Source organism: Xenopus tropicalis, chromosome 1 (genome assembly GCF_000004195.4).
Source record: "Xenopus tropicalis strain Nigerian chromosome 1, UCB_Xtro_10.0, whole genome shotgun sequence".
NCBI classification, from domain to species: domain Eukaryota; kingdom Metazoa; phylum Chordata; class Amphibia; order Anura; family Pipidae; genus Xenopus; species Xenopus tropicalis.
In genome coordinates this window covers 136,601,235-136,889,592 of record NC_030677.2, presented here as the reverse complement: position 1 = coordinate 136,889,592, position 288,358 = coordinate 136,601,235, and the positions used below count along the sequence as shown (strand labels likewise).

The window sequence follows — 288,358 nt, the reverse complement described above, 5'->3', positions numbered from 1 at the left end:
TTTCTTTAGCATCTATTTTATAAAATACAGAGCCTGCTCTTCTCTTTACGCAAATAAACAATTGACTTAATTGCACCAGAATATTAGTCTAATTAAAAACAGTATAAGGCCACACCAGGGGCTTTCACGCAGGGCTGGTCCCTCTCTTTGTAGTGAGAGGATTATCAGAAATGTGGTGTAAATTAAGATGAAAAGTAATGGCGCCAGGAATTCTTTAGAAGTTATATGTATTTATGCAGCAATTGAAGAATAACATCTCACTATACTGTTTGAGTATTACAGTGGTGACAGTGAATGTAACAATATAAGCAATCAGGCAAAATTATATAACAACAGAAAACAATGCAATATAACTTTTAACAAAGAATATGAGCAAAGCTCTATGGTCTCAGCCAGCCAGATCTGCTAACAGACACTGCCTGTAGAACCATGCACCATGAGCAGCATCTATATAAGAACTTCCTTTATTTTTCAAAAATATGGGAAGTACCCAGGTAAGGACCTATTTTTTTTTTTTTTTTAGTAAGTTTGGGTAGTGGTGAAAGGGGGTAACAGAGTTGCTAGAGACTGTAAAAAAAGGTTATATAGCTAACTTTTTATATGGAATCAAAATGCCTAGAGAATAATTAACTATGTAGAAGGCAGTTAACATAATTATGTCATTCAAAGGAAACAAACAGGATTTTATAAAGTTTTGACATTGTACAAGGGATAAAAAGCCGGACAATTCCCACCAATTGTAACCTTCTGCCATGGAGATAGCAAGCTATAAATTAGTTTCTTCTACAGTTACCTGTGTTTTCAACTTATAAATTGACCTCATATCTTAATATGAGATACAAATAGTTTGGCTACACTATAGAATTACTTAGGGCTCTGACACATGGGGAGATTAGTCACCCACAACAAATCTCCCTTGTCACGGGTGACTAATCTCCCCGAACTACCATCCCACCGGCGAAAATGTAAGTCGCCGGTGGGATGGCACACGCTGCGCAAACGATTGCGAGGCAGCTTCAGCGATTTGCCAAAATCACCTGCGCAGCGTGTGCCATCCCACCGGCGACTTACATTTTCGACGGTGGGATGGTAGTTCGGGGAGATTAGTCGCCCGTGACAAGGGAGATTTGTTGTGGGTGACTAATCTCCCCATGTGCCAGAGCCCTACATGGCATAGCAAGTTCCCACAATCTATCATATTGCATTTCCCTGAATTTATTTTTTTTACTCACCCAGGTACAGAGTTTGCTGCTGAGATAATCTACCAGACAGTTCATATTTTACTGGTATGAGTGTGTTTAGGTAGATCATTAAAGTTCATCTTGGCCCAGCTAAACATCTCTTATGTCATTATTTGCAGAACTTATGCTATTGTTTGAGAGATGTTTTCCTTCTGGAAAACACAGAAGGCCCAGTTCGTCACATGCTGATAACATTATTCACTTTTAGCTTATATCTGAATGGCTCATTATTTAGTTCTGAATCTTATTTGTATGAGCAGTGTGGAATTAGATGTACTGTAATTACTCCAACTATCTTTGTTTACATCCTTGCTAGTATAATCTACTGGAGGATTTTTGAATCCCATATATGAAGTTAATTAGGTTGGAGAGGTTTGATATGAGTTAACCATTTACTTATTAAGTACGGGCACATCTTGACATTTAAGTTGGTTTCTTCTAAGAACAATATATTGATAAATTGATAGATCCTCTTGTACCCTTGACAGTTACTGACATCAACATAATCTTATGAGAAGCAATCGATATGATTTATTAGCCATCCATCCAAGTGAAAATTTAGCATCACTGACTGCACCTGAAGAAGCAGAATTAGAGCAGAGTGGACTTCCACCAACATGTTACTGAGATACAAAAATCAGCATGCCTTTTTATCTTATAGTTATTTTAAGTTCTAAGTCTTTATAAAGTCTTTGCATGTAAAATCACCAGGTTTTGGCTGTACATTTCTCTGTTATCTCTATTATGGGAGGTGAGACATTCTGAAGAACAATAAGAAAGGATGTCTATGAAGATTTTCATTCATCCAGGTCATGGTATATCTTGTATAAATAAATTTAAAGCAACTGGACTTGTTTGGTAATCATTGAAGACGTTTCACTACTCATCCGAGCAGCTTCTTCAGTTCAACTGACTGGTATGGGAAGTCCTCAGCATATATACTCTTCCACTAATCCAATCACAATGGCACTATGTAACTCTTCAGAAAGGTGACATCTGAAACTCACAGAGGTGTGAATGCTGTGGAGTTACTTTGAAAGGATTACCAAAGTATCATGCAACTCTTCAAACAGGTGTTACTTGTTAGAGTTGCATGAATGGATGTGTGAAGAGTTCTGAAACTGCCGGGGTACAGATGTTAGAACAGCATTGTATGTAGCAGACAGATGGTGTCGAAGTCCCCCACCTCTGTTAAGGGATGGTTTCTCCACTTTGACATGAATGGCCTCTTCATGTCAAAGTGGCCTTCTTTGTCCAAAATTTGGACGTTGCTGTTTTCAAAGGAGTGTCCCTTGTCTTTTAGGTGTAGAAATACAGCAGAGTTCTGGCCTGTAGTGTTCGGCCTTCTATGCTGAGCCATTCACTTGGAGAGCAGTTGCTTTGTCTCACCAATGTAAAGGCCTGGGCACTCCTCGCTACACTGGACTGCGTATACAACATTGCTTTGTTTTTCCTTTGGTGTTGGATCCTTTGGGTGTATAAGTTTTTGTCTCAGTGTGTTGCTAGGTTTGAAAAACACAGGGATGTGGTGTTTGTTGAAAATTCTCCTGAGTTTCTCCGACACTCCTGCTACATATGGGATGACTATATTGCGCCTTCTCTCTGCCTCAGGACGGTTATTCCTTTTGGTGTTCCTGTTGGGCTTAGTTGCTCTTGTTTTGACAAAGGCCCAGTCTGGGTAGCCACAAGCTTTCAGTGCTCCTCTGAGATGTTTACATTCCTTGTCCTTGGACTCTGTATCAGTTGTCACACTTTCCGTCCTGTGGTGTAGAGTTCTAATGACACCCAGTTTGTGTTCCAGCGGATAGTGGGAATCGAACATCAGATATTGATCCGTGTGAGTGGGTTTCCTGTATCCTTCTGTTTTCAAGATACCCCCCTTGAAATAAGGATCTAATAGTGTAGTAGCATTAAAAAATTAATTATAACTTTGCACAATTCAAACTTACAATTCTCAAAGCATTTTGGCTTTTTAGACTTCTCCAGCATTTCTCACCTAGATTACATAAGACTTTTTGGTTGCCCTGGGCAACATCACAGTAATGCTTCACTCCACTTTTTACACAGCAGGATAAATATACCCCTTAGGATCAGTTTAAGAAAACATCATCTTCATTCTACTGTAGGTCTTGCCATATTGTTTCTTGGAATTTACACTAGGATTTGCACTATTACATGCATGCATCTTTATATACAGAATAAAAGAACAACCCTTTGGCATTACATTTAGAATGAATGATGGCCAGAAGAACAGCAGAACATACACTGTGCTATGGAAATTGAACAAAATTTCCCCACTATTAAAAATGATAAGGGGGATTAAAGGGCATCGGAAAAACATGTTTTTTTTCCAACGCAGTTCTATTATGTAGTGCTGGCTCTTTTTAAAAGCTCAGAATCAGACACAATGCACTGAGATGGCACCTACACACCAATATTACAATTAAAAAAATACATTTGTTGGTTCAAGAATAACATTTTAAATGGAAGAGTAAATTATTTGCAATGTAAACAGTGTACTTTAGAAATAAAAAGGTTTTTTTTACTTTAAATGCAGCATTCCTATACTTACTACAGCAAAATTGAGACTGTGTGGGAAGATGAGTCTATCGCATTTGCAACCAAAGCATAAAAAAAAAAAAAACTAACTAAGCCTACATGCAAATCAGAAACAAGTTGTGGCTAACATTTTATGAGTTGGGAGAACATAATTTCTGGTTCACAGTATTAAAATGTTCTTAGCATGTGATTGTTTTTCTTCTAGAGTAGTGCACTTTATGGCACCACCTGCTGTGTAAATCTTGGACCACCACCATGTTCAAGGTGGCTGTAGCTTCAGGGTTCCGCAGCATCAATAGGCATTTGCACATCAGAAGAGGCAGGGCGAAGGTAATGGCGCTCAGCACAACTATGCAAATGTGTACCTTTAATGAATGGCATCAACATCTGCATCCATTTTAGAGGAACACATTTGCACTTGTAGTTGTAAATTACACTTCATATCACTTCCTTAGTCTTATTGCACAAAAGTATAAAAACTTTTAACTTCAGTAAAAGTTGTAGAGATTAAGATAGAACTGAGAAAAGGGATAATTTATGACTTGTTATTTGCTGACCTTTATATGGCAGAGCAGATTAATATAGGTGTTCAGTCAACAAACAATTATTGTAAATGTTTTTTTTCACAAATAGTGTTTGTTTTTTTATGTCTCTTAAAGGTGCAATTTAGCATTGGTAAAACAGAAGTGATTTTTGTATGTATGTATAACTTTATTTATAAAGAGCAACAAGGATACACAACACTGTACAATCTTACAATATGTACAATTACACACAGGGAGGACAAGTGTCATAATAAATACAATAAATAAGTATAAATGCACAGAGATTAAGTGCCATGTGGTATGAGACACAGTAGGAAGGAGGTCCCTGTCCTGTAGAGCTTACAATCTAAGCACATATTACATCTGTTACATCTGCATGCAGTGGTTTATACATAGCAATACATACAGTATTTTTTCATCGTGTCCACCCTCATTGTTAAAACACATATTAACAGCACAAAATAAAACCTAGGATAAATGTTTTTTGTTTTTTTTACAATGTAGGATTAGGAAATAATCTCAAGTCATGTAGTCTTTATGAAACCATAGGTAAAGAGTAGACATAGTACTCTAAGGTTAGTCTGTCAATTATATAAGCTTCTGTATTTATTTTTTATTAACATTTTACATGGGACCATGGAAAAATGTGTGATACCTTAAAAAAATAACAATTGTTTAAAAACAATCCTTTATTTAACCATTTCATAGCCTCATCAATAGAAGGAAATACATTAAATAATTTAAAATACATATGAATGAGCTCTGTTCATTCAACCACTAACACCTTTAAGTAGATAAAATATATCTAATATCTAATATCTAATATCTAAGTGATATGCAAGATCTGTAATTAGGCAGCCACATTGAGTAGTGTTATAAACTCCTTATATTATCATAGGCAGTAAGAGATATTTATCATAAGTGACATCATATTGATATTATTCAGCCTGCATCAATAAAAAAAAGGGTAAATCAGAGTAGATATCCTCCAATATCAACCCGAGTGTCTGGACACCTTTATTGCATATAAAAATCTACAGACCATTTGCCCACACCCAACTGTGTACTGACTTAATTAAAGCCAATAATACTCAGCTACTCTTGGCAGCTCAATACAATCAAAGTTTGCCACTTCAGATTGTATTTATAAGTGGATCACAAGCAAAGTATAGTTTGTCAGCAGCATTTTAGAAAGACTCAACTCACCAGGAAACATATTTTTTATGGTTTTACCAATTATATTTAGCTTTAAAACCTGTCATATCTTCCCATAATGTGGGAATTTTAATTGCATTAAAACTTTACATGTGGCCTTCCATGCTTTCTCTCTATTACGGTCTTTGGCATCTTCAAATCTTTTTGTAAGAACCAAATAAATTTGTCAGTGCTGTATAAATACAGTACAGGTATAGGACCCATTATCCAGAATGCTCGGGACCAAGGGTATTCCGGATAAGGGGTCTTTCCATAATTTGGATCTCCACACCTTAAGTCTACTAAAAAATTAATAAAACATTAATTAAACCGAATAGGATTGTTTTGCATCCAATAAGGATTATTTATATCTTAGTTGGGATCAATTACAAGGTTCTGTTTTATTTCTACATAAAAAAAGGAAATCCATTTTAAAATTCTGAATTATTTGCTTATAATGGAGTCTATGGGAGATGGGCTTTCCGTAATTCGGAGCTTTCTGGATAACGGGTTTCCGGATAAGGGGTCCGATACCTGTATTTTCAAGGTGATTTGGTAAGTTAAGAATTTTTTTTACAAGGCCACTGGCATTAAAATGAACATAAAAAGTTGATAAGAAGGGACAAACGCACCTACTCAAAAGCATAAAAATTGCAAATCTTTTTTAGTTAGGTTTAGTTAGGTTTTAGTTGTGATATTTTAGTCTGTAAATATCACAACTTTCTGAAATATATGGAACCAATAAATGATGTTCATGTCACTTATAATAAACACCCAACAATATCAAATACATATAAATTTCCTTACACAGACAACTATTAAAAACCCTAAATTTGACTTGTCAAACCAAAAGTGAAAAATTATCCTTGAAACATAATGTATGCCCATGGTCCCCACAAAGCTACACAAATGAAGTCTAACATTTCATTATTTTTTTTAAAAAAAGCTTCCTACTATTGTTTAAATGGCTAGCATACTGCATTAGCACTCCTTGGATTCCATGTCACCAGCATTTAATCTATTTTGTAAGTAGTTTTATTACCAGGCAATGGTAGGATAAGTGTTAAAGATCAATAGTAGAGGTCAGTTATAGCAATAAATCTTGCAGAGGGTTTGGCTGGAAGCCTAGTGAACCAGCCATGATCTAGCATTAGTAGGAGTAGCAGGGAAATGTACAGTACCTGCCATAAGATTTATGTAAGGTTAGTCATGAATCTATACAGTGTAAATGGCAAAATAGACAAGTCAATAAACAATGCATATGGATTATAACGAAAAATACTGTATGAAATAAGCATTGACAAAAACAAAATGGAAAGAAAAGAAAACTTCAAATGCAGTTTTCATCAACAATGCAATCTGTCACAGCAAAGCAAATGAAACATGCTGATGTGTATTTAAGAGATTAAAGTTCTGATAATGTTGATTGAACACAGAATTTAATTTAGAGAAACTTCATTAGTCGTTCTGATTTTAACAGATATCTATGGGAGGACTGTTTGTTGTCTTCTTTTAATAACAATAAGCAGATTTCTCCAAATGAACGAATCTTTTGTGAACAGCTGCCCGCAATGCAAATGGTGAAGTATCTTGTAATTTGTGCACCATAAATTGAAATTGATTTTAGGATTTCCGCTTTCACGCAGCCTTACCTTTTCCAGCTTATTGAGAGTAATTGCTATTTCAGATCACAGACCCTGATAACATGTTTATGTCTCAAGACTACAAGTTCATTTCTTCACTTCTTAAGCTGTTAAGCCTAGCTGAGACATTTCAAATGTAGGTGGTTTAACAGAGAATACATTTTCTATATTTTTTTGTTGTAACCAACAAGTGCTAAAGATCTGCATAGTCACTTTACTCATATTTATATATACTTGCTTTCTAATAAGTTAAAGGTATAAACTGTTTTATTTAGAGTTGCATTGCTGAAACAATGTGTCTTACTGTTTAAACATGACATTCCATGTTTCTCTTTATTGGCATCTACTTTTCCCCATGTTTAGTGGTTTTCTTGCTTTCTTGCTGTCTCTTTCTTACACCTTAAAACAGTCTTCCCTTTTCCTCCTATTCAAAAAACAGTGTTCCTAGGCCTAACTTACCCTATTTCTTTACAACATTAGGGCACTCTTCAATTTGTAAACAAACTTGTGAATAGATTATTTTATTCTTAATGACAAATCAACCAAAATTGGCTAAACATGTCCTTAAACCTGTCCTAAAAAAATACATATTTTAAAATACATTGGGCCTGATTCACTAAAGTGCGATAAAAATTATCGCACGCTTTTTTGCATTAAATAAGTTGCGATAATTAGCGCGCGATTCACCAGATTATTATCGCGTGCAATAAGTCGCCATTTTCGCATGCGGTATTTTTTGCGCTAGTTTTAGCGCATGTGTTAATTTCCGCTCTGAAAAGAATACGATCGCATGATTCACTATAACTTTGGCGCGCTAAATATCGCATTTGGCTATGCGAAAATTAACTCCTACTACAGGCAGGCAAAAAATTATAGAAAAGTACAGTAAATGAGTTTTTGGCAATAAAATATGGACTTACAGTGTTATTTATTCAAGTATGTGTCTTTTTACTCAATTTTACTAAAGTCTTGGCATGTATGGAATTTCGCTACTAATATACAGTACTATAGCGGTGAATATGTTGTCGCCAAAATATACAGTACTATAGCGGTGAATATTTTGTCGCGATAATATACTGTACTGTAGCGGTGAATACATTACTATGTATATTTTGGCGATTTTTTTTGTCGCGATTTTGTAATCTCGCGACTTGCGGACATTTTGTGGCGATTTTGTAATCTCGTCACATGTGCGACTTGGGGCCATTTTGTGTCATTGAGCCTGCAGCCACCAAACTGAGAGGACATGCCTGGGGTTTCTGATCTGCTACCAGGGGAGAGGCGCTTCATTATCAGCGTGCTCCTGCGTTCAGGATATGATGACCCGCCGCTGGGGGACTTAGGGGTCCACGAGAGGAAGAGGGCAATCCTGGGCGAGCTAAGAGAGGGTTTGCTCGCCGGGTTTGCCCTTGATGTGGACCCCCGCCAGCTCCAGCTTCTGTGGTCTGACCTGAAGCGCAGGAGTCCAGAACTGGTTGCTGAAATTGCAGAAGGTAATTATTGTACTTTATTATGCTGTTACAATATACGTTCAGTAAAAGATTTAGCAAGTAATTTGAACTAAAGGTACAAATGTAAGAAATGTCAGGGATGATGAAAGTAACATAGTAACATAGTAAGTTGGGTTGAAAAAAGACATACGTCCATCACGTTCAACCATAATGCCAGTGAGGAACTGAAACGTTGGTCACAATAAACCTCTGAATATTATTTCACATCTTTGTGACTCCTTGTGAAAATCCTGTGTGTGCCATCACCCCATGCCTGTCTAGATTTTGTTTTGCCACAGGCACCCAGGTATTATTGTTCCTTATGGTGTGCAGCTTCCCAGCACTTCCTATTGTATATATATATATATATAACACGAAACGAAGCCGCGCTCTCAGGTCTTATGAAAAAATAAAGATTCTTTATTGTAGTGGTGGACTGACGTTTCGGCTGAACACCTCAGCCGAAGAGAAAGGCTGAGGTGTTCAGCCGAAACGTCAGTCCACCACTACAATAAAGAATCTTTATTTTTTCATAAGACCTGAGAGCGCGGCTTCGTTTCGTGTTATTTGATTGTCTGCATTTGGATGCTGCACCCAGGCAAATTCCTACACTATAAACGTGAGTGCCAGTGACTTCCACTTTTGTTTATATATATATATATATATATATATATATATACATACACACACACACATCTATTTTCAAATACATATGCATAAATAAGTTTAAAGCAGGGGGGAAGCAGCAGGGAGCGGCCCATAGTATGAGTCATTTGGGGAAGGGCCACGAATGTTTTAGGGGGCCCTGGCTAACAATGTCTGTGTGTCCTTTGTATTGATGTGAGGGTTCACAGGGGGAGGGGCCATTGGGGGCGTGGGAGGCCCAAAAAATGTTGTTGTGAGGGGCCCCGTTATTTATGATGGTGTATGAATGTATATATATATATATATATATATATAGAAGTGAAGAGGGGTGACGGCACTCACAGGAAATTTCAAGCTTGGAGACATCAGATGAGGTGTAAGAATTGAGGTTTTTATTTAGTCCGACGTTTCAGTTCCTCTTGGAACTTTCATCAGGGACAATGAATATATTATATTACACTATAATATTATATTATTACAATATAATATATTACACAAAATAACATCTTGCAATACTATTTCACAGAACTTCAGCTGGCGCCTCCTCCCCAGGCCCAACCCCAGGCCCTCCAGGCTCATGTGGCTCACCGGCCCCCGAGGCCAGAGGCCCGACCTCCGGCCCCAGAGGCCAGACAACTGGCCTCAGAGGCCCAAGGAGCTGACCAGGCCCCAGGACCAAGCAAGGCCCCAGGACCCAGCAAGGCCCCTGAGGCCCCAGGACTGAGCCAGGCCCCCAAGTCCCCAGAGGCTGAGGAGGCAGAGGAGGCCCCCGAGGCCCCGGACACCCCCCCCATTACTCCTCCCCCAGTTTGACCCCAGTTTCCCCGGCCCTTGGGTTCCCCCCCCAGCCCCCCGGATGCCAGCCACCAGGTTCTCCTGCCGACGAAGGCTCAGCACATCGGTCCATGCAGGAGGACCTGGACAATATGAAGGCCGAGCTGGCCCAGCTCTGGGGGGAAGTTGCCCAACTCAGGAGGGACATGGAGGAGCTCAAGGGCAGCAAGCCCTAAGTTTTTTCCCCCCCCTTTTTTTATAATAAAATTTTATACTTTTCTACTTTTGAACTGAGTAATGTCTCATTATTTATCCTTCTTTGATAAACTTTTATACAGCAACTCTCTAGCACTCCCAGGCCAAATTGTCGCCAGTTTTATGCTTCCGATTGTCGCGTGCGTAATGTCGCGACAATTAACGCATGCAATAAATAGCGTGCATGCGGAAAATACCGTGCACGCTATTTATCGCGACGAAAATATGTAGTAGGCTTATAGTGAATCATGCGAAAAGTTGCGAAAATTAAGACGCAATAAAACTATTACCGCACGCTATAAATAGCGCACGTTTTATCGCACTTTAGTGAATCGGGCCCATTGTATTAGACTATAATATGGTTACTTGTTTGTTTATAAGTTACAGATTTCTTTTATACATTGTTTGGATTGATATTGTTTCTCACAGCTTCAAGCTCAAGTTCCGTGTGTTCTTGGTGTAGATTTATGAAAATGTGCATTTAGAGCTTAATATTAGATTTTTAGAAGCAAATTTATCAGTGGGTGAAAGTTAGAATTTACCATTTGATAAATACACTTTTAAAAATCCCATAGGAATGAATTAGAACATGGGTGAGTTTTTAGGTATTAAGCTCTAAACGCACATTTTCATAAATCTGCCCCTTGGAGTTACAGGTGCTAAACTGGACAGGGGTTCTTGCAGAGCTTGGTATATTTGATGAAGAAGCTTGTTTTTGACGTGTGTAACAAAAAAACATGTTAAATATATTTTTTAAGAGAAAAACAAATCCTAATAAGGAAAGTTCAATAACACGGGAGAAAAGGAATAAAGGTAAGTAGACAGAGAAATTGATAGAATAAGAGTGTGTGACAAAGAAAAGTACATAAATGAAAACACTGCAATAGTCAGATGCCTGGAAATAGAAAAGTGCTGTAAATATTTCCCTATTTCCTGATTCTTTAGATTCCATTCATAAAACACCTTCTATTCTTTTTGTCTTGAATAGTTTTGTATTAAATTTGTGTTTGTTTATTGTCTGTTATTGCTTTCACTCTGACCTTATTGTTGAGGTCTGCAGGAACCTTCTTTCCCCCTAATTTCAGTGCTTTTAAACTAGTTAAGCTTAGATCCTGCATTTTACAAAGAGATGCATCTAGCAGTGTCCTCCTTTAGCTGTCAAGAGTCATATCAGCTATTTATGAATTGATAATGGTTTTATTAGTGTTTTAGAGTCAGGCCAAATCGGTGATACAGGTAATGCAAGATATAGTACAGAATTTAGCTGAATTAGTACCTAACTGACTCCCAGAACTTAATAAGAACAGCTTTTTGTCCACATATTATGTCATGTTATTGACTGTGCTCAAATGTGAATTGAAATAGAATTCAGATGCGTTTGGTACATGGTTGAATTTTTATAAAGTATATAGTATTTGTTCAATTCCAAAAAATGTTTTATTTTGTTCTAGCCTAACCTGGCTTATTAAAAGCTTTAAAGGAGAAGTAAAAGTTAGAACCATGTAAGGTTTATCAGAAAGGTCCATGTAAACACACCTAATTACCCTCACAGTCCTGCTGTTCTGAGTCCTCTGTGAAAAGAAACACAGCATTCAATTGCTTCTGTTGTTCACACATGGGTTTTGGTATCATATTTCCTCTCAGCTAAATCTCCATACCCTGCACAGCTTACTCCTCTTGCTTTTCCCCCCTCCCTACTGCCTTCCCTGCTGAGAGGTAAAAGCCAGCCAGAGACAAAAAGGGGGCAAGTGAAGTGATGTCAAACCAAGCTAACATGGCAGCTGCTATCTTAGACCGAGAGAGCTTCTAGGGATGTTTACTCAGGTATGGTAAAGCATTCTACAGAATAAATATAGAGTTCTAGCTTGCACTATTGTGATGAATTATTATTATATTAGGAATAAACTGTATCATTAGCTTTCTTTCTCCTTTAAAAAAAGCCTCTATATGTTTCCTTCAGGTTTTCTCAAACAGGATATTTTCATCTACAGGTGCATGAGCATCAATGTTTTGTCCAACACAGGACCTATATGCATAATTCAAAGTTGTGAATTCTAATTGCCATTTTTTTTGGTCAAAACCAAGGGGCAGATTTTTGTGATTTTAGAGTTTTTGAAACCACAACTAAACTCATTTCCACAAAAAACACTAGTCTAGTCATTTATTAAAAGATCCAAATGAAAAAAAAATGCAGAAAAAACTTAAAAACCACAATTTTTTTGTATTGTCGCACAAATGCAAGTCTCCCCCCCCCCAGAAAACTTCTAAAACCATAAAGTAAAGAAAGCTCTTCCAGTTGTAAAAAGGACACCTGCCATTGACTTCTACATGATCTTGTCAGCTTTTGGATGGTGTATTTTTGTCTTTTGGATTTTTCACAGTTTTGTTGAATAGTAAAGGGTGAAAAAAAAAAATCATATTTTTGCGCTAAAAAAGAATCATGAAAAAAATAGAAAGTTAGTAAATGCCCCCCTTTAGTGTTGTTTAGTTTCATTTATAAAATAATATGCTTTAAAAAATAGTTCTTTTTAACACAATTAAAGGCTATAGCTATTCACTGCATAGTGAATAGCTATAGCCTTTTTTCCTGAATGTATCAAACTGAAGTTTTACTAAAATTGCGTATGACCTATCACACTCCTTTAACATTTGATTTACTATTATTATACTCTTGTGTAAGATTGCTGAAGATTATGCACAGATGGGAAATTAAGTGGCTGAGAATAGGTTTACCGATAATGCAATGTAACAGGCAATTAGTGGTTACTAATTGCCAAACTTCAATCTGAGAAATAAAAAAAAAAACAAGCTGGAAACAACTGTCCACTATGTGCAGCAAGCAAGGCTAGAAAATCATTACATGAGAGACAGCAACATAGAGAAACAAAGCATTTAGCTCAAAATTTGCAACGTGGCACATGTTTTTACTCTATAGTAAACAGAGTTCCTATGCAATATGTTGGCCTATAGAAGCTTCATCTGTATATAAGTGTTGTACATTCTGGTAAATATAAAACACATATTGAAGTTAATGGGTGGTAATTGCAGTGTTTGGATAAGGTTCAATAAGGGTAAGTAGTTTTAGCTGTAGTATTAGTGCCTGGCCACTAGGGAGGGAGAAGGGAAATGCCTAGAAGTTCTAGAAGGGTGTTACTAGAAGGTATAAAAAGGAGAGGAGGATAGGGTGTGGTTGTCCATGGCCAGTGGGAAACATCTGCAGCAGCAAGATGGGGGCCTGAGGACACCGGAGACTGAAGGAACCACAAGCAAGAAGAAAGACACCAGGTGTGAGTATTGAAGGGAAGCTAGAATTAGAGCTCATCCTAGGGGATGTGAGGCAGGCAAGACAGTTGGTATGGACAGCACGTGCCCCACCAAGGAGATAGAAGAGGTTAGCTTACCCCACAAGTTAAAGTGTTTAGTTTGGGTATAGTGAGGACCCTGGTTGCTTCAAGCTGATGCTCAATAGGTTGTTTGAAGGGACCCAAGAGCACCTGCACTCCTTGTGTTTCTTAATGTGGGTGATAAAGAGTATTACTGCCTACATATTTACCTTAGTTAAATTTTTTTAATGTCTGTCATCATTTTTTAGTCCAGTCCAGTCTAGGTAAATATGTTTTGCAGCTAAGTGGTAGCTGATCATGTAATGTATCTTGAGGGACAATGCCACATATTCTAATAGACAGTCTACTTGTCTGCATCTAGAATAATTTTGAGCTTCACTTTTTCTCATAAAACAATTACCAAATCATGAGGCAGCACAAGGTGCACATTACTTCTTCATTTTTCTTTTTCTGCCATAAACATACTGCCCACTACCCACTTGATTATGTTTGGTCTAAATAAGCCAATATAATGAGCTCCATGCTTGGTGTTAGCTCTATTGTACATGCCCAGCTAGATATCTCTGCCCCTGACAGTCCCGAAAATTGCTGTAAATCTATCCGATAACCTATAACCTACCCCCTGGTGAAGCTGATTCACGTGGAGATAGATTCTTCCTTGTCTAATATATGTGAAAGATTCTTTTGAGCTAGCAAACACCAACAAGTAAATCTTTTTAATATTTTATTGCAGAAAGATTCTAAAATAAATGAAAACATATCAAAATATTTGAAAAATATGCTGAATAAGTTTTCAGTCTTATTTAACATAAAGACCACTTATTTGTTCCTGGGCAGTTTCCTAGGTGCTGGTCTAAAACATGACAGTACTAGTCAGACCAGTCCTTCACTGGCACTTATCAGTGTACATCTCAGTGTACATCTAGTTTAAGTCTAAAGGTGGCCATACACGAGCAGAATCGCTCGCTTGGCGATGTCGCCAAGCGAGCGGATCTTCCCCCGATATCGCCCACCCGTAGGTAAAAAAAATAATAATCCGATCGTTTGGCCCTGGGGCCAAACGATCGGATTATGTGGGCGGCAATGGGGCAGTCGGATCGGGGACCGCATCAACGAGCCGATGCGGTCCCCGATCCGACCAGATTTTCTAACCTGGCCGATCGAGATCTGGCCAATTTCAGGCCAGATATCGGTCGGCCAGGCCGCTCTGCTCTCCCCATACACGGGCCGATTAGCTGCCGAATCGGTCCAAGGGACCGATATCGGCAGCTATAGTCGGCCCGTGTATGGCCACCTTAAGGATTGAGAGTTGGTTATTAGGTTGTTGCTTTAACTAAAAGACATAGAAGTGAATATAAAAACAGAAAAAAATACCCACAATGCTAAAATGTACATCTTTTCTTTGCGCAAACTTAATATACCTTTTGTAAACCTGGAAACTATTAAGCAACCTCATTTGCCAGTTGATAAAGAATTGTGATTTTTCTTGTGTGCTGTGTATGTAATAAAGCTTCTTACTTAAAAAGTCCAAATTTTTAAGCAAAATGAGTATGCCACCTTGAAGCAGGCCTTAAAGGAACAGTAACATCAAAAAATTAAAGTGTTTTAAAGTAATTAAAATATAATGTGCTGTTGCTCTGCAAAAAATTGGTGTTTTTGCTACAGAAAAGCTACTATATAATAAGCTGCTGTGTAGCCACGGGGGCAGCCATTCAAGCTGGAAAAAAGGAGAAAAGGCACAGGTTACATAGCAGATAACTAGTAGATAAGCCCCATATAATGGGGGTCCTTTGTTTTATTAGAAATGTAGTATCTAAGAAGTGGATATACTTTCACAAACTGGGGTTTTTAGTTACAAGGTTATGATCATACAATTGGCAAGCCACCATAGCTTATCAAGGTAAACCTTAAATGGTGTTTTATAAAGGCATAAAATCACGATTAAAGAGAAAGGCATAGGGGTGCTGCAACCACAAGAAAATTTGTCCCTAGTTTCTGCAAAATAACTTTGCTAAAGTACAAAAATATGATAATAAGGTTAATATACATCTTTTTTCAACATTAGTTAAGTAAATAGGCCTACTGCTAAACTTACACTTTTTAATTAGGAATTATGTGTGGTCATTGTCCTTGCACTAGACAATGCAAAATCTGAACATAAAGTCACATTCTGTTCCTTTTATTATCCCTTTTATTGTATAACTATGAGTAATTAAAGAATCAGAGAAAAATGGAAAATGATGTTACTGGGCAATAGAGGCTACCCAGAATGATAAGTTAAGCTAATACCCATCTGCAAATTGCCCTTTCCCAAATCAATAAGTCAAAAAGGAACTTATTTTATAAAATAATCACTGTTGGTAGATTTACCAGATTATAATTTATGTATGTATGTATGTATGTATGTATATATGTGTGTATGATTTTTAGTTAATTTACTGCATATGGGGAGGACATAGATTCTTTATGGAACTAGAGTTGCTACCTGGAAAAAATACATGCCTTCCACTCGCTATGTTCCGTAATAAACATTGGCACAATGTATTAGTTTTTCCGCCTGGATTGGTAACTCACTAGCCATCTCCAAATGGAATATGGCAGCAAACCTGCTGGAGAATTATATTATCTTTCAGTTCCCAATATCTTTCCCCTTATAAATTATTCCCTTGATCTATCTGTGTAGAAATAAATACATACCCTTTTCCAGGTTTTTCTTTGTATGTGACATCACAACAAGACTCAGCTGTTGACTGTGGAATTTTATATCTGTGGATTACATTGAAAGAAGGATTAGGGTTTGACAGAATGTAAAGTGTTTTGGCACCATGCACAGTATTAGTACTGGACTGTCAGAATTTTCAAATGCCACTCGAGTGATCCTTTTGTGGGCAGATGGTATTAATTAGTAGGATATGAGTGCAAAAAAACTGCAGTATTAAAGTGTAACTTATAAGAATTGTAGGCAAATATAAAATCATTCATAGAGCAAAGCTCACAAATAGCCGAAGAATATTACATTCTTATTAGGAAAGTTTTGTAACAGTTGGCAAGTCATAAATCTTTAATATTAGTATAACAAATATATTGTAATAGCACCAATAGTTAATACATTTGGGGCAGATTTATTACAATTCATACTGAAGTACTTCCAGCAGTTTGATTTTTTCACAGTTGCTAACCCTTTCCTGACAGTCAGGTAAATATTTTAAAGAACTGGCACATTACTTAGTGCTTTTTAAGGTTTATTGAATGTTGTATTGACAGAATGTATCTTAGTGCTCTGAGCAGTCAAATTAAAATCTTTCATCTAGGGTGTTATTGGGAGTTTAGTGAACTATAAACCCCTACTGATTCTTTAACACCATAGCCTTTTGTGGGGGACTTACTGAATCTTTAAAAATAATTTTCATTTCTATAAATGGTTAGTAATGTGAAAAGTCGATAGTGAATTTGAAGCAGTGATTGTAATGGTGTTGTAACATTTAGTCAGACCTGCTTATCTTATAGCATAGTTTTATTAGTTCTTTTTTTGATATATCAGCCCTCAATGGGAGCCAGCACTGTAATTTAAGAACCCCTAATTACCCCTAACCCCCCTAATTACACAAGATAAAAGTTTATCAAGATATAATAAAACCTGTAATCACTTGTATGCCTTGCATAATTCTGAACAGGTCTGTTTGTGGATCAGAACTAGCAATTCATAAAATGGAAAGATTAAAATTATTAAATTATATATTAATAAATCCAAAATTAAAAACTAACAATAAATCCAAATCCCTTGAATTTGTAATTTGTGTGTAAATTTTGTGTAATTTTAAACAAAGTAAAAAAAAAAATTTGAAAACACAAGTTAACTAAATAGTAACAATTTGTCACAGGACAGCTTCCAATAACAAGGGTTCAATTGCCAAAGTTTTACATTTTAATTTTTTAAATATCAAAAATTCATGTTTTTTTTTTAACCATGAGTTAAATTCATGATTTGTAATGCAAAAAACCTAAAATCCTATCTGGTACCAGGAAACCAAGTTAATGATTATTCCCTTACAGTTATGACTTGTTGCGATGACTTGCATTGATGTACAAGCTATTACTTGATCAAATCATAATCCATCCCCCTAACCCCCCTCTTCTTTACTGTACCCCTTCCTATTTATATGAAAATCAAAATAAAGAATTCAAAAACAAAAAAAAAATCATCAAATCATCAGAAAAAAAATACAAATGATGATGAACGACCCCTATAGTGATAGATTTCCTATTGCTCAAGCCTCTCTGGGCTCAAGCAATCAGTTAAAAAGAAAGAAGAAAAAGTTATAGAAAAAGAATAACTCGTGTTTAATAAAGTTACATAAGGGAGATCAGTCACAGACAGTTACCACAAAAAAAAATTCCTTTACATTTTTATCTAACTACAGCACTGATATGGTCATATAGTGAGAAAATAGTGAGAAGATCCATGTAAAATTCTTTATTACATTGATAGATTTAATTGTACATTCGGGCGAATATTGTGCAAAGTGATACACCTTTTTTCCCACTGTAGTGACTCGTATCCTTCTGCAGCATTTTTAAGGAACAGTTATGGGATCTTTTATTCAGAAACCAATTATCCAGAAAGTTCTGAATGACAGGAAGGCTAATTCCTACAGACTTCATTTTTAACAAATAATTTAAATCAGGTCTGGAACTAGGGGTAGGCAGAAGAGGCAGAAGGGTGGAGGGGCGAGGTGACCGACCAGGTTGCCTAGGGTGCCCAGTCGGCTTGACCGCCCCTGAATCAAATTTTTAAAAACTATTTTTATTTTCTCTTTAAGAATAAAATAGTGCCTTGTACTTGATGGTAACTAAGCTACGTGAATCCATATTGGTGGCAAAACAATCCTATTGGGTTTATTTAATGTTTAAAGAATTTTTTGTAGAACTGAGGCCAGAAAACCCCCCATTTTAAGAATTCTAAATAATACATAATATACCTCTTGTTTCATCTGTATTTTTGTAATTTTACCCTATACCTATTAACTCAAATAAGGTAAAATTCATATATGTTAAACCTGGAAATAAGCTCTAACAGTCTTGCAAAAAAAATTAAAAAAGCCTGAAAGAAAATGGAGAACATTTGCACATGGAAGAAATTTGCTTGTCTTTGTTGCGTCGTTGTTAATATGCCGATAATGTCTTCTCAGTACTGCATGCCTTGATTCATATGGCCTGCAGTGTACATTCTGCCAAACAGAACACTATACCTTAGAATTCAATGCAGTCTTCCTTTGTGTATTCCTTTATCATTTTTGGTTTTTTTTATAGACATTTTTGTTTTACAAACCATATGAATATACTGAGTAATCAAACTATTATTTTGAGAAACATTGGAACTCATTAGTGACTACTAATTTTATATTTTGTAGTAGGGATACTGCATTCCAAACATTTACTGAATGTTGGATTTTACACTATACAGACCCACACAGTTTTGTGTTAATAACAAACTCTTAATCTAAATAGTATTTTTAAGAATGTTGGAAAAAATGTAAATGGTTTCACATAGTAATCCACAGCTTTTAAATACTAGGTGGAATGTGAATTGTGATATTCCTACAATTTCTGTCAGGCAACAGTATGCATCTGTGAAATGGTTTCTTTTCTTTAGTTTAAAGAAAAAAATACCATGTGGCACTTTCTCTAATCTATTGATCATTCATTTTTTTTTCTTGCAATGTTTCTATGTGACTGAATCCCCTAATGGTTACAGGTCTATGTCTCTATCTTCTGGGTCAGAGAATGTACAATGTTTTCTGGTTGCTTGGATGTGTGTAATTGCTTTCTTTGTAAGAAGGAATGGAGGCTTGAGATTTAAATGGAATCACACACTGCATCTGCTGTTTATATGGATGGAGGACGTTATGTGTAGAGATACTCTGTGATCATTTACTTTTTCTGTTTTAAATTGGCATTTAATTAATTGATCAATGGAAAAAAGTAAAAAAATAAATCCAAAAACTGTTGTTCTACAATATGGTTACATACTGGCACATAAAATTCATAATAAGTGAAGTTTTTGTAATGAGAGATGGTGAGGAACTTGGATCAGGTTGTACTTCACCCAGAATGGCAAAACACTGTTGGTGGTAAATTTCAGAGCCACATTTCTATTTTTTAAACTAGAAATTCATATCTTTTCCATAATGGACACAGGCTAATGCAGTGGCACCAGATGCTTTAGTAGCTTCATTTCAACAATACCGTAATAAATGCTTTGATCTCACAAATGCTATATTCACTGTAAATGAATAAAAAAATGAAAAATATAGCACCTAAAGCAATATGGAAATTTTGGAAAAACTGTTGAATGTACAAGCTTTTAGTAATATCCATAGTAGATGAGGTGGAAAAAAAAAGACATGTCCATCATGTTCAACCTTTTTATCTAAATAAAAAGCATAACTGTTAGTTGATCTAAATGAAGGTGAACATAGCCCATCTGTAGCCCCCTCAGGTTGGAGGGGAGGGATTTCTTTCGGACGGCAAGAGTGAAAATCGCACCAATCCCTGAATCATCATTATTAAGAATAAATGTGGGTAGCTTTGTATTTTCTCATTTTCTAAAAGGCATCCATCTCTCCACTGAGTGTATCTGCCACTACTGCTTAGGGAACAAAATGTCATATATTTACAGCTCACTGTAAAATCCTTTTTTTGTATCTCAGGGCACTGCCACAGGCTGAGAATCTGCTCCTACATCTTACTGATATGTCCACACCATATGAGTCACAAGGCACAAGGAGTGAATTTTAGAGATGGAGTCCACTCCATGCCACACACATAGGCCAACACAAAAGCTCCAGGAGCAGGCACATCAGTAAGCTCTTTAACGTTTAGGGGTGGAGTCTTCTCCTGCAGATAAAAAAAAAACCTGTGTGGCAGTGCTCTTAAGCTGAAAGCTTTCTTATAACCATATCCACATAACTCAGGCCTTCCATACATTTTTTACAGCTTGGTCGTTCACTGGACTTGGGACTATCCCTTTTAACCTCTGGAAAACAAAACTGCCCTGCATATTCTAGATGGGTCCTTAGTAAAAAGTGCAGCTTAGAGGCTCATTGCACTGTTCTTCATGACACAAACAATAGATAGTGTTTTAATTTTAGCAGATATAATAAATAGATAATTTCCCCATTTAAACCACCTGACAGTCCGGTATATATAATGCTGCAAATGCTACTTTAGCTTCACTGTGTGAAATCTCCTCCATAGAAGATTACATTCTTTTGAATAAATGTAATAAAAGGTGCAATATTTACTACCGGTCTAATCACTTATAACAACCAATCAGCAGGAAGCAGCTAAGGGCAATGACAGTTGGGACACAGGTAACATACTTTTCTATAACTTTTCTTAATATTATTGTTTAAATTCATAGCGCTTGTTTATGCAAACAGAAAATGCATGTTTTGGCTTCTTGATGATACAATGGCTAATAAAAAAGCAAAATTCAGCTAGTTTTTAATGAAAACGAAAACCAGTCAGTCAGCAAGTTATCTGACAGCAGCCTATGACATGTGCCATGAATTAGTGGAAAAGATATGGGGAGCTACTGAGGATACATTATAAGGGCTGTGTGGCATTATGTTGGTACAGAATCTCAAAATATAAGGTGTAGGGTTACTAGTCTGTTTGTGAGTTTTAGTTCCCTTTTAGTGTTTTGATTTGATTCTACATACTTGTTCTTGTTTCACTGTTCTTGACTTTTTGGTCCCTAAGCCCCTGCTCCAGCCTTGCTTCTGATTTGTACCTGCATACCTTCCTGTCTGGTGGTCCAAATATGGTGATTCAAATTACAGAAAGATCCCTTATCTGGAAAACCCCACGTCCCAAGCATTCTAGATAATAGATCCTATACCTGTATTACTAGCACACTGTTGACGAAAAGGGCTTGTTGCCCCTTTGAATTTGGAAGTTAGGTTCAGGTTCTTTTTCATCTTCCATCTAAAATTGTAGAATTAACTTGTTTAAAATATGTTGAACTGTACAACTACGCTCACATATATCAGTCGGCATATTGGATTTATATATTCATTTATATAACATTATAATGCAGAATTCTTTTAACGCACAGACTAGAAGTCCACATTGCAGTAGAAAACAAATATAGCTATCAAACATATCAACATACTGGATTTATGATACCTAAGTATTTGTATTTCTTTTATTTTCCTTCAATTCTTTTATTATGAAAATTTCACTATTTCCCCATTGTTCTTTTGAATCAGGCTACAGACAAATAGGCAATGATTCCAAATACTTTTTCTCCACATGATTTCACACTTTCTGACTTGCAAAGCACACTTTGTTTAAGTAGCTAGAAATGACAAAATTCATTATCCAAACAATTTAAATGAAAATATAGCTTTCTTATTTGGGGTCAATATCAAATAACGGTAATAGTTTAAATTTAATGTTTTAACTTGACTAGATGGGACGCTGATACATTTCCCTAGATTGGAAGAATAAAGCTAAGTTCCTTTGGAGTATTGTACTGTGAATCAAGTAACTTGGTTAAACAAATAAGATGTTATAAACAGCACCGATGAGAAAATAGTGGCCAAAATGGCATATTTGAGAATTTGCATTGAAATAGGTATGTTTATATTTGCATTCAGTTTTCACAAGTATTTTGTGCAGTGTAATGTAGTCTACTGAAATATGCTGTAGAAACGGTACAAATAATTGTATTTAGAGCTTACTGGTAGTGGGTATCAGTAATGTTCTTTTATTGAAGTTTAAAAGATAGCACAAGTGAAGGTATCAGTTACACGTTTCCATTATGAGAGAGATTTATGTTAAAGAAAGATTTGCTTTGCAAAAATGTGTGTTTTACTGAGAAACTACTGTCACCAGTTTCAATTCTGAACCAGGGTCTTTCTGAAGGTAAACTGCTGCAATGGAGCAATATTAACACTTAATAATATGAGTAGTGATGAGCGAATCTGTCCCGTTTTTTGCGAAATGCGTTGAAGTCAATTTTTTTTCTGTGTGACAATTTTTACTTTTGCATGACAATTTTTTCTTTCATGTGCAACTTTTTTCTCACTCCAAATACATTAAAGTCAATGGGCATTTTTCTCTAAAATTTTTTTGTCGATGTGAATTTTTGCTGCAGTTTCATGAAAAGATACATAAATGTCGGAATGCAGAATTTTGACCATAACTCTTTGAAATCTTTTTAACTCTTTTAAATCATTACTATACATACTATGTACTATGTACTACTATGTACTTTTGTAGTTATATTTCTATATATAAATGATTAAAAATATTTATGCAGTGCAAGTTATAAACAATAACACTTTCTCACACAAAATGTATCCACAGGCCTCTGGCATATATTCAAGCACACATGCATTTAGACCACACTAAATCATCAAGAGAGGATTCCTATCAATTGTATCATTTTGTTACTTAACCTGTGGGTACATGTGGAAGAGATGACTGATGTTTGAAGCCCTTTAGTGCCTGCAAGTCAAATATTTATTGCTTAAGAAAACATGTTTGGGAAAGATACATATATAAGCCTCTGGGGCCATACAGTTCAATTCGTGTCTTAAATATATTTCATATTATCTGTCCCTCTGGCATACATTTAATAGATGTTACTGTATGACTTGTGTATAACATGTGTCTGATGTTGTTTCAGAGTCCAATACTGCCTTCATCTGTGATTTATGGAGAGCAATGTGAACTCTAAAAGTCCCGTCCATCTTGCCCAAAGAATCAGTTCCTCATTCAGTAATTCCAGTTATGTCACATCTAAGATATCTAATCATTATTTCTTCTGTATGTGAGTGTATAATAGTATTGTCCAACATCAAATGTTTGCAGGTCCTACAATAGTTTTTTGCATGTTATATTTAGTTTGTAAATAGCAGGCTTCAAAGGTTTTTAAAAGTTAATAAGGGCCATTTACGACAGCAACCACAGTTTAGTTCATACAAAAATGGAGAGTTGTGCTTCCTTGCATTTCTACATAGTTGTGCTTCTCACTGGTGGGCCTTTCTGCGTCCTGTTCCAAATTGTGCTGAAGTGCATCTATTGATGCATGGAAACCCTGGAGCTATAAACACTACAAAGGGCATAGAAACTTCCACCTAAGAATAATACAGTTATTTTGTTGCAGAGCACTAGAAATGACACAGTTCTGAAAATTTTCGGGGGGGTTTATTACACAGGCCCAATGGTGCCTGTTTAGACTCTTCAGCAGCAATCATCAAATCATTAACGCCTCCCACGCACTGCCAAATAAGCTGGAATTATGAGTAAAATAATGCCTCATGGGTTAACTCCTGTCCAAAATTACACCTTCTACATTGAACTTGCATAAGTAAATGACGCTTATTGGCAGAATCAAGTTTGTGAAAAAAAAAAAAAACTAAGACAAAAATTGTGTACTTTTTCTACTAGAATGTTAAAATAACTACGACAAAAATCGTGTGACTTTTCTACTAGAATGTTAGCGTCTTTAAGAAAAAATGTAACAGAATATTTCTGCGTGTTTTGTCTCAGAAAAATTTGCACGCTGTTGAACATCAAATTGTTCCATTCATTTTCAATGAGGCTAAAAACCTCAAAAGTTGTAATAAAATGGTAAATAAAGTTGTTTTTTGTATTTTTTCTTTAATAAGGATTGACTATTCGTGGTTCTTAAGAATATTCTTGAGCATATTAATGTTCACTTTTTTTTTACTGCGTTTTTCCTTCCTTGTGAAAAGTCGAATATTGCTAAATTAGTCCTTTAGAGTGAAAGTTAATTCTCACAATTTGATAAATATGCTTCTAAAAATCTCATAGGAATGAATAGAACATGGGTGCGTTTTTATGTGGTGAACTCTAATCTCACATTTTCATACATTTTCCCCATAATCTCTTCTTGGGCAGCCTTTTCCTGTCTAAAGTTGGGGTCACCTTGTGGAGAGTCATAATGCCCAACTATCAGTATGCATGGGCTTCTGTGAAAGCAGACCACTGTGTCACAGATTGCAGTTAGTTTGAAATAACAGAAAATCTGGTTGGGTTAATGGCCCATCTAGCAGTACTGGACGACACAACTTACCATATTATAATTCTGTTTATGGTTGTTTTTATTGTTCTATCTGTATTGTGCATGTTTACTTCCTGAACTGAAATCCTTCAAAATTAGCACTGTGCAGATGCTTAATGCAAATGTATATCAAAATACAGAGACAAAAGTCCAGTACAATGAAATATCTGCACATTTCAGCACTCTCAAATATAAAAGTGATGAAGCCTGCATTTGTTTACAGAAGCATTTCAACTGTTTGTTCACCTGAAGGCAATCAATCTATCATTTATGCTAAAATAACATTAGGTAAAGTAAGGAGCATATGTTGCATGCCACTTTTAATATTTTACTTTCTTCTGCTGTTTGTCTATTTCAGGCAATGTACTGTTTCCAGAAATGTGCAGTCTCTGGGGGATGGTTCTCGGGTAAATTGTTTTGTCCCCTTGAAACTTGATCAAACAATACAGCTGTTCTGGTAAGAAGGGATTATTCCATCAGACTGGTCCAGTATCATATCAATTAATAGCCACCTTGGAACGGTTCACTAAGCCAAATAACACACAAAATAATAGGAAGTGATGACTTTTTTCAGATTGCTTCAGTGGTAGAGCAGGTTCTCTACTGGTTACCAGTTATTACTATAAAAGCAGTCAAATGCATATAGCTGGATTAGCTATACTGTAGTGCCGGCACTCACTTCTCCACAAGTGATGTTATCATCTTTGAAGAATTACCTGTGTTTGATTTTTATCAAGACATTTTCTGTAATAAAGCTGGCCTCATCCTAATGTGAGATTAAACTGGTGTAATATAAAATATTAGGGTGCATTCACTTAACCTGATGTAGTGAGCAAAGCGCACTTTTGGATGCAATTACCATATATTTTTCCCACAATGCAGACATTAAATCAGACACAACTGCGCATGTGCTTTGCTGTAAATTGGGTATGTAAGCTTCTGGTAAATTAGCCCTTCTGTTTACCACAAACTACACCTTATTTCACCCGGGATGAGACTAATTCTGTCAGGCGTGAACCCTCTCTTGATATGGAGGCCAGGTAGTTATGTGTTGTATCTCTCAAGAAATGGGCTCCAGTGGTTCTTAACGTTGAACAATGAACGGTTTATTGACACAGCCACTTAGGAGTAATTACAGCACAGTGTAGGTAGTAGCATCTCACAGATTAGGCAGTACTCATGACAAATTGTCACAATGACTCTCTCCCCGCAGGGCACAATGGGTTAACCCCAGCTTTCAGGTTGTAGGCTTCCAGTGGAATCTGGGTGATCACCTATCTAACCCTAGGTCTGTACACTGGTAACCCTACTCTGGGCAGTTTTATACCCAGGATAATAATCCCTCTACAATTCCTTGTTGGAGCCAGGAGCAGCTCACTAGCTAGCCCTGCCTGTCTATCACACCTAGTGTGACCTATTACAGGAGCTGCCTATTCTGTCTGGGCCTACCTATTCCCAGATTCCATAATATCTCTCCACCTGCTTGTTCAGGCAGAGAGCTTCACAAAATGGCCTCTCCCCCCATGGCTGCTCAGTATTTTATATTACACCACAGTGCCACCTAACAGCCAAACTGTGGAACTGCAAAAGGTCATGTTATGACTCAGGAAAGGGGACTTAATTCCCATTACATTAAGGACCCTTTATAGCTGTCCAAATAACTAGGGTACTACAGAGTTAGAAAAGGCATAATTTACCAGTTCCCTACAGATGCATATTTTCACAGTCTGACTGGTGTCAATTCTGATATTCTTTCATGTAAGTTCCAGTGTTCAGCTTGTGAATGATATCTGCACCCAAAGTCTTCAAGCACAAGTGTACTGTGTCTATTTACACAGGGCGCTGAGCAAACCCTGGAGCTACCACCTGATTGGAAGGCAATGGTAGCTCCAGGGTTTTCACAGTTCTGTGCATTAATAGATGCACCATGGCTCAATTTGGAATGAAAGGCAGGAAGAACTGATTGCTGCTGAGCATGACTATATGGAAGTGCACAGAGCACATTTCAAAGCAAGTACCCTTAATTAAATTGGTTTAGCTGTAATTCACTGCAGGGAAAATTATAAATTGGCCACTGCATCTGTGGATGTATATGAGTCCTATTGTCATATAGTAAATTGATAGTTACTGCCTTTTGTTACACAACACAGTGTTATGAACTTACCCTGAAGTATATAGTTGCCTAAAGGCCTGACCCCTGCTCTTTCTGGCACATACTCCCTTGATGTGCAGACTATTTTCGTCTTGGTTTTGTATACCGCTTTCTTTGAGATGACACCTTTAGGTTTTGTATGCACTAAGAATATGTGTTTGTTGGTTTTCACATTGAAATAAATTGCTTGTTACACACCCATTATGTGAAATACAAGAGGGTCCCTAAGTTTGTTAGAAAACATGGGGACATCCGGGCACTCTGAAGAATTCTGCAAGGGTCACAAAATTAAAGTAAAAATATATTTTATTGTATATTTTAATAAAAATACATTAAAAAGTTCAGCATCTCTGATTGCCCCCTGTGTTTCGTGCCTCACAGGGCACTTAGTCATGGGCCTATGGCCCAAAATTTTAGAACATTAGAATGTTTATTTATTTACAAAATTTAATCTATAATACTTGATAGAATAAAGCCCTGAGAAAAACCTTGAATGCATCAAACTTGTATCCTACTCATTTTTAATGGGTCTACAAACTCTCAAAAAGATTTTAAAAATTCGGTAAAAAAAAAAAACATCCCTTACAGTTTGCCTTGGACAACTCCTATTGACTACATGAACTCACCAGTTTTTAAAAGTTTTACATGAGTTTTTCACATTTTTTGCATTTAATAAGTATCAAATGTTCAAGTTTTGGAAGCTGTAATTCAATTTTATGAGCTTTAGCACAAAACAAATTGAATTGTTCTCTGATTAAATAAAAATGCAGATAAGACTGAAGCAAATGTTTGTGTATAGAAAGAAGTAATGAGGCTGTGCTGCTTTTTGATCTAAACAACTTTGACTTTAGAAGTTCTAAATATTAATAAAACAACAAATACCAATATAAACATTCAGAAGATTGTCACATTTGCTTTCTTTGATTACAGTTTGTACGTATTTGTAAAGCCTAAGCAAAACTTCTACCGAAACACATCACATGAGTTAGACTTGCAAGAAGCTGATAATGAATATAGGGTAACCCTTTCTTGGTACACTCACTTATTTTGGGCTGTATATATGCTTAAAACAGGAAATTGGTCCTCCTTTGCAGATAAAAGGTACTGGGATTTTAGCACGGTGCCTCTACCTAGTGGACACTGAGGAGCACACCTCAAGGGGATTTCCACTAGGAAATAATCACACACAGTTTGCAGCAAATACAATATCCCTTTATAAACTACTGGGCCTGCCCCTGATTTTTGGCTCCAAACCTAGGCACATTTTTCTCTCCCAACAATGCACTGGGGCATCCAGCCAATCGGATTTCTCCCCAGTTTGTAGCTGGGCGGGATGATGTCACAGACTGAGAAACAGGGGAAAGATCTGTATTCAGGCTGAAGTCAGGCTGCCAGTTGGTACTTAGTGTTGATCAGGAACTTAATGCTGTTTTAAATACTTTTTCTTACTAGATGTATGTAAATGATTTCAAAAACATTAAAGTAAAGGTATAAATCTATGAATATATAACTCATTCAAAGGGATACTTTTATCACACAATGTGCCTGTCTTATGGTCATACTTAATGATTGTTGTAAGGGAAATGTTACCTCATAATTATTTTTACTATTTTTATTAGTTATTACATATTAGACTCCAGTAATCTAAAACAATTAGAAATTGGTCTTTATACTGTATACTTCTATTGCTTTGTATTTGTTACAAAAAGTTAGACACTTCCCCTATTTGTAATAAATGGCAAAAGTTTGCCCAGGTACTATTAATGTGTAACTAATACTGCAATACTGTTACTTATGCATTGTACATATTGACACTGTGAAACCAAAACAATAAACGCCTGAAGTTAGAAAAAAAAAAAAAAGTTTGCCCAGGCGCAGCAACCCTTAGCAACCAATAAGATGTTTGCTTTTTAATGCTACCTGTTTATTGGTTGCTGTGGGGAAACTGTATGACAGCAAACACAGTAGGGTGTCATTAAAAAGGCCGTAATTGGCTATTTTTTGTACTTTGCACACTGCGAGTGGCATTTGATGAGCTCCTTTTCGGAGCACAAAGATCTGTGGCATGGTCCTTGAATGTATGTATGTATATGTATGTATAACGTTATTTATAAAGCGCCACAAGGGTACGCAGCGCTGTAGAGTCTTACAGAATACAAAATTACACACAGGGAGGACAATAAATACAATAAATACATATATGTATATATATATATATAAGTGCCATGTGGTATGAGACACAGTAGGAAGGAGGTCCCTGCCCCGTAGAGCTTACAATCTGAGTCAAGTAATGCATGCATTAGTCAGTGCTCATACCAAGTGTAACAGGTGGGTGGAGGCGCATAGGCATGCCCCCCTTAACTTAAATTAAATGAACTTAAATTATGTTTTTATCCCCTGAGTCAATGCCCTTTTTTATACAAGGCTGCACTTTATTTGCTTTAGTAGCCACCGAATGACATTGCCTGTTATTAGACAACTTGTTATCTACAAAACCCCCCAGATCCTTCTCAGTTAAGGATACCCCCAATACACTACCATTTTATATTACTTCTACCAAAGTGCATAACCAACATAGAACCTCATTTTCCATTCTGCTGCCCAGTTTTCCAATTTTGTCAAATTACTTTGCAAAGTGGCAGCATCCTGCTGTGAGCAGTAAAGGGTGTGCTCTAGCATTTGCTTTAACATTTGTACTCCTAGATTACGTAACTGAGTCCTAGGGGCACATTTACTAATCCACGAACGTCCGAAAAGCGTCCGAATGCGTTTTTTCTGTAATGATCGGTACTTTGCGACTTTTTCGCAAATTGACGCAACTTTTTCGAGCTCTCAATACGAAAGTTGCGACAATTCGCGAAAGTCGTAATGGCAATGAAAAAGTCGCGACAATTCTCCAAAGGCATAATGGCAATGAAAAAGTCGCGACAATTCTCCAAAGGCATAATGGCAATGAAAAAGTCGCGACAATTCACGAAATTTGTTATGGCTATGAAAAAGTCGCGACAATTCGCGCAAGTCGTACCGGTTACAAAAAAGTTGCGACAATTTACGGGAAAGTCGTAACGGCGACGAAAAAATCGCAAAAAATACGAAAAAGTCGCAAAATGTTCGTTTTCCAATCCGAATTTTTCTCATTCGGATTCGTGGATTAGTAAATCAGCCCCCTAGTGTCTTTTATCACATAGCCCTATTTGGTTTCTGCAGAGCTGACATTTAATTCCACCATAGCCTAATATACAGTATTATGCATGAAATCACATGAATACAAAATCAATCCAGGGATTTCCAAGTCAGTTAACAGACACTATAAATCTGACCTTTATTACTCTTTCAGCAGTCCCATAGTAATAGGGAACCAGTGCAGTAAGTGTTTGGAATAGTTTGGTGTAGTTTTGAGATAATACTGAGATAATCGAAGGCCACATTTTTCTTTGACAGTTCCAGTTTAAAATCTTGTAAAGTGCACATGCAAGGAGGTTACAAAGGAGTACAGATGAGTAAAGGAGGGTTTTACAGTTTCCAAATATTTTGCCAATGTGGAGCAAAACCTGAGGGAGAGGATAATGGATGGTTGAGACAGATGCAGTTATCAGCAACATTTACACATAAAACTGTAAATTTAGTGATAAAGGTGCTTTATTCTAATAGCTTTATTCTAATACAATTGCATTAGATGGACAAAAAGAGTGGGTGGATAACAAACATAGTTGTGTATGTTAATTTCTAAGACATTTTGATTCCAGTCCTTTTTAAACAGTATCAAAAGAAATGTATATTCACATGAGAATGGGCAACATTTTCCATATTAAAGCTCTTTCAGATATATAGCATAACAGAATACAATACAGATGTTAAATGAATAGATGCTCATAGGGACTGCAAGATTTTAGCTATTTGTCTGCATTTTCTTGTTATAATGCAACATCTTGGGAGAAAGAAAACACTGTCAGATTACAAATAGCAATACAGTTTCTCTGATGGCTCTTTTAAGACATCTGAGATTCATATCTGTAGTTTGAAAGAAATAGCAATTGCAATACCCAGATTCTTTCTTCATACTGACAACAGAAAATTGACTATAATGGAATCCACACAAATAACAAAATACAATGTTTTGTGACATCATGAAAAATGTAAATAAGGCAGGCTTTCTTTTAACATAAATCTAGCTAGATAAGTCAGCTAGAAAGATCTCATTGCAAAATATTAATCACTGCAGGATAGAATTGTCAAAATCCAACTTTTCTTCTTGGACTGTAAAACAGAACATAAATTGTATCGTACTCAACTTTAAATATGACAAAATATCAATTTTGTATGAAGTTATATTTGGCACACACTTTTCAAGCCTTAAACTGCCCAAAGTAGCTGCCACTTTACAGAAAAACACAGGTTATTTTTTCTAAACTGACATCTCTGTAATAACATGGCTTTAACTAATATGGCTTTAACTTTAAGTAGAGATATTTTTTAACCACATGATGGAATCTTGGCTATAGTGAATAACTGATCTATAACAAATAAAAATACACAGAAGTATAATCTGCCAATGATTAGCACCAAAATCCGTGCTAAAAGTCATAATGGCCTTTCATTTAAGGACTTATTTATTGTCAGTCAAACTGGGGATTCCATAAGATTTCCCAGCAGTTTAGTCTATCAAACTTTCCTAAATGTCACAAAGGTATTTTAGACATTATTCTAGATAAAATAGCTGTAGATTACAGTCATGAGATCCTTTATCCAAAAAGCTCAGAATTACGGGAAGGCCATTTCCAATACAGTCCATTTTAAGTAATAATAAAGTAATATTTCCCTTTTAAAAAGGTGAAAATACATACAATATCTATACAATATGTAAACAAGCATGGAGTCACTGTACTGTAATGAAATCATTAATAAATGTCAATTACATTTTCTTTAGCCCATGCCTTAAAACGAATTTCCACTCAAATGATACTTGGACTCATGGACAAGACTGACAAGCAGTACTAGTGTGCATATTGACACAATCTGTTTTTAGTGAACAGATGTATTTTTCAGTCAAGTTTCATGTTTAAATTACATTCCATTTCTATAATTATATCTTATAGGATAATTTAAATCTCACTTTCATCTTCCCATATTTCCACAAAACACCATATGCCAATTTGTTTTGCAATTGCTGGACCTTATTATCTTATTTACATGATGTTTTAAGAAATGTTCAGTGCTGAAAGGAAAACTGAAGCACTGACACATTGGGGCTGATTTACTTACCCACGAACGGGTCGAATGGAGTCCGATTGCGTTTTTTTCGTAATGATCGGTATTTTGCGATTTTTTCGTATGTTTTGCGATTTTTTCGGATTCTTTACGAATTTTTCGTTACCAATACGATTTTTGCGTAAAAACGCGAGTTTTCGTATCCATTACGAAAGTTGCGTAAAAAGTTGCGCATTTTTCGTAGCGTTAAAACTTACGCGAAAAGTTGCGCATTTTTCGTAGCGTTAAGTTTTAACGCTACGAAAAATGCGCAACTTTTCGCGTAAGTTTTAACGCTACGAAAAATGCGCAACTTTTTACTCAACTTTCGTAATGGATACGAAAAACTCGCGTTTTTACGCAAAAATCGTATTGGTAACGAAAAATTCGTAAAGAATCCGAAAAAATCGCAAAACATACGAAAAAGTCGCAAAATGTTCGTTTTCAAGTCGGAACTTTTCCAATTCGGGTCGGATTCGTGGGTTAGTAAATCAGCCCCATTGTGTTGAATTAACATAGCTATTTGATTTGGCTTTGATAAATGTGTTAATAAATAGTGAAAATATGATCTGAACTTACAACTGTAGAACCTTTGGAAGGAAGAGGATCGTTAGGTGAAGAAGAAATGCAAGTTTTACAACACACTTAGGGGCTGATTTACTAAGACACGAATTCGAATCCGAATTGGAAAAATTCCGTTTGGAAAACGAACATTTTGCGACTTTTTCGTATTTTTTGCGATTTTTTCGGCGCCTTTACGACTTTTCGGAAATTGTCGCGACTTTTTCGTAACCAATACGATTTTCGCGAAAAAACGCGAGTTTTTCGTAGCCATTACGATTCTCTCGTATCTTGTCGCGACTTTTTCGTATTGAGCGCTCGTAAGCGGCGGGCGAAACTTTCAGACTTAGCATGATTTTGGAAGCCTCCCATAGGACTCAATGGCACCCTGCAGCTCCAACCTGGCTCAAGAAAAGTCACCATACTGAAGCTTGAATGAATCCGAACGCTACGAAAAAATCGCCAGATTTTGCGCAACATTCGGAATGGCAACGAAAAAGTCACGATAATTTTCCGAAAAATCGCCAAATACCGATCATTACGAAAAAAACGCAATCGGACCCGTTCGTGAGTAAGTAAATGGGCCCCTTAGCAATGTTTAACATTAAAAATCTTGTTCTTAGTAGGGCTTTTCAGTTCCCTTTGGCCTTTCTGGCCCTAACTGTAATGCTTTTCCTATTTGTTTAGTTGAATTCCATGTCCTACCCTCAGAAGCCATATTCTGATTTCTTGCACTGATGAGATCTAAAGATCAAAACAAGCTGTCTGCAAACAAACCTCTTAAGCTGACTATTTTCCTGTGTGGTCCCTTTAGACCCCTGTACAATGCTATTGGGGAAACCATTCCCAAAAATGCGCAACAGCGGTCAAGCTCTAATTAACCAAGTACTTAAAGCTATACAGATGGCTATTGCAGCTAAATTCAAAACATCTGCTGCACCCACTATGACTGAAAAAATAACCCAGGTAAATTCCAATAGGAAATTTTAATATGGGATAGCCACTCTCCACAACAACATTCCCCAATATCTTAAAGTTTGGGATCTCTGGGAAATGCAGAACTTGGCCACCTAAGTCTATATTGGGGACACCCACCTATTGCCTTTGGTCGCAATCCATTATCTATATTGCTACTCTTGTTAAACCTTTGCTTTTGATAATTTACAACTTACCTATGTGCCTTATGACCTAGCGTCCACCACTCACTTTGAAAGTTATTGCTATAGTATTCCTTTTTCATGTTATACTATTGTTTTTTTTTATATAATCTACATATATGAAAAATAAAATATAAAACAAATAAAAAAAAAACTGTCTGCAAGTTTGCAAGTTGTATTTATGGCTTTGAACTATTAGGCTATATCTGTACTATGAAACCACTGGTTTTGAATGTATTGTTGGGCACAGTGATATAAAGCAATGAACTGTATATCTCTACCAACAATTTCCTGAGTGTCTCATTTTTGACTGTACGTGTGTAGCATGGGATATGTGATTACTTTCTGTTTTAAGAAGGCTAAGGTTGTAAAAGTACATATAAAGGGAAAAGCTCAGTTACAGTAACATGAAATAACATAATACAGGGTGGGCCATTTATATGGATACACCCTAATAAAATGGGAATGGTTGGTGATATTAACTTCCTGTTTGTGGCACATTAGTATATGTGAGGGGGGAAAATTTTCAAGATGGGTGGTGACCATGGTGGCCATTTTGAAGTCGGCCATTTTGGATCCAACTTTTGTTTTTTCAATAGGAAGAGGGTCATGTGACACATCAAACTTATTGGGAATTTCACAAGAAAAACAACGGTGTGCTTGTTTTTAACACAACTTTATTCTTTCATGAGTTATTTACAAGTTTCTGACCACTTATAAAATGTGTTCAATGTGCTGCCCATTGTGTTGGATTGTCAATGCAACCCTCTTCTCCCACTCTTCACACACTGCAGCAAGTAGCAACATAGCAACACCACAGAGAAATGCTAGCACAGGCTTCCAGTATCCGTAGTTTCAGGTGCTGCACATCTTGTATCTTCACAGCATAGACAATTGCCTTCAGATGACCCCAAAGATAAAAGTCTAAGGGGGTCAGATCGGGAGACCTTGGGGGCCATTCAACTGGCCCACGACGACCAATCCACTTTCCAGGAAACTGTTCATCTAGGAATGCTCAGACCTGACACCCGTAATGTGGTGGTGCACCACCTTCCTGGAAAAACTCAGGGAACGTGCCAGCTTCAGTGCATAAAGAGGGAAACACATCATCATGTAGCAATTTCGCATATCCAGTGGCCTTGAGGTTTCCATTGATGAAGAATGGCCCCACTATCTTTGTACCCCATATACCACACCATACCATCAATTTTTTTCTTCCAACAGTCTTGGAGGGATCTATCCAATGTGGTTTAGTGTCAGACCAATAGCAGTGGTTTTGTTTGTTAACTTCACCCTTCATCTTTGAGGTCATCTGAAGGCAATTGTCTATGCTGTGAAGATACAAGATGCGCAGCACCTGAAACTACGGATACTGGAAGCCTGTGCTAGCATTTCTCCTGCGGTGTTGCTATCAGTGTGTGAAGAGTGGGAGAAGAGGGTTGCATTGACAATCCAACACAATGGGCAGCACATTGAACACATTTTATAAGTGGTCAGAAACTTGTAAATAACTCATGAAAGAATAAAGTTACGTTAAAAACAAGCACACCATTGTTTTTCTTGTGAAATTCTCAATAAGTTTGATGTGTCACATGACCCTCTTCCTATTGAAAAAACAAAAGTTGGATCCAAAATGGCCGACTTCAAAATGGCCACCATGGTCACCACCCATCTTGAAAAGTTTCCCCCCTCACATATACTAATGTGCCACAAACAGGAAGTTAATATCACCAAACATTCCCATTTTATTAAGGTGTATCCATATAAATGGCCCACCCTGTATATTGTACCTTTTCTATGTAGCTGTTCTGCATTAAATCAGCGATTCTGTGTTTTTGACAACTGCACATTTGTAACTGTACTTTTTTTGCCAATTAAAGATATCTTAAATGTAGTTACATTTAAAGGGACAGTAACACAAAAAAATGAAAGTGTATAAAAGTAATTACTATATAATGTACTGCTGCCCTGTACTGGTACAACTGGTGTGTTTTCCTTAGAAAGACTACTATAGTTTATATAAATAAAGCTTCTGTGTAGCCACGGGGGCAGCCATTTACAGGAGAAAAGGCACAGGTTACTTAACAGATAACAGATAAAACCCCATTATATTCTACAAAGCTTATCTGTTATCTGCTATGTGCCTGTGCCTTTTCTCCTTTTTCCCAGCTTCAGTGGCTACCCCCGTGTTGACATAGCAGCTCATTTATATAAACTATAGTAGCGTTTCTGTTGCAAACTTACCAGTTTTACCAGCGCATGGCAACTGTACATTATATTTTAATTACTTTAAAACACTTGCATTTTTTGGTGTTACTGTTCCTTTAAGATATCTTTAATTGGCAAGTTTGATTACTTCCTACACTTACAGAAAGGAATCGTATTTTAACTCATTCATATATTGCCAATCCTTTATTAAATAAAATGTGCATAACAAAATGTAAAAAAAAGATAAGAAAAGAATATTTTTTTACTAATCAAAGCAATGGGTTGATTTTTAAATGTTTTCTCACATTTTTACATGCAGAAGGACTGAACAAATTAAATAACAATTCCATAGCATCTGTTAAATATAGTCAAATTCCAAGATTGCAGATTGCAAAACAAGTAAAAAAAAAAATCATATTAGCATTCATTAAATGGAAATGCTAAGAAAAAACTTCAAATTTATGTTATGCCAATGACAGTATAAAGTGGACATGTCAAACTAAGAAATAATGCCACATTCTTTTGTATTCTAATGTGCAAGTCAGGCAAAATAAACTTTACCCAGTACCCCCCCCCCCCCAGTACCACTCTGAATGGCAGTGATATGGCTAGATGGGTAATCGCCAAAGCAAACCCTAAAAGGGCAGTGAAAGGGAGGCTCAATAGAGAACCCCCAAAATGTGGATGAGTGTGTTATATTGTGAAGTAAATAAAACTCTGCAGATGACTCTATGGTGATATAACACAATGTGTGTATGTTGAAAAGAGTCAGTCATTGTTGTGCATTGTGTGACTGGTGCTGACCAGAGGTGGGACTTAAGCCAGGAGCCATAACCTGGTGGAACTTCGTGCTCCAGTACTGTGTGTGTAATCCCAATATAAAAAACCCTTGTATGACCTGTCCATAAGGGAACTCTTAACTCCTTCACGGAATTTGTATGTGTTCAGGATTAGTCTGCGGTTTCTGTTTATCAGGCGAATGAGTAGGCCAGAGTTTGGAGGACCAGGTCCTCTGAAGGGAATCTCCTTTGTGTGTGGTGTATGACTGCATTTTCTATCCATGAGTCTGCCTAAACTCACAGATATAAAATAACCATTTGAAATTGACATCTGTGACCTTAACAGAACTTCATTGCACAGTTTAGAACTCCCACACTGATTGTCCTGTCCTAAGTAAAAACACCTGCCCCACACTGTGCCCTTCTCACCTATAAAGGATTTTAAGTGTTCCCTCTGTCTGTGTCTTTCACACACACTTTTATGTGGCAGTTTTGTATCTACTAAATATATGTGACTACTGTCTAATATACAAAATGTTCCATTTGTTTTAACCGTTCAAACCGTCACCAGCAAAGCTAGAAGAATTGTGTAGTCAAAACTCCTTAAATTCCTCAGGTCTTAAAAAAAAATATCATTAGACATGGGTGAGATGGGGTAAAAAAAAGCTGCCTTTTCCTGGCCAGAAAGTGGCAGTATTGATTCTCGAGACCTTGATAGTTTAATGAAACAGATTAAAGATAAGTGTAAAGGAAAAGATCTTGACTTGCATGTTGTATATTATAATATTTGGCAAAATGATGCCAATTGTAAAGTGATTACTTTACCTCTTGCTTATACTCATAGTTTATCCCTACTATCTCCTGCTTTAAGAAAGCTATATTCTGTCCTTAATATGGATGCTCAAGGGCAATTAAATCAGGCCCTGAGCACCCCAGTGCAAGACCAACGAGAGTTTCCTGGTTAAAAAGCCCCAGAACTTAGGAACACTTATAAAATGATAAAAATGCGATAAAACCACAAAAATTGTGCAAATCAGTGAAACAACAAAATAAGTCACACAACAGTGTAATTAGTGGTCAGAATATCTGATCCAATAGTCATGCTGTCAAAATATACAGTTTTTAGGGAAAAGAAACTAAAAACAAAGTGGTTAAAAAAAAAAAAGTGTTTGTGTATACATGTGTGTACATGTGTAAAAGTTGTGTGACAGTGTGTGTGTATATTAGTGTATATAAGTGTGTATGAGTGCGCAAAATGAAAAAAACAAAAAAAAATAAAAACTGCTAAATTGTGTGCTGTAAGTGTGTGTAAATGTATGTAAGTGTGTATAAATGTATGTAAGTGCAAAAAAAAACATCCTATCTGTCCTGAAGATCACTGCTCAGTCCTCCATCTGCAGTCCTGGGAGCAGGAAGTCACTGGGCCGGCGCTGGGGGGGAAGCAGGAACAAGCAACAGATGCGATGCGATCACGTCTGCTGCTTGTAGGTCGGTCCTGCGACCGGCATGACAGCCCCCCTGGCTCGTTGCCAGGGGGGCAGTCATCACTAAAACTCTCTGCAGCGGCGTATCCTATACGTCGTTGGCAGTAAAACGGTTAATGTCAGGGTCCACAAACTTTGCACAGTTTGTCACTGGGTGACTACATTTCAAGTTCAGGAAAGTGGGCAAGGCCAACAACAGCCAATCAGATTTGCAGAGCTAGTCACTAGGTAACTGCGGTCCAGAGTTAGAAAAAGTGGGTGGAGCCACCAACAGCCAATCAGAGTTTAACTATTGATATTCAATGAGGAAATCTAACCTGCTGCCATTTTCAAAGTATTAACACCTGGGTCACTAGGGGACTGCATTTTTAGGTTTTAAAATGTGGGTGGAGCCACCAACAGCCAATCAGACTTTAAAATGCTGCCTTTCTCACAATATTTATGTCAGAGTTCCCAAACTTTGCACAGTCAGTCACTGGCTGACCACATATTCAGCGTTAGAAAAAAGTGGGTGGAGCCACCAACAGCCAATCCATTTCCACCCATTAAATTTCATTGGTTTATATTTAAACTGATGCCATTATTTAAGTATTAATTCCATGGTAGTTAAACTTTCCAAAGTTAGTCACTGGGTATTTGTGTTTTAAAGTTAGAAAAAGTGGGTGGAGCCACAAACAGCCAATCACATTTCACCTATTTACGTTCAATGGTGAAGTGTAAAATGTTGTCAGTCCCACAATTTTTTGGTCATTGAGGGACTGCAGTTCAAAAATAGTTGGGCCACTAACAGCCAATCAGATTTCATCCATTGAATTTTATTGGTTTAAATTTAAAATGCTGTCATTCTCACACTATTTATGCCAGGGTGCCCACTGTTTGTCACTGGGTGACTTCGACTCAAGGTTAGAAAAAGTGGGCACCCCCACCAAACACAATTTGCCTACTGATTGTTATTGGTTTAAATTTAAACTACTGCCGTTCCTTAACTATAAATCCATGGGTTCCTAAACTTTGCAGAGTCTCTGGGTAACTGCAGTTCCAGGTTAGAAAAAGTAGGAGGAGCCACCGACCGCCAATCAGATGTCACTTGTTGGGGAAATTTAAATTGCTGCCCTTCAGACACTATTAAAACCAGGGTCCCCAAACTTTGCACAGTGGATTTTACTATATGACTGTTGCCCAAGGTTAGAAAAAGTGGGCAGAGCCAACAACAGATCAGGTTTCATTAAGTGACTTTACGTTTTTCAAACCAACATGTTTGAAGTTTGTTCTCAAACTTCCCTTTTTAGTTGCCTCTATAATTCAACCTGACAAGATGCATGAGTAAGAAAAGTGGAAAAGCTAGTATAAAGGTATTGGGGCACGACTTAAGACCCTACTGTTGCTGCCCCAATCTTGATAAAGCTAGTCACCATTGTCAGAATGCCCTTACTCTAACATCTAACTCTGAGTTGTGTTTTGTCACTATACCACACCTTATTTTAATATACTTTTTTTGTCTCTGGGGGTTTCCAATCCATATCATAATGTAAGCAGTTTTCACAGCTTAAGGATGAGGTATAAAGGGACACATAAAATCCCCCAGTGTCCCCAACACAAGGCAGGTGAGGTAGTAGATAAAAGTATACAAATATACTATATATGTAAACTAAAAAATCTAAGTCTAATATGCCATCTTATAAAATCACAAGGGCCTGACATGATAGTGCTGACTAGTTAAGCATCGGTCGCACGAAACATCGTCAGATGTGCCACACACCATTCAGGGCTGAATCGGCAGGTAAGGAGGTAGAAACAATAGAATTTCTACCTCCTTCTGCCGATTCAGCGCTGAAGGGAGATTTTGGTCAGGCGCCTTCTATGGCGCCCGATCAAAATTTTCAAACTGGTCCGATTGGCGAGTCGGCCGATATCAGCAGCTGCGATATCGGTCGACTCGCCGACATACCATACACACACCGAATATCGTACGAAACGAGGTTTCGTACGATATTATCGGTGCGTATATGGCCACCTTTAGACTTTCAGAGTCTCACTTGAAGCTATTTGTGACACATTTCAGTTGCTGTTCTGTGTTGCTAAAAGCTTCCACAAGACACTGTATTTAATTAATAAATAAAGCATTTGTTATGCTGAAAACCTTGTCTTAGGGTCTTGTTCTATAATAAGGTTCTGGTAAATTAAAATTATGATCAAGAATCAAAGTAGGACAGATTTGCTCATCACTAGCTATAACAGTAGCTTTCCTGTAACTGACTAACCCTTTCTCATGATGTCCCTGTTCTACTACTTGATGATTTAATATAGTTTTAGATATAAAGATAGAAAAAGCTGCATTACATATCCCTGTAACCCTTTCTTGGCACACTCACTTATTTTCGGTTGTATTACTTGCTTAGTGCAGGAGATTTAGGTTACCTAATGCAGATAAAAGGTACTGGGAACAGGGATTTTAGCACGGTGCCTCTACCTAGTGGACACTGAGGAGCACACCTCAAGGGAATTTCCACTAGGAAATAATCACACAGTTTGCAGCACATATCAACTTTATATAACTGGATGTAAATAAAATAGCATTAACATGCAAACAGTAATAACCCTGGTTTGGAAACCTGTGGGGTTTTACCCACTACTGGCTCAGTCTCTCTGGAGGAAATACCCTTTCCCAGTTCAGTCCTGGCAAAGTCCCTTCCCCAGAGCTCTTTTGGTTTCCCCAGGTAGCACTACCTTTCCCAAAGTACCTCTCCCTTTGGAACAGGCAGTTGCTCCCACGTAGCAGGAACACGAGAAATACCTGTCCTCACACAGGGGACACACACAGGAGACTTTCAATACCTTTCTTTAGATGGAACACTCACTTTGGGATCCGCAGGGTTAAGGCATCTGACCGCAGATGAGTGGCAGATCTCTGTTTAAAGCTGGCACAGTCTTTACACAGTCTACAGTTTACTCTCTGTCTCAACTCTGGCAAAACAACAGGGGCTCCCTTTATAAGCTGCTGTGCCTGCCCCTGATTTTTGGCTCCAAACCTAGGCACGCCTTTTCCCAGAAGTGCACTGGGACATCCGACCAATCAGATTCCTCCCCAGTCTGTAGCTGGGTGGGATGATGTCACAGACTGAGAAACAGGGGAAAGAGTTCTCTGATCCCCTACATCCCTATGGATGTAGGGAACAAAAAGTAAATAGTTGAAAATGAATAAAATACAGAAGTAAGAAATGATTAATACCATTAGAACTCAGGATGCTATAAAACCGGGCAGAGAGGAGAAAAACAAAATAGGGAAAGAAGAACTTGACAGCATTAAAAATGGAAACTGGTAGAAAAGGGAAGACAAACTAAAATTGGAAAAAGGAAGAGCAAATTGGCTAGGAGAACAAAAGAAACAAATGTGAAATGATGTACAGTACTGTTATTCCTATTATTTTGTGAACTAAATAACTAATCTCCAGTGTAATACAAATCTGCAGTTTCAAATATGACGTTCATAATGACAACTATCACTTCTCTGTAAATTCGTCCCACTTATGTAGACTTGTAGAAAGTTTCCTAGCTGGGCTACTTTAAAGGTTGATTACTCAATGCAATGAAAAGTGGATGGCAAGATTACTTTTCTTTTCCAGCCTAAAAAACTACTATTATGCACAGACGAGAAAGAACCCTGGGGAAAGGCTGATTGCAAAATCAAATTCAGTCTACACTGCACAATGCAGTGCTTTTTTCTTGCTTCATGTTTCAGAAACCCCTTGTTAATTGATCATCAAGGACAGTTCTTTAAAAAGCGATATTTTAAGAGAAATTCTAAGTGGTCTACGCTAATATTACAAAACAGCAATGGAAAGAAATCTTGATTACATGTATTATGTTGTTTCTTACAATGCATAACAAGTCCCATTTTTCTTACTCACTAGATGATCTTCATGTCATCTATAAACGATAGATAGGTATACTGTTTATATGTCTTGTTGCCCCTATTAATCACAATGACATGAAACTTTTTTACAATAGATAACTACTTTATGTTATATTGTGAAACACTCAGGTTTTTAAAATAAGCAAAAAAGTATATTAGGAAACAATGAATAATGAAAGGTAGCTTGTGATTGGGATTATGCAGCAAATTTTGCCATTTCTGCTTGTTATTAACTAGACTAATTTCCCTTTCTGCTGTGAAACAGCAAATGCTTTAAACGTAGTAATTTTGTTTAAATGCAGTTATGATATTAATTAACTTTTTTAAATAAAAATAATTAAAGATATAAGTAGAAAATATTCTACAAACTAATATGTCTGAATTGATAAAGATACTGTGGAAAAAGAATTCCTGAATGAGAATTTACACACAAGAAGCAGCAATAGATATGAACTTTTTGTATTACATTTGCCTTGGCAAGTATGATGTACAGCATACTTTTAGAAATAATGGCTGTCACAACAGTCATGTGCCCTATGTAGCTATATATATATATATATATATATAAATATATTGTGACATGCTGACTGCCTGTACACATAATTTATAACTTTTGGGGAATTAGCAATGGTAGGCAGGCATACAGAGGATCTGGGGCATAAGAGACAGGGACACAACTTCTTCAGGCAAAACACAGGTTTATTTAGGGCCAATTCTTCCCAGCATCAACATAAGACAGTTCATAAACAGTTCAGGGTTATGATTTGTCCCTTCTTCAGGGCTCTCACCTTCCAGGGTAACTTCCACACTCTCGTACCTTTATGGGGTTTCTCACCATCCCCAGTGACTTTCACAAATCCACGGCGACTGACACTTGTGAACATTCAGGCTTCACCTAAAGCTTCGCTGACTCTTATCGGCTCTCATACACCTGGTCACGACTCCCTCTGCTCCTTCGCAGTGGCAGGAGGCACCCCCAGCTCCTCTGGGAGTTCCTGACACAGGCAGCCTTCCTGCCCTATGCCCCGCTCTGAGAGTGACCAGTCAAGAATCAACCTCCAACTCAACCCTCTTTACTGTGTGATCCCTCAGCACACCTGCAGACTAATCAGGCAGCTCCCTACAGCTGGTCAAATGAAAACATTAACCGGAGTTCGGAATGGAGGGTCTTTCCTGCTCTCCCTCCATTCACTCCAGGGACCTATTATTTGGCTTTTCCTAGGCCAGTAACTTAAACCCAGCATTACCTGCTGCAAAACTAGGCAGTGTACCTGGTGATACTTTTATCCCACTTTTAACACTGGTGGAAAATACACCAAACAATGATCTTTTCCATTGCATCTCCCACAATATATAATACATAAGCAATTTCCATTTTTTTGAATTGTGGTCTCACTAAGGCATAGACCTTTGCATACACTTCCAGACTCTCAAACAGAAGCACAGACAGTTCAGTTAGTATAACTGGCCCTTGTCCAGTTTATTTCAGGCTTCTTCAAAGATAAAAAACAAAATGCGGGAAATAAAATCCTAAGCCTGTCCAGTTTGGACTAATACACTGGTAGCTTCCCTATTTATTATGGGTGAGGCCCTGTTGCTTAAACCCCTACAAAATAAACCCACAAAACTTTTCTACTCACAAGTCTGCATAATTTAGTCTCTCAGGTTTTGCAGTTCCTTCTTTCTTGCAAAGGCCCATCTTAGGCCACTTGGCTTTCTCTCAGGTTCCTTGGCTTCTTCTTAGGTTCCATAGAAATAAGTTATTCGGCACACCATAATTCCATAGGGTGCATTCAGTTCCTCAGCTGCTTCCAAGCCAATTCCATAGACCTCCATATAACACACCAGTATACCAGCAAATGTCTTTAACACATTTATTTCAGAAAGATATGGGAACACCCCGAAAACTTGTGCCACATCTTTTTGCAATAAATGTGTTAAAGGCATTTGCTGGTAAACTGGTGTGCTTCTTTCTTATATGGAGGTCTTCTTCTTAGGTTCCCATACACAGGGACTAGTCAGTCCTGTGGCATGGAAACATTTCACCCATTTTCTATTCATTCCTATAGGATAGTGTATTTATAAATGGGTGAAATTATTCCAGTTCATATTTATTTTTCTGTGGTCAGCTCTAATCTTACATTTTGATAAATCTGCCCCTAGGTGTGCATTTGTATAATTTCAGTAAAACATTATATTTTTATTTGAAAACACCTGTAGTTTAATTTTGCAGGGCTTTTGGGGCCAGTTAATGAATATATATATATTATCAAAGGCTCCATTGAATAAAATAGACCAGATGCGGCTTTGTTTAGATAAAGGATAGCAAGCACAATGCAATAAACAAATAGGATTTTAAAGAAAACATTTATACATGTACAGTGGGTACTGTAGTAATTGGCAAAGAAGTCACATTTTCCACATTGCATTGTTTAAAGCCACTAACTCAGCACATTAATCCTTGCATACAAGAACAGTTTTACATCTTTTGTAACAACCAAACAATATACGTTTTATATTCAAACCACTAATGTATAGTATGAAGTATTGCTAGCGCTTTATTCTTGGCAGAATGTATGTTTTAGGTTACCAAGGGAAAAATTAAGAGAATAGTTTAGAGTTTGGGAATGTGGTAGAATTAATATATTTTTGCCAGTACTATGAGCACAAGTATGCTGTTGAATTCAATTTTCTGTACAGAGAATTCACATTTAATATGGTTATAGTTTTACTTTCACATTCATGCCCTCCTTTGCAAAATAAGGGGAAAGGAAATGTATATCTTTCTCCCATAGGTGCAACTCCCACAATGGAGCACAAAAACCTCTACCCTGCTTGTGTTTGTCAGTGCTGCATGCAGGAAGGGCAGAAAATAGACAAAAACATGGGCTTCCAAGGCACACCCCAAATGTGCACACCATTCAAACTAGGAGTTTTGATCTGGCAAACTGTTTTTGAAACAAGGTTTCATAAGCAATGTTTATTCTTGTTAACCTTCTTGACTCCACTGAACCCTTGAAGACATTACTTGCCAGATTCAGTAATATGAAATGTGATAAACAGAAAGCACACCATAAAATAAAAATTTCCCAAGCTACATCATAACAATTAACTGTGGCATAGCAAGAAAACAATGTAAACCATTCCAAAACCCCAATGCACTGCAGAACAACGCAATTTCACTTCCAACAACTCACTAAACATCCCCCTTACATGGAGATGCACAACCCCTAGTAACCTACACCAGACTGTACAGCACCATTTCACAGGCTAACCTGAAATCTTATAGATCCCTTGCCCACTAGAGCACAATCTGTGGCATAATGCAAAAAAAAGCTGGAGCTCATAATTACACTAATAATAGTGTCACTAAAGGTGGCCACGCACATGGCGATTTTCGATGGTCGCATGAAAGATCGTTCAATCCGCCACTAATGTTCAGGGCTGAAACGGCAGACAAAGAGGTAGAACAATAGGATTTCTACCTCCTTCTGCCGATTCAGCCCTGAAGGCAGGTTTTGCTCGGGTGTCTTCTATGGCGCCCGATCAAAATCTTTTAACCCGCCGATCGGTGAGTCGATCGATATCAGCAGCCTCCTGCCATATTGGTCGACTCGCCAACTTGCCATACACGCACCGAATATCGTACGAAACCTCGTATTATCGGTGCGTGCATGGCCAGCTTTACACATTCACTCAAACTCTGGGCAAACTTCATACCAAGTCTCCCCAAACCTAGAATAAGACAACTAGATGCCAAGTATGCATTTTTGTGCCAATATATCTGCTTCATTTGCTGTCCCTGTCATGCAGTTGTAGGTGGAAATGGGAAAAGAATAAAAGCATGTGATATATTCCCTTAAGCAAAAGATTCTTCAAACTTCAGTCAAATGAGCAGCTGATTCTCCTTTTACAGGACCTTAAATTTTATCTGCAAACACAAGTCAGGTATCAATATAATCTGTCTGTGATCCAGCACCTATGTTTAAACTTTAAGTCATGGCATCTATAACAGTGACAGAAGTGTGATTTAGTAGTCACTGGCCATAGTCACATTTTAGTGGAAATTGGAAAATTCTCCCTGAGAAACCAAGTCATGCTGTAATATCTTACAGTCACTTAATGAAGCCGCATAGATGGTCTCACTGCTTCAGACAAACGATTCAATCTTGGAATGATAAAAGCAATTTCCATTTAGTGATGAAACCTTCTTTATATGCTTTGTGAATTCTGACCTGTGAAGTACATTTATGGATCCTACTGTTTTTAGATTTCTTTGATTTTCTTGTCCCTCACTTGTTATGCTTCTAGAAAACATGCTAGCTGTGCATCTGGCATCTTACATTTAACCTATCCCACTGACAGGGATTTGTTAACTTTTTAATTTTCACAAAGCTGTTTCTATTTCTGTGCCGCGGGACAGAAATGGAACAACTAGTGATATGAGACTAAGGTGGTAAAACTTATAAAAAGGGTAACATTCACTATAGTTCTAGTAATGTTTACCAATTAATGAGCATACAAATAAATTGGTTTTCTGTTTGAAAGCAATAATCTGACCAGTTGACAGGTAGCATTTACTGATCATCTGTTTAAAAGCAAATATGTCATTGGTTGCTATGGGTTATTACACTTGGGCAAACATTGTACCTTTCATAACATATGGGGGATTTACAAATGCTTTCATATTTCCATTTCCATGCTGCGTACTGAGTGGTTGCCAATTCGCTCACATCACGTCTCTGAACTGAATGAAGGCAAGGTTCTGTGTGGTATAAAAGTATATTTGGAGTCATTCAGTTGTGTACTGTTTAAACTTGTTTATGCTCTGTAATTACATATATTTGTAGTGATAAGCAACATTTTTCGCCAGGCATGAATTTGCATTAAAATAGTCGAACAGTAGCCACGTTTCGTGAATTTTTCAGTTTCACATTTTTTTCGGCAAAGCAAAGCGGGACAGATTCGCTCATCACTATATATTTATGAATTATACAAAATGCAATTTCTTATTGGATAAACATATTGGGGGCTCATTTACATTTCTGAGGGGTGCAAGCACTTGGAAATGCTGCTTCTTATGCCACATTGAGCAGACCCCAGTGTGAGAAGGGTACAGGCCAACCTTATCCTTAACGCCTGCCATAGGCAGTACACGCTTCTCCCCTCCCTCCTCTCATGAATACAGCACTGGCTTATGCAGTCGGTAGAATATTATTTAGGACACCGCAGATTTCTGTGCTTCTAAATGAAATGCAGAGGCTTGCAGCCTACTCTGTATCCTTTATAACCACATTATTCTCATTAGTTAATGAATCCACACACTCAACCCACATCTTTTTACTAATAATACACTTTAGAAGTTTTTTGGGGTTAGTCAATCAGCAACAAGATTTCAACAGTTGGAAAACCAAAGCAAAGCATCTGATTGGCTGCTATGAGCAACATCACCGGTAATATTTCACTCCACTTGTTACACATCATGATATATATGCCCCTAAGTCTCTGCCACAATGCAGCATTCTCCGGTGAAGGATGCCATTCTTCGAGAACCCTGAAGAGAAATTCGGCTCTGGTCCTCCCCCTTAGATTCTGCAATTCAGATTCCAAGAGAAAACCCCACCTGCATCTCTCACAAGTGCATGGAACTGCTGCTACACATTAATATACACATTAAGTGACACCAGCAAATCTGTTAGAAGTCATCCTTACATTGGGTATTTACTGCAGTCTCACAAGTGCAATTCTTTGTTTAACTACCTTTTAAACACCTTTCGGTTGCTAACACCAGCTAAACCTTTCAACCACATGCAACACTCACTTAGCAGCTCAGCTGCTCTATTGATTTCTTTACATGACCATAATATTTTATTGTAATTTTACCCCCAAGCAATGATACAGAGAATAATTTGCTCAATGCATAAGAAAAGTTGGACAGAATATTATAGTATTATCATACAGAACAGTATTAGGGTAAAACATGTTGTAGATGAGTAATCTATATATATAAATATAACATTACAGATCTTGAGACTCAGTAGCATTAAACTGTGTTTTGCTTACCGGCATTGTACTCAGACTTACAGATGTAACCTACAAGCAGGTCTGGAATTGTTACTCTGGTGCCCTAAGACAGCAGCCCAGCACTGAAAATAAATGCAGATTCAGCTGGGTGGCATGCAACCTTCTAAACTTGTACCACCCAGAAGATACAAATATTACTTTTGCATTAAGTTTTAGCTAGAAATGGCACTATGTAACTTTCATTTATGCACCGCTAATAAGCCAGTATTGAATATTATTCTTTAACACCTTTGTTTTAAGCCCCTTTAAGAGGTAGTAGGAAATTTTGGTCTGGTTAATATTAGCTCTTGAAAATAAGTAATTTTTTAAGCATGTGTCCCTTTACCTTCAGTGTAATTTGTTGCATTATTACTGTTATAATTTTCATTTTATGACTAAATGATGTATTATAATACTATAATAAAAATCTCCTTTTTTAGTGGGATAGACATTTCACCTCAGCACAAATGCAATATCTCTCTTGCACATTTATAATCCTGCAAATTAACTATTGGATACATAGGACAAAACATTAAAATGAATAAATGATGGTTGTAAAAATTGTCAATATTAATAAATGAGTCCAGACTTTAGTGTAAATATGGAAACATCTTCACCAGTGTTTAAAATGACTCTAAAACTCAAGCAGCACCCTTTAGAATACTTTTATTTTCTGTGTCTGTATAGCATACAACTTTAAAATGAATAACTGATTCTTTAATACATGTGTGGAATCTATTATCTAGAATACTTGGGACCTGTCCGGGTTAAGTCTGTAATTTGGATCTCCATAACCTGGAGCCTGCTATAAAAAAAAAAATGTACCTTACATAGTTAAGATGGGTTGCTAAAAGAGCAAAGTCCTTCAAATTCAACCCCTCCAAATGAACCCCAGTGCACATATATACACAAATGCTAATACCAACCTAGATATTATGCTTGTTCAAGAACTCATCCAAGCCCCTCTTAAAGGCATTAACAGAATCTCCCATCACAACATCACTAGGAAGGGCATTCCCCAACCTCACTGCCCTCACTGTGAAAAAACCACCTACATGCTGCAAATTAAAGTTGAGGGGTGACCTCTGGTGTGTTAATATCCTGCTGAAGGACTGGTGCCCAAAATTGCACTGCAAACTCAAAGTGAGGCTTTGAGTTTGAGAGTTAGAGAGACCTCTAAAGAGGCAAAATTATATTTTCATCCCTTGAGTTAATGCAAGACAGAACTTTATTTGCTGTAGTAGCCACTGAATGACACTGCCTGGAATTAAACCATTTTTAGTGTAGAATTTTCTCTGCACAGTGGCAGCATCCTGCATGAAACTAGTTTTGCACAATTTAGTATCATCAGCAAAAATAAAAACAGTACTGTCTATGCCCACCTCCAGGTCATTAATAAACAAGTTAAAAAGCAAAGATCAAGGTCTGACCCCTTCGGTACTCCACTAACAACACTGGTCCAATAATGAAACATGAATGTATTCAAGTACCCTATCCCTTATTATCCCTTCCAAAAGCTACCACTGATGTCAGACTAACAGGCTTTCAGGCCCAGAACGGAATTCCTTTTTGATTAGTGGCACCACATTAGCAATTCACTGGTCTCTTGGCACCATGCCAGAGCTCAGGGAATCCTAAAAAAATTAAGCCAAGAGGTTTGACAATTGTAGAGCTACTGTAAGCTTGTTTAGTGCCCATCCAACCATAGACCTTTGTTTACCTTTACATGTTCAAGTCTCTCTTAAATTTCCTCCTAAGTCACCCATGCATCAGTATTTATATTACTTGAATTAGGTCAGTGGAAAAGGATGCCCTCATTAGTTGGTCCCTCAGCTAACTTAAATGCCTTAAAAGCATGTTTTACCAAAGCATAAAAGTTTTGCTTTGCAATGTTTTTCCTTGCTTACAAGGGGAATATACTGATGTATATTTATTAAGCCACATTTTAAAAACATTCCATTCTCCTTTTGTGTTTAACCATGTGAAAAGCCAATAGGATTGTTTTGGCTTCAATGTGGATTGATGCAGTTTAGTTACCATAAAGTACAATGTACTGTTTTATTATTATTATAGAGAAAAAGGAAATAATTTAAAAAAATCACAACTAGGCTGTATGTGAGCTGGACTTTCTGTAAATTGGAGCTTTCTGGATGATATGGAGGGTTTCTGGATAAGGGATCCCATACCTGTAAACTTCATCTTTTCTTATGCAATTTTCAAGCTAGTCATTGTCATACTTAATGGTGTTTTATTTACACTGTTCGCATATGGATGGCCTATTCAGCAACATTACCGGTAGAGTAACAAGGAGGAAGATTTTGTAGATATGTGGTAAGTTAGATATCCCTCTAAGTGTGTGCATTTGTGTGGTTCTGAAATAGTGCCCATGGCAATTTACAAAGGAAACACTTGGTAGGTTTGCCACCTGTCTGTTTTCGGAAGGGCTGTTCGGATTCCAAATTGGAAAATTTGGATAGGACCGTGAAGTGAATAATGCTGAGATCAGCCAATCGCTTACCGCAGTGTCATAGAACTGCCATCTGATATCACTGACCCACCCATGAAATGCATCCTCCGAATGCTTGATCAGGTCAACTGATTAATATCTATGTGTGCATATCTGTCCAATAATTTATATAGCTACCTTCATATAATTACTGTATGTAGAATTCCAGCTTCAGCTTCAGTAGCAATTTGCTTTTGCTTGGAGTTACATATTTTTTTCCGCTAAATAAAAGGTGTTGTTGTAATTCAGCCTCTTCTTGTTTCCATGGCATACACAGTGACACGTTTTGATCACTTTTCTAATGATAAAATAGTGTTAAGTTCAAGTTAGGTTAGGTTTGTATTAATAACATCTTTTATCTGCCTGTAGAAAACATATAATTTAAGCACTTGTTTTACTGTACTGTAATGGTCTGAAAAAAAATCTTGAGTTAACACTTTTGAACTAAACGGTAATTTTCCATTATTATTTCTTGTAAGAAATTCATTCTGGCCACTTCTTTCTCTATTTTATAAATCCATTTAAAAAGAGGTTTGCTTACAATCTGTCAAAATAATGCTTGTCCCTTGTTTGTAGAAATGGTAATGAAATATGGATTTAAAAAGTGAATGCAAAGTTAGCCTGCTCCTGACAACCTGTACTCCTGTTTTCTTTTTTCCTAAACACTTTGTGGTATAAAATAAACTTTCATGCTAAAAAGGTTATTCTGGGTTAAAAAACAAACAAACAATGAAAGAAAAATGAATAAAAACAGAAATCAAGAAGAAAGGGTTGCAAAGGAAAGAGGTAAAGTGTAAATTACATTCAGCTCAGTGTAGCAGATCAATACAGTAAGTAGAGAAGGAAATATGATATTACATTACAGAGTTTGAGAGTCTATACACTGCAGGCAGAAATAGGTTGCTGCTGGATAAAACAGAATGTGGTGAATACAGATGTACAGGCATCTACTGTGATTGTCTGCTCATAAAACAGAACTATCATAGAGATTGTGATATAGTGGCAAATCTACTTTGTTTTTTTACTGGGCTAAATCCAGACATTTCCAAATATAGCGTGGAATGTTGCTTTTGGTCAATAATTTGCAGCGTGTAGGGACTGAGGCTTTTTTATTATTAGTTTATCGATTTAGGAGCAAATCCTATAATCACCAGAGAGGTAAAGGTTGTTAAGAGAAAATAACAGAAGACTATTATTTTAGCAAATCTGCACTGATTTTGTAGTGTAGAAAAGAAAAACATGTTTGACATTTCAGGGAATATTTATAATGGCTGTGTCGAAAGCAAGAAAGCATTAAAATATCCTTTACCACATTTTACACCAATGTTTACTGTGTGCAAACTGCACAGTTATTAAAGAGTTACTGACACCAGAATGTACATTTTTTTACATCTATCATAACATTGTATTTGCATGCTATTTATGATGTTGCCATAAAAATATTTGCCTGATGCTTTAACATTACCTATCTGATTCCCCATGCTCCTATATGAGGGGGCTGCCATATTTGTGCAGCAGGAGCCCGTTAGCATTAGAAGCTGTAACTGACAGGTTGAGACGGGACAGTCAGGTTGGCAACACAGGTTTAGGAACGTCAAGCAACAATTACTTACAAAACCAGCCCTATCGGCGAAAAATGATCAACATGACCTATAGGTAACTTTTAATGCACATTCATATTTTGAAGAATAGTTTTTTAGTGTCAGTATCACTTTAAGCAATGCAGCAACAGTGAAGCTATAAAAAAAAGCAAGGCAAGTTTAGTGAACTTGCCATAGTTACAAATTTTGCAGCTAGTCTTAATTTTTTTTTTATTATTTTTGTTTTTTGAATTATTTAGCTTTTTGTTCAGCATCTCCCCAGTCTGAGATTTCAGCAGCTGTCTGGTTGCAAGGGTCCAAATTACCCTAGTGACAGGGCAGTGGAAACTGAAATATGAATAGGGGAGGTCTGAACAGAAAGATAAGTAATATAAAGTAACAATAACAAAATTGTAGCCTCAAAAAGCATTAGTCAGTGACCCCAATTTAAAAAGTGGGAAAGAGTCATAGGATGAAGGCAAACATTTCAAAAACTAAAAAAAAATAAAAATGAAGACCAAAAGTGACTAAGAATAGGCCATTCTATAACATACTAAAAGTTAACTTAAAAATGATCAACTCCATTAAAGACCCTATGTCATTCCCCCTCAGAGCCAAATTGAAATAGTTTGGAAGATGTGTTTCTTTTCCATAGTTTATTGGCACCAACCACTAAGATTGCCAACACAAGGAACACCATGTTGTTAGGGTTCTGATGAATATTAAATAAAGTATTTTCTTCCACAGATTAAAAAAACAGAGTATCTTTCTTTAACAGTCCCCTAAAGTGACAGTGGCACACTTCTATAAGAACACTTTATGAGATGCAAAATCCAAACTGAAATAAAAGCACAGATGTTTATGTATTTTAGTAGATTTTTAAGGAGAAAATAAGAGTTAGAATGAACAAATTTATGTTACTGGTTAAAAAAAAAAAGTTTTAGAACGAAAAATCACACAGGAATGCTATTCCATCACTTTAATTAATAGGCTGTTACAAGTTTAATATTGTGTGCTATCATATATGTGCAGTGGGAACAATAAGAAACAGGACCTAAAAAACTGAATATGCAACTGTTTATTGGCAATTGTACTTGCTGTGCTATAGTATGGTTAGAAATGATTTAAAAATAACTTCAAATTCAGAAAACACAATATTTTGGGAGAGAATTATATTAAAGGAGACATATCCTATAAAAATTATGAATGTACCAGGGAATTATACTCCTCTAGATATAGAAGGATTGTGCTTAAAAAAGTTGTGTTTCTGACTGATTTATTGAGAAATTCCACAAAAACCCCACTAGCCCCGCCCATCTGTTCCACTTCCTGCTGGCTGAATTCTCTGGATGAGCTGGGGAGCCGGTGGCCCTCCGTACCCTGCACTGTGGGATAGGAACCAATCAGCAGCTAGGCTGACCTGATAAGGAACTGAAGCCTCTCTGTGCTTGAGTGCAGGGCTGTGATTGGCTCTCCCCCTCCTACTGTGCTTCTGGCAGGGACCGTTAGGACACGCCCACTCTTCATTTCAAACTCGGACAGAGAAGTGAGAGGATCTATAGGGAGCTCCAATAAAGGGGCCATTGTTACAGAGGATTAATGTTTAGCCCAAAGGGAAACCAGCACCGTATATTATTCATAATTGCCTACAAAATTACCTTTTTTTCCCATTTATCCAATATGTCTCCTTTAAACATATATAGTAGTTATTCATGTGATTTTGGAGTAGCAATTTGTTACATTTATGAAATCTTTTATGAGGCTATTTTATATTATTGCTTTAAGTATAACTGATGTAGCCATCCAGACGAAACAGACTGAATGCCATATGTTTTCAAAACAGTTCATCTTCATCTTGTATTTGGCATTAAACTCTTTATAGAGTAATCTATGGTTGAACTGTATTTACTAACCCATAGTAACCATTAACATGCTTTCTTTTAAACAGGTGACCACTGTATGCTATCTAATACCATCTGATTAACTGTCATGGGTTAATACACACACTTTACCTGGTTACAGGTAAAAGAAATCAACCCAGCACCAATAGCTGCATATGTACGATTCTTCTTGGTGGGTGAGTGGAGAGTGTTCTTGCAATGATCTTGGGCAGATTTACAAACTATAGCACACTGCTTTCTTTTTATAGATCACTAGTTTGCAAACTTTTACATTACTGCTGGCTGAAACAGTTATAGTTAAAGCCTCCCTGCAGTTTTGAGTTTAAAATAGGTTGACCCAATCATCGTTTTATTGCCATCACTTTTTAAAACAATTTCTTCAGAGTGGAAGTAATGTCCATACCTCTCTGTACCATATTTAAAGGAATATGTTGATAATGTTACTGAACAATAATAAGTTTATGGACACGTTTGACACACTAAGCAGTGGCTAAAAAAGGCATGGAGGCTGGATATACAAGTAACACCTGGAGCTGGAACTTCACTGCTACCCCCCTCAATTTCAGAGCATGAATAAACCACCTATAGTCAATCCTCAAGACTATTACCAAGGCTCAGTGGAGATACTATACTAGAAGATGTCAATAGAGCCCTCACAACTGGGTTAACTTGGAAGGGTTGAACTTGATGGTCTTTTCTCAACCCTATGCTGCTGTAATCCTAGAGATGCTTAACTACATGATCAAGAAGAAAAACAATACATACCCCCACCCATTGAAAAGCTAAGATCAAGGCAACTCAGATAGAAGTCATTTAGTTGGTGGAACTAAAGGAAGGTGCAGAGATTAAGGATTAGATTCTGGTACCTCAAAAAAACAAAAGCCTGTCTCAATCCAAAGCTCTAAACACTGATAAATTGATTTGAGTCCCCCCATTTTCTCTTCTTCTGTTTTTTCCAGTTATTTGCAAAGTTTACCTTAAAAAAAAGAAAATATATCATCTTTATATTTGTGCCTGATGAAGAAATGTAGCCAATAGTGTTATGTGACCACTTAACACTCCAGATTAAGAGAGAAAATAGTTTTCTCTATTTGGAGAAAACAGGCAAAATGAAACAAAAATCTTAGCCTACTTTTTGTCCTTTGCTTCACTTTTGGTAGGGTTTTTTTTGGCTTGGGCAGATTTGTGTTTCCCTTTAAAAGTGGTAGCATTAAAGCAGATGTTCACATTCAACTGAAAATTTAATGTATGAAGAATTCCTAGAATTCTATCATTATATTGTTGTTCTTGTGTTTTCACCCCATAAAATATGAATTATGCAAGATTTTTTTGTCTTCCTTCTGTCAGCATATTACAGACCAACATCCTCTGGGAATAGTAGAATAAAGTTTCTTTCAAGTCACTTTTCTATAATGTTCATTTTTATATTTTGGTTTTTGACTGTGGACAGAATCATTTTTAAAATAAAGCCACACAAACTTTTGTTTCGCTCTTACAGAGTTCATTAGAAAAGCGACAACTTATATACTGTCTGAGCCATTATCAAAGAATTTCATTTTTCTGTAAATATTATTTTTTAGTGTTTAGAAAAATGTAATGTAATCATCCCAAACAATAGACAGAAATTGAAAAAAGGGAGGTATGGGACCCATTATCCAGAATGCTCGGGACCTGCGCTTTTCCAGATAAGGGGTCTTTCTGTAATTCGGATCTCCTATCTTAAGTCTGCTAAAACAATTATTTAAACTGTAATTAAACCCAATAGGCTTGTTTTGGCTCCAATAAGGATTAATTATATCTTAGTTGGGAATCAAGTACAAGGTACTGTTTTATTATTACAGAGAAAAAAGAAATCATTTTTAAAACCTGTTATTATTTGCTTATAATGGGGTCTATGGGAGATGGCCTTTCCATAATTCTGAACTTTATGGATAATGGGTTTCCGGATAAGGGGTCTGATACCTGAACTAAATAACCATTATATTTTTTATACTGTTGAAATTGTAAATAGAACATCAGAAAATGGGCTTTTTTTATTATTAACTTAAATTAAACTCCCATGATTGTTTCCCTTTGACTTGCATTGCAGCTGCTAAAAGTATCCTGATAAATGATCAGATTTCTTGCTTTAGTGAGAAAAATGTCATTTATGAAATTATTTTTCTAAAAGCTTGTCATACATGGAAAGACCTGTTAGGTGAGGTCATAAAGCAAGCTAATCTTCGCACACTTGTGCCTCCCATGTGGAATGTCAAATCAATGAAATGGCTGACATATGACAATCTTTGACATTGGCCTCTATCCATGGCCCAATGCAGAGTGCAAAAAGTTGTACTGTTTGTAGTACTACCTGCACCTGTCTGGATAATGAAGGGGGTGACATATGGGAGAGACATAGGTTCCCCTAGGGCACCCCTACATTAAAATATTAAGGGCGTAAAAACATTCACAACTGCACATTTCATAACATGAAAAGCAGCGATCACTGACAACCCAGGCACATTTTATACAGTGAGAGATACACAGGCATTGTATTAAATGAGAGACAATTGCTATTAAATGAATTAGTAGTTACATTTATAATGGCCCCCAAAAAGACAGGGTAAATACAAAACACATACAGTAGCAGAATAAATTAAGTGCTAATTTCACATACAATACCCTCTCACACCAGTTTCATGTACAAGACCCTATGCACATACATGGTTGCTATAATACGATATAGGTATTTTTCCCCAACATGGATGTACACATATATTCCTCTTACCTTTTTTATTGTCTTTTGACCTCACTCCCTCTAGTTCCCTTTGCTTATAAGCCTCTTCTATTTAAAATTCTGTTATTCTTCCATTTATGTTACTCTCTACTCTCTCCTCATTCTTATCTTTCTTTCATATATTTTTCTTTCCTTTTTTTCCATCCCAGGCCCACCTATGTCTGTAAGCTGATTGGTACAATTTACAATCTGTAAACAGATTTGTGCTCTGATTGGAGAAACTTCAAGTAGAACACAGCACAATTAGAGTGCACAATTAGAGTGCAGCTGATTTCTACAGTGTCAGAGTTTGCAGACACAACAGGTGTTTTCCCACCTGTGTTTAACTGGCAACATTCAATAAGGGAGACTATTTTTCTCTTTTCTTTGAGGTGTCAGGCAGGTTTGGGGAGGCTTAGCCTTAATAAAAAGTCACACATGCTTATTGGAGACAATCCTATTGGGTTTAAATAACTTTTAAATGTTTTTTTACTTAAGACATGGAGATCCAAATTATAGAAAGACCCCTTATCTGGAAAACCCCAGGTCCCAAGCATTCTGGATACCAGGTCCTTTATATGTAAATAGATTGAATAATATTACATTTTTTAATATATACCATATTCAGGGAGATCATTTGGGACAGTAATGCATAATATTAAACCCCATGCAGAAATTAATACATAGCTTGATAATGACACAATTCTAGTTTTTTTTTTGTTTACACAGCTTAATCAATAGACTTGCATGTTTCAGACCTCTTTCATATTTAAGACATAGTAATACTACTATGCTATAAAGCCAAGAATAAAGAATGCATTAAAGTCATCACTTACACCATAAAAAAGAGCTCTATGTCAATAGGAAATCCATAATGGCTTACAACAACTTGTTGTGTTGACATTTGCAGCTTACCTGCACTAGATATTAATAATAATACATGTTCTAAAGCCCTTTATGAAAATATATATCAAAAGTATTTTTAACCTATAACCCATGGAAAACCACACAGAAAGCAATTCAATTGGTTAAAGAGAATAAAAAGCAGTGTCGTTGAGCATAAGGGGGTGCATCATTCAGATGTTATTGCACTTGAGACTTTTTGTATTTCGTAATCCCACCTCTACCGTTTCAGGCTGGATAATCTTTTTTCATACAGGAAGCAATAGAATGCTTTGTATTGTGGATAAAATATCTTTGAAACAATTCCATTCTTTTAACTTATCTTCTAGAAATGACAGACATCTTAGTCTTGTCGCCCTGAAAAACCCAACAATTATCTTTTTTATACAAATCCGTATAAATCATGAAAGGTCATATTTCATTCCAAAACCAGTATGTGGTTTATATTGTTATAAGTTACATAAGTCTTTTTACTTTCTTCATTTTTCATAGTGCACCAGTTAAAAAAAAAAAAGTAAGAAAAAAAAGTGATAGAAAAATGGTGATTCACTGAGCGAATGTATTCAAAAACAAAACATTCCATAAAGCATTTTGTGTAACAAAGCATAACAAGTGTTCCAAATAGGCACAATTACATTAAGCATTTTTTTTGCTGCAAATAGTCTGTTCATCATCAGTGATGACACTGAAGAATGCTCAAAACAGAGCTTTCTGAACTGAAGCAAATTTAAATAGTTAAACAAAAAACTGGTATCTTTTTGCCATCAACATAGCTTTGCTTTGTTAAGTAACATCAGTCAAAGGGAACTGTCTCCTAATTGCAAAGGGAAAATAAGGCAACACTGATGAATTGTTTATTTGAACACTATACTGTAGGGAGTAGTACTGCTGCTTTTAGAGCATTTGCAGTGCAAGTATGGAATCTATTATCTGGAATGATTGGGACCTAGGGGTTTGCAGATATGGGGTCCTTCCACCTTACAAGTGTGTTATGCTTTCTTTGAAGATGTTATACTGTCATTGCCTAATTTGCTCCAATATCTGCCTGTATATTTTTACCTAGAATAAGTGTCCTGGTAGCTGCATTACTCAAACCCCTGAGCTGTGAGCTCTTCTGTACTCTGCCAGAAAGTAGAAAGCATGCTGTTTTATATGCATTTAAATACAAAGTACTATGACTTTTCACTGCTACACGCTTGTTTTCTTCAGAGGCTTGAGTATAGCTATAGAGATACACAGATAAGCTGCTGTATGGCCATAGAGGTAGCCATTACAAGATGAAATAGGGCAATGAGTCACTTGTGTAAATAGCAAATTATGTAGAATACAGTGGTTATGGTATTTAACCAGTTGGATAAACAGGGATCAAATGCCATTTATGGATCATTACTCTATAGTTCTTGAAAGGAGTTTAGAAGTCTCCTTGTGTACTGACATGCTATAAATATAAAAAAGTTTAAAGGCACCATCTTCTGTCTTTTTTCTGATCCTCTTCTGAACATTTATGAACACTGGGTAACTTCGGTTGCCATGGGTTACTGCCCAAATCAGATATTTGTTTTTTTATTGTTCTGCCTGCAGCTGGCTGAAAAAAAGCTAGTCACTGCTTAGTTTTATGAGTTATAGATAAGGGTGCCACCTTTCATGCTGAAGCTTACTGGCCAACGTTAGAAGGAGGCGGACGATAACGTTGCAGGGCAATGACATCAGAAAGGTGGGAAGGCTGCTTGAGGGCAGGTTTGGGCCCAGGTGAAGAGATGCCTGCCATGAAGAGTAGAGCAAATAGCTGAAAAGTGATTGCTGCTGCAGAAAATGTTGAGAAAACGAAGGGGGGGGGGGGTGTAATTACAATTCATTATACCAGTCCTGGCTCTAAGTGGTGGTTTACTGGCTAGGCTGGTGAATTACTGGCCAGGTGGAAACCCTAGTTACTGCCTAGGTGCAAGTTTGCCTATTAGTCTGTTTACCTTATTTATCGGTTACTTCCTAAAATCATGAGGCTATACTTTTCGCACAGCTTTGACAATCAGGCAGCTTTTTGCTTAAATGCAAAATTCCTCAGTTTAGTAACATAACCCTCCCACAATAGAAAATGAAAAATGTACAGATTAGCTTAAAGTCCAAAGTTATCAAATGCTGGGCTGCAGCTATTTTAACCCACTTTGCAAAAGGCCTATGCCATAAATGTACCACTTTAAATGTGGTGGTTTGCAATAATGGCAAAGTATATACAGGAGTGAGCCCATGAATTCATTCAGTTAATAATCACATACTGTACATGCAACCAAGATCATCAGCTCAATTAATTTACCAACATGTCAGCAGAAATCTCTGCAATTCTGAATGAACTAAAAAAAAAATCATGTTTAGCCCAAAACTAACAGTCTGATGTAATTTTATAACTGTAGTGTAGAGTAAAGAGTAGAGTAAATACATTGCTTTAGCAAGTTCTGCAAAATGTCTAATGTCTAAAATTTTAAAACATTTAAAGGAAAATCTGAAATGGCTGAGACATAAAAAAAAACAAAAACAAAAAAAACATAAAAAGCATTGCTATTCAAACGACAGTCCCATAAAGAATTTCCAGACACGATTAATTCATCATGTTATTATTGCCCAATTATAACTGGCGTCCCTTTCATGTACACAAGAAGTATAAAAGGCAGTTACTCTTTAAGAAGAGCGAGCAATTTACATAACTTTTAAACACTACTTTTCTCCAACTTTGCCTCTTTTCAAATGTAAGTATCAAGATTATTAGGATATTGTTGAGTTTTTCATGCAATTTCTTGATTAGGTAGCTTTTTCAAGTGCTTTATGCCTCTCTAGTGCAATTTAAAATACGCCTGTTAATAACCCACTGATGCTACTGTTTTTTTTTTATGAATATTTTTCTGTCTATTTTATGCACTACATCTTTTACATATCACTTGCTCCACCTAGTGGTCATTCATTAGCAAGTTTAGCAATCTACCCTGTCAGGAGCCAGAAAACATAAATTACTTTCCTGCTGGCTTTTATATTTTTCAAACACCTATCTGTAAGGGTGTAGGAGAGTGATTACCCTTCAGAGAAGGCTAAAATGTACTGCTTTTAAACCTATATTATATACTGTATGCCTACACATCTGTTAGATGTAAAAAGATTCATTCTGCTTCAGTAAAAAGGTAAGATAAGGTATATATATATATATATACAAACTGGGGAGCACACCATAAGAGTTCAGCGATACTGGGTGCCAGAGTTAAGGGTAAATAAATAAAAATAAAGGATGCCGGCACTCACAGGGTTTCATCAATTGGGTCAAAAAAAGAAAAAACAAACATAAATAGATGCAAGTGGTGAGATTTATTAGTCCTAAGTTTCAGTTCCCTACTGGAACCGTCTTCAGGGAAGCAAGAAAGCGTAAATAGCAGTGTTTAAAAGCGTACTTTGGCGCCAAAAACCATGTTGCTAGGTAACTGCATATAAACAGAACCCGTGTATAACCTTAAAGGAAAACGAAAGGCAAAATCACTTGGGGTGCCAAAATGTTAGGCACCCCCAAGTGACTTTAAACGCTTACCTCGTACCCCGGGCTGGTGCCCCTGTTAGGAGAAAACAGCACCAGCCCAGGGCACCTGGAGCGGATCGCTTCCTTCTTCCGTTGCTGAAATGCCAGCGGTGGGCGCATGCGCAGTAGAGTGAAAAGCCGACTTTAATGTTTAAGTTCGGCTTTTCACTCTACTGCGCATGCGCGCGCAGCGAATCAGGAAGAAGGAAGCGCCGGCAGCTACCCCGGACTGGTGCTGTTCCCTCCTCACAGGGGCACCAGCCCGGGGTAAAAGGTAGGTGGTCAAAGTCACTTGGGGGTGCCTAACATTTTGGCACCCCCAAGTGACTTTGACTTTCTTTTTCCTTTAAGGAGAAGGTAAGAAAGTAAAATAAAGTAAAACATGTGTACCAAGCTTATGTGTGGTGTCGTCATGGGGCCTGACGTTATTGCTTCCAGTGTGTAGTGTTTCTTTTTAAATGTCTTAATATGATACAGGCTCAAAATGCTTACTACATCAAATGTCTTCTGACTAGCTTTTTATAATTAGTAATACACTGCCTTATATAGCATTAACGGCCCATGAGCCCTTCACACACTAATAATTAACAGTGCTTGCATCATTTGTGTGAAGCAAACAGCACATCTGCTGATAAAGGAGCAGATGTTGAAAAGGTGCATTGGATGCAAAACTGCAACTCATGCAGTAAGCAAAAAGATTTCAACTTTCCAGCATTAGCACATGGTAAGGCTACTTGTTCCACAAAAAGCTGATATATATAAATACAGAGGCCCAAACAACCTACACCAGCCTAATAAATAGTGAGTCTGTGGCATTTTAAAGCAGCCCCTCTGGCATTTGCCAGAACCCACAGATTGCCAATCTGGGTCTGGGTGCAGTTTTGATTTTGAGATGTACTGTATGTGCTCCAAGTGTGATGCTGCATGTACTTGTGCTGTAGTGTTAACCATAGCACCACTGCCTATTAGCTCTTCAAACATTAGGCTGTATAGATGAATGTCTCACCTGTCCAGGCTAAAACATTGAAAGATAAGCATTTAGTGGTCTGCCCCTTTGCCCACATATCCCCCTTGGAAAGGCTTCCAGATAGTATATTTTCTTTACCACTGAAGCTTGCCAGCGGCAAGAACAGCTTTCTGATCGATGGCGTGTTTTGCCATGTATGCATGGCACATATTAAAAAGCCAACCAGAAATGTAGAATTTATGGTACCAGCACTATGGTCTTAATGTGGGTATTATAGATTCTGTTTGATGTCACTTGAAGGGGTAAGCACCTATTCACTAATGTGAACAGGCCCAAAATATGCAGGTCTGTTCCTCTCAATCTATTATCTGCATGGTCATTCTTCACTAGGAACTACTTTTAACTTAATAGAACTTAGTAGTCCCCAAAGGTTAAAAAGGCCAAACAAAAATGGTGTAAAAAGCTGTGTAAAATAAATGGAGAAGTTCCCTGTCCGAACGCCAGATTTTACATCATTATTTAACGTAAGTTCCGGCGGAAAGAAAAACGCATACACTGATTTTTACAGGGCAAAGCCTGGCATTGTGAATTTTGCCGCTGTTTTTTACACAACATAATAAATCCGCCCCTAACTGTCTTTAGCCACTTAGATGTTCCAAACCCCCCATACAGTTGATATCTTGTATAGATTCTATTGCTCTTTCTAGATCAGAGTCATTGGAAAAGACAAAGCTTTCAAAGTCATTATTAAAACACGTGTTACCTTAATTATTTATTATAGTGTATCTTTTTTATGCTTCTTGTTTATACTGAACAAAACAAAGGACTAGGGAGATCATTTCTTCTGATAAACATCTCAAAATTGCTTTCAAATCTCTAATTAACTAAAAGATGTAACTGTGAGACATAAGTCAATAACATGCTTTGTTGTTAATATCGATAACATATTTAGAAAGAATAACTGTCATCAATGTCATTTCAAACTAATCTAACGCTATCTGTATTATTTAGAATTGATTTTTTTTCTCCAACTTCCTTTATGGCATCTGGTCATAACAAAAGGCAATTTTGGAAAATCGCCTGCGCAGCGTGTGCCATCTCACCGGCGACTTTTTCGCCGGTGGGATGTTAGTTCGGGGAGATTAGTCGCCCGTGACAAGGGAGATTTGTCGCGGGCGACTTATCTCCCCGTGTGCCAGAGCCCTAAGTGCATTTAGGTATAATGTGCTGTAACTATGTACCTGTTTTGCTTCTAAAACAGTGCTACAGATTATTAAAATAAGCTGTGGTGTAGTAATAAAGGCAATATAGGGTCAGCCACTGAAGTGTCTCTCTCTCTGCAAACTCTGGTCACCTAAAAACTGAATTTTCTAACCTGGCCGATCGAGATCTGGCCAATTTCAGGGCAGATATCGGTCGGCCAGGCCCCTCGTTTCTGCCCCTACATGGGCAGATAAGCGCAGCTACAATCTGCCCGTGTATGGGGACCTTTACACAGGCAGCTGATTTGGCCCAGACAGACCAATTAGGCAGCTTACCTTCATGCATATGGGGCAAGTATGATTGTCCCCCAAATTTGCTACCTCACATATTCAACTCTGGGGGAGGTAGTTTTACATAGGTAAGCCAGGTGTCCCAGATTGTCCAATATAACCCACTAATTTTGTGTAGGATATGTGTAATTTCTTCCATTTTTCTTGTATCTTCTAGCAGATGGATCCATTCATTGTATGATGGGTGGGATGTTGACTTCCAGTTACGGGGAATCAACGTTTTCACAGCATGGAGTAAATGTAAAGTGAGTGTGTTTCTTCGATTGTAATCTGGGTCCGCACCCGGACTGCTGTCGTAGATTTATGTATTGTGTTGAAAATCCTTTCTACATTTAATTCTTTTTCCCATTCTATCTGAAATGGCTGTTTGTAGATAATTATATTTTTGAGAAGCAGTTTATATATTGTTGAGATTGGTTTACCTATTGGGTCTAAATGATCTAGAAGGCTTTCCCAAGTTGTTAGTGGTCTGTTCCAACCTACTTCCTTTTTTGTTAAAATATAGTAATGGATTTGGTGGTAGTTCCATATGTCCCAGGGGGATTGCCCCACTGTATCTGTATATCTGCTAAGTATTACCTTATTGTTTTTAATAAAATCTTTTATTTTGGTGGGTGAGCCATCTTTTGTTAGCCATCTTTTAAAAGTACCTGTATCCATATTAGGGGTGAAAGAGGGGTTATACATCAGTGGTTGTAATTCATATGGGGGTGTGATTAGCTTCATCATATTTTTAAACCACCACCTAAAGGTTGATCCTGATAGAGGGTGTTCTTTCATTGCTTTGGTTATTAGGGTTAAGTCTGACCATAAATAATTTGAGAGGGGTGCTTCAGAATTTTTTTGCTCCAAATCAACCCATGTTTTCTTGAGTTGGATAGCTGCATAGTAGAGTTGGGTATCTGGGAGAGTGAGGCCTCCTCTCTCTTTGGGAGGATTAGTTGTTTGTACTGAAGTCTTGAGGGTTTACTTGCCCATACAAACCTTGTAATTATCGATTTCAAGATTTTAAAATAGGCCTTGAGTATTGAAATTGGAAGGGTTTGTAAAAAGTACAAGATATTTGGCATTGTGAACATATTTATCGCTTGGATTCTACCCATCCATGAAAGATTTAATCTATGCCAGGATTCATTCGTTTTTACTATCAAGTAAAGAGTCAAGTAGCTGGGGGTAGTTATATCGATATAATTTTGTCAATTCTGTCGGTATCTGCACACCTAGATATGTGGTGGTTTCTTTAGCCCATCTAAAAGGGAGACTTTTCTCTAATGATTTCTTTGTGTTACAATGGACATTTATGTTTAGGATTTCTGATTTGGTGACGTTTACTTTGAAGTTAGAAAAAGACCCAAATGCTAATCAATTGCAATAGATTGGGCAACAAGATAGTTGGTTTTGGTATAAACATTAACAAATCATCTGTGAATGCCACAATTTTGCATTCTTTGCCATTGGCTATAATGCCTGAGATGTTGGGGTTATACCGTATTTGAGATAGTAAGGTTTTAATAACCAGTATGAATAGTAAAGGGGAGAGGGGGCACCCTTGTCTTGCCATTGAAAATCTGCACTGGTGGGGAGGGTATTCCATTAACCTTTACCCTTGCATATGGTTCATGATACAGTATCCTGTTTATTGTTTTTTCTCCTAGCCCATAACCTAATAGCGTCATCTTGAGGAATGTCCATGAGACCCTATAAGATGCTTTTTCAGCATCTGTGGCAAGTATTAGATCAGGGATTCGTTTGGTTTTTGTGTGATGTATCAGTGATAATACTTTATATATGTTGTCTTTCCCTTCCCTCTTAGGAACAAAGCTAGCTTGGTCAGGATGGACTTGCAATGGACTAGTATTGCTTTAATCTGTTTGCAATGATTTTTATGTTGATGTTAATCAAGGAAATCTATCTATAACTAGAGCGTAATTGTGGGTCTTTGGCCTTGTTTTGGGAGAATTGTAATGTGTGCTTTTTAAGCTATATTGTGAAAATGATTCTGTATAATTGAAATAGCTGCTTAGTAAGGGGCATAATTCTTTCTTAAAAGATTTATAGCCGTCTCGGCCAGTGCTTTTCCCTACTGGGAGGGAGTCTATTTCTTGACTCGTGAAGGGCTGCCATTTAGGCATTCTTACCATAATTAATGTAACTTTTTGGGGGTGGGTTCTTAAGAAACAAACAAACAAAACAACATTGTATTACATGATGGATGTTTCAATGGGTCACTGACTAGTTACTACCTTTTTTTAAAGGGGACCTGTCACCCTAAGAAATAATTACAAATTGTTTTCTATTGTGTTTGTCAAGCAAAATAAACTTCAGTTACACTATATAAGTTATTCTAAACTTATGTCCTTCAGCCTTGGAATTCACAATTGCAGAAAACAGGCAGGCTCCATTTTGTGGATACTGTTATTAAGGCAAGCTGTGTATCCTGCTAAAATCTTGTTTCTGTGCCAGTATGGGGGGACCAGATACCCATATCCATGCACTGGTTACACAATTAGATGTTGGGTTCCTATTATACCCCAAACTCCCTTCACTACTGCTTCAAGATGGAAAAGGCCATATTATTATATCAAGATAAATGTAACGTGCATCAGACTAGATAGATCAGGGTCTGGTCCCTCCTCTCCTTCATAAGAGTCATTAGCTTCAGATTTGATTGAATTCAATATACTTTTAGACCTGCTACACTACTTTTTCACGATTTGAGTTTTTTTGTGCTTAAAAAAAAAAAAACTTGAACTCAAATTATATTTAAAAAACTTTAATATCTGGTATTTATTAAGTGCAAAAAACCTGAAAACTTAAATGTAAAAATTCGCCATCTAGCGAGTTTATATAGACATCAATGGAAGCTGCCCTCTGCAAAGTCAAGCCATAAGTTCCGAATTGTGGAAAGGCCATCTTGCATAGACTCCATTATAAGCAAATAATTCTAACTTTTAAAAATTATTCCCTTTTTCGTTGTACAAATAAAACAGTAGCTTGTACTTGATCCCAACTAAGGTATAATTAACCTTTATTGGAGACAAAACAATCCTGTTGGGTTTATTCAACATTTAAATGATCTTTAGCAGACTTAAGTTATGGAGTTCAAATTATGGAAAGATCCCTTAACTGGAAAACCCCAGATCCCGAGCATTCTGGATAACAGGTCCCATACCTGTATTTAAGTTTTTTATTCAAACGAGTTTTACTTATAAGTAAATAAGCGAGCATTTGATATGCAAGTTTATTCGATTTAGAAAAACAAACTCAAATTCACAAACTTGAAAACTGATAAATAAGAGTTTGCGTGTTGGTCAACATTGCTGTCTGTGTTTTGGTGTTGCCATGGTTAAAGTAACCTGTCAGCGTCATTTTACTTATTTTGGGTAGGTTACGAATATCAGAGCAGTTAACTGAACAATGTCATTTATTTTGCTGTCCAAAATGTATTAGATATTTTCCTGTTACCAATATTCCTTACTTGCATGCGAGGAAATATATGGTGTATATTTTCAATCTGTCCTTTTACTTATCCTTTATTACTTGTTTTTATTCCCTGGCTTTATTTAAATCTAATAAATGTTTTATTTTATTAATCATATATGAAAGGATAATTACAGATAACTTTATTATCTGCCCTTTTTTGGTTCTGAATAAGAACATCCTTTTACAAGTACCGTTATATGTCAAATACAATATATTAATGTCATGATATTAGTTGCCTGAGCACTTAAATTTTAAATCTTAAAATGATTTAATGCTTAACTGAAGCATACCATGCTGATTAAAGGAGGACACCTAGTCAAAGCAGAACTGCAACAACCCTGGACAATACATTGACAGTAATAAGCATAAATTCAAGCCCTGCAAATGAACCCAATATCAGGAAAGGAAATCATCCAAGCCACCATCTATAATACCCTCTAATGTAAATATGACCCCTCGCAAGCACCTTGCTGCTGCCCTTATAGGTTGGTTCACCCTGAAGTGCATCAAGGCTGGGGGACCCTTTATCGGGTCAGCATTGCCCCTTACACTCACTCACATGCCAGTTCCTATAGCTATTGACACCAATGCGTCCTTTATAATTTATCACATTATAAAGGACGCATTGGTGTCAACAGCTATAGGGCAGCAGCAAGGTGACATCCTCATGTGCTATATGCGCACAGTACATGGCGGGGAAGGCTCAATTGACCGTTCCGGTATTGCCCCACCACTTGGACCTACGCGTCCACTCATCGTTGCCTAGCAACAGCAGGATAGAAGCGCTACCTATAGACACGGGCCGTGGGGTGCCTCTATAAGTGAAGCGAATATGCCTATCATGACGGGAATGGCCAACAAGGTGTAGCTCGCAGCCACTTCTACTTTATCGATGTGCTTCCATTTGGAGTTCTGGATACTGGTATGCCACACTGCCTAAAGATACTGGAAACCAATCCTAGTTTAAAATCCAATTGTGATGCACAACTTCCCATAGAACCAAGTTGTCCTATTTCCAGTACATACACATTTCAGCCAACAGCAACCATGAAAAAATACCTACAGCTTTACCTACAGTTTGGTTTCAGTGTAGCCATCTAAGCCAGGCATTGTCATTCCATAGTTTTTAAAAGAACCAGGAACATTTAAAAAGTCACAGTACTTCTTCCTCCTATGAAAAGGTGTCATGAGACTTTGTGTGGACAACCACAACTTTCACCCAGTACTGTAGCAAGTATTGTGTACAAAGGTACATGGAGGATGTATGTATTTAGGGTAATTAGATTAAACTAAACACTCAAGTGAGCATGACTGGGTAGAGGTCTACACCTCTTACTAAAAAGCATTAGCAGTGATGACAGGGCTGTACTCTGCCTAAGGGCAGTGGCTGTCAAAAAAAAAAACAAAAAACAAAACAAAAAACCATGTGTCATTAGCCTTAGGGAAAAGAAAGCTGAAATTAAGATTTTGGATTAGCAGATATCAAAAAGGTCTTGTTTTAAGACCTACTTGCTTTCATAATAAAAACAAACAATGTATTTTTAATTAGGAAAAGCACATTACGTTGTAAACAGGGTTTCTTTATGTTAATCAAAATATAAATACTTTATTTTACATATATAAAATGTGTAAATTAAAGAAAATGCATTCTTATACACTGAAATATTCAACACAGCACTCATGTAAACATATTAAAATACACAGTATTGGAATTAAAGCACAAAACTAAATACCAGGGAGGGAAAAGTCACCCCGATATTAATTTTTTGCATAACCAGAAAATCTACATTTCAGATTCACCTGCTACACCCATTCTGGTAAAGAGGGACAATGGAGTAATATTTAGAAAATCCATATTAGGAAAGATATGTTTCAAGAGAGAATTCATCACCAACTGAAACAATATTAGCCTTTGTTTCCCTAATACTGATGTGAACATTTGTACAGAAAAACATTTCTGAATCTCAAGAGTGGTAAATTTCAGTGAAATGGATGAATTCATAGTATCTTGTGCCAATTTATGAGAAACATTGACAAATCAGAAGACATTTTGTAAATATCCAGATAAATAATTACAGTAATGTATAAAATCATTACTGAAATGTGTGTGTTTCTGTCAGGCAGGTACAATATTTGTTGAGCAACATCTTGATTACAAGAGGTAATCACAAGTTTACATCTTTACAAAATTTAAGCAAGTGACCTCAAAAATCATATTTTTTTTGCTGTATGACAGAAACACAGGCCCCCTATAAAGTCCTATACTTTTATAGAGAACTTTATTACAAACACAAATATACAAACATGAAAATATACATTTGAATACACAAGAGTTTTTGCCTCCCTTATGATATGGCACATTGCTAAATTAGCGAGTTCCTAAAGCACAGAAATCAAGACCCCTTTGGTGTGCATGTAAAATGACTCTGCCAGTAGCAAACATTTAACAAAGACACAAAAGTAAAGAATCCTACTGTTTAAGAACGTTTACAAAGATGAAGACAATTTGACATACTATCGGACTATCCCCTGTAGCATTTCCTAGAGCTGCCAGATCATAACTTCTTGCCTGAACCCAGCTGTTCAAATAATAGAGAAACCAGGAGTTGTACTATGAGGGGACCTAGAGAACCAATGCCAAGAACCAGTAGATTTAATTACACAGAACTCTTAGGTATGTTGCAAAAACCTCCTTAGCTAGAAGACATCTGGTATTTGCACCGGTATTTAAAAATGTCCCTTCAAGTTGAAAAATACAAATGCCAAACGCTGCAGCAATTGTTTAGAACAATACAGGTCTTATTATACCAATATTTTTGGATATAGCACTCTTTTGGCAGTTTAAATTTGCTATATGTATTCCCAAAGTCTTATTCAAGCAAACTCATTTTTGTATGATGTTTCTACTAGTGAAAAAAGCCATACAAATGGATTTAGTGTTCCTTAGGAAGCAGGAAGCCTGGACTGTTGCCCTGGGAAATAAGCAGATAGTATCGGCGAACTTCCAGATTTTGGTAATGCTGGTCTCACTGGAACTAAAAGAAACAAAAATAAATTTACTAATACAAAATGAGTTTTGAAAAAGATGGGCTTTGTTATATATAGATTATAATTTATTTCACAGAGCAGAAAAGTATATATTTCTGTTAAACTCATGAGCAGGCAAAGTAAATTGGATACTGTAATTAATGATACAATCACAACATATTAAAAAGAATCACAAGATATATATGGTTAGCATTAGCAGAAGACAACCTTGTGATGTTAAAGAACACAAGTGAAAAGTATGACAGTAGCAATCTATATCAAAGGCATATCTCTCTATTGTTACATAAAATGTATCATTGCCATATAGTATTCTGCTGATAATGCTAATTTCATAACTGGTTCCTTAGGGGTTTACATGGACAGGTTATTTGTTGGAACAACACAGTCTGTTACAAATCTATCCTCTGGCCAAAACTTTGTTTGCAAATCCTCTTGTGAATAGCCCATCTTTGAAGTATCAGCAGGATCCCTTTGCCAGCAGAGCACATTCACAGAAGCAGACTTTATCAGCTATGCACATTAATTACCTTTAACCTGTCTGCAAAACTATATGTACTCACAGTCTCCTGCTGCACCCTAAAAATGACCAGACATGACTTTATGGTGACCAAAGCTCAGACTGACAGGCAAAATGTAAATGCAGCAGTGCTATTTGTACTATATTTAAATAAATAATGGATACTAATTATCTTTTGAGTTCAACGACCTTGGTTCAATGCAGGGTTATTTTCTGTAAGTAATGCAGAGTGATTCTTCTTTTATACATATACAGATCTTTTTTAGAAGAATGAATACCATCTCCCTTTATAGATAGCACCCACAATATATATGTTTATTATTCAACACACATCCTTGTGTCTTAAATTCTTAACAGATCTCATTTTCTTCCATTACTCTTTCCAGAAGGCTGGCATTATTTTCTCACTGAATATTAGAGTTATTCGTAAGATTAATATCAGTGTACCATGCACAACATGCAATCCTTGTAGGAAAAAGTGATATTGTATATTTTTGGAATAAAGGTCCAGTATTTCGTGCACCACTTATTCGCCTGCATTACAAATAAAAATATAGTATAAAATGTATACCTGTGCCAACACTGCTTCCATTTTTTTGCCCTTTAACAGGAACACTACCATTCTTCTTTAGGTATTTCATGTCCAGCCCAACTGGATCACTAGAAAATATAAAACGATCCTAGGTTAAACTATTTTGTATTTACCTTAAATATTGTTTGTGTCGAAAGAGAATACATTGTTAACATTAGGCTTCCAGAAAATCAGAATAGTTAATATAGCTGGTTACAGAACCAAATACTGCCAGTTGTGTCTGTATATTTATTTTGGTTATAATTTATTTTAGCAATGATAAATAGATACCTATGATAATGATGAAGTAGCATTTAACGCCAGGTACACTTGCCAAAATTTACCCAGACTGCTCTCCAGATTGTTTGTACAACTAAAGGTTGTCTAGATCACCTAATTTAAGCATGCCCTTCTGCCAGAAAAAAATTCAAAATTAAAAATACAAACAATATTGTCTAACATAATCTCTCCCACCTACTCCTATCTAAACCCACTTCTAAAATACACAATTCAACTAAAAAAAAAAATAGTTGTCGATATTACAACAAATCCACCCAACTGTAGTTCATACTTTTTGACTAATTAGTTTGTTTATTTTTTTCTTTTTCATTTTTTTAAGAAAGTTTATAATGCAAGCAGAAAAAAAATATTTTTAATTGTGGACGAACTACTGCAACAATAAAATAAGTTTTTCACTGTTCTAGCAAGTCCTACCACACACTTACATGATCAGTATAACAACATACAGAAAAAGGCAGAATGAGCCTTTCCTGTATGGTCTAATCTATGATAGTTACTAATGGAGGTACATGCCACCTTCCCCTCTATTTGTAACACAGATGAGTCAGAATGCCTATATTTCCCTTTTACAAAGCTTGTTTGTTGTTTCTTTTTCTAAGTTATAAAAATAAATAAAAGAGGATTTATAAAGCATTTAAATAACAGTGGGAGTTTAAAATGATTTAATCTGAGGTTATATACATGCATTCAGCAGTGAGTATCTAAATGCTGCCTGACTTCTGTCCTCAGACAAATAAATCTTCTAGGGGCACATAGGACTTGACAGCAAAAAGGGACTTTAGCCAACTCGTTGATTGCCATCTGGGAACAAAACAGCTTTCAAGCTTTAGCGGAGGCAATTACAAACTTTTATTTGGAAACTATTTATGGTAGTTTTTATTTTTTGGATACTTTTTGCGTCTGCATCAAGTTGATCCTGAGCTCAACCAAAATGTGAGTGCTATAACAAGCACTAAAATGTGTGTTAGCAGCACAGAAAAAAATCATGCTCAGTCCATGCCATATACTATATGCAGAATAAGTCCAGGCATGTCAGTTGACGAATAGGTACAATTACATACATGCATACGTATATAAAATATATGGATAAAGGATCCAGACACCTGTCTGTCCAACAACTCCTTCTGAAATCAATGTATTAATGTGAAAATGGTCCTCCCTTTGCTGCTACTCTTCTATGAAGGATTTCTACTAGATGTCAGAACACTGTTGGTGCAATTTCCTTCTATTCAGTCACAACAGCATTAGTGAAGTTAAACAGTGATGCTGGTTTCACTTTTCAGTAAGCCAGTTCTGTAAGGACCCCCCCTTTGCTCATGGTGCCATTCACTTGGTAAAACAGGAAAGGCCCTCCCCAAACAGTTACCACAAATAAGGAAGCATGGAATAATCAACAATGTCCTTGCACACTGCAGAGTTAATGGTTTTCATTGCCTTTAAGTATTTAGAAAACCATTCTTGTTAAGATTTGGCTAATAGTTTTTTTGTAGTTCCAGAGACAGTTTGGAACTTGGCAAACAACTAGATGTGACATCTGTTAAGCAGCAATCACTTTACTTACAGTCAACTGGACCAGTTGTAGCAGAGCAGAAATTTGACAATCTGAATTGTCTGAAAGGCGATATCCTACAAAAATGTTGAGCTGAAAGTCACATAGCGCTTCAATACAACCCAATCTACCGCCAATGTTTGCTGCTAGAGATTATATGGTTCTGTCCACAATTATACACTTGTTTCAGCAATCGGCATAGCCAATCCGACTAATTAGGTGTCTGGACAGTTTTTGGCAATGTAGTGCACTTGCTTATAGATAAGCAAAAGGAAAGTAGTGACATACCATGAGGTAGAAGGTAAAATAGGTGTTGATGTGGAAGGAACAGGTCTTGGTTCCACTGCAGGTGAACTTTGGTTGAAGCGAACCTGCAAAAAGGAAGACATTTGAGAGGAAATATATAATATATAAAATGAGGAATAACTGCCTGATCAGAAGACAATGCATGCATTTAGTACATACACACTAAGACAACACAATTACATGCACACCTTTAAACTGCAGTGTGTTTACAAAGTAAATAAACATTTGATATCAACTTTTCTGCCTTTAGATACACGAAGAACAGAGTTGATGTGGCTAAAGTAATTAGTGCAGCTAGATTTCTGAACGTGCAACCAAATTCCTACACCCCTATGTAATAACAGGTCCTCGGTTTGCCCAGGCACAGTAGCAACCAATAAGATGTTTCCTTTTTAATAGCTGATAAATACTGTAACTGCTACCTGCTGATTGGTTGCTATGGGTAAGGAGGCCAGTAGCAAACATTATGCCTTTATTACATAATCCCCCAAGAGTCTTAACAATAAACAAGCATGTTGTTGCAATCAAATACAATAATTATGTTTACAAATAAGAAGCAGCTTTGCATAGTGGTATGAAAAAAAGGCAACATATAACATTTATTGATGTTTTAGTTAAATCATTTCCATACTATACCCTGCCTAATTCTTCCCATCTCATACTTTTTGCTCAAAAGGATAATTGTGCTCACCCAAAACCCACTATTTTCATTAACATCAATAAAAGTTATAATTAACCTTAGTGTGTCCCCATCAAAAGTGTGATCTATGCCTGCCTAAAAAGAAAGTAATGAAAATGCAAAATTAGTTTGCCTGAAAGGCTGCATGGGGATTGAGCCTTGAACCAAGAGAGACTGGAGATGGTGCACTCATTCCAGGAGTAAAGTTCTTTGAATAGATGTTAGAAACTAATGCTGGGCCTATAGGCTGAGCTATTGTAGAAGCCATATAGGGGTTATTTCCAACTGAAAATGGAGGCTGGAAAAAAAGGAACAAAAATATTCTATTGAAAAATGTATTTCTTTAATGCAATGGTAATCACATGGGAGATTATTCCTTGATTACATGCCTTCAAATAGCCTTTTGCATTAATACCTTACATTGAAATTTAACTATTAAACATAAAAATTGACATAGCTGTCCTTTAACCCACCTGACAGCAATCCAAATGTCACAACACTTTTAGGAATAGTTCTTAAATTTAAAGCATCAAGACAAGTCACAAACTGCAGCCTTTTAGTTCAATTATAAATAGGATCAACCAGAGTTTTTCAACCTGTTCTATTAATATCTAAACGAGTCCCGCAAAATTAAAAATTAGTTGTTTTTTTTTAAACCATAGCCAGGCTAAAGAACGCTATAGAATAAGCAAAACACATTTCTGTTAAGCAGTTGACTTGCACAACATGTTAGTGTTTTAACAGACACATGAGAAAATTCATAATAATTTAGTAGGGCACTGAGCATGTTAATGGCAGCAGGGGAATAAACATTCAGATTGCTAATGATAACAAACCTCTGTGCATTTTCCATCAGAGGTAGTGTGCAGCAGATGGTGTACAAGCAAGTCAAGAGCCACTAACACTCTATTCTTCCCACATGCCTTCCCAATGCATTTTCTGCAGGTTATGGATAAGCCTTTCCTGGCCTTTTTTTTTCTCTGAGAACCTGAGGGATACATTTCCAGCTTAACAACACCTGTCTATATAATCTTGAGATTTTTTTTTTCCACAGTGAATATTATTATCGGATTTAGTTTATCACCATCTGTTGCACACTTCGAAAGTTCAACAAAATATGCCTAACACACATTCGGGAATAATTTTAAAGTATTCTATTAAAAAAATAAATAAATAAATAAAAACACATTTAAGTCTCAACTGTTAGGGTTAATTACCTTGTCTAGCAAGACATTTAACTTACCAAACAAAATAATTCTCTTTTATATCTACCTACATTAACCTCTTTGATCAGTTTAAGATGGGTAAACCAAGAGCAGATATTGTAGGACAATTTTTTTTACAAAACGGTAACTTGCAGATTTGTCCACTTGCCAAATCACATGTTCTGTAGGGTCTTGAAGGACCAAATGAGGGTTTTCTACTGGTCAGTTTCGTTACCCACTGGGTAAAGGCAGCAAAAGTCACAAGTGTTCTGCCAGGTCACCAAACAATTTGACAGTCACTTGATTTGGGTGGAGGTTATGGGCCAAATTGGGCTGATCCAATTTCCAATCTATTGGGCCAATGAATGGCCTGGGCAGCATCTCTACCTCTTTTAAAAACTTTTGTCTTACTTATCTTTTCTCTTTTTCAATCTCATTTTACAGGATGCTTACTTCTGATAAAACAGTTTGCATGTTAAGGTTAATGGCATATGAGGCGTTTTTGACATAATGTCTTTGTAACTTTTGTCAAAGAAAAAAAAAGTCACAGGTTTTGCACGGCTTTTGGCATAAAAAAGTCAATTCATCAAAATGCATGCGATTGTGTAGCAATTAACTTATACGTAACTTGTGAGTGAATGTCATCCTTTCAAAGGTAATTCTTAGTTTTGTTGGTTCAGATGAAACATGGATGACACAGCAGCTATTTATATTCTGATCCTCTGTTCTACAATTGACAGGCCTAAAGTTGATTAGCTGCCGCAGTCTCAACATTTGTCTTATTCTGTTCCACCAGTCTGAGGTGATTCAGCTTCTCCGTACCATTTTAGAAATGGCTAAAGAGGAATGGCCATTAATGGGGAAAAATAATTGCATGCTTAAGGGGGACACATCCTTTGATTTTCACTTAGACTAATATGATAATACATTTTTAAAATTTGAAGGTAGTACAGTTTTAGTCTCTGCTGCCAGTCTGATTAAGCTGTGTCAGTCTTTCTGCTCGCATCAGTTAAGGTGGCCATACATGTAGCACTAAAGATCGTACCAACCCTCCACTGACGTTCAAGGGCTGAATCGTCAGATATGGAGGTAGAAGCAATAGAAAATTTACCTCCACCTGTCAGCCCTAAACGTAGATTCAAAATCTTTTAACCTGGCCCATTGACGAGACGACCGATATCAGCAGCCTTTTGTGATATCAGTCGCCTCTTCGAGCCACCATACCAAATATCGTACAAAACAAGGTTTAATACAATCATATTGGTGCATGCGTGGCCGGCTTTAGAGAAGCTAAAGCTTTTTCTGAGTCCCATTATCAGTTGTTAGATCTTTCCCATCACTTTTATTTGCACACCTTCATCTTGGCCCACCAGCTGCAAAACAACATCTATCAGATTAAGCCACAATTTAACAACCTAAGGTTGAAGGGAGTTGCCACCCCACTGTATACAAGACCTATTGCTTTAATGGAAACTGTTATGCACAGTAGAAGATGTGCAAATAAAAGGGCTAAGGAGAACATCTAACAGCTAATTTTGGGTGCACAACCCCACTATCCACAGTTTTATAAAGATGGAAACAGACAGGGCTGGGTCTTAAGGTGTTACTGCAGAGTTCTGTTTGTCACTCACATTTATGACCATTTCCTATTGGAGAACAGCCATTGAGCAGAAAGGATTTTTCTGTAGCTCTGATGACATTTTTAAGAGGTAAAATACAATTTAAAATATTTTCTTTCGCACTATTTATTTAAAAGAAGGAGCAAATAATACTAGATGAGGCTGACACTACGTCTACTTTAATATTTCTTTTCTTTTAAAAAAAAAAAAAAGGTTTCTTAATATGCTTTAGTCTAAAAATGTTCCTACTGCAAAAAACTTAGGCAGTTAGAGCAGGTGACTTGTAGCATAATTAAATAATTGCATCTTGGAAAAACATTAAGATAAGGAACTCAAATGTAATCCACTACAGCTTGCTGAAATTTTCAGAATAGTGACAACAGATGAACCTTTAGGGATATAATAATGTCATTTTGTAGTGACAACAGATGAACCTTTAGGGATATAATAATGTCATTTTGTGTGGGAATTTTAGCTACCAACCCTGAGGAGCTAAGGTAGCCATGAAAGGGTGAGGAATACTCTCTGTAATCTGTGATTTTCCAAGGGATTGTAGAGTGCATTCAATGAAATGGAATGGCGGCAACAAAATGCCTCATATGCCATTACCCTAATTCACTCTCTCAGGATTACCACTGATATACCCCATGGAAAGCATGCATCTGTTTATCTTTTTCAGCAAATTCAACCTCCACTGGCAAGTGATAGCAACTATAGCAGAAACTCAGGAGTATTTCACTTACATTTTTGCCAACTTATTTTTCACTGTCCTTTATCTAAACCAGATTAGGCAATGCCGATTTTCACATTTACTTGTGCCTTTTCTATACAGGGCATTATTCGTTCAAAAACAATCACAGTCAATGGTTTAGATAATTAATGCAAAAAGTACATTTAATTCAATGATGAAAAGCAAAGCTGACACAAGACAGTAGAGTAGTATGATATGGCATTCTGACAAAAAGCTTAGTAAATTAATCAGTTATTTGAGCATGCAAAAAATGCAAGAAATGAAAAGAAAAAAAAATAGAAAACATCTTACCTGGGTTGTCTGCATGACTCCTGCATTTGAAGCTATGCCAACAGCCTTAAGTGAACCAGGCATTTCATGCAGTCCATGTGTCCCTTGCAAAGCTGCAATTTTGTTTTCATTTAACTGCTTATTAAGCCAAGCAATAACTAAAAGAAAAATATAGGTGGAATAAACACATTAGAACAATTGTGTTGAACTGATCACTGGAAATCAGATTTCATTTTCATGCAATCCTAAAAAAAATGCATAGCATTCATCTATAGTAATTTCAAGTTCCTAATTTCAAGACCACTGAATATTTTTGTTACAAGAGGTACAGATATGAAACGGTCACAACACAATTATTTATCATATGTAATGGTATAACAACAACCATGTTGATTTCAGTATTAAATAGAATTATCCGTATTAACAACATTTTACCACCTTCCACTTCTTAGTGCGTTACTAATAACTATACTAAAGCACAATATATTTGAATGCTCTTTTTTATAATAAATATGGAAGAGAAAATATGTTTAGCTGATGTCTAGTACATATCACTCACTGTCCCTTGAAATCTTTGCCAACAAATTCAAAAAAAATTCCAATGAATGCTAATAACAGTGGTATTTTCATCACTATTGGCTTCTACTAATTCTTTATAGTCATTACAATGATTACTACCCTGCACAGTAAGTAAAATGAATGGAATTTGCTTTCTTTATCTTACATAGTATAGCCGGTTCTGTGAGGTATGCTGGCCTAAGTTTGGGATGCTCCTTCTATACAGGTTAGACTACGGTTTATATTACTAGTCCTGTCTATATCGCTCTTTTTTTTGCTCTATCCAAAAAGGCAGAGCTCTGTCCATTCATTGGCTGATGTAATATAGCCTGTGTGTGACCTTTGTTTGTTTGCGTTCATAATGAATCATATGATCCCAGGGTGTGACCCTGTACTTTCTATTTATCCAATGGCACATACTACTAGAAAAGCATTTTTATGAAAATGTTTTATTTAGATAAAGCATTTTACAAAAGGGGTGGTTTATACAATATATTTTTTAGAGAGTCCTGCAATGTTTAGGGGTATAAATTCCCTTTAATTAACCCTCAAACTGCCAGACCAGCAGCCTGGAGAGGCTGATGCTCTGCAGTTGGTCCATTAGGAAATGTATATAGTAAAGCTATGCAGTAAGAGATGCTGGCAACAGAAATGAAACCATTTTTACATCTATAATAACATTGTCTTTGCATGGGCTTTATAATTTTGCCATAAAAGTATTTGCCGATGCTTTTCCATTCCTTATCTGATCCTCCATGTTCTTTTATGAGGGGGCTGCCATATTTGTGCAGCAGTAGGCTGTTAGCATTAGAAGCTATAACTGACAAGATGAGAAGGGACAGTCAGGTTGGCAAAACAGTCAGGTTTAGGAACTTCAAGCAACAATTACATACAAAACCAGCCCTAACAGTGAAAAAATATCAACATGACCTATAGGTAACTTTTTGGGCTCTGGTACACGGGGAGATTAGTCGCCCGCGGCAAAACTCCCTGCTCGCGGGCGACTAATCTCCCCGAGTTGCCTTCCCCCTGCCATCCCCCCGGCGAACATGTAAGTCGCCGGCGGGATGGCAGACGCGGCGGGGCGATTTCGGGAAATCGCCGAAAAAGCCTCGCGAGTCTTTTTTCGGCGATTTGCGCGAAATCGCGCCGCCGCGAGTTTTGCCGCGGGCGACTAATCTCCCCGTGTGCCAGAGCCCTTTATGTAGATTCATAATTTAAAAAGTTGTTTTTTCGTGTCATTATCACTTTATAAGCATTTTGTATGAGGTGGCAAACCTGTGTTTCTTAGTTGTATAGGGAAGAAAGTTATTATTACCACAGTAAAATACAATTAAAATGTTTCAGAGAAGGCCCACGATAAAAACTATGCTAGACAACATAGGCAATATTATTTCAAGACCGATTAGGCAGCTCAGTGTATTGTAAATACCATGAAAAAATGTCAATGACAGTTTGCAAAAATGTAGTTCTGTTTGCAAGCTAGACAAGCAACTCAGAGGCAGAGAGGTTTTTTCCATTTTAAAGGAAATCAAGTTGTTTTATCAAACATTAAAGCAATATTTTTATATTTGCCTTTAGTATTTTAAAAGGATTTAATTTTTATAAACTCTAAATACAAAACACATAAAATTCAAAAATTCAGTACTGCACTCTACAAAACCAAGTCCACATGGCGGTGAGGTTAATGCACCAAGAAATATCCATTTAACTCTTGCCTCATTAAACAGTAAATAATGCTGTAACAAATAGTTTTGCAACACTTACCATTCTCATTAGTCTTCAACAGTTGTTTGCTTTCTTCCAATTTCTCAGTAGTACTATCCAGCTGCTCTTTCAATTTCAACATCTGAGAAATGAATGTTAGTGAAACCATGTATGAAACAATAAAACATTAGGAAAAAGTTTGCAGTCGTTCATAACAATATGAGAAGGGGATTATTATCACTTTACTAAAGGTCTACACAAACCTTTAAAAATATATGAATAAGTAATTATTTTTTTATTCATATATGACATTACATCTAATAATAAACCATAGCAACCTAGAATTTAGATTATAAAGCTGGTCAAGCATAGGCCACTAAAAGCTGCCGACTTGGCTAATCTAGACTTTCCAGTACAGTCTATTAAGGTGATATTTAAAATTATAAAGTCCAGAGTTTCACAAATGTTTGCCTTGCCTCTGTAGATGCATCAAAACAATGAGTAGGAAGGGAGCTGATATTTTAGACAAAAGCTCCCTTAAATATTCCTGGAACCCCTGCATGGCAGGGCAGAGTGAGTAAGAGTTAGAACCTGTACAGAGATACATTAGAACACTTTGAAAAGAGTTGAATATAGTTGTGGCCTGTGTAAGAACAGTAGCAGCACAGATTTTCCACACTTTGCATTTTTGCATTAACATGTCAGTTTTATGCTACACTAATATTGCCAGTAAAACTGGCACCTCTAATTCTAGCCAAAAGAGACAGTATACAATAAGAGAAAGTAACTGGTAGTTTGGAAGCTTGCATTAAAAGGGAAGTGTACAATGTGTTATTACCTCTTCTTCCTTCATCTTTAAAGTATGCTTTATGTTAGTTAGCTCCAGTTTTTCCTTCTGCAATGTTTGTTCTTTTTCTCCCAAAAGTTTTTCCTGCTGCATTGTCACTGCGTTTTTAAGTTTGATCTTTTCCATCAACTTCTTCATGTCTGTCTGTAGCTTTTTGATAATCTCATTAGCCTATAAGAGTACCAAACTGTATTACAATACTATTACAGATAAAAGCAAGAAGACAAATTAACATAACATTTCCATACTTTTATTAGTTCTTCAGAGAGAGATTTCACAGTTGTTTCCAGCTTTCCGGTTTGCACCTGTTTTTGGTCTAGAGAATCTTCAAGTTTTTTCTACCAAATTAAACAAATAAAAAAAAAGAGCATTATGCAAGGTGTACAACAGCATACAGTAATACATGCCTAAACAACTTGTCTCAAAATACTATGTATCTGTCAGTCTCAAAAGATCTCATACAGGTGGCACCGAGGCTGTGAGACAATGTAATTAATGTCAGTTTCCAAATCTCAGCCAGGAATGAGCAGACCAACACAGAATACAATTAAATAAAATCCAAGGGGAAAAAAAACCCAAACACAAATGTTTTTAAGTTATTTCTTTCAAAACCCATTACAGGTTATGAATACTTCAGTCTTTTTAGCTGAACCTAAATAAGACCAGCCCTCATAAATTAAATTATGAGCACTTAAGTGATTTGAATCTGGTCAAAATGCACAAAACACTTTAGAACAAACCTTATGTTCCTGAGCACTTTCACAGGCATCAACACTTCGAATTATTACTTGCTCCTTGTCTTTTACTTCCTGTTCTAGAACAGCTGTCCTTGTTTTTAACTGGTTTATAAGCTTCTCCTTCTCATGACATTCGGAATCCAGAGTTGCATTTTCTCTTCGAAGTGAAGTCACCTCTTGCTTTGTTCTGTGGTATTCCTACAAAATACAGTCATTTTAGTTTAGTTATTTATACATTTTCTTTTCCCCTAAAAATGACTAGTACCGTATATACTCGAGTATAAGCCGAGTTTTTCAGCACCAAAAATGTGCTGAAAAAGTCTCCCTCGGCTTATACTCGGGTATATACGGTAATTGTTTTGCAGGCTGTAATTGATCTGGGCGCCTTGATTTCTGATAGAATATTGGAGGTTGCCGTTCATTCATTGAATTTGTGCGGTGATCGCTCGCAACCCCAGCCCCCACCCCCCGTGGACATACCTTTCGTGCGGTGATCGCACCCAACCTACCCCACCCCACCCCGTGGGCGTACCTTGCAAGCGGTGCTCGTTTGCACCGCCCCCCCTGGGAACATACCTTTGGGAGGTGCGCGCGTATGTAAGAGCGCACGTCGCCGAGGAACACGCGTGCGGGAACGCACATTATTACTTACGCACAGGTAAGATGAAAGACAATACCGAGGGTGTGGCTAGTTGTTGGAATGCTGGAATACTTGCAGTACCTTAGATGGGCATAACATTGGCTACAGGCACCAACTGTTCAACTAACTACACCGCATTATCCCCTGGATTATCTATTATCGGCTATATTGTATTGCTTCTGTTTCTGATTATCACACTCAGCCAGAGATGTGCCTGATGTTATTATTTGTATAGAGCAGACACATGGCTTTGCACTTATCAACAGTGATTTCTTATGTGGACAGTTGCTGTAAGTATGACCAATAATATGCAGGTTTCCTGGCACTGTCTAGGAATTGGCTTCTATACCTCACAATCATTTTTTGTTTTGGTATGTTTACCCTAAAGTGCAGTAACTTCAGTTTATGAGTCCCTCTGGCCCTGGCATCCATCTTATAATGTGTTTACCTTTTCTCCCTTTCTTATCCCCACTTTGTAAAAAGAAACTTGCTAAATTATTAGGTGTCACCAGCAGGATACGTAATTCATCCTAATTGTATTAACTGGTGAAAAAAATACTTATTGTTCCTGTTCTAACGGCAGAGCACATCAGATTAATTTCTTTCCTCAATAAATATCCCTACATGAAGAGAACTTAGTCATACTGTGCAATGATATATCCAGCAATTATACAGAAACACCTTTACATGTCCATTACAGATAGGCCCCTGTAAACCTGCACAAACTGTAAGTCTACCCTGATGCACTCTCACAAATAGAAGTTATTAGACAGTATAGACAGTTAAAAAAAAAAACTTAGCAGTAGCTGCTGCATTTCCTGGGCTTATACTCGAGTCAATAAATTTTTCCAGTTTTCTTAGGTAAAATTAGGTACCTCGGCTTATATTCGGATCGGCTAATACTCGAGTATATACGGTACATTATCAGAATATATATATTTCAAAATGCACAAGCATTACATATGCAGCAAAAGACTTTCAGATTACAGACTATTTTAACTTGTAATATAGTACATTTTTATCATAATGTAAACAAAGTACAAAACTTTGAAACGTTTAGGTGGTGCATTAAAGCGGATTTAAATAGACTGTAAGTAAACAGTGCCTACTGTGGAGGGAGGATTATTATAGAACAAATATACAATACATGTATATTTCTTGTTCTTGGCGTTATTTATCTTGCGACGACATATTTTCAAGCAATATATTACGCAGCGCACAACATATTACGCAGCACGTTGCTTGAAAATATGTCGTCGCAAGAGAAATAACGCCAAGAACATCGCTTCTTAATTATGACAAGTGTCCTTTTAGTGAATCCAGCGAAAAATAAGAAGTGATAAGATTTTTAACGCATGCTATAAATAGCACTCCTTATTTCGGACTTTAGTGAATCGGGCCCATAATGTTATATGGAGCTACTGGTAGTGATGAGCGAAACGTGTGCACCACTTTTTTTTCAATGTGAAAAATTTTTGGAAGTTTGTGAGACAATTGCACTGCAAATCCATGCCTGGTAAAACAATTTGCTCATCGCTAGCTACTGGTCATGTTGTGGGCCATATATATCTCAAATGGACACACCTGTCCAGCAGGACAGTCCTGTTCTACATGATATCGCTAGTACAGTGAAAAATACTGTACTGACATCACAGTTTGATAATTGGTACTTTGATAAAGTTGGAATTACACATCAAGGAGCAACCATAACCTCAGTTCTACAATTTCAGGGTTAAGTCTCACCCAGCTGACCTTCATTCACTGGGCGCCACAATTCGATAGTTGTACATGATTGCTATATATTCACATGAACGCTATATACTCTCTCTATACTCGCTTAAAAAAGAAAAAACAAAAATATAGGAATTCAAAGAACATAACTCTAAAATACTGCATACCTCTTCCATTCCACTAAGTTTGCCTTTAAGTTCCCTTATGCATGATTCAGACTTATATTTCCTTTCTGTTAGGTCTTTGTTGACGGCTTCAAGCTCAGATACCCGTGATTCTAAATGCTGTATAGTTCTACTGCTTGTTGTCTCCAGTTCCTTCTTTTGTTGCTCATATTGAAGCTGATACTGGCTTTGCACCTAACAGAGAAGAGATCTGATTAACACTTTGTATACCATCATAATCACCATTGAACTTTGCTCAGATGTAGGATTTCTTTAAAGATTCAATAAGCAAATCCAGGGAATTGCCCCAGTTATAAAGAGTGTTCAGCTTGGCTGATCACGACCCGTGATGTCACACAAAGACCCTCTTTTTTCATCAGGAAGCCCTGGCTCCTCCTAATAGGATCTTTAAACAGGAGCCCTGTGACAAGCGTGCAGTAAAAAAGTGGCTTTTTAGGTAAAAGGAAGACTGAGCAACTAATTATACAACTATATATATATACATATATATATACATATATATATATATATATATTGAAATACATACCACTTTTTCTTTCAGCCAGTTAATTAGGGATATTAGCATAATTATTGATTTACATAAAAGATACAGCACACACAGCAGCATTAGTTATAGATAAATAATAACACATTCTGTTTGCAGTGATTTTTATCCAGGAAAGAACAATAAATTCAAATAAAGTATTTCAATAAGACAACCCCAAAGAGAAAGGTTATATAGAGTGAATTCATTTAATCTCACCTGCAAAGCTTTCTCTCTTTCTGCACTAATTTCCTGGGTATGCTTGCTGGTTAATAAGGAAGTTTGGGATGCCCACTCATTTCGCAATTTGTCTAACTCCTTACATTTATCAGCCAAAGCCTGCAAAGAAACAAGAAAAGTCCGTTCAAATATCACTAGACATGATAAAAGCCAACATATGCACAGCACAGGTGGTCTACTGTAATTCAGGAGCGGAACAAGGGTAGGCAGCAGAGGCACCTGCCTAGGGCGCAACGGTGGGTGCCAGGTAGGTACCTCTTCTTTTACCTCTAATTCTGGACCCCGTTCCCCCACTGCAGCATCCACGGCAACCCCACCACCCTGTGTGCGCGCATTATGCGCTCCCTTGCACATGTTCACACACGGGGGTGGTGGGGGCTGGCCAAGCCGACCAGGTTGCCTAGGGCGCCCACGCGGCTTGGCCCGGCCCTGCTGCAATTGCTAACAAAAGTCAGTATCTGTCTTTGATTCTTCCTGGTCGACTGATCCTTACTACAAGTGACATTGAAAAAGTATTGCAGCATTCATCTCTCCTGCATATATGCTAACATTTCCATATAAAAAATGCATTCTGCGGATGTATGTAAAAATATATTTGAAATATAGTGATCTCCTATAAACTTCCTGTGCTATAAAGAGAAAATGTAATGCAATTTGTCTGGCTGAAAGGGTTACAGGCTTGAAACATTGTTAATGTGCACAGACATTCTGGTATTTGAAATGTAACATGGGCATGGTAGTAAGAAATAGTGGAATGGATGTAATCAGTATAAATAGATAATTGCATACATGGAATTAAGCATGCTGTGAATCAGAAATGTATTTTTTTTTAGTTGTAATATTAGTGTGTAGGCAGCCATCTCAGTGCATTGTGCCTGAGTCTGAGCTTTAAGAAAGAGCCAGCGCTACACATTAGAACTGCTCTCAGGTAAACTATTATTTTCCTACTCCCATGTAACTGGAGGACTCGCAAGCCGGACTTGGATTTCTTACTATTGAGTGCTATTCTGATATCTACTGGGAGCTGCTATCTTGCTCCCTTCCCATTGTTCTGCTAATCGGCTGCTGGGAGGGGGGTGATATCACTCCAACTTGCAGCTCAGCACTAAAGTGTGACTGAAATTTTTTGCTCCTATAAAGATTACATGTAATATTTTATTATTAAAAAAAAAGGAAAATTTTTTTAAAAATGTGATTTATTAGATTAACATGGAGTCTACGTAAGATGGCCTTCCAGTAGTTTGGAAATTTCTGCATAATGTGTTTCCGGATAACAAATTCCGCACAAATAATGTGTTTCAAACATTTTTGCAATTTCTCGAATTTTTCGCCAAAGCGAAATGAGACAGATTATATAAAAAGTCAGGACTGCCTGAAAAACATTTTACCTGCTGCGTTACTCCAAGTCTTTTTGAAAGTTCCTCTTCTGATTTTTGGAGTTTTTCTTTTAATGTACAATTTTCCAGCTTTAAAATATAAAAAAAAAAAAAATAATGTTACAAATATATTGAATTGAAATGTCAAAAAAAGGATATGCACACAATGTGTGTGCATTCCAAAATATTTTTATTTATTTAAGTAAGCTCTTTTAATAAACAAGTTCAGAACGGTTCATTTGCAACATAATAAAATGATATTTGTTAAAATATTAAGCATGATATAGTGGAGACAATTCGATCAGGATCTATACAGCATAATTTATTTTTTAACAGAGTCAAATTGAAACCAATAAGAACCTGTACTGCTGGTCATGGCATTTGCTATATGTATTACTCACAGGAAACCCCATCTAAGCTACCATTTTCCCTTTACAGTTCAATAGCAGTACCAATGTCCAATAAACATTTGCCTATTGATAGAAAATATAAATCTAATTTCCAGAATACATTTATTAAATAATCCTTTTTTTGAAAATCTCTTTTTGCAGTTCTGATTTGCCTTGCATTCTCCTTCACAGGTCTGTTAACTGGCTGGATTATGTTACATTGTTTTAAAATCAGTCCAATATTACTTTTAATAGCGAATTAACTAATAGAAACTACTGGGCAAACCTACATTTTACTATTTAGGGTAGTGGCACACATGGGGAGATTTGTTGCCTGTGGTTAAATATCGGCTACTGCAGTCAACAAATCTCCCTAAAAAGGTTTCCCCATAGGCAATAAAAGTGAATAGCCAGTGGGAAAGCACACACATTTCATTTTCTAAAGTTGCTCGAAGTTTTCTGCACAGTAGCAGAGATTTAAGTGCTGCTCGCCCAACTGAATCCTTGCCCCCAGAGGCATATTGCATGAAGGGAGAAAGGATTTGGACATTTATTTCCCTAGCTGGTACAAATCGCCTCAGCATGGATAATAAGGCAAATTTTTTTTTATCAAGTCCTTGCCATTTTTCACATAGCTTTGAAAAAGTGTCCCATACTAAATGTTTGGGACTTACCAGACATCTTCCTTGACAGGGCTGGCCAAACAATTACACTTATTAATTAATGTAGCATGGGCATTTGTTCAAGTAAATGAAAAGTTAACTTTTCTATAAATTTTAGTCAGATTTGCTGGGCTCCAAATAAATGTGCAGTTCCATTAGTATTAATATTTGATTAGGTGTACCAAAAACAGAAAAGATGACCTAAAAAGAGGGGAAGTTCAGTTTATTTGCAAATATGTTTGTCAGTTTATGGGTAACTTGGACACAGATCAAAATAGTCTAGGATTAATATTTATAAGGTGAATAATGCACACCCTTTTTGAAAAGAGGATATTATAAGTCACAAAGAAGCTCCATGAGCATATAAAGGTGCAAGACATTAGGTTGAGTGCTTTTATGTTATGAAACTCAAAGATTGAAGTTTTCAGTCAGGATTAAAATTTTATTAGCAGCCAATACTTAAAAAGGTGGTTTCAGCATCAGAAAAGCAAGAACAAACAAATTAATATTCCTTATGATGGGTTGAATGATTTTGTAGCAAAAGAGTAATTTATAGTATCCCCACAAGGCAGGCAGAATTGCAGTTTTTATATTGTAATTAAGTAAAATATAAAATAATATTTAATAAGATGGTTCTTACTAAGTACAGAGTTTAGTTGTTTTTAATTATTATTATTATTTATTTATTTATTTTTTTTATTACATTCTACAAGGTTTAGAAAAAACACCTTCTTATGATCACTTATTTCTTTGATACGATCTGGCTTTTTTCCCCATTGTTCTCAACTGCATTATTGACCCAAAAGGCAGCATTAACCTTAGGTCAAAGACATTTTACAAATGATTCACTTCATTTACAGACACAATTTCTTCTTCAATGTGCACTTTACATAAATTATTTTTCAAGGTGTTGTCCAAAGCAGCTGCTTTTATGGCAGTCATTCATATGTTGCTAGCTACAATTCATCAAAAGGAAGGAAATTATGTTTGTATTTCAGCTTCCCACTTATTTTGGCTATTATATGCTCAAGGTGGAAAGGCAACTAGTGCATGTATAAAAACAATCATTTTGCTTCCAGTGATGATATTTCTGGTTTTATACACAAAAAAATGTCAATGACATAAACTTATTTAAATGTTTGCTTAGATAAAGTTTTTCCCAGCATTCTAATGAAGCAAATCTTCTGATATACCGAGTGTTCTGCAACAATAACATTTAACAAATATAACTGTTATTACTACTCCCTTGTAAACACAGATTTAGTTTTTCTAACAAAGACTTACATAATGGGGCAAAAAAGTTCTGTGAACCTAAAACTGACTAACACTGACCTTTAAATTTTTAATGCAAGTGGCAAGATATTTTTTCACATCACTGTCACTTCCTGCCAGAAGTTTTAAAGAAAGGTGAATGAGATGCTTAAATGGATTTGTTTCAATTATATTTAGGCTTGCAGGCATACAGTCCAGAGCATTTGAAGACGTTACTAGCTGAAGTAAAAACCTGCAAAGAAAATATAAAAAATGATAATTGGCCAGATGTAGAGCACAAAGTTATTTGATCTAAATGCATGCAGATTTACTCTAAACCCCTTAGGATTGCCTTCGTGGAAAAGGCAAGTTCTAGTGCTTTGTAAATACAGCTTAAATGTCCAAAGTCAAGAGATCATTTCTGAATATTCCTACTAATAATCATGTATAACCTTATATTAGGCAACACTGATTGCATATTCACTGTTAAAAATAATGTATGGGGAAATCTATAAAAGAGTTATTTGTTTTATCACTGATAAGCGATAAACTTATAAACTGCCAGTGTAATTTCTTGCTTCAGCCCAACATCACATACGGTAGTGAGAGGGCTTGATCTAGGCAAAATCCAATGTATCAGCAAGCCTTAAACAAGTTCATTTAATTAATGAATGTAATCATAATATCCAAAGCAACTCACTGTAAATAAATGTTAAATCAAAACAATCAAATCTGAAATAGTAGGTGTGTATTCATACAATGCAGACATTTTTGCCTATTTTAAATGACAGGATTATCATAGAAAGAAAATAAGAACAGAGGGGAATAATTTGCATTGCCATTTTTTTTAAATGGAAATGTAATATGGCCTTCATCTTATGAAAATGAGGAATTTTATAAATATAATCATTTAAAAATTCTGTTCTATTTCTAAACAATCAAGGTTTGCTTCAGTAACCCACTATCAGCAATCTGTTTTTCTTCATAGAAATTAGAGCTTAATAAGACTGTTAAGTCAAAAACATTGGTGTGCGTGCTTCCTTTGCTTAGACAAACTATTAATGTCATCTTTTAAAATAACAAACTAATACAAAGCTGCACGTAGACAGAAAGCACATCATTTTTATGTTCCTGATAAAAAGGTTCTTCATTTCCATTAGATGAACTAATATTAAATTTTACTATTATACACAAATGTAATATTATAAACAAAGAGCCTAGTTTGTCTCCTGCTTGACTTGAAAGGAATGCTGCTTAAACCAAACTTCAATTGATATTTGATTGACAGGGTAGGAAGAGGTTTCCAAGCGAACAACAGAAAATGATAAAACAAAACAAAAAATACACTATACAATACATTGGCTTTAAAGTAGGTAAATGCACAGGTATATTACATTAAAAGAACAAGCTGTTTATTGGCAGCAGTACCTTGGCACTGGCTTATCTTGCTCCAAGATACATTGCTCTAAGAGGTCAATGAATCTCTGTGGAAATGCAGAAAACTCCACCAGCAACCCTTGCTGATTCTTTAAACTAAAAGTCCAACAAGAAACAAATTATCAATGCAAAGAAATTATAAGAGCAGTCAAACATAAAACAGATTTATAGAACACCAGTAAAACTAGTTATGAAAAGGAGAATATACATAACACATTGGTGCAAAATTAGAACAGGTATAGGATCTATTATCTGGAATTCTAGGAACCCTTGTAGTTTTTCAGTTAAGGGTTCTTTCTGTAACATAGATCACTACACCTTAAGTCTGCTTAAAATAATTTAAACATTAACATTAAACATTATTTATCAGTTTTTGAGTTTGTGAATTCAAGTTTTTTTTTCAAAATCAAATAAACTTGCATATCAAATGCTAACTTATTTATTAATAAGGAAAACTCGTTTGAATAAAAAAAACAACTCTTTTTCGAGTTTACAAAAACTTGAATTTGAAAATATGGCTTTACTTTACCTAGGGCAACTCCCATTGACTTTTATAGAAACTTGCAAGCTTTTTGATGGCACAGTTTTTTTTATTTGAGTTTTCAGGTTTTTTTGGACTTAATAAATATCAGATATTCGATTTTTTGAACCATAATTCAAATTCGGGTTATTTTAGCGCAAAAACCCCCCCTCAAATTGTAAAAAAACAAATTCAGCGTTGATAAATCCCCCCTTGAATAAACCCAATAGGATTGTTTTGCCACCAGTATGTATTTATGCAGCCTAGTTAGGATCACTTAAGTTTTTTAAAATTAGAATCAATTGCTTTAAATGGACTATGGGAGATGGCCTTCTCGTAATTCAGAGCTTTATAGAGGATTGTGTCCGGACAAGGAATCCCATGCATGTAGTTAAAAAATTTTGTTCTACAATTTAACTAGAATTATGTTTCAAGGAATCATTACAATGACCTTGTGTTTTAATTAGCCTTGGTGACTGGTTAAAGCTTGCAGAAGACAGATTTATATCCTTTATTTCAATTTACCAACAGTTTGCAATCTGACCAACATTTAAGCAACAACAATTAAGCAACTAGGGGAATGAAGTGGATTCTGTGACACAGCAAATTTCTGTGCAGACAGCAATCAACTAATAAAAAAGTGTGACAAATTATTGTTAATTGTTAATGTTAAAAAATAAACGGTTAAAATAAATGAGATTGTGCCACCTCTAGCAAATCACAGGTATTACATTTTATTTTGGGGTTTCTACATGCCACATACTGTTATAATATTCATACTAGTAGACAAACTGTTTAGAAGAGCCCTGGAAATCATTTGTTTTATCAATATACTTAAGGTCATGGGGCAAAGAGTAGAATTTTTAGCAGATTATCAGAAATTTTATGATAAATGCTTAGTTTAGCAAACCTTAGCAGTTTAAAGTAAAAAATACAGTATCCCGTTTTTCCTAGGTAAACATTGGCCCCAAAGTTACCCTAATATAAAGAAGCACAAACTCTTGGTAGGCAGTTTGCAAGTGTGTTTAAGGACTAATCAGCTAGCAATAAAAGAGAAAAAATTTAGCCACAGAATTTCTTGGCTAAAGTACAAAGTAACATTTATTTAAAAAAAATGCAGCAGGGGAGTATTAGGCCATAAATCACATGCTTCATTAACAGATCACAATAAAGCAAGTGGCCAGGGAGGTGTCAACCTATTAAAAAATATGAGCATAATAAACAATTAACCACCATATGGATTTACCTTTAAATTGTAAGGTGGTTTAAAATATTTATTTAATATTTTTTTTTTTATAGAAAACAATTGCTAGTAAATAAGGCATCAATTCCTTTTTTTTTTTTGTAGTGTATAGTAACACAATACAGTTTTCCTTATATGATCGCAAATACATTTCAAGATGCAAAGCCTGAACAGTAAGAGGATGCATTACTGCGTGTATTAAAACAGTTTCTGGTATCTCAGTAGCATGACAATTCTATGCATTTATTAAGAAGAAATTACCTTTGAAAGTCTTCTTCCCCTAGTGTAAGATTATATAAAAAAAATGGATCTGTATCATCAGAAAGTCGAACAATTAACTCCTATAAAAATAAAAAGAGAACATTTTAATTAAGAAATATCTATTTTTGTTTCCTTTCTTACACTTAGTAGGGCAAAAAGTGAGAATTAAAGTTATAATTTCTTCCAACTTCCTGGTTTTTACAAGCTAGTTAAAATAAAGTCCATGGTGTAGCCATAACCCCCCCCCCCCATCTTTCTCACTAAACTTGTAACTTGTTTAAAAAAAAGATTAAAATACTTAGTACATTAGTTACATTTTCTGTGGGGGGGTGGTAGTCCATAGGGCAAAAAGGTAACATGAGTAGGCACTATTTTATGTTTTGTGACCCTAACTTTGTCTACACAACTGCTAGAAAGCAGTCATTTTCACCACTGTGAAAAAAATCACAGGAGCTAAAGCAGGTTACGAATAGAATAAGAACGAGACTATGAAAGTGGAAAAGTGGAATGTAGAAAAAAAAATAAGAAAAGTGAAAGATGGACACTATTAAAATATAAAAGCATGTTATTGCAGAGTATTATTGACCTCTCTGGTTAATATATATATAAATAATACTACACTGTAGGAAGAATGGCAAATCCAGTTTGCAAGTGCAGCTTTAAATGGTATTGACAAAAGGGTGCGCCCTTTTCAAAAAAGATTTATGTGCCACTTGTGCCTCTTGGTTTCTCTGTTGAACGCATTATTTCTTTAAAGCATAATGAGTTTATCTTCTGTTCAATCGTAGAAGCTTCAGGTCTCACCGCTGACACAGACCCTGCTTGAGCATGCGCAGTTGGGGCAATCAGGAAATCAGCTTCAACTGCACATGCTCAAGCAGGGTCTCGTTCAGCAGCGAGACCTGAAGCTTCTACGATTGAACAGAAGATGCCGCCCAGGCACGCAACTGCCCTGATCTGCATTTTTAGGTTGGGGTTTGCAATAGGGGCAGTTTTTTTAAGTTAAAGAGTATGAGATAAGGGACAGGTGAGGGGGGGGGGGTCGTGGCAGGCAAGTTAAGGTTAAGGGGGCTTTTATAGCTGGAGGGGGTGTAGTTCTCCTTTAAGTAAAACTTGGTATTGGGGCTCATCAACATTGGGTAAATTTGCCTGTGGGCAGAAGCCCATACCAACCAATTAGTTCTTGCCTTTTTTTTTTTTAGCTGCAGCAACAAACAATTGGATTGCCATGGGTTACTGCCCATGGGTACATTTGACCAGTGTTGATAAATGACCCATGTTGTGTCTTCCACTATAAAAAAAACTATGAAGCCTGTGTTTGCCTGCTACAAGTAAGTCAAAAGAAAGGTCACATTACACGTATCAGATACAACTGCTAAATCAGTTATTGAGTAAATATCTGCAACAGCTATTATCTAAACAGTATATTTTCATGGTACAGTGTTTTGGCATTAAAGCATTTGTACGCCATTTAACAAGATTCAGTTTTTCCTGCATAATTTAATAAAATCTGTTACTAGGTACTATTATATGATTCACTAATGTATATAGTGGTCCATTGCATACAATTGTAGTGACCCTTTTTTGCTTGCCTTTGGATCTCACCCATTTTTACTAGCATTCCACCTATATATCAACAAGGCAAATTAAGATAGTTTCCTGGTGATAGTTTAAAAAGGAAGACGACCACAAGGAATCTTGGGTGGAAAGGTTTGTTGATCAAAAATGACTGCTCTTTTAAATGAGAATAAAAAAAAAAAGTTACCTTGAATTCACCAACGCTTATTTTTTTTTTTTTGTAAAGGTGTATGTAACACCATACTTGCTTAGACAAACAGACCACGTACACAGCCTAGCTGCCATTATGTAATTTACACTCACAAACAAGCAACATAAATCAAAAGTCGTCTAAAACAGCAAAGCAAATTTAAGCTTTCAGTTAAGACATTCAATTAGCCTTTGTTATGGTAAAATAACTAATGAAGCACTAAAAATTCTATATGACTTAAAAACACAACATTTTTGTATTTTGAAATTTTTTAGCGCAACATTGCTGTATTGCTTATTGCTGTATCATTCTATTATCGGAAAAAAACTTTAAAAGAGGGTGCAATACAAAGAAATTGTTTGGCAATTATTTCAACTAAGTTACTATTCCCAAAAACTTCATAGATGATAGAGAAAAGATTACCTTTTTATGAACTGGATTTGATGAAGAACGTGATTCCACTGTTAGTCTTACATTAGCACGTCTGAAAAACAGAAAAATAACAGTTTAACTTATTATTGTTCTGACTTAAAGCCGATTAAGTATATGCCTACTGTAAACCCTTTTTGGCTGTAATACAGACATGTCCAGCTAGTGATACGGTAGAACATGGGGTACATTGGACTTTCAAAAGATGGACCTTTGCTATGTGGAAGACTATGTATATGAAGGGTGTTGTTGGACTACACATCCCTCTGCCAGATGTCATAATGATGTAAAAGAAGGATGTCAGTTTTTTTGCAGCAAAGTCAAACAGAACTGGTTTATTGTCCAAGGCAGGGTTATTATGCAGGGTTATGCAATGCTCACAATACCGAGGTAAAACAAATTAAATGGCAGGTTAAATGCAGAGCAAGCAATGCACAGATGCACCACTGTAGAGTGGCCGATAAGCTGACTAGCTTGCATTCCTGCACTTACTAGATCCTCATTCATGAGGTCCCTGCCCCCGACCTCTCCAAAAGTAATGGTCCCTCTGGGGTAAGATGGCTTTAACTGGGGCCTTGTTGATCCCAGGCTCAGTGGAACATCCACCTGGTTCAACAGATGCAGGCCAAAAAGGAAGATCCACCCCCTGCTAAACACTATATTACAGTGTTCAGGAAATGGTCATAAGGCACAAAAGCTAATTATACAGAACATGCTAACAGCAAAATAGATACGTGGGCAGCTGCCCAGCAGTGAAATAAGGAAGTGTAGGGTTAAAAGCCATAGGGATTGTTAACCCTATAAGTCCCATACTACATCATATGCTAAAGTTCACCAATGTCTCTTCTTAGCTCAAAACGACACTCACAGCACTGAGCCCAAATTTAAATAACAAAACCCTGCACACTAAGTCCCCAATGGGAATGAAGCAGCAGATGGGCTGTGCCGGATCTTTGTGGTCATCCCACAAATGTGGTCCTGTGTTTAGCAACTACATTTTAAACAAGTTGATATACTTATGAATAAGTTAAAGAATTATAATGCCAATCAGTATGCACTGAAGAGCAAACAATTCAATTAAAAACAAAAATAATTTCTAAAATCAAGTCAACCTCGGTAGGACTTCCTTTCGCTTATTTTTTGTTACATTTTCCCCCCATTTTATTCTCTTCTACTTTTCAATTCGCATGTTTTACTGCTCCTCGTTTATCTTTTCATGTTTTTCTTTTTTCCCTCGCTGTTGCCTGCTTATTGTGTTCGTTTCAAGCAAAGTACCACTATGTAGTGAACAATAGAAATGTACCTATAGCCAACATGCAGAAAAAAATCCTATACAAGCGATTTATGAATTTTGGTGTCCTTCTCTGTACAACAATAGGTGACCTTTAATAAAATCTGCCCAAAAATTATTTCTAAGAATACCTTCCCCAAAATGTTCTCTATTTAGCCTGGCTTATGCCTCACAGTGCTTCCCTTACTGGTAGATTGCTGGAAACCATAGGGAGGATTCCTAAACTCAGTCTTTCCCAGCCCTTACTGTTCTTGGGTTTGAGTTTCCTTCAAGCTCTTTGATTCTAACTAATATAATGACATTCTGTTTTCATGATATGCCTGGGAGGAGCTGGATTATGAATCGGTGTTCGGTGTTACTATATTATATATATATATATATATATTTATATATGAGTTTTTAAGACTTAGCAAGTAAGAAAGCTACCGTCACAAAAAAAAGCTTCTACTAAGCTTCAGCTGATTTTTTTTTTTTTTTAAAACATACTGCAGACACAAGACACACCATTTAGATGCAAAATAAGGATTGCAACAGTGAAAAAAAACAGTGGAGATTGGTTTGCCAAGTTAATAGAAATACATATCACAATGAAAAATTGAGAGCCCACAGTTAACAATTACAAAAGCAAAGAACTGCTATAACAAGCTAAGCTTGTCACTCTAATATTCTTTACCGTTAAGTAAGGCACCTTGCTGATGCATCATTTATTAAAATCACCTAACTTCTGCAAATCCCTCATAAAAAGATACAGTACAAAGTGACTTCTAACATTCGATAAATCATTTCTCACCAAAATCTTAAAAATGTATAGCCTCTCTTCTAAAAGTACTTGTGTGCACGCATGACTTGATCAGACCAGCAACCCACCTATTCAGTTCATTACCCCTCATGTCAGACATTGACCTTGCAAGCTAGACCCACATTCTACTGTATCAAAGTGTTTTCCTTTTGATGATGAAACCACAAAGTACCAGGTTTCTCACATCTCAGTTATTTCCATAATTGTCAAACAACCTCTCACATCTATGATTCTGTTTGAAAGGAGATCAAATGTTTTGAACAACTTGACCCATAGTTCCCCAATTGTCCTCCTTCAAATTCAGATTTCTTTGTTGCATTGAATAAAATTGCAATACTAGCTTTGTATTCTGCAGTCACGTGCCATAAAACACAGTACAACAATTTTTCCCAGACTTATTATTTTCATAATGCATGATCTATTTTATTTGTTCTTTTGCTGGTGGCCATTTTGTAGCGCATCAATTGTTTCTGATACTTCCTATATAATGAAATGTTCTTGCAGTCTTTTTAGGGGAATCACTGAAAAGCCTCCTTTTGAATTATGGTAAAGATGGTAATCCTGCTAACCATTACAACAAGGATTATTAAATGATGCAAAATGTTTGGCAACTGAACAGGCTGAAAAAGATCAGGGATATTTACAATATACTTGGCTAAACGCACAACACAGAAACTTTGCTTTTAACTACAAAATTCCAATATGAATAGCACTACCAAAGTATAAGGCATAAAAACTCAAAACTGTATATGTACATACAAATGTACTAGGCTGATTTTTCAGCTACTGCAAGAACAATTCACTGCCTGTTTATTATTAGCGTTAAAAGCCCCTAACAATATTTTAACCCCAGAATATGTTTTCCATTGCTAGGTGCACACATATAAACCCATTCTGATGTTCACATTTTATTTATTTTGTCAAAGCCATTTGTTTCCCTACTTTACACATCATTTATACCTAACTTTTACTACTTAAACAGTAGTCCCCAAAATCAATGGGAGACCTGAGCTTGTTTCCCTGCAACTAGATGCACCCAGGTTCAGCACAGCCTACGGCCTGGTGGTTGGGGCCCCCTGACTTAAAACTTGTCACATTTCAAGTAGATTATAAACCTGTTGGAGATCTACGGAGAAATGTAATAAAAATTGTTAAAGGAGAAGGAAAGATAAAAACTAAGTAAGCTTTATCAGAAAGGTCTATGTCTATGTCCCTCAAGAATGCTAAGAACTCACCCCCCCTTCCCTTAGGAATGTGGATCTGAGCCCGAAAGCTTCCTCAGTCTTACTAACTAAGCATGTACACTGGCCTTGGTCTCGGTGCAGGAGCGAGGCATTATGGGAACTCTCTTCACAGAGCTCAGCATTTTTTTTCCTAGAAGGCTTCTGATCATCTGAACAGGAAAATATGGGGAGACTTAAAAGCACTATTGAGAGAACTGAAGGTATTCCTGCAGCTTGAGATTAACTCTTTATTAGCCTTTCCTTCTCCTTTAAGTGTACGCATGGTATAGTAACTCAATAAGCAACAAATCTAACTATAGAGGAAGCAAGTCACAAGACGGGTTTGGACCACAGGGTCCAATTCCTCTATTGTTGCAAAAAAATCCCCCTCCCCAGCCACTCTCCTAACTGCGGGCAGAAAGCGGGGGATGCTATGGACTCGGGTGGAAGGATAAGGGACAAGAGTCTCTCTGTACCGGATTGTTCTGTGGTGAGGGCCCGTCACAGACTAGCCTCTGCATTTATTGGTCATCTCATTGTTCATTAGATGTTATGAGTTACTAGATGTGATGAAAACTTGGCAATTTCAATTACATTAACACTCTAGTTTGGTGTGCCATCCAGCAACTAACTAATCAAAAAATGTCATAAATAAATTGCTTGGTATTGTAATCACACTGCAAATATATAAACAATGTATAGCAAATATATCACTTAATACACTTCATTTAAATTAGTGTCTTAAAAAGCAAAGTAAATGTAAGATTTCTTTATTTTGATCTACCATTTTCCATCAATAGGTCACAAGTTATTAAAATTCCACTCACTATCTTGTGTAAGATCAATAATTCTGTCTTTTCCTGGAGGTTTGTCCCTTTGGAGACTTTGCTGATTATGTTATTTCCATTTGTTCCCTGGTGTTTTTATACTGTAGTTAGTGCACTATTGGGAACTTAGTGTACTAAGAATTATATCTACAATCTAGCACTAACCTTTTTTGTTAGCTGTACATTATATAAAAAAAATATGAAAATTCTTATAATATACACACGACTGAAGTATATGCTTTTAGAAGAATATTTGTTACTAGCAACCAGGAAGACAATATTTATGAATATATTGATAAGGATAAATATACAATTCAACATCAAAATGGACTAATCAAAACATGTATTAAAAACATAATGTACAAGAAACATGGCTTCAAACATGAGACCATGGGCAAATTTATATTTAATATATACAAATAATGTCTACATTTAAGCAACTACCCCAGATCGTGAAGTCAGAAAGATAAGCAGTGCTTCCCACTAACATAAGTGCGACTCTGCAGGGGCAATTTTTACATTGAGCTTTAGCACAGGGCTTTCAGGCATAATAAAGATTTCAGGGCTAGGTGACTCATGGGACTTCAAATAATGTTAGCAGAAATAATTTATGGGAGGTACCATGTGTTTTGATCACAGTCCAGGTAATAACAGAATATTCTTATTTTTAAAAATCCCTGTTCTAAAAAAGTTACACACAGCCATTACATCAGAGTTTACATATAACAACATCTTAAAAGCATACACACTAGACATCAATAAACATAAAATGATTTTCTAGACCAGAAATTTAGGTATACAAATGACTGCTATAATAGCACTATATAGCATACTTTGCAACAGTTTTTGATTTGTATGTATAAAAATCATGGCAAAATGCATATTAACCCAAAAATTGGTTAGTGCTCAAAGTGCAAAGTCTAAATATTGTATTATTTACCATTTAATCTTCCAAAAGGGATTATGCATGTTGTCAACAAGTCATACAGTTAATACAACAATATGACATTATATGGGATTTGCTCCCAAGTGATTTCACTTTGTGCATACATTTAAAAAAATAATAGCATTCAGCCTAGTGGTGTATGAGGATGATCTGCCATTATGTATAATTGCCCCTGTAAAAGATACTTATATACTACAAACACAAACAGATTAATGTGACAAATTATTGAATATTTTGCATACAGACCAGCAAAACTCTAATTACTAAGAGCGAAACTTATCTTAAAAAGTGTTTTGCAATGGTAAAGAGTTGACTTCAAACATGCAGAATATTGTTTCACTGTTTGCTTTTAAGTTCCCCTTTATACACCCTTGACAAAAAGCCTCTACACAAGAATACTGTATTCTGTAATGGTTTCTTTGCCATGATAAGATATCAATAGCATATTAACCACAATAACTACTAGTAATCCTATTAAGAACTCAACAACCATTAGTATTGTAAACAATGGATTATAGGATGCCTTCAGGTTTTTTGTCACCTAAAAATGCACCGGTGACAACAATTGGCCCCTTTGCTTGTAAACAATGGAAATTGCATGAGAAGAAAAATATGCACAAAGGTGTTTGAATTGTCCCAGATTTCAAAGGAACACAATGAAAGGCAGTAAGGGTGAATTTGGCATTCTGAAAAATGCATCAGAAATGTCCATTGGATAACCCTGGGCCATAGACCTTGTGACTGTAGCTATAATCTCAGCCATAAAGAAGGATTCTTACTATTCATTTACACCACCCTACAGAGTAACCATGATTAGAACTTGGTTTTCTATATAAGGAGTTTTTCCATATCGCGACGCACCATTCCATAAACCTCCTAAAATATCTTGAGATAAACTACCCTATAGGATTGTTTAGACAACAGCATGTATTTATGCTAGCTTTAAAAAGGCAAGTCATGAAAGGCAAGTCTCAATGAACACTTTTAGGGTGAAGACGCACAAAGCTACTAAGTAGCAACTTCTTGTCACAGCTACTAAACACCAGAAAACACCCTGCCACAGACAATACTGAGAACTGCCTCTGCTAAAACACAAGTAGAGACAATTATCAGTAATTCAACAGCAATATCTATTTCTGTAGCCATGACAAGTAGCTACTACTTGTAGCTCCATGTGTCATCACACTTAAGTCTATACTGGTACACTTTCACTCACCAGCCTTAGGCCTAAGGCACACAGAAACAGCAGCAAACACCCCTCTCTGTTCTGTCTTTCACCACACTTAGGGTGAAGACACACAGAGCTACTTCATAGCAGCTACTTGTCACGGCTACTAAATGTGTCAGAAAATACCTTGACATAGACACGACAATACTAAGAAATGCCTCTGCTAAAAACACAGACAGTTATCAGTAAATGATCGGCATTGTCTATTTTAGTAGCCATGACAAGTAGCTGCTACTTGTAGCTCAGTGTGTCTTCACCCTTAAGGGCTCTGGCACAGGGGGAAATTAGTCGCCCGCGACACGGGAGATTTGTATGCAAAATATTCAATAATTTGTCACATTAATCTCTTTGTAGGCCTCATAAGTATCTTTTACAGGGGCAATTATACATAATGGCAGATCATCCTCATACACCACTAGGCTGAATGCTATTATTTTTTTAAATGTATGCACAAAGTGAAATCACTCCCCGAAATGCCATCCCACCGGCGAGAATGTTAATCGCCGGTGGGATGGCATATGGAAGTTGCCTTGAGAGGAAACTTCCGCGATTTCGGAGGGAAAAGGAAAGGAAGGGAGAATACCTTTTTAAAGATGGCTGCCTGTTCAAGAAAACAGATAAAAAATGTGAAGTGAGTGTGACTGAGTAAATATTTGATTAGGTGAGCCAAAAGTGTGGTGTTTTTACTAAACAATAGGAGGACTATTGTCCTCCTTTAAAAAGCACTATGCTTTTTAAATTTTGACTTGCATTCTCCTTTAAACATACACAGATTTGTGATAAGTGGACCACAACCAATCAGGTCTGGCTGTCACCAAAATGTCAGACAGAGTACTTTCTATTATGTAGCTGCATATCAAGAGATGACAGGTGGAGATGAATATCCCACCCCCCAGTGTACAGAGGGCCTTAGATTACATATAGCAATACATTCTGTTGCTGCAAAATCAGCACCAGCTTGTGGTTTTTCAGCCCACTGGCATCAGGAAGAAGCTTTTTGTATCATCAATGCAGTGTGGGTCATGGAAGTAGAGTCCATACATCATAACTGACCTGTTTCAGCCCTGCCTTCTTTCTGCTAGAGAATAGACAAATGTATTTATGTTTCCACAGTAATTCATACATTCTTATTTTACAACTGCCTTCTCAATTTCTTTGCTGGAAACATGGGGGCAAGACAAGGTTTGTTCACAGGACAGGGAGTTGAATGGTTTTTAAAAATGGTGTTTAGAAATCTTCTTACTAGGGAAATGTGTGGTGTCAGCATGCAGGCAATTAATATTAACAATTTTAAAGCTATCCTTTGGAGTCCTTGGACTACTGTAGTAAAAGTAGTCAAAACATTGTGTGAAAGATGAACTTTAAGTACAAGTTAAGCTGGCTATACATGGGCTGATAAAAGCTACAGACTGGGCCCCTCCTGGCTAAGTTGGCAGCTTATTTACCTGCTTTAGCAGGGCCTGCCTGACCAATATCAAACCAAAAAATAGAAAATCAGGCAAAAACCTATAAGACAGGTTTGAAAATCCTTTCAGACGAGGCCCACATTGGCACATTGCCATGGTCCTACTCGGACAGGTCTCTATAGACCCCTCAGCACGATCTGATCGTTGACTCCTTGGACAAGAACCGGATAAGCCCTGTTTGATCCAACACGTGGGTGGCCAAACCAGGCCATGTAGGGTCAGTTTTACCTTCTTATTACACAGAATAGTTAAAAGTTAAGAACTATTTTTTAATAGATGCCATACTTCTAACTTTTACAAAATGTTAATATCTACGTTTTCCCAAAACTGTTATACATTTCCAAACATTGTTTTCTAAAAATGTACATTTGTCTAAGCAAAGTATTTTCTGGCATATTGCAGCTGAAGAAAAATACCAGCTACAAATACCACCGTGTGTCACTGCCCTCATATGGAACTTTAGGATATTACCTGTCACCTTACTGTTACAAGAGGGGGTATACAATACACAAGTATGTGTGTCATATTCCAGCGTTAGACACATTTATAAGGATATAATATACAAGAGCCATGTATAGCCTGTACATTATATTGTTATAAAGGGTGCTAAGTGAAGTCATCAGTTATAATCAGTGCTTAGTGATGTAATTTCTGACACATGACTTCTTGAAACTTGTATATTATAATAATGTACCCCTGTTGTAAAATAAGCTATTAGAAGTCACTGCTGAGTTTAAGAGCAGTATAAAAGCACTCAGACTTCAGCCTTGTGCCTTTATATGGCCAGGGAACTCCTTGGTGACTTATAATAACCTTATATAGAGAGTACATTATTCACTAAATATTGTGCAGGTTATTTGTTGCGATTTGACATAGTCACTAAAGTTTCCTCTCAAGGCAACTTCGCGGACTTCGGCAAATCGCAGCGCCGCGTATGTCATCCCACCGGCGACTTACATTCTAGCCGGTGGGATGGCATTGCGGGGTGATTAGTTGCCCGCGACAAGGGAGATTTGTTGCGGCATGACTAATCTCCCTGTGTGTCAGAGCCCTAATATGGTATGTACATTTTAAAGTTACCTTCTAAGAATTCCATATCTGAAACAATTTACTGACAGTTACATTTCCGGCCCTTGATATTTACAAGGTAACAGCCAATATGCCACATACAAGCAGATACCAGTTATTCAACTCCACAACATTGCTTTTGCAAACTTCTTAAACTTGCATTAAAGGTGGGCTCTCACTTTACTTTTATAAAGATGTGTTAAACACAAAGACACACATTACTGGAACATAGATCCCTGAAGCAAGTGCAGAACGTTCATTGTGTGGTTTCCATGTATCTCCTTTATCTAAATAGCTATGCCAGTCATCTATTAAGTGGACAAATACTGTCCTAGAAAAGTCTAAAAACATTACATTGCTCTACAGGAAACGATATAAGGCTGTGCCAATGAAGGTCTTTGATAAGCAGTTCTACATTTCCAATAGCAGAGAAACATGAATACTTGCTTTAGTCAAACTTTGTAAGGTGCACGTTTCAAGCGAGTGCCTCTCAGTGACTCAGGGATAACTAAAGAAACAGAGAAAGAAATGTATTCCCACAGCCCATAACCGGTCATTTAATAAGCGCCCTTTCTTGACCTCCCTCAGCAGCAGCAGGAATCCCCCCACGGAGTTGAGACATTTGTGTTTATCCAGCAGCACATGGTCCATACCGCTATAGGCCGGTGCATGACTACGAGGCCCCTTACCTGTCTTCACACTCCCGACATTTGATGCCAATAGAGACGACCTTACAGAACAGCTCGTCGGCCATAGCGTTTGTAAGTTCGAATTCCCCCCTTTGTATCACATGTCCCGGAGTCACGGCAGCCCCTAACCCCTTCCGCGTTGAGGGGGGCAAGGTACAGGCGTTGCTTTGTAACCAAGAGCCCACAAGGGCTTTGCTTCAGGCGGCTTAGTGAGGGAGGGGTCGGCAGAGCAAGACACCTGTTGGTAAAAAGTTAGAGCGAAGCTTGAGCATTGTCAGTACACGGCCCCATGCTGCATTGCTGGGAATGAGCCGCACCTTTGCATTCTCTATTCCTCCCCCCTAGCCAGTCTCAGCTCCCGTGGGGATTCGCGCCACCTTCCCGCCGCAGCCAGCAGCAGCAGCCTGCTCCTTTCCCTTGTACGCTGCCTGTGCTGCTCCACCTCCTTCCTGCGGGCCCCAGGGCAGGTGCGCCATTCGCTATGTACTGTAGTTACAGAGTAATCGCATTTCTTGCCGGCTAGCGTGATTCCTATTTTTTACACGTGTGGCAGCTGCCGCACACATTTTGCAGGCGTATCTTTATGACTGAGAATTTCAGAGCAAAGCTAGTTACTATTTGTAACTGCACATCGGTACAGTTCCTGCAGTCACTTCCAGTTAAAGTCAGCTGCTGTACCTGTTACAATTGCGGCTGACATTCCTCTTTATGCTGCTAAGAATTAAAAAAAAAATCATTTTCTGCGTTTTTTTTCGTTAATTTCTGTGACTTTTTTGTACTTTGCGACAATTTGTGCGCCAAAATCGTATTTGCCGCAACAAGTACAAAGTTTTGGATTCATTCAAGCTTTGGTATCGTGACTTTCTTTTGGCCAGGTTGGAGCTGCAGAGTGCCATTGAGCCCTATGGGAGACTTTCCTTGGGCCAGGTTGGAGCTGCAGAGTGCCATTGAGCCCTATGGGAGACTTTCCTTGGGCCGGGTTGGAGCTGCAGAGTGCCATTGAGCCCTATGGGAGACTTTCCTTGGGCCGGGTTGGAGCTGCAGAGTGCCATTGAGTCCTATGGGAGACTTTCCTTGGGCCAGGTTGGAGCTGCAGAGTGCCATTGAGCCCTATGGGATACTTTCCTTGGGCCAGGTTGGAGCTGCAGAGTGCCATTGAGCCCTATGGGAGACTTTCCTTGGGCCGGGTTGGAGCTGCAGAGTGCCATTGAGCCCTATGGGAGACTTTCCTTGGGCCAGGTTGGAGCTGCAGAGTGCCATTGAGCCCTATGGGAGACTTTCCTTGGGCCAGGTTGGAGCTGCAGAGTGCCATTGAGCCCTATGGGAGACTTTCCTTGGGCCGGGTTGGAGCTGCAGAGTGCCATTGAGCCCTATGGGAGACTTTCCTTGGGCCGGGTTGGAGCTGCAGAGTGCCATTGAGCCCTATGGGAGACTTTCCTTGGGCCGGGTTGGAGCTGCAGAGTGCCATTGAGCCCTATGGGAGACTTTCCTTGGGCCAGGTTGGAGCTGCAGAGTGCCATTGAGCCCTATGGGAGACTTTCCTTGGGCCGGGTTGGAGCTGCAGAGTGCCATTGAGCCCTATGGGAGACTTTCCTTGGGCCGGGTTGGAGCTGCAGAGTGCCATTGAGTCCTATGGGAGACTTTCCTTGGGCCAGGTTGGAGCTGCAGAGTGCCATTGAGCCCTATGGGATACTTTCCTTGGGCCGGGTTGGAGCTGCAGAGTGCCATTGAGCCCTATGGGAGACTTTCCTTGGGCCGGGTTGGAGCTGCAGAGTGCCATTGAGCCCTATGGGAGACTTTCCTTGGGCCAGGTTGGAGCTGCAGAGTGCCATTGAGCCCTATGGGAGACTTTCCTTGGGCCAGGTTGGAGCTGCAGAGTGCCATTGAGCCCTATGGGAGACTTTCCTTGGGCCAGGTTGGAGCTGCAGAGTGCCATTGAGCCCTATGGGAGACTTTCCTTGGGCCGGGTTGGAGCTGCAGAGTGCCATTGAGCCCTATGGGAGACTTTCCTTGGGCCGGGTTGGAGCTGCAGAGTGCCATTGAGCCCTATGGGAGACTTTCCTTGGGCCGGGTTGGAGCTGCAGAGTGCCATTGAGCCCTATGGGAGACTTTCCTTGGGCCAGGTTGGAGCTGCAGAGTGCCATTGAGCCCTATGGGAGACTTTCCTTGGGCCGGGTTGGAGCTGCAGAGTGCCATTGAGCCCTATGGGAGACTTTCCTTGGGCCGGGTTGGAGCTGCAGAGTGCCATTGAGCCCTATGGGAGACTTTCCTTGGGCCAGGTTGGAGCTGCAGAGTGCCATTGAGCCCTATGGGAGACTTTCCTTGGGCCGGGTTGGAGCTGCAGAGTGCCATTGAGCCCTATGGGAGACTTTCCTTGGGCCAGGTTGGAGCTGCAGAGTGCCATTGTTTTTTGTGTCCAAACCAGATTTTTGTGCAAAAATCCCTCTTTTGTATTGTAAGAGTTAAAAAAAAATATAAATTGTTAGAAATGATCATACAGTAGACATCAGATGTGAATGCTTTTAAACTTACTTGTCAGTAGGTTTTTGGACTTTTAAATGTTAAAAATGGCATTTGTCCTTGAATCTAAAGCTGTTCCTTGCACTCCATTAGGGCTGTTGTTTTTGTATCCCACCTCCTCTTATGAATTGAATGCAGTATGCCTATTTGCACAGGGAAACTTGGGAACTACTGCTACCTTTGAAAGGTAGCAGGGTTCCTACAGCAGTCTACATCAGCTGACACAGCAAACTTGAACGTACAGAATTTCAGCATAATTGCATCAAATTCACATTGAACTGCAATTGCACATGTTTTAATTCACGGATTTCAATTGTATCAAGTGCATTTCCACCCCTCACCCCTAACTGTGATTTAAATGTGGGGGAAAAAACACTACACTGTTGGTAAAAGCATGATGATTTTTACCTGAATTGCAGTTGTGGTCATAGCTGACTCCTATAATCTTTTTATTAAAGACCATTTAGTAATTGTACTTGTTTGTGAAGGTATTTGATGGCACAGATGGTACCAACAGTGTAGAAACGGCCTGGTCTGGGCTTTGCTCCTTGGCTCATTGGCTATATTGGAAATGCACCTGAAACTGCTGTACAAGAAACTTTCCATTATAGCCATCATATAGCCATTATACCTTTGCAGCATGCTGCTAGGCTTATGCCAGGGAGATTAGTAGATACAAAATAGCTTTTATTGTTTCTTATAGGTACATGATCAAACTTAATTTTTAAGAATATTTTTTTTGGATATCCTTTGTGAAATTTAAGTTCAGCATTCCGTTACAGTGGTGGTTATTACATGTAGTTTGTATTATTATATTTGTCATATTTTTAGGAATGCACCAAATCCTTGGTCCAAATACCAAGCCAAATCCAAAAATTATTAAATTGTGAATAGGAAGGGCTTAGATTCAGCTAAATACCAAATTCAATCCTGGACTCAGTACATCCTTAAATATTTTACTTATATTATTAATATTATGTGAAGTAAGCACACTCTACCTATTCAGTTCAGTGAGGTGCTAAAGGTGATGTAGCTGACAGGCATAGAGTCTGCCAGTGTGAAGCTAAAATGAGCAGATTTTGACCTGTAAATGCGAAAGTATGCATTTTTTTACTTAGAAGGTCATTATACCATGAAATTGTTTTCATTACTGAAAAAAAAAACCAAAGTAGTTTTTATTGCTATATTAAGGTCCATTTAAATAGCCACTCAACCTGAAAACATTTTACCATGTTATTTTATTTATATTTTACACAGTGTCCCAGCTCTTTTGAAAATATTGATGTAGGTCTTCTATAGCCTAAATACTGCAAAGAACTCTTCCCAAGCCAACAGGTGGGTGCTTTAAAATATATAGGCTATTGTTTTTCTTACAATAGCTTGAGGAGTCATGGCCAGACTTGGGTGTTTTATTATGGAGTGTTATTCTCATGTATACCACTAGGTGAGGCATGGTAGCATTGCAATGCAGGTGTCAGGATGCTGTTATCTTGTTACCTTCTCATTGTTCTGTTGCTAGGCTGCTGGGGGGGAAGCAAGGGAGGTGAAAGTACTCCAACTTGCAGTGCAACAGTAAAGAGTGACTTAAGGTTATCAGAGCACAAGTCACATGGGGCATCTCGGAAACTAATATGAATATGTATAGTTCCAAATCATATTTTAAAATGAAACATTTAAAAATCTGTTTGCTCTTTCAGTGCAGGATTCATGCGCGGCCCGCGCTGCACAGATGAGGGACGCTTGTTCCGTTCATTGCGCACCCCCCCCTTGGACGACCTTACCTTGCGTGCTGGCGCGCCGTGCGTAGGACATCATGCGCGGTGTGGCGCGCCATGCGTAGGACATCATGCGCGGTGTGGCGCGACCCCCTTTCTCCTCCCACTTAACTTTCCCCTGAGGTGGCCTTTATCTCATGCAGGGCTCTGTAAATTGGTAGAACTCACTTGTGAATAGAACTGCTGGGACCGTTTCCCTGGAATCCAGTGACCACCCCCCCCCCCCCATTTATCACTTTTTGTTGCCTGACACTGGATCACTGCCTGTAGGCACCCCCCCCCCGGGACGACCTTACCTTGCATGCAGACGCGCCGTGCGCAGGACATCATGCGCAGCGTGGCGCGGCCCCATGCTGCACCATTAAGGGACGCACACAAGCACTGTTATTGCTTCTGATTAAGGAACCGATGGGACGAGCATCAAGCGTGGCGCCCCGGTGCGCCTACATGGGGCACCCATTCACTGTCAGTGCTTCTGATATATGTGCATTATTTCTGGCAAACGTGGAAGTTCGAGATGAAGTTGCTGCAATACTTGGGGAAACAGCAGGATGGCAAGTACTTGATAATTAGTATGGAAGCTTCCTTAGCCTTCGTAAAATTGCTTTTGTCTGCTGCTGTAGCATTTTTCTTTCCCTAAAGTTATCTATTATTTATTTATCTGTTATTTGATTATTGAGACTTAGCAGTAGCGGCTGCATTTCCCACCACAGGCTTATACTCGAGTCAATAAGTTTTTCCAGTTTTCTTAGGTAAAATTAGGTACCTCGGCTTATATTCGGATCGGCTTATACTCGAGTAAATACGGTAATTTCACTTTAGGGGCATTTTCTAAAGGGTAATTTTAGTTTGCATAGCAAAACTAGAAATCTGCATGTTTAATGCATGTGTCAATACCAAATGTGTATAGTTTTGTGGAGATTTCTGACTTTCATGTTTAAAAAACTTTGTGCACTACCAACATTTTAAAGCACCACCACAGAAACCAGCATACTGTACTTCAGATTTCAAAGCCAAAAAATCCTCCAACAGTAAGTTCACCCCAGAAGACCATATTTATTGGAAAGTACATATGAGTTATCAAAAAAGGGTAAAACTGGCTTTCTATTCCAAAGCTTTCCTTTATTTGGGGTCTCTAATTGCCAGCATGGATTTCAACTAGAAACATGCACACAGTTTCAGACTGCTGTATTTGGTGTTCATGGGAAGAAGTAAATCAAGGGCCCACCCCCTGCACTACTCTGCCACTGCACTACATCTGTACCACCACTGATTACTGGTCAACAGCAGTCCGGCTCACCCACCAACATCCCCTGTGAAAATGGGTCCTACAGGACCAGTACCTGCCAGGTTTTTTCCTACTGCCCAGTTGGGAAAGTCCAACCTTGAATCCACAGTACCCCAATTTCTCAGTTTGGGTGCCAGTGAGCATGTACTTCTTGCTGATTGCCAAGATGGCTGCTGGAAGCAGATGTGACACAGCTAAAGATGGTGGCCAGTGCTGTCAGGCATCTCTGTAGTTTTGGACATGCTATGGGGACATAGATAAGATGGGGCAAGTGTCAGTAAAGTGATAAAATGGGGGGCATTGCTGCTAAAACTAAAAATTTGCCAGGAAGGCTTCACTTTTCCTTTAAATATTTAAAAAATTTTAAAAACTATACTGCCCAATAGTCCTCCTATTGTTTAGTAAAAACGCCACACTTTTGGCTCACCTAATCAAATATTTACTCAGTCACACTTACTTCACATTTTCTAGAACAGGCAGCTATCTCTGAAAATGTATTCTCCCTTCCTTTCCCTCCTTGCTTCATACTGCACATGTGTTTCATTCCCCCCCCTCCCCTCTGCCAGATCCGCTTCTGATTGGCTGGTGGGCATGTGTAGCTCAGAACAGGAGACAGGATCAAGTTACACACATGCTCAGAGAATAGGAAGGCTACAGGAAGGGGAGAGAGATTTCAGTGATGTCACTGTAGTCTTCACACTGCTGTAGGCTGCCAGCACCATATCTCAGAGAAGCAAGCAGGGATCTGGGAATTTAGATATGCAGTAAGTACTTAATAAGAATGCCTTTAAACTTACTTTTAATTTATATTAACCTTTCATTGTCCTTTAAAACAGTGATTATTGCCTCATACATTACACTAAAACTAGTATAATGTGGCAAATGTTATGTAAACACTTTTTATATACAAGATTGTATAAATTACTCTTTTGGCTTTTCAATAGACTTTTTCAATGTCTTTAGGTGAATTTCTGTTTGTGAATATAGAGAAAGTAATTTACAGCAGTTTTACCTCCACTTTTACTCCAAAAAAAGGCTCCACTTTTGTAAATTTCCCCATCAGTGGATACCATCTGCAGAGGGAAGACTGTACTAACCACTTGGTCATAAGTTTAGTTGTGGCTTATAGCACCTTGCATATCATGATTCAATGTAGGTACAGCCATCAACCTGTCCACACCATTAGTATAGAGTTATTAAAATTCTGAATTTCCGGCTTTTGAAACCATCCATGACTAAACTCACTAAAATTAACAATTTTTTTGTGGTTTTTACATTTTTCCACAAATCTTTGTGGACTTTAAACAACAAAACTCTAAAAGCACATATTAATAAAAGATTATGATTTGCCTAGGACAACTTCCATTGACTTCTATATGACCTCAATAGCTTTTAGATGGTGACGTTTTTTATTAGTTGTAGTGCAAAAAAAGTGAATCATAAAAAAGAATACAAAAACAAAATGCTCCCCCTTAGTATGTAAATTGATACTTAGTTTTTTGAGGTTTAAATTCATCCAAGTCTTTTTGAATGACTTTGTGTTTAGACTACAGTTAAAAAACCCGTTGGCAAAATCTACTGTTGAAGTCGAAGAAAAGTCATTTTGGCATTTTACTGCCAATTGATTTGCCACATTAGTGCCACCTAGAACACTTTATTTATTCAGCAGAAAGCTTTACTATTCCTGAGTAAAGAGCCCTAGAAGCTCCCTCCGATAGCACCTGCCACGTTAGCTTTGTCATGGTAGCTTCCTGCTGCAGTTATAGCCATTGAAAGCTCAGATTATACATTCCAAAGGGTGGGATAAGTGAGTTCTTATGCATTCTTGTGGGAGCAGGAGAAGGGAAGGGGAGAGGAGAGAACTGAGCAGACTCATGTCCCAAACCTGAAGGAGCCCTAAAAGAGAGGAAATCTGATACAGAAGAACATGTTCACAAAAAAGGAGACAAGAAATCCTGTTTCATTTGAAAGAGAACTCAGTGCAGCGTTCCTGTGAGTGCTTATGGTTGTATTTACATAGACCTTTCTGATAAAGCTTACTTAGTTTTTACCTTTCCTTCTCCTTTAAGCTTTTGTATGCCATTCTACATATAGGTATGGGGATGTTGATAAATATGCTTTTAAAAATCCATTCGGCATGAATAGAAAGTGGGTGAATTGTTCTGTCGTGGGCTCTAATCACACGCCTTAATTAATCTGCCGTATACACACACGTGGAAACTATAGCATCCTTCTGTGGAATGCCTACTTCTGTGATAAGTTGCTCCACAGCATTTTTCGACCTTATTAGTACCACTTTTTATGGGAAAATCATGCCCCAAAAATCTTTGTTTCAAAAGAACAACTCTCCGTTTAGCCTTAGCCTTACCATAAGACATTTTTATCACCACCAGATTTCCCTAGACACTTCCTTACTTGTAGAGATGTATAACAGGATGTAGGTAGACTTAAAGGGCAGATTTATCAAAATGTCAATTTAGAGCTTAATACATAAAAACTCATCCACTTCTATTCATTCCTATGGGATATTTAAAAGGCTATTTATCAAATGGTGAATGCTAAATTTACCCATTGATAAATACAGTTCTAAAATTCCCATAGGAATGAATAGAATGTGGGTGAGTTTTTATGTATTGAGCTCTAGACTCTCATTTTGATAAATCTGCCCCATAGCTAATGAAAAGTTGTTTTATGTTTTTTTTTTTTACATCAATGTACATTTCTTATTTGCTTTGCAGTGGAATGCAGTCGTTAACATTTAAGTGCTTTAAGATTTGAAAGACCTAAAAAAGGGTGGGGAAAGCAAATACTTCATCACATGCTGTTGCCTGCATTCCTATAGCTTTTTATTTACCTAGAAACATTATTTTAACACTGTTGCACAATATAGCATCATACCCAGATAAGTTTACTGCCAAAATACTATATTTATTATTAGTTGTACTGTGTAACTAAAACATAGTAGTTTTAAAATAATTGTGGTTAACCAAATATGTTTCACATAAAGATAATCTTGTCGGCAATTACCATTGTATTTTTCTCCCCTTTTAAGAGAGAATAGGGTTGGCTGTGTACTGTGAAAGTACTCCTCTTGCAGAATTTTTCTAAATGTCATTTACAGCAAACTGACAGTTATTAGTATAAAGAAAGTTTCAAATAAGGGTGGTGGTCAACAGTAAAAAATGGAGAAAAATTGAATGCACTTGAATTGTTTATGTAAGTAAATAGCACTTTCATTACTGCTTCATTGCAATAACACCAAATAAACCAGTGTTTTCCTCATTCCAGATTTAGCTACAGGTCAGTAGCACCAATAAATGGAAATATATGTATTTACAGGTATGTCCACTCATATTTTAGACATGGTTCACTGGCTGGTTATATCTAAGGCTGGAATCAATAAAAGTAATAGAAAACAAAATCACAAGAGCAGAGAATGATCAAGAAAAAAAAAATGATCGCAAAAGACTATATCATACAGTGTAGCTTATACATTATGGGGCTGATTTATCAACGTTGCAAATTCATATTTTTTCCACAACTTGATTTTTTTGCTAAAACTCACAAATTCAAAGTAGGGTTTACAAAACTTGAAAGGTTCAATTTTTGGCAGTTGCCTTCTACAAAAATGAGGCAATAGACTTATTTTACAGCACTGCGGAATATGTTGGTGCTTTATAAATAAATGTTAATAATAATAGACAAAATTTAAAGGAAAACCATACCCCCAGAATGAATACTTAACCAACAGACAGGACAGGAAATAATGCAGCTCTGACTGTAACAGGAAGTAGTGTGGAAGCAATATGCAGAACTCTATCTATTAATTGGCTGATGGGGCCTAGCAGGTATGTTTTCCTTGGCTTGTTTGTGTGCACTGTGAATCCTATGATCCCAGGAGGTGGCCCTTAATTCTTAAAATGGCAATAGCACATACTACTAAAAAAGTATATTTTTATGAAAATGGTTTATTTAGATGAAGCAGGGTTTTACATATGAGCTTGTTTATGTAATATATTTTTATAGAGACTGACATTGTTTTTCACAATGTAGGTTTTTTTCATTCATGTTTTTATTAAAAAAAAAAAAAAAAAATGAGTTTGTAGACCCATTGAAAATGGTAGAAGTATAATACAAATTTGTTTAACGGTTTTATTTAATGTTTAGAGTTTTTAGAGTCACATTTTTTCCATAAATAAGCAAATATTTAAGTTTGTAAAATTTTAAGCTTATTCATTTGTAAAAAACCTCTAAAATTCACAAATTCAAATTTTGATAGATAAGTTTCTATGCATGCAACCAGGGTACAACCAAGCCCATAGATCATGATATTTTATTCTAGTCACAATACCATGCTTCTTAAACTGAAACCCCAGAATATGGGATTAATTACATAGTAACATAGTAAGATTGAAAAAAGACACGCGTCCATCACGTTCAACCATAATGCTTATATATAACCTGCCTAACTTCTAGTTGATCCAGAGGAAGGCAAAAATCCCATCTGAAGCCTCTCTAATTTGCCGCACAGGGGAAAAAATTCCTTCCTGACTCCAAGATGGCAATCGGACCAGTCCTTGGATCAACTTGTACTAAGAGCTATCTCCCATAACCCTGTATTCCCTCACTCGCTAAAAAGCCATCCAACCCCTTCTTGAAGCTATCTAATGTATCAGCCAGTACATAGTCATCATATGACCCCTTAAGCGCCTCTTCTGTAAACGACCCTAACTTGGCTAGTCTTTCTTTATAACTAAGACTTTTCATACCCTTTACCAGCTTAGTTGCCCATGAGAGGTCATTTGCAATGCCCCAGGCAGTGTGCAAAGTACAAAAAAGGCAGCTGCGTGGGGCATCGTTCAAATAGCCCAAGGACTGGAGCTCAGAGACCTGTGGATTGTACGTTGAATCCATTGCTACCTGCATAAGTGAGCACTTGATTTAAAAGAGGCGGGTGGGCGGAGGCACATGGGTGCTCTATGCAAAGATCAGAAAGCCAGGGGGCACCCCCTGGGGTGGAAAATGAGCCTTTGGTTCCATATTTAATGGACTAATGTTTCTTCTGTGCCATTTAGGTTGTAGGATCAAATATTAATGAGTGCACCCTATTCTTTTGGTAACGTTAGGAGGCTGCAGTAGCTATGGGGCTCCCCTTGTCAATAGGTACAGAAAGCAGGAAGCACTGAGCAGCATGGAGCACAACTATAAATAGGAAAGTGCAAGGAGCGCATTTTTAGGCAAGTGCCTTAAATGAAAGGGGTTTTATGTGCAACTGACCTATAGTCCAGGAAAGGAAACCTCTATAGGAAGGCTCTTTTCTGGTAGTGGCCTTTTAAAGGGGTGGTTCACCTTTGAATTAACTTTTAGTATGATGCAGACAGTGATATTCCGAGACCAACTGGACCGAGTGCAATTGGTATTTGTTTTTAATTTTTTTGTGGTTTTTCACTTATGTAGCTTTTTGTTTAGCAGCTCACCAGTTTGATATTTTAGCAGCTACAGTATCTAGTTGTTTAGGTCTTATTTACCCTAGCAACCAGACAGTGATCTGAATAAGAGACTGGTGAAGGGCTGAATAGAAAGATAAATAATAGATAAGAATAACAATAAAATTGCAACCTAATCAAGCAATAGATTTTGTGCCAGGGTCAGTGACCCCCATCTGAAAGCTAGTAAGAGGCAGAAAAGAAAGTAAAATAATTAGAAAACTTTAACAAATAAATAATAAGGACCAAATGCAAAGTGTGAGAAAGGTGAACCACCCCATTAATTTTTAAGCAGGTTGCATAAACAAATAAGATGCACTGTTGTTTATATAAAATGTTAAAGGTAAATGCTGCATAACAATGGTTGTCAGTAAAATATAAGCTTTATTGATATATACATAATCACAGGTATTTCCTTTTACAGTAATTTAAACAAATGTCATGCAAAATAATTGCTATTTAGAAGCATGGCTTTTTTGCAATTATTAGGAATGCAAATGGGATTGAATTTCACAACAGAAAGTTCAACAATAAAATTAAAGAAAACTTCAAATGAATTGCAGAGCCAGCAAGGCAGTAACTGGAAACTAACAATCAGATCACATTACATTTTTTGTCAAAATAATTATATTTAATTAATAGCTACACTAAAGCAATTTTCTGGGGTGGGGGTATAGTTACCATTTAAAAAACAAGAAACTGTATTTTTCAGTAACTTTTTTTAAAGCACCCAGTCATTAGAACAATGTTTACTACTGTTTTTTATACATTACCACACAAAAGGTTTACATAGTTTGGTAGACTTCAAGGACTGAAGGAGGCAAATGTTCCAAACTCCTCAGTTCCATGTCTGTGAGTATAATATACCATGTTAAAGCAGCATTGGGAAGGAAAAATCAACTGAAATTATTGCTAAGTCTAGATGTCTAGATGTTGCAAAACCTCAGGTACAGGATTAATTAACTATTTTTGTTGCTGGAATGATGCTGGAAGTCTCACTAGCACTTGGAGAGCAAAAAGTTGCCTATCCCTGCCCATATATTATAAAAACAGCTTGGACAGGGACAGGGGACAGTATTGCACATATTAACTCAACACAAGAAGGCTTATTTATGATAAATGCAATATTATTTCCAAATATTGCTGCATATTTGTGGGTGCCCACTACTGTGTCTGGGGTAACTTTCCCACCTTTACATTCTTAAGGTGGCCATACACGAGCAGATCCGCTCGCTTGGCGATGTCACCAAGCGAGCGGATCTTCCCCCGATATCCCCACCTACGGGTGGGCGATATCGGGGAGCATTTAGGTAAAAAAAAAAATAATCCGATCGTTTGGCCCTGGGGCCAAACGATCGGATTAAGTGGGCGGCAATGGGGCAATCGAATCGGGGACCGCATCAACGAGCCGATGCGGTCCCCGATCCGACCGGATTTTCTAACCTGGCCGAACGAGATCTGGCCAATTTCAGGCCAGATCTCGGTCGGCCAGGCCGCTCTGCTCTCCCCACAAGGGCCGATTAGCTGCCGAATCGCTCCAAGGGACCGATATCGGCAGCTATAGTCGGCCCGTGTATGGGGACCTTTAGTGATAAAGGATTATCTTTTGTCCAATAACCCCTGGTAATTCAATGCTTGCTTTCATAATTCTCACTGTAGTAGCTAAATGCTTCTTGGTAGCCATAAATTACATGATGTGGGCAAATTGTTGCACTGCAGCAGACCAACAAAAACTAACTACTGTTTGGTTGATTTGAGTTACTGAAGACGGGTAAAAAATTGCCCATACTAAATAACTCATTTTTTTTCTTTTTGTAAAGTAACATTCTGCTTTCTCTTCTTTTGTTTTTCTTTATAACTCTATTTTGCTACTTCCCTGTTTCTTTTCACCTGGATACTCAGCTTAACCTTTCTCAGCACGATAATCTTTTAATGCCCTGCAGTCTTCCATGCAAATCCCACTAGTACTTATTTCCAAGTTAGGTCCATATATAAAAAGTAGATGTGTTTATTAAATAAGTTTTACTTTCTCCTGAAGTCTGTATAACTTTCCAGGTTGTTGCTGTATTATACTTGACAATTTTAAACAATCACTTTTGACTTATTCCATTCAACACCAGTTTTATATTGCTGCACTATACCAAAGGATATCCTTAATTTGCAACTAATCCTCATGGCTTAGTAAAACCAATGACCTGAAAGCGTTTTCATTTTAGGTTTTGTTCCAGTAACATACAATAAACTAAGATTAGAGGATTCATGCTGTAGTACACCATTGCAGGTATAGTTAAGCTGCAAATAATATGTCCTTGGTGCCTTAACACCTATTCATGTTACAGCTACAGAACTGCATGTGAATAACTAATTAGTCACAGTTTATGAAATTAATATGTTTATGCTTACAAGGGTATTTATTGGAGGTAAAACAATCATTAATGTTTAAATTTAAACTATGGGGCTTCCGAATACAAAAAATCCACTGTTTCGAGCATGGTCTTTCCCTGAGGAAGAGCGCAGACCGTGCTTGAAACGTTGGATTTTTTTCAATAAACACTTTTTTCTTTGCATTAAGTCCCTGTGTGTGCAGTACCAAAACGTCAGAATTTGTTGTTTTTTCATCAAGCCCTGTGAGTACAGGTATTGGACCCCTTATCCGGAAACCCGTTATCCAGAAAGCTCCGAATTACGGAATGCCCGTCTCCCATAGACTCCATTTTAATCAAATAATTCAGAATTTTAAAACTGATTTCCTTTTTCTATGTAGAAATAAAACAGAACCTTGTAATTGATTCCAACTAAGATATAATTAATCCTTATTGGATGCAAAACAATCCTATTGGGTTTAATTAATGTTTTATTGATTTTTTTAGTAGACTTAAGGTATTGAGATCCAAATTACAGAAAGACCCCTTATCCGGAATACCCTTGGTCCCGAGCATTCTGGATAATGGGTCCTATACCTGTACTGAGTCCTCTGTTTCCTATATATATGCAGCAAGTTAGCAGCAGTCCATACCCGGGTAATACAAAGTTCATAGTATAGTTAGGCAAATGACGGCACTCGCAGGAATTTTTGAACACAAAAGGTCTTAAGAAAAGTTTCTTTGGTTTATTTAGTCCTAAACCAAGGACTAAATAAACCAAAGAAACTTTTTTTCAAACGTTTTGTGTACAAAAATTCCTGCGAGTGCCGTCATTTGCCTAACTATACTATGAACTTTGCACGAGCACCCGGGTATTAGCTTTTTCTTATGGAGTGCTGCTTACTTGCTACATATATATAGGAAACAGAGGACTCAGTACTCACAGGGCTTGATTAAAAAATTACAAATACTTTAATATGCAAAAACTGACGTTTCAGTCACAAATTAGGACCTTTCTCAAGCTGTTAAGACATCTTGAGAAAGTTCCTAATTTGTGACCAAAACGGCAATTTTTGCACATTAAAGAATTTGTTTTTTTTTTATCAAGACCTGTAAGTGCTGAGTCCTCTTTTTTCATGTGTTTCCAACATATTACCTGACACCCAGGCATTTTACCATTGTGGCATGTTCCCTCCTTCTATTATGTTATATAAATATATATATACAATTGTAAGGTATATAAAAATAAATGTGCTTAAAGGAGAATGCAAGTCAAAATTTAAAAGCATACTGCCCAATAGTCCTCCTATTGTTTAGTAAAAATGCCACACTTTTGGCTCACCTAATCAAATATTTACTCATTCACACTTACTTTGGCTGGTGGGTATGTGTAGCTCAGAACAAGAGACAGGATCAAGTTACACACATGCTCAGAGAATAGAAACTGCCGCTGGCAGCCTACAGGAAGGGGAGAGAGATTTCAGTGATGTCACTCTAGTCTTCACGCTGCTGTAGGCTGCCAGCACCATATCTCAGAGAAGCAAGCAGGGATCTGGGAATTTAGATATGCAGTAATTTATATTAACCTTTCATTGTCCTTTAACAAGACAATGGAAATATATACCCTATTCTGTTTCATTTTATTTTAACATGATATATTCAGTGAAACATGCAGCTACTGGTAATTCTACACAAAGTGGCTTATACATCAATAAATTTGAATGTAAACTTGCTATATTGATTTGTCTTGTGAAATAAAAGGGAAAGCAGGTCTTGGTTTAGTAGATGCAGCACAGAAAGAGTATTTATAGAGTTCGCGATTGCACGTGTTTATGTTTAGATATATTTTGTTTTCCAGTCATTTTGTATTTGTTTATTCTTTGTTTGCATCAAGATATGGAACACTTTTCAATCTAGTGTTTGTTTGCTCTATTAGCAAAAGCAGGAAAACTCACCTAAAATTTATAACTTTGATTTGTACCATGACATCTTTAGAATACATACTGTGACATTTCCCTCATAATTTCAGAGAAAAACATACTAGCTTTAAAACCAAACTTATTACAACATTTCTCATTTCAACTTTCACAAACATTTTTTCTGTACATAATTTCTTTTCGGTCATATACATGATGACTTATCATGCTCTGAACTTCATGTTGTTTGTAAGATAGTGTGATTTGGTTTAAAGGATAATAACAGAAGTTCCTCTGGAGAACACTCATTTCAGTCCCCATGTTATATCTGCAGATTAAATGACACCTTGGTTGTATACCTGGGAGTGGTTTCTGAAACAAAACAAACAGATATTGCATTTTAGAATAGAAAGCCAACAGAATTTTAATGAAAAATGCTCACTATTCTCTGTCAGTAAATCACAAAAGCAATAGCATTTTATTTAATATATACAAGACGTCCAGCCAGTGGCAGAACAGGTTCTTTAGAGAAAACCAGTAAATCACACAATCCAGTCTAGTCTGTATTGTGCATGGTCTCAGGGTGTATAGCATTGGAAATGCAGTTCTAAAGGCAGTGTAAATAGAGCTAGGTTCTTACCTTACCTTTAATCCATACAAGTTGCATGTGAGTATAATGGAAGAAGTAGGGTGTGGCATTGATCCATGTGACATACTTGAGATAATAAGCCTAATCAATTGTTACACATATCTTTCCCCTCTTTAAATTAGAACAAAACTGGTGCAGTTCCACATCTCAAAGTATTTCCCAATAATGAAAAGTATAATAATTATCTTTTTTTACTGTTTTTTAAAAGTTTTTCTTTTATTTTACAAAACATCTTGGTCTAATAAAAAAGCAGAAAAACTGTTTTTTTGCATGAGAAAATAATTATTCCAATAAAAAAGTACCAAAAACAAAATTACATATTTTTTATCCAGCAAAAAATGGGGCAAGGAAAGAAACAGGTTCTTCCTGGCAAAATGGCATATCCATCTGGCATGTGGGGATGCACCAAATCCAGGTTTCAGTTTAGGATGCGGTCAAATACAAGCCTTTTTCAGCAGGATTAGGTTTTGGCAAAGTAGCACTAAATAAATGGCCTAAATAGCATGTGACTTAAGGTCACACATTTATAAAAAAACACAAAAATTTTCTCGCACATGTAGGACGTTTTTTGATTTTTCTGGCCCAGACTTTACTTTCCATTCAGTAAGGGTTTGCATTAGGTGTGCCCACATCCTGTGTGAAAAATTTGGGGTTCGGCAGATCCCAGAAAAAAGGATTGGAGCACATCCCTATCATAGGCGGAGGGTGACTTTTTTTGTTTGGGGAGGCTAAAGATGGGCCATACAGAGACTGACCTACAGCTAATGTGAGACTTAGTGGATTCGCTGCTGGTGTAAAAAATTTACCTCCCAACTACCTCTTGCGGTTCCCACTGACTGGGTGGGAGAGCTTTTTTACCCTAAAATGCTTAGGATGTAAAAGTATTCATATGTGCACTTCTCCATCCACTTGTATTTGGGATCAGTTAGCTTAAAGGGGTAGGTCACCTATATAATAATTTTTAATATAATGTAGACATTGATATTCTGAGACAATTTGCAATTGGTCCTCTTTTATTTTTAATAGTTTTACAGTTATTTAGCTTTTTGTTCAGCAGCTATCTGGTTGCTAGGGTCTAATTTATCCTAGCAACCAGGTAGTGGTTTAAACAAGAGATGGGAATATGAATAGTTAAGGGGTCTGCATGGAAAAATAAGTAATAAAAAATAACAATAATAATAAAATTGTAACCTTGCAGAGCAATACTTTTTGGCTGCCTGGGTTAGTGACCCCCATTTGAAAGCTGTAAAGAGGCAGAAGAGAAAGGCAAATTATTCAAGAACTATAAAAAAAATTAATTAGGAAGACCAATTGCAAAGTTGCTAGAAATAGGCCATTCTATAACATACTAAATGTTAACTTAAAAGTGAACCTCCCCTTTAGATGTGTTTTAGTTAGTTTTATTGAGAGAAAGGCAGTGGGTACTGATATCCCAGGCACATTATATACAGTGAGATGCAGTCTGTATTTACAAAACCAGCACATTATATACAGTGAGACACAGTGGGTACTGATGGCAGATATTCAGGCCCTGGCACTATAACACTGGCACTGATACACAACATTGGCTCCACTGTAACTAACTAGAAATGAACAAAACAATGACAAAAGTAAAAAACAAAATAGTAAGTGCAAAAAAAAAAACATATATCAAAGCACAACAAGCTTTTTAAGGGGGAAAGAGTTAACTTACCATCCATCTGTCAGGGTAGGGGATAGGGATATTATAAATGTCAGGTCAGGCAAAAAACTATTTAATTTCAACTAGTGATTCAGCCTTTAGAACTGTATAATACCCGTGTATAGTACCTGTGTATAGTACCTGTGTATAGCGCCTGTGGGAGTGGGATGAAATCTGCAGGAAAAGTTGAGAGTTGGTTCTCAGGTTAAGTATACAGCCCGCAGATTCTTCTTTTCAGTCTTCATTTCTGCACTGCCTTCAGTTTGCAAAATCTTCCGATTCCTGTGTGCATCTGTGCTTTGATTGGTAAATTTTACTGTCTGTCAAGAAAGCCGTGCTCTGATTGCAGAATCCACAAGAAGAAAGATCCAGTCGGAGCACAGCAGAATCGGCTTGCAGGAACTGAAGATTTGCAGGACAGTGCAGAAACAGAGTGAGGTTTTTTTTTGTTTTGTTTTTTTTAAGGTGCCAAGCAGGTTTGGGGAGGCTTAGCCTCCCCTAGCCTTATTGAAAATCCACCTGTGATCCCTATTGAGATGATTGCAGCTCTAAGAATATGGGGCCTATTCATTAAAGCACGAGTGACCACGAATGAGAAAAATTTGTATTTTTTCAAATTTTTAGAACTTTTCGTATTGACCATGATAATATCGTTAAAATCATGCAACTTTTTTGCGTTAATTTGCACGAAAAAGTCTTATTTTTCACAAAGACTATGACCATTTCGGAATTCATTCAAGCATTGGTATCGTGATTTTGTTTTGGCCAGATTGGAGCTGTAGAGTGCCATTGAGTCCTATGGAATGCTTCCAAAATCATGCATTGAAGTTTCAAAGCCAGTAGGGTTTTCGCGCCGTTTATGATCGTTCGGATACGAACATTTTGCGACTTTCGTATATTAACAATATTTGCGTACGATCAAGAAAAGAATTTTCACGCAATTTTCGAACATCAGAAATGATTGTGATTACTCCAAATTTTTTCCAATTGTGCTTTTAATTGGTGAAAATGTGTGCTTTAATGAATGGGCCCCTATGTGTGTGTTTGCATGTATTTCTATTTACAGTACCTATCTATCTGTCTGTCTATTTAAACAGCTGACTCAATTTAGAATCTTTTGCACAGACCTTCTTTTTATAAGAAACCAAGCCCATAGTTGCTCAGTTAACCGGCTGATTTAGGCTACTTTTAATTTATACTGTCATTGCAGCATATTAAGTTGAAGGGATACTGACGTGATTTTTATGGTATTACTTTTTATTTCTAAATTACACAGTTTACATAGCAAATATATTACTGTACCATTTAAAATTTTATTCTTGAACTAAAAATTTTTTTTTGTTGCAATATTGGTGTGTGGGCGTCCATCTCAGTGCATTGTGCCTCAGTCTGAGCTTTCAGAAGGAGCCAGCGCTACACATTAGAACTGCTTTAGGTAACCTATTGATTCTCCTACTCCCATGTAACTGGAGGAGTCCCAATCCAGACTTGGATTTCATACTATTGAGTGCTATTCTAATATCTACTGGGACCTGCTATCTTGCTACCTTCCCATTGTTCTGCTGATCTGCTGCTTGGAGGGAAAGGGAGGGGGTGATATCACTCCAGCTTGTAGCTCATTGATTTCATGTGTGTATAACATTATTGTTTGGTCAAAATTTGAAAAAAAAAATGGAATGGCTTAAATGTACTTGGTTTCTTCTTTGCTGGAAATTTCCTCCAAAAGTCTCTATTCTCTTAGTAAGTTATTTCTAATTTGTATAATTGTTTGATAGAATTAAAAGAAAATAGAATGGTGTAAATATGCTTTGATACTTCTGCACTGGACATTTCCTCCAAACATCTTTGTTTTTTAGTAAGTTATTTCTAATATTGTTCTTTACATATTTTAGTTTTCTGCATTATTACATATAATGATTTATCAATGGAAAGTTTGCTTATAAGTCTTTCATTTGATTCCATTGTATAGTAAACACTGGAAACAATAGAGATAAAAAAAAAAAAAATCGATATAAGAGCTAAATGCCGAAATGAAACTTCTTGTGAAATTTAAAGTAAGTCTCAGGAAATGTCTTCTTTTTCTCTTCATAAATTCATTTCCATTTTATGAATCCTGAGTACTGTAAACTTTACAAAACTGCCTGAATTTATGCAGTGGAATACTTCTTGTGCCAAAAAAATCTTGCCCAGTATGTCACCAAGACATCTAAGATGATGCTAATATGTAAGACCGAACCTCTTTCTGTAAGATCTTCAATGTAAGCCTTCATGAATTCCTTCTCAAAATATTCTTGATCCTGAGTACTTTCCCTTTCTTCTTTAGCATCTAAACATACATTTGTTTCAATTGGATTATCAAGAAGCTTTATATACCTGCAGAAATGGGAAGTAAATTAAAATGTTTAAATTTCAATTCATTAAAGTGGACCTGTTACCCAGACATAAAAAGCTGTATAATAAAAGTCCTTCAAATTAAACATGAAACCAAAATTCATTTTTCATAAACGCGTTATAAATGCATTTAAAAATCCCAGCTGTCAATCATATACTGCCTGCCCCGCCTCTATGCCTCTACCCTCTCACCATCTAATTGTGTAGCCAGTGCATAGGAAAGGGCATCAGGCCCCCCATTCTGGCACATACACTAGATTTTGGGGTGATACAAAGCTTGCCTTAATAACGGTGCCCACAAAATGGCAGCTGCCTGCATCCCCACTAGGCCTACCCAATCGACATCTGGCCCTGATAGGGCAGGTTTTATTTTCTGTCGGATTGGACACTCCATCAGCTCTTGATGCGGTTGTCAGTACTCTGTACAATGGCGCCTATGCCTGTCGTTTTTAATTCAATCGCATGATGCTCATTTGGTGATTTATGGCCAAAGTGTATGGACACAGTGTATGGCCACCTTTACTCTGTTTTATTCCCAAGAGTGTACATACTGTAAAGCACTGAGTTAAGTTCTGTATGTTAACTTATACCATGCTTTTTACTTGTTGCATTGAATAGCTGTGCAAGTCAGAATTTACAGCAACTCTGTTCAAAGAACCTCACCTTAGTGTCTCATCTTATCGTTTCACATCCTCTATAAATAGGTTACAAGCATTCCTCTCATATTCACACAATGGTGAGTGTGCTGTGAATGTACACCAGCTCTGTGGTTTAGATTAAAAGTACTTCTAATACATGAAAGCAGATGTCCTTGAGAAGTTTGTCATTGCTGACTTGATGAGGTTTAATATTAAAAGTAATAAATCATACAGGACAGCAAGATTAAAAAAACACAGCAAAACAAATATACAAAAGTAGCTAATATAGGAGCAAATTTATTTATTGAGACCTGCTAAATGATGTATATACTTCACTGTTTAGTAGACCAAATTAGTCAATAAAGGGGTGGTTTACCTTCAGGTTAACAGTTTTCATTTGGTCTTGTTTTTTAATTATTTGCCTTTCTCTGCTGACTCTTTCCAGCTTTCAAATGGGGCACTGACCCCAGCAACCAAAAAATTATTGCTCTGTGAGGCTACAGTTTTATTATGAATTGAATATTTCATATTCAATACTGATAACTGGCTGAACAATCATTGAGTAAAACTTACTTCAGTGAAGGATTTTCTTCTAAAGCAGATGGAATTTCAACCAAGCTCTCACCACTGACTACAAGCAGTTTCAATTTAGTAAGATTGGTAATTTCTGCCGAAAGGTAGGTTATCTTGTTTTTTTGCAGCATTAAAGTCTCCAGTTCTTCTAACCTGTAAAAAATAAAAATAAATATATGATAGTAGTGGTGTTGGGATAGTACTAGAGACAGCATTAATAATGAGAGAGTATTTCTTACACTACAGTCCTTGGTCCTTTGCTTTTTAACTTGTTTATTAATAACCTGGAGGTTGGCATACAAAGTACTGTTTCTATTTTTGCTAATAGATAATATAAATTGTGCAAAAGTTCCATGCAGGATGCTACCACCTTGCAGAGCAATTTGATAACATTGGAAAACTGTGCAGCAAAATGGAAAATGACTACAGTTATATAGTAAAAACCACTGTGCAATGTTTGTGGACCCTGGTTTTAATAGAGTCTGAATGGCAGCAATTTAAATTTCCCCATTGAGTCAACGAGTGACATCTGGTTGGTTGTTGGTGGCTCCGTCCACTTTTTCTAACCTGGAACTTTAGTTACCCAGTGACTAACTCTGCAAAGTTTAGGGACCCTAGGATTAATAGTTAAAGAATGGCAGCAGTTTAAATTTAAACCAATTAAAGTCAATAGGTAAATTGTGATTGGTAATTGGTGGGTGTGCCTGCATTAATAGTTGGTTGGTGGGAGTGGGCACCCTGGCATAAATAGTGTGAGAATGGCAGCATTTTAAATTTAAACCAATAAAATTCAATGGATAAAATCTGATTGGCTGTTAGTGGCCCAACCCACTTTTCCTATTTTTGAACTGCAAATACCCAGTGACTAACTTTGAAAAGTTTAACAACCCTGGAATTAATACTTAAATAATGGTATCAGTTTAATATATTCCAATGAAATTTAATGGGTGAAATTGGATTGGCGGCTCCGCCCACTTTTTCGCTGGATATGTAGTCAGCCAGCAAAGTTTGGGAACCCTGACATAAATAGTGTGAAAAAGGCAGCATTTTAAATTAAAAAAAAAATCAATTTTACAGAATTTTACACTTCACCATTGAAAGTAAATCGGTAAAATTTGATTGGTTGTTGGTGGCTCCACCCACTTTTTCTAACTATGAACCGCGGTTACCTGGTGACTAGCTCTGCAAAGTTTGGTGACCTTAGTATTAATATTTAAAGAATGGCAGCAGTTGAAATTTAAACCAATGAAAGTCTATTGGTGAAATCTGATTGGCTGTTGTTGGCCCCACCCACTTTTCTAAACTGGTGAATGTAGTCACCCAGTGACAAACTGTGCAATGTTTGGGGACCCTGACACTAAACATGTGAGAATGGCAGCAGTTAAAATTTCCCCATTGAAAACAATGAAAGAAATGTGACTGGCATCTGGCGGCCCCGCCCACTTTTTCTAACCTTGAACCGCATCACACCAATAAAATTCAATAGTTGAAATCTGATTGGCTGTTGGTGGCTCCACCCACTTTTTAAAACTAAAACCACAGTCCCCTAGTGACAAACTGTGAAAAGTTTGGGGACCCTGCTGTTAATACTGTGAGATTGGCAGCAGGTAGAATTTCCCCATTGAAAGTCAACAGTTAAAATCTGATTGGCTGTTGGTGGGTCCGTCCACATTTTCTAACTTTGAACCGCAGTTACCTGGTGCCTAACCCTGCAAAGTTTGGGGACCCTGGTGTTATTACTGTGAGAATGGCAGCAGGCTGAATTTACGTCAAGTTAATAGGTAAAATCTGATTGGCTGTTCACAGCTCCGCCCCCTCATTTTCATTCAGGCTGACCCCATGACTATGTGATTAAAGTTTGGGGAGTGTAGCCTCAAAGCTGTAAGATTGGCCGCAGTTTCAATTTCCCTATGAAAGTCAATGGGTGAAATTTGATTGGCTATTGTTGACCCCTCCCACTTTGGGTCATCCAACAAATGTCGCTCTTTCATTCGGGGTGACCCCATGATTATGTTATTTAAGTTTGGGGGGTATAACTTCAAAGCTGTAAGAGTGGCAGCAGTTTGAAAATCTGCCCTGTAAAAGTCAATGGGAAAATTGGGGTGTTCGGAGCAGCGCCACAAAACAACGGGGGGTGCAATCGCTTAGAAAAACACAAGCAACCTGCTCCACTATAGGGTGAAGAAGTGTGGAAAGTTTGGGTATTGTTCCCCCAAAACTGTAGGAGGTATAGCGTTTAGAAAATGGGGGCGCTAAGAAGAAGAAAAAAAAGCGGAAGAATAATCCAAAGTCGACGAACAGTATGTTGGGTTTTTCAACCCAACATAATAAATGTACAATAAACTAATAATACACCATAGTAACACCATTGGTGAAACCATTTATACAACCATAGCAACTTGTATTTATGTATAGACTTTATGTACAGTGGAGGAAATAATTATTTGACCCCTCACTGATTTTGTAAGTTTGTCCAATGACAAAGAAATGAAAAGTCTCAGAACAGTATCATTTCAATGGTAGGTTTATTTTAACAGTGGCAGATAGCACATCAAAAGGAAAATCGAAAAAATAACTTTAAATAAAAGATAGCAACTGATTTGCATTTCATTGAGTGAAATAAGTTTTTGAACCCCTACCAACCATTAAGAGTTCTGGCTCCCACAGAGTGGTTAGACACTTCTACTCAATTAGTCAACCTCATTAAGGACACCTGTCTTAACTAGTCACCTGTATAAAAGACACCTGTCCACAGAATCAATCAATCAATCAAGCAGACTCCAAACTCTCCAACATGGGAAAGACCAAAGAGCTGTCCAAGGATGTCAGAGACAAAATTGTAGACCTGCACAAGGCTGGAATGGGCTACAAAACCATTAGCAAGAAGCTGAGAGAGAAGGTGACAACTGTTGGTGCGATTGTTCGAAAATGGAAGGAGCACAAAATGACCATCAATCGACCTCGCTCTGGGGCTCCACGCAAGATCTCACCTCGTGGGGTGTCAATGATTCTGAGAAAGGTGAAAAAGCATCCTAGAACTACACGGGAGGAGTTAGTTAATGACCTCAAATTAGCAGGGACCACAGTCACCAAGAAAACCATTGGAAACACATTACACCGCAATGGATTAAAATCCTGCAGGGCTCGCAAGGTCCCCCTGCTCAAGAAGGCACATGTGCAGGCCCGTCTGAAGTTTGCCAATGAACACCTGAATGATTCTGTGAGTGACTGGGAGAAGGTGCTGTGGTCTGATGAGACCAAAATAGAGCTCTTTGGCATTAACTCAACTCGCTGTGTTTGGAGGAAGAAAAATTCTGCCTATGACCCCCAAAACACCGTCCCCACCGTCAAGCATGGGGGTGGAAACATTTTGCTTTGGGGGTGTTTTTCTGCTAAGGGCACAGGACAACTTATTCGCATTAACGGGAAAATGGACGGAGCCATGTATCGTGAAATCCTGAACGACAACCTCCTTCCCTCTGCCAGGAAACTGAAAATGGGTCGTGGATGGGTGTTCCAGCACGACAATGACCCAAAACATACAACAAAGGAGTGGCTCAAGATGAAGCACATTAAGGTCATGGAGTGGCCTAGTCAGTCTCCGGACCTTAATCCAATAGAAAACCTATGGAGGGAGCTCACGCTCAGAGTTGCACAGAGACAGCCTCGAGACCTTAGGGATTTAGAGATGATCTGCAAAGAGGAGTGGACCAACATTCCTCCTAAAATGTGCGCAAACTTGGTCATCAATTACAAGAAACGTTTGACCTCTGTGCTTGCAAACAAGGGTTTTTCCACTAAGTATTAAGTCTTTTTTTGTTAGAGGGTTCAAAAACTTATTTCACTCAATGAAATGCAAATCAGTTGCTATCTTTTATTTAAAGTTATTTTTTCGATTTTCCTTTTGATGTGCTATCTGCCACTGTTAAAATAAACCTACCATTGAAATGATACTGTTCTGAGACTTTTCATTTCTTTGTCATTGGACAAACTTACAAAATCAGTGAGGGGTCAAATAATTATTTCCTCCACTGTATATGTTTTTTGTATAGCACTACCTTTACGTTTTTCCAAAATTAAAATTTAACAAACAGGGGAACAAAAACGGCTAAGGTTCCAAGTGGCAAGATCAGTGTCAGGCCTACACTTGAGAGTGTCCAAGGAACTCAATGTCCCCTTCCCCCTGTGCACTTAACATCTTTGCCCAAGCACAGACTCCAGTGGCACATCAACCCCCTATCCCTCCCACCTCCCACACCGAGACAACAGCACACCTGTCACCAGGCAGATTTGGTGAGCCAAACAGGAAAGGGCCCAACCTAGGGGAAGACAGGCAGAACAGGTACATGCCCACTGCCCCTCCATCATTGTGCCTTAATCACGTGCTTCTTCTGCCTACCCCTAGATCTGGTCCTAGCCAAGGGTGGACCAATGGGCTACTTTACAAGCTCAAGTACAACATATTCAGTTGGATGCAAAATTAAGCATGGTTTGATGTTATTTACAAAGGTATTTGTGTCCATATATACTCATTGCAACTTGTGAGCATAGCATAACCCTAACCTTGACAGTCTAACCTCATAGTTTAATTCTTCCATTACTTTTACTAGTTTAGTTGCATGTCTCTACATTCTTTCCAGCTAATTTAATCCTTCTTATGGACAAAACTGTACTGCATACTCAAAGTGAGACCTTAGGGGCAAAATTATGTTTTCATTGTTAGCGTTAACACCATATTTTATGCAAGACAGTGCTTTAGTACAGCATACAACAAGATCTTGTAGGATCCTACAAAATCTGATCTCTGCTGTAATGCATAGCACCCAACTGTCCTGATTTTCATGGGACAGTCCCTCTTTTGACAGCTCAACCCGCAGTCCTGGATTCTTACTGAAAAGTCCCTCATTTCCCTTTGATCTCCTGCACTGAACGCTAAAATAGATACAAATTAAATTAAAAAGTAGCTTTTGGCAGAGAGCCCAGAAAAACTTAACAAGCCACACCTGCACTCAGCTTAAAGGGCAATTTCAGCTTTTTAACATAACTGTAATAAAACATAAAACAAGACCCCAAATCCCTCAAAAATGGGTGTGGTCAAAACATTTTCTACATTTCTTTTTGTCCTTTCCATTTTCAAAATGTTGGTAGTTATGCTGTAATTTAGTGTCAGATCAGATAAAGGCGAATGTTTTGTTTTGTTTATGCATCTACATCTGACAGTCAATGTATTTCAAAAAGAAAAAAAAGTTATCTTGTTGGATGCAGATGCAACATGCAGTGTTCCATTCTGAAATGCATGTCATGTTGGATAGAAAATGTTTTATGTAGTTTACACATCAGATTTTTCTACCAGTGCCATTATATTTTGATTCACACAACTACATCCCACTTGTCAGATGCTTTCTGTCAACCAGACTTACAGCTGTAAGTAGCTTCTTGCTCTAAAGCCTGAATGGCAGCTAGAAGCAATATTTGGCTAAAAACCTTATATTTATCAATATTAAACCTCATTTGCCATTTTGCTGCCCAGTTTTCCATTTCAGTCAAATATCTTTGCAAAATGGCAACATTCTGCATGGAACCTTTGCACAATTTAGTATCATCATCAGCACAAATAGAGACAGTACTCACAATCCTAAGCTCATTAATAAATAAATTAAACAGCAAAGGGCCAAGCACAGACCCCAGCGGTACTCCACTAACAACAGTCTAATTAAAAAAGTGCCATTTACCACCACTATATGTAATTTATCCTTCATCCAAATCTCTATCCATGTACAAATATGTTTCAGGCCACTATTCCTTAATTAAATTAGTACCTTTTGTGTGGTACCATACTGTAGTTAAACAGCTGGGAAAAAACTTACACGTCTTAAGAAATGTTAGCAGCCAGTTGGTTTTTAAGCAAGTTTACTAGACTTGTGCAGATTTAAAAACTGACATATACACAGTCACATTCACCTCTAATCCGTTTATTTATATCCTGCATATATGATTTCCTAGCAACATTGTAGAATTTATCATTTTTAAAGCTTCAGAACAACTGTGGCTCATTTGCAGCAAAAATCAAGAGATCCAGAGAGGTTTGAGACACATACAGAAATCAATTAAAAAAGAGAACAAAGTAAGAAATTGCTGTAAAGAGCAAACTATTATACCGTTATGTTCAATAAGGCTTTCTAACTGCTATTTTGTAAACAAAAAAAATATATATACAGTATATTTCACAACATTTATTTTTAGCATTGAGATGATCATTTTTCAGTTTTAGAGAGGTCTAGATTGAAATGCTTATTCTTTTGTTAATTTAGTTTCTTTAGAATATTTTCAGTCACCACTATTGTTCCATACAGAATATATTTAATATAACATAAATAAGGCCATAATCCATGAATTTACAACACCAAATATGTTCTTCTGTTACCACCCCCTAAAGAAAATTTGGCAAATTTATGCATTCAGTAATTTAGGGCCAGGAGATAGACTCTGGGATGCTTTCTGTTCTGAAACCTTTTTTTAAAATAGCATGTTATTTGGAAGAAGTATTGAAAAAGTTACTGTAGTTTCTTTTCTTCCCTATAGGATAGGTAACACCCGATATTTGTTTCCCCCGCTAAAGCTTTGGTCTGGCACACAGGGTTTTACTGGGTCTACAGTGTCCCATACTCAGCCATGTGCTTGCACATATCAAACAAGTGCCCTAAACCTGGTATTTCTATTGATGTACAAATTGTAGTACACCCCAATAATAGCATTTAGTTGCATGCCCTAGTTGTGGCCACTTTAAGATTTGTAACATTAGCCTTGCTAAATGTCCAGCATAAACTTAAATGTGTCAGTTATATACAATCACCTATTGTTGACAGATTAAGAATATTAATATTAGGTAGTACTGGTATTCATTTAATGACTTAAGTGTAGACATAGAAAGGCAAAAAAAGAAATAGTTTGTGGGATATGTTTCTTAATCTAATATAGGTCAAATTAATTATTTTTATTTTGCCTTGGTAAGTACAGGTATCAATTGCTAGAAAAAAAATAAAGTCGGTCATACATGTGGTTTGACTTTATTAGTGTTATTTTGCATGGAACAGTTCACCACTTCACTTAATCTATTAATTTTAACCCAGTACAACCTATAAATAAATTATGATTAAAAAGATATAGCTCTTACCTGTCTATGTCTTGGGGAAGATCCTGTAATTTATTGCTGCTGATGTCCAACCACTGCAGGCTTGACATTCGCAAGACACAAATTGGAATAGAAGAGAATTTGTTTGCTGACACATCTACAAAAGTGACCTTTTTCAAGCTACTCAGCTGTAAAACAAACAAGGGAACCTTTCAGGACAACAGAAACAATAGAAATAGGCCTGTCTTCTCCCAATCGCATGAGTTATGTCTGAAAATATTATGGCTTGTTTGCTCTTGGCCTTAAATGTTTTCAATGAGCTGTTAAGGCTATTATATTGAGAAAGTGCTCAAAGTCTCACTCAGTCATTGGAAAATGACAGCCTGCGTAGCCAAAAGCATTTTAATTTTTTTTTTCCCAAAATCCGTCCCAAAAACAAACATAATAATTATAGTGATTAGTTTTTCATTTATTTAGGGCTGGTGTGTAGCTACAGTTGTTTTTATGGACTTATGGACTTTGTGTTATTGTATGTCACCTCTGTTTGCAAATTATCAACTTATACTCTCTAGTATATGAGAGCCCCACAGTTTGTTAGCATCTAGTTTACTGACTCCCAGCTGGTGGAGATGATATTCATGTTGCCAGGATGTTAGTGATATTATAATTGGACATTTGGAACTGCAGATAAGAGGCTTGATGACTTCATAGAGGGGATATGCCCATCTCTTATAAAAACCTCTTGCAGCCATTTTGGAGAGGTCACCATCCAGATAAGGTGAAATTAGGCTTGGGCTTCTCCCCCTGATCAAAGGAATTGATTGTTGATATATACCAACAATGCAGTTGGGAGTGCCAGCCTGAAGAAACCAGAGATCTCCAGTATGACTACTCCTGGGAGCATCCCATTGTAAAAAACACTATTGGCTTAAACAATTCAGTGGTGTATCTGTTACACAAAAGCAGTGTTTATTTTAAGGTGAGAGGTGCATTGGCAAAGGTAACATTACTAAAATATATAAGATCTTTTGAGATGCTACCATGTGGTACTGACTCAACTATGCCTTCCAACAAACGCTGTGTGCGACATGTAGGTAGTTATCTACAAGCTACCTGTGTCACTTTGTTAGTAGAATGGGTGTGTTAGAATTTACATTTTTATATATATATATATATATATATATATATATAAATTATTTATTTTCTTTTATTTATACGATTGACAAGTTATTTGCTATTATAAGTAGCATTCTCAACAGCCCTTGCCTCAGTGGAGCTTATAGGCGCCAATGACCCTGAATTCACAGCGAAAATTCCACATTTCGGCATTGGCCAATAATTTAATGAAGCTACCATAAAATGTTGGCACCAGTGATGAGTGAATCTGTCTTATTTTGCTTTGGGGAAAATTTGTTAAACTATGGAAAAATTGTGATTAAAAATTTGTGAAACCGGGTGCCACGCGTCTTTTTAAATGCGCGTGACTTTTTTAACGTGCACAGCTTTTTTACATGACCATGGCTATTTTGCAAGCCCACACATTTTCTTTCGCAGAAGTTTTGCAAAAAAATTTGCCAGTGGCGAAATGCGGAATTTTGCTGTGAATCCAAGCCTGGTGATAAAATTCACCCATCACTAGTTGCCACAATATTTTCACAAGTGGCAACAAAACACCCATAGACTCCAATGTATTCTACATGTAAAAAGTTGCTGTGGAAGAAAAGTTTCTTAATATTAAGGGTTTGAAAATCAGTGCTATGGAAATTCTTCTACATTTATTTTAGCACTGAATTTAGCAACCCTTACACATTAAATGCATTAATGAACTAAAGTGATGTTGTGTCATCATATTTACTACAAAATGCTAATAGGATGCAAACTTCCCTTATCCGGAAACCCATTATCTAGAGAGTTCCAAATTATGGGAAGGCCATCTCCCATAGACTCCATTATAAGCAAATAATTCTAATTTTTATAAATGATTTCCTTTCTCTGTAATAATAAAACAGTACCTTGTAATTGATCTCTAAGATATAATTAATCCTTATTGGGTGCAAAACAAGCCTATTGGGTTTATTCAAAATTTAAATGATTTTTAGCAGACTTAAGGTATGGAGATCCAAATTACGGAAATATCCCTTATTCGGAAACCCCAGGTCCCGAGCACTCTGGATAACAGGCCCCATACCTGTGCACCTATTTATATATATATATATATATATATAACAAGAATCAGACAACCTAAAAAGATTGTCTTTATATTCTCATCATGTAATATCAGAACATTTGTTCTGCTTGTTGTATAAAAGTTGTCTTTGAAACGTAACTGATTTTAAGTCAGTAGCTTTTTGTTAAGATTATAATGTATGCTTTAGTATTGTTTTCTTCATCAATCTCATAGTTGCACATTCCTTTTTCTATTTGTATGACATTAAACAGTATGTACATCTTCAGCCAAGAAATCCATTTTAAACAAAAGAAGTGTACCCGTGCCAAAAGTTTTTTCTGCCAAAGAAGCTTGCTGACTTGAAATATTTCACAATTCTAATATGTGAAATAGCTTCAGTAAAAATAACTCCAATGCCTACCTGAACTACACTGGGAAGCTTAGTACTCAGTCTGGGAAAATAAAACATTTATATTGGTAAGTATGTATAGGGTATGTGGAAAACATACAATTATAATACATATAATATAATTACATATAATTATATGTATATAATTACAATATGAAATTGTGCTTTAGACTTTATATAAGATACTTTTTATAAGATATTTTTATGTCAGAGAAAATACAGATCTTGCTAGTGCTGTGATATTTATTGTTAAAAAGTATTTGATAGAAAAAGCAAAACAAGCGGTTTCTTGAAACTTACATAATTATCTCCAAAGCTTAGATAGAGGGCATGTTAGCACTGGATAGTTATGTGTTTGGCAAAATATATAGCAAGCACCATAACACACAAGGCCAATGCACAATCTGATGGCTTTTAGGAGTCGCCTTATATGAACATAGAGAATATATATTTTTATGCATATTTTATATGATCAACAGTAGTCATATGGATTATCTTTAGTGCCTTACATTCTTTTACATGAGCCTCTCCACATTTGACAAACTTGAATGTTTCTTATCCCAGTGAGCTGACATATACCAGTACCTAAAGTATTTTAACTAGTGTACTGTTACAATAAAGATGTTTGGCAAGATATATTTTCAAACAAAGAATTTTAAAAGGAACATCAAAGCAATCTAAATTCATTCAGTTTAAATGTATTTATCCATGAATAAATACAAGTCCCTTGCTGTTGACTTGCTGTAAATAAAAGAATAAGCTTTTCTTCGTGATAAACTATAATTAACTGTTATTTAGCTTAGGGAAACTGTGGGGTGCCTTGCTAGGAAAACACCCCTACACTGCTGCTTTTATGCTGAATATGTATCAGGTGTAATTTACATGGAATACATTATTTAGGCATGTAGACAAAGAGATAATAAGGGTGTTGGCAGAACAGAAACAAGGAGCATCTATTATTCTTTACAGCTATAAGGGTCCATATTGTTTTTAAATACAGTGCATTTATCTTTTTTTAAAAACAATTTTCTTAGCCTTGTGGGATGCCTCATATGACATCATATTTTGGGAACCGGATGTCTGATTGACAACCTATTTATGACCAAGATGCAACTTATGCCTCATTAGCATGTCAGGTATAACTGACCAATAACTCCCTATCACCTTATACAAGGAACGAAAAAATATCAAGTGTACTTACTGAATATTTGTGCTGAAAAGTCAGAACTTTGGTTTGAAAGATTCTAAAGCACCATGAGATTAAGAGCCATTACAGGTCAACCATTAACTGAAGCTACCAAATAATTTAAAGTGTCAGGAGGAAAAGAATGAAAAATTACTTTTGGCAATTATTTAACATCCTTTGCACTACAGTACCTGAGCAGAAATGGATTTGTAAAATATTATCTCTATGAAAGTAATGTATAGTTTCTAATGTATTTATAAAGAACCTGCATAATGCAATGTGTTCTAGACTGCACAGTATGTGATAGCAAAAAGAATGGCTTTACTCATAAGAGTTTACAACATAGGGGGAGTTTTACCAAGACCCGAACACTCCGAGAGTATTCTCGCCGATTTTTTCGCAGCCTTGCGAAAAAGTCGCGCGTCCACGCAATTTTTTCGAGCGCCCGCGCGAAAAATCCGGAAAGGCTCTGCCGCTATTTACAATGGTTCGGTATGAAAATTCCGTGACTTTGGGATTGCCAATACGATATTATCGTGACTAATATGTTTTTTTCGTAAGCATTTTCGTGATATTTGCGATATTCAGAAATTTTTATTTCCAATCCTAATTTTTCCCATTTGGGGTTCGAACTCGTGTTTTGATAAATCTGCCCAATAGTGTTCAAAAAGTAGAGATGTAGGGTCTCTGACCTATGATTAAGGGTGGATGTGCCCGAAACACATCAGGTGTCTGATGCTGCTATTTGTTCTTATATCGTCTCAGATTTATTGCTCATTACCAAACTAGTAGATAGATCTTTCCCCAAAGTGTCACTCTTTCTAGTAACAAATTTACAGCCTGATTCTAAGATGGTCTTAAGCTTATTATCAGTACATAATATAGGTAGCTATTTATTCATATATATGTATATTTAAGCCTATGATTAACTGCCCCATGGCAGGACAACAGCAGGGTCAAAATCTCTGAAAAGTAAAATCTATGTTGTAACTGACTAAAGTTAAATATTAAAACCAATTACACCTTGAATTTAAATCAGATTTCCTAAAAAATCATCATATTTTGTTATCTGTACTTTCACTCTCTTTAATATGATCTTAAATATAAAATACCAATCTTAAGCAAAGTAACTTTACTGGCTACCAATATTAATGAAGTAAATGATCACTGAGCATCTATAGGCAAAGATGGCTATCGACTACATGGCTGCTACTGATGATGGTGAAGCATACATTCAAGCTTCACTTAGAATTTTTCACAGATTTTGCTAGGACATATTTTCAACATAAACTGCAGATCTAGCCAATGAATGTAAGATATTATATGCATTTCTACTAAGCATAACAATGGAAGACACTGAAAATGATCCTCCTGACGCCTGCTTTGTTAGAGGTCTACTAAACATGTTCTTTGGTAGATTTATTTTTCAACATCAATCAGCTATTTTGTTATCTTTATCCTTAGTTTCAACATTCTAATTTACCTTCATCTGACTTTCTAAGTAACAGTGGTACATGGCCTTATTTAAGCTCCACTTAAAATGCAGTGTTTTACAATGCATCTACTACGCTTGCCACAGTGGCTCCTATTATATTTAATCATCATTGTCATCTTTAGTTGCCAGGCTTTCAAATAGCTTCTTATCTTAATAATTCTAGAACTATAAATTTACCATTAAAAACACCACTGGTTGCCTTTTTTTTCTCCTTTGACAGTTAGTTTCCGTTGAAAGCAAAGGACACTACGCCCCTGACTTGAACTAGGTGTTTGATTAATGGGCGTATTTTCATTTCTGCTCAGCTCTGTTTTGTGCTATTGAAAAGGATTTGCTGATAAGATTTGTTGCTTATGGTTTCAGCATGAAAAGCTTGGCTGCACAGCATCAAACAAAACCAAAGGTCTGAATGTCAATATAGAAAGACAAAAAGGTATACCCAAGCTATAACTATGCTATTATGCCAGTCTGATCAGTGCATGCTAAATTAAATTAAAGGCTGAAACAAAGCTGCTAAATACATGGATCTAATCATTTTACATTATGTTATAACCACTTCAAACATAAATTTAAGAACAATTATCCAGATCTGATATTTGTTAATGTCCAAGACACACATAACCTTGATTTTGGAGCATTTTGCCTGTTGTGCTTTTTAACTTCTCATATCACTACAAATTTCTGTCTGTGGAAATTGTTTTAAAAATTCTAAATGGGGTGATTTTTACCTGATTCTTGCCTCAAAAGACACACATTCCTATAGACAAAAGTGGAGGATAACAGAAGATTACTAGGGGTTTATAATACCCTTTTCTATCATTAAAAAATCTTAAAAAAGTTTTTTGTGTTTAAACTCACAAATACAAATGAGGTTTTCCGAAACGCAAATGTTTTAGATTTTAAAGTGCAAAAGAACATTGAATGTAAAAATTCAGTATGTAAAAACTGGTAAGTTCATATTTTTTGAAAGTTGGTAGAAGAAATGATGAAGAGAAGGTGTTTGCTCTGCATAGAAGTTCCTCACTGCGAGGATGGTATCATCATGAAATATATTATATGTGTATTCAGCTAGAAATGCTACACCTCATGTTTTGGGCTTCTGTACTAGCCAAGGCACCACATCCCTTTGTCAGTGAATATCTGTTCTTCAGAAGATGTCCTCTGTAGCACCTCATGTTAAATTTTGCTGATTTACACCATATACTACTAGTACTACTAGTTACCTGAGCATAGAAACCAACACACAATATAATATGCAGTATGCACACAGTATAAAAATACTGATTAGTTATTATTAATTATTAGTTCAGATTTACATTACATGGCAGCATAGAAACCAATACATTCTGCATTAGAATAAAGAAGCATCAACTGCTATAATAGATCTAACCTCCCTTTCTACTAAAGTTTTGATAATTTCAAGTAACCCCTAACCTTAACTTCATAACAGAAGCCCAAAGCACACTGAGAATGTGCTGTTCCACAGGCACATGAAAGATGTTATAATTATTGATGAGGAAATCTGTCCCATTTTGCTTTACCTTTTTTGATGTGTGCAACTTTTTGTTGACACAACTTCAACTTTTTCGCCACTTTTTTGACGCAACTTTTTCCTCATTTAGTGAATTTTTGTTGCACCATTTTTTTGCCACAGTTTAGCGAAAAAATTTGCCAATGACGAAATGTGGAATTTCGCAGCGAATCCATACCTGCTGAAACATTTCGCTCATCACAAGTTCTAATAATTTCCTAAATGAAGTGCTACTGTGAACATTGCTGAATGCATGGATCATTACTGTTGTATGGCTGCTGCAGCTATGGGCACTAAGTTCAGCCCAGCATTTCTGAGCATGTTATTAGGCTTTTGTTTTCCTTTAAAGATCGGTAAATAATCAGCAGGTTTTCCCTCTTTTAGATTCTACACTTCTTTTAAATTGTAATGTGTTATTTTTTTTGGTGGGGGGAGCCCTTTTTACCTTTTGTATTGGTTGTCATTTGTATTTTGTTTGCAAGTATGCTGTATGTTCATTGCATCCATTTTATTGTAAATTGCTGCAAAATATGGTGTCACTTTATAAATATGTGTTACATAATACTATTCCTAATACTGAGAATAATTCTTATTATTTGTCTCTTACAGCCCAAATGAACTTTGTAAATATTGAGAAACCCCCTTGTAGCTATAAGTTGGCTATACCAGCAAAGAACCCCCTATAGCTGTAGGTTGCCTATATCAACCAGCAACAACCCTTGTATTTGTAGGTTCTCTAAACGAGTCAAGAACCCCTTTTAACTATAACTAAGAACCAACCTGTTCTTGACGTACACCAGATTTGCATGTGTTGGCAGTAGATCAAAATTTATATCAAGGTTATTAATTAAACCTGATATTTAATAGTAAATTCAACTTTCCATTTAATAGATTTGTTCTTCAATTGATTTACAGCATATTTCAGATATAGGAAAATGGTTAAAATATTGCAAGACAGTTGCAGAGAAACTGGAAATATGACAAAATATTTTGTAAAAGGATGAGATATAAGCTAGCATTGACAGATATTCACTAGATGCCCTTAGCCATCTTGTACAGATGATAAAAGTCCACTTCAATGTATTTAAATATAAAAGATATATAAATAAGTAAATATGTCCATAGTAGAATCACAACAGATTTTGAATACAATCAGTCCTTTATTTTTACTCTGACAGCACATCTGATATGCAATCCCAAATCCAAATCCCTGACCTATTTTTCATTCAGTTGTTACTGTAAAGCATCCTGTGGCAATAACCTTAGTAGACTTAGGTGATATTTTTGAATATGCTGGAGTGCCCTATAGACACTTGATATTGTACTACTTTTGAAACATAATGTATTGTTGGTACATTTAGCATTTTATGAATACCTAGGTAGCTTTTCTTTTGCTACCTGCTCATTTGATTTTTATGAACTGATCTTTTAGAAGTGCCAGAGCTGTTTTAAGCCTGCATGTGCATTATAAAATTGCTCTGGTATGAGATACAGTTAAGAGGCTTGAAACTATTCTGTTGGGAGTATTTTCTGTGCCAGTGACACATAAAGATTCCCCCTATCAGTTTTAGTTGTTTTATGCCTGCAAACACTGAACAATAACATATTGGTTTATATGATGACGCATACTATATTATTCTAGATGGAAATAGTAGATGGTTTTGTGAAATACAACCACAGTTTTCCCTCTGGGCAATCTGAGAGAAAATGTTAAAGATAAATTGCAGAAAAATGCAATTAAGGAATATTGGGGACTATTTATTTAGAATAACAAATGAAACAGTAATAGAATTTACATAAAATTGCCTAGCTTTTACAATGCTTGCTTCTTTGACTTCTATGTAACTTTCTAATACGTATTTCCATAAATTATACATCATTGGTCCTTGATGTATGAGCCATACTTTGTCAGGGAAACAGAGCTGTTCTGCACGTCCTTTTCATGAATATACTGAGAATCCAGCTACCGAGCTCTACGCATAAACTGCACATTAAACAGATATTAGACATCAAAAAGCAAATCACTCTTGGGTATTATGTGTCATATAAAACAGCTAATGAGCAATGTGAAATCTAAAATGATGAAGGTTTGCATTTGATTAAAGTTTTGTAAGGATTACTTGTGCTTTTGACTTGGGTGCTATGGAAAATAAATTCTCTAGAGATTAATTTGTAAGGCAGAATGTGTTATTGTAAAGCTTTATTTCTAATTGGATGCCATAAGGACAACAAGCTATACATGTTCAGTAATAAAATAATAACTTCTTAGATTAGCTTATTGCACAGAAATGCAGGAGAGATAAAGGGCAGTGCTGATATGACCATATGATCTATCATTTTCTTGCTCTCTTTGTGACCAAATTGTTTAAGAAACCTGTCTCTGTCTATATGATCTAAATAATTTGTGAAACTAGCAACAAATTAGTAGGTTTAAAAACAAACCATAAGAACGTATTCCATTACTCTTAGGACTAGATATCAGGTTGTGAATTTGTTATCCTTGCATCAACTGGCAGTCCATTATTTTGTGTATGGGACCAGTATGATTCATTAGATGTGTGATACTTAGAACAGTATCATTATGTGTCTTGGCTAATGCCAATTTTACCTGGCAAAATGATCTTTACATATACAGCTAGCTCAATGGAATAGGCACACAAATACACACACAAATGTATGTTTGTCTTTAAAAATATAAGGGGGCAGGAAAGATTGTTGTTTAAAAAAGGAAATGTCCATACTACCACTCTGACATTTAAGGCAAAGTTTTTATGCTGCATTATCACGAAAGCAAAAAGCTGTTTGTTTGAACAAAATTAATTTAATCCTCGTTGGTAGCTCACTGTTATTTCTAAGTATCTTATCTTGTTTTTTTATTAACATCATTTTGTCCTTGTCTCTACTTTTAATAATTTAATATTTATGAGATTTATGTCAGTTCCCATCCTTCATGGTTGTGTACTTCATCTGATATAAGAAACCTCTACACCTCTCTTTGTTGTTTATATCATTCTACTTTTAAAAGCTGTCTTCATCCTACCAACTAGCTAGTGAGCTTCTAAAACATCTAAAGTATTCTTACAAACTAAATAATCAATTAAAATGGTAGTTATTGGCAATTAATTTGTTTATAATATTCAAATAAGTGAATTAGGTTAATATTAATTGTATTTTGTATAACAACACTACTACATACTAAGCATACCAAGATATTAAGGAATGAATTAATCCTGAAAGCCATAGGCTTTCTTAAATCGTTTCAAGAAAAAAAAGGCCCCCAGAAACAGGCATATTCATTGTGTGTGACAGTTAATGAGGTATGCATAAAATAACATTTCAAATTTTAGTTTAAAACTATAAATCTTCACATGCCACCACACCCAATTGGAGGAGAAATGGCATAACTCCTTCTCTACACATCTTGGAAGACCTGGAGACAACCTAGAACTAAGGTGGGTCTTCAAAACACACTTTCTATCTAGCTCCCTTTCCTGAGTAACCCCAATTTTCAGAAAGGTGGCGACTAGCACAATCTTTGAACACTTGGATCAAATTGGCAGTTGGGTGGGCCACTTTTTTCCACAGTCAGAAAACAGCCAGTAAACATAACAGAGACTACAACTCTTTATCCAATAATAAATGCACATTTTTTTTCTATTATCAGGCCAAGAGTTAAATGTATAAAGTGGGATGTGTCCTTGTAGACCTAAACTGGAACAATGGCTTAGATGGCTTTTTACTGGCTAAAAATGTTATCTTTCAAGCCATCGCAGGAGCTTACGCAATTATACATAGAATACTTGACCACACTACTATCCCTACAGGTTTATCACAATGGCAGACCAAACTTCCCACCTTAACAATAACAAACATTTTGAAAGCTACATGAGATGCAATGTCCATTCTGAAAGTGAACACTTATGCATAAATGAAGCTCAAAATCATACACAGAGGCTCTCTGTCCCCACACTGCAGACACTTAGGGGCTGATTTACTAATCCACGAATTCGAATCCCGAATGGGAAAAAATCGGATTGTAAACGAACATTTTGCGACTTTTTCGTAGCCGTTACGACTTGCGCGAATTGTCGCGACTTTTTCATAGCCATTATGACTTTCGTGAATTGTCGCGACTTTTGCATAGCCATTACGGCTTTCGCGAATTGTTGCGAATTTTTCGTATCGTCCTAGCTTTCCTTCTCCTTTGAATGGAGTATGTATTCCAGACAAAAATATTTCATTTTACCCAAGAACATCTCATGGCATTTCATAAAATGTAAAGTGACACTGTGTGTCCTCAAGCCACATTTAACATAGGTAGAGGATGACTTTTTGTTTGGGGAGGCTAAAGCTGGGCCATACATAGACTGACCAACAGCTAATGTGAGACTTAGTGGATTCGCTGCTGGTGTAAAAAATGAACCCCTCAACTATCTCTTGTGGTTCCCACTGACCTACCAGTGATATTGTGCAAAAGTGCGGGTGGGAGTGCTTTTTTCACCCTAAAATGCATAAGATGTCAAAGTATTCATGTATATTTAATTTCTTTTTAAGAACTAGCAGGATTAGCAAAACAGATAAGGTTAGATGTTAAATGAAGGCGAACAATGTGCAGTAAAGAAAATTTAATTTCAAACTGCATCCTAAGACACAAAAATTATACTTCCATTTAAGATAATATTTAAAGTATGTAAATATTAGAAAAAGGTATTGTACATTTGTATATAAGTAGACTTTCTGCTTTGGTAAATGTTCAGGAAAGTTACTGTTACTTATTATGAATTCACAAGAGAGTGAGCAGGGCTACATTAAAAATAGATGAAGCTTCAGATCTATTTGCAAAAATGAGCATAACATTAAGACCCAAAAGTCTGTACATTAAAACATTCCACATTATAAAGGCAGACATTTATAAAAGCAATGCATAATATGCTGAAGTCATTGCAGCCTACATTTATTCACCTTACACATTTTTTTTAATAATTAAATTAAATATTCAGTTATTAGTTAAATATATGGGGTAGATTGCTAAAATGTCTTTAGTTTAGAAGTTTAAGGCTTTGGTAAAAAGTTTTTGAATGTTGGTAAAGGTGTTAAAATTGCAAAAAGCATGATTAACATATACTTTTACCTGAAAAAACAGCCTCTTGCCTGTCTATAATACCCTCCAATACTGTAAGCTATTTCTTACATCAATACAACAAACAGGGGGTCATTACATTGATAGATACAAATAAATACGAAGCACATTTACATTAAAGAGTAAGAGATAAAGGGCTTATTTATCAATTTTTGAGTTTGTGAATTCGAGTTTGTTTTTTAAATCAAATAAACTCGCATATCGAATGGTCGCTTATTTAAATAAAGAACTCGAATATCTCAAATCTTTTGGAGTTTATGAGCTCTAAAAACTCAAAAACCTCAAAAAATTTGGCAACTCCTATTGACTTCTATAGAAACTCACACGCTTTTACATGGTGGATTTTTACACTCGAGTTTTTGCACTTAATAAATAACAGACATTAGAGTTTTTGAACCATAACTCGAATTTGAGTTTCTTAAGCACAGAAAACTCAAATCGAGAAAAAAAAACCTCAACGTTTGATGTCAGGACAGGAAAATGGATGCCCCAGCCCCATAGAACTTACAATCTAAATGGGAGGGTAACTTACAGACACAAATAGGCAAATATTAGTGCTGCAGGTTACAGTTGGTGACCCTGCAATATAAGTGCTAGTACCCAGATATGGTGCTGTGCGAGTGCTCCAAGATGGAGTCTTTAAGTTTAATTCTGAAGGAACTAAGGGAGGATACACTCCAGAGGAATCCAGTCATGGCATTGCAAATATAAGGAGCAGGAAGGCAAGGTTTAAGGCGGAAAAACAGCAGTAGTAATAGGGGTGCAACCAAGCAGTTGCCCTGAGAGGAGCAGAGGAAATGACAAGGAATACAAAAAGAATTTCCAGACAATTTAATTTTTTTTACTCATAATAGAATGGGAAAACGTACTGGAACTGTTAAGTCAGATTATTACAACACCTGTTTACTGTAACTTTATAGAGGAATCACATAAAAAAACAATATTTAGAAAAGAAAAGAAAGTATAAGTATAACATAGAAAGAAATAAAGTTTCTTGCAAGATATATCTCTCAAACTTCCGCCTAATATTGAGCTTAAAGAAATTCATATTAGATTTGAATTGTTTTTGTTTTTAGAGTTATGAAGTGATTTTTAAAAATTATTGCCTAGCTGAGACACCTTCACACTTTAGTAAACTCAGTTAATTTCATAAGCCATTCTTGCCTGCTGTGCTTTAGGTTCAAAACAACATAACCACCTGTTGAGATGAGATTCTAGTTTGGCAGCAGTTGCCAAAAATACAGAGTTCTAACACTGTGAACTTTGGAAGACAGATGAAATGAGATACAGCAGAACTTAAAAGACATGCACAAGGAAGCATGAAGTCATAATGGAACAGACTGAAAAGGGTCCAGAGATAAAGTGCAATTATATATAATAAATGAATAATGGTTGAACAGAACCGATTTCAAAGAGTATTTGGTTGTGCGTTTGCACGAATGATTGACCTTAAAGCTATAGTCAAAAGTCTTTTATATGGTTTCATGCAACCTTAAGATATTGTTTATAGTTATATCTAAATATGTGATATTAGATAGAAGTCAGTATTTTTTTTACCAGAGGACAAAAATTTCATTATTCTTGTATAAAATATTTGGTGGTTAAATAGTAGATATACAGGGGCACATTTACTTAACCACGAACACTCTGAGTGTTCGTTCGATTGGTCCAATCGTATTTTTTCGGTGCTTTTGCGACTTTTACGACGCTTGCACGACTTTTTCGTATTTTTAGAGCGAAAAAAACGGATCGCTTTTGCTGCTGTTTCCAATCGTTTGGTACACAAATTTAGTGACTTTCGGATCGCCAACACGATATTATCGTGACTAATACGATTTTTTCTGAAGCATTTTCGTGATATTTGCGATCTTCAGAAATTTTCATTTCCAATCCGAATTTTACCCATTTGGGATTCGAGCTCGTGATTTGATAAATCTGGCCCTTAATGTACTTACAAAATTCTGCCTACAAAAAAAAGCATTAAATCAGCATTATAAGCAGGGAATAGAAGACTATTTCTTATTATGTAAGTTGTCCTAATTAGTTTGCTTCTGTACTTAATCTTTATTTCCTTGCTGTAAGAACAGCTAATGATTAGTGTTAAAGGGACTTCATGCTTGCACAGGGATTATTCACACAGCACTCTACATGAGATTAAAAACAAGTTACATTTTAACAAATTGTAATTAGACTAATGTAAGTTATGTAACAGTTGTGGGAATTGAGAGCCAAAGTCATATTTCAAAGATACAGAAGATTAATGTATACAAATACAAACTCCACTAATAATCCTAAAAACGTGCCATTCAATAAAAAAAGAAAACATCTCCCAGAGGCTCAACAAACATATAAGCAGGCATTTTGAGTCTTTTCAAGGGCATAAGTATAGGTTTTAAAAACATTTTGATTGTGTCCTTTCCTTGAATCATGTCCCATTTTGCTTCACTGAAAATTTTTCAGCTAAATTTTGCGTCTGTTTATCTGATGGCGAAATGCGGAATTTCACTGCAAATCCATGCCTGACGATAAAATTCACTCATCACTAGTATTAAACATCACAGCAGCTGCTATCTTGTATCCAGGATCAGTAGTGTTACTGTAATCATGCTGATGGAGACCCTCACTAAACATTGTTTTACTGATTACACCCTGCTGAAATATACCTGCTTCAATAGAGATGCTGTAAATTAATCACACCTTTTAAACCAGTTGAGTAAATGTAGCAAATAAATACTGATATTTCCAGGATCATCTGCCTTACATCAATAAATGATGTTCATTAGCAGTAATAATGAGGAGCTGAATGCATAGTGACACTGGACTTTATTCTAACTATAATCTCTCTTTTATATTATTGTAAAAAAAAAAAAATCAAAGTGAGACCCAAAACAATAGGATCTACCTGTCTTTCTAAATACAGTTTTTTTTAATTATAATACATGTATGTATGTATGTATATGTATGTATATCTTTATATACATAACTTGTCTGTGCTGCCTTTGCCACGAAACAACTCAGATTGCGTCAAGGGGTTAATAATGTGTAATATTTATTATTTCATTACTGAATTTGGATGAATAGATATAAAGTTTTTTTTTATTTCTGTGAGATGAAGCTTGTTTGCAATATAGTTCCCCTTTACATATCCTCAAAATATCATGAACATTTTTAATTTGCAATTGTACTGTTTTTGATAAATGCAACAATTTATAATTTATATGATTATCTAAAAGATACTGTATTTTCACAATATAAATATATATCCACTTAATAGAAAGCACTCATGGCAAGACTGTCCATAAAATGCAAACATTCAGAGTAGGTCACTCTCAGAGCAGGGCACAGGGCAGGAAGGTTTCCAGAGGAACTGGGGGTGCCTCCTGCCACTGCGAGGAGAAGAGGGAGTCGTGACCAAGCATATTAGAGCCGAGAAGAGTCAGCAAGGCTTAAGGTGAAGCCTGAATGTTTACAAGTGTTAGTCACTGTGGATGTGTGAAAGTCACTGGGGAAGGTGAGAAACCCCATAAAGGTACGAGAGTGTGGAAGTTACCCTGGAAGGTGAGAGCCCTGAAGAAGGGACAAATCAACCATGAACTGTTTATAAATGGACTGTTTATGTATATAAATGGAATGTTTATATTGGGAAGAATTTGCCCTAAATAAACCTGTGTTTTTGGCTGAAGAAGTGGTGTCCCTGTGTCTATTCTCCAGATCCTCTGCTTACCTGCCTACCATAGCTAATTACCCCCAAAATTACGTGTACAGGCAGTCAGCATGTCACAATATATATAATTTATATAGTAGTGAATGGATAACAGTATAGCTAGAATATATATATATAAACAAATGTATAGCCATTATTACTAAAAGGCTTTGTGGAATTATAATTACTTCCAATAAATATTACCTATATTGTAAGTGTTGAGTGTTCCGCTATTGTTGTTGTATGTACGTGGGGAAATTATTGAAAGCCTTGGAAGCTACATAACAGTTTTGGTAAAATAAAGTAACAGTGATTCTTTTACTGAGTTTGTAATGGTTATACTGGATTATTTCTATTTCTATCTTCAGCAATCATCTCTTTTACCATGTAGTGTTGCCATTAAGAAATACTTATTTCCATACGTTGTGAATTAGGCAACCAAAATATTTTTTAAATATAATTGAAAATTCAGAGCCATTTTGAACATATAAAGGATCAACTCCCCTTCAGTATAGGTCATAACGGGTTTGCTGTTGTATCAATATAAACTTTATTACTGCTTATAATTTAAAAAATGCCTTTGGCCAAAGGAGTTTTCCATATTTGTTATATAGTTTGCTTTTAGTTTTACATTTTAATTTGTAATCTAATTTAATTATCCCTTTTTGTTTCTTGATACAAGCGACAGCAGCCTTTTCTTCTGCGTGATAAATTTCTTGAGTTCTGTCTTCATGTGCTTAGCATGAAATAAAGAGCAAAGCAATTGAAGATAGCAGCTGAAAAGAACATTTAGTAATGTGATTAATAGGGGTAAATGGTTACACACACCATAATAAATGTTAAATAGTATATAAAACTATGCGTTATGCTCATGATTGTTAAATAATAAATAACAAACTTGTCACTGACACTTAATACAATACTTCCAAATGTTGTGTAAAACATATTACTGCATTTTATTGAATTATAAGCATTTAACTTTAATTGCAGTATTATTACTATCATGTATGTTACCCGGAAACCTGTTATCCAGAAAGCTCCGAATTATGGGATGACCATCTCCCATAAAATCTATTTTAATCAAATAATTTCAAAAAATGATTCCATTTTCTCTGTAAAAATAAAACAGTACCTTGTAGTTGATCATAACTAAGATATATTCATCCTTACTGGAGGCAAAACAATCCAACTGCTTCTATTCAATGTTTAAATAATTTTTTTTAGCAGACAAGGTATGGAGTTCCAAAGTACGGAAAACCCCAGGTCCCATGCATTCTGGATAACATATGCCATACCTGTACAATAAGTGGGTTTATACATTGGACATACATAATTACATACAAAACAACCAATAACCGATACAAGAAGTGAAGAGGGCCCTGCCCAAAAGAGCTTACAGTAAATATGGATAGGGGGTTGAGACACAAGGTGTGGGAATGGGCAAGATCAGAATTAAGCAATATAAGAGATGTAGCACAGTGTATTGCTTTTAGCAGCCTGCTGAGGTTGTGCTAAACTCAATGAGGGCAAGCTTCTCTAAATAAATGTGTTTTTGGAGATCTATTGAAGGCAGAAAGATTGGGAGAAAGTCTGACAGATTGTGGGAGCGACTTCCAGAGAAGGGGTGCAGCCCTTGCAAAGTCTTGAATGTGTCTGAGGTAGTTTGTGTCTACTGTAACATATTCTGTAGTTTTGTAATGCCTGAACAATAGCAAGTTGCATATCCTCTTATTGGACTGCAGCTGAGCTTTAGCAGTTATGGAAAAAGGTGTGAAGGTTAGATTTAAGTGACTAATTTATAAACAGCATCAATATAGTTTCACGGCCCGCTACAAATTTACTGCTTCTTCCTTGATGTTGTCCCTGACATCCATGTAGCTTTCTCTCTGCCATGCACCTCCAGGCCACAAATTATATAAACTGTCTAATTAAAGTAATCCTTAATTTGCACTCATTAGATCCATCACCAGCTATATCTGCTGTCCAGTTAAATTCCTGGATTTCTGGCAGGTCTAAATTTAAGCTAAGGCACCCAGAGCCATAGCTGGTGAGTCATGAGTGGATAGCAGAAGGTCAGCAAGCATTGCTAACAAACTGGAATTATATTTAGAATGAAGCAGGGGATCTCTGCTTTGCTGTGATAATATACCCAGGTCTTTTACCTTTTTATCCAAGTTGATTGAGTCAATCTGGGGATTGTTTCTGGCCTTTGTCAAAAACCCTACAAACATGTGTTCATCTGTTCACTTCTAACTATGTAATGAAACCTACATCGTGACCCATAAGATATTTCATGCTCTTATGTTCCAATGTCTTAAACTCAAAAAGTAATAAGGAAATATAATCATTACAATGACAATAAATAGCTTTGAGACATACAGCAAACTCCTAGAGTGTCACATAATGAAGCAAATAACTAGATTATCATTTTTAGTTCAAAAAGTATAATCTCTTTAAGTATATACATTCAAATTTGTTACATGCATCAGATGTTTACGTAACATAATAAATGAGGTCCACACTTCACTTAACACGAGTTGCTGAATGAATAAGGGAGATCTCTTACACGATAGCCAACAGGATGAAGGATTCAAGGAGAGACAAAAAAATGTGGTAGTAATTCAGTCAACGATCTCTGACGGTATCATAAAGGTTTACGAGATCATCAGAACTGTGAGACTGAACTGCAGTTCTAGTCATCAATCTCTCCCTCTCTCGATAGCATTTTTTATGGCAGATGCAGAGCAGGTCTAGGATTTTAGGCTTGTAAAAAATTTATGGAGGAAATGTGAGAAAGAAAAGGGATTTTACAACATAATATTGGTAAATAGAGAAAAGGACTATATGGCATAATGATAAACTATCATGCCTTGTCTGTTTTGGTCTTTCAAAAATAAAGTTCAAGTGGACCCCTTTAAGAATTCAGTATATAAAATAACATATATATAAAATATCTGCACAAACGGTAAATGTAAAGCTTTGAGATGACTTACATTTCCCTTAGTATCTCTATAAAACAAAATTTTGTTCAAGAAACATATTTTTTATGATTGCATATCTGTTAGAATATTTTGCCTTTTAAATAAATCTTTGCTTAATTCAATTTTTGCTATTCTCTGAGTCATTTTCAGAACATATTTCTATTGGAATGTGTTGCAAGTTTTGTATTGAATATCATCTTTGTAACATTATCTTCTCTCTCTCTCTATAATTGTATATATACATGTACAGTATGCAAACAAAATAAAATGGAGGACAGCAGCCATACTTCCAATAAAATGTCTTATTTTCTCAGCTAAAAAATATCTGAGAACTTTAATGCCTTTTGCATATGGGGTGGCACTATAATCATAGGCATAAACATGTATGTCCCTCTTTTTGATACTGGAAATAAGAAGATCCTGGGTTCTGCATCATTCTGTTATGATTTTGCAATTAGCATGAGTTTTGCTTAGTAAAGGGGTAGAGTAGAGTTTGCCTTGTTTTTTAAAACCTACTTCAGTTTCAGTAGTCAACAGGTGCAGATAGTTTTGTTATTAGTACAGAGATTAAATTAATACTTTGAAGAGTATTTAGATTTCCTACACATACACTTATTGAAGCTGATTATTCTATTTACTGAACCAATATTGTTTAGCTTTATAACTGAATATACTGTTTTTGAAACCTCATAGGCTTTTTTTCAAGTATAAAATGCAAAAAAAGGAGATTTAAAACTATGCTTGGTATTTCAAGCAGCAACTCACAAAAATATGCAGACTTTTATATGATTTCGTTGACCCAGAGACCGTAGATGATCACTGAATGCAAAGTAGAACAGCAAAGATTGGGCTGGGCTTTTTAAACACATAGATGCCATAAAAAGAAAATCAGGAATCATGGCCAATCGCACTGATTTTACCCAAATACTTAAAACAACACACATTATACTGGGTACATCATGGTATATTATATAGTGCATCAAAGCCTCTCAATGAAGTTCTGTTCTGTTATTAGATGCTCACTTGTAAAAGACATGCAAAAGCCAAAGCCCTGTTTTGATATAACTTACGTTGTCAGATATATAATAAAAAAAAATATTTTATCAAAATATGTTTTTTTTTCAGCCTTTTGCTCATTATTGATTATTGGGGTATCGCTAGCTTCTAAAGTACAAAGGGATGACATTTTGTGACCTACTTATTTGCAGTTAGTTATTTGAGAAATCTTTGTGTGTAGTTAGTTGAGCATATTTAACCAGTATCTTGTTTATAAAGTACAAGGCCAGATGTTTATGGTTATACTATTCCAAGCACTTTTGCAAATGATGCACAATTAATGCCATATGCTTTCTTTACTCAAAAAGCAACCTGAATTTGCTAGCCAGCAAACACCTGCCTACCCAAAACTAAAAGTGCGCTCCTGACGGTATATCCAAGCTTTATCATGCCTTTGAGGCAGGTCTTTGATGCGCTGAGGGTGTTGATGATTTGGGAGAGAGAGGAAGCAATGGGGTATTGATGAGTGTGGGTTGCTTAGAGTGGACTGGGGAACCAGGTGTGGAGACCAGTACCTATACTGAGTCTTGGCAAACACGCCTATCCCCTGCTTAATCCTTACCTGTTATACGTAGTGCGGAGCTGCAGGCACCCAAAGGCAGTAACTCAGCCGTGCCCTTGATTTTAGGTCACTTGACATAACTTTTAATAAATATATATCAGTTAAAAGGTAAGTTTTATTAATTTGTTCATGAGTGCTAAGCACTCATATACCAGAGGGTGATGCAAAAGGGATATCTCTTGATCACTTTTCTCTCTTCCTTTTTTGACGCCCTTGTAGACCTATTTTGTGTTAGAGTGACGGTGCTCTCCTTTCAAATATTTTTTTGGTTTAATAAATAAAAAGCATTAGTTTATTCTAATTAAAAAAAACACTCAGCATTCTATAATCCTTGAAAAAGTCGGGATACCTGATGAAACGCGTTGGAGTAGAATACTTCAAAAGACTTTTCTGATGAAAGATTTTATTTCCTGCTAAACCTGTAAGTGCAATACTTTTGTTTAAATAAATGTGCTGATGTAGTTTTACATGATGGGAGCGTGCCACTTCTTTTATGCTTATTTGTAGATTTCTGCCTGTTTGGGACTAGCAGATTTAAGAGGCAGCACCTTATCTTGAACATTTATCTGAGCTATCAAATTACTTGCAGTGTTTGGACTTTGTTTTTATGTATTTTGATTTTGTCGTATACATCATTATTTGTTGATTATCACAATCCAGGGACATTTTTTATCTGTTGTTATTATTATAATTGAATGTAAACCTGAAAAATAACTAAACTGAGCTTTATACAAGCTCTAAAGATAGAAGTGTCTATGAAGATTCTCATTCATCCAGGTCATGATATACAGTATCTAGTAGAATTAAGTCTAAAACATAGAAAAAAGTCTAAAAGATAGAAGTGTGTAATGCTGGCAAAATGTAAAGATAATTTGTAAGATTTACATTTACATTTAAAAAATGATTCTATTATAATCTATGTAACACACCTATATAGCTGAAATAACAGACCCAAAAAGAAAATATATGCCATTACTTCTCATATGAGCAAAAACAAGAGAATGAATTTCCTACCTCAAATGGTAACTCTGTGAGCTCTAAATTTCCAGACAAATCTAATTTTTCTAGGTTTTCACAGTTTCCCAGCTCAGGTGGTATGATTTGTAGATTGTTGAAACTGATGTTAAATTCTTTCAGATTTGCCAAATAACCTGTCAGATACAATATATTGATTAACACATTTGTTGAAATTGGTTTATATTAAACTTATGCTAGAACAATTTCAGCCACTTTGGAGGTATATATTTTATCTTCACATATAAACAACAAAAACACAGTGTATGTATTCCTGGCAAGTCTTCAGATTTAAAATAGTGTTCTATTAATTTACACTTTATCCAAAGGAAAGTAATATCTCTAGATGTCAGCTACTTACCATTAACAATAGATATTTTTTCAATGCTGTCTGAGATAAAGAATAAGCAGAGAATCAGAATAAAACAAGCAATTTCTGGTGTATTAAAGGGTCCTGAGCCAAAAAATAAAACACTTATGTAGCTTTCACTATTCTAAAGACCTTCTGGTGTATATATTATGATATGGTTATGGATGGGTACAGAGGGCTGTTTGGAATCTTGTATACCTGTATCTTGTCTATAGAAAAGATGTCTAATAGTTATTATAGAATCTGTCCCGTTTCACTTTGCCTAAAAATTCGCGAAAGCGAAAAATTCACGTAACACCAAAAACAAAGTGAGTCAAAATGCATGCTTGATTTTTACCGCAACTGCATTATTAGATACAATGGCAAAACTCATTAAACACCACAGGTCTGCTGATCACCTGGATACCACATATGCACTATGTGTGCAATGGAAATATGAATTGGAAATATGCAATTCCATTGGAAACAAAACTAATTGGTGTGTCTCAAAAGCCCCTAAAGATAAGGTTACCCTGCTATGGTCTGTTCAGTCATCATCCTGTCCAGGAAAGGCACAGGTTACATTGCAGATAACAGATAATCTCTGCAGAATGCAATAGGTTTAGTTCTTAGTCAGGAAGACAAACTTGCTCTAGATCCAGTACCACATAGCAACTAATCAGTGTCCTGTTTGGTTTCTGTAGGTTACTAGACCTGGAGTAAACTTTGTGATCATTATGTTATTTGTTATTACATTATATTCTTCTAACTGGTTTTATTACCTTCACATACATTTAAGACTTCACTTGAGCTGCATCCCTTCTCCAGCATTTCATTCCAAGTTCCTTCAGTCTGAATCTTCAAAAAATCTCTTAAGATATAGAGTAGTTTACCTTCATTTAGTTTAGCACCCTTATGGTATAAAATAAATTGCAGGCCTCTCCTTAGTGCCATATCTGTCACTTTGCTGCTGATCTTCCCTCTTTACCTCCTTATATAGTCTACTCTTTCTAGTTTTGGTGAGTGTATTGTATTACATTACACCTACAGTACTGTATACTCAGATGCAAATAATCACAATATGCCTTTACTTCAGTGTGGTTTGTAATCTGTACTGAGGTTTATACTAGTGGGCACACTAACATTTACTGTCTATTCAATTTTAACTTAAAAATAAATTATGTGCAAAGTTTAAAGAAACTATGTCAAAAAACAAAGTTTAAGGGAGTATAGTTGTGTGCACATTGCATTCACATGGGAGATTAGGATAAGCCATGTGGTGAATCTAATATATATTTATTCATTTTTCTCTTCAGCCTGGTTGTGTAGAGCCCTCATATTGCGTACAGTGGAGGAAATAATTATTTGACCCCTCACTGATTTTGTAAGTTTGCCCAATGACAAAGAAATGAAAAGTCTCAGAACAGTATCATTTCAATGGTAGGTTTATTTTAACAGTGGCAGATAGCACATCAAAAGGAAAATCGAAAAAATAACTTTAAATAAAAGATAGCAACTGATTTGCATTTCATTGAGTGAAATAAGTTTTTGAACCCTCTAACAAAAAAAGACTTAATACTTAGTGGAAAAACCCTTGTTTGCAAGCACAGAGGTCAAACGTTTCTTGTAATTGATGACCAAGTTTGCGCACATTTTAGGAGGAATGTTGGCCCATTCCTCTTTGCAGATCATCTCTAAATCCCTAAGGTTTCGAGGCTGTCTCTGTGCAACTCTGAGCTTGAGCTCCCTCCATAGGTTTTGTATTGGATTAAGGTCCGGAGACTGACTAGGCCACTCCATGACCTTAATGTGCTTCTTCTTGAGCCACTCCTTTGTTGCCTTTGCTGTATGTTTTGGGTCATTGCCGTGCTGGAACACCCATCCACGACCCATTTTCAGTTTCCTGGCAGAGGGAAGGAGGTTGTCGTTCAGGATTTCACGATACATGGCTCCGTCCATTTTCCCGTTAATGCGAATAAGTTGTCCTGTGCCCTTAGCAGAAAAACACCCCCAAAGCAAAATGTTTCCACCCCCATGCTTGACGGTGGGGACGGTGTTTTGGGGGTCATAGGCATCATTTTTCTTCCTCCAAACACAGCGAGTTGAGTTAATGCCAAAGAGCTCTATTTTGGTCTCATCAGACCACAGCACCTTCTCCCAGTCACTCACAGAATCATTCAGGTGTTCATTGGCAAACTTCAGACGGGCCTGCACATGTGCCTTCTTGAGCAGGGGGACCTTGCGAGCCCTGCAGGATTTTAATCCATTGCGGTGTAATGTGTTTCCAATGGTTTTCTTGGTGACTGTGGTCCCTGCTAATTTGAGGTCATTAACTAACTCCTCCCGTGTAGTTCTAGGATGCTTTTTCACCTTTCTCAGAATCATTGACACCCCACGAGGTGAGATCTTGCGTGGAGCCCCAGAGCGAGGTCGATTGATGGTCATTTTGTGCTCCTTCCATTTTCGAACAATCGCACCAACAGTTGTCACCTTCTCTCCCAACTTCTTGCTAATGGTTTTGTAGCCCATTACAGCCTTGTGCAGGTCTCCAATTTTGTCTCTGACATCCTTGGACAGCTCTTTGGTCTTTTCCATGTTGGAGAGTTTGGAGTCTGCTTGATTGATTGATTCTGTGGACAGGTGTCTTTTATACAGGTGACTAGTTAAGACAGGTGTCCTTAATGAGGTTGACTAATTGAGTAGAATTGTCTAACCACTCTGTGGGAGCCAGAACTCTTAATGGTTGGTAGGGGTTCAAAAACTTATTTCACTCAATGAAATGCAAATCAGTTGCTATCTTTTATTTAAAGTTATTTTTTCGATTTTCCTTTTGATGTGCTATCTGCCACTGTTAAAATAAACCTACCATTGAAATGATACTGTTCTGAGACTTTTCATTTCTTTGTCATTGGACAAACTTACAAAATCAGTGAGGGGTCAAATAATTATTTCCTCCACTGTATGTATAGCATTTCTCAGAACTTTGTAAAGGTCAACATAAGAAAAGAAACACCCAGCTGTGAAATTCAGCTAAGTAACCACACTACAGATAAGTTCTATCGATTTTTACTTGGAGTTGGAACTGTAATGAGCGTTGAGGATTATAGGAAAGGAGCTATAAAATACTCACTCCCTATTCAGTAAAGATATGGATTATTTGTTTTCTGAAGTATATCACTATGACAATTTTTTATCCTAACAGTTTTCATCCCAGCCCTTCCCCAGGATTCTGAATGAAGTTTGGTATTTTTGCTAGAAAACTCGATTTTATCATGAAAAAACACCACATTTTGTTGATTTATTGAGCGTAAAAAACATGAAAAAAACTATAACACTTTGCCTTTTGAAAGCTGTCGAGGTCATGTTTGTAATTAGTTATGACACCAGAAATGAAACCTTTTTTTACATCTATCATAACATTGTCTTTTGCATGCTATTTATAACTTTACCTTTAAAGTATGTGCCCAGTGCTTTTACATTACCTATCTGATCCCTCATGTTCTTCTGTGAGGGGGCTGCCATATTTGTGCAGCAGGAGTCTGTTAGCATTGGAATCAATAACTGACAGGTTGAGAAGAACCAGTCTGTTTGGCAAATAGTCAGGTATTTATTAACATACTGTGCATGGAAGAAGCATGGCTCTCTGTCTGTACAGCTGTGGTAGCTGCTAAGAAAACATGCTAGATTAAATTATGTTTTGCATTGTCCAATCTCATAGTAAATGAAGCCCAAAATCTCCAATTTTGGATTTGTTGTAAAAATTTATAGAATTCTTGTGTTGTACAAAGAAATAGCATTTCAGTTTGGCTTGTCTCAGACATATGATTACTCTTGTAACTTAGCAAGAGTGTATAGAACATATTTATTGTTTTCAGAACACACAGCTAGTCAATATAATGAGTCCATGCTCTGTGGTTTGATGAGGAATTATGGGAGCTGGAGCACAGCAGCTGGAGAGCCAGATTGGATTTTCCCATTTTCTTACAGAAGTTCACTTGTTTATTTTCTCTCACTCTTTTACTTTCTTCCTTTTTGTTATTAAAAAACCATAGAGAGAATTACATTTCATGCTACAGTGACTGTTTTAATCTCTTTTTAAAAAAGAAATAATTGGAAATAAAGCAAACACAGGAATCCACTTAGACGGATTCATTTGCAGGTGTTTTTGTAGTTTTTCCACTCAGCATTTGTGTCTGCAGTAAAGCAGCCTGTAAATACACAAATGCCCTTTTATAAAAAAAAAAAAAAACTGTACAAGTGCAGATAAGCAAATCCGTTTACTCATAAGCATTTACAGCTACTGTGCATCTATGGGCACATTGAATTGGTGTGGATCTGCTTTTATTTAATTCAGTTCAGTGTTGCTACTTGTTTTCTCATCACTAAATACACCAGTCAATGCATTCACCATCATTTTTCTCCATCTGCAGTACACACTCCATCAGCAAAGCTAATGAAACATTTTCTAATGAGAAATCGTAGAGAGTAGGAAAGAAAAACAAACACTGAGAATCCACAGTAAGTGTAAACAAATTCTTCTTTTCTTATGCCAAATATGCACTCACGGGGAGAGAAGAGCTTATCTATAATGCTCTAAGGGAGCAGTTTCTTTGTCCATATTTTCATGCAGAAATATAGAGTATTTGCCTGCATGCTTCCAGTATGCACTTGTTTGCTTCTGCTTCTTTATTCTATGTTTCAGAAAATGACCAAGGCAATGCAGGAGGTATAAGTGAGAGAACACCTCCTGCCTTAAACCACTGTACATTTTATAATCATGCAATCTGTCTTAATGTTTGGCAATTTAGCAAATTATTACTGCAGAATAAACATCTAAATGGTGCAATGTGCATATTAAATATATGCATCTGACATGCAATGAAATTTATTTTAGATTGACTGGGCCTTTCCAATTTTAACTATTGGAAAAGAGCAAAACGGGACAGGGAAACAGGTGCAGATCTCTCAATGGGACATATTTATCGAAGGTAAATGTTAGCATTTGCCTATTGATCAATAAACCCATAAAATCTCATATAAGTAAATAGAGAGTGGCTAACTTTCATGGCAGACTGTGGCAAGCCCCTAGGCCTTCAGTGCTGATATAAAGTTAATGGTAGTGCTTGGGACTTCAAAAGTTCACAGTTATGAAGCCCAATGATTGAATCTAGATTTGTTGGCAGATGTAATTTTCAATCAACAGTTTAGTTTGGTTTAAATCCCATCCAGATACAGTGGGGGTCATTTCTAAAGTTTGTGCAGCACATGTGCTTACATTTTACACTGCTGTGCCTGTCTTTGCTTTTTTTTGCAAATTATAGTGACTTGCGCACAAAAATTTGCAATGAGTTTGCCATTTGCATGAGCTTGCTTTTTCTGCGTGTTTATTGTACACTAATATATCTATGAAGATTCTCATTCATCCAGGTCATGATATACAGTATCTAGTAGAATTAAGTCTAAAACAACTGGACTTTTTCTGAGTTTTTCTTGAAAACGTTTCACCACTCATCCGAGTGGCTTCTTCAGTTCAAATGACTGGTAGGGAATTCCCCGGTATTTAAACTCTTGATGGTAGTAGAGTCACAGACATCCAATCACAATGGTTCCATTGAACTTGTTCAGTTAGGTGTTAGCTGAAACTGACAGGTGTAAGAAGGTATGATCCAATCACAATGGTACCAAGATTCTCATTGATGAAGGTGTTAATCCTTCAAAGTACATGACTGGAAGTGTGAACTGTTGTGAAACTGCCGGGGTAAGGATGTCAACGCGCCATTGTATGTTGGTGACAAGCGGTGTCTCAGGCCCCCTCCTCTGTTCAGGGATGGTTTTTCCAGGTTGGCATAAATGGCCTCTTTCACACCTCTTTCAAACCATCTGTCCTCTCGGTCCAAAATATGCACGTTACTGTCCTCAAAAGAGTGACCTTTTTCTTTGAGGTGTAGATAGACCGCTGAGTCTTGTCCTGAGGAGTTTGCCCGCCTATGTTGGGCCATTCTCTTACAGAGAGGTTGTTTTGTCTCCCCAATGTATAAGTCTGAGCACTCTTCACTACACTGGACAGCATAGACCACATTACTTTTCATGTGCTTGGGTGTTGGGTCTTTCGGGTGCACCAGCTTCTGTCTCAGGGTGTTGCTGGGTTTGAAAAACACAGGAATGCGATGTTTGTTGAAAATTCTCCTAAGTTTTTCTGATGTTCCAGCAACATATGGAATGACTATGTTGTTTCGCCTGCTGTGTTCCTCCCTTCTGTTTGTAGGTCTGGTCTTTCTGTTGGTCTTTGATTTGGTTTTGATGAAGGCCCAGTCTGGGTACCCACAAGTTTTCAGAGCTCCTTTTAGATGTTTATATTCTTTCTCCTTGGCCTCTGCATTGGATGCCACAGTTTCAGCCCGATGATGTAGAGTCCTAATTACACCCAGTTTATGTTCCAAAGGGTGGTGGGAATCAAACAGCAAGTACTGGTCTGTGTGGGTGGGTTTCCTGTATACTTCAATATCCAGGTCCCTCCCCTCTTTGATAACTATAGCACAGTCCAAAAAAGCCAGTTTGCTGTCTTTCACATCTTCCCTTGTGAACGTGATGTTTTTGTCCACCGAGTTTATGTGTTTGGTGAAGGCTGGAACCTCGCGTTCTTTAATTTTGACCCAGGTGTCATCCACATATCTGAACCAATGACTTGGTGTTGTTCCCTTGAAGGTGTCCAGGGCTTTCTTTTCCACTTCTTCCATGTAAAGGTTCGCTACAATTGGAGACACAGGCGAACCCATGGCACAGCCATGTTTTTGTCTATAGAAAACGTCCTTGTGCTTGAAGTAAGTGGTATTGAGACATAGGTCCAGTAAGGAACAAACTTGTTCTGGGGTCAGCTTTGTTCTGCTGCTGAGGGTGGTGTCTTGTTTCAGCCGTTTCCTCACTGTATCAATTGCCTCGGCAGTGGGTATGCATGTGAACAGAGATGTTACGTCATAGGACACCATCGTATCATCGATCTCCAGCTTTAACTCCTTCACTTTTTTGACAAAGTCCATGGAGTTCTGAATGTGGTGTACTGTGTTTCCAACTAAGGGGGCTAAGATGTTGGCCACGTATTTAGCAATGTTATAAGTCACACAGTTAATGCTGCTGACAATTGGCCTCAAAGGGGCTCCTTCTTTGTGTATTTTTGGGAGTCCATATAGGCATGGAGTGGCTTCGCCTGGGTAAAGGCGACGGTACAAAGCTGGACTGATGACCTTTTCCTTCTCAAGGTGCTGCAAGCAGTCTATAACCTTCTTCTTGTAGTTGCTTGTTGGATCTCTCTTGAGTTGCTCATATGTGTCTGAATCGTTGAGCAGTGTGGACACTTTGGCATGGTAGTCTGATGTATTCAGTACCACTGTACACCTTCCTTTATCTGCTGGCAGGATGGTGACACTTGAGTCCTTGGCAAGTGATGTCAGAGCCCTCCTCTCTTGCAGACTTAGATTGGAAGGGGGAGCTTTAGCATTAGCTAGGGCTGCTGATACTTTTAACCGGATGTTTTCAGCCTCATCCACTGGTATCTTATTGTTGTGGATGGATGATTCTGTGGCTGTGATGAAGTCTACCACTGGTACATACCGTGGGGCCACTGCAAAGTTCAGTCCCTTGGCTAAGACATCCTTCTCTGGTTCTGTGAGTTCCCTGTCTGATAAATTCTTTACCCACAGATCCTTGATGTTCTGGCATGTCTTGTTTTCATCTTCCTTCCTCCCTGTTGATTTGTCTGTTCGCTGGGTGTTGTTGGTACGTGATAATAAACTGGTGAATTTGTTTATTTGCCTCTCCTTGCCCTTGGCATGTTGTGCAAGTTGCGCCCGCTCTGTGAATTCAACCACTCTTTGCAACGTCAGCACCGGTAGTTTTGCTGTCAGTCTCTGTTTTGCATTATCAAATTTATGAACCAGGACCTCAATTGAGAAGTTAGTCTGCCTCACCCGTTCATTTAACAGTTGTTTCTGGGCTTTCTGAAGGATCACCTAGGGGGCCTGAGACACCGCTTGTCACCAACATACAATGGCGCGTTGACATCCTTACCCCGGCAGTTTCACAACAGTTCACACTTCCAGTCATGTACTTTGAAGGATTAACACCTTCATCAATGAGAATCTTGGTACCATTGTGATTGGATCATACCTTCTTACACCTGTCAGTTTCAGCTAACACCTAACTGAACAAGTTCAATGGAACCATTGTGATTGGATGTCTGTGACTCTACTACCATCAAGAGTTTAAATACCGGGGAATTCCCTACCAGTCATTTGAACTGAAGAAGCCACTCGGATGAGTGGTGAAACGTTTTCAAGAAAAACTCAGAAAAAGTCCAGTTGTTTTAGACTTAATTCTACTAGATACTGTACACTAATATAGTACTGATTTTCACTTTGCAAATATGAATTTGCTATTTGCGAAATCAGTTTAGCAAATATTTTTTCCACTATTAAAGTTGTGGCATAACTTGGACGCAGATCATGCACATAATAATACTGCAAATTGCAAATTTGCCATATTTAAAAAGCTTTTTAGGACATTCCCACTGCGAATAAAAAAATATTACAATTATGTTTGCACATAATATGCACCAGTCTTGTCCAGCTTTATAAGTATAAACATGGGCAGGGAAAATATGTTAATTGTGCGAATAAGTCTGTGCTGCGCTGCCCCCCTGTGGCCAAAGGATTAACCCTATAGTGAATTGACAAGATGCAACCAACTTTTTCAAAGTCAAATGAATGAAGTAACTGAGGCTTCTCTGCAATCCAGCTTTCGGTTTTTATATAAACGAAATGAAAACAATCAGTGGCCAATGATTACACTTCCCTAGTATTTACAGAAAGTTAACACCCTTACGAATTAGCACAGACCTTAGAATTCCGCATACTTCAAGTGGAATACTAAACAACTAGATCTGTAGCCTCTTTGGGCAAACACATGATGAGCCAAACTGGCGTTAAAGGAAATTACATGGAGTTTAGTAAATGGCCAAGGGACCTGATCATTGGGAAAGTTTGGCAAACTGGTTGGGCAATACACATGTCAAACTAACCAATTCAATATCTGAGCCTGAGTAGCTTCATTTGTAATAATAAGCACTAAATAACTGTAATTATACAAAGTCAACTTCCATAACTTCTTTTGCACATGTCAATGAGTTGATTACTTTAACTAAGTACTTACAATTACCATCCTAACCATGTGAACTTCTACTTATATTTGAATTATCACAATCCATAGCATAACCACACAGTTGTTTTGTCTTTAAAATGTGTATTTGTGTTGTCATGTGTATTGTCAGTTGATAGGGTGATTGTGTCTGTGTATGCTTTATGCATTCACAGTAGAGTAAAGCATAGTAGTGTGGTCACTTTTGAAGTGGCATAATGTTGCTCCTGCAAAGCTTTCAGAAATGGAATTTTGAGTGGAATATATTCATGATATTAAACTTTTCTTTGCCTTTTAGGTTCTTTTTTAAAAAATTTAATAAAACACAGTTAATACGCAGATATGAGATACAGAGACAATTTCCTTGGTCAGATACCTAAAAACCACTGCATTTGGGGATTAAATGATCAATGTATACTGTTTATTTTTCAAACTATTTCTTTTGAATTAAACTGTAGATTCAGCAAAATATACTGCTGTCTTTGTATGGTAGTGACAGAACAAAAACTTCCTACAGTGCTAAAGATGTCTGGAACAGCACCGAGGTATCATCAATGCAGCAGGACTGCAGTCTACTACAGATCCAAGAATACGGGTGAATAACGTGCAGCTTCTAACGGTAAACGTTCAAACAGCAGGATAAAATGCTGTCCCTGAAACTGCCAGCAAACCAGTTTCTATCTCTTGGCAATTCATTGCTTTAACTATAATTTCATTTTTGTAAATGCATGCTTAACGTGTGAATTTGTCACCTTTAATACAGAGCAGAAGGAAGTCTCTTGCTGACTGCAGATTTGTGTATTAATGCTGGAGAATAGGCTATGATTCCAAATTTGTATATATTGTTTCCAAAAAGACCAAGTAAAGTAGCAATGCTCTAGGAGAGTAATAAGACTACTTTTATTTATCTATGCAAATTTTAATGCTCTAAAGCACAAAAATAATAAAAAATCACCTAATAAAATGAATTGCATATTTATAATAACATAATATAAAATGTAGCTTTGAGCATATATAAACACATTTAGTAAATGTCTGTGAACCTGCTGTGACACCTACTGTTCCTTAGAATAACAACGAAAAGCTAAAGTGCAATCATCGCTTGATTTCTTTGATATTTTCTTTTATGTCTCTAGTTATTATTATTAACATTTATTTATAAAGCCTCAACATAGTCCACAGTGATGTACAATAAGTGGGTTTCATACATTGGACATACAGAGTAATATATAAAGCAACCAATAACCGATACAAGAAGTGAAGAGGGCCCTGCCCAAAAGAGCTTACAATCTACGAGGAGAAAGGGCTGAGACAGGGTGTGGGAATGGGCAAGATCAGAGTTAAGCAATGTGAGAGGTGTGGCACAGGTTTTTGCTTTTAGCAGCACACTGAGGTTATGTTAAACTAAATGAGGGAACGCTTTTCTAAATAAATGTGTTTTTAGAGATCTTGAAGGCAGAGAGATTGGGAGAAAATCTGACAGATTGTGGGGTTGAATTCCAGACAAGAGGTGGGGGCGTTTGTCATTTTTATAGCTGGGGCAGATAACAGTGGTACTAAACTTGGTATTGCATATAGGGCGGCCCCTCAAAATATTGGTCTTTTTTCCAGTGACAAAATCAAATCATGTTCCTTTAAATTACCTACATAATCAGTGTGTATAACAGGTCCTCATTGGCTACATAGCAAATCTAAGCTATAGTTCTCTATGTTATAATATGTTTTCTTAGAATTAGATAGCTTACAGTTAATTGCACAAAGTCTCTATAAAATTTGGTTTATAAGATAAAACTAAAAGAGCTAAATGATATATACAATTCTATTTCTACCTGTTTATATCATATAAATACATAGGTTATTTATGGAGAAAATAGAAGTGTACATTGTAGCACATTTCTTTTGTAACCTTTCATCCACATTAGCATGCTATTAACAAAAATATATTTATATAAAAAAAGATCATTTCCATTCAATTTACTGAGGAGGAACTGCTGCATCCAAGAGTATTAAAAGGGCTTAAGTTTGCACTTGAAGCTCCATTAGCATGAAAGTTTAATCAGTCGCTGTTGATAGTTCCAAATTATGTGAGAACTGCATATGGCTTATGATTGTGAGATTACAACAATAACTGCAAAATAATGCATTCAGAATGCAAAAGTATACGGTTACACTTGTTTAAAATATTATTTTACTATTATTATTAACATGTATTTATAAAGCACCAACATATTTTGCAGTGTTGTGAAATAAATGGGTTTATACATTGGACATACAGAATTACATACAAAACAACCAATAACTGATACTGGAGATGAAGAGGGCCCTACCCAAAAGAGCTTGCTATTTAAACATAGCAATTATTATATACACATTTTATGAAAATCATAGTTGTTGTTCTCCTATAGTTCAAGACTAGTAAATTAGATTTTAGATCTAGCCATCACTGTGGGCTACTGTTCTATGAACCCTTTTTAGGGGGAAAATAGACCCACAGTTTGAAATCTGATGCTGAAGTGAAAAAGTTATAGTGTTCCACTTGCATTGGGAAGTGCAGTTAAGGTTTTAGGGTTCCTTACTTTCTTTTTTTTTTACTGAAAATTTTTTATTTATTTTTTCTTTACATGTGGTACATATCAAAAACATTGGGGATAAAGATTTGAAAGAGGTAGTAGAGGTAAGTAGGAGAGGGAAAAGGGGGGGGGTCCATGCTTGGTGGGATTGCCTCTTGGTTGTTGAGGTGGTTCTTGCTTTTCTATTCTTTTCCTTTTTGGTTGGTGGGGGATTGGCCGGGATTTGTCTATTGTATGTGAATCCATGTTTCTTGTTGTTTTGGTATTTAAGTTAGATAGTGCTTGTATGTTTTTTCATCCAAGTTCGCCATATGTGTTGAGTAGCTTTATCTTTGTTTTTTGCGTTCACAGAGTGTTGTGCTGCTTGTTGCTCATAGGTGAGATTGGAGTCTGTGAGGTGGATTAGGTCTTCTTTGGTTGGAACAGTGCTTGTTTTCCAAAGTCTGGGGATTAGTAGTCTGTCTGAAGTTAAAATATGGAATGTGAGATTTTGTAGATCTTGGGGTAGGTCCTGGATCCCATGATTGAGGAGTGCTAGTGGTGCGGTTAGTGGGATGTGTCGTTTCATTGCATCGTATAGTAGTTGCGAGACTTCTGTCCAGAAGGGGGCAAGGATGGGGCATCCCCACCAAATGTGTATCAGTGACCCTTTTTCAGTATTGCATCTCCAGCAATTTGGGGAGGACGTTGGGTATATCTGATGGAGGATTGAAGGTGTTTTGTACCATCTGTAGAGGATTTTCCTTTGGTTTTCTATGTGGTTGGTGCACTTGGAGTATTTATAGGCTGCATTGGCTGCTTGGAGCCACTGTGCTTGAGTAAATGTTTCATTGAGGTCTTTTTCCCATTTTTGGATGTGTATTGGTTTTTCATCATTTTTGTAGGATAGTAGTGTTCGGTATATTTTTGATAGTCCTTTCTTTTTGCCTGCTTTGTGGAAGCACCACTTTTCATATTCGGTTTGTTGGTCTGGTATGTTTTTTAGGTAGGGGGTAAGTAGGTGGCGGATTTGTAGATATTTGTATAGATCATGTTTTGGTAATTTATATTCTCTTTGTAGTTCTTCGTAAGATTTCATTGTGTTGTCTGTTATAAGTTGTTCCAAGTTTGTGATGCCTAGGTGGCTCCAGTTAGGGTTCCTTACTTTCAAAAGATACAGTACATATTTCATGCTGTTATGGATGGGATTCTATCAGAGGACTTAAAGGAGAAGGAAAGGTAAAAATTAAGTAAGCTTTATCAGGAGGTCTATGTTAATACAGCCATAAGCCCTTACAGAAACACTGATAAGCACTTAAAAGAAACAGGATTTCTTGTCTCTTTTTTTGTAAACATGATGTTCTAGTGTCTGACTTCCTCTCTCAGAAACATCCTTAATTCCCATGGCCAGAGTCTGCACATTTCTCTGCTCGCTCCCCCCTCCCACGAGAATACTAAGAACTCCCTCCCTTAGGAATGTAGGATTACCCAATAGCACATACTACTAAAAAGTATATTTTTATGAAATTGGTTTATTTAGATGAAGCAGGGTTTTACATTTGAGCTTGTTTATGCAATATATTTTTATAGAGAGAGACCTACATTGTTTGTGGATATAGTTTCCTTTAAATAAGTAGAAAAACTCCACTACATTATTAAGCTTTGCTAAAATTAATACATAAAAATATATCCTTTTAATTATGCTGACTCATTAAGCACTGCAACATTCACTATCTTTAAATTTAATCTAAGTGAATAATATTTAAAGGAGAAGGAAAGTCATTTTGGCATTTTACTGCCAATAGATTTGCCACATTAGTGCTACCTAGAACACTATATTTATTCTGCAAAAATCATTACCATACCTGAGTAAAGAGCCCTTGAAGTTTTCTCTGTTTGTTTAAGATAGCAGCTGCCATTTTAAGTAGCTTCCTGCTGCAGAACTAGCAGCTACTACGGCTACTAGCCATAGCTCAGATCACACATTCCTAAGGGTTGGGGGGAGTGAGTTTTATGAATTCTTATGGGAGGGGGGAGCAGGAGAGGGGAGAACTGTGCAGACTCTGGCCCCAGGAATAAAGGATTTTTCTAAACGAGGAAGTCAGATAAAGAAGAACAGGTTTACTTTTGATAGAGAACTTAGTGCACCTTTTCTGTAAGTGCTTATGGCTCTATTTAAATAGAACTTTGTGATAAAGCTTACTTAGTTTTTACCTTTCCTTCTTCTTTAAGGATATTAGGAATCACATAGTTCTATATGCAGGCATGAGACCAAGGGCTGAATGTTTATATAGTTTAGGGAATTTGGATGTAATTTCTAATTTGTTTAGGTTTTTATTTCAGTAATATGCAACTTGGCTGGTCACCTAGCCCCCCCATGCACCAACATGAACGAACACCCACACCCCCCACGTGAGCAAGTGAGCATGCGCATGCACAATGACACGGGAGGCGCAAAGGCCATTGCAGTGACAAGTATCAGTGGTGGGGGAAAGACAGCCAGGACTAGGGGTAGACAAGAGGGGTACCTGCCTCCCCCCCCCCCCAGCATTGCACCCTATGCAGGTGCCTTTTCTGCCTGCCCCTAGTTCTAAACCTGGTATGGATGCTTCAAGTGGCATCAGTACAGATCAACTATAACTAATTATATATATGTTAAAAAATATATATTTTACACTTATGTATATATTTTAGACTGTGTACATTATTAAATTAAAATTAAAATGTTGTGTTCTATTTAATTTCTAACCTAGTAAAGGTCCGTTCTTATGGGGAGCATCATATTTAGTGCTACCTTTCCAGTCTCAGGTTCTATAAAGATTCTTAGGCCTGAGAAATGTTACTGCACTACATTAAGTTTTAATGTTTTATGCTGATAAAGCTGCTAAGTCAAATGTGGCTAAATGTTATTTTTATTACTTCTGTTCATATATTTAAAAATAGATAAAGAGAAAGCAGTGGTAGTGAATTAAGCAATTATAGAGTTGTGAATTGCAAGAGTCTCCAAAGAACACATGGCTGCTTCCCATTAATATTCTAGAGCCAAGTGAATCTACACCTGCTGATAAGTTAGGTTAAAAGTGCAAAGTCACTACATGAAAAGGGATCGTCTGCAATACCTCAAATTATGGCAATAAAAATCCATTAAAGCATAACTGACAAAATCCACAGTGGGATTTTGTCAATTGTCCTAGGGTTAGATCATTGAAACTTGATTAAGTAATTGCCATGATATACTAGGCTGCAGGCTATTTGGCATTGCATAAAATGGATGGATCATAGAAAATAATTCTAAAATCTTATCTCTTTTATGGCTGCTGAAGCAGACTGCTGCACTTGAAAATAAAATAAAACAAGGTTGAAATCAGCAAGCCAGGTTATAATTATGCACATAATATGTGTAGACAGATACAAAATCAACATCATAATTTAGGATAATGGCAAAGGAAGTTGTGAAGCCATGTATTTGTCAGAAATTTAGATCACTTCCTAATATGGATTAATAGATAATCAATGGGTTTATAGTGCAGTTAGGAAAATGTAGCAATATGCATTTTCGGTAATAATCAAATAAGGGTGCCATATGCATTGGCAATTACTTTGAATAATATTGGTACCAATTTGAGACAGAGACATTTTGCCTTAGTTTTGTTATTGCTAAAGAAAGTGCTGTAATTTTTAATCCAGCATGAGGAGCAGAAAATGTTTGTCTGAGCAATCTAAAAGCTTCTTTTTCTATGTCATGTTTATGAAGCAATACAAGAATAACTGCAATGCCAACTTCCCAGGGCATAATTCCCTATGCAAGAGACCTCTCCATCCTTACTTCTCTGTGTTGGGCTCTGGAAGAACTGGGCAACATCCCCAGGACCAACATTTTGTTCTAAAAGCTGCTCAGGCCTGTCTGAATTAAAAAAGTTTTGGAACCATCTTTTTCTAAAAAAGTTTTAATTAAAAACATTAATGTTAATTGCAAATAACCTCTTCCCATTTTCTTGTTTTGTCTGTGGAATTATCTGGCTAATTTAACTCACTTTCACAATCCCTGCATTACTTAAAATAGTTTTGAAGATACAATTAATTAGCGAAGTTTATGGTTTTCAGGGCTGTATTTGTAGTCTGTGCCCCCAAGGGACTGGACATTGAAGCAAACCTTCTCCCCCTCCCGATTGTCAGTCAGTGCATGTACTGACTATGGGTCCCAAAGGTTTTTTCCCTCTTCCCCTACCTAACTCTGCTGTCTACAGGTATGGGATCAGTTATCCTGAAACTTATTATCGATAAAGTTCTGAATTACAGAATGGCCATCTCCTATAGTCTCCATTATAAGAAAATAATTCAAATTTGTAAAATGATGTCCTTTTTCTCTGTCATATTAAAGAAGTGCCTTGTACTTGATCCCAACTAAGATATAATGAATCCTGATTGAAAGCAAAACAATCCTATTAGGTTTAAAAAAATTTTTTTAGTATGGAGATCCAAATTACATAGAGATCTCTTATCTGGAAAACACCTGGTCCTGAGCATTCTAGATAACAGGTCCCATACCTGTATATAGGGCCACCCCCACTAAAGCTACCACCCTTGGAACAGCCCTCAGGTGCCTGTGTATACAAATAAAACCCGAATAATTTGCTCAGTTGTTTCTCTAACCCCTTAGATTTTAAATTCATATGATTAGGGTTTGCTGTTCCTCACGTTTCTGGAACAGTTACTGCAAACTTTTTATTAGGTAGTGAAAATATCATAACTGAATATCTTAGCCTTTCATATTGTTATATTATTTTGTTTCTGTCTTCTATTAAGTCTTTTATTTATTCTTGCTTTATGGTTTGCTTTGCATTCAATTTACATTGAAGGCACAGGGTTCTCTCATCAGTCAGAATGGCCTTTCTCATGAGTGCCATGTTCCTGACCAATACCCCTCTGTTATAGTATGCACATTTCCCTTGCAAATAAACGACAGGTGGCTGCAAGTAAGCAAAGTAAGGTTTGAGTACCTTGGTTGTCCCTAAAATGATGCAGCAATCTTATAGTCCCATGTGCTATTGTTTCCCCAGTAAGTGTTGGGGGTATAACTTTATGGAAGAAAACAAATCACTTACTAAGAGCATCAAAGTGGATATTGCTCTCTTTGTGCTTAGCAAAGTTTGCTTTTTCGTAATGCAATTAACCAAATTATTAATAAGAAATGAATGTAATTAACGTGTCATTAATGCTAAAGCTAGACTTGCAGAATTTGGTGCCAAAGTTACATTAAAATTAAATTAATAGGCTAGAGGAAGTGGAGGATTAAATGCTACGAGCTTTAAATTTTTCAGAAAACGTTAACAAAAAAATGTGTTCACTGGTCAATGCCCCAGCTACAGCAGCTATTATCCTAAAAATGCTCATTAAATAGTTCTGTAAAGAATACCGAAGCTCTGATCATTTTCAATCATAAAAGGGAAAGGTAATCTCTGTAGCCCAATGATTTGCAATTTGTTAAAGTAAGTTAGATGAAAGTTTATAAAAAGCTTTGCTCTGATGCTTTCAATTCAATTACAAGATTTCAAAACAAAATAAAAAGTTAGAGGAAAGCAATGCATTTGATTAAACTTAAATCACTACTCTGGAGGGAAAAAAATAATACTTAATGGTATACAACAGCTTCCACTTTTGTGGTTGTCATGCTGATGAAAGGTAAGTGATTCTTGGAAATAAATGGCTTAAGGAGAAATGTTTGGTAAGAGTTTCTCTTCAATCATGCATAAACAAAAGTATATATTAAAGTATAAAGTAGATATATAACTTTATGATACATTTCAGAATATCAATGTGCATTATACAATAAACATAGTCATTAGTGACACAGAGAACAATGAAAATACTATGTATATTGCAGAAAGCTTTTACTCCAAAACCACAATTAGAATATATGTATTTTTTTTAAATCACAGCATTAAATCCATTAATATAATTCCTATGGCGGAAAAAAGACAGCTCTTATAATATCATTTAACAGAAAAATATATGCTTTGGAGCCCTTCATCATGACATTTGTGATAATATATTAATGATATCATAATACATTCAACTTGCCCAAGAATCAGATATTATCCCTTCAACATCTATTATTTTTGCATTAGTTGAAGTTATTGAATTTATTTAGGCCATGCTTGGTCACTTGATGCATGGCAACATTCCATTCAGAAGCAATCATGAGATTCCACAACACTTAAATACCCAGCAGAGCTTGATCAATTTATTGTTCCAATAAAACCTCAGGATCAAGTTAATAGTGGGGAAAGCACTCCCTTTGTCAGGATACCAACCAAGTGTAGTGATTAAGCTTTAAACACCAATGTTCCAAAATGACGCTTGAATGATATACATGATATATCCAAAGTAAGGCTAAGGGGCTGATTTATCAATGTTTGTATTTTAATTTTTACTGCAATTTTACTACGATGTTTGCACTAAAAGCGTGAATTTCAATTATGGCTTTAAAAACTTGAATTTTCAATATTTAATAAGCAAATAAAGAAAGAAATTTAAAAAAAAAACTTGAATGTAGATGTCAGCGGGAGTCGTCTAGGTTAAAGTATTTATTTAATTTGAGTGTTTTGCATTTTTTAAAAAATATTTTGAGCTTGTAGACCTATAAAAAATACAAATTTGGAGTATTTAAGTTTTAGTATTTAGTATTTGATTACATTTGTTATATTAAGATTTTTTAATAAATAATATAACTAATAATAATATAATATAACTTAGATTGTAAGCTCTAAGGGGCAGGGGCCTTCTTCCTACTGTGTCTCATACCACATGGCACTTATTCTCTGTGCATTTATATATATATTTATTGTATTTATTTATTATAACACTTGTCCTCCCTGTGTGTAATTTTGTAAGATTGTACAGCGCTGCGTACCCTTGTGGCGCTTTATAAATAAAGTTATACATACATACATACATACAAATAAGCAAAGTTTATTCACATGAGAAAAAATGCGAGTGCAGTCTGTAAAGATATCTGTACACTCACCACTTGCTATCTTGACCCTATGCCTTCTTCTCTGCTTAAACACTGTGCTCCTGAACTTACTCCAGCTCTCACTCACATCTTCAACTCTTCTCTGACCTATGGAAGTTTCCCCTCTTCCTTCAAACAGGCCTGTGTCAAGCCTATCCTCAGGCCGGATTTGTGGAGAGGCCACAAAGGCCCGGGCCTAGGGCGGTAGAAACCTGGGGGCGGCATGCCGCACCAAAGCTTTAATATTTGTGTTTCCATACGGAGCAGTGGGGAATTCTCCCCACTGCTCCGTATGCAAGTTTGGCCTACAGCGCACTACTGCTGTTCACGCACGCATACGCAATGGGGTTGGGTGTTTAGGGGGTGCGCGCACATGCGCGAACAGTGCGGGGGGTGTGTGCGACCAAGGGCGTCCTCGGGGCAGCCGGTTTTGAAATCCGGCCCTGCCTCTCTCTGTCTCTCTAACTACCGTCCTGTCTCGCTTCTACCACTTGCCTCCAAAATCTTAAAACATATCGTCTTCTCCCGTATTACTAACTTTCTTAATGCCCATAATTTATTAGACCCACTGCAATCTGGCTTTCGGCCTGCGCACTCTACTGAGACAGCGTTGTGCAGAGTTACAAATGATCTTCAGGTTGCCAAAGCCAAAGGTCACTTTTCTATACTAATCCTCCTAGATCTTTCAGCTGCGTTTGATACGGTTGACCACTCCTTCCTGATGCAAATTCTGCATTCGATTGGTATCCGTAGTCAGGCTGCATCCTTCTTACCTCTCTAACCGTTCATTCACTGTCTCCTATGCAAACGAAACCTCATCTCCAGTTCCTCTTAATGTGGGGGTACCCCAAGGCTCTGTACTTGGGCCGTTGTTGTTGTCCCTTTACACGCTGTATTTGGGAGATCTTATCCGTTCATTCGGCTTTAAATATCATCTGTATGCTGATGATATCCAAATTTATTTGTCGACCCCTTCGTTAACAGTTTAAACTGAGAGTCAAATCTCCAACTGCCTCCTGGCTATCTCTAATTGATGAACCAACTCCACCTCAAACTGAACCTAACAAAAACTGGACTAATGACCTTCCGCCTAAGCCTGGTCCTACCCCCCCCCCCCCTTTTCTATCTCTATTGATGGCACCCTCATCAACCCTGACGATTCAGCATGTTCTTTGGGGGTGATCTTTGACTCCAGTCTCTCCTTCTCTGACCACATTAACACCACTGTCAAAACCTGTCACTTTTTCTTACGCAATATTGCCAAAATCCGTCCCTTTCTTTCTACTGCAACAGCTAGGCTGCTCATGCATGCTCTCATCCTATCCCGACTTGACTACTGTAACCTGCTACTAACTGGCCTCCCTAACTCCAATCTCTCCCCCCTACAGTCTATATTAAATATTGCTGCCAGAATTCTCCTCCTCTCATCCAGGAGAGTTCAGTCCTTATCGTGGCTTCCTATTAAACAAAGAATATCTTACAAACTCCTTCTCTTAACCTTCAAAGGCCTCCATTCATCTGCTCCTCACTACATCTCTTCTCTTGTGTCTCCGTATGTTCCTGGCCAACTCCTTCATTCCTCACAGAACAATCGTTTGGTTGCGCCCCCCACTACTACTGCTGTTTCCCGCCTTAAACCTTTCTGCCTTGCTGCCCCTTACATTTGGAATGCCCTCCCTCTTCCTCCGGAGAGAATCCTCCCTCAGTCTTTTTAAAACTAAACTTAAAGAATACCTTTTGGAGCACTCACCCAGCACCTGATCTGGAAATCAGCACTTATATTATAGTGTCACCCACTGTGACCTACAGCACTTATACTGCATTTGCCTATTTGTGTCTGTAAGTTACCCTCCCATATATATTGTAAGCTCTACTGGGCAGGGACCTCCATCCTCTTGTGTCTTTGACTCTTAACTTATTGCAACTGTATTTATATTGTATCGATCTGTATTTATTGTTGTACTTTGTATTTATCTATTATTATCATCTTAATAATCCCCTGTTTGTATTAATGTATTCTACTGTACAGCGCTGCGTACATAAGTACCATTTTATAAATAAAGATATACATACAAAGATATACATACATGAGAAAAAATGTGAGTGCAGTCTGTAAAGATATCTGTACATCTCTCCTAAGTGGAGAAAGGATTGAATTCTTTGTGTGTGGTCATTTTAAGTGTTGTGTGGTCTCTTTTTATTAAGGGCCATTTTGACTATTGGAGACCATGTTGTTCTTAGAAAAGGATTGTTCTGTATAATCAATAATCTTTATATTTATTCTGATATATATAGGAAAATAAAACTCTGATAAGAGAATGTCCTTGTCCATTTAGTAGAGGAACCAATTTATAGTGTTTACATTTCTTGAAAATTCTTTTTTCAGTCTACCAAAATGTTTTTTGAATGAATGAGAGTCATTTTGAGTTTCTTTTTTTCTCTGGTTTACCCATCCATTTGTAAATGTTCTGATGTACTCAAGTGGGTCCACTAAGAGAAATGTTAGCAATAAATGAGCACTCACAAAAATCAGTTTTAACTGAGTTACATGGGTGTGCTGGCTTTTCCTAGCAAATATTTTATGAGACACGTCCTACATTGACACAAGGGAGGCAAGTAAATCTTGCAGAGACTGAAAAGTCTGTGAAAGAGGTTATTTCTTTGCATCATTTTGTAGCAGTTCCTGAAACCTGATTTGACCCAACCTTTAAAGAGAAATATAGGGCAGCCATTACATATAACAAAAATGTTTTATATGCTTTCCTTTTTTGCACTGTTTGATTAACCTTACAGTAAATAAAGTAACTGCTCAAAAATTCTTCATCTCTACATTGTTTAAATGGAGTCAACTTTGGCATCTTTCATACATATATTATACGTTGTACTTGCAAAGAGTGACCATATCAAAGCAAGTATTGGTAACAAGAAGTGAGGAGCAAATTTTTCCGGCAGGCATGGATTTCGCAGCGAATTTCCGCATTTTGCCATTGGTAAATTGTTTCGCGAAACTTCTGTGAAAATTTGCCACGGAAAAATTAGTCGCACAGAATTATTTTTTTGTTGCGCGTCAAATCGGGCGTGGTTGCATCAAAAAAGTGAAGGCAACAAAAAAATTAGATGCGGGCGACAAAAAAAAATGCAGACAAATGCGTTTCGCAAATTTTTTGCCGTTTCCCAAATTTTCTTTGCCGATTTTGTGAATTTTATGGTGAAGCGAAATGGGATAGATCCGCTCATCACTAGTAGCACGGATCAAATCACAAAAAGGCACAGCATAATATCAGTGCATGTAAAGTGCTACCATACTATATTAAATAAAGAGTTATATGGCATCATACAGTATCTAGTTATCTAGGTACTTGCTGAATAATTTTTAAGCATTTCACTTATCTTAATGGTAGGGAATTCCCCAGCATTTAAGATCACTAAGGGTAACACAGTCACATGGTTCCACTTACTCAGGTAGGTGTTAGTTTATACTTACAGAATTTCAAGTTTATACTTACAGAGTTTCAAGATCACTCAGCAAGTCCAGTTGCTGAAGACTTATCACTACTAGATACTGTACAGTATCACAAGCACAATTGCATGTATAACCGTTTCAGAACCCTGGGTTCATTGGAGGAAGTTATTTAAACTGAGCTGTTGTATGTATTTGTACCTTGAGAAAGGTCCCAAAAGGGACCGAAACGTTGGTTATATATGCAATACACTTGAGATTGTTTTGAACTATAAGACCCTTGGTGCTGGCTGTGTTTTATTTTATATATATATATATATATATATATATATATATATATATATATATATATATATATATAAACACATACAGTCACTCACTTTTACCATTAAGATCAAGAGCAATATATAATGAATTCACTTATGCTGCAAAATAAAATCAGAGTTTGTACAAAATGTCGGTTGTCAATGGGCATTGGCGTAAATTCCACAATTCAATTCCAGGTTGAATTTTTATGTGATGTCAGCTCACATAAATTTGGCTCTGGAAAATGTTAGTTTCTGGCACTGAATGGCAAGCCTACAAAACAGTGATTATCCTTTACTCTTTGATTACACATTTTCTGACACTTAATTGAAGACTGGTATTTATTTATTTTAGTACCAGGAGATGGCCTAATTGTATGGGATAATTAAGACTTAACAGCTGTCAAGCTGAATATTTGTTGATATCAAGTACAGAAGTGGGAGAGCTTTTTAACAAGCAAAGTACTGGAAATACGGTCAAATATTGGCTGGAAATCTTTGTATTTAAGCAGTACCATGTGCTTCACTTTTAAAACTGATGCCAACATTTTTTTTATGCTACTAACAGTGCATTCATAATTTTAAAAATATGACAAAGATGCGGACAAGGGTAAAATATTTTAATGTAAAATGACTAACATGCATCATCGCATTCATATGTGCACAAGTATAAACAAATGCAAACAACATAAGGCTGGAAAAAATGAAATATTTGGACCATATTGTAGCACTAGGATGTGTTAGATTTAGCCAGCAGTTAATGGCTTCTGTTAGAATTATCTAATGAAGTTTGTGCTGCTAGATCCTGAAAGTGTACCTCCTTGATGTGGTAACCTATCATACACACATAATTATTATTTCTAATAAGGCAGGTCAAGGGCCTGTTGGTAACAACAGACATTTGAACTAGAAATAGCTTTAATCCCATGTTTTGTTTTATGAACTGTGTTGACTCGGTAATAAACAATATGTTACTTTCTTCTCTGCCTTTTTCCTTTACTCATGTTCATTTGTGAGGAAATAAAAGTTTCCAGCCTACATTTTTGCTGATGTCCTCATCTGATCTGTGTATAACCTAATGGAGAAATTTTAAGGATGATGTATACATCAGAGTAGCTTAGTGGACATATAAAGGGCTTGTTCCCAAATACATTTACCTATCACATAATTGAGTAAGTTTCCTTACTATACATGGCTCTTTGTGGTCAAAGAGCAAAAGCAAAAAACTGCTCATGAGCTTGAAGAACAAATAGCCTGGTGGTCCAAACAGACCTCACCCCACTGTGCAGGGAGTTGCAAAGGAATGAACACTCTTTTGTACATACCCTTTAGTTATTATGAAATATATTATGGTAGAAGTCACTAGTGACCCCTTACCCTATGGTAGATGACCTCCTTGCCTAATGTGCCAATAGGGTGATTGGTTAAAACATTTAACATGATACAATAGGATATATTAAAGGTCCTTAATATATTGATTAGCATATTGGTGTATTATGAGTCTAAACTCCCTTGTAACCACAAATAATGATTATGACTCACTATTAACAGTGTTGTAGTTAGTGTAGAACTGCATTGCTATACTACTAATGTTGGTAATACTGGGCATTCTACACTGCATCAATCTATAGCAATATACAAAACAATATCATTGTTTTTACTGATTAACTAGCCTGAGATGTTAGTAAGTAATCATCTTTATCCAGAGGCACCAATGTAAAAGAAATCACAAAATATGCTTATCTGTTAAACTATTTTACAGTAGCAGTTAGCATTTACTGGAAACCTGTTTAAAAGCAAATATCTGTTTGGGTTCAAGGGTTAACAAGATCTGGTATAAACTTTAAGAAGTTTATTACAACTTTACATTTGGCCTCATTATCCCAATTCATCTGTACTGCTCCCCATAGACTTGTATGCCCTTTTGTACTGTATATAAGGCAAGCCATCCTAGTTGCTCTGTTCTTAAACCTTATAAAATTAGAATACTGCAAACCACTGAAATGGTACAGTTATGTTATCCAGAAACCCATTATCCAGAAATTTCCAAATTATAGAAAGGCCATCTCCCATCAACTCCATGTTCTTTTTCTCTGTAATAATAAAAAAAGTACCTTGTACTTGAGCCCAACTAAGATATAATTAATCCTTATTGGAGGCAAAAAAATCCTATTGGGTTTTTTTAACGTTTAAATGATTGTCTATATATCTATATCTATCTATCATCATTTTTTAACAAAGCAGTAGTTTTCTTCCTTTAAAGATGGGGCAGTACACATTTATGTCAAAAGCATACAATTCTACTGTGTTAAAAGCCTATTATCAATCACTTTTGGTTGGCCTCCCAGAGTGTAAAATGTTCTCCTTGACCTCCTGCCACTGTGTTCTTTGATTTGAAAATGTGATAAATTCATGATAATGTCTACTAAAGGCCCTTACAACAATTAGAATCAAACCACCAGCTATGACAAGCTAACATTAATAGCGACAGTTCTGTGATGAAAACCAGATGTAGTTTAATGAGCTGCTAATCACAGAATAGATAAACTTTTTGATGTCTTAAGAGTGAGAACTAAGAAGGCCAGCCCAATAGACCTAAAAGCTTCTGAAGCTCTTTTTTATTTTTCTTATTTATTCTGTTTCTTTAACAGAGGTATGCATATTTGTATTTATATCTTGTATTTACAATATTCCAGAATATTGCAGTCATGGACACAAGAAAATGAATACCATAAAAGTATTACATTTTTTTGACCTGTTTAAATGCAACTGATTTCTTCAATTCTAAAAATCATCAAGGAAAAGAAACCAAGCAACTGCATGAAATAGGCACAATTTGAGTCAACAGCATGCCTATGTTCAATGATTATTAAGCACAAACAACTTGGAATGTAAAACTTTGGCATGTAAATTAAACAGAACTTGGGAAACAGAAAGTGGGTGTTGTCCTTGTAAAATTAAAGTGATTTTTTTTTGAGCATTTGTAGGCAACCTCCACTCCCGTCCCTACCTTGCATGTCATTCTGAGGCACAAGGTAAGAGCAGCAGGTGGTAAGGACAGGGCTGAGCTGAGCCTTCTGGCACTGCTTTCTGCATTAAACAATGTGTTTTTAATCTGGCATTCTGTGCAGAGTGCTACCCTTGGGGGGAACAAGTGCTAGAAAATGAGCACTAGGGGATGCACTCTTGCACCTCTTAGCGCTCTTACACTTGTGCCCCCTGGGGTTGCATATCACCCCTTATTTGTAAGCAAAATGTCTGTTATTTCATATTTATAACATAATTATACATCATGGTAGTACATTAACTGCATCTGGTTATCAATATCAAAAACAGTGTTACTAATCTGTTTTGCATTTACAGTACTTACCTATTTCAGGCGGAAGGCATCTTATTTTATTGTGTGACAAATCCAGAACAATAAGCTTTTGAAATAACTGGATATAGTCGGGAATGGTTTGGATTCGTGTATTATTAACATGCAACTGTTTAAGGTGAGTTTGTTCTCTTAGGCTATCTGGAAGTTCCTATGGGATAAAAAAAAACAAAGTTGTCAATTTTTATTGAAAATGCTTCAGTCTTATATAACCTAACACCCCCTCCACCTCACATGTTTTGACTAGTAACAACTACTTTTCTTCTGGTTTGCATTTATATAAAGCACTCACATTAATTTACTTAATTGCCTCACTATAGTAATCTCTTTATTAAAATTAGCAATCGTGCTGTGCCTTTCAAAACACATTGTATTATGCAGCATGAGCAGCACGCTATAGTCTGAATGAAGCACTGACTATTGTCTCAATATCTTGCACCCTTTTGGACAGCCCTATGCCCTCAAAATTCATGCAGCCTGAAATTAGTGACAGCCTTTTGCTCTCATTCTAGAAGGTAAGAAAATCAAACAGATTCCTAGTCTATATTTATCAGTAATGTAATTGTTGAAGCAAGAACCTGGAAACTGTTGAAGCAAGAAACCTGGAAAATTGACTACTTATAAGTCCTGCTCTGTGTCTCAAAAAGTCTCTAGACAGGAAGCAGACCTACTGGATATACAGTTCTTTTAAATGTGAAACATAATACGATGTGAGAAGTAATGATAGCGTTCATAGTCAAAAAGGCTGAGCTCAGTGCAGGCAAAACAAGTTAATTATGTGGAGGAACTTTCACAGTGCAGCGCCAAAGTAAGCAATGGTTGAGATGATGTTGATATTTTCTTCAAAAGGTAAAGTTACTTTTTTAAAGCTGTATTCTCTCCACATGTTGCCTGATGCCTTGCCTTGACACTGCAACTACTTGTTGGCTCCTTAACTGTCTAATGCCCTTGCTTTTGCATGCCAATGTACCTAGAACCAGGTGGGAGGCTTAATTAGGAAAGGAGGACACTGGGATATGCAAGAACTTTGTAAAGTGTATCTTGCATTGCAGAGGGATGCTGTACCTGGACACATTTAGCAGCACAATACAACTAGAAGAAAATATACTTCCACTTTTGTGGCCAAGAGACATATGGGGCCGTAAGAGTCACACAGATTTGGTCATACCCATCCCTCAGTATCAGCACTATAATAGTTACATAGAATAAGGGAAAAAAAGACCCATCATAAAATGATCCCCTCAGGGGATCAGAGCCTTACCCTTCAATATATGCCAAGTATCCTAAAAGAATATATCATTATTGTCATTGTCACATAGTAAACAACGAGATTTAAAAGAAGCAAGCAACAACTCAAAGCAGTGGCATAGTAAAAGATAATATCAGTCTACTGTTACATATTTAAAGCCATAATTGCTCTTGGATAAAAGCTGTCTCTCAGACGATTAGTTCTGGCTTTAAATGCTCTATATCTCTTCCCTGATGGCAAGAGCTGGAAGAGACAGTGGCCAGGATGAGTCGGGTCGTGTGCAATGCCCAGAGCTTTTTTCCGGCAACGGGAGATGTAAATGTGTTTCAGGGTTGGGAGCGGACAATCAATTATCTAACAACCCTCTGCCGGCAGTTAAAGAAATCTTACCATGAAGGACAGCAGCTTCACTTCCTTTGGTGTGATGGAATTATCTAAAAAGGTTGTTTGCTGTGGTGATATTATGGGAAGGTGGACCCATAAGAGGTAGTAGCTAAGTTGGCAATCTGTATAATTTCCCACAGAAATTCACGCACCTCTGCTTGGTACACCAGAAGCTTCCTGGTTTTCCACCCTGATCATAGATAGCTTCCTTATTAAAGTCACAGGGGTCTATTTGTGGTTAGCTGGGAATGTGTTAGTTCTAGTTTACTTGTGCCTTGAATAAGGCCTGGTAACCATTATCCCCTCCCTGAAATGTTTTTCAGTTTCTCTAATCTTCTCTTTGACCTGCTCCTTAACTGCAGCTCTCACTATAGAGATGCCATAAATTAATAAACTTTGTGCCACCTTTTATGAGATCTCTCACAGTATACCTTATGAGGACCTGTCTAAATTAGTCTGCTAGTTTTGTGCATATTCAACAAAATCCCTTACATTTGATTTAGTCAGCCAGAGAATGCCCGGGTGCCAGCATGGTTGATCCACAAAACCCAGAGCAAGCAATAAGTGAGCATGGTCTGAGGAGGTCCTGGGTAGTTAGTTACTTAACAGCGTATAAGTATTGACAAAAGTCAGGGAAGCAATTGCAAGGTCAATTCTGGACCTTGTCCTAAGGGTTGAGAAATAGCATGAGAATTGCCTCTCTAGTGGTTTCAATCACTTTAAAGGAAAACTATACCCCAAAATGAATACTAAACCAACAGATAGTTTAGTTCAGTAAATATTGCCCTTTTGCATCTTTTCTCTTGAGTCACCATTTTGTGGTCTTCCCCAGAGATCACATGACCAAAAATAATGCAGCTCTAACTGTAACAGAAAGAAGTGTGAAAGCAAAAGACAAAGCTCTGTCCATTAATTGGCTGATGTGGCCTAGCATGTATGTGTGCCTTGGCTTGTTTGCGTACACTGCCAAGGCATTTAGGTTCACCCAAAGGCGCATACTACTAAAAAGTATATTTATATGAAAATGGTTTATTTAGATAATGCAGGGTTTTACATATGAACTGGTTTATGCAATATATTTGAATATAAACCTACATTGTTTGGGGGTATCATTTTCCTTTAACTCTAAGGGGCTGATTTACTAAGACACGAATTCCGACCGAATTGGAAAAATTCCGATTGGAAAACGAACATTTTGCGACTTTTTCGGCGCCTTTATGACTTTTCGGAAATTATCGCGACTTTTTCATTACCAATACGATTTGCGCGAAAAAAACGCGAGTTTTTCGTAGCCATTCCGAAAGTTGCGATTTTTTCGTAGCGTTAAAACTTGCGCGAAAAGTTGCGCTTTTTTCGTAGCGTTAAAACTTAAAGGCGCGACGTTTTGCACAAGTTTTAACAGTACGAAAAAATCGCAACTTTTTGCGCAAGTTTTAACGCTACTAAAAAATCGCAGCTTTCGGAATGGCTACGAAAAACTCGCGTTTTTCCGCAAAAATCGTATTGGTAACGAAAAAGTCGCGATAATTTTCCGAAAAAATCGCGAAATACCGATCATTACGAAAAAAACGCAATCGGACACATTCGGCCCGTTCGTGAGTAAGTAAATGGGCCCCTAAGAATCCTATTGCTGTCACCCAAAGGTGAACATTTTACAGAAATAAAACCCTATTTAAGCTCTAATTTTTCTTGTCCTGTACCTGAGACCCTTTACTGTTGCCTTGAATCAATTACTTTAAAAACTGTATAGAGAAAAAATATTTCTTCAATAATCATACCCTCAAAGACATTTTGGTTACAATAGTCCTCTTAGAGAGAACCAGGACAAAACCAGCACCCCTAATACTGCTTGCAGCCATTACTCATGAACCTAAATGGGAATCATTTAGATGTATGAGAAGTACAATAGCACAATTCAGACACTTTTGAATTACAAGTTATTACAGTGTTTCATAGTCTGTGTTATTCCAATTTTTTGGAATGGAAAATGCTCACTGGATATTCTAGCCTCAGTGATTGCTTCATTTTTCCCTGAAAGGAGCACAGTGATCAAATTGCTCTATATGACCTTAACCTTAATGACACAGCTCAATGATATTCTGTGATTTCTTTTCCCTATTACATTTTTTTTTATTTGTTTTATGAATACTGGCCTAGTTAATGTTTTTTTCCCTTGTGCTGTTTGTTGGTATCATTAAGACTGTTGCGTTTCATATAAGACCTATATATGAATGCAGACAACGTAGCACTGATATAGCAAGAGTTCTCCAAATCAAGTCACGTACTGCTATCTCTGAAGCTGCATTGCATCATGTAACATGCTGATAACTCCAATTATGTGAAATGATACAAACTTTTTCTAAAGGAAAAAAGAACAGTGCCACAGGGGGTATTCTATTCCCACTGCTTCTGAATCAGCATGTTACTCTATTTGCTGATTACCATATTCCCAGAGAGAAAATGCCTAGTACATTACTATATTAAAAAAGACATATATATATATTTGTAACCTATAGATGAAAACAAAATGTATTTTTTTTGTATGTCACGAGTCAAACATGAGATTTATAAAGTAGTTGTCTGCACTGCACTATTTCGGTGTCTGTTGCTGTATTTACGTAATGTTAATACTTACTTTCAGAAGTGACTATACAAGTGCAAATCACTACAGACACATTATCGGGTTCTGTTTGAAGCTGTCTGCTTAAGCAGAGCCTGAAATGGTCAGTGATGCTTTGTAGTTTTAAAAGCATAAGGGTGGTTTACATGACAGTTTGTTCTTCTATATATAAATATTTATGAGTAAGCATGCTCTAACACACACTATGATGCAGTATGGTTAACATAGGTGCCTTAGTCATCTAAAGTCATAAAAGTCATCTATGAAACCAATGCAGCTACAGCTTGGTGGGCAGGTGGCAAAAACTTGCCCTGTCAAAGTAATTGCCCTGACCTACTGGTAAAATCTGGACTCAGTTGTCATTATTATTCATTATTTATATAGCACCTACATATTACACAGAGCTATGCAGACATTATACATCATTCACATTGGTCCTTCCACAGTGTAGCTTGCAATCTAAGGTCCCTATTAAAGGAGAAGGAAAGTCATTTTAGCATTTTACTGCCAACAAATTTGCCACATTAGTGCCACCTAGAACACTATCACACATTCCTAAGGGTGAAGGGAGTGAGTTTTATAAATTCTTATGCGGGGGGGGGGGGGCAGGAGAGGGGAGAGCTGTGCAGACTCTGGACCTGGGAATGAAGGATTTTTCTGAGAGAGGAAGTCAGATACCCTAAGAACATGTTTAATATAAAGGAGACAAGAAATCTTGTGTTTCTTTAGATAGAGGACTCAGTGCAGCTTTTCTGTGAGTGCTTATGGCTGTATTTACATAGACCTTTCTGATAAAGCTTAGTTTTCACCTTTCCTTCTCCTTTAATTATCCCACATAAGCACAAAAGTTCAAACTGTTTGCAGATAATGTCCTGGCTGAAATTGAACCTAGGATCCCAATACTGCAAGGCAGTAGTGCTGACCATCTTGCTATTATGCTGTCTATTATCATTCAAAAATGCTCATTATGGTGCTGTTTGCCAGTGCCCTAAAAAGTGATAAATATAGCAATATGATGCATGTCTGCACAAGGCAGTGAAAATCCCTAATAAACCAGGTAGGTAGCAGATCACACAAAGAATAAAAAGGCAAATGGATTATAAACTGGCACCTCAACCTCAAACATAAATTCATTATGCAACATGCAAAAAAAAAGTAAGGGACAGATATATTAAATATTGAACTAGAGCTTCCTAAAGGATTCCTAGCAGTTTGATTAATTTCTGACATAATTATCAAATAAGATATATGTGTCAGAATACATGTATGTTTGACCACCACTGTGAAATGCAATTAGGAGTTAAGGATTTTTTCCTCCATGGAAATTAAAATTGTTAACTCTGAAATGCCCAATAATTTGTTATTGTTTTTACAACTTAGTTTAAATATCAGCCTGTAATAAATTTACCACAATTTTAAATGAGGCTATTTAAAGGGGACCTGTCACCCTGAGAAATAATTGCAATTTGTTTTCTATTGTGTTTGTCAAGCAAAATAAAATTCACCTACACTGTAGAAATTATTTTAGTCTTATTTTCTTCAGCCTTGGAATTCACAATTTCAGTAAGCAGACAGGCACCATTTTGTGGACACTGTTATTAAGGCAAGCTTTGCATCCTGCCAAAATCTTGTTTCTTTGCCAGTATGGGGGGACCTGATACCCATGTCCATGCACTGGTTATTAAATTAGATGGTGAGGAGGGAAGGGGAATGTGAGGGGCGCAGCAACATCTAATAAGTTCTGAATTGAAAGTGAAAGTAACTGTCTGCCCCACCTCTATACCTAAGGCATAGAGGCGGGGTAAGCAATATATGATTGACAGCTGGGATTTCTTAATGCTAAGTAATATGATAATAATGGGTATGGATGTGTTAATAAAAAAATGGTTTTTGGTTTCATATTTAATTTGAAAAGGACTTTTATTATACAGCTTTTTATGCCTGGGTGACAGGTCCACTTTAACATATTTTTTTATACTAAACATAAATGCGATTTTTAAAAAAAATAAATAACAGACCTTATTTGCAAACCAGAGTGCTACATGCTGCAGTTTTTTGCACTTTACATGTTCTCATTTGTGCAAAATGCTGAAGACTTTGAGCTCCGAACTGGACCTCCCCTCACTAATACATCACTGACTGCAGGAGTCAGAGTTATATAGTGTAGGTGACCCCTAATAAATGTTATGTTTTTGTACTGCCAGGAAACTTTAAATGATTGTTTTATTTGTGTCTTCTAACTGGCCTTGCTAAATATTCATATTGGCTAGAAAACCCTGACCTGCTAAAAATCCAGAGTCTGTCTATATCAGTTGCTAATGTTCCTTCTGGAATTCCACATTACAAGCTGCCATTCTAAGAAGCCCCTTTGAAGTCTGATTTCCATTGCTTTTATGTGCGACTGATTTGATTAGCAGCCTGTTCATCTTCAAATAACTCACTCCCAGTGTCTTCTTCATTTTTTTAGTTGAAAGAGGACAGAAAGTCGTGTACGATACAAATCATAAAGCGCCAGTTGCTAATTTTCTTCTGTCCCTGCTACAATAGACTGCTGCTTGAAGGAAAAAAGAATGATCCTTACTATAGCTTAGCAGTGGAATTTGATTGAAGCCAATTTATTAATAGCTTCATATGCTTTCGTTTTTATTTCTTTAAATCTATAGACATTAAGCTACACTTTCCCCCTCTTTCTCGACATGGATCATTTCATGTTTGCTTCATTTCCCCCATGGTGCAAGCTATGTTACCATCCATCTTCTATATTTGGCAGTTGATGGCAGCTTAAAAATATTAAAGTATGAAGCGCCTGAGGGCTGGTTTTAATGAGAATCTCTCCTAACTTTCTTTTATATTTCCTACATATTATTCCGTAGCAAATAATATACCCATTGCACTTCATTTTTTTTTTCTTTACTGTTTTTTCTTTATTTAATGCTCTGTTAGGCAAACCCTATTTGGATTTTGAAACCAGATGACAAAAACAATGTCGTTCAGAAATATATCCACTAAACTGCAATAACAAAATCAGTCTTGTCGTACTGCTCACCAACAATGTCTATATAAAATGCCACAGGTTTATTGTCCCTGCAGCTATACCCAAGCAAAGTCATTGCAACAGCAACTGAGGAAGGTTTCACGATCTACTCCCATTTAATCTAACATAACTAATGGGACATAGCACATAAGCACAGTTATATCCTGGAATTCTACTCTTTCATGCAATGAATTTTACAATTTGGATACGCTAATTAAAGGTCTAGGGAAGTCTAAATGGATTCATTACAATTGCTTAGTGGTTTTCATCCTTAGGACTGGCATAAAATGACATTTTTAGCAGAGGCAAGTGAGATGTTAAGCTGTTAAAATGCCTGGACCAATACCACCTACCCAGGTTCTGTCACTGCTTCTTGCTGAAGTAAATGATATGACATTCTATGATACTACAGCATGCAGCTAAAGACACCTGTACTATAAATAGCCTTTTTCTTGTTCTGAATACAGAAACTTTATGTGCAGGAAGAGGTGGTTTTAACCAAAGAACCAAAGAAATAATTTAGGAAAATATATGGGTGAAACAGAAAATTAATTTACAGCCAGGATGCTCCAAATTAAAAAGAAAACTGTGATATGGCAGCAATGTCAAATACAGATGAAGTGCAGAGTGTGACTGAATTCAAAGTGCCTGCACCTAAGCTACTAGGGTATTCTGGTCAAACCCAATATAAAGAGAATGATGTACCCCTGTTAGATGTTACAGTGTAGTTCAAGGCCAAGTTCCACAAGGTCATAGAACTTCTTTGGGCACCCTTTGTTTATGTTTAGTATATAAATCCAGATATTAAAGTAGAGAACTGCTCGTGTCAGCAGGCTATAGCAAACTAAATGTTGATTTATTTTTGCCTCAAAGGCAAAATGCTTTACACTAGATTGGTATTTAGGTATGTAAGTGGGGAAGATATTGAAAATAGCAGGTTACAATAGAAATGCTTTTTTTTTGTGTATTTGTGTCTGTTATTATTAGGTCTAAATTTACTGGATTTCCTTACTAATTTTGAGAACATTTCAACCACTCATCTAAGCAGTTTAACTGGGTGGTAGGGATTACCCTTAAAGAAAAATTATACCCTCAGAATAAAAACTTAACCAACAGTATAAAGTAACCTATTAAAGAATCTAACAAGATCTTATATATATATATATATATATATCAGTAAATATTGCCCTTTTACATCTTGTCCCTTGAGCCACCATTTTGTAATGGGCTGTGTGCTCCCTCAGAGATCACCTGACAGGAAATAATGCAGCTCTAATTGTAACAGGAAGAAGTGTGAGTTTGTCCATTAATTGGCTGATGTGACCTAACATGTATGTGTGCCCTTGGTTTGTTTGTGTGCACCGTGATTTGTATGATCCCAGGGGAGGGCCCATAGTACTAGCATTTTCTATTTAGGATCACCCAGTGGCACATGCTACTAAAAATTATATTTTTATGAAAGTGGTTTATTTAGGTCAAGCAGGGTTTTACATATGAGCTGTTTCATGTGATACATTTTTATAGAGACCTACATTTTTCAGGGGTACAGTTTTTCTTTAAAAGTGCACCAACAACCAGTCACAATAGTTCCATTAAACTTATTCTAGTAGGTGTTATCACAGAGGTTTGGAGTGGAATCCAGTAATTATGGTACCATGAATCTCATACAGGCAGCTGTTTATTTTTTAAATGACATGACTGGAAATGTGAATTGTTGATAAACTGGTCTACAAATAACTGTGAAATGTACTTTTAACATGCAGAAGTACAATGAGTTATGCAAAGTAATAGTGAGTAAATAGGTCATCCCTTGGGATAACATTGGCAGGATTGGAGATAAATCATGAGAAGCCTATTTAACAACAGGTCCCAGGGCTCACCTTGCAAATGATTCCAACCTTGCTTCAAAGGCAGCAAAGGTTAGTTTGAATAAAGCCAATGTCAGGAGAATGACATAAGAACAATGTGTTAGTATTATTGTCATCAAGTATTTATTATGTACAGACATATGTTGCAGCCTGTACATACTAATGAATTGATTAGTTACATTTTTAGGAAACTCATTTAAAAGAAATGAACTAATTTAAAAGAAAAAAGTAAATGAACAGACGGAACATACACATTTCGTGCCATCTATGTAATTAATGGTGGTTTTCTAGAGAGATTTAATTAACTTATCTCTGGAAAATGTGCATAGAAAAAAGTACAGAATCTTGATAGCAGCTAGGAATAGATTCTTATTATTCTGAGGCAGTGTAAGGTTTTCAACTGGGATTGTTAGACTGTCAAAGCTATTGCAACTATCAGAAAGGTAAAGTGAACTTTTGGCTTATGATGGGAAGTGCAATGTGAATTTTAAAGGTTTTTCTTTGGGGCATAAGTGTTGGTGTCTGCATCAGTTTGGTCAGTCTTGATGCCGGTTGTTATCAGGAAACGGAGAAAATTAGGAATATTTTTCTCTGCATCATTCTGAGCAAATATGGATATATCTCAAGAAGTAAAGACGTGGAAGAAGCCAGAGGATGTTATTTTAAATGAGGCGTAAATGTTTTAGCAGCCGTAGAACATTAGGGAATAAACGGTCTCCAACACTTAACTTACAATCTCTTTTCCTGTCTTGCCTCCTGTTTTTTTCTAACTAGTATAAATTTTACAACTAAAGTGAAACGCATAGTATTTTTGCCTCTCAGCCAACTCAGTGTCAACAATGTGATAATAACACTGCCCTGGATTTGTATTCCAGTCTGCCATTCTGTTAGCAGCTAATGAAGTCAGATGTGAAGTAAGACTATCCTTCATCATTATGACACTCATGACCTGGAGTTATCTGGCAGATATGGCATTTGTACATTGAGTCACTGAGCTTGAGTCATGTCTTTCAGAATGGTAAGTGTAAAATTATTCCCCAAGCAGCAACATCATTTCTGTGCAATCCTGTTATAGCAATTTTTGAAGTGATATGTACAGGCTGACATTCTTCTTTTAATGGAACGGCAGAATGAATGTAACGCAGCACTTTCTGGCCTCAATTAGAGATTATACCACTTGGCAAATCAAGACCCCAAAGCATAGCAATGTCCCAAAGTACTGATTCAGCTCAGTGCTAGCTAAGAACTCCGCTTCAAGAATATGGGTAGGTAGCATTATATGTAAGCCTTCTGTAAATATACAGTTACCGTTCTACCTATAATTAAAAAGCATTTCCCAAATTTATAGTATCATTAATATTATCCTTAATTTACATGAGGCTAACACATTGTGTGCACCTTTAAAGATTTGCCATTAATATTATACTTGCTCTGGTGTTTAGGTCCCTATCATATTAACTCAACACACACCAGGGTAAGTTTCTGCAGGAGCTAGTTAACCTCCCTTCATGCTCTTGAAGTGTGGGAAGAAACCCACTGAACCATGGTGAACAGACAATATCCTTGTAGAAAATATCTGGGACAGAATCAAAATCAATGCTGTGCTGTGTGGTTGTGGCTGTAATGTTTCATATTTAACCCTGCCAACAACACAGATTCTGGGTTTCATTCATATGAATAGGAAAAGTAAGCTGCTAGGCAATGTGTGTTTGCTCTGAATGGCCTCAGCCAATTGAAATTAAAGGGAAAATGTATACCTTTGGGGGCATAACTTATTGTCTGTATAGTAAATTCTTTTTATGCAGACATAGATTAATACCAGTAATAGACATAAATATATTGTACTTTTCCTGCTGTTGATTAGGCTGTTATTTTACTGGCCTAGCCGATAAACTTTATACTTGATGCCAATGTTGTCAATATGGAAAAAAGGCAAAAATATAGGATGGCTGGTATTTTTTTTCCAGAAATGGTGACAACCCTATTGTTGAATTTGGGACAGATTTCTTAAAATGTAAGAATAGAGCTAATCAAATAAAAACTTTCTTTTCATTCCTATGGGATTTTTAGAAGAATATTTATCAACAGGAGAAAGTTAGAGTTCACCATTTGATAAATATGCTTCTAAAAATCGCTTAGGAACAAATAGAATTTGGTTGAGTTTTTATGTGGTGAGCTCTAAATTCACATTTTGATAAATCTACCCCTAGCAATATATAACATAAAGTATATTGTTACCACCTATTAGCGGAGGTTGAGAAAAACCCCATCTAAAGATAACCTCACCAGTACATACAGTACTTAGGGGGTTATTTGTCAATGTTCATATATTATTTTTTCTGCAATTTGAATTTGAGATAAAACTCAAATTTTCAATATTTATTAAGCGAAAAAAGCAAAGAGGACTTTGGAATCTGAAAGCTTGCAAGAAGTCAATGGCAGCTGTTCTAGACAGTGGAATTTGCACTCTAAGGTACTTATGGCATTCCCAGAACACACAGACTATGGTCAATGTAATCATTAACCAATTAACCTGCCTTTACCTACACTTTATGTCTTTAAAGTACACAAGAAAAATGGTGCACCTGAAGATCCCACATAGATACATGGAAAACAGTGATCAACACGGTCTCCAGTGCTGCAAAAAACGCATGCCAAACATAAAGTGCTGTCTTTATTACCAATAAACATTTTTATATTAACACGTTCATACTTAAAATTTACTTTTAACCAGAAATAAACCTTAATTGGGTCAATTGACATTGATTAATTACATGTGACTTACCTCCCAGTGCTCTCCATAAAGCTTATAAATATATTTGTCTTCTTTATCAGATTTCTCTTTTCTGCCAATGTGGGATTTTCTTTCAATTTTCTCCAAGATTTTTAGTTCAGTGTCTACAAATCCATTCTTTAAGTACACTGATTGTGGTATTCCATTATTCCTGCACTCCAGCATAAAGCTCCATTCTTGCCTTATCCTGAAAAATAATGTAGAGCATATGCAATGTTTTAGATTTAAAATTTTGCCTTTAATATGATACTGTAGGGATGTCATTCACTTACACCATATTATCAAATTACTCACCTAATATCTTTTAGCGGCCTTTGAAGGATTTAGAGTTCTTTAGTTTAAAGGGGAAGTTCACCATTAAGATTACTTTTAGGGCCAGGGACTGAATTTGTTTTCCCAAAGAAGTCGCAAGGAAAAGTTTTAAAAAATTCGACTTTTACCAATTGTCACTGCTGAAATCCTAAGACAAAAGAAAGAAATTCAAAGAAAGGGAAGGGACCTTTGCCATTGACTTCTCCATGAAGTTTGCAAGCTTAATCTGTTGCATTGTCGAATTTGGATTTTTAGCCGTTTAAACGCATAGTAAATCTCTGAAAAGCTGAAGCATTTTTTCTCTGCGACTATTTTTCGAAAAAGATCCGAATCAAGTTTAAAATAAAAAATTAATTGTTAGTAAATGAGCCCCTATAGTATGTTATAGAATTAACAACTTCTCAAATGGTCTTAATTTTTTATTTTCTATAGTTTTTTAATTTGTCTGTCTTTTCTGTGTGTTTTCAGATTTCATATGGAGGTAATTAACCCTGGCAGCAAAAAATAAAAAAAATGTACTGCTCAGTGGGGCTCTAGTTGCATTGTTATTGTTACTCTTTACTACTTTCTATCTTTCTGTTATCTTTACTATCTTTCTGTTCAGGCCCTTTTTATTCATCTTCCAATCTCTGCAAGTTATTGCCTGGTTGCTAAGGCAAAGTGGACCCTTGCAACCAGATAACTCCAGAAATTCTAGACTCGAGAGCTGCTGAAAATCTAATTAAAAAAAAAACCAATAGCAAAAACAGTTCAAACCAACTGCAAATTATACAAAAATGTTAATAAAGGTGAACTACCTCATTAACAGCAACTGGTGAGCTAGAGGTTGAATCCTATTATTCCAGAGTTACACTAAATCTGTGAGCCCAACCTAGATATTTTAGTAAATCAGGAGAGAGACAGGAAATACTATCCATGGAGAGGAAAGCAATATAAACTTTGGCAAAAATGAAAACTGAGGTTTACAAGCAGCAGGAGATCTTGCAGCTATATCACACTTACAGTAATGGCCAGGTGTAGGATTCAGTCTGAAAATGATGCATCTGTGCATCTTCTATGAATAAACAATTATTTCCTATTTCCTTACTGTGTTGAAAGTGTGTATCCAATAGACAACAATTTTTTTAAATTCTAAGGCATTTAAGGTTGAAGAATAATAAAAACAAAATTTTTTAGAAAATTTAGAGAATATTATAGGTGTTATTTGTTAAGTGCAGGCCAATTAAAAAACAAAACAAAAGTTGCAGGTCTTTGCGCTACATAGTGGAGCGCCCATGTGTACTTGCATATGGGGTCTCCGTAACTTGTAGGGTGCTAATAGATAGATCTTATCAAAGAGGAGCAGTGATTACTGATTAATTGCCTTAACCTTTTAGCTTGGTGTCAAAAGTGATTTGGGATATTTTGGGGCAGATCATTGCATCAAAATGATAAATGATAAATGAGTTTAGAGCTTAATACATAAAAAACTTACCCACATTATATTCCTTCCTTTGGTTTTTTTTTCTGTAAATCCCATACAAATGTATATCTGAAACCTATCTAGATCAATTAGAAGTCAATGGCAGATATTCCTTCCCTTCCCTGGAATCTTTCTTTGCTTCAAAACTTTAGTGTTTTTTAGATTTTTGCCGCTGGTTTTTGTGCAACAATTTGAAAAAGTCACAGTTTTCATGCAAATTGAAAGTTTTTGTGACCTTTCAGTGACTACACATGGTCTTTTGGTTCAGATTTTTTTATATATGTCAGGCATTCAAAGAAATGAGTTTATTCGAATTTTTAAAAAGAGTTCTCCCTTATTGTTATTCTCACAGATCATGAAACAATGACCTAAAGTAGAGGTTTTTGGTCTTTGTGAGGCAGGGCCGGAACTAGGGGTAGGCAGGGTAGGCACCTGCCTAGGGCGCAATCACTGGGGGGCGCACTTCCCAGGAGAAAGATTTTTTTTTTTGTTTCATCTTTAGTGGGTTCACTTACCCTTTAATATTACAACGGATCGTTAATACAGGGCTCTCCTGCCTGCTCCAACTCCCTCTGCACATGTTCTTTTTGTGCCCCCCCCCATTCCCCTGATGTCAGCCTTTACCTTAACACTATAGAAATCCGACACTAGAGGGATGGAGCTTGAGCATGCGTCCATACCAATGTCAATCAACGGCTGCCGGTGAGATAAGAGCAGGGGTGGAGCGCACAGTCTGGCACTGAACTAGAGCAATTTTATGTGGTGGGCTGTCTGCTGGCACAGGTACACGGATAGGAAGTGGGGGCTAAATACATATTGTATATGGCACAGGTTCTTGGGGAGCAAGGGAAGGTACTGGCTAATTATGTGGCTGCACTGATCCTGGCACAGGAGGGGGGCGATCAGGAAGTGGGGGCTAAATATTTTATGTGGCTGCACTGGATGGTGGCACAGGTTAAGAGGGCTATAAGGGAGGGGAGCTAAATATTTTATGTGGCTGCACTGGATGGTGGCACAGGTTAAGAGGGCAATAAGGGAGGGGGGCTAAATATTTTATGTGGAAGCACTGGATGCTGGTTGGAAGAGATACACAGGGGCAAGGGTGGGTGGGTTAAATAAGGCAGTGCATCTTTTCTGAGGTTTTAAAAGAGGTATACTGTATATGGACAGGTACACAGAAGTGACATCTTGGCAACAACTGCATGGCAGTGTTAACAGTACCCTTTATTTTCGCTTATTTAAATATTGTTTTACTGCAAAAACATGCTTTGGTTTTTCTGAATATTTGCTTTTTTAGTGCACCTTTTGTTTTTCATGTTAGCATATTTATATTTACATAAGTTATACTCATTAATGTGTTGCAATATTTCTTTATTAAAAACTGAAAAAGTAAAATGGTAAACTGGGGTGGGGGGGGGAGAGTGGCACTGATTGAATACCTTGCCTAGGGTGCCAAAATACCTTGGCCCGGCCCTGTTGTGAGGACAAACCCAAATTATTGGTACAGAACTTGTTCTGACATTTCCATAATAAGGCTACAAAAACAAATTCTTGTCAGCAACTTTACTATAAATTTACATTATTTTAGGGTCAGAAATAAATATTTACCCAAACTGACCTCTGCAACCCATATTTTGAAAAACTCAGATGTAAAACTTTGGCATCTAAAAGCTTCAAATTTAAAAAAAAAAAAAAACAAAGAAACGTTTGAGTTTAGAAAAATGTCAACTTTATTCAAATTGAAAAAAATTCACAAATTATAAAATAGATATTGTGACATGCTGAATGCCTGTACACGCAATTTTGGGGGAATTAACAATGGTAGGCAGGCAGGCATGCAGACGATCTGGAGCATAGAGACAGGGACACCACGTCTTCAGGCAAAACACAGGTTTATTTAGGGCCAGTTCTTCCCAACAGAAACATAAAGACATAAGTTCATAAACAGTTCAGGATTTTGAGATGTCCCTTCTTCAGGGTTCTCACCTTCCAGGGTTATTTCCACGCTCTGGAACACTCAGGCTTCACACTAAGCCTTGCCGGGCCCTCCCAGCACTCATCTGACTGGTCATGACTCCCTCTGCTCCCTGGCAGTGGCAGGTGGCACCCCCAGCTCCTCTGGGAGTTCCTAACACAGGCAGCCCTCCTGCTCTGTGCCCTGCTTTGAGAGTGACCTTCACACAGTCAAGGTTCAATTCCAACTCCTGTGTAAATCACACAGCCCTTTTATTGGCTGCTCACCTGCAGCCTAATCAGGCAGCTTTCTACAGCTGGCCAAATCAAAAACCTCAAAGGGAGATTTACTCCAACACAGCATTACCTTCTGTAAAACCAGGTATGTTACCTGGTGCCACTTGTATTCCACCTTAAACACTGGTGGAAATACACCAAATAATGACCTTTCCCATTGCATCTCTCACAATATATAAACTTCCCAATGTTTCTAACTTTGGTCCTACCCTGTATTTTTATGCATAAAAAAGATTTGCAAGGCATTTGCTAGAATTACATACTGTATCTAGTGACAGCCAACCAGATAATGCACAAAATTACAGGATAATAATAACAAAAGAGTAACATTTTAAGCTTAGATTTTTTTATATGCCTGCAGGTGTAAGAATAGCAATCATTTTTTCGATACTTTTTTAATGACATTCTGTTTATTAAGATAATGCAATATTTGACAATAAATATTGTCCCACTGGTATTTAAAAATGAATAGAAATGCAATAATACACTTTAAAATATTTGATTTCTCCTGTAATTTCCAATACCCAATATGTCAGCTTCAAAACTTTCAGATAGAACAGTTTATGGTTATTTAGGACAATCTTTCATGTTGACCCTGAGGTAACTGTCATTCTCAAGAGCAGATATTCATCTGTTTCAGAAATATTCCAAAGCAAGTACAGTGGCACAGTTTGTATAATTTATATAGTTTGAATGCCATTCTAGTGTCAGCGAAGACTGCTGGATTAGAATCTAAAGTAGAAATGACAAAAAATAACTGTACATCACAGGCTGGCTGCTTGTGAATACATGCTTTTTATAATCAAAAAACGTATTTAATTTGAATCTTTTTCAAAGTATTGTATTGCCTAAAGCACAGTCCTTCCCAAGTCAGTTATAACCAGTTGTTTGCTGCTTGCAAATCATTAATCATTATATTTGTTTCAAATGTTTGTATTATATAATAATTTACAGGCTTATATATAAATTTGGTTATTCTACATAAATTGAAAAATGGAATTATGAATGCATTTACCATTGGAGGAGAGATGGTGAAAAGCCAAGCCTTCAGTATGTGACTGGTTGTTTTTCTACTTCTTCTTTTCAATCTTATTCTAAACTCTTTCAAAATCTTAACCCTGGATAGTGGAAGCATATGCTATTTATATTTGATTCACTGCCTAGCCAATAATGAAGCTTAATCTGCATACTGTTGTTATTTGCAGTTGCATGCTATAATTGTCTCTACAAAAGCAAATTATAAACTATGTTGTCTATCACTTTGGTATGTCTATGCACATTAAAATAAACTTTGAGCTTTGCTAAATTACCTGTATTTAGTTCAGGGGAGAATCTATGGTTAGTAGTTTTGTGTACAGTTTTATACCAAATTTGCAGTGTTCATCTTTCTGATGGCCATAGTCCAAATAAGTTAAGTCCCCAAAATGTGTAAAATTGATTTTAGACAGATGTCTTTTTTCAGGGATGATGAGGATTATGGTTAAAAGGAAAAGGAACAATGGTTTTAGCTGCAAAGCAGAATCTTTACACAAAGCCAGAAACACATTTGGAGATGTTAAGAAAAGTGCTGCAATAGGAATAGCACAATTTATTCACCTCTTGTCTTCAGTCAAATCAAGTTGGTAGTTCTTACTAATAAAAGGGAAGCCTGTTGTCAAATACAGTTGTAATATTCTTTGGATTTACTTGAAGATAAACTTACATTTGAAAAATAACGTCAGTCCATAATGTAGTCTTGGATAGAGGTATTTGGACTACTGCCAGTCCTTAACTTACATAAAAAGCAACTCCAAGCCTCCTTTTCAACCCAAGATACCCGAAGGCCATGAAGTACAGTCTATACAGTATATACAGTATAGTGATTCTACGAATGTAACCTAACACTAGAGTGTCAACCAAGCTTTTCTTAAAAGAAAACTAATAATTACTAAGGATTACTCAATAGCACATACTAATCAAAAAGTATATTTTTATGAAAATGGTTTATTTATATGAATCAGGGTTTTACATATGAGCTTGTTTATGCAATATATTTTTATAGAGACCTACATTGTTTGGGGGTATAGCTTCCCTTTAAATGTACTGTATGCCTTCTCACAAGTGGCATAAGCCACCCAAATGGAAAATGTTTCATAGCATCTGATTACCAATGAAATGTGATGCTTCTTCATTTTATATAATTATATTACATGCATGGGCCAATTACCCAGAATGCTCAGGGTTTTTTAGTGATAGGGCCTTTCCGTTATTTGGATAACCATACTTTAACTCTACTAAAAATCATTTAAATATTGATTTAACCCAATGTGACTGTTTTGCATCCAATATGGATTAAATTATCTCTTAGTTGGAATGAAGTATAATGTACTGCTTTATTATTACAGAGCAAAAGGAAATTTTAAACAATTTTTAAACTTTAAAATTTTAATTATGTGCTTAAAATTTACTCTGTAGAAGATGGTATTCCCATAATTCACCTTTCTGGATATTAGATTTCCAGTAAGAGATCCCATACCTGTACTAACAAGGGCAAAAGTTTGAGTATTAGATAGAAGGCCAGGAGTGAAGACAGGGCCATTCATGATTTCCACATTCTTAAATTAAATGGGATGTTTATCTTTTAATAAGCATTAATAATCTACAAAACCTTACTACTGACCTTAATGGTCCTGCTTTGGACAATTTTATGTGACAGAACAGTTTGCATCTTATGTATGTTTTTAAAATAAAATGTTTTCTTTTCATCTTTAGGTTCTCTAATGTCTCATTTGGCCAGGTGGACATCGGCCCCCTGGCAGCGCTGGCCAGGCTTATTTACATGTCATAACCTGGCCACGTGACTGGTTGAATCACATCAACCAGAAAGATTAATGACATCCAAATAATGTCAGAAAGGAAGAGGCATTCGAGTAGTCCATCCTGCCTGCATTCCCTTTAAATCACTTGCTGTGGCCAAGGTCTACTTACATGGAGAAGAATAAGGAAATTTTTTAAAAAGTACTTTATTCTGTAAAACTACAATATCTTCTGAGTTCTCCACAATTTGTTGTTATGTTTGCAGTTGAATATGAATTGTTACCCTTTTTCATCTTACTGTATGTCAACCTATTGGTTGGTTGTTGGAGCTGATTGAATGGCAAACTGAAGGACAGCAAAGAAAACATAATTTTAAAAACCACAAACATAAACAATCTTTTGTGAATTGTCACAGAATATGACTGTCTGGCACATTCTAAAGTTTATTTTAAGGTCAACACTTCTTTTACTCCCATTAGCTGTAGACAGCCATAAAAGTCTACCCCTAGTGGTAATAAAATGTATATTACGGTTATACTGCTATATTACTGTTTTATAGCTTTTGTACTACGCAGAGACAAGAAATATGGTAGTTTCTACTAACATGAAAAACAATATTCAGACTTGGTATGGATTTGTGAACAGATATAAGCTAGGACCTCACCATTTTCTGCTTTTCTGGAGTTATTTAACTATAAAGTGTGGTTGTTTACATTTTATATATATATTAATTTCTAAGTGCCGAATAATAATGAGAGAACATGAGGGACTGCAGGGAGTAAAGATGGATCAGTGAGAGTAAAATAGACTGGAACCGAAAAGTTCAAGGTTTAAACAACTATATCTATTCAATTTACTTTAAAAGGCAAAGGTAAAATTACGGAACATTTTTCATCTTCTCATTTTAATCCAATTATATCTGATAGAAGATGGAATAATATTCCATTTATATTTTACGATCCTATGCATTTACATTTAATAATGCAAAGAGACTCACTTTTCTAAGGCGCTTGTCTCTAACCTTTCTTCTTCTTTCTTGCATCTTTCTTTATACTTCTTGACACGAGTTTCCCACAATCCTTTTATACGAGAAAAGTCAATGACTATCACCTCAAAAGTCATAGCGCCACATAGAAGTCTCCTGCAAAAAATTGTATTAATGTCACAATAAGTAGGCCATCTTTAATATATGTATCATTACTGCTTTATCTTAATTCTCTTATAAAATATACATAATTGAATTCTTGCTGGAGAAGAGCTGGTAGACCTCTTCTCCGGAAAAAAAGCACATACTTTCAATTCATTCCTATGGGATTTTTGGAAGTGTATTTATCAATGGGTGAAAGTTAGAGTTCACCATTTAATAATTATGCTTTAAAAAATCCCATCGAAATGAACAGAAAGTGGGTGAGTTTTCCTGTTGTAACTCTAATCTAACATTTTGATAAATCTGCCCCTAAACAAAGATTTTTCAGTATGCTTGTCATAGTTCTTCATTCAGGTCTGCAGAATCTATCCATTCGAAAATACAATGAGGGCAATGAGCCCCTTCAACCTGCATTGATTAATTACTTGCAGTAAACCCAGAGATCCCTTAGGCTTAGTAGGTTGTATTAATAGCCACAACTAACTTGCAAAAAGGTATGCTAATATCATTAATAATGCTACACATTACGTGTGACTCTAAACACAAATGCAGGGGGCAAGTTGAAACCTAAATGTGAAATAGATGCTAATTTGCACCCATATTAGTGCATCACATGTAAGTTTTAGCGGACAAAACAGGGAAGGATTGAAACTCTTTTGGACAGGGCCATCTTTACCTCTTGTATTGGTTATTGGTTGCTTTGTATGTAATTGTGAATGTTCCATTTACTGTATATACCAATTTATTGCACAATGCTGCGGAATATGCTGACGAGGTAATAATAAAAATAACAATCATGGCCTGGCAAATCAATACCAGAAAAAAGCAGAGTGTATTTTTTCCCACTATACTTGGCTTTTGTTAAGGAAGATCAGGAGCAAGCAAAAATAATTGATTGCAGAATCAGTTGCATTCACTTCCTGGCTGGTTCCTTGATGAATCATCAATCTGCCCATATGGTGCCCCTAAGCTTATACCTACAATTAGGGACCCATTCATTAAAGCACGAATTTTCGCCAATTAAAAGCACGATTGGAAAAAATTTGGAGTAACCACGATAATTTCTGATGTGTGAAAATTGCGCAAAAATTCTTTTCTTGGTCGTACAAAAATATCATGGTTGCAAACAGCGCGAAAACCTTTCTGGCTTTGAAACTTCAATACAAAATCTCTTATCCGGAAAACCCCACCAATCTGCTCAGAATTGCACTCTTAAAATGACTTTATAATAGTTTAGTTTTATTCTGTATTGTGCTTGAGAAAAGCTTCACTGCAAAGATTTACTTGGAAACTAAACACATTTACTTTGTGCCTTTGTTCTTATGTTTATTAAATATCATTTATTATATATAAGTGCCAGCGGATTACAGTTCTGAATAGAAGGGTGAAGATATGCGCATAAGATGGAAATTATGCAAATAAACATACAGGCATGGGACCTGTTATCCAGAATGCTCGGGACGTGGGGTTTTCTGGATAAGGGATCTTTTTGCAATTTGGATCTCTATACTTTAAAAATAATTTAAACATGAAATAAACCCAATAGGATTGTTTTGCCTTTAATAAGGATTAATTATATCTTAGTTAGGATCAAATACAAGGTACTATTTTATTGTTACAGAGAAAAACAAAATTAGTTTTAAAAAACTGAATTATTTGCTTAAAATGGAGTTCATGAAAGATGGCCTTTCCATAGGTTGGAGCTTTCTGGATAACGGGATAATGCATCCCCAATGTAGTTTCCTGACCAGTCCCACCTTGAAGTTCCTTTATATGTTTTTCCCTCTATCCTTACCCATACTTTTACCTCTTATCTTCAAAATATAAAAATTGCTATTGCTATATTATATAGAGGCTGCTACATTATATGCTGCAGTGCTATGCTTTACAAGTGCCAAAGACTGTCAGCAATTTTATCTGTACTTGAATTTGACCTCTGGATCAGATCTCCTCTAGGATTCATTGTTAATCTGCAGCTCTGGACTTAGCTATCTACTCTTGAAATACAGAGCAAGAAATTACCTTGAGAATCTTTGCACATCTTTTTGATATTCAATTTTCTTATCTGATGCTCTCGGTGCAACTTTCCATTCTCTTTTTTTGCTTTTCCTTATATAATTTCCTGCAATCTTTAACCATCCGACTAAACTTCCCTGTACTAGTCTTCCCTTCCTTCCCCAGTTATCTGCTCTCGTGATTCTCTTATCTCACAAAGCCCCAACACATGCAACCTCCAATCTCATTTTTTATGATCATTCTTCTGCTTGAGGTGATATTATCTCTAATCTCAAACTTGGATTAAATTCTGCTATTATCTCTGCACACAGGTCTCCTCATTAAGGGCCATATTTGGAAAGCAGTGTAAAAAAGTGCCATTCGAATTCAGTTTCCATTCCCGCTTTAACACCATGGTATGTAACATCTCACTTATTTAAAAAGATATGTAATGAGTTTCTGCAAATATTTAGTGTAGCTAAAAACTGTCAGAAAAGAGAGCTATTACTATCTTAAAAAAGGAAATAAACTGTTGAGCTTTTTATAACGCATTTTACACTACTTTTAATAGCAGAATTGCTTTAAGGGCCCATTTGTTACCTTTGATGTCAAAGTTGTTTGCCAGGTCTACAGTTTTAAAAATTATTTTAGATGATAGTCGGGGGATAAAAACCATTATAACCTTCATAACAATCTGGATAAATGTTGTAATAGATTGTTTCTTAGAGAGCGCTAAAATGCCTAATGAGAGCATGGAAGGACTGTGGAGCCAAGCTGTCTGCACAATTCCCCACACACACAAAAGGGTTAAATTACCCAATCCTTTTCCTGCATACAGTAGCTTTCTTGTTCACCCCTCCTCCTCTCCCGCACAGCACTCCCCCTCCTTCTGCCTGTATGTCGGGAACTGCATCTCCCTCCCTCCCTGTTCAGGCATATTTGCCTTATGACATTTAGGGCTCTGGCACACGGGGAGATTAGTCGCCCGCGACAAATCTCCCTGTTCGCGGGCGACTAATCTCCCTGAAATGCCATCCCACCGACGAAAATGTAAATCGGCGGTGGGATGGCATACGTGGCGGCGCAATTTCAGTGCCTTAAGAGGAAACTTCGCTGGTGGGATGGCATTTTGGGGTGGTTAGTCGCCCGAGACACGGGAGATTTGTCACAGTGCAGTGGCCGGCATTCAGTTATAAAACAGCTATAAAGTTTGTCAAGATGTTTGGTAAAGGTCAAACGCATGGTAAGAACTATCGATGATGTATTCTCTAATAAAGCTGTAGCCGAACTCCACACTCCATCCGACTTTATCTGGTCCAATATTATATTAACAGCCTATGGAGATCAGATTTTGTAGGATCCTACAAAATCTCATGCTGTTGCATGGTGTTGCGAAATGCTGCATGGAGGATCAGATTAAATTTGTTCCACAATATCTGATGATTTGTAGAGTCTAGTCCTAATGGTTGTTTATTCCAGCAACTTATTTCACTTGCATTTGGATTTTTTTTGAAAGTCCACAAAGATTTGTGGAAAAATGTAAAAAACACAACAAGATATAAGGTTTTCATGTTCTTTTTGTTTTTGGGCTGCTATAGCTCCAAAAATACATAAATCTGGATAAAACTTAGTGGCACCCTTAGGATATCATGTCATTGAAATGGTCTATTGCTTTAGTTATAGTAAAGGGTATATTTATCATGTGAAGCAGTACTGGTAATGTTGCCAAGGGCAACCAATCAGCAATTAGATTTCAACAGTTACAAGTAGTGATGAGCGAATCTGTCCCGTTTCACTGAAAAATTCGAGAATTCTTGAAAAGATTTGCAAAACGACAATGATTTTTTGATGTGCGCAGCAAAAAAGTGCAGAATTTTATCATGGTGAATTTTCCCGCTTGTTTATCAAAACAATCCACCAATGTCGAAACATTGGAATTCTCCGCAAATCCAGGCCTGGCATATAATTTTGCTCATCAGTAGTTACAAAGCCAAATCAAAGCATCTGATTAGCTGCTATAAGCAAGAGCACCGGTAATATTTTACACTTTTTACACAGCATGATAAATATTCCCTTAAGTATCACTAAAATATGCATTGCATGGAATCTACAATTAACCTATATGAACACCATCCAGAATAAAAACTAACAATACTTGCAACATTCCTTCCAAGAATTTCAGTATGATTGCAACAGGTAGCGGATGCTGAAGGATTTGCAATGGTTATTTAGTTGTGTGTAAGTGGGAGAAACTTGCTCCTACAGGGTAAAATTTGGCATGTGAGTGAGAACTGGCCGTGTACCTAAATGACCTTCAGCTGAGTATGATTCAATTGGCACAAAATGACGGGGGGGGGGGGGGTGGGTGCTGGCTATAGATTTAGCTTCATACAACATTTAACCAATTATGCACCTGTTATACCTCTAGCATTGCATCTAGTAATCATAAATTAGCTCTAAGTAATTTATAATATTAATAATATCTTAATAATTATAACATTTTTGGTTGGGTCTCACTGTCTGTATAGCATACCATTATGTACTGTACTATCAGCAGGCCATATCTAAATGACAAATTATTGTTTTTCAGGCACAGGCTGGGGAGATAAAGGATTGATGAGCAGTATGCACACATGCTTTTGGTTATTTTCCTACATCCTCAACTTTCAATGTGTAAATAAATCATCATGACTTCATCATGAGGCTTATTTGCAACAGGAAATATGCAAAAACACAAGTGGTTTTGCAAAATTACAACAATTACATCAATTCATTTACATTTTTTTTAAGTTATTCTTTTATTTCCTAAGCAAAGTGCATGGTTTTCAGACATGAACATTGGGCCAACAAGCAAAGGATTGCAAAGCACTATTTTTTTTTGCACTTTGAGTTTCCCCACTTCTTGCATTCTGGGGTGCACACTTCAGAGGAGGACTATGTTCAGAGGGGGCCTGCTTTTTATATGTGCCCCTGACGAAGACCCCCCCCTCCTTTTGAATGGGGGTCGGAACGAGTTGGGTTTTTTTGTAAAATAAAGCTGTAACTTTTTATTATTTGGATGTGCCCTGCTCTTATGTTTTTGATTTTTTTGGGGATCTTACAGGGGACCCCTGCAGTGAGCATCCACCTTATTGTATTGATTCTGTAGGTGTGCAGCATTACATACTTGAATTTTCACTCAAAGTATATGTCTGGTTTCCTCAGGTGGGTTGAAGCAGTAGCTTCACATTGAAGCAGTAGCTTTGGGATAAGAGAGCACCCTAAGTTGAAGTCAAGGTTCCCCATGAATAAGGAATAGTTAGAACTACACTATGTTTAGAAGTGAAAAATAGCTGAGCTTTAGCTAGTACAATAATGTAAGGCTCCACATACAATTGTATAGCGAGTTTGTACCCAGGAAGTATTCAGAAGGACTCAAGTTCTTAGAAGAGAATCTCCTGAGTGTGTGAGTGTGTATAACAGTGTGGAATCTCTTTCATTAAACTACAGTGAGGGCCCTTCTGATTGACAAGAGTCCTATGTAACCCAAGCTAGATAGTGTAGCCAGTGGAGGTGGCTAAAATTAGCTTTACATATAAATATATTGCAGAACCAACACATTAACAGATCTGTAATATTATGTCAGAATATAAGCATGACCCTTAACCTTTTTAGTTCTTTGATAAAGATTAAGAAAGTCTAAGTTAATTGTTAAAAGAAAAGGAAGAAAATTATTGCAGTATAAAATATGTTTTATAATGGATGTATGGTTCCTGCAAATATACAATCCTATGAATGATGAATAACTTAAGCTATATTTTGTGAGGATTATTTTTATACTGTTCCTCATGATAAGATAATAATTCAGTTCTTAGACTGGTGATGTATGAAAAAAACACTTAACATACTACATTTTATCTCAAAGCAATTACCTGGAACACTTTATAATATCCCGAATCTAAAACACATTACTAGGAAAATGCAGTTGGGACAGTATGGCAGTTAAATTGCCACGTAGAAGAATGTACATAGAGCAAAAAGGAATGCAGAAGATATATTTATCATAAATGGCATGGTAATTTGTGCTTTCATATAGTCAAAATGTATGCAAAGAATGTGTTAAAGGGGCACTAAAGGTTCAAGTAAACAAACTTTTAAGGTAGAAGGAGTATGAAATATTCATAATGCACTATGCACTGATTTCTGTGTATCCTTCCAGGATGAGATGTTTGTATATGAAGCCTAAATTAACTCAGTTGGGTGTCTGGGGCACAGCTTTGTAACTTATCCATAACATTGCTATGGGAACATGCCCATTTTTTCAAATGTATTGAAGCTTCAGAAAAAGCAATCTTAATTTAGAGATTTTAATATTGCTGCTTTCAAAGCTAAATTATTCTGATTTTGCTTTCAGTCAAATGGGTAGTTCTTACAGAAGATAACACAAAATTACAGTTTGCCAAAGGAGAAGCCTTTTTTCTTACTATACATCAATACAGAATATAAAGATAGCGAAGGACTGTTGCTATAAATCTTTTGTCGTGCAGGATAATATCACAGGATTTGATATGACTTGAAAAGATGTATATGAAAATGAGCTATTGCTTTTCTATAGTGATGCTTTCAGCTAGTGACGAACAAATCTGTCCAGTTTCGCTTCGCCCAAAAAATGGTGAAAAATTTGTGAAGCGTATTTGTTGTGCGTGACTTTTATTGACGCAACCACGCCCAATTTGATGTGACTGCGCCCATGAATTTTTTGACATGCAATGAATGCTTTTGCCGGAAATTTTTTTTTTTTTTAAATTTTCGGAACAATTCACCAATGGTGAAATGCAAAAATTTGCTGAGAATCCATGCCTGGAGAAAAAATTCACTCATCACTACTTTTAACCTTTTTTTCAGTGAAACCAACCTATAGGTAGTCAGATCAGACAGCATGATACTAAAATCAAGGTAATAAATGGTTTAAAATGATACTGACACTTCCAAAGGGATCTTCAATGTTCCTTTCTTTCAGAAACCCATGCCCTTGCCCAGCATTTGGTTCAAACTGTCCAACATGACTTTATTCAAAAGCACAGAAAGAGCATAGAAAGCCTGTTATGTCAGCACCCATTATAGGGTGCAATTATAGGAAAATGCCAATAGCATATGTTTAGTGATGAGCAAATCTGTCCCTTTTCGCTGAAAAATCCATGGAACTGGCGAAAAAATTTGTGAAACACATTGTCAAGTCAATAGGAGACAAATTTTACTTGGGCAACATTTTTTATGCGCAACTTTTTTTTTTTTTTTTACTCCTAATGCATTAAAGTCAGTGGCTGTTTTTTCTTATTCCAAATGCATTAAAGCCAACAGGCATTTTTTGTACCAGCAACATTTTTGTCTTAGTGACATTTTTGTCTCTGCGCCATTTTTTGCCGCAGTTTCGCGAAAAAAATTGTCAGTGGCGAAATGCTGAATTTCACTGCAAATCCATGCCTGACAAAAAAATTCTCTCATCACTATACATGTTAAAAAATAAATATGAATTTTGTACTTTAGTTAAAGAAACCAAAACGAAATATTTGCTGGTAGCTCAATTGTAGTTCATATTGGTTTTGTGTCTTTACATAGGCTGGTGTTTCACAAACAAGCATAAATTCATGTGTTAAGTGTTAGAGTAGGGTTAAATGTAGATAAGCTCTAAATTTATCAAATTGCAGATCACAGCCAGACTCAGGCAGAAGTTCTCGCTGAATGAGCACTTGTGCTTCTGCCTGGAATCTTAATAAATGACCCCTTATTTATTCTAGTGTTGGCTTTGTAAGGACATTGAGATTTGGGCCCCTATGTGTTGTGTCACTAGAATTAGTTGTAGCTTATTTAACATAAGTATTTAACATTACTGTATACAGTAGGTGTTTCATTCTGCTAAAATGAAAATAGTGTTTGTATTATTTCTTTAGGCAGGTCATTTAGAAATTAAATGGAACCTACAGATGTCTATATTTAGATTGTAGGAATGGATAGTCAAATGTACTCATATAATTTCTTTAAGCCTTAGATGAAGTCTATATTTTGGGGCTGATTTACTAATCCACGAATCCGAATGGGAAAAATTCGTATTGGAAACGAACATTTTGTGACTTTTTTGTATTTTTCGCGATTTTTTCGTCGCCCTTACGACTTTTTCGTGAATTGTCGCGACTTTTTCGTAGCCGTTACGATTTGCTCGTATATTGTCGCAATATATTTTCGTATTGAGCGCTCGTAAACGGCGGGCAAAACTTTCAGACTTTGCATGATTTTGGAAGCCTCCCATAGGACTCAATGGCACTCTGCAGCTCCAACCTGGCCCAAGGAAAGTCACGATACTGAAGCTTGAATGAATCCGAAACTTTCGTACGGCGTGATGGCTACGGAAAAGTCGCAACAATTCGCGCAAGTCGTAATGCTACGAAAAAGTCGCAACAATTTATGAAAAAGTCGTAATGGCTCCGAAAAAGTCGTAATGGCTCCAAAAAAGTCGCAACAATTTCCGAAAAATCGCAAAATACCGATCATTACGAAAAAAACGCATTTGGACGCTTTTCGGACGTTCGTGGATTAGTAAATGTGCCCCTTTGTCTTTTTAAAGTCTTTGTGTGATTTCTTTAGGCAGATCATTTTGAAATGCAATGGAACCTCCTCTGGGTAGAGGCACATAACGTTAATTCATTGCCCGGACCACTCACAAAACCAATGCAGAGCCTACAAATGTTATTAATAACCACCTTTTTATAAGCACAAGTAGATGGTTTTTGGGCAGCCTGGGGTAAATGTGTTATATAAATACTACTTTTTTCATAAAGCTAGTGTAATTACCACATGAAAGTACCTTTAGACCAGACAGTCCTCAGTTCACTCCCATCATGCTCCGTCAAGTATGTAATAACATTCGTTAGCTAAATGTATTAGGGAGATGGGACACAGCAGTTAAATGCAAAGTGCAATTTATTCCACCACATGTTTTGAGCTTCACACGCTTTTTATCAAGTGTCAAATGAATCATAAAGCTAGTGTAAGTCTTCTTTACTTTTGTAAGACATACAGAATAAATATCATGTGGTATTGCATGAGTTCTGGACTTGCGACAGCCCATCACAGGCCTGCAGACAAGCCCTTTGGGATAGACTTGTGTAGCTCGTAAGTCTGTTGTACTGGTTGATCTATAAGACAACATGCAATGAAACTTACTTGGTAGGAGACTAATGAGAGAAAACTGTATGACTGACTTATAAAGATTTGTGATGCTAGTCATGTCTTACTTATGCAAATAATTTGATGGGGTTTCAAAATAACCAGCTATTTCCTCAAGTGATGAAGAATAAATCATTCTAAACAAGTTTTCCAGCAATTAAAAGGTTTAAAGGTTGATGCAAGATATTAAAACAAGCAACTCAATTCCATTAGGCAGTATGGTATTTTTAGCTCTTGCTGGCTCCTTCTTCTAAACATAGATTAGCCCGCTAGTAACCTCTTACAGTCAGCTAACTGTAGTAGAAATATATCATAGTCCATGACATTAACTTTCTTGTACTCATCTGAATCAATTTGCCTTTTTTAAAAAACAAAATGTAATAAAACTAAATTAAACAATTTCCATATATTATACAACATAAAAATGTGTTTATTTAATGTAACTGAATACTACCGAATAATATTACATATCAGCTGCAGTCTGAACAAACAACATGTTTCTTGGCTTAGACAAAGTATAAGCAGAAATGTATAAAAAGATAAATGATAAATAAAGTAAGAAAAGCAAGCTTGCAACAGTTTGAAATTCAAAGGGATATTAGCATTTTATAGTAATCTGAAAAACATTTTATTTTGGTAATTTACACTCATTATTTGCCATCTGAAATTTAAAGGACTAATTCATGTGGTCAGTGATGTTTAAAGACCAGAAAACAAACTGTAACCAAATTACCTTAGAATACTATTGTTTCTATGATAACAAATAGTCATTTTAAGTTAATCATCCCCTATAAATATTAAATTGATCTCTAAATTCTTATATAAAGTTTAAGAGAGTTTGATCAAGTCCCCAGCACTAAAAGGATGCTCACTATGGTGTTTTCCTCTTGGAATCTGTCTATCCCTGAGCCTACTGGTGGGTGACAATGCATGATAGCAGCCCTCCTGGTCTCCTTGTTGGAACATCTGGCTGATCTACAAACTATCCTGATCTTACTTCTAGAGTGAGGTTTACAGATATTTTCTAACACCTACCTCCACCTCAAGCCCCCCCAGCAAAAACCACCCCCTCCAGCTAGTATGGCCCAAATAAACTGAGCACATGTTGTCTTTCCATTTTAAAGTCTAGGGACACTTGACATCCCTGGCCAACTACAGAGATGCCATGGAACACTTTAATCTAGAAAGGGTAACAGCACCCCCTCCCAAAAGTAAAACAGGTCTAGCCCTTGGCTGGATTAAACTAAATATGGGGATGCTCCTACAAAGGTGTATGTGTAAATAATAAGTGTGCTGGAGACCAAGTAAACCCTTAGGATGTTATAAACAATGACCAAAAATTGGTTTCTCACCAAAATACTCAAACACCTAATCTCTGTCCGTGACAATGACTTATGGGCCTGTTGTCGTGGCATAACAAGAATGTTATCAATAAAATCTTCTTAACAGCATAAAAACAAAACATTTAAGATTTCTGCATTGTTCTAATATGTTATGTCTTTTAGGGCTTCCCTCAGCATATGATGCCATACAAAAGTCGCCATAAAAAATAACAGTCTTTTATGACAAGCTTACTTAACAACAAGAGACACTAAAATATCATTTATATGATAAATATAATTTATATTACAACTAAAATATCATTTATATTACAACTATACTGTATATTTATGTTCTGTGCAAAAGCAGTACTTTGCTTAAGCTTAGGGCATAAGCTTGTGTAGGCTGTGCAGTGCAACCAATCTTGTTAAAAAAATAAAACAATTTGTTCTATGAAGAAACACTGTCAAACAGGGGATGTTATCTAGAGAAGATGCAGTGGTATGGTGACATCAAATGTTTACAAATATGTTGGAGAGCATTACAGTGGTGGTGGTTTCAATGGCAAGTGGTTACCGCTTTAGAGTGGAAAAAAGGTGTTTTATCTGAGGCAAGATGATCAATTCTCTACCATTATAACTGTGAGGCTATGAAATACTCTGCTGAGTTATGTTGTGACTGCAAAATCTTCTTGCACAGTCAAAATATCCTGGTCTAAACATAGCTTCGGATAGGCTTACTGTAGCTTAACACTTGGTTAGAAATTCTGTATCTACAAAATATGGTGTGGAATATGGAAAAAAAAATCCATTGTGCCCGTTTTAAAACCCAGTACGAGGAGTTTCCATTTTTCTCAATTCACCTTCACAAATGTAAATGGAAAACCAAAAATCACTATTTCAACCACTTTATAATGTATTTTTCATTGAAGTCTAAAATATACGTTCTAATATGAATTAGTTTCTTATTCTCTTAGCTCATATGTTTCCTGAGACTCTACTGTTACTCTATACAGTAAGTCATGTTAACAACTAACTTCCCCTCATGGGATAACTTTTGACCAATGCAGTGCTCAGCCATAAGTCCATAATTCTTCATCTCACCTGTTTAAAACATCTATTGAATCCTGAGCATAAAAAATTGTTCTTTATAATTATTTTTAGATCTCTGCTGTGTTAGTGCTAGAACTTATGCTGATTTTTAACGCCTCTGGTATTCAGTTAATCAGGAATAAGTGCACTGTGCCAGAATATGCTTTTTATTTTCTCCATCTCTTAGGGTACATTCTGCTATCAAGAATGGTGAAAACGTCACTTTCTGGGAAGGTAAATAACTGCCTAGAGTACACATAGAAATTGTAGAGCCAGGTTCCTCTTTTAAGTGGGAGGTTGAGAAGTGTGATCATCAGTACGTAAGTACCCTTAATCCCCACTTGTACATCAACTATCCTCACATAAGATATTGCAGCTGCTTATATGATCAGAAGCAGCCATACTGATTTTCTTCGTGATGTATAACCCAAAGACATCAATAAACAAATATTGAAGATCATAAATCACAATGCTCCATGGTTGTTTACGGAGAAACACTCTGCTAGAAGAAGACCCATGGTTATGTGTACATTATATATATATATATATACAGCTAAATGTTCTGGTAAGACTGTGTCTATCAAGGTCATATACTGTAAACAATAAACTGGGTGTTGCAGATAAGGACAAATTTTGTTCTGAATTTCTTGTCTGTGTGCTATTTTCTACCTCCCCACACTAAACATATTATACCATAAGTTGAAATAGAAATATAACTCTGAGGAAATCCTATAAAACACACAAGATTAATCCCCATCAGAAGCAAGCAGTCACATAAGTACTTTGGCTAAGGGCTAATAGCATTCGCAGACACAACTCTAAGACCTTTTACCAGGCGATTGTCGTCAAATAAAACGCTGTTTACAAAAAAATTACAAAATAAAACTTTTAATCAACCAGACTTTTTCAGATGTAAATATTTTTCTTTAAGCCTTTATAGGGGTCACCTGTGCCAAATCTTAGTAATGCATACTAGTGATGAGCAAATTTGTCCTGTTTCACTTCACCTAAAATTTAGGGAATCTTTTTAAAAATTTGCAAAACAGCGAAAATGTTGCACGTCAAAACAAACTGCCGCAAGTCCATGCCTGGCAAAGAATTTCACCCATTACTTATACATCCAAAATAAAGCATCCTCCAGACAGCACTCAAATAAATACATGGAAGATATACACAAAACAATAGGAATATCCTTTACAAATTACATATGACTAAACTAAATATTATAAAAATTAATAACTGTTGACTTTATGTTGTGATATTTAGTGGGCCCTTTGGGGTCATTTATAGCAAGGAAGGCAGGCTGCAAAGTACACAAAACTACTGCAATTGGAAAAAAAATTTGAACACTGCCTTGCTCTGTGTGTGCTGTACTGCAACTGGCCTTTGCACTCTGTGTGTGTAGAAACCCCTACAGCTGCCTCCATGAATACAGTGCTGCCTGCATTAGACAGTACTGCATTCATTAAGGGCGCAATGAGGCACCCACCCCCTAACATAAGGGTCATTCAGACATGCAGGTGGAGGTTAGGGTGCAGTATTAGTAAATGACCCCTACTGTGTCTTATATTTTTAGAATGTATAATTATGTATCTAATCTATAATTATATATATTAATATATACAGTATACATAATATATATACAGTATATAAAACTGTACTGTCATAATTCTTATAAAAGCTAACAGCAAGGGACATGGACTTACACTGCCGTGCATGGCTAACTGTTAATAGCTGGTAACTTTCAGGATTTTCCCCTCTCAATGTGCTCATAGCTTACACAATATGTAAGTGTATTGGGTTGGGCCTGGTAGGCTGAATTAGAACAGGGATTTGGAGAGGGGCTTTGCACAGGGGTCCAAAATCTTCTAGGCATGCCACTCTGGGCTTCCCTAACCTGAAGAGACTTGGGGGCATATTTTTTACAATTTGTAAATCAACTTCACCGATGATGCTGACCATAGCAGTCAGTCAGCAATCAGAATTTAACCATCACCTACAAGTTACAAAACAAAAGCAAAGATCTGATTGGTTGCTATGGGCAACATTACCAGTGATGTTGGCTTACACACTATCATAAATGTGCCCCTTGGAGCTGTTTAAAACAGACTACTAAAAAATGATATGCTAAAGAATCTTTATAAATCGTTATTATATATCTATGGTGAAGTCAAATGTAGAGTTTATTTATTATTCATCACCAGCACAAATTGAAGTTTTGCAATTAACAAAAGATTAATATATTAACTTGACATTCTTTGAAACTACTGACTAATTTTAATAGAAGTTCAAAGAAATAAATGGTTTATTTTTGCCTCCATGAATATACATAAGGGTGTATTAGGGATTTAATTTAGATTGCTTTTATAGCCAGATTTCAGCTGCTTTTAAGACTATTAAAAGAAAAGAATTCCAGACAACATTTTTGCTACAGTTTGTTAAATGCTTAAAATACACAGAATAGAAAAGCTGGCAGCTGTATTTCTAAATGTATTAAAATGTTTATGTTCCATTAGCAAATTATGTTATTTACAAGACATTTTGTTGTGAATGCCTAATACTTATCTTTACATTTCCTTGTAACAAATTATAAATCCTTCTTCTTTACCTGAGTAACAACTATCATGGTTGATAAAGGGGAATAAATCTCCCAGCTATTGATGAGCGAATCTGTCCTGTTTCGCAAAATGGTGAAAAATCCGCAAAACGTCTTTGTTGCACGTTTTCTTGTTGCCCGTGCCCTTTTTGATGTGACTGCACCCTTTTTTGACGAGCGACAAATGTTTTGGCGGAGAGTTTTCTTGGAAGTTTCACGCAGAAATTCGCTGCTAATCTATGCCTGCCGAAAAAAATAGCTCATCACTACTCCCAGCCAAATATTAATCAGTCCACTACAGTCTTTGTAAGACATAGTTCCAGCAGTACTTCAAGCAATAGTAGATGCTCAGATTGGCAACAGTTACAAATAAGGAGATTGATGTTTTAAAACTTTAGAATGGCACAGCTTTTCCTTCTTCTCAGCACTTCATGTAGCCCCAAAAGAGAGGAACAGTTGAATTTACAACTTCTACCTCATCCAGAGAAACAGTCTTTGTAAAAAGACTTGAAGAGCAATACAAGCATCATAAAAGTTCATGGAGGTGCCAAATAAGGGCTAAGATTGGCTATTAGGCAGCCTCTATGCAGACTATCAGCTTACAGGAGACTTTCCACCAAGGCAGGAATTCAAAAATAATTACCTGCTTTGTGGACACTGAAAGCAACATCCAAGGGGTTGGTGAGCAACATGTTGCCCCTGAGCCACTGGTTGGGGATTACTGCAAATAGGTTATAGGCAAATGTCCTTTTTAATACACCCCCATTTCACTGTATTGCAGTATCTGATCCCAGTTAGCTTGCTCTATACATGCTATGTCAGAACTGTTCCCCCTAATATATTTACTCAAAATTATAAATATTTTAGGGTGAACTACCTGCAGACCAGCTATCCTGCCCTTCTGCTCTCTGCTTCCCATTGTAAGTGTAAGAAATCTGTATCCCTTTCTTACCTTTACTGGCCACCATCTATTTGCAGATTCCTACCAGAGTAGGGAGTAGTGAGCTCCCAAGGACTAAAGCTCAATAAATTAAACCTTCACATTCTGCAAATTAAATGTTGAACAATGTTAAGTAGTACTGATTTCACTGACTTGGTTACTATAAATAGGTCTTTTAGCAAATGTAATTACAGTATGTATTTGCTTGTGCTTCTGGCCAGTTCCTTGCTATTCAGGGTATATTGGAACTAATTCATTGTGAGACCTATTAAATATTTTGTTGCATAATTATACAAGTCTTCTTCAATTATGAATTTACAATTTGTACAGTGCAACATACATTTTGAAGAATGTATTTACTTGTCTGTTTGCATGGTTCATGTGCATACCTATATAGGACCCCAATATATAATTATAAAGAATTACAAAAAAATGAGCACCTCTAAAAAACACCTCTATGGGAAGTAAATTTGTTCTATAATGTCATTTTCATAAGGTTGCTACCTGGTATTTTACTGGCCTAGCTTGTAACAATGCCCAATGCCATTGTTATTAATAGAAAAGATAAGAATGCTGGTCATATTTTTTTCCAGGAAATGTGGCAACACATAGATCAAAAGGCTTTTTCATTGTATGACCACTGTAAAACACAGCAAAAAATTATTGTAAAGATATTTTCTTTCTCCTCATAAGGTTTTTGTATATTGTGGAATGTCCTTTCATGTAAAAATGACATACAGAAGAGTTAACTCAGGTTTGCCTTTTGAAACTCACTTACGTGTCTCCATTAGTGCAGACAAATGTCATTCTTAGCGTAACTAATTGTTCTAAATTTAGGAAGTAAGAAGGAAGATTGTCACGTTGGCTGAGCCTGTCATACAATGTCCTGTTCAGTGACTGCTCAGTCCTCTGCTTTTACAAGAATACCTAAAATATTGTACTGAATAAAAGTTTCTTATGTGATATTTATTGGATTTCTGAATCCTAAGCTTTATACTTTAATAACTAAATAACACTAAACTTACATATTCTTATATTTACAGATTCTTTTTTTATGTTTCAAATACAAATATTTCTAAAATGGGCAAGGTTACAGAACAGGGGCATAAATTTTGGAAGTAAGGGGGGGGGGGGGGCCTTAAGACAAGCTACATAAACAGACATGGGGGCCAGGGTAAATGCTTGACTTTCCTGGTCATTTTTAGAATAAATGGAATATACCATTGTGCCATGGACCAGGAAAATGACAAGCTGAAAGGGGAATTGAATTCTAAAGCCTGCTGCCAAATATGGCACTGTTAAACTCACTTGAGGGATATTGTTTATTGTTAAAAACATGCTTCATGCAGGTAATGCACCTATTCAGACCACTATAGTACAGCCCCGGTGCCACCTATTTAAAGTAGAAATTCTGAAAATGTTTATTTTAAATAAAAATTACATATCACTGTTGTTCTTCCTTTGAGTAAAAAAAACAATTAGACATCCCACAAAATCAACATACAACTGACAGGAATACAGAAGAACCAAAACACTGATTACCATAGCAACACAATCTGGGATAGCTCAGGTGACTGACATGTCCACACTGGAACCAAAGCTCCGAGCACAAAAAAGAGAGAGAGCTCTATCTTAATTGATTTTTTGTGCTGACCCCTTCAAAAGAAGCAATTTCTAAGAACTTGTTTTATATACATAAAGCTGACTTACAATGCACGATACAGCACAAGTGTTCAGAGAGCTGGTGCTCCTCCATGCACTGCACGCTGAAGATAGCCGGCTTTCTTGTTTACAACAACAGATGCAGCAGCTACGGAGCATAGCTCTCAGTCAGCCAGGTCAAACCTCACAGCGTGACTTGACTTTAAGATGTACTAATATTCTATATTTGTAAGCTGATAACATGATCTGTGGAAGCATAAGTGCCAGGGTCTTGTGTATGATAAAATATCTTCAGCGTATAAATCAACATGAGTTAAGGGACTGAAGCATTACCAGGATACTGACTGTCTCCCATTGGGGAAGAGCTGATAACGCTAATGTTATTCAAATGTGTAACCTTGTAAAGAGAACAAAGCTGAATATTTGAAGTCAGGACAAAATAAATAATTTTTAGAAATGTTTTACTAATTTATTCATTCTAAGACTTTAATTGCTCCATGTAAAGGAATTGTGGTATTTAACCCTTTACTTGCTGGCAAACAGAGAATTTATGGCTGCTGACATCATAGAGCCTTTCTGGGTTTCATTTTGATGTCTGCTGCCACATGTCCTTGTTGGCACATTGTGCTGTGGATTGATAAAAGGTGTCAGCATTTAAATGGTTAAGTAATGCAAATTTAATACTGGCACAAGGCGCTAAACTTCTTAACCATCTTTACAACCCAATGTCCTTGGGACAACATTTAAAGGAGTCATATAGCATAACTAAACCCCCCCCCCAGTCTTGTAGGCAATAATAAATAATAAATGGTGCTGGTTTTATTTTGGTTTCATGAATTTCATGAATTTTTTGGCGAAGTGAAACGGGACAGATTCGCTTATCACTAATATATATAGTCTGTTCTTAGTGAAGTAGACACTGCCCTGCACCAACAGAGTTGCAAGCAGATAAACCAAAATCACAAATACAGGTATAGGACCCATTATCCAGAATGCTCGGGACCAAGTGTATTCCGGATAAGGGGTCTTTCCGTAATTTGGATCTCCATACCTTAAGTCTGCTAAAAAATCAATAAAACATTAACCCCAATAGGATATTTTTGCATCCAATAAGGATTATTTATATCTTAGTTAGGATCAATTACAAGGTACTGTTTTATTACTACAGAGAAAAAGGAAATCAGTTTTAAATTCTGAATTATTTGATTAAAATGGAGCCTATGGGAGATGGGCTTTCTGTAATTCGGAGCTTTCTGGATAACAGGTTTCCAGGTAAGTGGTCTGATACCTGTATCACAATTTTATTTTTAATAAAAGCCCTAAGGAACATTTGTTCTAACAGAAAGTTAAAGTAAATGGTTATGTTGAGCTCTTCCAGCTGGTTTGATGGTGGGCTTTGGACAATTGCCCCTTTTGCCTATTTATTAAAGCACCCCTGCATCTGTATTTTTGTTTTATTATTGAGCAGTAACAGTGGTTAATGGCTGGTAAAGTAATTGCATTAAGTTCAGATTTACAAATGTCTAATGGAAGTAACACAGATAAAGTGTTTACCAAATAAAGAAGCTCACCCATAGACCTGTATTGAGTTTAAAATGATTTCAGCATTTGCTAATGGTAGATTAATACATGTTGATGTTAAAAGGTTGCATAAGAGTGAAATGGCCTTGCTCAGGATCAGCAATTAAACATTCTGCTTCTCTCCAAATCAGTCCCCAGATAAATATAATGTTTGTACATTATGTATAGCATGAGTGTATGTTATTTTTACTGTATATGCAAAATGATTTCTGTTAAAGCTCCCAAGGTAATGTATTAGTAAGTGGTCAATAATCCCCTGATTGGATAGTTTACTGGGCTACTAGCTCTAGCATAAACTGCACTGTGCATAGTTTGCAATTTAAATCCAGGTTTTGAAGTATAGTTTATGACATTAAACAGATGGGTAAAACTATACCTTCTGTATGTCTGTAGCTTATAAAAATGAATGTGTATGTAAGTAACATAGTGCTATGAGTGGATTAAATATCAAAGGCATTCAAAGGGTAATATTTTTTCTAAAGTAAAGAGGCATGAATTAAAGGAAGTATGTCAGCAGCTTAAAATATCTTTAATCACTGAATCTGACGGCAGAAAATAACCAGTTGCTCTCCTTTGTTTGCCCATTAAGTGCTTACTTTGAAATGAGCTTATTTATAAACATATTGTTGCCTGCACTTATATGCTATTAGCAAAGGTACTTGCATTTATACCAGCTCCTTTCAATTTGCTTAGTTCCAATGCGTGGGTTTAGTCTGCTTTGGTGAGTTGCATGTTATCATGTACAAGGTGCAAAGTATTCAGAACATAGATGCAAGGTAATTAATATGTGCATTGAGGGATACCTTAATGTGTTGCACCTATGCACAGAATGGACTTCGACCTAGTAAATCACTTGCTAACTCACATAGCAACCTTCTGTCTCCCCAATTAATACTAATGGTAGATTAAGAAAGAGAATCTGTAAGTTATATCCAACTGATAGGTCATGAATATATATAATCAATCAACAATGTATTCAGTGAAATAAACAACTGTTTATTGGCTCAAAATTAAACAAACAATTCAGAAAAAGCAAACATACTATACCAAACAATGGATAGGTGCATCCCAGTGCCTTATGATACCCACTTTCCTAAAGCGTTTTGCACCATTGGGGTGCTTTATCAGAGGAGGTGTGGCATGTTCATGTCATTTCCTTTATATTCCCCCAGCCTATGATTCATACAGTGTCCAGGGTTATAATCAAACCCTGGAATAGGCTCATAATATATCAAAAATATACATTCCCAGGGACTTTCAAAACCCATTAATATGTGCATCTGTGTGTTGCACCTATGCACATAATGGACCTCGACCTAGTAAATCACTTTCTAACTCACATAGCAACCTTCTGTCTCCCCTGTCTCCCCATTTGCTCATAAATTAGAAAATGATTTATGATTCGAACACTACCCGCCAGTCAGCAGCAGCACCCCCCCCCCCCCCACACCAGGGGTGGCAGTCAAGCTGGAAATTTGACTCTTCTAGTACAGAGAGCTAAGTTGCTAGTAATGCGGTCCTCCTGAAAGGTAAGTGCTAAGAGGGGGCAGCATTGCCCCTGTTCACACTGGTATATTGCTCACAGAGGGCACAGGCAGTTTGCAGGTTCATGCTATCACTCTGCAATTCATGAAGAAGTGCTGCCTGTGGCTACAAAGACTTGGTGATTTGTAGCAATAATTTGCAGTACCCTAAAAGTAATGACACAAGGGGTGATTTGTAGAATTTTGTCACCCCAGCTATTCATGGCTCTGGGGGTGGAGAGAAAATAGTACTAATCCCACCCACATTCAAAGTGAGTGAGAAATGGCCCAATTACTTCTTATCTATCCACAGGCATGTGTCTATCAAACAAATATCTACCTCCCTTAGAACAGAAAATCACAGGCGCAACAAAACTCTACATATGCCTCTGTGTGCCATTACCGTGAACTGAAACTTTCTAACATTAGCCCCACCAGTCATAACATGGTAAATTATATACTGGTTAAACAGTATATAAGTAATGTGTTCGTACATAGCAACACACTTCCTATATAACAGCCACTTAGGGCCATGGCACATGGCATGTTCTGTCCAACCCCGTCACCACTCCTGGTGAAAAGAAAGAAAAGCACTGTATTTGACAGACATGGAGCAGTGACTAATGGACATATGTGCAAAAATTCTCATTTGATAATGGTCCAAGGTCCAAAATCATTGGATGCAGAGAGCCTTTTTGTTCCAGACCTCACCAGTGTTTGCCAAAGGACGTTGTGCACCCTCTCTCAACCTGTAGTTAATTCCACCCAATGAAGCAAAAGTCCTGAAAAATCAGATGTGGGACTACACTTGACTTAAGTGTGGTCACATGTTTTTGCAACAACTGTGCATATAGATATTTAAGATGGTTGTAACTTTAAATGCAAAAGTTACCACTATTAAGTGTGGCTCAGTTTAGACGTTCCCCCCACTCCTAAAATCACTGCCTGTTGGTTGAAAGCCCTGTAAATGATTATTTTATTAAGGGAGAAGACAGAGATAAGAAAAAGAGAAGAAGACATAAGATGAAAGTGAAGAGAGGATGGCACATGGGAGATTGCAAAATACTGAGGAAACATGGAAGTTTGACACAAAGAGAAGGAAAAGTGGAAAGGAGAAATTGATACACAGAAAAAAATATAAAGAAGGAAAGAGAGAAAAGAGTATGTCCTAATAGAGAGGACTTAGGTCAGTTATCTCATGCATTCACTTGCTGTGGAAGGCACAAAAAAAAGACATTGCAAAGGCTTGTAATTACTAAAACCCTACTATAAGAGCCTTTAAAAGAGTATCATTTTGAAGGGTATGCAGGAGAATGTACAAAGCCACAGTGTGATTTTGCATATTCGACAACTGTTATTTTTATTTTTGTTCTTAAAACTCTATATTTAGTTCCAGATTTTAATGAACACTATTATTCTCCAGGCTAAGGTGTTGAGTGAATCAATGACACCTACTTTTATTTTAAACATATTGTCATACATGCTTTAGGCAGAGAGAGGGATCTATATTTAACAGTCTGAACAAGTAATATCACTACCATGATTCATTCAATCATTGTTTCCAGTGGTATTTTTTTCTAAAGAATAGCTGCTCAGAATAACATTTTATTTTTACATAACAAATTGGATTCCATGTTGGAACCCCACAGAGGAAAACAATTACATACAGTATATGTGCTCAATCACTGTGGACATGCTTAATTCATGGTAAAGAAGCCTATTCAGGTGCAATTTGTAGGGATCATTTTTAACTGGGGACAAGGAGCAAAGTACAAAAATACAGGTGCAAAGGAAGAACAAAATGGAGAACAAAGAGTTGTGCCCTGTACTTCTACTTACTAAAGGAAAACCTACAGGATTCCCTTGTGGTTGTGTGTCACTTGCAGGAAAAATAGCCAGTTTCCAATATTGTTCCAGATGCACTTTCATGGGAAATCTTAAATCGAATACGATGTAGATTTGGCACTGTTTCCCATTAATACCATTTTAAACTTTCTTTCATTTGTCTATGATATTTTACAAGCCAACTATGCATTTAGAAACCAATATATACACTACATTGCTGGATTAAGAAAAGACTCTGATAACAGAGAGATGCTTCTTTGAAACATCATTGCTTATTAAAACAATTATTTCACCAATATTTCCAATGTTTGCCACAATGTATACTTTGCTGAATGTATATAGCCGGTAGTGGGCAAGGGGGGCCCTCATGGTCAAGAATATAACTTATGTGTTACCAGAAATCTTGTGAAATTGTCTCATAGCAGTTCCCATTGTGGACAGTAAGGATAACTGAAATTACCTTTAAATTAACTTTTGGTACGACACAGACATTTTTATTCTGAGACAATTTGCAATTGATTTTCATTTTTTATTCTTTATGTTCATTATTTAGCTCTTTGTTCAGCACCTCTCCTCTTTGGAATTTCAGCAGCTATCTGGTTACTAGGGTCTGTTTACCTTAGCAACCAAGAAGTGGTTTGCATGAGAGACTGGAAGATGAATAGCAGAGGGGCTAAATATAAAAATAAGGAATAAAAAGTAACGATACTAATGAAATTGTAAGCTCACAGAGCAATAGGTTTTGGTTGCCGTTAGAAGAAAAATGCAAATAATCTAAGGTACTCCCAGGACACATGGTCCCTGCTTTTGTTAGAGGGGTGTGTTTTTAAGGCCATGAGAAAGAAAACATACATTTTTACTATTTGTTCAACCTGTCAAGACCCAGCGAAAACTGTTATCTATTTTACTTGCATGATTGGAACTAAGACGGGTGGAGGAAGTGATGTTGATAGGAAATACTAGTAATACCTCATCTGTTCTGTCATGCATAGAGGTATTTTGAAGCCAGGAGGAACAAAAGCATTATGGAAGAGCTGTATGGTGTATTGCTGGAAGTAGTAGAGGTTGCAATGAAAAATTTTCACCAGCACACCCTTACCTCCTTCAGTCCTTCAGCCCAGGGAGTCGAGTCCAGCAAAGATTCAACCGGCACAACAAGTGTAATGCAAGCAGCATGAAAACCAGTGCAATCAACAAGATCAAATAGTCTCACACTTGATTAACATACAAAATTGTGCATAAGTAACCTCTTAAGGCTTGTTTCTTTAAAAAAGACATTAAAATGTGCGAAAACGTGATTCATAATGACATTTTTCATTAGGCAAGAGCAATAGTCCATAAAACAAAAATCCATGAAAAAAATCAAATCCATGGTAGCAATCAATTCTGTAAAAAATTAGACAAATCTTAAAAATATGTATCACCTATTTACATTAAGCATTTTCCCAAAAAGTACTGTACAACATTTAGCACATGTTATTGTTACTCAATATTAACCACACAAGTAACCTTGTATAACATCATACACAACAACCAATCCCCAGGGTCTAAAGGCAACAAATTTTACCAAATTAACTAACCCTAGACAATGAAAATAAGGGTTACCTTTCCCTGAAGTACTGCACAATTCCTCCTTCAAAATTTTTTATATCTGCAGAAAAGGATATACATAATTAATGAGCATAATCCGATCATAAAGTCAAAAAAAGCATGACATAATGCAGTCTTCATTCAGACCTCTAGGATGTTTAGTTTTTAAGGCCCAGATCCAATAACACTCTTTTTGTAATAGAATTCTCTTAGTGTCCTGACCCTCCCTTATTTTAACATGTTCCAATATTTACCATCTAAGTAAGTTGTGAAACCTGATGCCCGCATTCAAAAAAATGTTTGGCCAATGTTGTTTCTCTCTTTTCTCTGCTAGATTTTTTAACCAATTGTTTTTCTTTTCTACAGTGGTTAGCCATCACAGACCTCTTTGAACATCATCATTTATTGGTACTCAATTGGATAGCACTGATAACTTCTGATAGCTTTACAGCTTTCTGAATCTTGAGTTCTCTGTTTTCTTGAGTGCAGCTTTTACACTGCAGGCCAATGGAATGGATATGGACTAAGGAAAGAGCATGACTTTACCAGTGAACTCAAGTTCAATGCAGTGACATCTATAATGCTAAATAATTAAAACATTTGAAATTTATTTGAAATGTATCAGTTGTTTTGTCAGTGTAAGATTTAAATTTAAAAATATTTAATGAGGTGTGATTAAGAAGCTACTTTTTTGGAGATATGATGGGTATGGCAACTCAGTGGGTAGAAATTAAACCTTTTGTTTGCAAAAACATTACACTTACCTATTCCTGATCTTGAAACATGTAGTTTTATCAGATACAGTATAAGGCTAATTTCCTTGAGAAGTGTAATATGGTCAGTTTATACCCCTAGTATACACTGCCGCCTAATGGATAACATATGTACATACAGAATGCTTTACAAACATTAACCAGTATAGATAAAAAGACATAACACAAAAGTAATCATGTAGTCCCTCAAATCAGTATAAACTTCAGTAAGGGGGTAATTTATCAGCGTTCGATTTTGATTTTTTTTTCACGATTTTTAGCACACAATCGGAGTTTGCTACTTATTAGGTGCAAAAACCCAGAAAATTGGAATGTAAAACTTTGCCATCGAAAAGCTTGCGAGTTTCTTTAGATGTTAAAGTGAGTAGTCCTAAGCAAAGTCAAGCCATATTTTCAATTCGAGATATTCAGTTTTGAGTTTTTTTAATCCAGTATGTGAACCTGAAAATTCGAGGTATTTGAGTTTGTTTATTTGCACAAGTTTTCCTTATTAATAAATAAGCGAGCATTAGATATGCAAGTTTATGCGATTTATAAAAACAAACTTGATTTTACAAACTTGAAAATTGATAAATAAGCCCACAAGTAAGCTTCATATGGTAGAGGTTGTTTACCCCTGTTTGATACTCTTTGTGAAAACTGCCCTACATCAATCACCATGAGTAAAAATGTACAAATGGGTAATTTTACATTTAAAAAAGGGAAAGAAACAGGATATTTATGTTAATCCAGTTTACCTTTACCATCCTTTCCATCCTTTCATTTATGGTACTTTCACGTTTTTGCTTTTGCTTTGTAAAGAAGCCATTCATTTTCCAAATGTTTCAGTATGGACATTGCAGCTTAAATATGGAGAACTCCTCATTGCAGGTATTGTACCCCTGCTACATGGTTATAGCAAAATTATAAGATATGTACAACTCTTTATTCCTTGAAAAAGTATATGATCCAATATCACGTACCTAGTAACTAGCTAGTCAGGATCTTTAAGGTTATCTCCTCTAGAAATCATTAAAATGTGGTTCACTCTGGAACACTTTTTGGATATAATTAATGGCATGCAGTAATGTATCTCTGTCTATGGCTGTGTTTAAAAATGTATAACATGGTACTCACATGGCCATACCTGAAAGAAATATGAAGGAGGATAAATCATCAACCACTAAACAGCCAGTAGACATGAAAAGAGAAATAGTTATATCCTTAGGAACCATTTATTCCATTCACCAATTTAAGCCTATATGTTAATATGTTACTGATGTTCCTATCTAAAATTTACCTATACACATATATATGGAGTTTATACTACAGTAGTTGTGTGATTGCAGTTTTCACATGCTACACTGAGGTGCTTGGATTGTCCGTACATCTATTTTTATTTATATTTCAGTAGATGATTTTGGCTGATATAGCCTTTTGTATCCTGTTCAGCGCTTTGTGACATCAATGGGAAGGGTTATATTTCGTATCCTTCCAATGATTTGTGGCTTCCATTTAACCTTGTTGATGTTTGTTTACCTGTGTATATAACCTCTGCTGCACTAGAGAAGTCAATTCGTATCTGATGAAAGGCTTGCTCTAACACTTCTGCAAGCTCTGTGCTGCCAAAGATAATAAATCAATAAATCTGGTCTATTTGTAGACATATCTATGTGTTTTTGAGTAGATTTATTTTATGAGCATTGTATTGTTATTTGGAATGACCACGGTTAGAAAAAGACAATAAAACCCTAACTAGAATTATGTAGCAAAGTTCATAATAATGAATTGAATTGTGAACAGTCTCACAAACATAAGAACAATAATCAGCCACCCAGATCTGGTTATGTACTTACTAGTGCATTCATTAACCTAGATAGACAGTGGCCCAGAAAAGCCAAATGAAGGTTTGGAGAGGACATCCAAGCAAACTTGTTAAGAAAGAAATTAATTAAATTAATTCAAAGTATAGCTCAGTATTATTACATATTATTTTAATGTATTGCATATTGTTGTTAGTAGTCCACTCTCAATTTATGAAAATAAATCTATATACAGATCACTTAATCCAGTTATTTATGTTACCTATAGGCATTTCACAGATATGCAAGTGCAGTTGCAGCAACATGGACAACTAGTAATTATTTAAACAACTACTACTGATAACAGGTGCAATCTTTAAGGGTAAAATATGGCTATGACTAAATATAGCATATTCATAGAATAAACAAAGGTAGTTTTTAAGGAATAAGAGTCAGTAAAAAAAAAATGCATTACATAGACTGCAAACTATAAATACATTTCAGGTTCACGAAAAACTATATTAAATTCCCCCAAAGGAAAAATTCTTCTGCCTGCAGCTTTCTGAAAAAGGTTAATCATTGATTGGTTGCTATAGGTCAATATGGGTGTTTTTTTGTTGATCCAGGGATAGTAGACAAGGTTTTAGGACATGCCACTGTTGAGGATCATGAAGATGTCTTCCTTTACTGAGGAAATAACTGTGAGTGGCACCCTGTTCAAATTTTGTCTGGGGAAGCATACATTTTCTTAATTTTTTTCTAGACCAATAAAGTTGGGAACAACAATAAGTTGCGAGTCTTTTTCGGCGATTTGCGCGAAATCGCGCCGCCGCGTCTGCCATCCCGCCGGCGACTTACATGTTCGCCGGTGGGATGGCAGGGGAAGGCAACTTGGGGAGATTAGTCGCCCGCGGCAGGGAGTTTTGCCGTGGGCGACTAATCTCCCCGTGTGCCAGAGCCCTTACACCCACCGCATGACACCCGTGTCTTTTTTTGACACAACCACAAATATTTTCGGCAACATTTTCGCAAAACTATTCACCAATGGCAAATGTGGAATTTCACTGTGAATCCATGCCTGGCAAAACAATGTGCTCATCACTATAAACAAAAGTTACAAATCAGAATAATGTGTGCAGCCGTAGTCAGATTATTTAAGTTTTAAAATTGCTATACTTTATATTTCAATTTCTTTCAACAAGATAAAATACAACAGCAATTGACTTAAGGAAATTGAAAGGATAAAGCGTGATAAAGGTGTTAAAAGGGTTATGAAACAAATGTCACTTTTCAATCAATTGGTGGAAAGATCCTAAAATGTGTAAATTATAATCTATACAAGGTTGCTAAAATGTTACCAAAAAAAATCTGATGTTTATCTTTGAAAATAACTCAAGCACTTTTCATTGATTTGGTTTAAATCCAGTAAAATTAGCTTTGCCCTCTGCTAGATTAATAGTGTGAAATGCTGTGACCTTGCAAATGCCTAGCTGGCTGCTCTAGAATAAATGCAAATCAGTTAGGCTTAGGTTTATATTTCTTATTCCTCCCCAAGAAAATGTTTCCTTGTGTCAATAATAGCTTGGAAAACATTAGTGGATGTTTTTTTTACTGCTGTAAGAATGCCTGCATTTGTCTGTAACATTTAGATTTGTAATTACAGGTATGGAAACTGTTATCTGGAAACCCATTATCAATAAAGCTCCGAATTCCTGGAAGGCCATCATTTATTTGGTCCATGAATGCCCTTCATTATTTCCATTTCAAAGTCTTTTACCTTGATACCAAAAAGTGCTCATGCTTTTCCACAAGGGAGGTATTTTAGCTACAAATCTGAAAAGTATAAATCTAGTCTGTTTTACAAACTTTTGAATTTAACAGGCTTTTGTGCTTTTTGTACACCTATACCAATACAATTTGCTTCCTTGCACCCCTAGTTTTGTGTCTGTTCATATGTGGCATCGACTGCGTTTGGCAGTAATAGGGGTAATGTGTTGAAGTGGTGGGAAGTGGGTAATAGGCGTCCCCTGGCAATGCACTAGCTTGTGTGTCATTCAAAATCTACATGCCAGGAGCACTGGGGGAATGCAAAATGCTCAGGAGCATTTTACTTACTGCCTGCAGGCCAAAATGGCTCCCTTTTGTCTGTGTGTGCTGTGCTCTTCATTTTGAGCCAGATTTGCAGCAGCTCAAAGATGAGCAAGGGTGCAAAATGTAAGTGTACCTCTAAAGAGCTTGGCCGTGATAAATAAGTGCTTATGTGGCTATTGCTATACAGGTATGGGACCTGTTATCAAGAATGTTTAGGAGCTGCATACTAATAGGGGCACATTTATCAAAATGTGAATTTAGAGTTTAATACATAAAAACTTACCCACGTTCTACTCATTCCTATAGTATTTTTAGAAGCTTATTTATTAGTTGCTGAAAGTTAGAGATCACCAGTTAATTAATATGCTTCTTAAAATCCCATACAAATGAATATAACGTAGGTGAGTTATTATGTATTAAATCATACATTTTAATAAATCTGCCCCATAGAGTCTGAATTCTGTTTGGGAGAAGCAATACTATTTTGCTCAAAAATGCTTGGAGAGCTATGCCTCCTACGCCAGAAGGGAGCTCCCAGTATAGGCAGCCATACTGGGTAACATGCATGAGTGAGCTGGGCTCTAGCCATTATTTACATGCTTAGAGTTCTACGGGGTAATGTAATAAAACTCAGTGACAGAAAATATTTGCAATGCAAAAATGGAAGCCTTTGCACAAACCAATTCTCCTTTGTGCAAATTTAATACAAATTTCCAATAGTGAAAGAAAAATTGTGAATTTTATAGTTTGCCAGTTGTGTTATGTTTCCTACAAATTATTACAGCACCTTCAAGCATGCCTTTAATGTGCATATGTATTTATATATATATATACAGTATATATATATATATAATTGGTGAAGCCTTTTTTCTCCTATTATGTTATTTACTGAATTCTTTTTACCTATTATGAATTAATGGACTTTTTAGTTATCAACTTTTTAATGCAATCATTTGTTATTATACAATTATTTTTAAAGGTGATACATAATTTATTAATAGGCTGGCCACCCACATAATAAAATATATGTTTTGTATTTTATATGAATAAAGGTCTTATGTTCTAATTACTGTAATGACTGTAAACAGTAATCATTGCTTTTAATGTTTGTTCATTTAACTTTTTCAGTTGAGCTAAAGAACAGAAATACATCATGTAATTTATTCCAAAAAGAGCAAGGGTGGGTTTGCTGATATGAATAGCTGTCAGGAAAATAAAATTTCAATATAAGGATAATTTTCCTTTTTCCTGGCCACATTATGTCAGCAAAAACAAAGTACCTTAACAATAAAGAAAGGAGAAAGAAAATAATTCAAATACTCATGTGTCGCTTGTGCAACACAAATTTCATTAGAAATAGCAGATTGAAGAGACACAAAATAAAAATGTTTCATTAAAGAAGTTGAGGTTTATTTAATAATGTCTAAAAAATGTTTTAACTAAAGACAAAGTTGCACAAATCACAAATGTAATGGAACAAGAAATGAGTTTCTGATTCCCAGTCATAAATAGTCCTGATAGAATGGGCTTTAAGTTCCCTTTGTGCTAGTTTGATTTGGCTTTGATAAGCCTTTTGGATGCCTTGAAATCATGAAGTCTGAAGCTGTTTTTTGAGCCTGCAGGAGCAACAAATGCTTTTTCATTTCTCCTAAATGGATCCTCCTCAAATATTTTTAAGGCCCATATGGGATATAAAGACATGGTATCCTATACTATTTAGGTAAAATAGACTCCACCGGTTCAAAAAATAACTCATCTCACAGATAAGACACATGGGGGCTGATTCACTAACGGTCGATCAGTGTTATCGCATGCTTTTTTGCGTTAAAATAGACGCGAAAATGAACGCATGATTCGCTAAAGTATTATCACATGCGTTAAATTTTGTGCTACCGCATGCGTTAATTTTAACACTTTGCGTTAATTTGCGCACAGAAATAATACTAACGCATGATTCACAAACACATATCCGCGCTAAATATTGCATTAGTCTGTGGAAAATTAACACCTACTTGGGGCAGGCGGTAATTATAGAAAAGTACAGTTCATGAGCTTTTGGCAACACAATATGGGCTTGGCAGTGGGATTTATTCAAGTATGGGGGTGAATTATCAATATATGTAGACTCCTATCGTAATTTCTGCGATTTTTCGTACTTTTCGTACGAATTCCGTACTTTGCGACAAAATTATCATGAAAAAATCGTATTGTTGCCCCGAGTACGAAAGATTTGGATTCATTCAAGCTTCGGTATTGTGACTTTCCTTTGGCCAGGTTGGAGCTGCAGAGTGCCATTGAGCCCTATGGGAGACTTTCCTTGGGCCAGGTTGGAGCTGCAGAGTGCCATTGAGCCCTATGGGAGACTTTCCTTGGGCCGGGTTGGAGCTGCAGAGTGCCATTGAGCCCTATGGGAGACTTTCCTTTGGCCAGGTTGGAGCTGCAGAGTGCCATTTATTCCTATGGGAGGCATCTAAAATCATGTACAGTAGGATCAAAGTCGGAATCCAGGATCCAGCCGTTTATGATCGTTAAATACAAACATTTATGGATTTTCGGATCGCAAATACGAAATTATAGCGACTAAACCGCTCATCGCGAGTTAAATAATGCAAACCACACCGTGCGTTAAGTCGCAAAAAATAAGAAGCGATAAAAATTCTAACGCATGCTATAAATAGTTCTAAAAATATCGACCTTTAGTGAATCAGCCCCATGTTCCATTAAAAGGGCTTGAAGGAAACTCACTCTGATTTTTTAAGTGATTTATCACAAAAAGGCTTCTTCCTGGGGTTTAAATGAAGAAACACAGATGCTTTTTAACACAACAGGTAAATCCCAGTTAGACAAAGAATATTTTTCAGGAGGAAGATCTAACTACTGGATTTTTTGCTCACCTGAGACCTGTTGGATCGCAGATAAAGCCTTTCCTGTATTGGAGAACTTTCTCAAGCCCACTTTGTAGAAACTCCAAAATGAGTAATACCAAGTATAGACACTCCCTGAAATCTGCAGCCTTTGGTGCCCCATTTTTAAGAAATTAGAGACAGAGACGCCAGGTTTGGATGATAAATCCTCATTTTGATTAGAATTGAAAATCACTGACCAGTGGCCAATGAGAACTACTTTTTTGTGCATAACTTTCTGAAGAACTGAAAGAAGAAGACAGATTAGAGAAAAACTGTACATCAAGTAAAACTCCATGGCTGAGTATTCATTGCCTTGGTTTGCGCTGGAGAATGCTATCTGTGGGAGACCCCACATCTCTACTGTGTGGCAACAAAATATCTGGACTTTTTAGGGCCAAGCACATTAGCCAAAGGGCAAATGCTAACAGGGGTTCCTTTCAAAGGGAAAATCACAAAAACTAACTTTTAAAGGAGTATCTGCTCACCCCAAACCCTTAACTGAAGGGCTGTTCTTGCTGAAACCAAGACAGCAATAGAACTTTACAGATCTACTTCTGCTTCTTAAATAAAGACCACTGCCGCTTTAAGGTTGCCTACACCAGTAGAAATATCTAATCTATCTATTATTAATTATTATTTATCCAAACTGCTGATCCACAATGAGTTTGCTTTCACTACTGAAACAATAGCTACCACAGAACGATAGGCTACCTTGGAAACATGAAAAAGTATATCAAGCCATGTCTCTTTTCTTCCTTTCTTCTATTCACTGGTTCCTTAATAATGGAGGAATATATAATTTGATGGATTGTCATTTTAACCAAATGCATAACTGGTGCATCAACAATCAAAAGAGAATCATAATATTTCATAATATCTGCCTCTTTAAAGGGTTACAGTTTAACAAATCCAATAGGTAACAATTAAATTAGACCTTTTTGGCTGCCTCGCACTACATTATTGATATTAATTCTGAAACTTCAGGAAATATGATTTAAAGAAGTGTAGCAGTCCACTCTAAACATGTTAAGGAAAAGGATCAGTAGAAATATTGCTGTATTAATTGTACAATGCTATCCATTCTGTTATTCTATGAGCATACCCAGTTGTATTATTTGTTTTTTTTCCCTTTTATTCCCTATTCCATGATTATTGTGTAAATACCTGAAGACATCATGCACTTATCATAAACTTATTTGAAGCGTGTTTTTATACAAGTTTGATTAGTAGGTAATGTTACCAGTGGGTGGTTGAAGTATAATTCCTGGTCTAACTTATCTTTAGGGTCTTCAGAACATACAACTTTACTAAACAACTTTTGTGAAATGAACACAGCCCGGTTTTGTTGCACTTGGCACTTCAATATAGTTCGTTTATTAAGGGTACAGCTGCATATTATCCATTTTGCACTTCCCTCCAGAAAGAAGAAGTTTTGTTTTGAACATCCAGCAGATTGAACCAGAGATACATAATGTAGCCCTAAGACTAAAACACTCAGAAGAGGCTTTAGAAGACATTCATAATGATTAGATAACATCAAGGCCAGGTCAAACTTTGCATGATTTGGCTAAATGACTTAACAGTGGACATAGAAAGCCCTTCAGCAAAAGACAGAAAAAAATACATCCAGGGAGGGTTTCTTGCCTTCTGTATCTGACAGGGTACTCTGCCCATAGGTTTTTGCTGACATCATGTGACCAAGAAAGAGCTTTTCTTTAACCTATTCATTATATTGTATTAACGTTAATACAATTTTTTGTCATGTCTGTGGATTAACAATTTGGTAGGTTGTCTGAGCTCTGCCTTTCTGCTGAGTTATAACACCCCTTGAAAAAAAGTAAACTGCTAAAACAGTTTAAGGCATTATGCTGAGCTGACACATCAGTCTGCTTTGATAAATGTGTCAATTCATTGAACACTGTCAGGAATATTTAATTACAGGTTTAGTAAAACTGGATATGCTAAGAATCCATTAGGATTTTGCAGATTAAATTTTAATATAGCAGACCCTAAATTTTCTTTCCAAATTAGAATTTGGGGTTAATCATGCAGAATAGCAAAGGTACTTCAGTTTACACATGGCAGATTATCAGTCTTCATTTAAATTTCATGTTTGAGGTTTGTAGATTATTTAGGTACTGACAATGTTGACATTGTAGATACATAAGCAGTGGATTACTTACCATTCCAGTTTTATTTCTCAACCAAAAGAATAGATATTGTACTAACAATGCTTCTTTTATTTGTCTATACAAATTGCTTTATTTATAATAAAACATGCTTTGTTATAAATATCTGCTGCATAATTTATCTTGGTGGAACTGGAGAGGGTACATTAACTCTCCTGTAAAATTTATATAGAAATAAGCAGCTTACTTTATAAGATGCTACAAGGTAGCATATACATAATTTTCATTGCCCGACTGGGAAGCCACATGTTATTAATATTAATTGCTATTTTATAGAGAGAGCATTATGGGACAACATAACATTACCAAAACAGCAGATGATATTTTTCTTGCGTGGTGTAGTTTACGGCATAATATCATTCCAGGATGCTTAGGATGCAAATACTTTATATGTGTGTATTTTAAATTGCCTAAATGGAATACTTTATAATAAATTAAAAGGATATTCAGAAATTTTAGCTTTAATTAAACAAGAAAAAATGCTTACACTTTGTTCTGTAGCACAGCAGAACAGTAGTAGTCAACACTTTAAACATCATGTGGCTTTTTACTTTTTTTTTTTGGTTGAAAATGATGACATGTTTAATATCACCTTCCCCCAGACCTAGTAAGCTGGAATGTGCCAAAAACAATCTTATTACAAATAAGTAAGAACAATCTATTAATTCCATATTTAAAGCCACGGAGGTGCTAGGTAAAGATTGTAAATCCTTTTAAAGCCAATATCCTAAATCATATGCCCCATTAGTTGTTTGATTGTTTCTCCCTTTATTTGGCAGTTGATGTTCACAACTAAATACCTCAATGAAGAAAATATCACATTATAACATTGTGATGACAAAGTGATCAGCATATAGGCATTCTCATGTCTCCTTTCATGCTGGCAGGCCATTTTGGGGAAATAAACTACTTCCACACAGGTATTTTTTGATGGCCACGACTACACAGTGGGAATAATGGAAGTTAAAGCTTTGCCTTTAATAGAGGTCCTGAAGCTGAATTCTTCCAGCTATTATTGCTATAATTCTTAGCATCTCATAGCAGGCTATGGATCTGAAAAAATGTTGCATATTAAATTTTAATACCAAGAAGAAGGAAAGAGCCTCTTTCATTCCTGCCATATAAGGTCTTGTGGAAAACTAGGTTTTCTTTGTGATCTTTTTGGGACAGACAACGCACACAGAAAATAGGGTCAAACAGCTCTTATGAGCACCTAATCTGACTTTCTATTTAATCCAAATACAACATATTTTCACTTTGAGCAATATCAACATGTTAGCTGCATATGGCAACTTAAGCTTGATACTGTGAGCAAAATTTCATACAAAAGGGTGATGTTGGTAGATGTCATTAGGACTCATTTACATGTGGAGCAGACAACATAGTGCTATGACTACTTTTTGCACTTTGAACCCTGCACCACACTTAAAGGAGAAAGAAAGGTAAAAACTAAGTAAGCTTTTTCAGAAAGGTGTATGTAAATACAGCCATAAGCACTTACAGAAACGCTGCACTGACTTCTCTGAAAAAAGATGAGTTGTGTCTGTAATTCCTGTGCCAGAGACATGCAGTTTTCTGTTCTCTGCTCTTTCCTGCTCCCCCCTCCCTCAAGAATGCTAAGAACTCACTCCCCCCCCCTTCGGAATGTGGATCTGAGCCAATCAGCAGGAAGCTGACTCATAGTCTTACTAACTGAGCATGTTCACTTGGTCTGCATGTCTGTGCAGGAGTGAGGCATTATGGGAATCTTCTCTACACTGCTCAGCGTTTTTTCTTCCTGTTTGGCTTCAGATCTTCTGAACAGGTGAAATATGGGGAGACTTAAGGGCACTATTGAGAGAACTGAAGGTATGCCTGCAGCTTGAGATTAACTCTTTACTAGCCTTTTCTTCTTATTTAATGGCCATAAATCATTCAGATGCCAGTCTGAGTTTCCAGATTGAAATGAATGAAAAAAAGCATTAAAAAGAAAACAAGTTATGCAGAAGACCTATACAGTAAACTAGGTACTTAAGGTTGGTTTTCTGTATTCAATAACTTCCATGGATGAGGAATTCCCAGTATCATATGACTGTATCAGCTCTTGTCAGGTCTAACAGTGGTTATTTATTTATCGAACCTGGCATAATAGGAAAAACATACAACTTCAACAGTCTATTAAGTAAACTCATTTGGTGCCATATAGGCAAATCTGTAATTACAAAGCTGTAAGGTCTGAGCAACCAAAGTTCTGTCAACTCCACACCAATAATTATCCACACTAAAGATAATTATCCTATTTGAAGCTTGTTTGATTTGTGTTGCTTTTTATATTTATGAGTGCTCCCTCAGCAAGATGCTTAAATGTGCAAACATCATATTTGTTTCTTATTTATATTTGTTTTGTATTTGTCTCTTAAACAAATTGGATATAATGTAATCCCTATAGGAAGTATATGAGCTAAGGGAATAAGTGGGGGGAGGGTTCACTCATTGACTAATATAGTACTTGGCTGCACTGATTTGTTTATTCTGTGACACTATCTCATTATTGAGTGTTCAAACATATAAAAGGACTTGCATTCACAGTGGAAATTAATATACTTCCAGCAGTTTTATTATTTGAATGTTCTACACTGTCTTTTTTCAGACTTTGCCCATATGAGGCTTTTTCGGAATTTAGCTGTAGTTTATTAATATTACAGGTCAGAAAGTGTACAATGGGCATGCATCACTTCAAATTCAAGCAGAATAAAACAAAAGCCACAAATAAATTAACAATTAAATTAGGGCATATGTTTATTACTTGACATTAAAAACATAACCATCCTGCTGGCAATGTACTAAAGTAGTTTATTATATTAGCCAAGCAAGCTTAACTTTATATATAATTTTTGCAAAGGGACAAAAAATATAATTAGAATAACTAGATATTTTTCTTCAGAAAGTTCTTATTTATGAAATGATGATGAAAACATGGAAATCCAAACAAACCTTTTCTCAGACGTGATCTGAATGCGAACCTTAAGCAAAATCACAGAAGGCAAGGTCATAGAGGTGCAAAGGCTGTTAGGAGGTGATTAACATTTGTTTTGATTTTCTTTCCCGATTCGAGTTTTTTTCGCTAAAAAACTAAAATTGAATTATTGTTTAAAAACTCAAATGTCTGGTATTTATGGGTTAGAGTATCTGGAATCATATTACTGCATTAGTTGCAGCTGCAGACAACTGCCTAATGTAGTGGCCATATATTTAATGGCTAATTCAGTGGCCAGCTTTCTAATCTTGCCCAGTGCTAGATCACTGACCAATATTCTGCGATGTAGCCTCTTCTAAGTTTCCTGACCTACTCTTATCCCTGTCCTTTGTTCATCTGATTCCTATGGTTGAACCTTGGCTTGCTATACAAACTTGCTATACTGTCTGCCACAACCACTGGTCTGTATTTAAGGACTTGCCTCTCTCGTTACACCATGCACAGTTTGCTCTATTGTTCACCCATTAAATCATCTTCTTTTCAACATAACATGGCTTCCAGTTTCCATCAAGCCTCTAAGGTGCTTAACAGCACAGCACGGATCCTACCAACCAGTTCGTTGCCAGTGGAGTTTTCTGACAGGCCTCCTTCAATTTATTTTGGAGAATAAACACCATTGCAGAATGACAGTATTTATTACTTGGAGTACCACGATTTATTGATAGGGTAATTGGCTTGTGAGGAATTGAATACGGATTACTTGGAAGACAAAAACTGGACACCTCATGGGACAGATTCAGACAATGTGTGTCTTTTATTCCCCAATGTCTGTGTGAACTGCATTAAGATTTGGCAAATTATTGCTGGGCATTTTTAATGGCATTCACCATGGAATGATGTCAGCTCCAAAGAGCATTTGCCCTTTTAAAACCTTTTTCATAAAACTTTGAAATAATATATATTTGTGGAGACAATTGTTGACCGGAATGCTGAGGATTCAGTATTTTCTACTTCATAACTGTAACTGAATGATATGCTTAAAGTGATACTGACACAAAAAAAAGTTCCCTATAGGTCATGTTGATCTTTTTTCACTGTTAGGGCTGGTTTTGTATGTAATTGTTGCTTGAAGTTCCTAAACCCGACTGTTTTGCCAACCTGACTGTCCCTTCTCAGCCTGTCAGTTATAGCTTCTAATGCTAATGGACTTCTGCTGCACAAATATGGCAGCCCCCTCATAGAGGAACATGGGGGATCAGAAAAGGAATGGAAAAGCATCAGAAAACACTTTTTTGGCAAAATTATAAAGCTCATGCAAAGACAATGTTATGATAGATGTAAAAAAGGTTTCATTTCTGGTGTCAGTATCTCTTTAAAGGACACGTCAACCCAGAATATAGTTTTTTGCCTAATCTAAAAGAAAACAAAGTTTAAAGCAATATATATTCATTACAAATTTGTAATGGTTGTTGAGTTATTTGTATATATAATTGTTATTAAAAGCAGTGTTTGCCTGTTCTTTTCTATTCTCTGCCCGGTGGCTCAGATTGCTGAAACAATGTAATACAAGGCAGCAGACTGACAGACCTGCCTTGCTGCAGGAGACTGACAACATTGTTTAAAAAGAAACAGCCAGGAGCTCAGCAAATGCTCCTTTCAATAGAAATTACATTTACAAATAACTTTTAAAGCAATGAAAATTGTTAATAAATTCATATTGGAAAGTTGCTTACTTTTATTAGGGAAAAACGTATTTTGGGGGTTGACATGTCCTTTAATCAATAGCATGTAAGAAAATCCAGTACTGCAGAATATTAGTTTATAGGCCGACAAAAGAAGAAAGATTCCATTGTACTAACTGTTGCACTAAGGGGTTCCATTGTCAATAACACTTTTTAAATGTAGTTATAGTTCAGCACTTATCATAACACTAAAGTGAAAACAGCTAAGTGTTGTGTACTTCATCACTTGACCTTCAGCTTTCATAATTGAGCTGTAAAAGTCCCCTCAGCTGTACATGCTTATAAAAATCTTTTCTATTTTTTTTTTAATCAAAGCCCTAATTATTTGCCTACAGCTCTGTCACAGAAAGCCATAAGATGAGTCAGCTGTAATTATAGGATGTAATTTCATTCAGGCCATGTCATTCGTCACACCAATTGATGAATTTCATGTAGAAATGCAAGGGAACCATGCACAGAAATAGTGACTTGTGTCACGGCAACAAATGCATGGATTAAATGTGCAGTTGAAGTAATTAAATTAGGAGAATGCAATGGCTGAATTTGCCATTTACGACCTTTTGATAATTCAACTAGACTGGCATTTGTTCAGTATTAGTCGTTTCGGTTTTTAAATTATTATATTCATTTTGGTACAATTACTAAAACAATTGCAGTCAAAAAGCATATTAGAAATATATATGAAAGGATATATGCATAAGCTGAAGTTTTCTTTCTTTTTTGACTCTTCGGTAAAGGAAAACTCTGGCAGATAAACCCATCTCTGCCTGATTTTGCTCAATCTAGGGCTTATGAAACTTGTAAGGGTGAATTTATGCTGTACAGTCTACAATAAAATGTTCTTTAATTGTACAAGTCTGGCCTGTGGTGATCTTTAAGAGTGCCTTCCACAATTATATTTTGGTTCAAATTCTCTACTTACCATTAGTGGAGGGAAAGTCCAAGTTTCATACTTTGAATGCCTTTAATGCTGCAGCACTTTTGTAGCCATTTCTTGATCCAATTCTGCAAAAGGCATTAAAGTCTTAAAAACACTTCCAAAACAATCCATTATCACTGAGCCAGTGCTTAGGTTCTTGGGAAGATTTACATAAAACAATGAATATTCTCTGATTTGAGGGATTGCTCAAATGCATTCAAATGTCTCTTGAAGCTTAAACATCAGGATCTAAAACAAAATATAAATAGAAAATAGAAATACTGTAAATATAAAATAGAAATAGGGTGTAGAGATATAAATGTATATGTTATTGGGTAGTTTATGCACCTGCTAATGATACATTTATTTCTTATTGAGATGGTTCAACTTATTTATAATAGCAGCTCAAGGTCCAGAGTGAAAAAAGGGACAAATAGTATCTGTTTTTTGTTGCTCGTTGCCCTTTATTAATTTCCTGGTTGAGCATTTAGATGAAACTCTTTGGAGCACAAAGATATAAGCAAAGGCAGCACTTTTTCATTCAGGACACACAAAATAGACATTCTAGACACTTCCCTTGTGCCTGTGCAAGCAGCATCTTACACCTTGGGCTGGATTTCTTTTATCAAGGTTGTGGGCACCGTTTTATTGGTAAATGAGCCATTGCCTGCTGTAAATAAGCCCTTGTGTCTTTTTTTTTTTTCAAATTATTTAACTGGTAAACCTTTTTGTACTGAGAAGTTTTGTTTACCATGAGTTATTTCTAATAAAAATAATGCAGATTGTGAATATTGTACGTATTAACAATATATTTTTAAATATGCCCAACAGCAATAATTTAAAAATGTGTAAAATAATTCATTTATTACTAGTTCATTTATTCCTATTTAAAAGTCACTGCCTGAGTTGTATATTGGGATAATACCCGAAGTCTATATTTAGGAAGAAACCTAAATTGGAACTGAGTTCTAGCCAATTTGTAACATTGTTTAACTTGAAAGTAAGCTGTGCAGCACTTGGGGAAATCTATATGAAGGCAGAAATGTATGCAATTGAAGAAATGCAATATGACTATTACAAATATTTGATATGCTATCATAGGGAAGGATAAATATACCTACAAGTTGTTTTCTCTCTATCATTTTGTGATTAACTTAGGCTCTGTTGAAACAAGCAATTCTCCTTCAGAAGACATATCTCTATTCCCATTCAAGCTTTATTTCATGGTAATGTGAATAACTGGAATCCTTAGATTTGTCACACCGGAGAAGGAAAATACACATTTTACAATTCTACTTCTATTTACGGATTAGTCCAAGGTGTTCCAAAACACAAAACAGCTAGCAATAAAAATGTATTTTTCAGACAATTAAAGCAACATTGACAATGGTACTCTCCGGAAAATAGTTTTGCTCTCTAACAGGCTTTTGATGTATGCACATCACGAAATATTTATAGATAATTTATGTCAGAATTTTTCATTTATTGTCAAACTCCCCATAAATTGATATACACTACCATTAATATATATTGTGAAAAGTGTCATATATTTTTTATATTGTTTATGAACTACAGGTTTACAGCAAAAATATCCCTGGCAGTTGCTGGTGTGTGGAAGGTAAAAGAAAAGTTGGGTTCTTTAGTTTTTAGTTAGTAACTAATAAACAAAAGGAATTCTGGGAATGAATTCCAAACAAGCTCCAAGAAAATCCCATTTACATTGGTTTATCCTATAGGCTAAAGCTCACCCACGGGTTTTTTAAGCAGAAGCCAGAATAATAGCTGATCATCCTGGTTTCTGCTTTAAAAACCCAGTGGGTGAGCGTTAGCCTATAGGATAAACCCATGTAAATGGGATTTTCTTGGAGCTTGTTTGGAATTCATTTTGTTTATTTGTATCTGTATGAGGTAGTCTCCTCAACCCTAATGATTTGTTAGTAACTAAAAATGCCATTATCTGCATTCCGTCCTACAGACAGGATAGCCCATGTGTTTAAGGTAAATGACACACAGGATGATTTCAAACTTTAGTACTAGCTCAGTGGGTGGAGGGCAAAACTATTGAAAGCTCCCCCCATTAGCAGGTGCACTCATGACCAATTGCCATGTTTCTGCATGCATTTTGGCATTTTACTGCCAATAGATTTTCCACATTGTGCCACCTAGAACTATATTTATACACTATATTTATTCTGCAAAAAGCTTTATCATACCTGAGTAAAGAGCCCTAGAAGCTTTCTCTGATAGCAGCTGCCATTTTAGCTTGGTGTTCATACCTTCCTGCTGCAGCTTTAGCCGTTATAGCTCGGATCACACATTTCTAAGGGAGGGGGGGTTTTATGAACACTTATAGGAGGGGGGAGCAGGAGAGAGGAGAGAACTGTGCAGACTCTGGCCCCAGGAATTAAGGATTTTTCTGAGAAAGGAAATCATATACCCTAAGAACATGTTTACAAAAAAGCAAACAAGAAATCTGGTGTTTCTTTCGATAGAGGACTTATAGTGCAGCATTACTGTAAGTGCTTATGTAAGTGCTTATGGTCTATACCTTTCTAATAAAGCTTACTTAGATTTTACCTTTCTATCTCCTTTAAAGGAGAAGGAAAGGCTAAGTCACTTGGGGGTGCCAAAATGTTAGGCACCCCCAAGTGACTTAGAACGCCTACCTTGTACCCCGGGCTGGTGCCCCTGTACGGAGGGAACAGCACCAGCCCGGGGTAGCTGCCGGCGCTTCCTCCTTCCTCCTCGCATGCGCCGGCCGGCGGATTTCGCCGGCAGCGCGCAAAGGAAGGAGGAAGCGGTGTCTACAGGTGCCCCGGGCTGGTGCTGTTCCCTCCGTACAGGGGCACCAGCCCGGGGTACAAGGTAGGCGCTCTAAGTCACTTGGGGGTGCCTAACATTTTGGCACCCCCAAGTGACTTAGCCTTTCCTTCTCCTTTAAGGCAGTTAAATCATTTAGCCCAGGCTAGAGTCACATAAGTCAGAAGTAGTGATGGGCGAAATTTTTCGTCAGGCATGGATTCGTGGCGGGAAAAAATTTGTCGCCGTCGTCAAAAAAGAATAGTCGTGGACGTCAAAATAATAGCCGCGCGACTAAATAATAGCTGTGGGCGACAAAAGAATAGCCGCGCGATAAAATAATAGCCGCGGGCAACAAAACAATAGCCGTGAGACAAAATAATAGCCGCGGGCGACAATTTTTTTTGCCGCACAACATTTTTGCCGTTTCGCGGATCTTTTGAAAGATTCGCGGATTTTTCGGCGAAGCAAAACGTAACAGATTCGCTCATCACTAGTCAGAAGTACAACTTTAGAGCTTTTGGAAAAAAGTATCGTAAAATGCTACAGCTGAAGCTTAATTGAACATTGATTCATTGAAAACAAAAACTGGAAAAGAAGAACTGGAATCTGAGGGAGCTGCTGCCACTTGAACAAAAACTGAAAATGGAACTTATAAAGGAGGTAATAGAAAAGGAGGATGTTGAGACACCTGAAAAGCATGCACAACATTCTGATAGGTATAAAATGTTGAATAAGCTAAGAAAGGTGCTTGAGATGCTTGACCAAATATTTCAAAGACCTCCTAAGGTTGTGTGGCCTTAAATGGGACAATGTCCAGTAAGGGTTAGGCACAGGTAAAAGTAGGACCCAAAATAGAGGTTCAGCTCTGTCTCTAGCACCTTCAAAGAGGATGAAGAGCTGAAATGGTGCTAGTGTCACTGAAGACTACACCAAGGCCAAGAATCAGAGGCATCAATTTACAAAGTCTAGTCCAAAACTGCAAGCAGCACACCATATGTGATACATACCTGAAACACACACACAGATGCAATTTTTAGCATAAAAAAATATGCTTTTGTTTGCCTGACAGCCAGTCCAGAAAATCTAAGTGGCATTATTCAAAGTAAAACTTGTAACCAGGCCCAGACTGGCAATCTGTGGTTTCTGGCAAATTCCACAGGTGCTGCTGTAAGGTGCCACAGACAGTCACTAGTTATTAGGCTGGTGTGGGGCTGTTTGGGCCTCTGTGTACTTGAAATGCTAGGGCCTATTTTGAATCAAAGTCTGAGACTGCTTGTAGCGTTATATTGTATGGTTGTTGCTTTGAGTTAGTATGAATATGAGATGTATGTTGCTTAGTAACATTTTTTTGAAACACACTTCATGTTGTCCCTTCAGATTTTTCAACATAATTAACCAGAAATCTGGTATGGCTAAAAAAAGATAAAGTTAATTAGACAATTAAAGCACTTTTATGGGACATTATATTGTTGCAGGCTAGAGAGATACATTCTGTAACAGTAATCAAAAAAATACAATTTGGGAGAAAAACTGGAAATTATCTATATCTAACTAGTAAGGGGGGCTCTTAGGAAAAGCATTTAGAAAATATACATGCAGTTGTGTATGACTAATAATGTACAGTGGAGGAAATAATTATTTGACCCCTCGCTGATTTTGTAAGTTTGTCCAATGACAAAGAAATGAAAAGTCTCAGAACAGTATCATTTCAATGGTAGGTTTATTTTAACAGTGGCAGATAGCACATCAAAAGGAAAATCGAAAAAATAACTTTAAATAAAAGATAGCAACTGATTTGCATTTCATTGAGTGAAATAAGTTTTTGAACCCCTACCAACCATTAAGAGTTCTGGCTCCCACAGAGTGGTTAGACAATTCTACTCAATTAGTCAACCTCATTAAGGACACCTGTCTTAACTAGTCACCTGTATAAAAGACACCTGTCCACAGAATCAATCAATCAAGCAGACTCCAAACTCTCCAACATGGAAAAGACCAAAGAGCTGTCCAAGGATGTCAGAGACAAAATTGTAGACCTGCACAAGGCTGGAATGGGCTACAAAACCATTAGCAAGAAGTTGGGAGAGAAGGTGACAACTGTTGGTGCGATTGTTCGAAAATGGAAGGAGCACAAAATGACCATCAATCGACCTCGCTCTGGGGCTCCACGCAAGATCTCACCTCGTGGGGTGTCAATGATTCTGAGAAAGGTGAAAAAGCATCCTAGAACTACACGGGAGGAGTTAGTTAATGACCTCAAATTAGCAGGGACCACAGTCACCAAGAAAACCATTGGAAACACATTACACCGCAATGGATTAAAATCCTGCAGGGCTCGCAAGGTCCCCCTGCTCAAGAAGGCACATGTGCAGGCCCGTCTGAAGTTTGCCAATGAACACCTGAATGATTCTGTGAGTGACTGGGAGAAGGTGCTGTGGTCTGATGAGACCAAAATAGAGCTCTTTGGCATTAACTCAACTCGCTGTGTTTGGAGGAAGAAAAATGATGCCTATGACCCCCAAAACACCGTCCCCACCGTCAAGCATGGGGGTGGAAACATTTTGCTTTGGGGGTGTTTTTCTGCTAAGGGCACAGGACAACTTATTCGCATTAACGGGAAAATGGACGGAGCCATGTATCGTGAAATCCTGAACGACAACCTCCTTCCCTCTGCCAGGAAACTGAAAATGGGTCGTGGATGGGTGTTCCAGCACGGCAATGACCCAAAACATACAGCAAAGGCAACAAAGGAGTGGCTCAAGAAGAAGCACATTAAGGTCATGGAGTGGCCTAGTCAGTCTCCGGACCTTAATCCAATACAAAACCTATGGAGGGAGCTCAAGCTCAGAGTTGCACAGAGACAGCCTCGAAACCTTAGGGATTTAGAGATGATCTGCAAAGAGGAATGGGCCAACATTCCTCCTAAAATGTGCGCAAACTTGGTCATCAATTACAAGAAACGTTTGACCTCTGTGCTTGCAAACAAGGGTTTTTCCACTAAGTATTAAGTCTTTTTTTGTTAGAGGGTTCAAAAACTTATTTCACTCAATGAAATGCAAATCAGTTGCTATCTTTTATTTAAAGTTATTTTTTCGATTTTCCTTTTGATGTGCTATCTGCCACTGTTAAAATAAACCTACCATTGAAATGATACTGTTCTGAGACTTTTCATTTCTTTGTCATTGGGCAAACTTACAAAATCAGTGAGGGGTCAAATAATTATTTCCTCCACTGTATGCTCCACAAAGTTTTGTATATACATTGATTTCAATTTTTAAAATCATATTTCAAGCATTCACTTCTGTAGTCTGAGGTACTCCTTCCTCTCAGAGTGCCAGACAGACTTTCATTTTGCTTTATATTAGGAACAGTATCTGTAGTTCCATTGAAAAAGTCAAGTGTTCAGCCTAAGATTAACAAAAGAATAATAACATACAATTTCTCTTATACAATGTATTCATGGAAGTAAGAATCTTAAACATTTTCAACAATATTATAGTTTTGTATGGAAGTGTTACTTTTAAATGAAACAGCATTAAGAGCCAAAAGGAAACAACAAAAAGATATTTGATCATGGTAATAATTGATGAGTTAAACAGAGTATTTTGTTAGTCTGTCATCTTACAGCAGGCAGAGCATATGGTTAGCTGGCAGATTAAGAACAAAGCAAGTCATTTCATCCCTGACAGACACCATGCAGAATGTATTTGATGCCATCTTATTTCATTACAAAACAAACCCCTTTGACACCTTAATTAGCATGAAGTTTTCGCAGTTATGTTTCTTCTAAACATATATATTTGAGGATTTTTACTTAAAACTCAAACTGCAAAAAAAAAAGAAAAAAAGGCAAACATGCACATCATGCCTTAGTTATATAATAGAAACGCGCCAACTGCGTCCGCCAATCCACAGGGTAGAATGGTTACAGATGCTGCACTTCAGGACAAAGAAAACACTTTGAAATATTTTCCCAAACCTTAAATCGATTCAAAAGGAAGATCTGAATGTGCCAAGCTTTTGATTGTTAATTTGAACAGAATTAGCATATCATGAATATTCTCCAAAGTAATACTTTACAATTCAAACATTATCTGAAGCAAACGTGTTTCTAGAACTACAAAAGGAACAATTATTTTATCTTTAAATGGCAACAACGCTTTATTGCAGCAGTTGCAGCTGCACAAAAGATTTCGAGTCCCCCACCTTCCTTTCTATGCTGCTCAATTTGCTTTCATTCGTTTTAAATAAAGAATTGGACTGTCATCTAGTGTTCAGTTTGGGTTTGTCAGCAGGAAATATTATGGAATTGCTTTTCAAGCCAAATATTACTGACACACGGGGAAAAAATGGTTATGTTTCGCAAAACCCAGATAAATGGGGCTTGAAATAAAGAAGTGTTCTCTTTCTTATTCACCACTCCCTTCCCTTTGAAAGGAAAACTGAATATTTATATAATATTTTTCCTATGGGACTCAAGCACTTTACAGGGCTTATAGCAATGAAAGCATCTATCCTAGGTTCAGGAAATTAAGTGATATGCCCAGAGCATTGCCATAGCAATTCAGCATCACACAATCATTTAATAATGGCTAAGTCACCATATGCATCTATATACACATACATATTAAAATATGAATGCAATAATAATAAAAATGCAATAATAAGCCTAAGGCTGCTACAGGTTTTGCACACATGATATGTATAAACACATAAGAAAGGTTTAAGCCCTTCTTTAAACCTTAAAACCTTTGCACTTGACATATGGTGAGTACCGATTACCTTGTGTAATTTAATGAGTGATTCAAGTAGCCAACACACTGGCTCATTCCTGTTTCTCTAATTGCTTGGTCTGTTTATTTTCTCCTAAATGCAGGCCAAGTTCCTATACTAAATGGGAAATAACAGACAGATGGAGATCATATTTATATATGGTAACTGGAGATCTGCCCAAATTATTCCGTGTAGAAAAATTGACTTGAGTCCAGCTTAACTGTATGATACTGAAAAGCACTGCTTAAAGAAATGTTTCTTTGGTGAACCCGCTGGACAAAAGACTTAGAAATATGATCCAACGGAAAAATCAAACCTGCCTGATCGAGATCCGGCCAATTTCAGGCCAGATGTCGGTTGGGGAGGCCTGTAAGGGCTGCTGAATTATTCTGAAGGACCCAAATCAGCAGCTGAAATCTGCCAGTGTGTGGCCACCTTATGGCAACATGTGTTTGCCAAGCTAAGATAGCAGAAAGGTCCAGATTGTACTATTGATAAATGTGGGTTGAAGCAGATTGTGACACTATCTTTTAAAAATTCATACTATGAATAAGATATAGCTGACTGAGTTTGATTAGCCATTGCAATGTTAACAGTACCTAGCCATCACTACTGTCATTTCAGTTAGAGCTATCATTATTGGTCACATACTAAGGTAATGGTATCTGCTTGCCCATAGCATAGTGTACATTACCTGTAATAGCTTCTACAGAATCTAGGTCTGAAAATTATAATGTGCCAATGCCTTTCCAAGATGAATATGGCATTCTGAAGTTCTCTGTGAACTGTACAGACATGAATTGGAAGGCACATACAAAACATATCCACTTTTATAGCAATAGTGAGGGGACACTTTTAAGAAGAGAAAGAAGCACTTTGTGATAAACCTACGCTCACATAATGCTGGAAGCCTATGAAACAATATTTAAACAATTTGTAAAGTGCCTTTAAAGTATGGGGTCTCCTATCCCCCTTTAATTCTTCGCCCCTGATTCTTCTTATGTTAGGAATAGTATTTGTATCTTTAGAAAAAATTACTTGGCTATTGTGCTGATGCTATGCAGGACCAGAAATAGCTAATGTTAGTAAGAATCAGTAAACTAGCTGTGATTTATTTTAAGAAATATTAGGATTTTAAAAAACAAAGAATTTCCAAAACATTCACACAAAAATGTTCAAATGCACCTGTTCCATCTCTGATTTGCAAATGAAACCTTTAAAATGCATTTCACAATCTTTCTAATTCTTGACTGAAAATATAAATACATTTTCCTTCATTCTAATGTAGCACTATATGGTGGAGGGGAAACAGAACTGTTCAGTTTCAATAAGTTACTGCCAGCAGAGCTTACAGCCTAACTTTAAAGTCTAAGACAGAGAAAGTCTCTTTACTGTATTTTTTCTATATTGCACTGTATTTTTGGTAAATCTCATTTTATCTATGAATTGCACCAAGAGAAAGCTAATCAGTAGTATACAGCAAAATCCAATCTGCATTTCTGGAGTAGCCCACAACAACCAATTAGTAGCGGTGGGAACAGTAAAAGCTAAATTTTCATTGGTTGCCATGGGTCGTTTGCATTTAAATAAGATAGCTGCACACTAATTAACCTTTCCTTTGTAATACAAGCAGCATTTTGGAAAACATTGATGGAAGAAGTATTTCTCCAACAATATGGACATTATGATCAATGCTAGGGTTAAAGATTAGCAACATATGAGGTTAGTGCTATTGTGCTTAGGTGCTTATATACTGATTAAACATTTAGGGGCCGAGCGGATCGAAAGCGTCCGAATGCGTTTTTTTTTTAATGATCGGTATTTTGCGATTTTTTTTTGCCGCCGTTGCGACTTTTTCGTAGCCGTCGCAAAAAAATCGGAAAGGTTTGCCCGGCGTTTCGTAACGGCTACGAAAAAGTCACGGCAATTCACGAAAAAGTCGCAAAAAATCCGAAAAAGTCGCAAAATGTTAGTTTCCAATCCGATTTTTTCCCATTCGGATTTGTGGATTAGTAAATCAGCCCCTTAGTATGTCATGGAATATCCCATTTCTAGAAACTTTATAACTGGTCTTCATTTTTTATAGTTTTCAAAATATTTGCCTTCCACTTCATATTTCCAGCTTTCAAATGGGGGTCACTGACCCCAGCAACCAAAAACTATTTCTCTGTGATCTTACAAATGTTATTGTTACTTTTTATTCCTTATCTTTCTATTCAGTCTCCATATTCATATTCCAGTCTCTCATTTAAACCTCTGCCTGGTTTAACAAACCCTAGCAACCAGATGGCTGCTGAAATTCCAAACTGGAGTGCTGCTGAACAAAAAGCTAAATAACTGAAAAACCAATACATAAATAAAATAAAAAATGAAAACAAATTAAATATTGGTTCAGAATATGTGTCTACATCATACTAAAAGTCCATTTGAGGTGAACAAATCCTTTTAACTAATTTTGGAATCAGAGAAGTTGTAGATCTGCAAAAGCTTCAGTGTCTTTGTTTTAGGTTTTATTATTATGCTACTGAAACTTTTATACACAGAATATTTGTGTTACAATTTTTTATAGTTGGCCAATACATTTTAATCTCCTAACCCCTAAATTGTGCAAGTAAAGTACAGATAACACAGCTCTGGCTATAAAACAGACGTATTAGTCTCCATATTTATGCACATGCTGCATGAAAATTTGGCCGAAACACAGCAGACTTAGGAATCTGACTTTTCATATTTATCATTAGTTCCTGGTTTTCTGATAAGGACAGCAAAAAAAAGTACAGACAAAAATCTTTAATTTCCAAGCTTAAGAAATCAAACAAATCTTTGCTACAAGCAAATTTACAGTGTGCCAAAAAGCCAATAACTCTGTAAAACTGTTTTAGAAATATCTCTGGGTAAATATACAGAATTGTTTCTTACATAATGGCATTGCACTTTTATAAGCTTTTCAACTGTTGCTGTATTGAAGGTTAAAGAGGGTGTAAAAAGCTCATTGTTGGTTACGACAATATTATAGCAAGAATACAGATAAAATACAGTATGTCTTGCCCATATAAGTGGAGCAGGGTGCAGAATGTAATGTATGTAGAAAAAAAACATCGCTGCAATACCTGTACCAACCACCCCTTAACCCATCCTCCATTTATTATAATTAGCAGCAGCCCTCCAGCCACTACCTCTGCGTGAATGATTCCCCTCTTCATTGCTCTTCCTGATGACATGATCTCCTTGCAGTAGAAATGCACTAAAATATAAAAGCCTCAAATGTATTTATAAATTATACAGGTGTGGGACCTGTTTAAAGAATACCACCAAGCTTGTCCAGACCATTGTAACATAAGATTGATGCTGTGTATACTATAGGCTTTACAGTTCCCTCCAGAAGCAATCATTGACACTGTCACGTACAGGATAGATGGCAACAACAGAAGAGCAGGAAAATGCATTGCCTACAGCTACTGACATTTACAGAGCTGTCAAGGAGAATGCATGCACAAGGAAGGCCTAACACTGCGAGTTATTGCAGTACAAATGTCACAGGCTAAAGGCAAAGCATCTGATGCAACAGATGGTTTAATGCTGTGACAATTTTTTAAAGTCACATGCACATAAATATATTGCTTTTTGGCAGAATGCATAATATCTTCTTAATTCAGCCACAATTTACAATGACAACAATACCTATTTCCCTAAAAGAGGGAGTCCTGTCAGAGGCCCAAGTTGGGTTCCTGGATATGCTGGTCCCAATATATAGACCCCAAAAAAGGGTGGGGCTCTTCAGGGAATGTGCAGAGTTTGGGGTTGGTCAGGGGTGTATTTGGCTGCAATTTGGTGTGGCTAGGGTGGATTTGGGGAATGGGACATAAAGGTATATATAGACATTTCTTAGTTGGGCCCCATTCTAGCTTAGCAGTACCTTGGTGGGCTAATAACCCAGTTCCATTTGAGTAGTATCAAGTATCTTTACCTGTTGTTATTGGGATTACATGCAAATAAAAGCAGTAACTAAAGATCTTGCATTTGGATTTTTACTAACAGTTTTAGACCTGGTGCTTATTTCTGGCCATGTGCATCAGATCAATTGGTGTGTTGACTTTTTTTGCTGAAGTACAGTTTTTTGCTGAAATATATATATATATTTTGTATGTGTTTTGATTTCCTGTTATCCACAATTGTCCCTTGTTCAATTTCCCTAATACATTTAGTGATTTTGTAGCCAATTCATACCCTTGAGCCTAGTCCTTCATAAATGGATTCTGATTCTGTTCTGATATAGTACATTTTACATTTTATTTCAGACTGACGTCCCATTTCCCTCCTCACTTTTCCTTAAGACCAATAATCATGTATCTGTTTGTCAAAGTATTTATATTTGGCTTGTAAAGCAGACACATTTCCCAGGTCTCATTGCTCTAATTTCAACCCTTTCATTAAAAAAAGCCTAGTACAGCTATATTTTTGCAGAACAGTAACTGAGCAAAATGTTTTAACAGAGTATTTGCTGCTGAGTCAGCACAGATAAGGCAACAGTCTATGCATATTTTAAGAATAAAAAAAGAAAGAAATATTAAATCTGCTTCTCACAATTTTTAATTTTCTTGTTTTCCTTCTAGTATTTTTTTTATAGCACAGCTCAACACAAATGGCTTTTTCCAGCGATACATTTGAATATGTCAGATAGTATTTTATTAATGTGCTCCATTGTTGTCCTTCTCACAGTAACTAATCTTCGTTCTGTTAAACTATTTGCTGTTATACATTTGTGATACCAGAAACACGTTCTCAAAGAGAGATAACACTTGTGATGTATGTTTCCATCTGCAGTCCTTTCTAGAGTTTAGTTTGCCTATAATTCTAACACAACTGCAAACACAATAAATATAATTACCAACTCTTGCTATAAAACACTTACAAAGCACAGATACTTTTTTTTATACAGGGTTATATAGGGTTTTATGATTCCTTTGGAGCATACATTGGATCTAGAAGTAAAACCTAAAATTTGCCCCAGTGGGATCTTGCCATGCCTTAGATGGCACAACTTGAAGGTTAACTGCCAACATATAATATTAAGTAGTGATGAGCAAATCTGTCCCATTTCACTTAGAAAAATTTGCGAATCTTGCAAAAGATTTGCGAAACGGCAAAAATGTTGCTCATCAAAAAAAAATTGTTATTTGCTTGTTATCTTGTTACCTTGTAAGAACAGGCTTACTTAAGAATGAAGGTATAGCATAAAAAAATCATTTGGAAAACTCTAAATTTTATTTACATGTATCAAGGCTCCTCTAATGAGTTCAGGTCTCAGTGCATATGAACATGCTGTACAAATGAAAATCTGCCAAACCAGCGAAAATGATGCACGTCAAAAAAATTTTGCATGCATATTTTTCCACAGTAAATTTTGCCACCCCTTTCCCAAAGCATTCCAATGATGGAACATGGAATTTTGCCGCAAATCTATGTCTGGCGAATCATTTCGTCTATCACTAGTAGTAAATATTGATTTTAAAGAAAAGTGCAATACATTATTGCGTTAGAAGAGTGCTTCCCACTAAGAATAACATGAAGAAATCAGTCTTAGTTTTAGGAACTTGTATTGTCGTGATTTGTTACTTGGAGTTCACTATAAATATTTTTGTCTCCTGTGAGGGCCATAACAGCCTATTTGCCTGACACAAAACAATGAAACATATTTCTAGCCAGCTAAAAGCAGCGGTTACATCTCTCCATGTTTTACTTTACTGAATGCAGCTTTAAACACTGATTATTTTGGTAACCTGCCTTCTAGTGCTTACAGGTTGGTTGTCATGTAACACAATGCCAAACCCTGCTGTTGGATGCCATCTGGTGTAATTGCATGAAAATTCAGAAACACCTACTGGGGTAAGAGTGAGAGCCAAGAATATAACTCATAGAAGCAGCCAATTAGAAGAGAGAAAAGTGCAGTCAAAAGTAATGGGTCAGCTCCAGATTAACAACCATAAGGAAAATAGACAGACAAACTCAAAAGCAGGTTGAGGTCAAAACCAGGGAGATCGATACTAGGGACAGTAGTAACAAAAATGCTTTTGTTCCCCATGAGAAGAAACAATCTACATTTCTAAAACTCTAGCTCAATATTGCAAAAAAAAAAAAAAAATCACTGCAATTCTTTATCAACTGCAAAAATGCACACCTCATCCCTAGTGGATATATGAATAACAGATTAAGCATGCAATGCCTAACTCAAAACTTCAGGGTGATAAAGCAATGAACCAGGAATCTATTGCCTGTTCATATAGAGTAGAGTATTGTAGACTTCACAGCAATTTGCTGGTCCCTAGTTTAAATCCAGGCAGAATGCCACACTCTTCTTCCAGGGGTTGGCCCTAGAAATGAAATGAAGACCCTGCTTGCATGAGTCCAGCAAATGAACTGTTCTTTCTCCACTCAGAAGTACCTGAGGTTTTAGCTTTAAACATATAATCCACAGGAATAAGATCAAAACAAATATAGCATTCCAAATCAGATCAGATTTCTTGTATTACTGTAGAAGTCAAAAAACTATTTAATGTATCTACAGAATAAAATATAATTTATAACATTTTGAAACCACTTAATAAAATACACTTTTTTTTGGATGTTTAAAGGGATTACGTCACTCTACCATTTAAAATGTTATTCTTGAACCAACAAACATATTTTTCTTTAGTTGTAATATTGGTGTAGGCGCCATCTCAGTGCATTGTGCCTGAGTCTGAGCTTTCAGAAGGAGCCAGCGCTACACATTAGAACTGCTTACAGGTAACCTATTGATCTCCTACTCCCATGTAACTGGAGGAGTCCCAAGCCAGATTCCCATATGTACCACTTTTATCAATACAGGTGTCAGGGAGCTGCTATCTTTCCTATACTTTCCTATTGTTCTGCTGATCGGCTGCTGGGGGGAAAGGGAGGGGAGTGATATCACTCCAACTTGCAGTGCAGCAGCTGAAGTCACACAGGTCACATAGCTGTGGCACCCTGGGAAATGAAGGTCATGGCTAGCCCCATGTGAAATTTCAAAATTAAATTAAAAAAAAAAAATCTGTTTTTGCATTGTCAATGCAGGTTTCTGCTGTAGAAGCTCTATTAAATGATGCATTTTGAAAACAACATGTTTTCTCATTACAGTATTCCTTTAAATATCCTCTCCTATAGTCTACAATGCCCTACGGTCAATTACATAATTCCTTTGAAAAAATAACCCTTCTCTGACTTTGAATGTATTTTTACACATTTTCTCAACTCCCTTAAGCCACTTTGTTATACATAAAACTACCCCAACCTGGCAAGCTAATTTATGTTTTTTGTATAACTGGGCTAAAAACAAAAGCCCATTTTCAAGTAGAAATATACTGACCGCTGACATCTCTACCTCCCGCTTGCATGTTGGGATATGGTGATTTTTAAAACATGACATTTTTACATTGTTTTGTAGCACAGTTTATATATACAGTTTGATATGGTTTTTAAATTGGGACCTTATAATACAAAAATGTCATTTTCACTATGCCATAGAGTATAACCTGCCATTTAAATGTATTCATAGCTTGAAAATATTTCAGAAATACAAGAAATATGTACTGTACAATAGACAATCTGTGCTTATGGGAGCTGCAGATATGTGAAACAGCATTAATATACACAAAATGTTTAATATTTATAGTAACAGATCACTATTGTCAGTTTCCAAATTTGAAAGATATATGGCAAAATTGCTATAGTAATCTGTTTTGATTGACAGAAAGACAATTGGCATGTTATCATCTCTTTAAAGTAATATGCCTAACGTGATGGAAGGGAAAATGAAAATCTGCTGCTTGAAGCATAATGGCAGGGAAGGGGAAATGGGAAAAAATATTTGCAGATGAGCAGCTAAAGTTACAGGTGATGAAGGTATAATTGCAACATGGAAGGAGGCAGTTAGAAATTGATAAGGAAAAAACGAGCTTGCAAGACAGGAATCACAGAATATGAAAATTGTTCAGAGCCAGAAATGATAAAATGACATCAATAAATGGGAGAAATAAAAAGGTTACTGGGAAACTGTAACAAGACAGAAGGGTTGGAATGGAGTAGATGAACTGAGTTTATATGTCAAACAAAATGATCAATCTATCTACATTTTCTTTCTAAACTTCACGAGGAGATTCATAAAGTATAAATTCTACCAGCCACACAAATCTCTTCCATTGGCTGTTTTGTTACAATAAACACCATTTTGGGTCATATAAGTGCAGACTTCTCTTCATTTCTATATATATATATATAATTTTTTTTTTAAGGTAAGAGCATAATGTACCCCCTTCTGTAATAAGTATAACCAGCCATCAAATACTCTTTTTTGAGACCACATATTCGCCTAGAGGTCCTGTATGTGTGTAAATAGACGATGGTTGGCAGGAGTGCTCCATATTTGTCCACTTGGCTACTTATTTAGTACCAGTATGATGCAGCCACACACCTGCACTTTTGCATGGTATTTGGTATTACTGTGTGACAACGTAGATACTTTAGACTTGCATATGCGGAGCATTATAGTTGTGCTTGAACTTGTGCCCTGTAACATCATCACCTGTTTATCTGCCTGACAAACAGTTCTGTACATGTCCCTGTTGCCCACCTAATAAAAGTCAGTTACAAGAAGCCTTGCGGTTCCAGACTGGAATCGTGCCAACAAGTGTAAAAATATCACAAAGTGGAGGGCATTGTCTGCCTGTAGCATAAAAAAGAAACTTTTCTTCAAGATAAGCAGCTTCTTTTTCAAACAGAAGCAGTACTTAGTTACATCAGATCTACACATTAGTTGAACTGTATACTTTCTATGCATAGCAATTTAAGATAATGATTGCTGCTTCTGTCTGTATAGCTATTAACTGCTACATCTTTAATGAGCTGAGATAATAATTCTGAGATCAGTAATTGGTTAACTGACATCAAAGAGCATCAATAACATAACATAGCAGAGGCTTTATCTGCCTGGCTATATCTATTCTGTGCACAGCTTTTCCAACCTCTCGAGACAATGCGGTAAAAGTTAGTCAGCTAAGTCTCCAATTTCCAATGCCCTGTACTGTAGGTCTGTTAATTGCAGAACACGCAAGGGATTATGAAGACTGAAGTTTTGGCTGGAGGAGGGTTGACATTTGCTACACTGAGTCAGTGGATGCAGTGGTCAGAACAGAATGGGACATGCAGATACTGCTTTCAATAATAATTATTGTTACAACCGTTGAAAATACCTAATCTATAAGGAGAAGTTGCCCAGAAATACATTTTTAAAATTTTTTTTTTAATTACTCGGGTTTAGAGCCCCCTTAAACTAGCTGTGTATGATGTCAATCCAGCTAGTCCAAAACATTTTTCTCATTCAATAACAATTTCAGTACTGCAGTTTGTTCTTATAGGGACTATGTTTTACCTGTAACTTGCTTTTGTGAAGATAAAACCCTCAAATGGTTGTCATTTTTATTGGACACAGCAGTGATCACCTGACACATGTCGGGAATGATGCGTTTTTCTGCAAAATCACCCACAACATTCTGTGCACTTATATGTATTTCCATAGGATGCAGCCTGCTCACACTTACCAGTGAGGACGTACGCTGTTTAGAATCACTCAAGTTGTAGCACATCCTACTAAGCCATAATTTCTGTAAATAAATATATCTTATTTTATGTTTATACCTGTCTGAATAGTATTGGATAATATTGTGGTACTTAATGCACACAGTTTCAATAAAGTTATGTTTTTAAACTGGTCAAGTTGTATTCTTACCTGGCTAGGCTATATTTCTTGGTTATTTGACTGAATAAATCTATTAACAGTTATGCACCCATGCAGTGATGGAAGCAGGGAGTACTGTGGTCTAACTGCTATCTTGTCTGGATAGCTAGAAACTCAGCCATGAAGCATGGCAGAATTGTGACAAGACTTAACCATTTGATTAAAAGCACAGGTGTTATTATAACTACTCACAGTTTTCAACATTTAACCTACTTTACAAAATATTACACACTGGGAACTATCTGCCACATGTTAAACTGGGTAAAGTTAAGATATTGTGTTGAATAGCCATGCTCATTTTAGTAAATCTGCTCCAATTGTTTTCACTCACAAACACAAGCTACATTTTTCAGTTACTGTATCATATCTGTGTTTTGTGCAAGGCAGATGGCTGTAAAATAGTAGTTGTTCTATTGTTTGGTCAAAGTTTTGAACACTAGCATTTCCATTTGACTGGCATATATTTATGAACCACAGGCAATTCGCTCATTTACCTTGAATATAAATAAAATGCATTGCCCATTTTAGTGACAAAATGTATACATTTTCAAAAGAATATATAAGCAAAGGGCATATTGAAAATATTATATTCCACTAAACTGCGGCAAAAAAAATGTGCAGAGACAAAAAGAGTGGCATCAAAAATATGCCCATTGACTAATACATTTGGAGTGAGAAAAAAACGGGCATTGACTTTAATGTATTTGGAGTAAGAAAAAAAGTCGAACATAACAGACCTCCTTCTTCAAAATCCTTGGCTACATTTCTCCCTGACTTTAAATCCTGGCTCTCTTTTTTTCTATGCTCTGACACCCCTGCAATTATTTTAGGCGATTTCAATTACCATAAAGATGACCCCTCTCAGCCCTGGCCCTCTCGATTTCTACATCTTACCTCCTCCTTTAATCTCCAGCAGTGGACTAATACAGCTACCCATAAGGATGGTGATTTTCTAGATCTGGTCTTTTCCAAAAAATTTAGATCTGTCTGCATTTAACAGTGAGCCTTTTCATCTTTCAGATCATCATCTTATCTCTTTTTCTATCTCACATGTGTCTCCTTCTCCTTCTACTAACGCTCAGTCTAAAACCCTGATTCGCAACACTCGAAAGGTTTATATAACTGCTCTCTCTAACTCTCTTAGCTCTAACCTCTCCTCCTTCTGTGCTTCCTCTGATCCTGAGTTACTGGTAAATACCTACAACACTATTTTATCAACCTTCAGATACCAGTAATCTCAACCTTTCCCAAATCTCCTCTCTCTGTATTCAGCTCCTTTAATCTTGTAACAGAGAGAAGTTTCTCAGCTTCTCCAATCCTCTCCACCTACTACATGCTCACTGGATCCTATGCCCTCATCGCTACTAAAACAGTGTGCCTCTGCCCTTACTCCAGCTCTTACCCACATATTCAATTCCTCTCTGGCTTCTGGTACTTTTCCCTCTCTATTCAAACAAGCCTGTGTCAAACCCATTCTTAAAAAGGCTACGCTGAACCCATCCTGCCTTTCTAACTATCGTCCTGTCTCTCTCCTGCCCCTTAGCCTTTAAACTCCTGGAACGTCTTGTCTTTTCTCGTGTCACTAACTTCCTCTGCACCCATAATCTGCTGGACCCTATGCAGTCTGTCAACCATTCTGTCCTTATGCAAATTCTCTGTTCTCTGGGTATCCGGGATCAAGCTGCATCCTGGTTCTCTTCCTCTCCAACCGCTCCTTCCCTGTTGCTCTTGCGAACAAATCCTCTACCCAGTTCAACTTAGTGTGGGGGTGCCTCAGGGCTCTGTGCTTGGTCCTTTGCTGTTCTCCCTGTACACTCTCTCTTTAAGAGACCTTATTTCTTCTTTTGGTCTTAAATATCACTTATATGCAGATAACATCCAGATATATTTAGCCACCCCTGCACTAACCACTGATGTTCAAACCAAGATTGCTAAATGCCTCCTGGCTATCTCCTCCTGGATGAACCAAAGCACCTCAAACTTAACCTAGCTAAAACAGAGCTCATGGTCCTTCCATCAAAACCTTGCCCTTCTCCTCCTTTCACCATTACTATTGATGGCATGACCATCAACCCTCTTAATTCTGCACGCTGCCTTATTCTTATCTTTGACCAGTCCCTCTCCTTCTCTAACCATATTAATGACACTGCCAGAACCTGCTGTTTTTCCCTCCGCAAAATATTGCCAAAATACACCCCTTTCTTTCACAAGTAACAGCTAAAACACTAATACATTCCCTTATCCTTTCCTGCTTAGATTACTGCAATCTCCTACTAACCGGCCTCCCAGACTCCCACCTCTCTCCCCTGCAATCAATCTTAAACTCTGCTGCCAAGATGCTCCTGCTCTCTCCAAAGAGGGAACCTGTTCAGTCTCACTTAAGCTCTCTTGCATGGTTGCCTGTTAGCAAAGGATAGCTTACAAAATCCTTCTGCTAAAATTCAAAGCCCTTCACTCCTCTGCTCCTCACTACATTTCTTCACTGGTCTCCCTGCATGTTCCTGGTCGTCTCCTCCGCTCCTCTCCTTTTAGAGCCTCTGTCTTTTTACACCATCCACACCCATTGCGCTCTCTCGTCTTAAACCTTTCTATCTCGCTGCTCCTTACCTCTGGAACTCTATCCCTGAATCCCTCCGTAGGGAAAACTCACCCACTCTCTTTAAGAAAAATCTCAGCTGTTACCTTCTGGAGCACTAAAACATTATTTTGCCCAGTCCTGCGCTTAAGGGCAAATGCCCATACCTGGTGCACTCTTACCTTCCAATTTGTGCCTGTATGTTACCCAACCACTTAGATTGTAAGCTCTACGGGGCAGGGACCTCCTTCCTACTGTGTCTCATACAACATGGCCATTATTTTCTGTGCATTTATATATATTTATTTAATATAACACTTGTCGTCCCTGTGTGTAATTTTGTATAGTGTAAGATTGTACAGCGCTGCCTACCCTTGTGGCGCTTTATAAATAAAGTTATACATACATACATACATAAAAATATTGCTAGCTTAAAAATTTCTTGCACATGAAAAAAAGTCGCCTATTCACCTTAATGTGTTTTGCGGATTTTTTTAATTAATTAATTGAAATACATTTCATACTGAACTAATCTTGAACTACACTACTTTATATTTACAGTTCAAAATACAAAAAGTAAGAATATACAGAAGGAAAAAACTGCACGTGTAACCACACACCACACTGATTGCATTTATATGAATGCGGTGCCAATGAAGTCCCTTTAGCAGAAAGCCTAATGTATAAGTGTGCAGCTCTCTGCATAATAATATGATGACAAGGCTTGTAATTAGAATTTCAAGAGCTGATGACATTAGTGAAAAAACCTTCTATCGTGCTTTTTAAAGAGGTTTTCAAAGACAAGAACCTTTTGAACTTACTGGAGATGTTCCTTTGAAAAGAGAAATCTCTGCACATTAAGATGTGCTTGCTTGTGTGGCTGCAGCCCTCCCCAGCATCACTTGGATAGGAATTCTGATTGAACTAAAATATATTCTCCATGTGCTTAAAAAAGGGACCACAATATGAGTTATTTATTTTTTTTATAGCAGCAACTATGGGGAACCTGCAAAATCACAAGGCTCATTGAGATCACGGGGCAATGAATGCATAGCTAAAAAATATAAGTAAGGCTTTATACAAGCAGTTATGTAATTGCTATGTTAGTGTGGCAAAGACCTATTTCAGTCTAATTCCAGTCAAAGTACAAGGTCAATGGATTTTAACATTGCACTGGAATGTAAGCGGTATTAGTAGTCAACAGTAGAGGATACAATGACGTTATAGATATCAGTAAATGAGTCATGATCAAGAGAAGTCTTTGGGAGAAGAGACTAGTTAAGTAGAACAGATAGATCATTAGTGTGAGCATTCCAAACCAGGACTGTTGGAGGAGTATTAGAATAAGGTGAAGACAGTCAGAGACAAAGTAATGATTAAACAGACGGAATCGGTCACTGCTAACATCATGCATGCGCTGTTCGTGTATTGTATTGAAAAACAGATCAATGCAGTGGGGATCCTTATGGGTGTCTATTCTGTCAAAGGAGCAAGCAAGAGGGGATGTAAGATAAAGAAAAATATATATATATGCATTTATACGGATCCTCTGAGCACTTACATTCATTTACATAATTTTTCTATTTTTGGTGATTACTCCAATATTAGCAGTTTTAGACTGCTAATACCAGGCTTTTGACTCAACACCCTTTTTGGAGTATCAGTTAGAATATTTGTTAGAAATCCCCCCTCCCCAGCCACTCACTTACCCCAGTACAAGCGGCTAGGGGCTGCAGGCAACCAGGTGGGAGAAAGGTATCCAGGTAGGGGCTGCTGTGCACACTGGGCCCCTCCAAAGATTTTTTGTAGGGAGCCTGGTACATTGTTGTACAGGTTAGTAGTAATCTAATAATGCAAATATCTCATAAGTCACTAAAAATATAAAATGAATGTAAACAGCAAAAAAAAACAAAAAAACTTACACCATCTTTACCTTGACATAATTTGTACTCTTCATTGGTCTGGAGAAATTGGGCACTCCAAAATCATCAACGTGGTATCCAGACTGACAATGTAACGTCAAAGTGTACAAAATACAGTATGCACAAACTGCAGTAAGGATTTTGTGAATATGACATTCTTATAAGGACAACTTAGCTCTAATATAATTTAAATCCCTACAGTTTTAGACTAACTATACATTTATGAACCTTCATGGTGTAATTTGTTTGTCCTGCTTTTTAAACAGAATTCATAGGAAAGCAATAGATGCTGGCCTGTTGAGATTTTAGCATACCATTCACTGTGAGATTTGCCTTTTGTTCCTGCCATCCATTGCATTTACTAGACAGGCTTGGGGATATGCTAGAGAGTCTGTTTTAGGTTACACAGACCTCTTATTCTCAGCACCAACTGCAAATTAAGCTAAGGGGGATTGTGGGAGTATTCTGAAACAGCAGCATACAAAAACCAAAAACCTGGACTAAGTCTGAAAGAAAGACATACCTTCTTTAGAAGAAAAGTGGGAAATGAAAAAACAAAAATGCAATATTGTTCATTAGACATTTATTACTTTGCAAGGTAAAGGGAGTTGCACCTTGTTTGCATGTTCACAAACGCTTTACTGAATTAGATCAAAGTATAAATAAATTTTTTGCATTGCAAATATTTTTTCTTTCAACAATTTTTTTAATTACATTCCCTGCCAAAGCCCAACATAGAATTGATATGGTAGAGTCAGAACCAGCAAACGGAAAGAGATTTACAAATAAAGTTATAGGATCTATTATACTGAATACTGGAGTCCATACCTTCAGTTTGTTAAAATCATTAAATAAATCCATTAGAATTGTTTTTCTAATAATATAGATTCATAATATCTTAGCAGGGATTTTTACAGAAAAAAAGAAATCATTTTTAAAAATTTGAATTACAGGTATGGGGCTCATTATCCAGAATGCTCAGGACCTGGGGTTTTCCGGATAAGGGGTCTTTCTGTAATTCGGATCTCCTACCTTAAGTCTGCTAAAAAAATTATTTAAATAGTAATTAAAGCCAATAGGATTGTTTTGGCTCCAATAAGGATTGATTGTATCTTAGTTGGGATCAAGTACAAGGTACTGTTTTATTATTACAGAGAAAAAGGAAACCATTTTTTAAAAATGTGAATTATTTGATTAAAATGGAGTCTATGGGAGATGGCCTTTCCGTAATTCAGAACTTTCTGGATAATGGGTTTCCAGATAAGGGGTCTGATACCTGTATTTGATTATAATGGACCCTATGGGAGATGGCCTTCCTGTAATTTGGAGCTTTCTGGATAATGGATTTCTGGTTAATGGATCCCATGCCTGTACTGCTTTCAATTGCAATTATATTTACTAATAACTTTAAAACCATTAAGCATGTTTAAATTATGCATATTAAAAAATGTCTTTGAACTGCATCTGTTTATGAAGAAAAAAAAAAATTTTTGGTTAATTTAAAGAACAAATGCAATTACTTGTTACATACTTAAGGTGAAGGGCCCCTTTAACAACAGTAGAGGTAAAACAAAGTATGGATTTATTGCCCAGAGAGGCCTACATTTTCATTTGCTGTTCTTTGGTACTTTTCTTGGGTCAGAAAATTCTGCCATAATGTACTTTGTCTAAACAAATGCACTGGAGAAAATGTGGTACAAAGCCAAAGCTGTCAAATAGCCTCTGTGTAAATGCCACTTTCTTGCTTAACACTTACCTTTTCTGCATAATAAAAGAGTCTCAGGGAATTAAAAAAAGAGGAGCTGAAATGATTTAATCAGACACTATTGTTTTCCCTGAGTCTCCCAGAGAAGACTTTTTTCTGCTAGAAATGAGCACTCAGGAGTTTCTTCAGCATGACAACACCTTTCCCCCGGGTGGGGCTAGATGTGAGACATACATGTGGTAATTGCATCTCAGTAGCTCACTAATTGATATGCAGTATAAAGCCCAATGGATAAGGTACTTGCTGGGATTTTTGTTAGACATTTCATTTTATCTAAGTTCCAGTTTAGTTGGAGTAGTACTGTGCCATGATTTGGGATAAAAGGTAAGATTCCATTGTATTAATTCTTATAAATAGATATTATATCATTTCTTGTAATGTTGACTTTGAACTGTCAGTTTCAATCTACACTAGAGTTATCTTACGGAAGGAGGATACCTACGGTTAGAACAGAGACTGAACTAAAACTGCGTTGCTGCATGTTTTCATGGTTTATTTTTTTTTTTTTTTTTGTTATAAACTTTAAAGGGTGGAGATTTTATAAATCTGTTGTTGGGTTTGATATTAAAGGCTAAGCTAAACATGTGATTTGTAACGCCCCAACAAAATGCACAACATTATTTTCATGTACTTGCAATTAAACTCCAGGAGATACAGTTCTGCAACATCTTGGTTTCCAAAGTTTGGCTTTCCCTAGTTTAAAGGGGGAGCTCACCCTTATAAAAACTTGTATTGTTTTAGATGGACCCATTCTAAGCAATATTCAACTTGTCTTATACAAATCTCTTAATTATAAGAGCTCCTACATTCATTTGACTCTATTAAATTCTTCCTGTTTGTATCCACCAATATTCCTATTCACCCATTGTGAGGTTTTGTTTTTTTAAAAAGCTCAGCTAATTATTACATACTATAGGCCGGCCCCTGGGATCATATGATTCATGGCACACACACGGAAAAAAAAAAAGAGCACGCATAGATGTTTGGTCACAACAGTGAATTAATGGAGAGAGACTGCTCCCAGGCTTTTTCCTGTTACAGTTAGAGTTGCACTATTTTCTGTCAAATGATCTCGGAGGGAGTACACAGCCCATCACAAAATGGTGGCTCCAGGTTAAAATATGTAAAACGGCAATATTTACTGTTAAATATTCTAGTTTTATAAGATTTTTTATTCTGGGGGTATCGTTTCTCTTTAAATGCAGTATTCATGTTTTGATACAACAGCATGCATTAATATAGATGCTTGTGTGTAAGAGCCTGTCGGTGATCCTGAGGACTATTTCAGTTTCAGGCTGGAAAAAGGCAGAACTAAGGGCTAAACTCCAGACGTTATTGTGATCAGATTTTGTGGGTCAGATTTAATCTGATCCACCATGCAACAGCACAAGATTATTTCCAATCTGATCTCTATAGGCTGTAATGTAAAGTTGGATCGGATAAATTTGGATGGTGTGTTTTGTTTATGTATCTACATCCAACAGTCAATGTAATTCAATGTGAAAAAAAGTTGCTCCGATTGAATCCGACTTCGGATGTGGACTCCGCATGCCACGTTTACATCCTACAGGCATGTTGTGACAGATGGCAATCCTTTATGTGGTTTACATCAGATTTTTGTATCAGTCCCATTATATTTTAACCCATGTGACTAACTCTGACTTGTCAGTTCCATTTTGACGATCCAACACCATCTGACAAAAGTACTTGAGGAGTTTAGCCCTAACTCCAGCGACTAAAAATCTAAATAGACCTGAACAGTTTTTCAAAACCCACAAAAAATACTAAGGCTAATATGCAACCTTTAAGGTGCAGTATTCCTTTAAAGTTTGGATGTAACTGATAAAAATAGCCATTATAGGACTGTCAGGGGACTGTTTACAGAGGATAATGGGTGTAAACCTGAAATTGGAGCTGACATGGAGTAAAATGTTTGTTTTTGCCAGAATATTGTCTTGACAGCAAACACGGGAAGGTGTGGTGTGGATAAGGCAATGGCAAAATGGTTATACCAGCTGTAGTATCTTGTGAGTAAGGCTATTTATGCAACAGGTTTTAGGGCTCTTACTAACAAGTGTTTTTACCTGCGTGGATTTTTGTCTTCCACCACAAGGCATTGCAGGAAAAATGCAGCCCTTAATTTCTTATTTATTTGTACTCACTGGAGCACATGCAAGCTTCAAACACTGGTGGAATACATCACATCCCACCTACATTTTGGCTCTTGCCTGCACCACAATAAGTATAGCCTAAGGGCTAAACTCCATGCACGATTTTTTAGGATGGTATCAGGCAGACAAAACATATCCTATAAGTTGGATGTAGTTGCATGGGCTAAAATATAATGGAACTTATAGAAATATCTGATGTGTAAACTTCATGAAAGATTTGGCATCCAAAACAACACGCCTGTGGGAAGGGAACACCACATGCTGCATCTTCATCCGACAACTTAAAATATGATGGTGTCTGACTTTTTTTCTCATTGAAATACATTGACTGATGGATGTAGATGCAGGAACATAGCACACCACTAGACTTTACCTGACCCAACTTTACATTACATTACATTAAAGATCATTTTGTAGGATCCTACAAAATTTTGTGGTGTTATGTGCTGTTGCATGAAATCAAATTAAATCTGACCCACAAAATCTGATCATCTCCTGTAGAGTTTAGCCCTAAATGTAAATACAGATCTGCGATGGAACACATAAACCGCAGGGGAATGCTGGCCAAGCACTTAAGTATTCTTAATTACTTCAACTTTCACTTTGACTCAAACATATGGAAAATACATTGTGTGGGATAATAATGTGAAAATGGAACTCCATTTATAACCATCTGTAATCTAGAGTGGAAAGCCAGGTTCCCCTGGTAGTGTAAATTTTATAATGTGGGGTTTTTGGAAAGTATGTTCTTGAATTTATGGCTGAAGTGTATGACTATTTTGTCGTTTTCATGCTTCTGCTTTCCCAGAACCATAAGCCATTTTAAACTTCTTAAAATTTGCATTTTTAATATCCAGCTGTGTTTTCATAATAGGTCAGTGACCACTTCCTGGCATGCTGTGCACAAAGAAAGGGAGGAAGTTTTTCATTTAAATTTCTTTTTAATTAACTAGTACTGCTAAGGAGCCAGGAGCTTTTGGAAGCTAAAGCTGCAATCTGTATGTCCCAATTACCACCTGTGGTCTCACTAGTACAGAGAGCTCAATTGCATACGCTCTTCAGTAGAAGAGCCAAAATTCTGACTTAAAACAGAATATCTGTTTTTAACGTTACCAGGTTTGGCCTTTTGCCACCCCTGGCAACTGCCACCCGAGGCAAGTTTCTCAACTCTCCTAATGACAGCAGTGCCCCTCTTTGTTATCTGTAGAAGACCAAGCTCAACTTACGCAAAAAGGGAGATGAGAGACCAGGAGCTGTTATTGATGGATAATTAGGTGTTGACAAAAAAGTACAGCAAAAGAAACTTCCAAAACATCCTGTAATTGCTCTCCTACCCTTTTACCTAAAAAGGTTGCTCCATTGGCAGGTGCATTGCTCCTTAGCCCTAGTTCTTGTACGGTATGTATGTATGTATATCTTTATTTATAAAGTGCTACTTATGTACGCAGCGCTGTACAGTAGAATACATTAATACAAACAGGGTGTTTATAAGATAATAGATAAATACAAAGTATAACAATAAATACAGATAAATACAGCTGCAATAAGTTAAGAGTTGAGGACACGAGAGGAAGGAGGTCCCTGCCCCGTAGAGCTTACAATCTATAAATTCTATAAATCTTCAAACTCTTTAGACCGTCTCCATATGAAGGAAAAGGAAGTAAACATAAAGAGTTGGTAATGCCCATCCTTATTTGTGTGCCTATACTAACCTAAGCATCGAAACCATACTCCTTCTCTACTAAAAACTCTCTGCTAAAACATTCTGTTTTCCTTTTTACTTCCCTACTATTCTTTTCTATTCCACATACACTGCCTCCATCCCAATCCCAGGCAATTTATTGCCAATACAGTTCAGAACAAAATTCCACATAAAGCCATTTTCTTGGAATGCTACATAACCCTGAACCCTGAACCTACTATACAATCTTACATTATTTAGACAAGCTTCAAAGCTTGTCCTGTTAACAAATCACCTTATTGCTCGCCAGCCCCTTGAATGTTGCTCCCAGTGGCCTTTAAGCAGTTATGTTTGAATTCATGGCTTGGAGGCAAACTTTAGTTGCATAAAACACATGTGTACTGATAGAGAGCCTCCTGTAGGCTGCCAGTCCACATATTGGCTTTTGGTAGCCAAACACTGTCCATATTTGTTGCCCCCAGGAGCTTTTTGCATGCTTGTGTTTCTCCCCAACATTTTTTACATTTGAATGTGGCCCATGGGTAAGAAAAATAATTGGGGACCCCTGTACAAATGCATAGTTTTGCAATACAATAGGATGATGGGACAAAAACATGCTGTTTCCAATAGAAGTGAGTCTTGTGTGTTTTTCTATATAATATGGAGTAAGGTTTATAATAATATTGGCTTAAAAATAGTCAACTGTACAATCTATGTGTTGAAGTCATACACAATTATCTCAAATAACCTTGTGTTATCAACAACATTGTGATCTAGTCAAGGCATTTTAAGACACTGTATTAAAGTTAGATGAAACAAGGAAAACTGTAGGAAACTGCAGTTTCCAAAGATAGTGCCCACTTAATTCAAAACACCCAGAACCCCAGCAATATAAGGCAGTGATGTAAATTAATATAATAATGAAGGTGAAGCTTACATAGTGGATGAATGAATTTCCCCCCAATTGAGTAGCCAAAAACAGTTAATGTTCAATTTTGCTGGTGTTATGAAGTTTTTTCTGGGCTTGTAAGCACCCGCAGGCATGGGTGCAGAGCTAATTGCAATATATAAAATTGCACTAAAATGTAAGCACATGGTTGCAGAGCAAAATGTCATATATATAGTTGACTGCACATGACAAGGGGACTCCTCAATTGACCCTTCGCCTTGAGGTACCCCACTGAACCCCCTTGTTACATATCTCAATGAAACACCAGGAGACAGAGGTGGAGAAAATGGCCACAGCATTTATTCACATTTTATCAAATAAATAGGACCTTGCCAGCCTAACCCAAGGCAATATTCTAAAGCCATAATTCCATAAGAGGTCGCTACTATGCTCTGCCGTTCCTCGCTGAAGACTTGAAGGAGTATTAGACTGCCTCTACCTACAGAGAGGATGGCCCCAAACTCTGCTACCAGCAGGAGCTGCATTACCAACCATGAGAGAAGTTCAGCAGCCCTGCTGCCGGTCCTGGATCTGCAGTGTCTCGATGATAGGAAATCCAAGCAGGCTGTCACCTAGCACAAGCAGTAGTAGCGTCTGTATCTATCAATCCACCGTGCAGTCACAGGAGAGAACCTCCTTTCTCCCTCTGCTAAAATGACCTGTGCAGTACTCTGGCAAGGTCCTACCGCTGCTGTGACAAATAAAACTTAAAATATATTATCATATATCCACTATTTTGATCCAGAGGAAGGCAAAAAACCCAACCTGAAGCTAGTGCCAATTATGCCTCAAGAGGGAAAAAATTCCTTCCTGACCCCCTGGGCGATCGGAAACATTCCCTGGATCAAGAAATCGTTAACATGAATTAAACACAAAGCTGACTCTCAAGTTTATACCATATAAAGATACAGAAAGCACAATATAAAAATGCATTCAGGTAAAATTCCACATTCAGTTATTAATAGATAATATGAAAACCAAAAGAAGAGAAACTCCTGACATTTCTCAAAATATGCAAAAAGAGGGAGGGTGGGTGGGATGTTTCTACCTGCTACATCACATCCCTCTCTTTCTCCGCCCCCCAGGCCGGCTTTCTCCTGCCTTAACTCTTTCCTTCTCACCTAATCACAGTTGCACCTGGTTCTTCCAATCTCTAAACATAAACCAGTGTAATCTGGCTGCTGGTTATTCGGATCCCTTGTCATGCAGCCCCTGCGCTTATATCTCCAGGGCTTTCCTTTATAGGCATAGGTGCAGAGGTAAATGATATGTACAATATTGTACAGTAATGTAAACATATGGCTGCAGAGCAAATGCCTGATTGGTATAGGTTACCCCAATTAGGAAATTTGCAGAATTGTGTGCATGTCTCCATTTACTGCCATAGTGAAAAGCTTAATGTTAAAGCTATAAAGATGTACTGTTTTACTGAGCTTCATTAATTTACTCCATTCCCTGATTTATATTGGTGTTGTATGTGTTATTAAAGACATGAGGTGCAGTTCATTAAGTAACCAGGAAAAAAAGCTAAATAATTGTTTGAATATTTACCTCTTGCAGTTGAACACCAAAACTAATTTAAAATGCTTCTTCTTTACTCATTAGACTTTTCTACCTGACTGTCCAGCTGTCTGCTGTAATCCGCTTGGGAACTCGTAAGTGCCTTATTTCTCCAAATACATTTGCGGTTCTATCTAAAGTTTCATTAAGGGGAAAAAACTGCTGCTATTATAATGAGTGGGTCAAGGTTGTGTCTTTCAAGTGGCGCTTTGGGGAAGAATTAATAAGGCTAATCAGAGACAGACTGCGGGCACAAGCTATCTTGGAATTCTGAAATTTCTAGGTTTTTTCCTTCACTTATCTCCGTAAATAAGATCCGTCTTTAAGCTATTACTGTAGACTACAGTATCTACATATAATCAGCTTATTGAAAAAGGACCTAACTGCTATGTGTTCCAGTGGAAAAACCCTATCTGAAACCTCTTATTTATGATGGTGGGGGGAAATACTTCCTGACTCAAAAAAGGTAATCTGATCTGCTTCATACTAAGAATTAGTTTCTATAACAGTGTATCATTCTTGCATGCTAAAATGTCATCCAACATTTCTATCTAATATACTTTATCTACCAGTACAGTTGCTTCAGGGAGGCTTCTACAAATTCATGGATCTCGCTGTAAAAAAATTCTACTTTTTGCTTCTTAAGATGGAACATTTTTCCTTCTTTTCTTAAGGGATGCTCTTGCATATTGGAAAAGCCTACTGGTGAATAAAGCTGAGTTTATTCTATGGTTCCCTTATATATTATACATTATCATCATATCTCTTATGTGCTCCTCTGCAGTGTAAATAATTCTGCACACTGCACACCAAAAAAGTATTGTATATTCAAGAAGACTTTATATTGCTTCACTCATGAAACTATACTCCTTTAAACAGGGCCGGCCAAGGTATTTTGGCACCCTAGGCAAGGTATTCAATCAGTGCCACTCTCCCCCCCCCCCCCACCCCAGTTTACCATTTTACTTTTTCAGTTTTTAATAAAGAAATATTGCAACACATTAATTAGTATAACTTATGTAAATATAAATATGCTAACATGAAAAACAAAAGGTGCACTAAAAAAGCAAATATTCAGAAAAACCAAAGCATGTTTTTGCAGTGAAACAATATTTAAATAAGCGAAAATAAAGGGTACTGTTAACACTGCCATGCAGTTGTTGCCAAGATGTCACTTCTGTGTACCTATTTAGTCCCCCTCCCTTATTGCCCTCTTAACCTGTGCCACCATCCAGTGCTTCCACATAAAATATTTAGTCCCCCTCCCTTATTGCCCTCTTAACCTGTGCCACCATCCAGTGCTTCCACATAAAATATTTAGCCCCCCTCCCTTATTGCCCTCTTAACCTGTGCCACCATCCAGTGCAGCCACATAAAATATTTAGCCCCCACTTCCTGATCGCCCCCCTCCTGTGCCAGCATCAGTGCAGCCACATAATTAACCAGTACCTTCCCTTGCTCCCCAAGAACCTGTGCCATATACAATATGTATTTAGCCCCCACTTCCTATCCGTGTACCTGTGCCAGCAGACAGCCCACCACATAAAATTGCTCTAGTTCAGTGCCAGACTGTGCGCTCCACCCCTGCTCTTATCTCACCGGCAGCCGTTGATTGACATTGGTATGGACGCATGCTCAAGCTCCATCCCTCTAGTGTCGGATATCTATAGCGTTAAGGTAAAGGCTGACATCAGAGGAATGGGGGGGGGGCACAAAAAGAACATGTGCAGAGGGAGTTGGAGCAGGCAGGAGAGCCCTGTATTAACGATCCGTCGTAATATTAAAGGGTAAGTGAACCCACTAAAGATGAAACAAACAAAAAAATCTTTCTCCTGAGAAGTGCGCCCCCCAGTGATTGCGCCCTAGGCAGGTGCCTACCCTGCCTACCCCTAGTTCCGGCCCTGCCTTTAAACACAGGGTAATAACCAGCTTGCCTTAGCTAGCAAGCAAAGCCAGCTGGCAACAGCAAAGTTTATTTTGTGCAAGTACCCCTACGTCCTTCTCCATCAAGACTTGTCTAAACTAAGTAGAATAAGAGTAAGTGGCTTGCATATTTTAAACTCCCACATGCTTTATCTTACATTCATTATCACTAAGTCTTGTCTGTTATAGTTGCCCAGAATGCCACTTTGCTCCAAAAGAAGCATATGTCCCCTTTGGCAAAATTTAGTGCCATAAGCATTTAAGAATTTGACAGGCTTAGATCAACACACATTACTTGGGTATATGGTATGTGTGTGTGTATATATGTGTAACACAGAACTGTTGAAATTAAACAAAAGGTAAATAAACAGTGGAAAAGTAATTTTTATGACAAAAAACACCTCCAAGCTGGTCTTTAAAAGAGTGTTACATGCTATAAAATTGTGTAATAACTGTATGTCTAAGTGGTAATAATACTATTGCGAATTATTTGGGGCCTGATGAAATTGATTATAGTTTATGAATATAGTAGTAATAGTAGACTGTTCCATTAGGACGGGGGCTACTGTGCATTATGGTCTTAATATCTGTAAAGCTCTAGGTAAATGTTGATGCTGCATAATAAAGGCAAATTTAATTACATTTTTCCAAAAGAATCAATGTCCATTTCTTTATATAACTTGTCTGTCGCAATATTCTAAATTTAATGAGTATTAAACTCCAAACAAAAATGACCCAAAGTTATTGAAAGAGGCTTTATAGTGAATGTTGATGTTGGTGAGTGTGTTTATAGTCTATTATTTGTATTCTTTTTAATTTTTCTTATTTATTCATAATTACCTTTTTGTTTTTGTAGCAATGCAAAATGAAACCATGATAAATACTGGCTCTGAGCTTTCTGAGAATACATACATACAGAAACTTTTGCAGCATGTTGACCATAATGAGAAGGAAACCATTCCATTTATTGGCCTGACAAAAAGTAAGATGTGCTTTTATAGCTATCTGGCTACTGCATTTCATTACATGATTCCCAATATAATGGATAACTAAGTGCATGTGTTTGTGGCACTATAGAACTCTTATTCAGTTTATTCTATTCCTTCTAGATTTTTATTTTTCTTCCCCCAGTTACCCCTCCTCACATTCACATTGTCATGAATGCAGAAATCATATAGGATAGAGAGAAATAAGATCAGGTCATTTTATGTATACATAGGGCATTGGGTCATTTATCAATTCAAATGCAAAGTGCAATTTTGGGTGCCATCTTATGTTACCCATAAAGTGGCACTATTCCCTATAATTTCAGGATGAACATATTGCCAACCAGGTAGAAGTGCAGGAGCATGTCTGGACAAATACTTTTATGAATTGCACCAATATCATCCGATGCATCCATTTTAGAGTTGCCCATATTTGCAGGTGCATTCATAAATGACCCATATGATCGTAAGGACAAAGTACTTTGCGCTCCATTTTTAACTTATACCACATGGCCTCTACCTACTTTTGTGTTCATGCTGAAGCAATCCCATATTCACCAGGTACTAAAATGGCTAAAGATGTGTCTTATTATAATAGGGGCAGATTTCCTTATGCATGCAGTGCAAACTGTTTCATCTTCCACTTTAGGGGTATAGGTTACATTTGTGCTCTAAACTGATTTCAATGGCTGTACTTCATTAATTATGTTGCAAAGTTAGCAGCCAAACTCTCCTTTAGCAATATGTGCAGCACTGGCAAACCACACCATGCATTTCAGCAATATGAGATTACTGCTAGGTAAGTACAGATACTGCCCTGTAATGTTCACAAGTGACAAGTGTCTCTGGCAACATTTGTAAGCTTTATGGCAATAGTAATGAATTTTCTAAAATAGTTATACATCTTTTATTTTTTTATGCCTCTCCAACACACCCCAATTGATTTTTTCTATAATAAACTGCCACTGGTTACAGAATGGCATTAAACTACCATTTCTTGTACATAATTACACCTCTTAGTACCTTTAAACAAAAATAGCTCATCCTTCATATAAACCATGTTGGACGATGGCAAATGTGATGGTTTTCATGTTGTTCTGAATAATCTGCCTGTTGTAGGAACCTATTTTTAAGTCCACTCCTGTTTTTTTGCACCTGTGGAGTCCCACTTCTATACATAATGAACTCACCTCCTACAATAAATATATTGTAATTGGATGTTCCATGCTTGCAACAATAGTTACAAGTGCCCTTTTGTTCTCATTAGCAGCGCATATGTCATGACTTACCTCAGGTCTCACCCTAAGGGCACTTTAAATTTGTATTCTGTGTGGCAAATGAGCATGTCTAGGCAGTTACCTATTAAGGCAATAGATATTTATTTGCATTTCTCTATATTATCCAGAGCGAATCATGTTTATCTGTGTTTATTCATAGCATCCATGATTTCCCTGTGGTGCAAACTACATTTAAAGAAACTAATAGACCTTGTATTTAAAAGTTTATCTCTTTTAAAATCGGAGCATCCTTGTTTTAATTAGTCATAAAGCACAATGCATGAATTCAGGGGCACGAGGATTGTGCTTCTAAGTTAATCAGTATCCTTCAGTGATACAAATGTAATATAAACATGTATATTATGCAAGAAGTCTTGTGTAAGAATCCTTTATATTTTTTTTCCAGATAATGCACTAGACAAGCATTGTTGTAAGAATGGAGGGACGTGTGTTTTGGGAAGCTTCTGTGCATGTCCGAAACATTTTACTGGAAGATATTGTGAGCTTCATGTCCATAACCGGTGTGTACAATGCTTTATTGGGATTTATGCAGATAAATGCTTAAACATGTAAATAACTATATAGCATTTCGACTTTCTGATCTGGTATAAAAAAACTCAAACATCTCTAAATATTGAGGGGAGAAAAATACAGATGTCAGAAAATGTTACCCCCATGACTGTTGGAAGCTTGGAGAAAAGTCTTTTCCTCTACAAACTGTGCCGCATCAATTTGCCAAGCCCTACTGTTTTCTGCTATGTTTCAATGATCGCAGAAAATTGCACATGGGAGCAGATCTGTTTACACCTTTGCCTCTGCCTACATTTCTATGCAGGTGGAAAAAACTGCCTGGTGTGCAGTTAGCTTAAAGGTAATAGAACATGGGGTGCTTGTGTCACATGTAGGAAGTCTGCTCTCTCCTGGGCAATACAGTACATGAAAATATATTTGTACCATGATCAAGGCATGTGATATTAGATTGGAGTAAAGAGATTTCCAGCAGGGCTATGGCACATGATGTGTTTGCCTGCTACTATTTGTAAATGTGTTCTGCTTCCAACAGGAAATGTGGAATTATTGCACATGGCCACTGGATACAGAAGACGTGTGCTTTATGCAGATGTATGTATGGAACTATGCACTGCTTTGCATCTGGTGACTGTGGTACGTATAATGCCAGGGAGCATGTGTTAAGTCATGTGCTGCATAGTTTGGTGTTATAAAATGCACATTTTTCAGAACAGTTATCTGGTTAACACAGAAAAGAACTTCTGTTTTAAAATAATTTTAAAGATTATAGTGCAAATTCTTAAGGTTATTATGATCACATTATAGTAGTATATTGTGAATTTAGAGCCCTTATGTTGCTTAAACAATAGTGTAGAGTAGTGTAGTTATAGAGGGGAAAAATGAAATACTATTGTAAATGTTATTGGCACTTACATGGGGAATCTGTTTCTGGGCATTATGCCAACCATGTTTTTTTCCTCTTCATAATGCAAAGTTTTAAAGTAAAGGCATTTACAGCAGGAAAATGCATGTTTCATGTGCATCTTTTTAATTTGGATTTTTATTAATGTATGCATACTTTTTTTTTCTTCTATATTTAAAAGTTACAGCTATAAAATACAATAGATGGTGTGTCTCTTTAAATAACATAAAATGCACAATGAATTTGTCCCTTTAGGATATGGATCTTTTAGAGTTTTTAGACCTACACTAATCTGAGCATTTCAGTATAAGCCTTCTCCTTTCAACCAATGTCCTTTAGAATATCTGTTCAGGAAACAGATAAAGCAGATACAATGAGAATTTGGGGGGATTTGGATCCAATCATTGAGGTCATGCTCTTTGTGTCCTTCTTTCTCTCACTCAAGAAAAAAATTGAAATGGCACAACCGGCACAATCAGATTGTCTTTATAGGCATAAACCCCATTTTGGCCCAAATAGTAAAAGTGATTTATTTATTTATTATTTGCAGATGCAAAGGATTATGTGAAAGACACCCATATATTTCTATCAAGAAGCCCAAGCGTATCCTACTGCCTCACCTCATGGTTTTTAGTTATTGCTGCCAGTAACACATTGCTGCACTAAGATTTTCTTTATAAGAAAGCAAATATTTATATATAGTATATTTTTAATCCAATATAGAACTTGAATTTATAGAAGATGATTCTTTTTTTAAAATGTTTTTTTTCTAATGAAATGCTAGCTATTATACATATTCTCTTTGCTCTTCATTCAAAATATTTTATATATGTATATCTCTATATCACCAATATTACATTCAAGCCGTTGTTTTTAAAATTTAATATGTAAATCAATATTTAGACTTATGAAACCTGTAGATATACTGGTGGGTTTTTTTTTTTTTTTTTTTTTAAATCATGCTCCAAATGGGTATAAAATGGTTGAAATTACCTAATCTCCAGAAGTAGGCTGCTGTATGATCTGAACACTGACCAAATCAGACAAGTTCATCTCGTATGGTAAAATCTCCAAACAAGCAGATATCGCCATATATGGGCAGGTTAATACCTGACAGTCCAATTGCTTACATAAAAAATTATATAAAAGTGGTCACAACGCACCTTCGTTCATTGAATTAAGGGCATATTCACTTATACCACCAAGTTATTTCACCTTTGGCGTGAGAAAAAACTTAACCAGATGCACAGTGCTAATCAAACTTCTCTGTAGATGGTGCTAAATATGATTAATGTTTTATGAGCCTATAGTAAAAATAAGAATGAATTGATAGAACTTGAGTTGCGCTTAGACCACAAGGTCCAGGATACACTCCTGGAAAAAATTGGACCGGTGATATCATTACTGCACAAAATAAATTTTGTGTGAAAACTTAACAGTTTATATCTATTCTGACCTGAGCACACTGTTTATAAAAATGTACACACAAGTTTAAAATGTGTGCACAAAAGAATTTTACTGTGTGCATAGCCGACAAGGAATTAGAGATAATATTGCTTCCCAGGTGCCTTGTGCTGACTGGATCTTACAGAACACACAACATTTCTAGTTCTAAGATTCGACTACAAACAGGTGTGTTGAAAAATATAAACTGTGGTGTGCATTGTGGTTAAGTATAAAGATGTTGACTGGTGGGGGATAATTAAACCCTCAGAAATATATTTCACAATATACAGAAAGCAATAGATATTGAGTATGTGTTTTTTTCTGTTTAATCGAACCATATAAGACGTCACCATGGAGTTCAATGACCATAAGAAGACTCCACTTCTAAAAGCTTTTGTACAGGTCATGGAACTTTGAGGTGATGTCTAATATCCCTATATTTTACAAAATATGTAGGTTATATTTTAATAAAGCACAATCCATCAATATGGATTACAGTAGGGGGGTACACTATTTGATATATAACATGCCCTTTTGTGTCTGCTGATGTCAAAATACTGATATATACTGAGTCTATTAATCATTTTATTTTCATTTTTTTTCTGCTAGCACTAGTGTAAAACTATAGCTCACATATATGCACTTGTGCTTGAAGTTTTTTTTGTTGACAATTATGTATATATTATATCAAAGCAGAAGCCAGTGAACGTTTTGAACTTTTCAAACATCACTTTTATTCAATTGATATATTTAATAATCTTTTAACAGAGCTAAGGGATATGTTGGCAAAAAGGGAGATTGTGCTGGGGAAAAAATACAAAACTGTCATTAGATTAGTTTCTCCACATTTTGTGTATGCAAGATATGTTTGTAAACTGGTGTAGTGTTTATAGTCTCCAATCTCCAATAAACAGTTATTTACTGCTGGGTCACTTTTGTACAAGATTATTTCTGATAATCTACCTTCTCGAAAATAAATGGCTTTATATTAACTCTTGTTGTTCTTGAGTACAAATTAAGTTTTGACTACACAATATGAATACTTCTGCCTGCTAAATACTAGTGCATAATAACCATAATATGTATAATTTCCTTTAAAGTATCTTACATTTCTCTAATATAAGGGTATCAAATTCACTTTTTGTTTTTAAAAGGTTATCCATAAATGACATAGACATAGGGGCACATTTACTAACCCACGAACGGGCCGAATGCGTCTGATTGCGTTTTTTTCGTAATGATCGGTAATTTTGCGAGTTTTTCAGCGTCTTTACGATTTTTGCGGAAAAAACGCGAGTTTTTCGTAGCCATTACGAAAGTTGCGCAAAGTCGCGCCTTTTTCGTAGCGTTAAAACTTAAAAGGCGCGACGTTTCGCGCAAGTTTTAACGCTACGAAAAAGGCGCGACTTTGCGCGCAAGTGTTAACGCTACGAAAAAATCACGACTTTGCGCAACTTTCGTAATGGCTACGAAAAACTCGCATTTTTACGCAAGAATCGTAAAGACGCCGAAAAACTCGCGTTTTTACGCAAAAATCGTAAAGACGCCGAAAAACTCGCGTTTTTACGCAAAAATCGTAAAGACGCCGAAAAACTCGCGTTTTTACGCAAAAATCGTAAAGACGCCGAAAAAATCGCAAATAATACGAAAAAGTCGCAAAATGTTCGTTTCCAATCGGAATTTTTCCAATTCGGATTCGAAATCGTGTCTTAGTAAATCAGCCCCATAGTGTGTATTCTCCCAAGTAAAATTTGCATATTTTTGTTCTTTTGAGTGAAAGCAGCCAAACTGTTCTGATTGTTTTAAAAGAATCGGCCATGTAAACTAGGCCATAAACCTTTCAAAGTTTTATGTAATATCCTACATATCCAACAAACTTGCATGTTTATATAACGCAGTATATAAAAATGTAGATTAAATTAAAATAGATAAACCTCTTTTATATACATGCCTCCCATGTCAGCTTAATTTATTTTGTTTGTTTAGAAAATGTCTATGTGGTTCGTTGACATTAGTAATGGCAGCAGCAGAGATATATATTTTTGCTAAGCACTACACAGTGTAAAATATCAATTTTCATAACATATGGGGACCATCCATTAAGAGCTAGAATTATGAAACTGAGAAAACAAAGATGTAGCTGAATTTGGAAATACCAAATGCTGAATCCTGTCCTTTTTTGGCTCACTTACTTTGTTTTATTTATCACAAGACAAGAGATAACAACTGAGTGCTTTGCTTTAAGGCCAGCAATGTCTGGTCTTTCTTATATCATGTATAAAGCTGATCCAATTGCATGGCTTTCCTTATCTTGACATTTATTGATCAGCCATTCAGATTCAGTGCAAATTGCCTTGGAAGAGCCAACAGTCTTCAGTACAATAATACTAGAGTGCTTGGTGGAGAGTGTTTATCAAAGTCCCCTTGCAATTAGTAGCTGGTAAAATATGTTAATTGGTCAATGCATCTTTTAAGTCGTTTGTGATAACTAATCATATGGTCCAAATGAGAAAATGTGAGCAGAAACAAATAGAAACTGAATTTGGAAAATTAGCTTTGTGACCTAAAAATAGGATTACATATATTGTATTGACTCAATGGCACTCTGCAGCTCCAGTCTGGCCCAAGGAAAGTCACGATAACGAAGCTTGAATCCGAAACTTTCGTAATTGGCGCGACAACTATGATTTTGTCAGGCAAATTGTTGCGCAAATTGTCACAAGGTACAAAAAAGTTGTGCAAATTAACGAAAAAGCCGCAAAAAATACGCACAGTACGAAAACTTAGAAAAAATACAATTTCTTTGTATTCAGATCGTACTTTAATGAAGTGCCCCACAGATACACTCCTAGATACATTGCTCTTTGCATTTTTTAAAGATGTGGGGGGTTTCACTTAAGGTGTAAAAAGCAGGCCCATGTCTTAAATGCAATTAACAGGGTCCCTTGTGCCTGCTTTTTTGTGCTTTGTTCATTGCCCCCCAAGCTTGATAAATAAGCACTAATATATTTCACTGCAAGACACTGCTTACTGTAGCCTATATCACACATGAACTTCTCCTTTTAATGGAGCCTACTATTCCTATATATTTGTGTAATACTGCACCCCATGCATGCAATGATTAATTAAAAAAAATCAAGACACATCTGGCTAATTAAATAAGATCAAACAATTAAAATGGAAATTTAAGAAAGAAATGTTTATTAAAAATAAATGTGAGTTAGGAGAGCTTCACAATATTTTTCCATAGAAGATATACAGATCCCGGCTCCATCTCCTGCTGTGCACGGCAGGATAAGCATTTCACCAATTGAGCTATATGTTACTCCAGAGGATCTCCAGCCTCTTTACAGCTTAAGATAGTTTATGGCCCTGATAGGATCTTCTAGACTTAGCCAATAAAGGCGTTTTCCTGTTTCTTCTGTTTGCTTCCAAGGCAGCTCTCAAACCTGCACAAGATACATACAGTAATAGCTCTATTTCCAGGACAACATATATACAGTAGTATATAGTGTGTGCTGTTATTCATCAACTAAAAGATGCAATTTAATGTGGCCTTATTTCCTGCAACTTCTTTCATTGTTGCGTTGGATTTTCCCCATAGAATTCTTTATTCAGAGTAAATAAATATAACTGCTTGTTTGCAGGGCCTTTCTAACAATGTGAAACAGTAACTAAGCACAGCTACTCTGCTGCAACCTTTCTGTTCGTATGTGAAAACTGTTATGTCTTGTGTTTGTATCCCCTTACAAATGCACTGTGGGAGGCCATGGTGCTATAAAAAGTATAAGTATATCTTGCTTATACATTGAACCAGATCTTTTTTGTAGAACGTAGTGCATTCTGTATGTGAATGAGGTGTAAGTTGCATCCATAAGTAAAGCTGGTCGTACGTGCAGATTTGAGGTTTAAAAGGTAAATCTGTGTGTGTTGAGCAAATGATCTGGGTATTATCTTGCTATAGTTGTCAGCTGTTTCTGCAGTGAGACAAGTTTGAATATTTTGGTCTTGTCCCTTTGCTCCTACAACAATATCTGTACTTGTACTGCCAGTCCTGAGATAGCACTAGTATGATCTTTCCAGACAATGATGTCCAATCCAAAAATTATGCTTCTGCCAATCTATTCTTTGAATGATCATGTTTTTAAGATAGCAGTATTTATTTTAATGATTCATAGTTCTATATACCATACAATTGGGCTTTGTCTGGTTATGAGAATACCTCGCCTTGTACAGGCACTGTAATAATTGCTTTTCCATCTAAAAGTACATTTATATAAAAATGTTCTCTCATAGAGAAATAGAGGCCCAAATTATTCCTGCAATGTGGCCAGTCAGTCAGTGACCCCTTATTCTGAAAATATTTGACAGATTATGTTTTTCTTTTAGTATCAAAATGTTATTTTAGATTTTTTTTGCATTTATTGATTTCACTGTACATTTTGTGCACAGGCATGGATTACAGGTATTGACTATACAGTAGAGAATCCCAATCAAGTGTAAAATAAACTGTAATGTTTATCCTTTGAGTTACGTATTCAGTATAGAGTTGTGATGCCCTATTAACTTTTCACTCATCTGGTGAAAGAAGAATCCTGTTTGCAGTGGGACACTGCCCCACACAGGAATTATCACACTCTTTAATACCCTATTCATCCAATGTTTATCTATCTCTTTGGGATTCCACTTTCTAAACAAATAAGATGGACAAGTTAACCGAAAGAGTCATGTCCTTGTCATGTAAATATGTTGTCTTTCAATCTTGCTAGACACATTAGCAATATTTGTAAAGGTGCAAAACTTTCCAATCCACATCCATTTTCTTTTAAATAACTGTCTGCAGGTATAGTGATTACCTTCCTATTATTCATATCAATCATCATTCCATCACAGGAAATGTTTTTGCTAAAGCCAGGAAGCTGATGAAATATCTTTTGTGTACCAGTGTATGCTCTGCTTTTAACCCCATCAACATTATATATTTGTGCAGGTTTGTTTTCATAGCTTCTTTAATACTCATATCTTTTTATTGCCTTGCCATTCACTGTTGGATACATACATTAAATGCTTTATGGTTCATGGTTTCTTGCTATTGAAATAATTGTTATACTTTATTTATACAATATCCTCTTATTCCCAAGTGTTTACAGAGATTAATTTTCATTGATATCCATCCCTACCACAGGTCATCTTACAGTCGCATTCGCACTACACACTACAGGCAGTTTCAGCAGCATCCTTGTAACCTGTATGTATGTTTTTGGACTGACTAATGTAGTTCTGTACAGGAGTCTTCTGCCACATTTACAAATGTTGCTGTTTATGATAAGGACCTACAGATATAGACAATCTTGTGTTGTGTAAGGTATGGGGCCTGTTATCCAGAATGCTTGGGACCTGGGGTTTTCTGGATAAGGGGTAATTTCCATAATTTGTGTCACCATAATTTAAATCTAAGCATGATTTAAACATTAAATAAACCCAATAGGATTGTTTTGCTTCCAATAAGGATTAATTATATCTTCACTGGGATCAACTACAAGGTTCTGTTTTATTATAACAGAGAAAAAGGAAATCATTTTTCAAAATTAGAATTATTTGCTTTAAATGGAGTCTATGGGAGATGGACTTCCTGTAATCTGTAACTGATCATTGAAAAAATGCTAGTCCTTTACTGTAGGCTGCTCATTTCTAGGCTCATACAGAAAACCAAAAAATATATCTGACTGCATCAAGGACTTAATTCTTACAATACAGACAGAAAGGAGTGGAGATGATCTAGAGTGAGAAAAAAAGGCAAACAAGAATGAAAAAAACAAAGTGTACTTGAACATTCCTAGTAAGCTCACTTGGAGGGAATATAGCAACTAATGTCAAAAATAGAATTTAACCCATTCGGTTGGCGTGTGCCTAATACAAAAATCCATTTAACCTCCTTACGTAGAAGCTTAGTTCACATATCACTACATCGCTCATCCGGAAATACTCTATCAATTACCTGGATTTGCAACATAGTTACTTCACCCTTGCAACATTCAAGGAAGTGTCTAGAGACAGGATTGTGTCTGTTTTTTGCAACAATGTGCCCTATATGTTCTCGCATCCTATTTTTTAAGGGACGAATTGTGCAGCCTACATACTGAAACTGACAAGCACCACAAGTCAATAAGTATACCACATGATGCGTATTGCAGTTGGCATAAAACCGCATTTCGAATTGTCTATTTGTTACAGTGCTTGTAAAGATAGTAGAGCTCTTGATATATGTACACGTAATGCATCTCTGTGCCCCACAGGGATATGTACCCCAAGTAGTGAGCCATGTTGATTTGGTCAGTCTAGGAGTTAGAACAGCTGGAGACAAATAGTTTCCCAAGGTAGGGGCCCTACGGGAAACAAACTTACATCCATCAGCCACAATTGGAGAGAGTTGGGGATCATTATGCAGGATGGGCAATAAATTCTGAATAATATTTTTAACCCTATAAAATTGTCTACTGTAGGAAGTCACAAAAATGGGAACCTGTTGGTCCTTAACTAGATCCCTACCTGATTTCTTATCCAACAGAAGTTGCCTATCAGTACTTAAAGCCTTCATAAATGCCGGTAAAAGCAACTTCATGGTATAACCCCGGTTCAAGAACCGATCTCTTAAAACACATGCCTGCCTCACAAACGCCTCATAGGTACTGCAATTTCTACGTACTCTCAGGAACTGCCCAGTGGGAATCCCTTTAAAAAGGTGATTAGGATGGCAAGCATCGGCCCTTAAAAAGGAATTCCCTGCACAAGATTTCCTATATATGTCCGTTTCTATGGACAGATCAATGCCTCTCAATTCAAGATCCAAAAAAGTTATTCGTGTTCCATTAAAATCACTAGTGAATTTGAGATTTAAATAATTATTGTTCAATTCCTCAATGAACTGTGAAAAAGTGCATTCAGTCTCCTTTCATATAAAAAGGAGATCATCCACATATCTCTTATATAAAACTATGTGCTGTGAAAAAGGCAATTTATCTCCAAGGATGTGGGACTCCTCCCACCAACCCATGTAAAGGTTGGCGTAAGTAGGTTCATTTTTGTTTGCCTTTTTTTCTTCCTCTTTTTCCCTTATTTGATTGTGGTTTTATATCATGTGATGTCATTAATTAAGGGGCTATTTAAATCCCGTGTGTATGTTGAGAAGTAAGCCTATGATTAAGTGCGCATGCACAAAACGCATCAGGCGTAAAGGGTTTTATGAATATGAGTAAAGACTAAATTTTATTGGTCTTCCTGGCTGTCCGAGGTGTTTTGCTAGCCTCTTTGAAAATTTCGATTGATCTCCTAAGGCTACGGGTTCGGGGCACTGAGCACCGGGACCACACAGAGACGGCGGTGAGTTATACTGCACAGTTTGACTTGTTATCTAAAATTGCAGCTAGATGCACCCAGTGGCAGGCCCGGGGTATACACACCCGGGTCGGTAAAATATTCTAGGTTAGTGAAGATGAGTGGCACATATAAAGGAACAAAAAGACTTGCTATTTGATTATAGATAACCTCTTTGGATAAGTGTATCAGGAGCAAACACTTTCTATTCATTCCTATTTTTAGAACCATATTTATCAAACGGTGAACTCAAACTTCTAATGTTCTAAATATGCTTCTAAAAATCCCATAGGAATGAATAGAACATAGGCAAGTTTTTTTGTATTAAGCTCTAAACTCACATTTTGATAAATCTGCCCCTAACATTCTATATATACAGTATATTGTGAGTCCCTCCCTAGGTTCAGCCGCACAGAACATGCATAGTGAATTAGCAGAAAAGAACACAGGGAGCTACTGAGAGCATCTTTAAATTAATTGTTTGCCTTGGGCTGGTACAGAACCCAAAAACATAATGTGCAGCATTTCTGCCCTTCTTCTTTGTTGAACTTTAGTGATGAGCGAAATTTTTTGCCAGGCATGGATTTGCAACAAATTTCCGCATTTCACCATTGGCGGTTTGTTTTTGCGAAACAGGCGACAAAGTTCACCGTAGAAATATTCACCATGCAACAAAAAATTGTTGCGAGCATCACAAAAAAAATTTGCCCACACATTTCTGCTGTTTTGCTAATTTTTCTACGTTTCGTGCATCTTTTCAAAGATTTGTGAATTTTTCAGCGAATCAAAATGGCGCAGATTTGCTCGTCACTCAAACATCAACAAGTAATAATATGTATTATATGATAGAAAAAATGTGCTTTATACAATATCACTGATCTATCACCAGATCTCCTAGTCTGCCTTTGGCTTTAGAGTTGGATCCCTATTTTTATCACTATACACATAAGGTACAATAAAGTCAATTTCTAGTTCTAAGGGTCAGACACACTGTGAGCTAACACGTACATGATGTAAATAAATTAGCTGCTATCAATAAGTACCGAGAACCATGTAAGAAGGATTTGCTGTGGCCTTTAGACTGGGGTTTTCATTTAATGCATTCCTTGCAGTCAACTGAGTGCAGAATGTAATTTGGAGCTAGCTGGGTCTGACTAATCCATACAGGCAAATAATTAAAACAACTCCAGTATCATCCTTTAAGCTTCTTTCTTCTGCATTCTTGTAAATAAAGAGAAAGGGGATCATTTCTTGCAGCTTTTGAACTGTGGGATAACTTAACTTCTTGTAAGGACTTGACTCTCTCCCTGTGAGTTAGACCATTCATTTTTTTCTCGTGCTGGTCACTTGGTGAGACTTTATTGACTGTGCATACATTGGCTGCATTTTCTGAAAGTATCCAGACATCCTTTCCCTTTTCTTTTTTTCCATTCAAAGCATTCCTTTTAAAATATTCATGTTCTAATCAACATTATTTTGCACGTAAAAGGAACAACATTGTTTAAGCAGCTGCAGCTCTGCAAACAACATGTTTTTTTCTTTATCTCAAAAATACTTTGGATAAAAGTCAAGTACATAAAATGCAGTCCTTCTGATGTCTAAGGATATTATTTATACATTGCAAGCAATTTATACCGGTACATCACTTTACAAATTAATGTAAAAAGAAACACAAATAGGGGTTTTTAAAGAAAACTCTCTTTGCCAGCCTATAGCCTAGAAGGAGTGTTACTTTGTATTTGTTACATTAAGTCAAAAAGAGAAAGGGTTTTGTCAAAACGTCAACTACTTTAACTCTTTATATGCTGAGCCATAGAATCTACAACACTGCCATAAAGATATCAACAATGTAGATTCTACAGTGCTGGGTTTCTTTCTATCTGTTCCATGCCGGGTGTTTACTTGCATGAAATGCTCCAGCAGAATTAGAGATCCATTGCGCAATATTTATTAGGAACAAGGTCAAAAGACTACACTTGGCAACATCATTTCAGGAGGAAATAGCCTAAAACGCAAAGCCTAGGTAACAGCACCTACAATTAGGACAGTTTAACTGTCACATGACACAATACCAATTTTTTTAGTTCTTTTTCCTTAGGTCTCCTAAGAGTACCTGACAAGGAACTGGGTTAATAAAAAAAAATGGGCTTTGCATCCAAATTCAGTTTGAAAGCAGTGTCCAAACAAATTCGTTTACCAACTAACACCATCTGCAGAAAGCCATTCCTGATGATTTATCAGTAGATTCTGAAAACTATAGGACTTTCCCAGTATTTAATGTTGGTGCCACCTTGGGCACTGGGCCTAAATACACCCCCAGATGGCGGAAGTGCAATCATGTGCACAGGTATGTGTGATGTCATTTCCAGTATGAGTGACATCACTCCTGGGGGGAAGAATTGTGCCAGACCCTTCATCCCCCAGCTCTGGTTTAATTTTTGAAACTTTATCGATTAAATAGGTACTCAAGAGCCGCACACCTAAGGTGCCAAAGGCACAGGCCCACGGGTGGCTATATATATATATATATATAAATACACCCCTGTAAGGGGCTGCTTGAAAAAAAGTGGGTTAAATTAATTTGTGTTTCCCCAGGAAAGTGTGTGAGATTTCTTTAATGCAAGTGCCTATAATGAATGGCATTAATGCACATTTGATTTCATATTTGCATGCCCACAACTGTGTTTACTGTTGATGAATCCCTGTTTTCTGATTCAACATGGCCAAGATGTCAGATGAGAACATCAAAAAACACAACAACAAAAATGACTCCCTTTTAGCAGTGAAAATACTGGATGAAGGAACAAGAACCTGACCAATTAGCACTTTTTAGAATCAGTACCTTTGAAAAATGCCTTCCTTTAGAAATGAAAAAATAATTTGATGGCATACTGCATAATATCCTGTGCACTACACAGACAGAATTAAACTCCCAAGCTGCCTGGCAGATGACATGATCAATAGCGGGATGTTTTAGTTGCTTTACACTTGCCCTTTTACTAATCTAAACTCAAGCAGGAAGCAGGTTTGCTATCACAAACAAACTTCATCTGATTAAAGGCCTTATTCCTATTGACAGCTGAGGGAATTAACAGAAGAGATCTGCCAAATCAGCTACTTATAGAAAAATAGTCCTATAGGTGGTTAATGCCAATTCTAGTGCAGCAAGAGTACTTAAAGAGACTTGTTAAATGAAACAGTTGTGATTTGTATTTTCTTTTCTCCCATTTATTTACTCTTAAAGGAACATTAGCATTACAATTATTCTTTCTATTTGAAAGTAAAGGATAATGAGAAAATATTATGGTCATGCAAGTCTTTTTCGGCGATTTGCGCGAAATCGCGCCGCCGTGTCTGCCATCCCGCCGGCGACTTACATGTTCGCCGGTGGGATGGCAGGGGTAGGCAACTCGGGGAGATTAGTCGCCCGCGAACAGGGAGTTTTGTCGCGGGCGACTAATCTCCCCCGTGTGCCAGAGCCCTTAAAATGCTGTTCCGAGCATTAACCTGATGGCACAGGTGCATTTTAGTTTGCTGCAACTTTAAGGGGCCGATTTACTAATCCACGAACGGATTGAAAGCGTCCGAATGCGTTTTTTTCGTAATGATCGGTATTTTGAGACTTTTCCGTAAATTGTCGCAACTTTTTTTACGAGAAAGTCGCGACAATTCGCGCAAATCGTAACGGCTACGAAAAAGTCACGTCGGCGACGAAAAAAACGCAAAAATACGAAAAAATCGCAAAATGTTAGTTTCCAATCCAATTTTTTCCCATTCGGGATTCGGATTCGTGGATTAGTAAATCAGCCCCTAGAACTTCTCTGCTGGTTTTACTAGAGTTTCTGAGCAAAGGGTAAGTGAACATAGTTCCTCTAGGGTAAAAAGTGAATACTGGTCTACTCTCCCAGTCACACATAATGCATGTTGTCACCCGGGGTTTACTGTTTTTAAATGCACCTTAATATTTATTACACAGTAGGCAGTGTAGGAATGAAATAAAATGAGGGGCCTTGACAAGGCATATAAGCTTACATACTTTGGACAAAATATGGTACTAACACCACACAAAATTAATTCAAAGGGATTTTCATAGATTTAATTCGAGCGCTGGCAATGTTTTTTCTTTTTTGCCTATATATAAAGTAATAAAAAGACACAAACCCCCATACGTAATAAAGGGCACTAAGTTTGCCCAGGAGCAGTAACCTATAGCAACCAATAACATGTTTGCTTTTAAACAAGTGACCAGTAATATCTACCTGCTGACTGGTTGCTATGTGTTACTGCTCCTAGACAAACATAGTACCTCTTATTACAAACCCCCAAAGAGCTAGTCAGAATAGATGTTGTCAGCCATTTGTTAAGCAATGTGACAAGGCATGCTCTTCATACACACACTTTAGTATTCCCGTTAGATACCACCCAGCGCCTACCTTTTCTATCCCCAGACTTAAATAGATACTGACAATTTTCTCTCTACAGGATTCTCTCTATACAAACTCTAATATACATGCAAATATTTGCTAAGATAGTAGGTAAAAGTTGCCAGAAAAAACAAGGCAAGTAAAACCTGGCGTCCTTCTATGAAAGTCAATGTGAATTGTCTCTTACAACTTTCATTTACTTTATCAGGTTATTAAACATTGGAGTGCTGTCTTTTTTTTTAATAAGGTGCATGAGGGGAAAAAACCCAAATCACGTTTGCCCAGGTGCAGTAACCCATGGAAACCAGCAGGAAGCATTTACTGATAACTTTGCACCCATATTATTGCACTGAAAATAAGGCCTTTAATTCTTATAAATGGAAAGTAAGAAATACATCCCCAAAAGGAAAAAAGAAACCTAAGATCCACTTATAAAATACAAATTATGTACTTCCCAGCTACACCTGACTATGGGTTATATTAGCACCATAATAATGACTTCCTTAAGAGTTATTTCTTGTGTGATCTATACACTTGAATTTAAACTTAGAGTTCTGCTT

At 36.7% G+C, this 288,358-nt stretch overlaps 3 protein-coding genes across 7 annotated transcripts; 1 reads left to right on the top strand and 2 right to left on the bottom strand.

Annotated features, from left to right (window-relative positions):
* Positions 1 to 69,112: 69,112 nt before the first annotated feature.
* On the bottom strand, positions 69,113 to 104,893 carry sass6 (spindle assembly 6 homolog). Of its 3 annotated transcripts, XM_012964402.3 has the most exons (18): positions 104,727 to 104,893; positions 104,410 to 104,647; positions 94,867 to 94,927; positions 92,676 to 92,755; positions 90,643 to 90,747; positions 89,296 to 89,467; positions 86,925 to 87,002; positions 85,516 to 85,635; positions 84,756 to 84,947; positions 82,221 to 82,415; positions 81,729 to 81,818; positions 81,472 to 81,651; positions 80,694 to 80,775; positions 78,390 to 78,526; positions 74,657 to 74,821; positions 73,827 to 73,909; positions 71,690 to 71,778; positions 69,113 to 70,588 (listed from the first exon to the last, which is right to left on the bottom strand). In XM_012964402.3, the coding sequence occupies exons 2-18, from the start codon at positions 104,472 to 104,474 to the stop codon at positions 70,497 to 70,499; spliced, it is 1,986 nt and encodes a 661-aa protein (XP_012819856.2). In that variant the 5' UTR covers positions 104,475 to 104,647; positions 104,727 to 104,893; the 3' UTR covers positions 69,113 to 70,496.
* Positions 104,894 to 119,212: 14,319 nt separating this feature from the next.
* Positions 119,213 to 262,655, bottom strand: lrrc2 (leucine rich repeat containing 2). 2 transcript variants are annotated; one of them, XM_031890967.1, is made up of 11 exons: positions 262,567 to 262,655; positions 238,931 to 239,176; positions 223,586 to 223,631; positions 200,075 to 200,218; positions 192,249 to 192,444; positions 180,303 to 180,459; positions 154,066 to 154,202; positions 132,864 to 133,009; positions 125,690 to 125,842; positions 124,324 to 124,460; positions 119,213 to 120,129 (listed from the first exon to the last, which is right to left on the bottom strand). In XM_031890967.1, exons 4-11 carry the CDS (start codon positions 200,197 to 200,199, stop codon positions 120,080 to 120,082), a joined length of 1,101 nt encoding a protein of 366 aa, XP_031746827.1. In that variant the 5' UTR covers positions 200,200 to 200,218; positions 223,586 to 223,631; positions 238,931 to 239,176; positions 262,567 to 262,655; the 3' UTR covers positions 119,213 to 120,079. The 2 variants fall into 2 exon arrangements, with proteins under 2 accessions (XP_031746827.1, XP_002940651.1); XM_002940605.5 differs by lacking the exons at positions 223,586 to 223,631; positions 238,931 to 239,176; positions 262,567 to 262,655 and adding an exon at positions 217,080 to 217,282.
* A 14-nt stretch (positions 262,656 to 262,669) lies between these two features.
* On the top strand, positions 262,670 to 276,992 carry tdgf1.1 (teratocarcinoma-derived growth factor 1, member 1). 2 transcript variants are annotated; one of them, XM_031896636.1, is made up of 6 exons: positions 262,670 to 262,899; positions 268,982 to 269,031; positions 271,716 to 271,841; positions 273,529 to 273,643; positions 274,186 to 274,286; positions 275,105 to 276,992. In XM_031896636.1, the coding sequence occupies exons 1-6, from the start codon at positions 262,883 to 262,885 to the stop codon at positions 275,218 to 275,220; spliced, it is 525 nt and encodes a 174-aa protein (XP_031752496.1). In that variant the 5' UTR covers positions 262,670 to 262,882; the 3' UTR covers positions 275,221 to 276,992.
* Positions 276,993 to 288,358: the final 11,366 nt, after the last annotated feature.

Excerpts from the sequence above, each read along its gene's own strand:
- tdgf1.1 (XM_031896636.1), top strand. Across the intron at positions 271,842-273,528 it reads ATTTATTGGCCTGACAAAAA|ATAATGCACTAGACAAGCAT; the intron begins GTAAGATGTGCT and ends TTTTTTTTCCAG. Across the intron at positions 273,644-274,185 it reads GAGCTTCATGTCCATAACCG|GAAATGTGGAATTATTGCAC; the intron begins GTGTGTACAATG and ends TGCTTCCAACAG.
- lrrc2 (XM_031890967.1), bottom strand. The coding sequence starts at position 200,199 with ATGACTTTTGAGGTGATAGTCATTGACTTTTCTCGTATAAAAGGATTG. Across the intron at positions 180,460-192,248 it reads TTTATGGAGAGCACTGGGAG|GAACTTCCAGATAGCCTAAG; the intron begins GTAAGTCACATG and ends TTTATCCCATAG. Across the intron at positions 154,203-180,302 it reads ATGCCTTCCGCCTGAAATAG|GTTATTTGGCAAATCTGAAA; the intron begins GTAAGTACTGTA and ends TGTATCTGACAG.
- sass6 (XM_012964402.3), bottom strand. The coding sequence starts at position 104,474 with ATGGCCGACGAGCTGTTCTGTAAGGTCGTCTCTATTGGCATCAAATGT. Across the intron at positions 89,468-90,642 it reads CAAGATAAGCCAGTGCCAAG|GTTTTTACTTCAGCTAGTAA; the intron begins GTACTGCTGCCA and ends TTTTCTTTGCAG. Across the intron at positions 81,652-81,728 it reads TCTCTGAAGAACTAATAAAA|GCTAATGAGATTATCAAAAA; the intron begins GTATGGAAATGT and ends GTACTCTTATAG.